Consider the following 261021-nt stretch of genomic DNA (forward strand, 5'->3'; position numbering starts at 1 on the left):
CTTATACACAAATATTTAAACTTAACAACAAAAATGACATTTCCATTCTTACCTGTATCTATAATAGGAAACCAGCATTCTCTCTCTGACTTCCCCTTCTATTTTCTGATCTATTACCAACAGCATGACGCCATACAGATACAGAGCTTCACACTAAACAGATACAACAATAAGTAATGACTTCTAAATTAAAAAGAAAACTTATTTAGAATTATATATATATATATATATATTTTTTTTTTTTTTTTTACCAAAAGCTGTTTTCCATCCTCATTGAGCAGGACTGTTTCCAGAGTCTGCTGAATGTACACACCTTCATTCAGGTCATCCAGGTACCTTAAAGCAAATGATCCAGGAATTACAATTTTCCCACCAAGATCTCAAGCTTGAATCTCAGATCTGCTACTAGCCTAACTAGCCTTCTGGAAATAAAGCCTGTGCTCAGACAAAAACATTCTGACATTTAGCCTGTAATTGTTGTCATTGCTTACTTTCCCTAAGTTGGAGTTTCTACCCACTGCTGGAAAGGTTATTAGTTTGCTTTGTTCATGCAGAGCAAAGCTATCATGTTACCATGTTTGTTTTCTGTATAATATTTGATATGAACAAACCCGAACCATATTGCGACAAACATTATTGTTATTCATGTTTCATGGTGATGAATGAATCCTTCTTGCATAATCAAAGGTAATCACTTTGCTTACCTTATCAGGTCTACAATATACTTATGGACACTTTCAAAAGCCAAGTAAAAGCGTGAAAGTATCTCAATGTTGTTTTCTCTAAACTCCTCATCCAGGTCCTGCAGTTCTGGTTTTGCTTCAAGTTTGCTCTCATAGTATTCTGGACCCTAAATAACACACAAGCATTAAAGGTTTACATTACAAATATGCAATCACTAGAAACAAATAGTGGTAACAACCTACAGTCTTTTTTTTTTTTTTTGCTTTCTTAGATCACTATGTAAGCTAGGCGGCAAACTTAGGACTATTTAAAATATGCCATACACAAAATAAAATCTTCATGGCCATGATTTATTTAACAACTTTAAGCTTTGTAATGTTAAATAAATCATTGTTTTGGCTGATCAACCTAATCTGAATCTGGTGGACAGTTATTTAGGTTTTCATTTAATCATTCTTCACAGTAAACACATTTTTAAAATCAGTTTATTGGAATTTGAGTAAACCAACCCTAAAAATGAATGAATAATAATTTATAAATAGATACCTTGAAGTAGCTGAAGTCACAGATGATGTCTCCATATTTCTGCTGGTCACTCTTTTCCCGGAGTCTGAACACAGCAGGAATGAAGTCAGAGAGGCGCAGCAGCTCAGCAATGATGGCGTTTCCCCGAGACACAATCCTTAGAATGGCTTGGCCACACAGGTTATTCTCAGCCAGAAAGTCCAGCATGGTGGGAGCTGCCTTCACTCACATCCAGGTACAATATCAGATCCGATAAATCACTATAACACTACAAGAAACATGTATTAATCACTGCTGTTATCAAAGCATAGCACTGTAGAACTGACATTTAAAAAGCATCTCAATATTTGGACAAGCTCAGCAGCGGTGAGGACATGTACAGTACATTTTAAAAGGTATGCTTTTGCATATAAAAAGTGCTTTCTAGAAAGATCTTAGTCTTTCGAGTCAGGATAAACTGAAGCTTGCAATTTTAAGAACAATCCTCCCCAGGAAGTTTTTTCCAGACTCTACAGTACATAACAATCAAAAGAAACTGGAGAAATCTTTGTACTTAGAGGGTTCAAAAAATACTGAATATTGAATGAAAAATACCACGCTGTGATGGATATCACATTTGATTAGTCGTACATTGATTTTTTTATTAGGATTTTAACGTCATGTTTTACACTTTGGTTACATTCATGACAGAAACGGTAGTTACTCATTACACAAGATTCATCAGCTCACAAGTTCAGTGTCAAACACAGTCATGGACAATTTCGTATCTCCAATTCACCTCACTTGCGTGTCTTTGGACTGTGGGAGGAAACCGGAGTGCCTGGAAGAAAACCACGCAGACACAGAGAGAACATGCAAACTCCACACAGAAAGGACCTGGACCGCCCCACCTGGGGATCGAACCCAGGACCTTCTTGCTTTGAGGCGACAGTGCTGTACCTATAAATGCAGTTAGGACTGTACTATGGGCAGCAAAACCCATGTCAACAACGTCCAGAGACGCGAGGTCACCTTAAATAGACTGATGCCCAGTGGAAATGTGTGTTGTGGACTGGCGATTTGACCTTTCAGATCCTTTATGAAAATAATGCACGTTGTGGTCACCAGGGCAATAAAGAAAAAAGCCCATTCAGATTGTTACCAGTGTAGTTGTAAAGCCAGTGTGTGATGGTATAAGGGTATATTGGTGCAAATGATTGCATGTCTATGGGGGCACCATTAATGCTAAAACATGTCTACATGTATGATGTCTTCTGTGCAACAGCTTTTAGGACTTCCTATAAATGGGTAATTTTAGCTGTAGGATAAATATTCTCAGTAAAAGCTGCAGACAGAGAGAATCATTAAACAGTGCAAAAAAGCATAAAATAGCTTAGCTTTGTAGCTAACATGGACTGAATCTGAGGCTCATCTGCACACAGCAGAATACAACTGAGAGTCGCAAGATATTTATCGCTCTATCTAATTAATCTATGTATGATATCTGGCCTGTGTGTTTTATTAAGCATTTATAAAGAAAACATTAAATATATTAATGATGCACTACTTACCTCTTATCTGTTTTCCTGTTTTATTATCACGTGACTGTCATATGACAAAACTACAGCCAACACAAGTGATGTGTCGTTTGCAAACGAGTCGGTTCCTTGATTCGACTCTTTCTGTCGGTTCTTTTGAGGTAATTTTGGGAGTCGACTCGCGGTAAAAATCGGTTTTGTAAAACAGTATTCAGGTGCAGATCGAAGACCTTGACCTTTAAGTGACTAGTCAATACTGCGGAAAATACCTAGCAAACAAGCTGTAGCCTAGTGGTTAAGGTACTGGACTAGTAATCAGTAGGTTGCTGGTTCAAGCCCCACCACTGCCAGGTTGCTTCTGCTGGGCCCTTGAGCAAGGCCCTTAACCCTCAATTGCTTAGACTGTATACTGTAACTCGCTTTGGATAAAGGCGTCTGCTAAATATTGAAAATGAAACACAACTACGACATTGTTACAAACGCTAATTGCAACGTGATATGGCTGTAGTTCCGTAGAAAGTCTAAATAAAACACGTTTAAAGGTTGTTTATTTTATTAGGATGTTAACGTCATGTTTTACACTTTGGTTACATTCATGACAGGAACGGTAGTTACTCATTACACAAGGTTCATCAGTTCACAAGGTTATATCAAACACAGTCCTGGACAATTTAGTATCTCCAATTCACCTCACTTGCATGTCTTTGGACTGTGGGAGGAAACCGGAGCTCCCGGAGGAAACCCACTCACACAGGGAGAACATGCAAACTCCACACAGAAAGGGCCCAGGACCTTCTTGCTGTAAGGCGACAGTGCTACCCACTTAGCCACCGTGCCACCCCCAGCTCAACACTGTAAAAAACCTTAATATTCATTAGATTTGGGACCTGCATTGAATTTAAATAGGATTTTTTAAGTATCTTTGTCTTATAAGTAAGAATAATGCTGTACTGACTCTAGTAAATAAACTGTTCTTATTATTCTTACAACTTTCTTGGCCTTCCAAGTGTAGGTTTTCAGTCAAATTATACACCTAACAATACTTATCTATTTATTTGATGTCAGGTTGTTTCATTCACTCATTCATTGTCTTACCACTGCTTTATCCTGTTCATGGTCGTGGTGGGTCTGATTTAATGGACAAACGGCAAAAAACTTCCTGACAAGGTCGCCAGTCCATTACAGGGCATACATGCTAATTAGCTTGCCACCATCAGCACAATTTGGAAAATCCTCTTGACTTTTGTTTCAATAAAAAGAGCATGATATTATAGCTACATTATGTTGGCAAAACAATGTATGTGAACAACTTTATAATGAAAGAGGTAGTTAATTAAGAACAACATTTACACACACTGGTTTTTATCTAAATTTATTGTTGTCAAACAGGTAGAAAATATATTTTCTGTCTAAATAAAGACACAACCTATCAAAACTTTTAAATTAAAATCATTGCACAAAAACATATGGCTCTGGGAAATAAAGCTTTTGAACTAATTCAGATTTTAGGCCTGTCTGATATCAAAAGTCACTTCCATGATGGTGCTCAATAAAATTCCCAGATTTACATTAAACATAACAGAAGCTCAGTGATTCTAGCTGGTCATTTATAAATGTACTGCAGTTAACACTACTACTGATAGTTGTAAGAAGCCAGAGACATACAGTTGCACTTCATAAAACACATTCAGAGAAAAAAAAGCATGTATATTACTTTAAAATTAGATTTGATTTAAAATCATTACAGTATTTCTGTATAATAATGTGTAGAAAGAACAGGACAGTAATTTTGGACATGTTATATTCAGATAATACTTACAACCGTACTCCTTAACTCCTGTTTACAACACACTACAAGTGCAAAATTACATTACAGACATTGGTGGATCACAAGCTAAGCAAAAAACGCTCAACAAGTAAAAAGTTCAAGTGGAGTTTTTTTTCTAAAAATCACACTAATATTTCAGAGCACACAAAAAGAGTCACCATGTGAGCAATCCACTCCAGTCAAGGTGAGATTTGTCATCATCATAAATACAAACTTATAAAAATGTTTCAAACAACCTAGAAAATACAAGCACAAAATCTATGTACAAATTGAGCAATTTTTTTTCAACCTCTCAAAAGGTGAAGCATGCATTATACTTTGAAAACATCAGGAATAGGGCTGCGATTATGCGAAAAAATGACAAAAACAGATACCATGCTACATGGTAAATAAACCCTCGGACAACTGTCCATCAATGAACTTTTCCCCCAATTTCTCCTTCCCACACAATTTATTTGCTACCTGTTCCCACAAAGTCTCTCATGCTGGATTTTTATAAACTTCTAAATCGGGAAATTTAAGCCAGCCACTGACTTTAAACCACAGGTCATGGAAAATAAACTGCCTATCTCCATACACATGAACTCACAGCAGCCTGGGATTAGACACTGAGTGCAGGGCCAATTATGCTCTTTTTAACTCCCGGCCACAAAGACTATTTTATTAATTGTGCTCAAAACTTGCGACATTCAGGTGACAGGTTTGCTTTTCTCTTGAACAATTTTTCTTAAAAATATACTTTTACTCAAAGTGGACTATTATGCAGTCTCATAAATACTTTGGCATGTTAAACATGAGTCTTTTAACAGCTGAGATGGATGATTTGATCTTCCTTCTGGCTAAGCCATTGTCTTTGATTTTCAGCAAAATAGTTCATTTAAAATACCCTGTATATTTATATAAACAATAATTATACAATAATTATAGAAATAGAATCCCACAAGTATTCCATATATGGATACACAGAATGGCAGGTCTACACAGGTCTACAGGGCAGTGATAGCTCAGTGGTTAAGGTACTGAACTAGTAAACAGAAGGTTGACTGTTCAAGCCCAGCCACCACCAAGTTGCCACTGTTGGGTCCCTGAGCAAGGCCCTTAACCCTCAATTGCTCGTGTTCAGCTCATCATGTAAGTCGCTTTGGATAAAAGCGTCTGCTAAATGCTGTTGGAGAGTAAATTAAAATGGAGGGAATTAAAATAATCTAAATATTTTATATATATTATTTATGAAGACCAATCATTTGTTATTATTATAACTGCTTCCTCCTTATCAGGGTTGCTGTGAGTTCAGAGAAGACCCAGTTACACAGGGCAGGGATCCATCACAGGGCATCCTACACTCATTTATTTATTTATTTACTCACACTTAAGGATAATTTAGAGTAATCAACCCACTTCCTGGCATGCTTTTGGCAGGTGGTTGTAATTAAATAACTTTAGGTCAACATTACCGAAGCCTTATTTATATGATACAAATACATTACAAGAATAATTGTTTGGAGAGAATCTAAGCAAAGTGTGAAAAGCTGGAGAACATTATAAAAAATTTTATCTGTGTAAGAATGTAGCCCTTTTAAGTGGAAACAAACAAATGTTTAAGCCAATTAAATACCTGCTGTGCCCCAAACCACATACTGCAGTACAAAATAGTATGTCAAATGAATACAACACAAACAGCAGTGCTGATACTATTTGGTACATCGTATCTGGTTTGTGGCACTGCCTGACAAAAACTGTTGGGCTTGTAAACAACAAGCCTGTTGTGTTTATGGATGTTAGCTGGCATGGATAAATAGTCCTCAGATAGAATGGCATCACAAGTGTATCTGTGTATCACAAGTGCAAACATTACATGAAACATTTTTTACAGGACAAAATATTCAGTTTTTAAGGAAATATCTGGAAAGGTGATAGTACCACTTGAATCACTCATTGAAATGTATCAAACAAAACAAACTGAACTGGAACAGAATATCCTCCTCCATATGTTAAAAGGACACAGACCACAGAGGCAGCTTTATGAGAGAGAGCCTGTGGACATAACCTTTCAGCTGCTTGCACAGACATTCACTACCAGCTGAAAGGCCCAGACATGTATTCTAATAGTGAGACTACAATAAGAATGTCACATTAAGAAGAAAACTCAGTTTTGCTCATGTCACAGGTACAAATCTGAAATATGTTGAGAAAAACAAAACGTACGAGTTAAACTCCTGGAGTATGGGGGGGAAGGGGGGGTGATTTTATAGCAACCAGCCTTATAAAGGCTTTCTAAAATTCCAATTGAAATGGTGTGAAAAAAAAAACAAAGTCCCACTTTTTAGGCACTGATGGCCATCTGTGAACAGTTTTGTGCAACAGCACTTACACACAGGTAACACACACTCCTATTTAATTAGGATGCCCAGGCAGTTCCTGGTAATTCAAACCTCAGCTCTTTAGTACTTGTGTGATATTCATGCTCATTTTGATTTGCCTTGTTTATTAATTTAACATCAGAAGTTTTTTAAATAGTTCATTATGCCATTAAATGGCTTGAAAGGCTGTTTTCCCTTCCAAAAACACTCAATGCAAAGTGCCACCGTCATTGTGCACATAGTATCCACAAAATTTTCTTGATTAAATTCCTTTTATAAAGGAGAAAATCATGACATTCAGCAAAAAATAACTTTGGCACCATAAGGCCTCCTTGTGTAAAGCAGAGGATCCTCTTAAAATCTGTCTATCCTAATGATAACATCCTTAATACATTTTAAAAATGTGTCTTTTCCCTCAGTTAAAGTTAATTCAAATTGCACATCCAAAGGTAAAAGACTAACTGGTCCTCTATTTCTGCTTAAGAATTCTTCCTTCAGTGATTTCCTGTCCAAAACGTTCTTGCAAAATTGTCTTCAAAGCTCAGAAAACACGGCCCAAGATCAGAAAAGGTAAAAAAATTGTAAAAGTTATGCAAGCAGGATTACAATATATTGTAGTCATAGTCATTGCTCCTCAGTTAACTTTTCCACATTAAAAAGTTAGAAGGAACTATAAAAGAAATTAATGATCCTCAGATCCTGATAAGGTTTTTCTAACACTATGTGGGGGCTCCCAAGTGTCACTGTCATCAGTATCCTCATCCTCACAATCATCACCAGCAGTAGAGGGTCCTTGCTCCTCAACCGTCATCTCATTCTCCCCCTCCGATTCCTTTTCATGCTCGTTGCCCTTGTTGTCTTCAAAAGGATCTGCACCCATATCAACTTTTCTGGCAACCTCTGCAAACCACTCCCTGACTTGCTCGTAGCTCATGTTAGACTTGGCAACAAGCTCATCCAGATCCTGCTCATTCAAAAAATTGTGCTTCAGATAGTACTCCTTAAGAAACTCCTTCCCGGTCTTAAACTTTATCTGTGGCGACTTCTCTGAACCAGTGGATTTTCTGGACCTCCTGTTGCGAGACCTTCCCCAGCCTCGGTTCCGAATTCGCCGCTTCCTGCCCTTGTTGCCATTCACACCCTCAATGTTTCCACTCTGGTAACAGAAGAACCATTTAAGGTTTCCATTCTTCCAGGAATATCTTGTGTCTCCAAACCAATTGACAATGTAGGACCGGGGTAGTCCAGTTTCCTCAGCAAGCTGGTCGTATTCCTCAGCGGTTGGCCACTGGCTGTGTATAAAGGCACTCTTGAGGAGGTGCAGCTGTTCTGGGGTCTTTTTCAACTTCTCCCTGGGCAACTTTCTGCCTCCAGATGGACTCTGGCTTAGTTTTTTAACATCTGCTTCTTCAGTTCTCTGCTCAGATAACTCTCCAGCAGGGGTTTTCCTCTTTTCTGTAAACCAAGCATCAATCTCTCTCCTAGTAAGCTTTGTTTCAGCCCTTAAGCGACTCAGCTCTTCGTCTGAAGGGGTGTCACAGGTCTGAAAACTCTCCTCTAATATCACCAGCTGCTCTGGCGTCTTCTCCTTAAACTTCTGCAAAGTGAAGTCTGGAAATGTGTTCCAGGTCTTGCGCGTCTCCTTCTCTTTAACTGGTGATGGGGACTGTGGGGTCTCATCACTGGAATCAATAACAATGGTGGCACTGCTGCTGTTGCCTCTGCTGCTTTCATGCAAGATGCTAAAATGGCTGTTTTTGGAGTTGCGCTGGTTGTACCGTGTATCACTAAACCACTTCTTGATCTCACCCTTGGTGAGGTTGGTCAGCTTCATAAGCCTGGCGATTTCTGCATCACTGGCAAAGTGGTTTTTCATGTAGCTGGCTTTCAGCTCAGCTAGCTGCTCCTTTGATTTTTTTGGGCGCAAACCAAAATGATCGGCACTGAGGACAGAGCTCTCCTGGGGAGTCAGTGAAGGAGGCTGGACCGTTGTGGCTCTCTTTGTTTCACTAAGAGCCGAGCTTGATTGACTGGTTGCACTTTTGGATGCCTGGTTCTGATGTGGCAATCCTGCAACAGTCAGGGTGATAGGAGTGGTGCCTGGCAAGCTGTTTGCTGCACCCACTTGTGTCAAAACTAGACCTGGTTGTCCTACAATTTGGCAAGTCTGAAGGATTGACTGGAGACCATTGGTGGCAGAGAGATGGTGGGCTGGAATGACTGTAATAGTCTGGGGCACCGTGTGGACCGTGCCATTAAACTGTTTTCTTCTAGCTTCTTCAACCTCCTCAGGTGTCCAGCTCACACCATGCTTTAAACGCTGAGCAGAGAACCAGATCTTGATCTGCTCCTCACTGAACTTGGTCTGAGCTGCCAAGCCTATGATCTCAGACACAGATGGGTAGGGGAACTTCTTGTAGGTATTAACCAGGAGTGCATTAGAGTCCATGGCTGCATTGTAAGTAGGAATGCTGCTCACTGGGATCAAGAGCTGAGCATGAGCAGTCTGGTGGGCCTGTAAGGCTGATAAAACCTGAGCCAGGCCAGCAGGAAGCACAGTGGCAGGGTTCACAACTGGCTTCTTCTGCTCAGCAGATGATATATTGGAAATGCTGACAAACACACCAGGCTTTGCTGACTCAGCAAGAATTGGGTTTGTCATTTCTGTCATAGAGGAACCCAAAACAGATGCTTCCAAGGGTTCTAGATCCCCTTCACTTTCTATAAATGCATCAGTCTCGTCTGTCCCTTTGAGAGAGACAGCTATTTTTTTAGGTTCTGGCTTTCTTTTCATGATAGGTGTTTTGCTAAGAGAGATACCAGTGACAGAGGGGTCTTCAATGTCTTCCGTCTCTGCCTGGATACTTGCTACGACAGTCAGATCAGAAACTGACTGCTCTACAGCAGGGCGTTTGGCTGTGGGGTGGCTTGACATGTCCTCATGCTCTGAAAAAATAAAAAAAAGGAATTGTTAAGAACACGCATGCTAGGTACAGTCCTCTTGATATATGTTAAAGGGGACAACTTTTAAGATATTGAGGAACAAACCAGAGGAACATACCTCCTTCAGTTTCCAATGGGACTATCACACCCTCTGTAGGGCCTTCAGCAGCAAATTGAACTCCCTCCTGCCCTGTAAGGATCTCCATGTCTGGATCCTGTTCCAGTACATCTGAGGGAAGTACCATGCAGGGGGTGGTTGATTTCCTTCTGCTCGACATTGCGTCTGTGGCACCAGAGGGGCTTTGAGAAGGCTGAAAGGGGCTTGAAAGGCTGAACTGAATCAAGTGGCAGAAAACTGTGTTCACGTGCTAAGTGTTTGGCCCATTCTGACAGAAAGTCTGCTTAAAATAAAAAGTCACATTTTAATACGTGCAATTTAGTTTTCAGTTAAAAGAACAGTTCTGCACTTAGGCTCTGTCCACACAAATATGGATATTTTGAAAACTTTACTTGATTAAGAATGGTGGCTATAATACTTGTTGTGACTAACCTACATACCAGCAGCAGATATTCATTTATTATTTATTTAGGATTTTAGCGTCATGTTTTACACACTTACATGACAGAAGCGGTAGTTATTCATTACACAAGATTCATCAGTTCACAAGTTTAATGTCAAACACAGTCATGGACAATTTTGTATCTCCAATCAACCTCACTTGCACGTCTTTGAACTGTGTGAGGAAACCGGAGCTCCCGGAGGAAACCCATGCAGACACGATGAGAGCATGCAAACTCCACACAGAAAGGACCCGGACCGCCCCACCTGGGGATCGAACCCAGGAGGCGACAGTGCTACCCACTGAGCCACTGTGCCGCCCGATATTCATTTATTAACCTTTAGTAAAATCTACATCCTCATCAGTGCTGCAGCTGATCTGAAGGCTCAAACCCAGGTACCCACAACCCTGCTGCCTTGTAAAACCCACACAACCTTTTTTGCCAAAATGCTACCCAGCTGCAAAAATGACTTCGTTCATATTTGGAGGGGTCACATTAGGTCCATGATTGTTGACAGTGAACCTGGGGTCTCTGCACACTCTTCACTTGTGTTTTAATATCTGTGTGTAATTTAATACAACCAACAGGAAACATTTTGGACTGTTTTTTTTTCAGCCTTAGTGCAAGTAGGGGCGACAGGGTGGCTCAATGGGTAGCACTGTCGCTTCACAGCAAGGAGGTCCTGGGTTCGATCCCCAGGTGGGGCTGTCTGGGTCCTTTCTGTGTGGAGTTTGCATGTTCTCCCCGTGTCTGTGTGGGTTTCCTCCAGAGGCTCCGGTTTCCTCCCACAGTCCAAAGACATGCAAGTGAGGTTGATTGAAGATACAAAATTGTCCAGGGCTGTGTTTGACATTAAACTTGAACTGATGAATCTTGTGTAACTACCTGTCCTGTCATGAATGTAACCAAAGTGTGAAACATGACGTTAAAATCCTAATAAATAAATAAATAAATAAACTTAGTGCAGGTAGTCCTCTTAACTCTGAGTGTAAAACACTGAGTGACAGGCTGTAATCAGAACATTTCTGCTAATGATAAACTTACCTGTTGATCAGTCAGTGTTGAGTAGAGCAACAAAACCAGTGAAGCTGAATCTCACTCCCACTGATCACTCTGCACTAATGCAGCTAGGCTAAACTAAACTAAGCTAAGCTAAGCTAAAGCGGGCTGATCAAATCCGGGATGTGGATCCACCACAGATGCATAACAACCCCAATGTAATTACCTAACACGCCACGGTTTGTGTAAACACGCTCCGGCGCACCAAAACAGGTCTAAAAGACATTATTTGTTTATAAAAACGCACCCATATTAGTGTAGCATTTTAATACCAGTTTTTAATGATCAGGCGTCTCCACTGTCAGTGTATTGCGTGTTTGCGTCATCGCCTGGCGACTCTCCGCCCCGACTTGAAAACATTAGAAAATCTTGTCAGTTTTTTTGCAACTGAAAATGCAAATTAGGTTAAAAAAAAGACATGTTAGATCACCTACCGGCATCCAGCAGAGCAGAGCGGAGCAGACAAATCCATTCACACAGCACTCACTCACTTAATTAATCTGCTCCTGAACGCTGCTCAGCTCTACCTGACAACCTATGCTACATTCATGTGTACCTCAAATTACTGTAAATAACAATTCTCCACTGACAAGTACGCCTCTCAAAATCCAAACATACCACTCTCAGTTTGGTCACATCCTAATATCAGTCAGTGAGGAGACTACGTAGTTATGTACGCCAAATAGGAAATGGGCAGCAAAAAGCAGACAGTAGCCCTGGGTAGGTGGAACCGTAGGTATTGTTTGTTTGTTTATTAGGATTTTAACGTCATGTTTTACATTCATGACAGGACAGGTAGTTACTCGTCACACAAGGTTATATCGAACACAGTCCTGGACAATTTTGTATCTCCAATTCACCTCACTTGCATGTCTTTAGACTGTGGGAGGAAACCGGAGCAGCCGGAGTAAACCCACACAGACACGGGGAGAACATGCAAACTCCACACAGGAAGGACCTGGACCGCCCCACCTGGGGATCGAACCCAGGACCTTCTTGCTATGAGGTGACAGTGCTACCCACTTAGCCATCATGCCACCCCGGAACTGTAGGTATAAGCAAGTATCAGCATGTATAAATTTGTATTCTGTAAACATAAGCTTCTCTGTGACTCATACAAGTGATTCCTTACTGCACTGAGTAAATGTAGCTTTATAAAACGGATAGTTCCGGTCCTAAAATCTGATTGGCTGAGCCGCGTTCGAAGCCGTTGTAAAATCCCCGATAAACTCACACCTAGGACCACCTCACATCATTCCATATTAATACGCCACTGAAAAGAAAAATTTAATGTTATTTTCGCCCTCATGTTGCCTAGCAACACTGTTAATCGAACTATTTTGCGTCGCGGAAGAATGCTTTATTGTAAGTTTACACACAATAAATACATTTATGAATTAAACATTGTTGTATTTATTATATTTTATGTTGACCGCCGTTTTATAAAAGCAATAAGCCACTCGAGACCGTACGTTACTGTTACGATTTTAGCACGGGTTAAGAAGTTTTAACGTCATCCCCGTGCTAAAATCACAGTAATGCACGGCCTCTCGTGGCTTATTGCTTTATTGTGTACCGCTGCCACTAAACAAGCTGCTTATTTCATGCTGTTTACTAACAGGAATTACAAAAAAAAAAAAAAGGATTAAAACGATTAAAAAAAAGCATACATAATTTAGCGATTGTTTTTTCAGCCTGTATATTCTGCTCTCTGCATTTATAAACATCTCACTAATCTATACTCTATTAATAATGCGTGTTTTTATTATTACTGCTTTGTGGTTATTTTAAGGTTTATCAAAGCAGTAAATGTGTTTCCTTTTTTAGAGATGAGGTGACGACTCATAACAATTCTTGATAGAAGAATATCAAAACTTCTGAACGTGCCCCCTACTAGTTACAAGAAGATATTCGCTGCTTGTGTTAATTCTTTAAAATAGTAAGTGTAGTGACAAAAGCTGTAATTTTCCAAGGGGTTCCTAATCTTTTATAAAACAATGCATATACATGATTACTGGTTAAAAAGAAAAGTAAGACAATCAATACTGACAAAGCTTTAATAGAAGTACAAGAATATACAGCAGAATAGTAATAACCAGAATCCAGTAAAATATAATTTATATGCTTGTATTAGTGCATAAACACTACAGCCATAGTCGAGTGTCCAGTTCATGTGAACATTCATAAAAACTCTTCCACTTCCTTTGACATCTCCTGTAAAGAAAAAAAGAACATGGTCATTAACTCAGTTTTGTACTAACAGTGTTCTAACAAGTATTTTCAAGCATTTTTACATATAAAATAATTATAATGTGAAACTTCAGTTACACACATACACAGAAAACTTGGTTAGGAGTAGATTTGATCAGTTTTGAAGAGGGATATAAAGTTTTACCCAGACTTTAGTCTGCCACTACTTTATTACTATACCTGTATAAGTGCAGTCTTGTCATAATCTTTCCTATGTCTGTAAATGCTCTGGCACAGAAGAGCGTAAAGCTTCTCCAGACGGTCCACCTCATGCCCCTCCGTCTTCACAATCACTTTCTGTAATAGCTCCTGTTAAGAGTTAAAAAGACAGGTCAGTCACATGTCCCTCAGAAAAAGAACGCACATCTGGATTAACAAAACAACACTTGTTTACCTTTAGCTTGCTTCGATCTACGATTAGTGGCTGGCTCCTGTGCTCCAAGATCTTCATGGCAGTGTCAGCATTGAGGACCTGCTGCTGCTGAGCCTGCATTCTTAAGCCTCTGGTCATGCGTCTTATCCCCTTTTCTACAGTAAACAGTGTCTGGTGAGTTCACTTAGGATTCAATTCTAGTGTGAAGCATTTTAAAAGAACTCTTGGAAGACATGGACACTTTTATTTTAAGTTTAACAAAGTGTTTCGCTCTTATTCCTTACAGCATGTAAAAAATAAAAACAAACCATTATTAAGCCAAAAATAACAGAAATCGAACGACAATCAATCAGTAAGATGCCTCAGCAGTTTACGCCACAATTTTTTTAAGCATTGTGAATACTGCAATAGTATTCTGCAATCCAACCACCGAATTCATAATAAGAAACTATTCATACCACTATTTGTAGTGACTGCTTTGTTGTTGGATCTGAATGTTTTCTAGTGTACTAGTGTATGTATGACTCACCTATCCCTGCATCCTCCTTCACACTCAGCTCCCCCCTCTTATCATCAACAATCTTCACTAGATCCACCTCACCGCCCTCTCTACTCTCTCCATTAACAACAGGAGAAGTTTTTTCGGTCAATACTCCATCTCCAGAACTGGTACCGAAGTGCTCTTCTTCCTCACTGCCAACACATCCATTCTGGCTGACCGAGGAAACTGGTCCATTGCTGTCTTTGGCTGAAGTAGTGTCATCTTTCTTATTCTCTACATGCATCGGTTCAGATTCCAAATCATTTTCTTTACTGTCACCTTCCTCATTTTCTGCAATCTTTCTGATTTCATCTTCATCCTCTTCCTCCTCTTCGTCCGACTCGGCTTCATTCGTGTCTTTGGAGTGTGAATGTGAGGATTTCTTTTTGCGGACGAAGCCGTTGCTCCACAACCTCCTGCGTCTCTTTTTCTTTTGGGTGCCTACAGAAAAGCAAAAATGTTTACTTGTGTGTGTGTGTGTGTGTGTGTGTACAACTAAATCTTTTTTTTTTTTTTTTTTTTACAAGGACTGGACTGACTTCACCACTTTACTTTAAAGCCCCAATCTATCAGAGCAATACATGACCTTTCAAAATATTCATAATTTAAATACATTCACTTAAATCTGCATCATTCGTTATCAGCTCAGATAATAACCTTTCTGTCCAATGATTGGTAAAATATCTAGTTCAAAGGTTTGTTTTATTTTTGAAGGGACTTCCTGAGCATGACTGTACCCCTGTGCACAAAGCAAGGTCTAAAAAGACATACAGAAAAGCTCGGTTTAAACAAACTCCAGTGAGCCCTGACCTCAGTCCCACTAAACAGCTTTTGAATGAACTGAAACATCAGTCGAGGCTTTCTTGACCAACATAAGTGCCCAGCCATACAACTGCTCTTTTGAGTGAATGGGCTCAAATTCCCATAGACATACTCCAAAGTATTGTGAGAAGCTTTCTTAGAAGAAAGCTGATATAGCTGTAAAGATCACAAAGAGGTCACTATTTTAATACCATTTGTTTTTAAAATAGGATGTCCAGTAAGCTCATGGTCAGGTGTCCAATCACTTTTGGCCATACAGTGTTGGTTAAAAATCAAAAATCAATGTGCATATGCTACTAATTAAATATTTATCCCAGTGAGTATACATACAATACATATGGTTATGTGAAATATAAAATTGTAACTAAATAACCTGTATGTGTTAATGAATTTAGAACAAGCACTCTTTGAAATACCAATAAGAAGCTTATTGTAGAGAAGTTCCCTTTACCAGGTTGTTTTGGTGTAGTGACTGTTGGTGAAACAAGATCTGTTTCTTTTGAGGCTCCACAGTCGGTAGTCTTTGGCTCTGAGTATGCTGAGACTTTAGGCAGAACGTGGTAATAGGTTGGGGTATACCTTGAGGTAGTGCACCCTGAAAAGAAAGACAGAATTACATAAAATGTGACGTTTAGAATACTTAATGGTTAAAACCACTAATGTAGCCTGAAATTCTGAAGCAAAATAAAATCTTAACCAAATTTAACCTCGTTTATTGCGAGACTCCCTGATCTCAACACAGATCTTCTCAAACTCTTCATCCAGTTCATCTTTAATAATGGCATGAACAGTGTCCTTAAGTGCGCAGGCACGGTGCCTGATCAGACGATCTGAAAGAACATACAAAGTTTATCACGACCAATGCATAGCAGCTCAATCCAGTTCAAGTGGCTCTGTACAAACAATGAGATGCATTATATTCAAAAACATTGGCTTCGACACCATTAAGAGTGTGTTTATTCTTGTTAGCTTTGGTTCAATTAAAATAAAGCCTGGTGTGATTGCTCTGTTGGTGTGGTTTGTTACGGTAAGTGTGAACACTTCCTTTCGAACTCTGGTGCACCAAATTAGCATTTTTTTAATGAAACGGATGTGATGTCACATGCAACACCAAACATGCCACAAGAGATAAAGTTGAATTGAAAACAGAAATGAGCAGAAAACAAACCAGGAGCAATGAGAAAGTAAAAGGCCTCATTTTTTAAAACCTTTAAAACCTTACTGAAATGTAACGATGGATTTTCTTGTTCGGTCTGGACCAAGGGAACCAGACCACAATTATAATCCCACACAATCAGTGTTAGATATTTCTACTTTACCTGATGGATCTTTGTCTGGATTGTACTCCAGAGCATTCTTCCAGATCAGGTCCATATCATGAAGGTAGTCTTTTACAGTAACATATTTGTGCAGGTCTATTTTAGCCAGAACTGTAGACAGGTCCATGGGCTGTTTAATAACTGTAGTGTAATCAGGAACCTACCAAAAACCAAAACAAAACCAAGCAGAAGACCTAAATATGCATCCCAACCTATAGTTTAACACCAAAACTAAATACATCAATGCACTAATTTATATAAGCAAATAAAATGAAATGAAGCACTCAGTGTCGCTCTACCTCCTCTGTATCCACTGGCCTAGTGAAAGCTTTAAAGCGCTTGTCCTGTGCAAGCCGGTTAGTGACATCACGCAGGAACAGCCGAAGTTCCCTGAGAGTGTCTTCTTCCTGTTCCTCTAGCTTCTGCTGCTCTTGTTCAGAAAGCTGGCGAGGAGAAGGTGGAGGGGCCACCGGGAGAACCTCCAGGGCCCGGAGCACTAGAAACGTCATACATGTATTACTTTGGTGCAGGCAGATTTGCACATAATTCATAAATGAATTTAAAAATAGCAGAACGCTGTGTGAAAACAAATCCACTGTGTTTTATTAAAACCATTAGTTTTAACACAATTACACAATTATTACAAAACCACTCGGCCAATAAATGTTTTGAGGTCTATAAATTATTTTGCGCAAATAAATAAATGAAATGAATAAATAAAACAGGACAGTATGCAAGAGGAGATCATCTACCTGCTTCTCTCTTAGATGCAGGGGGTTTGGCAGCTTGATTTAGAATAAGATCCCCAAAGAATCTCCGTCTCTCTTCCTCACTGGGAAGCGGGACGTTGAACACTTCCCCGTACTCTAAACGAAACAAATCCTGCACCTACAGCAATGCATCAAACGAGACAATGTTTCATAAACACCCGTTTACTAAATCTAAAATGAGTAATAATCGGACAAACTATTAAAATCATATATAATCTTTAAAACATCACAACACCCATGCAGTTAAAAAAAAGGAATAAAATAGAATATTCTTCTAAAACTATAAAAATAACATAAATATCGTCTACCTCTGGGTAGAGGCTGGAATAGGACAGGCTACAGGTAGCGAGAAGGAGAATTGGCGAGAAGGAAGGGATGTCCTGTAGAAGGCTGAGAAAGGTGGCCTTGAGTGCCAAGCTCACCGTGTCCCACCAGCGCTGCATGTGAGGTATATACAGAATGCTGGGGGCAGTTCTTTTAGCCTCGCAGAACAACTGGAAAAGAACAAAACACAAAACAGATTGCAGTAATCAGAAAGCACAAGGCCCTGATTCTTCTAGGTATAGCACAAAATCGCTCACTGCTGCTGAAACTGCTGCCCTTACTGGCTGGTCCAAGCACCTACACGAGAGGTGATTAATAACTAGTAGTAGTGTATGACTTTCCATAAGCAATACTGCACTTTGAGACTCTGGGCATGTTTGAGTGTGTGTGATACAGATCTACAGCGGTTTTGTTTGGAGTGGGGGGTCTGCAGCACCAAAGAAAGTTGATATGTTGGATTGGGAGGAAAATGCACAAATAAGGCAACGTTGTTCTACTATTGTTTACCACATTATAAACCTTATCTCGTCTTATTTACACCATTTAATAATATTTTTTTTCAGAAGGATGAGTATTAACTTGGTGTATTAGTGCTTCACCTGTGCACAGGCCTCCTCAGGACTGGTAGTGCTGACTCCAAACAGCACCGCCATGTCTAGTGTGTAGACAGTAAACTTCTCTAAAGTGTGAAGCACGGCAGGACCCAGGTGTGTACTCTGACCTGAGCCCGGATCTCCACAAAGCAGCAGCCTGGGTCTGAATGTGGTTGGCTCCTGGACAGCACTTCTGCAACACAGCAACACATCCAAAGGAGCATAAATGTAATGCAACATAATTCATAAGACACTGCATGCTTTTTAATGCATGCTTTCACTTTCGGTGCACTATTGCAGTCAGTTTTTAAACTGCTCTGCGTTGGTGTAGCATCTTTAACCTGCACAGGCTTAACAGTCTTCTAGTGCGATATTAAAAGTTTTAAATGTCATTACATTGATGTTTAGTGGCACGCTTGTTGTAAAGCACAGATGCTTAGTTTTGTTCTAAAGACATCTCTAGTGATTAGAGATGGGACGATCGGGGTTTTTGGCACCGATTCCGATCTCCTTTCAGGGACATCTGCCGATAGCTGATTGCGATCGGGGGGGGGGGGGGGGGGTTGGGGGGTTTAGCAGTAAATAAAATAAATAAACTTAAAAAGAGCCTCACAGTGAAGATAAACCGGAGCAGCGTGCGCGTGTGTGTGTGCCTTTAGAAGAGACGCTTTGTTCACTGTATCGCTATAAGTGATTCATTGATTCACGAGTCATTTTTCGCGAAGCGTAAGTTTCTCTTCTCAGTTATCTCTCCGTGTTTACTGTTATTAATTAAATGTCGTGGTTTTAAATAAACACCAGCTACTACAGAACATTCTGTGTGACTCTCTTACATTAAAAAGCTTCATTAAAAAGCTTAATTAAACTGCTATTAGCACAGATCTGTAACTGACCGTCAGACTCGTTCCGTCTAAGGAGCTAAAAGTTCAGCAGATGATCCTGAACTAACGAATTTGGTAATGAATAAACTTTTGCCTCTGATTGGCTCTGTAACGTTTTCTGTTCTCATCTACATCACAAGTAAGAACCGCTCACGATTTACCAAAGTGAACCAGGAGTTTATATAACGTGCTGATAGAATCGACTCAGATGTGACCGGGTTGAATTATCTTTTTAAAGTAAATATTACAATCAGCAAAATTACATCGTATGTATGATGCACAACGTTAATGATGTTATTTTAGGTCATGAAGAGCTTTCACGATGGTTTCTGTACGATTGTTGATGAATGGTGATGTGATGGTTGGTGCTTCGTAGCTCAAAGTCTGGATCAATCCACTGAGCTGTTAACTTAACGTGATCTTTATATATCACACGATCGGATCGGCTACTTTTAGGAAATATCGCCGATAGCATATTTTGATTAAAAATCGGCCGATACCGATTCATAGCCGATCGATCGTCCCATCTCTACTAGTGATACAATTCGGATGACTGACCTGGTCAAAAGGAGAAAGGATTTAGTTTGGCCTGCATTTGCCTGAGCGGGGTTACTAGTGCAAATAGACGATGCCTCGTCATCACTGTGTAACAGGTCGTCAAGAACCCCAGTCACTCCATCTACAGCAAAGCAAAAGGCAATAAGACAAGGCTTTATTGACGGTACATATTGAGCATTTATACTAAATAAATAACATTTAAATAACTTGACATATTTGGTTGTTTGTTCAAAGCACTGGGTTCTACATATCCAATTTCAGTCGTCTTGGCTGGTTACATTTCAGGCAAAACTTAAACTTCCTTTTTATAAGAAATAAAATGTGACGGGCAAATACAGTAGAGCTTATGTTACTTCCAAACATGTAGATGTTCTTTCGCATGTATGGTGCTCTCACAGACATCGAGATAGCCAAGCCATGGGAACTAATATACCCACAAAACATTACAGACCCTGATTGTCTAACTTAACGGATGTGCTGTTCTCTGGAACAAAGAAAAAGAGGACTATTCAGATTGTTCCCAGCATTATTTCCATAAACCAGCTAATGGGTTGATTTGTCAGCCTACAATGCATTTTACCCTTCTTTGTGCATTCTGGGCACTGTTTATTTAGATAACATTGGTCAGAATGAATGGTGTTTGACAAGGTTTTGTTGACTGTTAATGCCCAAGTGGTAAAATGACAGGAGGACACAGTCAATCATTGGTTTTCATTGGTAATCATCATTAGGGCTGGGTATCGCCACTAATTTCCTGGATCGATTCGATTCCGATTCACAAGGTCCCGATTCGATTCGATTTTCGATTCAACACATTTAAGCATATTTGAGTTACATTAACAGGTTTTGTTAAAGATGTTCAGAGAACGAATGTGATAATTGTTCAAAAAACACTCATTATTAAAAATATTTGTGTATTTTGTTTACATAAATAATTACTCCAAAACAGAAAACAGTAACATTCATTTTTTATTATTATTTTATATGTCTGACACGCTACAACATTGTAAATGTAATGTAAACATACACCTGGCTGTTAAACAGCTTATGCCAAGTTTACACGACACGACACTCTGATTTGCGGGGTCGCTGTACAGTTCACACTGCACGACTCACAGGTGATGGGGGGGTTTTACACCATCTATCTCCAACTGGAATCAGCTTCTCTGCTCTCCAAAACTACGTTTTGTCACGAAAACAAACGTGAGAAGTGATGAAAGGTTTAATGATACCACGTCCAAACATGCACATCAACAAGTAGCGAGAGATCAAAGTTTGTGCGCTGATGTAGAAAACGGAGAAAAATAAAGGAATCTGAGTGGATTTGGCAACACGAGCAGCATGGCTTGTTCTATAGTGAGTTGGAGGTTAATAAATATTTTGTTTTGTAGAGAACAATCAGGTCAGAAATACTGTAAAACTCGTGTGCTGATGTATTCTGATAGAAACTATATTACGCCCCTGAACCACGAGTTTTGATCGCAGAGCGAACACCGAGTTCCTCCAGAACCTAGCGCTGACCCGTCGCCGAGCGAAAATCAGGGCAAGAATCGTGTAGTGTGAACCAGGCATAACTGGAGCTTCTGCCATGCTGAACTGATGTGCAGGTCAGATCTCGTTGCGCAAAAAAAACAGTGGCTGGTCACGCGAAATTAAAGGGGTAACAGATTTCCGTGTGCACCGTAAAAAGGGGCGTATTTAAAAGATCGATCTCGCGTTTACATGAATCGATATCGGATCGTTCAAATAAAGATCGATTCGAATCGAAAAATCGATTTTATAAACCCACCCCTAATCATCATCCTGAGTTTTGATAGTACCCTGTTTATGGATTACCCATTATTTAAAATATTATGCACTGTAGAGTGTAAAATAGCCAACATTCTTGGATTTGCTTGGTATAGAACATTGTTGTAAAACTGACATTAATTACTTTTACTGAACAACAATGATGTAAAGACATACCATTGTCTTTCTTCTTCTTCTTGATGCCCTGCTCCATGTGAGGAAAAACTTTCTGCAGGGCCTTTAATGCATTGTTGAGCGTGTTAGCCAGCAAGGGTTGAATGACCGGTGTTAAAGCTTTGGCAGGAGAAGCCACAGCTCTTTGTGAAGCAGGTACAATCTTCCTCATGGCAGAGAGGAAGTCACGGCCTTCCACGTTGATGGATGAAACATCCAGGAGGAGCTTCTGAGAGGAGGTGTAGATCTGAGGGTAGCGGCGGCGCAGGGCACACAAGGCCGCTTCTGCACACACTGCTTTAATGTCCGCCCCACAGTAACCTACACAAATTACATGAACAAGTTTGCACAATTTTTATTTCTACTTTTTAACTGAGAAATTTGAAAAATATAAGAATTAGTATAAAATTTGTACCAATTACATTAACTTAACACACTGCATGTTCAAGCTTAGTGCAATGTGTATTAATAACAGGCAGTAAAATCAGGACATTTTCTTTAAAATGCTGCAATATGGCTGGTTGTAACATAACGAGAGCCTGCAAATAACCTACCAACACACTTGTCCGCCAGTTCTTCAAGAAAAGCATTGGATGGCTGCGGATTCCATTCTCTCACATGAATCTTTAAAATGTCTTTGCGAGCCTATAAAACATGCAAATGACTAGTAATGCTGTATGCTCACACGGCTTACTTTAATCTTCTGGCTTGAACACAACCATCTCACCTCTCTATCTGGAAGACTAAAGAGAAACTCCCTGTCAAAGCGTCCAGGTCGTCTAAGTGCAGGGTCTATAGAGTCCAGCCGGTTAGTGGCACCGATGACGACCACCTCACCACGACTGTCCAAACCATCCATTAAAGCCAGCAGTGTGGACACTATGGAGCTAAAAACAGAACACACCGTTTAAAACGAATCAGCAAACCTACACATACTTTACCTCAGTGCTTCATAACAATATTTTTGGGTCACATGTGTGTGAAAAATAAATGAAAATCAATAAATTGTAACCAAACAGACTATTCAAGTGAATATTTGCTTTAGTAAACATTCAAAAATACATACAATAATTGGCCGATTTAGAAATGAGAGTGGATTGATTAAAGATGCCTCAAATTAAGTGATTATAAAATTAATACAATTTTAAGCTAATGTAATTCAAAATACTAAACATACCTGTGGATCTGATCCTGCCTGCTGGATCGAACTGGTGCAATCCCATCTATCTCATCAAAAAAAATAATGGAGGGACGCATCTGGTACGCCTTCAAAAATAAACAGCAACCAAAACAATGTCCTGACATACTTCTACATGATTACAAGTGCACAAAAATAGAGTTAAGCAATCTTCTGAATAGTACCTGATCAAAGAGAAGTCTAAGCTGTCTCTCGGACTCTCCCACCCACTTGCTGAGGCAGTCTGCTCCTTTCCTCATGAAAAAGGAAACCTTTTTCTCACCCTGGCTGCACTCGTTGGCCAGGGCCCGCGCAACCAGGGTCTTCCCTGTACCAGGAGGCCCGTAAAACAGACAGCCTCTGCCAAAGAAAATGACCACATTAGGTTTCCATTCACAGTTTCTTGTGTTAGGCTGAGGTGGAAATGTTGGTAAGGAAATAAAGAGACAATGTAATAAACAATCGTTCTTAATACAGACTAAAGGAAGCGTTTTAGTTCCTCCATGGCTATATTTAAAACAACGCACAACTGTGCTAAATATTGACAACAAAGCATTAAACGTATCAGTCTGATATGTTACTAAATAATACATTTTTGTCTTTAACGTTTTTGTTTTTAACCACATTGTCCCTCGATTAGCATTGCTAATTCCCACCCTTTTCCATAACAGTTGCCGGTCTGGAAAAATAAGTGCTTACACATGCTTTTTTCAAGACAAATAAAGCCCGCCTTCTTCTTTAAATTACAGCTTGAGTAATGTCATCAGACATTGTTTTTATGTGGATGATCTTACCTTGGAGGCTGAATCTTAAACCGTTCAAAGACTTCAGGGTACAGCAGAGGAAACACGACCATCTCCTTTAGAGCCGAGATATGTCTGTTCAAACCACCAATACTGTCAAAGCGCACCTAGACCCAAATAAATAGCTTGTAAATAGGGTTTTAAACAAACAACTGAATACATTAATATTAACATTTCGACAATGTATCGCACATATTATAATCCGTTAACATGAGGTGCAGACCTGACGTTGGTATTAACTCTTACAAAATACAAACTATGCAGCTTTAAAAAAAAAATCATACACACAAGTTGCATGTAATAAAATTAAATTAAAGTTATAAGTCTCTAGGACAGGTATAATCTGGACAGGGCACCAGTATATCACAGTCCTTCAGTCAATCAAGCATGTGTGGACACCCAGCCAACCCTGTAGCACCACTGAGATTCTAAGCTCACCCAAGCGCAAATACTTCCTCCCGCTTATATTTGATCTTTTATTTAGCAGCTGCAGTGCAAGCGCCAATGTTTGTATATGTACATTTTTAAAAAGGTATTCAAAGAAGGACAATATGAAGAGCATACCGTCTGGTCAATTGTCATTGGATCAACATCTGCGAGGCTTGCTCCGATCTTGATTCTGTCTTTGTGGAGTCCTAACAAATCGTCTTTCCGTAAATTCATTGGAAGGCATCTAGAGGTGATAACGAATCGTTAAAATGTTTGCACTTTAGCATAAAAACACAAAAGGGATTGGCATAATTATTCGAATAGACAAATATCCAAATGAACAGTATTCAATCCATGTGCCTTAAAAGGTCTGATATGAATTAAAAACTGCTGAACCACAGGTGTCACTGCCTTTAGTCAAGCAAGCTTTGAATCACTGTTGGGCTTAGAGGTTGCCATGTAATTGTCGTTTATTATGGAGGGGCTTTTACCTGTTTGTTGACCTGTTCCGAGACTTAATTCTACGTCTCTCAAACTTCTCATCATCAGATGATGAAGACGACGAGGATGAGGTCGAGTCGCTACTGTGGATGGCATGTCTCCGTCTGAGGGGGAAAAAAAACTCATTCTGATCTAAAAATAATAATAATAATGCAGTTAAGTAGTAAAACTGAAGAAACGGTTCCAGCAAAAATCGCCTGTCAATAAATCCACCCAGACAAGAATCAAACACCACCAGTGCTAAAGTGCCACACCTATTTAGAAATCTTTCTCTCACCCATCAGGTTCAAAACCTCCAATACTGGTTAAAGGAGAAGAGAAGCACAGGTTTAGAAAGAATACTTAAGGTGAGACTTTACATACCCTAATAATCATAATAATATTTTAGTTTTATCACGGACAGAGAGATTTTTTTCTACTCGACTGTACATCACTATGAGCACAACCAAGAGGGACAAAAAGACAGGAATTAAGATAAAGATGTTACCTGCTGCTTCTTCGTCTGCTGTACGGGCTGCGTGGCCCTGTGGTGCTGAAAGCGTACCTCCGCCTGGTTGGGGTAGAGTGCCGGCGGAAAAATATACTCTGCTTCCTCGGCTCTGTGGTTACAAATAATAATTTAAAAAAATGAATGACCAGGATAACACAATTGATAAAAATTTATAAATGAATGATTATTCTTTTATTTATACATTTTTGTTTAATCACTGATTTTGGGGGACCTCATGCACTGGTTATTAGATACTAGAAATTGGAAACCCTAACTCCACCTACTGCACATTTAGAGCTGAGAACATAATACCAATACTAAACTCTCACTTATTTACACCGGTGTGTTTATTACTGGTTAGTTTGCAAGTCTACTAAGCAGCTTAGTGATAAAACACTTCATCAGAAATCACACTGGTAGTGCATGTTGGTTGTGACATGGTCAATGTAGCAAAAATGCTGGACATAGATGCTGGTAAATGTTTAACTTCAATGAAATTAGACCCCACTGACACCACTTACCTTCAAGAGGAGCTTGGTAGCGTACAACAGCTTTTCTCTGTCTGAATTCATAGCGTTTTTGATTGTCGTCTTCCTCCTCCTCATCATCATCCACATCATCTCCCTCATCATGGTCTTCCTCCTCTCTTATTCCTTCCTCGTCTTCATTATCCTCCTCTTGTTCACTAAATTCTACAAATACATTTATAGCTCAGTCTTTTATGGATCAGCGTATTAAACGAACGTTTGGTTAAGTGGGAAAAAAAATCTATTTAAAACATTTTGACTTCCAAGTTGTCTAACAATCACTAAACCCGTAATGAAAGGTGCTTAAAACAGGCACGTCTTACCATCATGACCGTTCTCTTGCTCATCAGGAGTCTCCTCAACTGTTTTCTCTGTGGATCGTGTGGTCCTCTTCCTCTTAGATCCAGAGTACCTCATGAGATCCTAGATAAGATGCAAACAAAACAGTCATGTATGATTAATTAATGTGAAATAAACATGCACACATGTATCCTGGTATAAAAAATTAAGCTCACCTCTTCATTAGAGTCTCTGCTCCTCAGCCTCCTTCGCATCTTCTGCATGTCGTCCATTTTTTGAAGAACGGCCTCAGCCGTGCTGAGATAGATGAAGAGTTTGACATTCACATGCTAATTTGTGTTTACATGCAGACAACTACAGCATGTGTAAATGCTTTTTTGTCATGTGCACAATCAATTAAAAATGTATCAAAGCACATCACTCAACTTTAACTACATTTAAATGTAGTCAATCACAAGAGATTTAGATGGCCAATGTTTTTATATAGATGGGGGGGGGCAGTACATACTTGGTGATGAGCCTGTCATACAGGACAGACTGGTCCCTGGCATCAAACTTGTATTTGGTGATTCTGGAGCTGCGTCTGACAGCGCTATCCACCTTCCTCTCTCGTAACCTGGCACGAAGACTCTCGGAAGCTGGTGCCCGGTCAATTTCATCTACGACTGAAAGAAAATGACACATTTTCATACATATTCTGCACAGACTTTCCTGGCAGCTATAATAAACCAAACATTTATAAAAATATAAGAATCTACATTATTAATTACCCACTAGTAAAAACCGTTTTTTATTATTTTACACTACTAAAGGTGTTGGACCACAAATGGAAATTAACAACAGACGGCTACTTTTCTTATGCAGGTAAAAGGAGAACATGCCAAATATTTTTTTGGATCAATCTTTCCACTGTATAGAATTTCATATAGTTAAAAATATTATTTTGAATAGTACAGATTGTCATTAGGCTGCACCGACTTGTTATTTTCTCACCATACATTAGTGAGTTACTAATGGTGACGAAATGTGCTGACCACTAGGAGGGAACACAAGGTTATCTTATGTTCTAATGATAAAACAAGAAGCTCTGTTAGCGTGCAAAATAGCTGGTTGGACTGCATGTGCTTATTCATTTCATTATGAGGAAACCTAAAGTACTTAAAAACAAAAAGGCTGTTTTCAACCTTTTACTTCCCAAAACTAACCAATTAAAAACAAGTCTCTTCATTAATAACGCTAACAAAAAGAGACTGCAAGAAACTGATGGGACTGCTTGAATGATCAAGTATGGCACTAACCATTAATCTCGTCACCAGACTTCTCTTCATCCTTCTGCAACCTTTGGGATTTCCTTTTAAAAAATAAACAAACGTGTAAATAAAGAATAATTCCAGTCTGACATGGGAATTTTTAGTACATCATTGTAAAACATACCTTATATGAGTCATGCTTTTCTCCTCTTTTTCAGGAGACTGGTTTGATTTTTCACTATCTGCAAAAGATACACCTTGTTTGTCTGTTTGGCCTCTGGTCTTTATGACACCTTTGGCCAAGCTGCTTTCATCCTTGGCAGACACATAATCCTAAACATGAAATATATTTGTTATCTTTTATTCAGGCTGTGTCTGTTACACTAATGCTTAAATAATAGATAATAAGGTCACTATATTCTGTATATAATCTGTCTATATACAGATAAACTTACTAATCAGTTGTAAGCACTTTATATCCATCTATTTGACATGAAACTACATTATAAAGTATGGATATTCTGATATTCCAGTACTGATTATTAGAATTGACTGAAAAATGGCAGATCATTTACATGAACACATGGTGCACTTGTTGGCTTCCATGGCTTGTATAACTTGACTAGAAACTATTTGACTAGAAATAGTAAGGGGAAAGAATGAGGGGATGATCAGGGTCTCCGCATTAAGAGACAAATGTGTAAAACAGGATGATCTGATTGATAGATTCCTCTTGGTTTCTTTACTGAGCTCGGTCCCGTTGTTGAGCCCAGGAGAAGACAAAGGCACAGAGACACAGACACGGCTGAGTACCAAAATCTTCTAACTTTATTTGGGGAATTAACAAGAATAAATAGCTGATCTGTAAAAAAAAAAAAAAAAAGAAAACTGTTCCACTCCATGAAATGTAAACATTAGGCAAAGAAGATATAAAATGCAAGATATCAAGCAAGTAATGAAATGTTCCAACAAAAAAAAAAAAAGGTCTTTATTTCTTCATGATTTTTGCACACAAGTTTAACTTATGATTTTGGCTCTGTGGTGCAGCCATGAAGTCCGACAATAAGTAAAGGAGTAAAGGAGGAGGAATGGCTTAACTGTTAACTACAGGAATTACAGGTTGTTGTGTTTACATTTCACAATGACAGTGACTGATTTGTGATGTTCACTAAGGCGCCCTTTTTCAAACCTTCAGCAAAATCATGCGTGTATTTAATGAGATCAGGACCAAGTTACTTAAACAAGCTTTCCAGGAATTAATGGCTAACGTAGGGTCACAGTACTTCAGATAGTTTGCAGTTGAGCTTAACAGTGTTCCATACAGCGTGACAGCCAATGTTATTATTGCCTTTTATTATTATTAATAATAGAACAGACGTAGGACAGTCACACAGTGGTTGGGATCACACTGATGTGTCCTTGTAAACAAACTGTGCGGAATACCGTGAGATTTACTTAGCCGCTAGCTCTCGACTAGCAGCCCATGTTTGCAAACTACTGATTAAACAGTTACAAACGTTACACTGTAGTACAGATCAGTTTTATAAAATACACTCAGGTTGTAGTATAAATGAGAGACTTACGTGAGGCGGGCTGTTCCCAGTGCTGCTGTAACTGTGGTCCAGGCCGCTGTTGAGCCGGGCGGACTTTCTCACAGAGCGCCGCAGAGACAGAAACTCTGAGCTCGAGTCCATGTCCACATCCCCCCGCCTCGGTCCCTCCGCTCCACCGCTAGACCTCCGTAACATCACCATCTCTGTCGTTTATAACCTCAACCTGCTCATTCACGCACAATTACTGTCTATACAGACGAATATTAAAATCTAACCGCTGCAGATAAAACGTCAGAGAGCGCTTCTTCCCTCCTTGATTTCTGGCGCCATAAACGTCACTTCAGGTCCCATCACGACCTCAACATAGATCTTACTGCTCGGTCGAAAAGTAGATCCGATTATCAAACCATTTCGAAGGTATCAAACGCGTTTTCAAAACACATTTTCATAGTTAAATTGTAACAACAATAGTTTATAATATTTATAATAGTTTAAAACCTTACAAACACTTTCCAAAATGTGTGATATTACTGCGTAAGGATCTTGTTTTGAAACTAGTGCCGGTCATGTTTTTGGCGCGCCACACGTTTGGCCGCGCTCAAGCTTCTGATTGGTTACATTTAGGTCACGCCCACAAAATACTTTATATAAAGGAGTAAACCAGGGCCGTAGATAGAGAGAGTTGCGACACTCCTTGATCTCGTAGCTACGCGGTCACGTGGTTCATGTGACCCTCCAATAGTTCCAAACAAACCCGGCGCTGTCATGTTCTCATATGGGACAGGCAGCAGTGAATGAAATATTAAACGGCAAATAATAAACATTTGTACAATTTCTGGGTATTTTCAACTGCGTTTACATTTACTGCATCTGCTTTAATGTCAATTTGGTATATAAAGTGGAAGATTGATGTTTATAATGACTTGTTAATAGGTCGTTCTTGTTAACACACAGTACATTATATTAGCATACATTACATAATGCCATATCATTAAGTAGTAGAGACAATATACAGTACAGAGATTAAAGAGTTTTTTATGTTTTGTTTTTTGCATAAACTAATCTCCCTTCACTTTCCTGAGGATTCATAATAATAATCATTTTGGCTAAACACTAAGTCATGTGCTGGATTCATAAGGTTTACCTGCACTGAATGAACAGATTCATAAACGCTCTACCGTACCTTTAACATTATAGTGCAGGTACATGAAAAAGCATTAATTCATCTCTTATTTCATGAGTGATTAATAATTGATTCCTACATGTAATACATTAATGAATTCATAATTAATATGCACTAGTTCATTTTGTCTAATGTAAGTGGTGGACAAGGTACACAAACCATGTAGTTGAGTTAAAGTAGAGATATCCAAGGTAACATATTACTCCAGTAAAAGTAGAAGTAAAAGTAAAAATACTCTTTACCTCCACTTGAGTACTAAACTAAATTTACCTTCAAATGTACTTAAGTATGAAAGTAAAAGTATAATGATTTATTGTGGTTCTAATGTTTTATGATCATTTCTGTAACAAGACTCTTGATTAATCAACTCATTTTAGGTGAAAAGACTCTAGTGTCATTAATTAAGCTTAACTGACTAAGCTACATTCAGTTATACCTATTAATTAAGATAAACATGTAACATTTAGTGCTGAGCAAATGCTAAACAATAACAGTATTAAGTATATTAATGACATCAAATTCATTATTTTTTTTTAAAACAAAGCAACATACAGCTGAAAATGTTTGATAAGTAGTGGAAATGAATGGGGCTCTATGGGATGTTTGGAACCTCCGTGAAGCTGGCACAAACGAATAATAATATTTATATTCCATTTCTGACCACATGGGGGGCCAGCTTCACGGAGGTATGTTTGGAACGGTGTGTCGCCACTCTGTTCTCTCTACCGCTCTGGAGTAAACGAACGTTAGTTACCGCTGGCTGCTGCTAAGCGAAAGAATTATCTGTAGTTAAGGGAGTAAACTACTGTGTTCACATCCATAATACTTGGCTAAAAGTAACTATAGCTTTAGAACTCAATATAAAGAACTAAAGTAATTCAAGTTTCATTATTTGTAGTCAAAAAAGATATTTACGACTCTCTCTAAATATACAGTATATACTGTATATATTAGGTCTCTTAAGTTAATGTACTACAACCACACTAACATACAGATAAATACACAAACTGATAATTAAGCAGTTAGATTTTACACTAATGAATATACAGCACTGTAACAAAATATTTCTCTGGTTACTTTCCACCTTTGAAATTAAATGTATGTAATTAAGAAAGAAGAAAGAAATGTGGCAAGCAATTTATCTAAATGAACGTAGGAGTACCTTGTATACATTGTATAACAATTTACAAAATAGAATCAATTAAATAACTACTTTTACTACTACTACTACTACTAATTATTGCATAGGGCAGTTGTAGCCTAGCGGTTAAGGTACTGGACTGGTAAGCAGAAGGTTGCTGGTTCAAACCCCACCACTGCCAGGTTGCCACTGCTGGGCCCTTGAGCAAGGCCCTTAACCCTCAATTGCTATAATGTAAGTTGCTTTGGACAAAAGCGTCTGCTAAATTCTGAAAATGAATGAAATGAAGTTATTAACATCCTTATAAAGTGTCTAATATATGTCAATAAAATAAATTGCTAATCTTTTTACTGCACTGTTGTGATTTTTATTATTTTTGTGTATTATCTATCATTCTTGTAACCTAGAGCAGTGATTATATGTTCCACCATATACTGTATACTGTATTAAAAGTATACTACTGCATGTGGCCTGAAAACTTGCTTCCGTGTCCTGTTAATGTCAGAAATAACAAAAATAAGGCAGAAATAACCATAAATGATTCAGCAAATTTTAAGCTATCTGTGTTGTGCTCATTGTATTTCTTTCACACATAAATCACATACAACAAAAAGCTTTGCATGTATTTTGGTAGTTTATTTTTCACTCAGTAAAAAATACAAATAATAAAACTACCACTTCATTTCACATCACCCTTGCAACATTTTACTTTTTTCTGAAGAATTTGAAACAACATAAGTCAGTATATTTAACATTGTAGTGGTTGAATTTATGCAATAGCAGCTAGGTAGTCTTTCACTTCAGCAGGAGTCAGTCTCTTAAAGCCAGCCTCATTACAGATTCCAACCTCAATGTTGTCCTCGGTCATCTGACCTTCAAAGCTTTCCTGTAACAGTACAGCCATTAAGTGATGCTTTTTAATTCATGTTACTGTTTTACATCTTACTGTCTACAATCAAATAAAATCCAAAAGAATCAAAAGCTTTAACCACATCTCAGCTAATAGGAAGGTAGCAGACAATCAGAAAGATTTTTACCTTAAGGGTCAGAATAGCTGTGTGAATAGCATCTTCTAGTTCAAGATCCTCGTTGTATCTGAGAGCACATTACACATGGGAGAATAATGATTAATTAACAAAAATATATTGTTATGGTTTCATAACAGCAATCAAAAGCTTTTAAATACCTTTTCTCTAAGAAAGTCTTCCCATTCACATAGTTCTTTCCCATAGCTGTGGCCTTCCACGCAAAGTACGCACCCTTGGAAAAAGAAGAAACTTATTCACATCTTACAAATATAAACAATATGCTGATCTGTTCCTAACACCTCTTTAAAAACTGAGTTGTAAAAGATATTAAACGGCTTAAAGGGTAAGTACATACCGAGGGATCAGACTGGAAAAGATATGGACGGTCCACATCCCAGCCGGCAATTAAGAGAGACACACCAAATGGGCGAACACCTCTGAGAAATAAAAACACACAAAAAAAGTTTTCATTCAGGAAAAACAGCTTCTCAGACATTAAACAAACACACATTTGGACTCAATAAATATACTGAATCCGCTTTAAATAAGTGGGCTGTTTTTATTTTATAACAGCTTACAAGCTTAGTTGAAAAATGACATAATATTAAGACAGTCATAAGACTTACCCTGATTGTGTGTACTCCTGCATAACTGAAGCCACCCTCTGCACAAGCTGACCTGTGGGAATGGGCTCTTGGTAAACCAGGAAATACTGTTGGGCAAGCTTTCTTGCTCTCCTCACCAAAACTCTGCAGAAAAAGTTTTTTTATCTTTAAAAAAAACAAAACTTCCACCTTCTTTTGCTTAACAGATTTGTGTTCATTTGGCATGAGCCTGAAACCTTCCCCACGTATGTGTAGTGTAGGTAATCCTGGCTAAATTATATAACCTGCTGAGTATTTAAGTAAAAATAAGCAAACACAAGCTTTACAACAAACAATTATCTCTTTGATTTTTAGTATTAAATACAATAATACTCAGCACACTAACAACAAACAGCTTGCTATCTTAAAACTGACAGAAATCCTTAGTTAACTTTGTAATTTACCTCGGCCTGTTGTATTTCGTAAAGACAGTGCATACCTGTAGTCTGGACCCATACCACTGTACACTATACCAATGTGTTTGGTTATGGGTTCTACTTTGTGGACGCTTTGTTCATCATACAGTATAGACTTCTGCTTCTTCTCTGTTGCTAACACAACACCGTTTGAAGCTGTGAAACAAAGTGATTATTAAATGCATCAGTGTGCTACTTAGGTAATATAAATGTTGCTTTTGTTTTCAACAGTGAACATTTTTGGGAAAAATGCAACAAAATACTGTATCAACTAATGCAGTGGTGAATCAGTGTGTTACAGGGGTGCTAATTTTCTTTTCTTTTAATGTTTAATATACACTCACTAAGCACTTTATTCAGCCTGCATAAAGCTAAACCAGAAATTATATGCTCAGCAACAATAAAATTGTAATCCATTTAAAGTGAAAAAGATTATTAGGAGGTAACATACCTTTAATTCCCACTGAGGGAGCACCTGCTGCAACAGCTGCCAGAGCATATTCAATCTGAACCAGCTTCCCTGAAGGGCTGTAAATAAAAATACATAAATAAACAAATAACCACTGCCTTTACCTCTAGGTGGGCATGAACATCGTAGGATAACCAAAATATCTTAATGTACTGTATAATTTTGATATACAGTACTGTCTTTTATTTGGTCGACATATATTAGTGGGACAGACATAATTGTTTACGACTGCCTAGCCATTGGGAGGTGCTCTCATCAGTGTGCTCTCAGTGCCGGTCCCAAGCCCAGATAAAAATACTGCACCAGGTGTAAAAACTGTGCCTAATCAGGTGGGTATTTATAGCACCCCCTAAATATTGAAACAACCCAAACAAACCTCTAAAACATTTTATTGTGCAAATGGAAGGAAACACCCCAGACAGGTCGCCAGTCCATCACAGGGCAGACACACACACACACACACACACACGGGGCAATTTTAGTAGCTCCAGTTGGCCTGACTGCATGTCTTTGAACTTGAGCTCTTGTTGGCCCCTATTTACCAAAGCTGCGTAAAACAAGCTAAGTTTCAAGAGCACTTAATGATAAACAGACTTTTTCCGAGATCAGAATATAATTATTATAAAACCCACTAATGATGGTTTACTCTGTGGGGAACACACACACACATTTTATATGTAAAACAGAACAGCACATTTACGTTTAATTGTTCGCATGTTGTGGGAAAATTGAAAGTGAAAGTGGTAATTTATCAAAACTAAAATCTAAACAAACTGTAAATGACACAAACATTATTAATATTAACGTTTTCTTAGCTTTACATTACAGGACAAAGATACTATTAAACTAATAAGCAATATTTATCTAACATGTTCAGGTAAAAGAACTGGCGTTGATTAGCACAGCTAGTGAATATTGGACGAATACCAAATAACTTAAGCCCCAATACCGAAGCGCACTAGGCATGACAAAAAAGTCACTTCGTTATGAGATGTAGTGCACTCGTGTATAGGGAGTAGGGAGCAATTTGAGAGTGAACCGTAGTTACAGCCAGTTAATAGTGACTCTGCATCACTTCAAATGTGCTATTCATGCAGCATTAATTACAAAAAATGTAGGAATCTTTTAAGGTTTTAATTATAAACAAGCATTAAAAGTTAACATAAAACAAAACCGGCAAAATATACCAAATGAATCAGTTACCTAAATGTAGTTAGAGAGAAACTGTAGCCTCTTTCTGCCATTGCTGTTTCACTGTGCAGGAAGTGACGCCACACGGCTTTTCGGTGAATGAAGTCAAACCAATTTAAAATATATCACATTAAAACAGAATCCCATCACAAATGTAACAGGTTTGAGTTTTGTGTACGAAGGTTTAGTTTAAACAGAGTTTTATCATAAGTCTTATAGCACACAGCTCTTAAAGAAGTAAATGTCTTAAGAACTACAACGCAGCTAATATCTTAAGAACTACAAGTCCCGACATGCACCGCTGGGTGTACATTTCGCGCATGCGTAGTCGCAGCTACACCGAATGACCGTGAGGATGTTGTAGTTGGTACACGAGTGAAGACTGTATTGATTGTATTATGGCGTTAACACGTTTTACGCGATTTCTCACAAAATCCTTGCAACAGCTGGAGTCCAGTTTAATACAAGCTGCAGGATTTGACAGGAGTTTAGGTAAGTGTAGAACCAAACGTTCAGAAATATCAGCAAGGAAGATCAGCATGTCTTAGCTGAAATCTAACATTGATTAAGGACTTCAGATTGATCGACCTGATCTGTGATAATATTTGTGATCACTACAAACCAGTAATGGTCAGACGAAGCTTTATTTAACGTTAAAACTTTTTAGCCAATAGTGTTTTTAAAAAGGCTCTTTTTTAGTCTGGAGGCGCCACCTAAAGGCCTGTAGTGGTCAGAACAATATTATCAAATGTCTAGATGACAGCACTTGTGTGAAATAGATCAACTTGTTTAAGTGTTACTCAGTAAAAGTACTGCTTATTCAAAAAGACAAGAGAGGAAGATGAAGGTGGTGAGATTAAGATGGTTTGAGCATGTGCAGAGGAGGAATGAGAGTTCACATAAATCCATTTTTTCCAGGTCCGGCTCTGGCAGTTCAGGGTGCCAGTCTTCTACCACAACCTCAGTCCATCAGCGATGACAGCAGCACTGAGCCCAGTTTTCTGGACAGCATTTTCTGGATGGCAGCACCCAAAAAGAGACGCACCATAGAAGTGAATCGCTGCAGAAGACGGAACCCAAATAAACTGATTGAAGTCAAGGTATGTTCAACTACACTGTATTACTAGCTACTACTTCTTGGTTGGAAATCAAGTAAATAAGCAAGTTATTTTTATCTTGCTTTTATTCTGATATAACAAAGTCTAAATAATTAGTATCCAGTATCCAGTAAGCCCAGAGATACCTCTACCAGTTTTGCTGTACAACATGCCATGTCTGCCACAGGAAAACCTGTGCCAACAGTTCAGAGTGGTCTTGGTGCTGGTGGAGGAGGATTAATAGCGTGGGAAATGTTTTCTTGACAAATATTGCCCCCTTAATATATACTGTCTATTGTTTTAATGCCATAGGCAATTTGAGTGTTGTTTTGACTAGTTTTGTCACAAGTCATCCTAAAATGTTTAATACTGCCCTCAAAGTTTTTTCCCCATGGTTATCTGTAAACAAGACTTTGCTAAAAATAATAAATACCATGTCTTTTTAAACATTGCCACTGGAATTATAACTGCTTGTGGTTAAACTAAACATCACTAGGGATATACAAACAGAATCATTATTTTTATTCTGGTTGATCCATATTTCATTGTATTATGTATCTATTTTAATCCAGCTGTTAGCAAAGTAACTGTGATGCTTTATCAATGGTTTATTTGCATGTCACTATGCCAGAATTGCTTTGCGATGGTTAGCTGGAAGACTTAAACATAAAACCATGTTTAGCCTGGAAAATCTGTAGTAAATACTTTGGATTGCCTTTCTTAAATGTCTTCATTTCTGATTTATTTCCTCAGACGAATATTGAGCCCTGTCCAGAGTGTGGGAACCTAAAACAGAAGCATATTCTTTGTGGGTTCTGCTATGAGAAGGTTCGAAAGGAGACGGCCATGATAAGAAAGCAGATTGAAATTAAGGAAGGACGTCCTCACAATGCGCCGGTGGTGGAGACCATAGTTTTGTACGAGAATGAAAGTCCTAGTGATGCAGACAAGGGAAAGAGAATAATAGAGCGTAGCAGAAAACGTCCCTCCTGGTTTAATCTGTGACTTACTGTAAGCTTTTTTGTATAATATAAAATTATTAAACTTGTCTGACAGCCTCAATGTCTCAAAATCTATTTTTTGCTTTTGAGGGTTACTCTGGACTGATACCTTTAAGAACTTTTAACTTTGTTACTATTATTTAATGAAAAAATGCACATAAATACCTGAATGCATCCAAATAAGTTCACAGACTGTAGAGTTGTCTCAGTATACTCAGTATTTTATGTGTAGTTAATCAAACTAAATAACCAGGTGCTTGTCATCATCGTCAATACTAGACAACATTTTCTAACTAGGTGTTTAAACCCCTGGGCTAAATACTTCTCAAAATGTCGGGTGTTTCTGACATAAGATTGAATGTGTGTTTTTGGAATTGTAAACATCACTTGCCTCAGTTATGGTCATGTTCAGAACTTTACAACACAAAAGTCTCCAAAAAGTGTCTGGTAAAACAATAACAATTATAGTGAGAATGTTATACCATGGTGGTTATAATAATCATGGCAGTAGTAGTGTGATGAGGTGGATGTGTTTGCTTTTGTCCTCAGTCAAATGAATAATAAAGTTTAAAAATAGGCTCCTCGTTAAATAAACAATAAGGGCCCAGGTAACAATACATTCTCTTCTGACCACAGATGACCATGGCATCTCCAGGGATCAAGCTCGCCATCTGCTGGCCACAAAACCAAGTGTAATTTGATACGATTTACGATTGTATTTAAAACGGTAATAATAATCTAGACCTAATAAGGAGTAGTACCACACACCAACATTTGCACTCAGCTAGATTACAAAAAGAAAAATAAATACATTGAAATGAAGAAACTTAGGGGATCTATTTCAACAGTCCTCAAAAATGCACTTCTCACTGCGAATCGGCTCCCAACGATCATGAAGAGTCGATTCCTTAGTGAACGAGACATCACAGGTGTTTCGAACGTTTGAATCATTTGTAAAGAGAATTGTTCCAATGAGTTGATTCTTCGAAAGACTCGTTTCCATCTATCAGTGTCTTTAAAGCTGTATTGTTTTATATTTTTATTTAGAATTTAGTGATCTTGCGCATTTTAATAGTTTATTTTGTCAATATACATCTGACATTTTTGTTGTCAGTTTGGAAAGCAGAAATGCCTTAGAGTATTTTATATATTTACAATGTGTTTATAAAAAGGACATGGTTAAATACATTTGTCAAAGGTAACCGAATAAAAATCATTTGACAAATAAAAAAAAATAAACTAACAATCTTTTACTATTTTTATTTTGATTCATCTATGATGCAACCAGCGGACTGTACCAATGCGCGTTCTGACTATTCAAATACAAAACACGTAAAAACTGACATTAAATTATCAAAATGTTGTCTAAACCGAAATAAAACCTTAGTAAAACTTTATAAATATACACAAAACAATGCAGTGAACTGTGAAGCATTTAAAACATCACAACTATGTGTAAACATGGTCTGTTCTGTTGTTCCGTGGTGTTGCGTATGTTACGTTATTAGCGTAACCTGAACACAGGGGAAGGAACTTATAAGCTATCGCCTAACGTCTTTTTTGAAGGTGAGTAAACACATTAAAATGATTATTAAATTATCATTTAATTCCTCTGTGGTTTAAACTGACACAAAATAAAGAGGTACACCTACTGTACAGAATGTCTTCGCATTAGCTTAGCATTTTAGCTAATGTTTTGAGCGTTAGCTGTGTTTGCAGGACTCGGGCTGTGTCCTAAACAGCATGTTACTGTACTGGGTAGTGTGTTGAATTAATACACAACCTAAACTAACGTTGATATTATGGTCACATACTGTTATTTTCATCATCAATTTTCATTTTTGTGTATGGTCTACAATATCTACAACAAATTGCATTGACTTATATTGTAGTATTGTATTGTAGTAGTGTTGTATTGTAGTCGTGTTGTATTGACTTGTATTGTAGTATTGTATTGTAGTATTGTTGTATTGTAGTAGTGTTGTGTTGACTTGTATTGTAGTAGTGTTGTGTTGACTTGTATTGTAGTAGTGTTGTATTGTAGTAGTGTTGTGTTGACTTGTATTGTAGTAGTGTTGTGTTGACTTGTATTGTAGTATTGTTGTATTGTAGTAGTGGTGTGTTGACTTGTATTGTAGTAGTGTTGTGTTGACTTGTATTGTAGTATTGTTGTATTGTAGTAGTGGTGTGTTGACTTGTATTGTAGTAGTGTTGTATTGACTTGTATTGTAGTAGTGTTGTGTTGACTTGTATTGTAGTAGTGTTGTGTTGACTTGTATTGTAGTTGTGTTGTGTTGACTTGTATTGTAGTATTGTTGTATTGTAGTAGTGTTGTGTTGTAGTAGTGTTGTATTGACTTGTATTGTAGTTGTGTTGATTTGTTATGTAGTTGTGTTGTAGTAGTGTTGTATTGACTTGTATTGTAGTAGTGTTGTGTTGACTTGTATTGTAGTAGTGTTGTGTTGACTTGTATTGTAGTATTGTTGTATTGTAGTAGTGGTGTGTTGTGTTGTATTGACTTGTATTGTAGTAGTGTTGTGTTGACTTGTATTGTAGTAGTGTTGTGTTGACTTGTATTGTAGTATTGTTGTATTGTAGTAGTGTTGTGTTGACTTGTATTGTAGTAGTGTTGTATTGTAGTAGTGTTGTGTTGACTTGTATTGTAGTATTGTTGTATTGTAGTAGTGTTGTGTTGACTTGTATTGTAGTAGTGTTGTGTTGACTTGTATTGTAGTATTGTTGTATTGTAGTAGTGTTGTGTTGACTTGTATTGTAGTATTGTTGTATTGTAGTAGTGTTGTGTTGACTTGTATTGTAGTAGTGTTGTGTTGACTTGTATTGTAGTATTGTTGTATTGTAGTAGTGTTGTGTTGACTTGTATTGTAGTATTGTTGTATTGTAGTAGTGTTGTGTTGACTTGTATTGTAGTAGTGTTGTGTTGACTTGTATTGTAGTATTGTTGTATTGTAGTAGTGTTGTGCTGACTTGTATTGTAGTAGTGTTGTATTGTAGTAGTGTTGTATTGACTTGTATTGCATGCTATGTATTGTAGACAATATCTACAATACATAGGGGGCGGCACGGTGGCTAAGTGAGTAGCACTGTCGCCTCACAGCAAGAAGGTCCTGGGTTCGATCCCCAGGTGGGGCAGTCCGGGTCCTTTCTGTGTGGAGTTTGCATGTTCTCCCCGTGTCCGCATGGGTTTCCTCCGGGTTCTTCCCACAGTCCAAAAACATGCAAATGAGGTGAACTGGAGACACTAAATTGTCCATGACTGTGTTTGATATAACCTTGTGAAATGAGTATCTACCATTTCTGTCATGAATGTAACCAAAGTGTAAAACATGACGTTAAAATCCTAATAAACAAACAAACAATACATAGGCCACTTTTCCAGCACATTAGTTTGTTACATTTCTGTCAACTGTAATGTTGATACTTTGAAATGGAGACGTCTAGCAACTAGGGGTGGGTTTATAAAATCGATCTTTATTTGAACGATCCGATATCGATTTATGTAAACGCGAGATCGATCTTTTAATACGCCCCTTTTTACGGTGCACACGGAAATCTGTTACCCCCTTTAACTTCGCGTGACCAGCCAGTGTTTTTTCATGCAACGAGATCTGACCTGCACATCAGTTTAGCATGGCAGAAGATCAAGTTATGACCACTACACAACTTTTTGCACTGATTTTCGCTGTGCAAACCTGTTAATGTAACTCAAATATGCCTAAATGTGTTGAATTAAAATTGAATCGAAAATCGAATTGAAAATCGAAGATCGGAATCGAATCGATCCAGGAAATTAGTGGCGATACCCAGCCCTACTAGCAACAACAATAGCTCAGCCAACAAGCAACAGATGCTAAGAGAACAAGACCATCAATTGATGATGTGTGTATGGCACAGGCCTACTTCCTGGAGGCAACTTAAGCTTAAGAATGATTTCTCTTGAGTGTACTAATGAATTAGTCTAATAGCTGAGCAGGTTCAGAGCAGCCTACGATCACATGAACAATTCAGCTGGACTGGTGTAAAAGCACATCGTTATTGGACATATAATAACAGTTTATAGAATTACCTGTTTCCAACTTTGCCAGAAGACACTCACTAGCCTGCATAACGCCCTGACCGTAACCCCTTCAAACACTTTTGGAATTAATTGGAACACTGACCTGTGTGATGGATTTGAACCCAATCCCTGCAAATAAGTCTAATGGAAAGATTTACCAGAAATGGTTTTAAAACGTCAAAGGTAAACACATGCACATTTAGTGGTTTAGGTCATAAAAACTACTGATTATGAACTACTACAAAAATCTAAACTTAAAGTCTGCATGGTTAATGTATTCATATTTTTATTCAAACAGGCTATCTCCATGAACAACCTGAATGATCCACCAAGATGGAATATAAGGCCGGGGCCACATGAAGGTCCTGATGGAGGCAAATGGAATTATGCACTGTTGGTGCCAATGCTTGGCCTTGCTGCCTTCCGTAAGTAGCCATTGAGCATTTAGCCATTAGACAACAATGCTGTCTTGTAATCAAGCCACAAAGGCTATCAACTGTCAACCACGTTAATGTCAAACAATCAGCTGAGTCACAAATATCATGTGACCTCGCCACCACTGTTTGGTTAATAGGACCATGCTTATTATTTTTGCTTTATCATTTCATCAGGTTGGATCTGGACTCGGGAGTCTCAGCGGGAGATCAAAGAAGCAAAGAGCCAGTTCAATCAGAACATGGTTGCCATTGCCAAAGACTTGGAGCTAAAGTATAAAGATGCTCTGACGGAGAATCGACGTACAGCTGCCATACTCGAGCTTGAATTGGAGAAGGAGCGGCAGCGGGTGGAGGGTTACAGAAAAGCTCTGGTCAGTCAGAGCCAGCAGCTCCTGGTGGAGCGCAAACAGCTGCAGAAAGATCGGGAGGAAATAGAGCAGGAAAAAACACGTGTCCTGCAGTCTGGAACAGCTGGATTAGCACTCCAAACAGCTCTAAAACAAGAAGAGCAATGGAAGCAGAAAGCTCAGGTTTTGCTTCAGGAGCTGGAGGTCAAGCTGGTGGAGAGACAAGATGCCTACTGTAGTATTCTGCTTCCCAGAGAGCGCAGAATGGAGATGGAGAAGAACCTCCTGCTCAAAGTGGCCAAGGACCCTGTAGGAGCTGAATTAGGCTTGGAGGATGACCTTCGGGACATTTTTAAAAATGACAAGCATTGTGCCGACCTGCTGAACATGGACAGAAGGAAAAATGGGAAGCTGATGTGGCTGTATCTTAAATACTGGAATCTGCACATAGAGCTTCAGGAGCACAAGAGGGCAGAGGAGACGCTCAAAAAGTCACTACCAAAAATATAGCAACACAGGACCTGTCCTGAACTATATAAAAATATTTGCTCTCTCCCGATTTCTTTCTTAAGCGTATTTGTCTGAGTTTGTTCATTATTTTTATATCATCATCATTTCATCATTTTTTTAATACATTAAATGATTACTTAAAACATGATTTTAAGTTTTATGTTAAATTTAGTCTGAAGATTGTGAACAGTTGTGACAAATATTAAGAATAAATCAGGAAGGGGCAAGCAGTTTTTCATGGCACTGTAATATAGCATTTAATGGTACTGGTCTCATATTTTGCACTGTTTGTTGATTTTACGTTTTCCCATCTGATGTATTTGGGATGCAGCTCCTAAACTTTTTGACAGTTGTATCAGAATAATGTAGTTTTTATTAAAGAATGCATTTTTCTGCCATACAGCATGCAAATATACAATCAGCTCTGCACAAAAATATAATAAAATCTCTCTTCTACTCACCTCACATAATTCCAATGATGGTTAGGTCAGGAGAATGGATTGATTATGGCAAATGCTTGGTTTTGTCAGTGAACAATTTTGGTGTGGATTTGGATGCATTTTTGGATCACTGCCCAGCTGGAAGATTTTACCATGAGCCAGTTTCAGTTTTTTGGTGAATTTAAAATCTCCTGGTCCTTAATGAAGTCCGAAAGGCCTAACAATGGATTTTAACAAGGTACTTATGAAAATAACTCGAACATGCTTTGGTTATATATATTTTTTACAAATCATATAACCAGTATAATGAGTCTAGTAAAACGTTTAATCTTTAAACAAAATGCAAATTTTAGAATTTCTTGTATTTCGATATTTGGCACTACTGAAAAGCAAATGAGCACTTTTGTAAAATCTCTAGTTGTTGGCCTTTATTATACAGAGAGGCTGGAAATGGACATGTATTTCTGCATTGTCACTCCTCTGTGGAGGTTGTGTGAATTAGCTTCTGGTGCTATTTGGCGCCGTCTGTTGGGAACAATATTTTATGGGGAGGAAAAAAAGTTTGATCCAAAAACATCACTTCATTTTTAGAAACAATTTTGTTGTCAGGTTAGAAAATAGTGGTGTGCAGCAAGTTTCAGGTCCTGCCACAGATGTTGAATGGGGTTAAGATCAGGACTAGGACACCAATGTTTTTCTTAAAAATTCTAGCTTGTTTTAGCACTTGTGCTTTGCACCATCGTGTTGCTAAAAGATGTTCTTCCCAGCTTAAGGTTTCTGGCAGAGGTCATTATGGTGGAGTGAAATAAGCTGAGTGTCTATAAAAGTCTTTCTATATTTTTATTTCTTTATGATAAGATCGCTGCCTTTTTAACTTTATTTTAATTTGATCTGTGGGCATACTATACTATTCTGATAGAATGAAAAGCACGCTGTTATTTATCCTTGTGAATTATTTAATTATTAGGTCTTTCTGTCTAACATACACACTTCTTTAAAGATAAACACAGCTCGCCATGCACATACCTCAGAGCTCGGCTCAGGCAATCAAGTTTTTCGTGTGTACCAGATCACTTAGATCCGGTCACCTCGTAGACTTTTAGACAAACTAGGAGAAATGTGAACAATACAGGCGACTGCAGGCAATGTTCGTGTATCAACTTCATCCAGAGAGTTTCACCAAAGGTTTAAATGAGTTACAAAGAACAAGCTCTTACTAAATGAATTAAGTACATCATTGCTTGCAGAAAACCTATGTGGACAAGGTGAGAACGTGCCAAACTCCCCAGACACCAAGCAAAAAGTGGGTTAACCTCATGGACTCTGAAACTGTGTACAGGCTTGAATTAAATTATGGACAATGGGACTGTTCCCTACCAATCTCCACACAGTCATTAACCAAGGGCTAGGATCGAACCTGGACCCGGGAGTAGAAGAATGCCTTTATTTGTCATATATACATATACAGATGTACAGTACCACGAAATTCTTTCTTCGTATATCCCAGCTTGTTCGAAAACTGGGGTCAGAGCGCAGGGTCAGCCATTGTACGGCGCCCCTGGAGCAGAGAGGGTTAAGGGCCTTGCTCAAGGGCCCAACAGTGGCTGCATGACAGAGCTGGGATTCAAACTCTCAGCCTTTCAGTTGATAGCTCAAAGCCCTACCCATTAGGTTACCACTGTGCCTATACAAGTAATACAACACAAACACTATATACTGAGCACTTTTGATAGGTATTGTGAATATGTTTCAGGTATGACAGTTTTAGGACTAGGGTGAAGCAAACATATGGAGACAGGTCTACAGGGGTGATCTTTCAGTTTATCACGATGGTTAATCTGCTCTGAGGTGGAGGAGGAGGAGGTGTGTGGAGGAGGAGGAGGAGAGAAGGAGGTGTGTGAAGGAGAGGAAATCCGGAAGTCAGGATCAGATCAGATCTGAGTACACACAACACCTTTTCAACACTGAGAGAGAGAATACAGACCGGACACAGAGGATCAGACAGACTGGACCTGCTGGAAACTGAGGTGAGTGGACAACAGAGCTGCTGCTACACAGATAATCAGACATCCATTACAATAGCAGGTATGATGCGTTGGTCAGTGTGTGTGTGTGTGTGTGTTGTATTGGAAATCAGTGCGGAGGGATCCCGGTGGTACACTCCGTTCCTCTGGATGAACCCTCGCTTTCTGTATCAGTATCATCATCGTTCTTGTATCACATATCGTCACGATTAGACTGTAGTATCGTTTGTGATAATCCGGTTAAAACGTTAAATGCGTTGGTCAGTGTGTGTGTGTGTGTGTGTGTGTGTGTGTGTGTGTGTGTGTGTGCTCCAGTGCTGAATACAGTACAGAGAATGATGCATTCATTGTCCAGGCAGAAATACAATAATAATCCATCTATATTCTGTCTGGGATTTTGCTCACTCCAAAGCATCTTTACGACTTCTATGCAAAACTGTACATTGTTTTATACCTCTAGATGTTCCTCGTTTTAGCAGATCTGCATTTAACACCCCCTCCCCCCAAAATAGTCATGTATTTGTTTAATGTTAGTATTTGTAGGTTGTTTTTGTATTTGTTCTCATGTTCATGTCAGTAATGTAGTCGAGACATCATGCACGTACGCACTTACTTTATTATAGGCTTGTTAGTGCATGAGCTCTACACAAATAACCTACAACACCCTGAAACTGTATTCACTCACCTTTAATTGCCTTTATTTTGCAAAATGCCAAATTATTATTATGTTAATTTATATAACATTTACTGAAATAATAGGGGTAGAAATGTAAAAAAAAGTATTCATACTCTCTCAGCCTGACTTCAGTTTCACCCAACACATTTACAACACATTACTCATCTATTATAGTTTATAGTCATTAACTCAGGAACAGGAACGCCTTGTATTTATCAGCCTTGTAAAAGTTACTTTAAATAGCCAATCTTGCTGTGAGGTATGTCATGATAGTAGAGACTATCCACTTAACAAATACTAACTCCATAGTTTAGTTAGTTTAGTTTTAGAGAGGCACAGATGGTGGACAGATGACCTTTAAGTTCAGTCCATCATAAAGAAGTATAAAAGAAAAATAAAGTTAAATGATTAACTGTATAAAAACCATTCCAAACTAAATTTTAATAGTAAGAATCTTAATTTTATTCTTAATTACTTTAAACAGTGTGTGGCTTGACAAAACCTTAAAAATGAAAAACAACTCCTAAAATAAATTTATTCTAATGCATTAAATTATGTGTTCACATAAAGAGGTGTTTAATAGTGTAAAATAACACTTAAACACAAAAATCGATACCCACTGCTTCAGACTAGAACATACTCAAGTTCGAATAACATATAAACAATGCTATTTATTTGTTATGACTATGTCTTATGGTAGTTTACAAATGTTTACAAAAGCTTTATGAAATGGACACACCTACTTTGTGGTGCCACCAAGGGTTAAAGTCTTATAAACTTATATGTTGTATCTTATGACCTTATATATATAATTTATTTATAAAGAAGTGATATGAAATACATTATTAAATTTTGCTTTACATACATGAATAAAGTCTGTAGTCCCTGATGGCATGGTGGTCAAGCTTTTTTGTACGTTAGTTATTGTAGAACTCTAGGTATTCTATTGCAGTGTTTGACCTTAGACGTCTGCCAAAACAGATTTAAAGGCTTAATAAAGATTTTTAATTGAGCGAGATTAGTGTGTCTCTACAACTAGGTCACCTTGTGTAAACTCCAAAGAAACCACATTTCCATTGGCTGTCTGTATATGTATGTATATTATTTCATTCTAAAATTGGCCTGACACTTCTTTGCTACATATGTTGTCACTGCAGTTAAGCTTATCAAGAAATGTGAAAATGTCAAAGACAGTAAATAAAAATGACTTGGCCCTGTGTACACATGCATGGTTGGTCATGTGCCAGCCAACATCACATCCAGTCAGAACATAAAATGCCTAAGTGGATTGGAATAAAAATATGTCAGCCATGATCCAAAACAAATCCAGTGTTATATGTCTAAATCATTGCCTATCAATTCTATATATAGATCAGTGCATTCCTACAATGTCCTGTATACTGTGCAATACTATATTAAGTATACTCTGACTCACACAGAGTCCTGACCTCAGCCTCACTCAACAACTTTGAAATGAACTGGAACATCAATTAGGACTTTCTTGACCAACATCAACAAAACCTATTAAAAAATAAAAGTGAATTACTCTGCGTAGACTGAGGGCCAATGGACACAAATATTATCTATAAAAACCTGTGCAGGGTTGGGAACTGGAGCTGTTAGAGAACCCCAAATTTGTCCTGGCATGCATTTTGTTTTCGTAATGGGAACAAACAAAACTAGGCCTATTCAGTTTTGGTATCTACACTGTGGCTTTATTTTGTAAAAACGTTCTGTTATGTTAAAAAGACATAGGTGTTTTCTTTTGTCATTCCTTAAAAAAGAGGAAGTGAATGACTTGCTGTCATGCAAATACCAGATGCATTACAATATACAAACACAATGGAACTTAGGTTCTACCTATGAACACTTCTTTTACACACCCAAATTAAGAAGAGCTAAAGGGGTAATTAGTGTCATTTGGCATTTCAGAGACTTTAAGGCATTCAGTGTTTACATTATAATAGTGATGATAACTTCATAATACTGCTATTGTCTATTGCAATGTATTACTTTATCATTACTTATTATTATGTGGAATGTGGAGTTGCAGGAGCTGTCAGTATAAATGATTTAATACCCAAAGCTACTGTGCCCATTTAAGTAATTATTTGGTGTTTTAGTGTAACTATTTATTATTTGAAACTTTAGAAGTTGACTGATATAATAAACAGTTAAAAATAAAGCTAAAGAAACTCTGCATGACCCAGATTAGGCTGTTCAAGCTAGAAAGTCTAGAGTGGTCTAAAATTCTTCGTAGCCAATTTACAAGTAAGAATAGCAACACTAGCAACAAGGGGCTGTGTTAGCTTAGCAGTTAAGATATAGAAGTTAACATATGCTGTAACATGACTGGCTAATTGTATAACTACATTAACATGCAGGTGTACAGGTGTTCTTAAAAAAGTGTCCAGTAAGTAAATATTGTTGTAATATTAACCATTAGTACAAACTGGCAGCCAGTGATTGAGCAGTTGTAGCCTAGTGGTTATGGTACTGGACTAGTAAGCAGAAGGTCGCTGGTTCAAACCCCACCACTGCAAGGTTGCCACTGTTGGGCCCTTGAGCAAGGCCCTTAACCCTCAGTTGCTTAGACTGTAAGTCGCTTTGGATAAAAAGCAACTGCTAAATGCTGAAAATGAAAATGTAAATGATTGTTCTGTGCTGTATGCCACTGTCTTCCAGCTAAACCTCTCCTAGTTACACAGCACAAAACAAACACTTTCATTAATTACAGTAAACAAACACTTGCACATGATATGCTTTTGCATGCTGAGAATCTCACATGACTTTCAGTCTGACTGGTTTTATCAAGATGCCAGGGTTCACTGGAACTCCAATGTCACATTTTAGCATATTTAGCTGGAGTATTGACTGATTTCTTTTACTTTGCTTTACAACATTGTGCTATGGGTTGTGTTTTGAAAATAGCAGTGTCTGCAGTGCATGTGAACATAATCATGGTCCAAACAACTAGACTCTTTTGGTGTTCACTTTTCTTTGATATATAATGTAGAACATGGTTTCTAAAAATATTATATTTCAGTGATGAACACACTGCACTGAAAGATCAAGTAGGTCAGTGGGAATTTTAGCCTACTTAGCATGGGCAACAGAAATTTGTTTCTGCCTACCACCTAATTTTACTATGGAGCTCGGATGCTTAGATAAGAGGGAAAACCTGTGCTGTGGTAAAGTTACACTTCATCCATTACACTAGATCCAACATACTGGGTAACACTGTTATAAAATATTGTTCATTTTTAGTACTTTAGTTGAACAACTACTTTTGTCAGAGACATAAAAGTGGAGCAAAAAACCCCTAGCTCAGTCAGTATAGCACAACAATACTGAATACACAAATTGCTTACATGATCACATAAAAAACAGAGCCCGCATATCACTGGCCACCATCCCACAACCTTTGTAAAAATCTACTGACTGTAAACTATCATTTTGCGATGGTATTCAACCATGGAACAAAACAGGTAGCATCAAGAGTTTACTTAAGGACAGTCTTGTCAGTCTTTGGGTTCAGTGAGTCTCAGTCTTAATAAAGGGACAAGATGTCACCAGCTATAATCAATCAGTTAAATTCATGACAGCTTTTGTTTTAATCATCCGTCACTGAAAAAAAAACCTTGCAGAATATACTAGAATCCTAAGACTGCCATGACATCCATGTTCTTTTCTAATGGATGTAAACATTTGACTTCATCTGAAGTTCTGGCTCCAGATGACAGACGTATGGCATTACTCATCTCCTTTTTACATCTAGATAAGGCACACAATTGCCAACAAGACGACATCACAGCTCTTCACGGCTCATTCTTTCTTCTGTGCCCTTTAGGAAAATGGAAGGTGCCTCTTACTGCTACATTTTCCCAGTGAGGGAGTGAACTTTAGAAGCAGCATGGCTGAAAACTCCATCCAGACGGAAGCGGATGTTGTGTATTGCAAACTGTGTTTGAGTGATTGTCCTGCATCAGAGACGAGTACACTGCGCTCCTGTGACTGTGTCTTTTGCACCAAGGTGAGAAGGGATTATGGAACCATCACAGAGATGGTTAAATTAAATGCAAATGTGCATGCTCATTCTATTTAATGTCTTCACATACTCTTATGAAGTGTTGAGTTGGTGCCACTGGAATTGTTTACAGGTTTTTATAGGTGTAACTAGTTCTTTTATAGGGTTCAAAATGTGTTTTAAACATAGTAATTCACTGTCTTTGTCTTTATGTGACATTGTACAATAAGAACTACAAATATAAAAATAGTAGTAGCTAACAATAATGAAATTCCAAATTAAAACATACTTTATTGTATAAAAATGTGTAAGGCAGGCTACAGTAGTTTTACGAGGGCTGGCATCGGATTAGTAAGTGGATTCCTGGATATTTTTGGATGAAGAAATGGCAGCAACAGGCTCTGGTTGGGTAAACAGTGGACACTAATGGGTAGGATCATTACTATGTCATAGTTGCACTTGTCAGCACCCTTAAAAATAAATGTATGAAAACCAAGTTGAAACCAAGACAAAGTTCTTTGTAACAACATATAAAAACCCTTTTGGTTTCCTAAAAAGTGGTTCAATAGATGTTTCTTTAAAGAACAAAGACGTCTTTTGATGAAGTATTTTTGTGGAACCTCTTCTTAAATAGTATTTTATTTGACCTTGTTTTCTTAAGTAACCAAATTCGATGAGTCCTGTGTTATTTAACAAAACCTTTAGCTCCCAAATAATTAAAATATAGGAACTTTGTTGATTAGTCTAAGCTAACTTGCTACATTATGGAGAATATCTAACATTTAATATTAAACCAGATTCAAAGTGCCTGAACTGTACACTGAAATTGTGACAGAAATAGTAGTCATTATAAGTAATTATACTTTGACCTAGACTTAATGGCTACAAAAGGTGATGAACACATTCACTACACATGATTCAAGCTTTAAGCATTCTGGATCAGCTGGAAAAAAAAACCCACCCAGTGGCACTGCAAAAACAGCAGCCAAGAATAGGTTGCAGTTCTAAGATAGCATTGGCATGCACGTCTTTGAATATACAGCTGTCTTACTGGGTTTCAGCTTTATAATGGTGAGCTTTTGTCTAGCAACCATGTCCAATGTGTATGTCTGATAGCTAGAATGATTAAAAAAAGATAAGCTAGAAATAACTGTGATCTGTGAAACCATGTTAAACTTACACCTTTCCTAAAGAAAAGGCATTAAGAAGAAAGAAAAGATGCCCAAACACTGAGCTTTGGGGAACACCAGATATAAATTGAAAATAGGGCATTGCAATGATGCGTGGCCTTTAATTGATTGGCACCCTGTTTATGGTCTAATTCTGCCTCTGACTGTTAATCATTTATAACCAATTACACATATGGGAAATTATAAATAGCCTATCCACCCACTGGCATGTTTTTGTGCTCATGATTAAAACATGATCTGTGCAAACCTGCAGGTACACAATATGAACACAATACCCTAATTCTAAGTATCGCTGCTGTCCTTTTCACACCCTACTGAGTTGCGAGTAAACCTTCATTCTTAAACCGGTTCCTCCACCTGTTTACTCTAGAAGGTGTCAGTTTGCTTAGGTGTCCTGTTTGGACAATGTGATAAAACTGGTTCCAGGAGCAAGCCTGGCATTATCAACTGCTAGCTGTTAGCACCTTGTTTAGAATGTGTGATGAATGTCCATAAATACACTAGCTATATATTTTTTGGATCAACAGTGTTTGAGCCAGTATGTAAAGTTGGCAATACAGGATGGGGCTGGCACCCCTATTACTTGTCCTGATCTGGCCTGCAAGCACCCTGGACCGATACTGGACTCAGAGGTACATTTACACACTTGCACATGCACACAAACTGTTCACAGTGTGGCCACAAAACACAAGGATTCAAACATCACTTATGTATGTGTTTCTTTAGCATCTTATTAGGAATTAATATATACTTTTAAGGTAAAACACATGCTTTATATACACTTTTCCTTGGCCTTTCTGACTCAGTGACTGTATGGATGCACTGTAGGGCTAAAAGCTTTTTGGAAATCTTTTGGAATTTCGAATATTTTAGAATTTTTTTCCCTGAAATTGTTTGTAGGATTTTGTGCCCATGCATCTGTAAGGTCAGGTACTGATGTCGGATAAGAAATCCTTGCAGTAGGCATTCCAAGTCATCCCAAAAATGATCAATAAGGTTGATGGTATGGTCATATAGTGTACTTTGTTAAATAATTCAGTGATGTCATTTAACTTTGCGACATGACTTCTAAATCTTTGTTAGCAAGTATAATTGACTATAGCTGGTTACTTGTCTGTGCCCATACATATAGAGCTAGTTATTAACTTTCTTTCTGCACAAGCAAAAAAGCCCATTGCTTTTGCACCAAGCTTTAGTTGATTTTTAAGGTGGTGATTTTGCACAACAGTGTGTAAGCCTATGGAAATATAAAGCTAGCTTGACTGCAATCAGCGTCACCCTTGTTCCAGCAGCTTCTAATTTACAGTCTCTGCTTTGTTTTGTTTTTTTCCCCACACCATGCACGAGATTACATTACACACAGTTTTCTGTGACTTTTAAATGGGTGCAGTCAAACTAGCCCTATTTACAAACCTATAACATTTATAGTCAACAGAGATAGTCATAATTATTAACAAGGAATTAGGCTGTAATACCACAATGTTAAATGACAGTATATAACATCTGACAGCACATGGCCTTAGGACATAGAACTTGTAAATAATCGTTCCAGTCACACTGTTACAGGAAAAAACAAGTTCTTCACTTTCGATTTCAAATGTGGCTGTGGTTTCTAATTTATGTATGTGTGGTTATTACATGACCAAGTTGCAAGTTTAGCCATATTTCAATCAAGCCTCTTACACATAAAAGCTTAGCGACAGTACATTTATTTACTTTTTAGTGTTTAAGGTCTTGATAACACAGTAGCTAATCTTATCATAAGCTCACACAGCCCTGGTTGTTCGTGACCATATGGTTAACACCAAGATGCAAAGCTACACCATGTCACATTTACAAAGTCAATACACATAGCGTTTGTCACGATTTCTTCATAAACCTTTATATGATGTGTACGTTTGCTGAGTGCTGTAGAATGATGTAGCTGTGGTTACAGTTTGTCCTTTTCATTTCCCTGTACACACAGATCGCCTCGCTGGCCTCGGCTGACCAAGTTGAGCTCTATCAGAGGCTCAAATTTGAAAGAGGTATGTACCTGTCCAAATGTGTTAGGCCAGTATCTGCTTCTTTTGTAATGTTTGTGTTTAAAGATATTGTAATGATAGTTCAGAACCATAATGCATCAGCACTATGTCTGTGCTCTTCATATAGACAGGTGAGTAAATATAACAAAAGCCAACAGGCTCGATTAGGAGTGGCTCAGTAAATAAATTTATGCAAAATTTTGTCTCTTGGCCAGCCAGGATGTCACTGGTAACCAATGTTTGCTTCTTTAGTTTTGTACCAGAGCTACAAGGCTATAGTATTTATATCCTCCCTAAATTAAATACATATTATAATGACAGTAATGACACACAGAATTTAGAAGATTCCATTTCAATGGAATTTACAGAAATAAACAAAACTTCACCTCTCAAAACGTACCAGTGTCGCACAAGTTCCAACCATTTAAGTGGGTAACAGAATCCACTTTAGGTCCACTGTTTCCTAAACTTATCCACAGTCACTTATCCAGAGCCTTGGATTTGTTAAAAAATATACAGTCAATAATGTAGAGGAATTTGAGTGGCCTGCACAGAGCCCTGACCTTAACCCAATTAAACACCTCTGAGATAAATTGAAATATTGATTGCAAGCCCGACCTTCTCATCCAACAAGTGCTCTATTACCTATATGTGCACAAATGTGCATAAACACACTCCAAAATCTTGTGAAAGCCCTTCCCAGAAGACTGAATGCTGTTATAGCCGTGAGGGGACATCTCCATATTAATGCTCATGGTTTTGGAACAGAATGGCCAAACAGCTCTTAATAGTTTACACTGGCAATATGGGGTAGCTACACAGTACACACTGACTACAGAACCTTATTGTGTTCTGTGTTTAAAACCATATTATCCTATTTTAAACATGTAATCACATATTTAAAAAGTGCTTCACTTACAATTATTACCACCCCAGAGATGATAAATGCCAAGTCTCATTTTACAAGCAAAAACATTTGGGTGTACCGACTTTATGGGCATAATTTGTCTGCCAAATTGCGTCATGCAACCCATTATTTAATCAGCAAAATAACTCGGTGAGGGAAGGACAATGAGCTTACTGGCAGTGGCATGGCTGAGGTATTTCTCTGAATCACCAGTTCTCTAAACAATCGGGGAGCTCTGTTGAGTCTAACATACACTCAGGCAAGGCATTTAAGGAACGTGGTTTTACCAGTGCAGACATTTTGGTGTCTGACATCTGCTTTGGTGCTGCAGGGCTCACGTAGCTCACAAGTTGGAAAAATATGCCCCAAAAGTCACACTAAATTGCTAATGGGATTCAGAACAGTACAGAGTTGTGTTCAACAGATCATCATATTACTGAGTTACTACTACAACTGGACACATTGATTTTCAAAACAGTTATAAATGTTTTTTTTTTCTTGCACTGCTAAAAAAATACTAAAATTTGTCCCAATTTTCGGAGTGTGTTAAAGGCATCAAATTCTAAATGTGTTTATATTTACATAATACAATATTGTTGATCAATGAATCAATGGATTCTTTCTATGTTTGTCAGTTAAATAAAGATTCAAAAGAATAAACATATTAAAGATTCTTCTATTTACTGCATTTTACAAAATGTCCCAACTTTTCTTTTTTGCATTTAACCCCATTTTTACTCTTACTTATGTACTGCAATTCCTCTGCCATTTGCACCAGTGGTGAGCTAGCGTATTAGACCACAGCACCATCCAAGTGCATATTAAACATGCAATTTAGGAATAAGTGAAAAACATTTACATTTCTTGCTTTGATTTTTTCTGTCTTTGTATTTTTCAGGGGTACAACTGGACCCATGTAAGGCTTGGTGCCCGGTGCTGGACTGTCAGGCAGTATGCAGCGTGATTCCCAGTGCTGAAGGTGAACCGGTGCCGGTATCCTGTCCCACGTGTCAGGGTGTTTTTTGCTGCGCCTGCAGAGAACTGTGGCAGGATGGACACAGCTGCTCACAGCACCAACCTCTACTGGTGCTGCCTGCCAATGACAGGTAAATATCAACCAGCCAATGTGGGTTCTTTAAATGGACCTCAATTATAAGTTAGCAGACACCAACTGGGTCTTTTTATTTAATGTAATATTGTATATTTTAATATAATGGACAAAATATGTGATCCTGTTGTTATTATTAAAACATTTACATTTGTTAAACCTTTTTTAAGCACAAGCTTCAGCCTCACTCATATTGGTAATGATTATTATTAATATTGTGTACAAACACACTGTTTTAAAAAGTTGGGAAATTTTATAAAAATCAATAAAAACAAGAATCTGATATTTGTATTTTTTGAACTTGATTTCACTGACAAAACTATGTAGAAAAGATTCCCTGTGCACCCTCATACCATAACAGCCGTTGGCTTTAGCAGATAAGTCTGGATGTCCTTTTTGTTCTAGGCACAGAGATTTGACGTCAGTCTTCGTTAGAGTTAAAAATGGACAGCCTTCAGGGACAAATATGACACACTTAGTCCTTGACCTGAATGCAGTGTAGTAAATATGTAGATACAGTGTTAAGATGTTTTATCTGCTGTGTACAGTGGTCAAGAAAGCACAGACTCAGACGCGGCCATCAAACAGTGTCCCAAATGTGGAGTGTACATCGAGCGTAACCAGGGCTGTGCCCAAATGCTCTGCAAAAGCTGCAAACACACATTCTGCTGGTACTGCCTGCAGAATTTGGACGTAAGTATGCCTCCGTTATAACAATGTAATCATAGCAATGTGATTTTATACATAACAGTCTACTACAGTTCAAGGCTTAATCCTGTGCATGTTTTGCAGGGAGATATTTTCCTTCGACATTATGATAAAGGACCGTGTCGTAATAAGCTGGGACATTCCAGAGCTTCTGTCATGTGGAACAGGACACAGGTACACTAGACAATTTTGTTTAAATGATTAAGCTATATGCAGTGCCTAAAAGTATTTCTCCTTCCAAAATCTAAAGCAAAACTGGTATCTACCAAAAGGACAAAACCTGTCACTCATTTCAGTATTCATGATCCTTGCTTAGTACTTGACTGAGCAATATTTGACATATATTACAACCTGCTGTATTTTCAAAAAGTGTCAAATAAAATTACAATCAGGCCAGCTTGGGCAAAGATACAAATCTTCAGTGTTGTTTAAGCAGCCTGTTGTTGGTTATTGTCCTTTAATATCTGTGTACTCTGCCCAAACATACAATCCTGTCCTTATTGCTAGTCCCTGTTGCTGAAAATCCTTGTACCACCACCACATTTGACTGTAGGGCATACCATTAAAACCAAGGCTAAAAGTTTCTCTTTTTATCAAACCACAAGACTTTCTCTCACTCCATTTTGCAATTTTTAAAAGTAATGTTGTAGATATATGCTCTTTTCAATAAGTACTTCTTACATACAGCTCGGTCACTTTTGCCATTAAAAGTAACAGTTGGTGACAAGCTATTTTAAATAATAAATACTTAATTTACTATATTTAAAAGTCTTTAGCATGCTGAATATTAAAGACACTGTGGGGTTTATGTCGTGAGCAGGTGGCAGGCATCTTGGTGGGTGTGGGCATCATCGTACTGGTGACGTCACCTCTGCTGCTCTTGGCATCTCCGTGCATCCTGTGCTGTGTATGTAAGCCCTGGCACCGAAGGAACGAGAAGAAAAAAAAGAAGAAGAAGAAGCTAAAAGAGCCAAAGTCTCCCGATTCGGCAGCCTAGAGTCCTCTGTAATCCTCCTGTAGTATTTACAGTACTGAATCCCTGCAGTCCTTTCCATCTGCAGTACTGTATCTCTTACGTGCCAAATACTAATGTCGTTTAGCCAGGCGCTAAAGTGCCTCATTTCTCAGTGCCTGGTTTTCTTTTGCCTTCCATCATATTATGCAAAAAACATGAATGTTAAATTAATGTACATTGAGGAGAAGGAAATAGCTAACCTATACTTGACCAATGCAAAATATTGGTTGTGCCATGGATGTTGAGTTTAAATGAGGGCTGCAGACATAACCAATATATATGTATATATGCTATATAATGTAAATCCTACAGATCTGATTGCTTTCTCCTCGGGTTTAGAGGTTCTGATGGATGTCTGTCACCTGCTGTATTGTATATACAAACTGTGTTGTATGAATGTGGGTGCTGTTGTGTATTTAAACACTTTCTGTTGACTTTTTTGGCATTTTGTATTAGACCATAACAATAAAAACCTCATGTAATGTACACGGCAGTAAATTGTGTTTGATTGCAAATACACTTGCCATTTTACTGAAATATTTGCAATAACATCTCATTGGTTTACAGTTTGTCCAAATTGAAAACCATTAAGAAGTGCATTTTATGGCATACTTGGGGAGGTTTCTGCTACATTATTTAAATTATAATATTGGAACACACTTCTTTGTTGTTTTATAAAATAAACACACATGGCATAGGCTGCTAAATCCTTTTTATGACTTCTCTGTGCTCGACAAACAGGGCTAGTTTGACTGAACTCATTAAAAAGTACAAGGGGTCTCTTGCCAAGGTCAAAATAAAAACTAAATCTGTCACTGTAGTTGAGACAATGTGCCCAAATGGTCAGATGTAATCCAAGAACCACAAACAACAGGTCTGTCATGAATTGCTGTTGAAACATAGATTACAGTGTCGACAGTTCACCAAGCTTTACATACCATGGGTTTAGAGACTAGAGAGAGTCAGCTTCAAAATATAGTTACTTGCTCTGTTCCCTACAGCGCTCTGTCCAGGTTTTTAAGCTGGATGACACAGGACATTGCATATGCTAGATCAGACCTCCTTATTGATTGACTGATTTTGACTGGGTTTTAGGCCCCCCTTGACAGGGCGCCTACTCACATACACCATTATTTACTTGCTATCACCAAGAAATTTAGAGTAGCCAATTCACCTTTTGGATGTTTTTAGAAATTTTAAAAACACTTGAATACATAAAGGAGAGCTACATAGATCAAGTAAAAGCATTAGTTATTATACTAGCATATTATATCTTTAAGTTTCCAAATAATTGCAACTTTACTTGGTTTAAATAGGTGATCTTGTAAGTCAGACCAAAATTAATTTATCTTGCATTGGTGAAGTGCTTCTTCATGAGTTGAGTCTGAAGTTAAGACACCATTGTTAATATTCACCTTACCCTAAAAGACATCAGTTCTGCCTTACTACATCACTCAGTTAAAGTTTTAGGTGCTGAATTAACAATTTTTTACTGCTTATTAGCTATAGTGAACCTAAATTGTAATCAGCTCATTATGCACAAAGATCTGCCACGTCTGGGTTTTGTGACCAGGCTCCCTGATGCACTTGAACAGTTTGCTGTTGTGTTTATTATGTGAATAATAATAAACACATGCATTAAATGTCCCAGTACAAATGCATTTTATTTACAAATAAATTAACTATTTACCATTCTTTGGTGTAGCAACTGGTGAGGCTGCTCCTCAAGTGGACGAATGCCCAAATTAAAACCACAATATTAACAATACAAAGTAAACCATGTCTGTAATAAGAAGTAATGATAGAGGGCTGTTTAATGTGATCGGAGCGTCACCTGCTGGTCAGTCCTGATATTACAGGGGGTGGATTTACAGCTCAAAAACAAAACGGACTCAGCCATGTCGAAAATCACAGAATTCTTCCAAGGTAAATCTTATTCACTCTAAACTTTTAAAGGTTTGAAGTAGTGTTGTGTGCTCTAGGATGTCAAATCGCATGCTTTTAAATAGTTGTATTCAGATAGAAGTTCCTAAAATCAGATTTAAAAGAAGTGAACTAAGAGTTGAAGTGCTTCAGTGTTCAGTTCAATGAACCCTTCATTCAGTAAGATCACGGGTTATACACACTGTACCTGTGTTTCTACTGCAGGCACTGAACTCACAGGGTTGTGTTTATAATTTAATGGTATAAATATGAAATGTTCTTAATATCAGTTTATTTTTAAAGGTATTTCGAAGATTGCCTATGTACCTGATGCTGGTGCAAAAGATGTGCTATGCTTCAAGCATTACAATGCAACAGAGGTGGGTGTCAACAGCTTCTCAATAGAATTTCAGCACAGAGACCCAATATACAGCTGTTAAAATCATAAAACCTTCAAAGCAAAGTACTTCTATCCTGCTGAAATACTGCCTTGACTCTATATTTCGCCTCATTAGGGTCTAACTTGAGGGTCTGTGCAAGTTTGGACACCCTACCAAGTCAGTACTTGGTAACACTGGAAAATCTCAGCCTGCAGTCACCTAGGAGTCTTTTTATATCAGTTTAAGGATTTTTAATGCTTTAAGTTCTAATATGTTGTTGGGCCATACTGTATGTGCAGCATGTTTAGGTTCCACCCACAGATTTTATATGATGTTGAAATCAGGTGACTGTGAGGGCTGTTTTTAACTTGTGGTTCTTTACGTAGTTTATGGTGGAATTTTAAATGTTTTTTTATTATTGTCGTGTAGAAGCCAGTCTTATTTTAACTTCAATTTCCTGACTATGTCAGATTTGCCTCCAGAATATTCAGACATTGGAGAAAATCAATTTTTCCTTCTAATTATGCAATGTTGGGCTGTTTTATTATTAATAGTTTTGCATACTTTTTATGTTGACTTTTGCGATGTGGTTGCAGGTAAAGTTTCCTTCTGATGACCTTTCCACACAGACCATGTTTGTTAAAGCAATGGTGCAGAGTCGAGCAGTGCTCTCCTGTGTTAGCTAAACGTTCCTGCAGATTATTTGGGGGTTTTGCTTTGCCTTTATGACCAGGATATGAGCAGTTCTATATGACTGGTTGCTTTAGATCTTGCTTTTATTTTGACAGTTTGCTTTATATGAAATTTGCTCGCTAGAAGCATTTGGACATCTTTTTTGCCAAACATATATTTTTTATTAACAGGTTTTGCTGGGCAGGACGATGGAGGATTGGCTCAGATTCTCAGTGTGTAACTGGCACTCATTTTGTGGAACTGGTGAGAGAATCGCATCACCACAGCTGAGTCATTAGGCATGCTGGGATTATTACAGCCTGCATCTTTTTCAATAGGTGCTCAAGTGTTGAGAGGCGAGCCTGAAAGACCAAAGCGCTATTAATGAGCAAACATCAAGCACCATTACCATGCTTAAGATGCATAACAGAGTTGCCTGACATCACAGCTGTTAAACAGGGAACATATGTACAATCTGCTTAGACTGTTTTGCCCATTAAGTATAACTGTGGCCTGGTTGTAAATTCACATTTGACACTTTTCATATGATAGTATTTTAAAATCACACTTGATTCTAGGTATGCATTCTAAATAAACATGAAGTGTCTTGGAAGTGCACTGTCAAACTGCTGTGCTGTTACTGTGAGCTTACTCTGCTGTGTATATCAGGTGCCGATCCATTTGGATTTTCTACCTTGCCCAGGCCATGGAATGAGGGGAACAGTGACATGGAGATAGCAAAGAAAAGGCTTAGTGCAGCCTTTGAGTTCTTCACCAAACTTGGTGTAAGGAAGTAACTGATTTCCTATTATTCTGAACACATGCTCATTAATGGAAATTAGTTCCATTAACATTCCAATGCTTAGTTCAGTGCTTGTAATAGCCTCCGCAGTCACTAGATCTGAATCCAACAGAGAACATTTGGTGGTAGAGGAGGATATTGACAGCATAAATGTGCAGTTTACAAATCTGCAGCAATTATGTTGAAATATGCTTCATGTTTTCTCTTGATTCTAGGTGAAATACTATACATTTCATGACCGGTATGTATCTGATTTGATGTAAATTCTTCACAACTACAATAATGTTGTATTGAATTATTATTGACCAATAATCTGGTTGTTTATTCAGGGACATGGCCCCTGAGGGTCGCACTTTGGAGGAAACCAACAGGAACCTGGATGAGATAACAGACCTGGCACTGCAGCTGCAGAACCAGACTGGTGTAAAAGTGCTGTGGATCACCTGCAACCTGTTTGCTCATCCCAGGTGACATGTTAGATAGTGGTAATGAAAAATATCATCTGAAGTGACTTACAAAGGAAAAGGAAGAAAATCTAAGCTAAGTAGTGAGGGTGACTTGTTTAAATATGCAGCAGTGCTGCATTGTCAGGCATAATAAGCTAATCATATTTTTAGACCCCTAGTGAAGAGAACTATGGGGTTGCCCTTTCAAAAATAGATAGATTATTTTTGTATAATATTGTACAAAAAAGGAAACTTTTAAATCTAATATTGTGCTGCTTTGGAAATTTGATATGGCTAAATTTGTTCAGTTTAAGACAAACATGGTTAAATGTGTTCTATTTTATACATGCAGGTATATGAATGGAGCCTCCACAAACCCAGACTGCCATGTTTTTGCCTATGCTGGAGCTCAGGTGAAGAAAGGATTAGAGATAGCCAAGAAGCTTGGGGCTGAGAACTTTGGTAAGAAATCCTTTTTGAGCTTAATTTTTTATATTTGTTTTGTTTGTAGATTTTGTTCAAAATGTGGTTATAGGTTATATTTATCTCATATTTTAATGTGTTAGTATGTGGTCATCAGTATGTCATTATTAAAATCAATGGCAGTAGCATGTTTGTGACTTATTATGAAAATGCCTTTTACAACTCAGCCTTACTTTTAAGTTTACACCTAAAAGACATTGCAAATATGTTTTACCAGCTTGTGCTAGGAGATTGTGACAATCTGTAATAAATGTGACGTTTGTTCTCCCTTATTTGCAGTGTTCTGGGGTGGCCGTGAAGGATTTCAGTCCGTCCTTAATACAGACGTCTCTGCCGAACTCAAGCATATGGCCAGCTTTTTCAAAATGGCAGTTGGTATGTAGTTCTGTAGCATCAGTTTTTTTATTTGTATCAGATCATGATTTGTTACATTATTATCTTTGTTTAATTGCAGCATACAAAGAGAACATTGGGTTAAAATGCCAGTTCCTCATTGAGCCCAAGCCAAAGGAACCATGCAAGCACCAGTACGACTATGGTAAGCGCTGTAAAGCCGTTAAAATATCTTTACAATACAGCAGTGGACATCCCATTCCAAAATCATGCTGTTACAACTGGCTTTTTACAAGGTTCTGGAGTCTGTCTGTGGGAATTTAGACCCCTTCCTGTTCTAGCAAGACAAGGTTTGATGAGTTGCGTGTGAAAGAACTTCAGTGGCCTGCACAGAACACTGACCTCAAACCTTTTGAACACCTTTGGAGTGAAATGGAATGCTGATCGCAAGCCTTCCTTCTCGTCCAACATCACTGCCTGAACTGACCTGATAAATCATTTTCCTTTTGGCTGAATGGGCACAGATTCTGTCACTCTCTTAAACCTTGTTCAAAGTTTCTTAGGTTGTGGTTGTCCAGAAGGGCAACTTCATATTAATGCCATTGGTTTTAGAATGGGATGTTTAAGTAGCTCATGATTATATACTGTATCATTAAGACCTTTTCATTTGATTGGAATTTTGTAACTAATCAAAGGACGTTCTTTATTTTCACAGATGCGATGACTGTCATTGGCTTTTTGAAGCACTTCGGCCTGGACAAGGACTTTAAACTGAATATCGAACCCAACCACACCACACTGGCAGGACATTCCTATGAACATGACATTATCATGGCCTCTGTGTATGTGCTTTTTGTTGTTTAGTCATATTAAAAAAAAAAAAACATTTTATGTTCATTAACCCCATTGCTTTTTGTTTGTGGTGTAGCTTTGGCATGCTTGGCTCTGTTGATTCCAATACTGGCTCTCCTGATCTGGGCTGGGACACGGATCAGTTTCCCATGGACATCAGAAACACCACCATGGTGATGAAGGTGCTGTAACTAGTCTGTGTTAAATATGGATGTATTTTCTACATTAAAAAATGACAGTTCTTACATTGTACATTTTGACCCATCCCACAGGCTATTGTTGAACAGGGGGGCCTGCAGCCAGGAGGATTAAATTTTGATGCCAAGGTCCGGAGAGAATCGACTGACCCAGAGGATTTGTTTATTGCTCATATTGGTGCCATGGATGCTTTTGCTCGAGGCCTCAGAAATGCTGCCAAGATTATTGAGGAGGGAGTTATGCAAACTATGCTGCGGGTAATCGAAGCTGATGCACATTTTCAAAGTACATTTTAAATCCCCTATTAGGCATCTGAGACTTTTAATCCCCTTTGCTGTAATTGGAGTTTACTTTAATCGAGTTTATTTAGTCATTTAACAGATGCTCCAAAGTGACTTAAAAAATGTGCAAAACAACACAAAAACATACAAGGAACAGAAGTACTGAAAGACCATCAGGTAAAGGTGCTGACAAAGTGCAAAGAGCAACAGATCAGTCAATATATGTATATCCACAGTGCATCTAGATTGGAGGTGCAGTCCATAAAATGGCCAATAAATGTTTAAGAGGTGAGTTTAATAAGGTGGCAGTGTATATTGAGCATAAGTCATAAACATCTTTGCAGTTTATGTTGGAACTACAATTTGTGACATGAATACAATTTTTACATAAATACCATAAGTAACATCAGTTGTTGTCTGTTGATGCATGCTCAATAATCCACAAATAATAGACAAATCCACAAAGTTGAATCAGTTCATCTGGACACAAGTTTGTTGTAGAGATACGTTTCGTCACTCAATCCGAATGACTTCTTCAGTCTGAGCTGGTGGTGGATACCCCAACCTTATATGCAGCCGATTCGCATAACGACCGATCACCGCCCATTGCATTGTTATGACTTGGATTGAGTGACGAAACGTATCTCTACAACAATTGTCATCCAGATTAACATCAGTTGTTTTGTATCTTATTTTCTATTAGTTACCAATTCTTGCCACTGACTCCACCAAGATACCAATTTCTGAGATAATGAACCTTTAGGATCTCAAACCCATGCAGCATCAGTGGACAAATCAATGTGTTTAAAAGAAAATGCTTACTGACCCCTAAATTCAAATGCATATAAACATAAAGAAAAAAATTTTGTGACAAAAAAAAGTCATGCGACACTTAATGCAACACTAATCTGAGTTAATGATTATCGAGTCTTTTTAAGTTGTAGTTTGTCAGAACATGGCCAGGACCAGTAAGTCAATAAACTATATTTATCACACATTGTTATCTTGCTCTGTGATTCGTGCTGTTTAGGAACGCTACATGAGCTTCAGCCATGGCATTGGACAGAAGATAGAAATGGGTGGTGCATCACTGGAGGATCTGGAGGTTTGTGGCTGTTTTATCTTCTCAACCATCTGCAATGTTATTTACCCATAGTGTCTTCTCATAAAAATAATGCTTTTATTTTCTCCCAGGAATTTATAAAGAAAAACGGAGAGCCCAAAGTGACGTCAGGGAAACAAGAACAATATGAAGCTGTTTTAAATCATTACCTCTAAGATCACAGTGATTTTTGATTATGTTTATGAACAGGGGTTTATGACAGGGAATATTCTACTGAAATCAGGGTATTAATGCTGTTGTGAATATATATTTTGCCAACTACTTCAGTGAACTGTTTATGAGTCACTAAGGCTTTCAGTGAATGAGTCATTTTACCTGTAGACATCCTGACTTACAATTCAATCATAAATAACAATTGTTAGCTTATTATTCCATGAAATAAATAAAAGTCACAATCATAAAGTGGTAGTTGTCATTTGAAGTGCACATAAGTGCTACTACTTTTTGTAGGATTTTGTACTTTTACACCACCATTGTAAAGATTAATTTATAAAAAGCATAGTATATCTTACTTTTGCTGGCAAATGGAATATTAATGTGTGCACAGTTTAAAGTGTGTATGTTTAAGTTTGGTCAGATTTCAAGTTACAGTAACATAAAATTTCAAATATTAAGTATGTTATAACTTCATATATCCCAATTTGACTGGAAGTGTCCATTTTGTTGTAAACTATGGCCCTTATAGATGCACACATGACATTTGAGTGTACTCCTGATATTTCAGTAGGCTTGGTATTAGTGCAGGTTTCTGCTTATGTAGAATCCAAACATTATATGTCCAACATGTCCAATCTCCGTTTTCTACAAAGCATTAAACACTTAATCATAAAACTGATACATGGTACAAATGATCATGTAAATTGATGATCACCAGCGCACAAGGGATTACTTATTACTTTTAGTGGCTGCAATAGATTAGTTTATGAGGGTGGCACAGTGGCTCGCCTCCTGGGTTCGATCCCCAGGTGGGGCAGTACGGGTCCTTTCTGTGTGGAGTTTGCATGTTCTCCCCTTGTCTGTGTGGGTTTTCTACTACAGTCCAAAGACGTGCAAGTGAGGTGAATTGGAGATACAAAATTGTCCATGACTGTGTTTGATATTAAACTTGAACTGATGAATCTTGTGTAACGAATAACTACCATTTCTGTAAATTCAAATTTATTTATATAGTGCTTTTTACAATGGACATTGTCTCAAAGCATCAGAATCCAGGACCAACAGACCAAAAACCCCTGTTGAGCTAGCCGAGGGCCACAGCGGCAAGGAAAAACTCCCTTAAAAATACAGGAAGAAACCTTCATTGTTCAGTCCAATCTGTGACATAGTCCGTTAAAAACCTAATAAATAAATAAATAAATTGATTTATTCTCATTTTGAGAGCCTTTTTCTACTATCACCAAATCTACCTGCACCACTGTTGTGAACCACTGCTTGGTTGAAATGATACAAAGCTTGTTTTATAAACACTAGTAAAGATATAAAAACTTTTGTTAGGGATTTTGTGAGTGCTTGTTTTGTTTCTGTGTTTAATGTCACGTATTATTATAAAATGTTTACTTACTCTTATATTTGCTGAGTTTATCGTGTATTCACACTGTTTTATAAAAGGCGGTTGAGCTCGCCATAGGCTGTGGTGCCTAGCCTGTAACTGTGTGACATCACATCATCCTACCGTCCGTGGTGCCTGCCACCCAATCAACGTATAGCGCGAGCTCTGCTCAGAGCTGTTCTCTCTCCTGATTGGCTGAATTGAAGTTGAGGCGGGACTCGAGAACCTGCACAGCGTGTATGGGTGGCTGCTTTATTTACATAAATTATTCATCAGCATCTCTGTTAGTGTGAAGTTTCAAATTCTCTCTTCTACTCAACATTAGAGAACTATTCCAACATTCAGACTCATTTAGCACCTTAAATATATTTAACCTTCATTAAAACTACTGTTTACAGAAGAATCAAAGAGGCAGTTTAATTGTTAATGCTGTTGTAACTTTTACCTAAGTTTTTTTTTTTAAACATTTTTACTATAAAAATTTTTTTTGTATTTTTTATTAGCAGAACCTCTATATTTTTATTTAAATCTAAACAATGTGGACGTTTTTATGTATAGCAAGCTTTACATATGTGTGTAAGAAGTGTGAGTGGTTAGTATATTTAGCTCATAAAGAGTATTTTATTACAGCTCTGGTGTTTCTGACTGTTGGAGTGATTCTCTCTGTTTACTGGTACAATATATTACATTTACCTCTGGATTTATTATCAACTTTACCTTTCATTAAAAACAGCTTCAACAAGTCAGAGGCTTCAGCAACTAACAAGGTAAGTTATTGTATGTTTATTATTCTATTGTGGTTATTTTCAGACAGTAAGGGAGAGTGGGGCTGGTTGGTTTACTAAACAGTTATAGTCAAGTTAAAGTTTTGCTTTTACTGTTCTGTTACTGAATAATCTAACAAAAATGTAATGAATTTAGGTTATTTCTCAAGTTTATTGTGTATTTAAAAATGATCCATAAAGCAACCCCAAAACATCACTGAGGCTCCTCCATGTTTCACAGTAGTCATGATGTTCTATGTAAATAATCTGTCCAAAGCCCATATAGCACATTCTCCCAAAAGGAATGTGGTTTGTCAACATGCATTTTGGCTTCTACCATGAAGCCCAGTTTGTTGTACACACTGAGCGTGAAGATCCACTTGGATGTGTTTCGAAGTTTTTCTTGGTTCTTTAATAAGCATTTAAAAAATCTGTCTGTTCCATCTTGGGCCAATATTCCAATCTGTCTTAAACTTCTCAGTAATATTGACAACTTTGGAACATTGGAACATCAAGGTCTTGTAACATTACCTCGAGCATGCTTGACTATTATGCTTATAACCTGTTTTTATGTCATCCACTATGCTGTATTTACTGTGATACAGAGGCGTAAAACAGCAAGATGAGTAATTTCCTCTTTTTAAACTAAACTGGCACAAGTGATTATAAGGTTGAAAACGCCTGGAAGACTAATTAAATTAGAACAGTTTGCCTAAACTATCACCACAATGCAAGTCTTTCTTAGATATTTCAGATAGGACCAATAATTTGTCCAGTTTTGGAAAGAACTTAACTATTTTTACAACTTCTTGGTTTTGTTTCAATAAAAAGGAAATACAAACATGTATACATAATACAAATGTTTTAATTTGAAGACTTTTGGGGTACCAATATTTTTGCTCACATCTGTATCTTCCAGTTAATTCTAATGTTTCTTGTGCAAATAAATCAGTACTAATGAAATATTAATTTGGATAAAAAGTGGCTAAGCTGTTAACATGTATATAGTTTAATAGATATAATTAAGTAACTCCTAATTGCTCAAACAAATCTACATGTTAATACATTTTAGTAGTTTCCTACTATAAAATGTTGTGTAAAAATAAATGTAATTGTTATTTTTACAATTGTACCTTAATACAGGCAAGTTCACGGCGAAAGAGAATGGCAAAAAGAAAAGCACTGAACACTGATGGCACCTCAGACCACATTTCCTCTGCTGATCCAGAACCAGATATCATCATCGTGGGCGCTGGTGTGCTGGGCTCAGTCATGGCTGCTGTGTTGGCACGAGAAGGTCGCAGAGTTACTGTGGTGGAGAGGGATCTGCATGAGCCAGACAGAATTGTGGGGGAACTTTTACAGCCAGGTGGTTATCGGGCACTTAAAGAGCTGGGGCTGGAGGGTAAGAGAACTTTTTATGCATATGCACTGTTCTTTAAAAAGCACCAAAACAACAAGAAAATTTTCTTTTAATTTTAATAATCTCTATATCCTGGTCAAGACCGTGGTGGCCTGTAAAACCTTGTAAAATATGGCACAGCAGCATGTTTACCCCTGTTACATTAAACTCATAATAATAGTTTAATAGTTTGGGGACGAAAGACGCCAATTTATCCAGTTTTGCCGCACGTTTTCCATAGGTTATTTAGTATTTATTGACTAAAATGTACTGTACTGATCTTTTCCATGGTAATTTCCTTTAGATGCAGCAGAAGGCCTGGATGCCCATGTGATCTGTGGGTATGTAATTCACGACACAGAGAGCCATACAGATGTGGAGATCCCATACCCAAAGAACGAGTGTGGTGTTCAGAGTGGCCGAGCTTTTCACCACGGTCGCTTCATCATGGGTCTACGACGGGCTGCTCTCAGGGAACCCAAGTAAGCATAGCATGAACACAGTGTACAGATGTACAGAGTCTCTTTCACACATTTACATGGATTTCCTTAGTTTCTTAGTATTTGGTATGACCATATTTATAATATATAAACAATGACTGCTAATGTATTACCTTCAGATGAGTACTGAAGGCTTTTTAATGGAAAGGATCAGACTCAAGAAAATCAGAGCTTTTGTGCAAAGTTTTCTGTCCAAGTATTTCTGTTTTGTTTATAAATTGTATCTGATGTTCTTTTTTGCATGTGCAGTGTGACCTTTGTGGAGGGTACAGTGACCAGTCTGGAGGAGGAGGGGGATTGTGTGACGGGCGTTCAGTATCGTGAAAAGGACACTGGGAAAATCAAAGTAAGCGCACTGTTCTGATTGTGATTTAGGTTTTAATCATATCTAAAAGTACAAAAACATGAAAGTAATAGTGTTTATTATTTCATTACCCTTAAAGAACCAAGACTAAACCATCTATAAAGGCATGCCATTTTTAAATAGCATGGTCTGAAATGAAGGTTGTTACTCTTTCTCTTCTAAGATACCCAAGTGTGACTTGGGTGTGATTGACCTGGATAAAGCAGTTAGTAACAATAAATAAACACCTTTATTAGCAGATATGATTGGCTGTATTTAAGGTAGGGATGAGATACCTATAGCTTTGTGATTTATTGGCACCCTGTCCTGGCTATTCCAGGACACCACGACCCTGAGCAGGATAAAACCGTTGATGACAGTTAGAACCACTATCTTTATTCCTCAAACTATCGTTTCTCATTAGGTGATCCACGCTGCATTAACTGTAGTTGCTGATGGCTGTTTCTCCAAGTTTCGTAAAAGTCTTGTGTCTGGGAAGGTCAAGATCTCCTCCCATTTTGTTGGCTGCATAATGAAGGTAGGATGAAGCATCTAACAAATCTATCTCTAGTGGCAGAGGTTAAGTGCAGAAATGTTTAATGTATTTTGTGCTCTATCAGGATTGTCCCCAGTTTAAAGCAAACCACGCAGAGCTGGTCTTGGCCAACCCCAGTCCAATATTAATCTACCAGATCTCCTCCAATGAAACCAGAGTGTTGGTGGATATCAGGGGAGAAATGCCACGAGACCTGTCAGGGTACATGGTGGAGAAAATTCATCCTCAGCTTCCAAGTATGACTGGATTTTACTTAATGACTTCATCTCATGTTCATTTGGAGTATCAGGCTAAAATGTCTCATAGCTCATAACTTTTCCATGTAGAGCACTTACAGGAGCCGTTTATGGTCGCTCTGCAAAATGACCGGTTGAGGACAATGCCTGCCAGCTTCCTGCCACCTTCAGCAGTTAATAAACCTGGTAAGTACACTAAATTTGTTCTTATTAACTGCTTTCCTGATCAAGGTGGTGGTGCGAAAATAGGAACACACTCTGGAAAGTTATCGCAGGGCATCACACACTCACCTCATTACTCACACACAGAGACAATTAAGAGCAGCCAATTCACTTTTCTTTTTTTTTTTTCATATTTAGATGTCGCCACAGTGGATCATTCTGGTGCGCATACCTGATCTGGTACAGTTTTACACCGGATGCCCTTCCTGACACAACCCTCCTTATTTGGGACCGGCACTGAGATCACACTGACAAGTGACCTCACAATGGCTTTTGGATTGGATTTTATAATTTAACATCATGAAGCCAAATTAATTGTATATCATTACAGTAAGAAGACGTAACAGTTAAATAACAGTGTGATGGCTGTTTGTTGAAGTCTTGCACAGGAGTAATAGCACTTTTTACTTTTAAATGTCAATGAATCTGTTAATAAATTATTATTTTACTACATTGCGATGGATTGTGGTTCTATTCGGGGTGTATTACTGCTTTTCTGGGTAAAACTGGTCCCACCATGACCCTGACCAGGATGAAGCATGAAATGACTCAGGATTTACCTTTTGTTCCATGTATCTCCTTAAAAATCTATTAACTTAAAATCTAACTCTCGCAGGGGTCCTTTTACTGGGAGATGCCTACAACATGAGGCATCCTCTTACTGGAGGAGGAATGAGTGTGGTGCTCAACGATGTCCGGATCTGGAGATCACTGCTCAGAAACATTCCAGATCTGTATGATGATAACGCCATGCTTAAGGTACTGCGGGTTCCTCTCCGAACATAGAAACAGAGTCCTGTTTAATGAAAGGATTGTCCGTTTCCAATATGTATTATACTCACCTTTTGTATGTCTAAACCAAATTTGACACACAACTAATTTGAGCTTCTATTCATCAGGCTAAGAAGAAATTCTACTGGGAGCGCAAATCATCTCACTCATTTGTGGTGAATGTGCTGGCACAGGCTCTGTATGAGCTGTTTGCTGCAACAGATGGTAAGTCCACTTCACTGCTGAATAAACCAGTCTAATCTTTGTGTTCGGTTTAGTATTAAGAAATGATGATCTTTTATTTAGGCTGATTATCTCTTCAGATTGTAATCTATTTTGAAGAGACAGTGACATAATAATGGTATGATAAATTCTTTGGAGCTTGAATCTGACTGAAGGTCAGCCACCACCGTTTAGATCCGAGTTCTCTGTATTGCCGCCCTGTGCAGAGTGTATTCCAACTTTGCACCCAGTGCAATACAATTCCAGCAAATGAAGGTTAAGGGCCTTGCTCAGAAGCCCAACAGTGGCATCTTGGCAGTGGTGGGGCTTGAACCAGCACTCTTCTCATCACTATTCTAGTAGTTATGAGTGACTACAGCTTGTGAATTGTTTGTGTCCATAGCAATACATGGAACAGTGGTCTCTTACCAGGTTGAAAAATGGTATCTTATACTGAGAGAAAAAAAATGTCTCGATGGTCAAATATAGTCCAAGAATATGGGTGACTTTTTCCAGTCAAGCAAGCTGCCATGACATTTAGTTGCAACCTGTAATATTCATGTTTTTTGATTTTCAGAGATTACTTTATTTATTTATATTTAGTTTTGTGTTTATGTGAAGGTAATTTAATCTTAAGAGCGTTTCTTTATTCCTCTTTAAGATTCTGTTCACCAGTTAAGAAGTGCCTGCTTCCACTACTTCAAACTGGGTGGAGAATGTGTTAATGGACCAATAGGACTGCTCTCTGTGTAAGATGTTACATCCTACTTAAAATACACATCCTGTGAGCCAGATAAAACATTATTACACAAATATCACACACACAAAACTCACTGCACATTCTGTTCTCTCACCAGGTTAATGCCCAGGCCCATGACTCTGATCGGGCACTTTTTCGCCGTGGCTTTGTACGCCACCTACTTCACTTTCAAATCTGAGTCGTGGCTGATGAAACCGCGGGCCTTGGTGAACAGTGGATGTATTCTTTACCGTGCTTGTACCATCATGTTTCCCCTCATCTATTCAGAAATGAAATACCTTGTGTTCTAATCCACGATGATCTGAAGTTCATTTGCCTTAAGACTGTTACCACACCCGTGCTACACTGAGTAGATATTAAAAAGCAGCTCAATGTAAGGATCACCTTGATCACCTACTGAAGAGAAAAGAAAAACCCAACTAAAGGTGTTAACAAGCTGCCAGCGAAGCTTCAGTGCACCCTGGCATTGATTCTTTAACTCTCTGGAACTGAAGACATGAAACACAATTCTTCCAAAAGATCCTCCATGGTGGTGAAGAGCGCTGTCTGATCTTTTAAATCAATCAATCAGTAGAAAAAGTGAATCCCAACTATGCTGACAAAATGCCCCCCAAGGCACAATAGCAGCACTTTGTCCTCTCGCTGTAGGGGTATTCAGGCCTGTTTTTGTTATATGGAGTACACCACAAGTTCCAGTTTTCTGTGCCACAGTAATGAATAATATTTTACCGTTACTTAGATTTTGTTCCTCGTCCCATCTTGAACTTCTAAATGACAGATGAAGACAGAATCTGCACTCATTGTTTTTCCACTTAAGAGTTTTGCTTTAATTTATCACCATGCTGTACAAGAAATAATCCACCACAGTGCTGGAGAGCGCAGTGGCCTATCACGCAAGCAACCACCACTGTGATCCGGGTTTGAATCTCATCGTTGCTACTGGCCGGCCAGACATCTACACAGCCACGATTGGCCATGTCAGAGAAGGAAGGATGGCCGAAGCTCTGCGATGGATGGGTGCTCTGTCCACCTTGTTCCTGCCTTGTGCCCAGTGTTTCCCGATGATACTAGACCAGCCACGACATCTACCAGGATAAACCGGTTGATGAAATGGAAATGAAATGCAAATAAAACAAAGACTACACAAACAAAGAAACGATAAATGAGTCCAAAGCAACTATGCAGCTGATGAACAATTAATTAATAGCAGTAAGTAGAAGCCGATCTGTTGATGCTCACTTATTGTTTGACCATTCAGAACTGAAATGAATCTCCAGTGCTTACTCTTTCCTGGCATTGCTGACCATCCCAAAGTCATTATTCCTAACTTCAGTCCGTCTGAGAGCTTGATACCTGCTCAGGTCCCGCCACATGCCCGACGGTCTGGCCGTCTCCACTGGAGGCATGACCTGCCAAGGAAAATAGGGCCAAGGTGTAGTGCTCAGGTACGCCTGCATCCTCTCGAAACTCATCCAAGGTCGTGCGCTGACCTGATAGTGAGAAGAAAAGGACCACAGGTTCTGAAGCAGCTGTAACTCATGGAGAGATGAAGCAGACACGGAGGTCAGGAGGTTTTCCAGTCCTAGAGCACGAGGTCCAGAGCTGTTCTTCGGGGAACACATCAGGCAGTGCTTTCTTTCACACGTTCTCATCTCTCACTACTGTTAATAAACAAGTTAATTAATCTGCTTAATGAGTAAAAATAAACGCAGTTTAAACACCAGAGGGCAGCAACACTCAGGCTCTGTATTATTTTTAAATAAGGCATATTATGTTTTGAAAAACAAATCATGCCAAAGCTTGTTGTCATGGTTACGACAGTTCATAAGCTGGTAATGTAACTTCAGTAGTAGCCCACAACATACAATTATGTTTAATGGTCAACTTTGCTGGAGCTGATATTGATTTTAAACAGCTTTTTTAATCCAATTTTCATATCTTCAATTGTTTTATAATTGCAAAACATTTGTACAACATTCTTAAGACTCGTGTTGAAATTCCACTCGTTTCTACTCGTCGTTCATGTGATTTAGTATACAAGCTTGTTAGCTAGCCAGGCTGTAAACTAAGCTGTGATTTCAAGTTCACAATAAATGACAAGCTGGTAGTGTGGGTGTCACATAGAAACCTGAGAGTCCCGAGGTTCGTGGTTTAATCCTTGATCTGAGAAGTTTTGCATGTTTTCTCTGTACCCGTGTTGGTTTCCACTGTAATCTCTGTTTTTATAGAAGGTAAATTGGCTCCTCTCAATCATTTTTGAGTGTGAGGAAGAGAATGTGTAAGTCACCCAACGATGAACTGGTGCAGGATGTCCAGGGTGAAGTTTTACCCTGTGCCCAGGGTGGCCCAGGATCACTACAACTCTGACCAGAAATAATGCAGTTAGTAAAAATAAATAAACAAAAGAGAACCAGTACTGGTACACCTAGCTGAAATACTTTTTGGTAGCTTTGTATGGCGTATTTAATTTCATTGTCATGTTTTACCACTCGTTATCCTGGTCAGGGTTCAAACTTAACCGGAATCACTCGGTGCAATGCTGTTACACACCCCAGACAGGGCACTAATCCATCGTAGGGCCTCAGCCCGCCCAACTGACCAATAGCACCGCATGGCATTTGTACCTTGGATCCCAGTGGTAGTTGGCTAGCACAATGACTATAAACTATTGAGGGAACAATCAGGGCTGTAATGAAAATGAAATATTTACTGATGGTTAATTGTTGCACACAATTTTGATAATTTTTTTTAAAAGTAAAAACAAGTTTGCACATTTTCTACAAGAACTTTCAAATCTTAACTGGTTGGAACTCTTAGACAGTCTAAGACACAGTTAGACATTTGGAAGCTTTGTGCTTGCACTCCACAAACATCGTTTATTTTAAGCAGCTGAGGAGCTGAAAATAAACTGATGCCTACAAAGCAAAAAAAAGCTTTAAAAGAATGTAGAACCACTTTGTGTTTACAGTTTACACGTACACATCCCAAATGTTATTAAAAACAACAATCATTTGAGTATTTCAGGTTACAATAATTTTATTTATAGGTAATTTATTTTTACATCACTATTACATAGTATTTCAGTGAATTATCTAGATTATCTGCTCACGCTGGACCTGATTTGACTCGACAAGAACAAGCCCGTCCATGTGGAAAGAATAAAGAGGAACAGATCTGGCGATTATGTGCTATTCCTCATCCTCCTCAGTCCTGTGAACAAGGAATCTCTACAAATCGACAAGGACAGCATCGCGAAGGGACACGTGAGAGGAAAAGTCTACACCACAGTGACGTTTTCCTTCTCCATCCGACCTTTCTTTCATATAAACATCTTCATAAACATCTGTATCATCTCTAAACACACAAAGAAAAAAATAGACTGTACAGCTACTGCTAATGAAGCCTAAAGAATCTGGCTTTAAACTAGATTAAAGTGCTAGAAGCAACCCACCAATCCACACTGTATATATAATTATTATAGACCTCTACATATTCCCATATATAGAGGAACAAATCTACTCATTTAACATTCATTTACAGGGTCATTTAACTGTACATTATATTGGTAACAGCTGAGAAATCAGCACGGAAATTATCACTGTCACACAACAGCAATATATCATAATATATATATATATATATAGAATTTGTTATATAGAATTATATACATAAATATATATAATTGTCATTATATTTATGAAAAACGATTAAACCACATCGCCGGCTTTTCAAATGACACCCTGAAAAGCATTTTTTTTTTCTTTCGAGACGTAAAAGCTTTTAAAAGTTTGCTTGAAAGAGCGACGGGACAAAACAGCCCATCTGGATTACTGAGGTTAACAAGAACAGTAATTTGCATATTCCACAAAAAATCTATTGCGACACATTACTGTCTACGAACAGTACACACGACCCTCCACACACGGACGAAGCCGAACTCACACACACACACGCCCACTGAACAGAACGCTACAACAATGGGATTTTTTCTCCCCCTGGATTAGGGGAGGTGTGCTTTGACTTGGTGAATCTATGACAGTGAACGACAGAAAGACTACAAATTCACAACACTTAAATAATTCGCTTTAGAACCCAGATGTACACTGGCTGTTTCGACTCTCTGCACGTATTACCTAAATCACCATTGTTACCTCTCAGGAATGTGTTTGTAGTCACTCCACTTTTCATCATCCGGCATTGCATTAGAATCATCCACACTTTAACTGAAGGTGGATCACAGCCCCTGGTTCGGGTCTGAAGCATTTCTGTCTCGTCCCAAACCTTCGCAAGCGTCTTTACACTGTGAGTAAAGAATGCTTTGATGATCCTCATATTCATATTCAAACACTTCCTTATGATTGTCACGGTGCGTCACGGTGCTTTTTGTTTGCTCGCTGAAACACCCTGTACCAGTAAGTTTGGAACGAAGCACATTCGGCACAATGAGAGAGAGGGGAGGGAAGCTGTGTATTAAACCTTTGAGAGACATATGACGAGGGCAGAGAGGTTATGCTTCTTCTTAACAGGCTTCCTGGGAGCCAAAATGATGCGCATTAAGGTTTGGGACACTGCCAGCACAGGGACATCCGGTCGGCTTTCTCTTTCTGTTCATCTGCAGCCACCGCTCTCGTTCTCTCAACCTCGCTGACACAGAGCAGCCTACTCGAACGACCAGATCTCGATGTCCTGCACGTAAAAGTCCTCCTTCATGGAGAGCATGGGATTCCCAAAGGTTTTACACGAGTGACTCCTGCCGTGGTACAGATCTCCATCCAGCCACAGACCAAATTCACCACTGGAGAACAAATAAAAGGCATGAAAACTAGGGTTTGTGGCAGAATTGTTCAGTCTTTTCTTGTTTTATATATATACAGGTCCTTCTCAAAAAATTAGCATATTGTGATAAAGTTCATTATTTTCCATAATGTAATGATAAAAATTAAACTTTCATATATTTTAGATTCATTGCACACCAACTGAAATATTTCAGGTCTTTTATTGTTTTAATACTGATGATTTTGGCATACAGCTCATGAAAACCCAAAATTCCTATCTCAAAAAATTAGCATATCATGAAAAGGTTCTCTAAACGAGCTATTAACCTAATCATCTGAATCAACGAATTAACTCTAAACACCTGCAAAAGATTCCTGAGGCTTTTAAAAACTCCCAGCCTGGTTCATTACTCAAAACTGCAATCATGGGTAAGACTGCCGACCTGACTGCTGTCCAGAAGGCCATCATTGACACCCTCAAGCAAGAGGGTAAGACACAGAAAGAAATTTCTGAACGAATAGGCTGTTCCCAGAGTGCTGTATCAAGGCACCTCAGTGGGAAGTCTGTGGGAAGGAAAAAGTGTGGCAGAAAACGCTGCACAACGAGAAGAGGTGACCGGACCCTGAGGAAGATTGTGGAGAAGGGCCGATTCCAGACCTTGGGGGACCTGCGGAAGCAGTGGACTGAGTCTGGGGTAGAAACATCCAGAGCCACCGTGCACAGGCGTGTGCAGGAAATGGGCTACAGGTGCCGCATTCCCCAGGTCAAGCCACTTTTGAACCAGAAACAGCGGCAGAAGCGCCTGACCTGGGCTACAGAGAAGCAGCACTGGACTGTTGCTCAGTGGTCCAAAGTACTGTTTTCGGAAATCAAGGTGCCAGAGTCTGGAGGAAGACTGGGGAGAAGGAAATGCCAAAATGCCTGAAGTCCAGTGTCAAGTACCCACAGTCAGTGATGGTCTGGGGTGCCATGTCAGCTGCTGGTGTTGGTCCACTGTGTTTTATCAAGGGCAGGGTCAATGCAGCTAGCTATCAGGAGATTTTGGAGCACTTCATGCTTCCATCTGCTGAAAAGCTTTATGGAGATGAAGATTTCATTTTTCAGCACGACCTGGCACCTGCTCACAGTGCCAAAACCACTGGTGAATGGTTTACTGACCATGGTATTACTGTGCTCAATTGGCCTGCCAACTCTCCTGACCTGAACCCCATAGAGAATCTGTGGGATATTGTGAAGAGAAAGTTGAGAGACACAAGACCCAACACTCTGGATGAGCTTAAGGCCGCTATCGAAGCATCCTGGGCCTCCATAACACCTCAGCAGTGCCACAGGCTGATTGCCTCCATGCCACGCCGCATTGAAGCAGTCATTTCTGCAAAAGGATTCCCGACCAAGTATTGAGTGCATAACTGAACATAATTATTTGAAGGTTGACTTTTTTTGTATTAAAAACACTTTTCTTTTATTGGTCGGATGAAATATGCTAATTTTTTGAGATAGGAATTTTGGGTTTTCATGAGCTGTATGCCAAAATCATCAGTATTAAAACAATAAAACACCTGAAATATATGAAAGTTTAATTTTTATCATTACATTATGGAAAATAATGAACTTTATCACAATATGCTAATTTTTTAAGAAGGACCTGTATATATATATATATATATATATATATATATATATATATATATATATATATATATATATATATATATATATATATATATATATATATATACATACACATATACACACACAGGGGTTGGACAAAATAACTGAAACACCTGGTTTTAGACCACAATAATTTATTAGTATGGTGTAGGGCCTCCTTTTGCGGCCAATACAGCGTCAATTGGTCTTGGAAATGACATATACAAGTCCTGCACAGTGGTCAGAGGGATTTTAAGCCATTCTTCTTGCAGGATAGTGGCCAGGTCACTACGTGATGCTGGTGGAGGAAAACGTTTCCTGACTCGCTTCTCCAAAACACCCCAAAGTGGCTCAATAATATTTAGATCTGGTGACTGTGCAGGCCATGGGAGATGTTCAACTTCACTTTCATGTTCATCAAACCAATCTTTCACCAGTCTTGCTGTGTGTATTGGTGCATTGTCATCCTGATACACGGCACCGCCATTGGATGCACATGGTCCTCCAGAATGGTTCGGTAGTCCTTGGCAGTGACGCGCCCATCTAGCACAAGTATTGGGCCAAGGGAATGCCATGATATGGCAGCCCAAACCATCACTGATCCACCCCCATGCTTCACTCTGGGCATGCAACAGTCTGGGTGGTACGCTTCTTTGGGGCTTCTCCACACCGTAACTCTCCCGGATGTGGGGAAAACAGTAAAGGTGGACTCATCAGAGAACAATACATGTTTCACATTGTCCACAGCCCAAGATTTGCGCTCCTTGCACCATTGAAACCGACGTTTGGCATTGGCACGAGTGACCAAAGGTTTGGCTATAGCAGCCCGGCCGTGTATATTGACCCTGTGGAGCTCCCGACGGACAGTTCTGGTGGAAACAGGAGAGTTGAGGTGCACATTTAATTCTGCCGTGATTTGGGCAGCCGTGGTTTTATGTTTTTTGGATACAATCCGGGTTAGCACCCGAACATCCCTTTCAGACAGCTTCCTCTTGCGTCCACAGTTAATCCTGTTGGATGTGGTTTGTCCTTCTTGGTGGTATGCTGACATTACCCTGGATACCGTGGCTCTTGATACATCACAAAGACTTGCTGTCTTGGTCACAGATGCGTCAGCAAGACGTGCACCAACAATTTGTCCTCTTTTGAACTCTGGTATGTCACCCATAATGTTGTGTGCATTGCAATATTTTGAGCAAAACTGTGCTCTTACCCTGCTAATTGAACCTTCACACTCTGCTCTTACTGGTGCAATGTGCAATTAATGAAGATTGGCCACCAGACTGGTCCAATTTAGCCATGAAACCTCCCACACTAAAATGACAGGTGTTTCAGTTATTTTGTCCAACCCCTGTATATATTATATAGGATCATATTATAATCTTTCTTGTTCAGTTTTTGTTTTGTCTGTCTTCATATGTGTTTTTTCAGTTTCATGCTGGTGAAGAGTTTAACGTTATTTTAACGTCATGTTTTTACACTTTGGTTACATTCATGACAGGAACGGTAGTTACTCATTACACAAGATTCATCAGTTCACAAGTTTATATCAAGCACAGTCTTGGACAATTTAGTATCTTCAATTCACCTCACTTGCATGCATTTTGGACTGTGGGACGAAACCGGGGCACCTGGAGTAAACCCACGCAGACACGGGGAGAACATGCAAACTCCACACAGAAAGGACCCGGACCGCCCCACCTGGGGATCGAACCCAGGACCTTCTTGCTGTGAGGCGACAGTGCTTCCCACTTAGCCACCCGTCACAAAGTAAAACTATTATCATTACTATTATTAGTGAACAGTAAGGTCCACTGGACAAGCTTACACTGTACAGGTGAACTGTACTGTCCGCCTGTACAGTGTAAGCTTGCAGCTTGCACAGTGCCTATGTACCATGGACCAAACAAAATTTCTTTTATTTTTAAACAATAGATAATGACCTACACATTTTTATCATCAATTGCTTCTATGATCTATGGTTTAATCTACACCATGAGTCAGTAAAATGCAAATAAATCATGTGCAAATGATTAAGCTCTTCAGTATTATTATTTACACGTTTGCTCTGGTGTACAGTGGTGTTTTTCTAGTGCCTCGTTATGTACACTACATAGGGCACAACAGTAAGTCCATTTACTTTTTATGTAGTAATAAAGCGGACAATATATACTCACCTTCCTCCGCCGAATGCTAGTGAGTCCATGTCTCCCTTAATAAAGAACATGTTATCACCTGTCCATTTGTATGCCTGAAAATGCAGGGCAGATTTATTTATTAGGGTTTTAACATCATGTTTTACACACTTGGGTTACATTCATGACAGAACAGGTAGTTACTGGTTACACGAAATTAATTAGTTCAAGTTTAAACACAGTGTCAAACACAGTCATGGACAATTTTGTATCTCCAAAGAAACCAGAGCTCCTGGAGGAAACCCACACAGAAAGGAGCCAGAATGCTCCACCTGGGAATCAAACCCAGGACCTTCTTGCTGTGAGGCAACATGCTAATCACCGAGCCACCACACAACCCTTAATGCTTAATAACTTGCACATATTGCATTGTCACATCTTGTAAGTCAATTTGTATAAAAGCATCTGCTAAACGCTTGAAATGTAAATGTGAGGCTTTTTTGTTGGTTTGGTTACCAGGTGTTTATACAAGTTTTAGCCATATTATGTATACTGTATATACTGCATGTGCTAAAAAGCACCTTAAATTTAATACTGTGAAACCCTGCAGACAACAAACCTGAAATTCAGGATGGAAGGTAAAGAGAAAAGTTTCTCCTGTGCCGTAGAATCCATCGCTGACTTTAAAGGGCTCGGATGCTAATGCACCAAATATCTGCAAAAAGAGGGTTATAATAAAGCAATAAGCCACGCGAGACTGTGCGTTACTGCGATTTTATCACGGGGAAGGTTGTGTCTTTCCCCGTGATAAAATCATAGCAGTAACGCACGGTCTTGAGTGGCTTATTGCTTTTATAAAACGACGGTCAACATAAAATATAATAAAATACAACAATGTTCAATAAATAAATGTTTTTATTTACAAAAACACTTAAATCCACGAAATCACGTAGTCCGTTAACAGTGTTGCTAGGCAACATGAGGGCGAACATAACATTCACTTTTTCTTTTCAGTGGTGTATTAATATGGAATGATGTGAGGTGGTCATAGGTGTGCGTTTATCGGGGGATTTTACAACGGCCTCGAACGCGGCTCAGCCAATCAGATGTTAGGACCGGAACTATCCGTTTTATAAATGTATTCTTAGAACAGATTCACATTATCTGAGAACTTTACTAAAACGCATAAAATATAGATGTGCTTTTTCTCAGAGATGAATGATTTGCAAAATGCACAAAAAATGAATTCAAACTGCTTTTTTCTGCCACTCATTATTTACTGAAAACAGCCAGGAACAACTGCTACACCAGCAGATCATCTTACAGGACAACAAACTAGTGCTTTAGTTAAAACTGTAAAATTTTGTAGACAAATGACCTCATGCTAAATGGTCCCCTAAGCAATTAATAATAGATTACAGACAGTGTACATAGCAATCACCATTTTTTCTCCTATCAATCAGCCAGAAAAATAAATGACTTTTGCCGATTTAGGTAAACATCTTTGTTGTGTATTCTGGAAAGAAAATGCACCAATTAGTTAACAGATTACTTTGTATTACAGTGAAAAGTACAAGCAACGGCCAGAATTCCTGGGTAGTGGTGGCACCGTACCGAATGCTCAGTTCACTCGAGGCTTCTCACCGTGCACCACGTGTACTTAAGGAAAGGTGCAGACTAGAAGATATTGAAGGTTTTAGATTCCTACTGTAACTAAATGGAATTAACAAGGAGGCTAAGTTAAAGCATAAAAGTTTAAATAATCAGGAATCTAAATAATGACACAGGTTTAGGCCTTAAATGACTACATATGAATTACAATACACTAATTAGCTTGTAGTATAAAACAACCTGATTAGAAGTACTTTATTTTATTTAGTGTCTTACCTTGCCATCGCTGTCCTTAATGACGAGAAGAACAGGCGAGTCCTGGCCCTGCATGATTCGGTACAGCGTCTTAATACTCATGCCATGTTTGGCAGTGCTGAAGGATAAAGTCCATGGATAGCCAATGGTTCTAGGCGGGAGCTTCTTTGCCAGCTATAAAAAAAATAAAAAAATATATATACATAAATATATAAGTCTCATTAGTGGTCACTCAACCTACTCACCTGATACTTTTATCCAGCAACTGCATATAAAAAAATTGTTTAATTTCATAATTACGTATTTTTGAGTTAATTACTTGTTTTATGATTCATTAATTTAATTAATATGCCGACATAAAAAAATTACCAATTTGTACCCGCTAGCAGATCTGTGAATGCCATGGGGTAAACAATTACCAAGAATGATTGTGTATAAAAAACACTCTTATATAACACAGGAAAAGAAAAAAAATGGAGAAGTGAAAGCTTGTTCTTAAAGGAAATGAAATTGAGCGCAAAAGGCCACAGCCATCAAGGCCCAATTACAGTTGCCCAAAGACCTTTTAACATCAGCAGACAGAAAGGCTAACAGAGCACTAAAAACCCTACCCACCCACTCATACATGGACAGAGCTGTATGGTACTACAGTATAGATCTGTGCACGGTGGTGAGTCTAGGTCTTCACCAGCAGGTTAAACAGCTTTTTACGATTCACCAACACAAAAGCCCTACGCTGTATAAAACACCAACCATGAGTTCACCTTCACTGTTCTATTCCCAAAGTGCTGATGCTATTAAAGAGGAATATCCACAAGGCACGAACATGAACTAAACAAGGCCCGAGCTTCAAAACAACCATGTAAAATGCCTCAGCCACAGTGAGCCCGGGTTGTTCAATTCGAAGTTCAAACATTTTGAATTCAGTTTAAACGCTTCAACAGCTGCTATCTGGAAACCCCCACTTCAAATATATGGCTGGAAAGTAGAAGAATAACAAGGAGTAACACGGTAACATTAAGAAAAGCAGCTTGAGGCTTTTTCAGATTTTAGAGTTTATCCAATGATATACGGCTCGGGTAGACAGGTACTCAACTACTTCTTTAAATTAAAATCCATGACATTTAATCACTTCAAAGATGTTTTTGACTTTGTACTAATTAAGAGAGACAAAATTGTGTATCGACAAAATGTCTTAGAAAGCAAATCGATAGCAGAAAACTAAAGATTAATTTACATCATATCTCTAAAGCACTAATTTATGATACATGATGTTTCATGTAACCAGATGTATACAGATAGAATGTATCCTAAATTGGACCCTGCTGCTTAAATGTATTAAGAACAGACACAAACAAAAAAAGCCTGAATAAATGAATCAATGATTAGGAGATGCTTCAAAAAGCTCTTCACCAAGCCTTTTAATGCAGCCGTCACACAACCAGTACTTTTAACAATATAAAAAATAACAGGCTCACCTTTTCGACCTGGTCAGCCTCCAGGAGGTCGCTGGGTTCACTCAGGTTGGGTTTAAAGGTCTCGAGCTCCAGGTTGGCTGTGATGGATGTACTATGTTTGGAGTTCACCTCCTCCTTAGTGGTGATCTAGAAGCAGAAACTACAGTAAGTGAGGTGGCTTCAGTTGGGTGTAAAACATGTTTCTTTTAGATCTGAGCAGAATCCAAAGACGGTATTGACCTCCTAATTGTTTGATGTTGTTGTTGAGGTACACTATATGGCCAAAAGTATGTAGACACCTGACTGTGAAAATGTTGAACAACACCACCACAGGGGAAAGTGAAAGAGGAGCCTGGTGTGCAACAGACTTTCCAATTTATCCCAAAGCTCTTTAATGTGGTTGAGCTCAGGGCTCTGTGCAGGCCACTGGAGGTCTTTGTGGACTTTTGTGCAAAGGGGTACCGCTATGCTCAAACAGAAAGAAGTCCTCCTCAAACTGTTGCCACAAAGCTAGAATAATTTATTTTAGATCATTTCTTTTATACACATTACCAATAAGTGCATCTTACAAACCTGATCTCAAAAATAACAAGGGGTGTCCTCTTAATTTTGGCCATACAGTGTTTTTATGTATTTAAAAAAAGGATAAAGGATAATGTCCACAAAACAAAAACTACATAATAAACATGCATTGTAATGCAAGGTTGTAAAGTTCTACCCAATCTAACTTCATATTCATCCACTGATATCCATGTCCCAAATCTATCTAAGCTATTAGAACTAAGGACATATCGGGTAACTTTGATCACAAGCGAACGATGCATGGGTCTGATGGAAAAGTGGCAAAGACAGAGACACTTCGCCTCTCGCAGCCTGAACACACTCAAGTTACACAACCCTTGCTTGAATTACCTGCATTGTCTCCTGCAACAACTGAACAAACGCTCTATGGAGCCCTAACTTCCATCCTTTATCGATGGTACACCCTCCCCTCCATCCTTCACTGCAGAACAGTCATGTGGCTGCCTGAGGGAATATAACACCACCTCTAGTGTGGCTGCTGAGGTAATGCTTGTGGCACGGGTTCAAGAATATGGCTCAGTAGAATTTGAAGTGCAAAGTAAAACCTGGATTATGCTTGTTCAGAAATGTTAGAGGGCCACATGAAATGAATTTCAAAAAGCCCAACCCTTCCACATCACAAAAGCTTCAACTGTTCCTGGAATTGTTCATGATATAAACTCTCATCAGCTTTTTATTTATGTTCACCTACATTGTACATTTATTGACTCCTATAAGCTACTACCACGTCAATGCACTGTGTGGGTATACAATTACTGACTTAGCCCATCTGTTTTTCTGTACTCCCTCTACACAATCCATCAAAAGGAAGGGACCTCTATAGCAGCGTGCCCCAACCTTTTTTGCACCACAGACCGGTTTCATATAAGATATAATTTCACGGACCGGCAGGGAAGGGAGGCTTTAATAATATTGCTCACAAATGATGTAAAATGAGCTTTTTTCTGCTCCCACCTAGGGGTGACAATAAGACAATAACACCTGAAATAGAAGCAGGATCAACTGCTTTTCTAGCGATCTCTAATCGTAATAAATAGCCCACGGACCAGTACCGGTCAGCAGCCTGGTGGTTAGTGACCACTGCTCTAAAGGACCCCACCTGACAAGATGTCATCTGGGAGGTGGACCATTCCCACTGCAGTGGCACTAACGCCATGGTATTTGGTGCGCTACTGGTTTGGGGATATATAATTAGGTCAATGGTTGAAGGAATAGTTTATGCTTGTTCTGAAATGTTTGAGGGCCACTTGAAACAAATTTTAAAAAGCCCAACCCTTCCACACCACAACAGTTTCATTTGTGCTTGGTCCTGTTTGCACTCCAAAATGTGGTCTTAGAAAAATACACTGCAAACATTTAGTTCAGACAATTAGTATTTGACTGTTGGTTTGTTTATTTTATTTTTTTATGTCACTTTAAACACTTGATTGTGTTATTTATGGCATGATGGGTATTATGTTTAAGTCATTTTTTTTGTTTCTATTTGTCCTTTTATTTTTTTCATTTTTGTTTCTGCCAGCAAGTTTAGGATTTTTCTTGTGTTTTCTTGGTTGAGGGGTTTCTTTAACAGTTCCAGGTATGTGTAGCTGTTATTTGACTGTTGGTAGACTCTTGATTTCCCTATTTATTTGGTTTTTTGTGATGTGCATGGTTTTGAAATAGATGCATAACCAGGCATTAGAATCCCCATATTTATAAAAAAAAAAAAAACACAATTTTATATTAAACATTATGTCCTCTGCAAACATACGTCTGAGCCAAGCACAACCACACAGTGTTAGTAGGTTAAGATTTTAGAAGGCATTGACTAAACAATTCTAAACATATCTAGAATGGATCTAGGGTTTCCTAAGGATCTATTAGCAGGCACCTGAAGCCGCTTGCAAAGGGCGCGCAGCTCTTCAGTGTTTAGCACATCGATCCGGCAGTGGTGTTCGGTCAGTGAGATTACCTAGTACACAGATAAAAGGGGGAGAGATCATAACTGAGCATGGAGAGAGTGAGCAGAGTAGTGAGTATGATGAGGGGAGGGAATGTGGACACTGTAGTCTTCATTATAGATCTGACACTCGGCTTTTTACTTGTTTTTCACTTTGTGTTCTGACTGAAAATGTGAGCTACCGAAGGCGACTGTTTTGCATGCTGTGAGCTGTTTTTCAAAATGATACCGTCACATAAGCTGTACAAGGACCAGGCATGTAGCATCTTAAAAACACAAGCCCAAAAACACACACACACACACACACACACACACACACACACACACAGTCAGGCTTCATATAGCTGCATGCTTCCTAATTGAATTGTTTAATATATTAGCTGCATTAGTTGCCTGGCTACCTTGATCTGGCAGATAGTTCTGGGTGCTAAAATAAGCATTGTTAAATCCAAAGAGACTGTTTTTTAAAACCAGCAACAAAAGTGGCATCACGCTTTGTGCCAAGAAGCCTTCATGGGGCTCTAGTAAAACACAAAACCGGGAGGCATCCATCCCATGACTGAATAAACAGAAACCAAATCACTGCACCATAACAAAATAAAAGACTCCAAGCATGCTTGTAGAGCTATCTTGACGTAGACATTCCTGCTAAACCATGTCACGTATGCTTATTTGACTTGAGAAACAGGTCAGATGAGTACTCTTGGGCAGGACAGAACAGGCCAGATTTACTGAAGCACCGAGCAGAACAGAGCAGTGATTTTTAAAGGGGGTGGTGTAATTCCCCCTGAAGTACATGTAGCTTCCGGAGGGAGCCATTAACAGAAATAAAAAGAGCCACAGCTGTAAAACAGATTATTAAAAATACTGAACACGTAAACAAGATTCATAATTAAAAAAATATATAATGCTGCTCAGCACAGAACATCAAAAAACCTTACCAAACGATACTGCAGGATCAGCCTTGCACACCTACAGGGGTTGGACAAAATAACTGAAACACCTGGTTTTAGACCACAATAATTTATTATTATGGTGTAGGGCCTCCTTTTGCGGCCAATACAGCGTCAATTCGTCTTGGAAATGACATATACAAGTCCTGCACAGTGGTCAGAGGGATTTTAAGCCATTCTTCTTGCAGGATAGTGGCCAGGTCACTACGTGATGCTGGTGGAGGAAAACGTTTCCTGACTCGCTTCTCCAAAACACCCCAAAGTGGCTCAATAATATTTAGATCTGGTGACTGTGCAGGCCATGGGAGATGTTCAACTTCACTTTCATGTTCATCAAACCAATCTTTCACCAGTCTTGCTGTGTGTATTGGTGCATTGTCATCCTGATACACGGCACCGCCATTGGATGCACATGGTCCTCCAGAATGGTTCGGTAGTCCTTGGCAGTGACGCGCCCATGTAGCACAAGTATTGGGCCAAGGGAATGCCATGATATGGCAGCCCAAACCATCACTGATCCACCCCCATGCTTCACTCTGGGCATGCAACAGTCTGGGTGGTACGCTTCTTTGGGGCTTCTCCACACCGTAACTCTCCCGGATGTGGGGAAAACAGTAAAGGTGGACTCATCAGAGAACAATACATGTTTCACATTGTCCACAGCCCAAGATTTGCGCTCCTTGCACCATTGAAACCGACGTTTGGCATTAGCACGAGTGACCAAAGGTTTGGCTATAGCAGCCCGGCCGTGTATATTGACCCTGTGGAGCTCCCGACGGACAGTTCTGGTGGAAACAGGAGAGTTGAGGTGCACATTTAATTCTGCCGTGATTTGGGCAGCCGTGGTTTTATGTTTTTTGGATACAATCCGGGTTAGCACCCGAACATCCCTTTCAGACAGCTTCCTCTTGCGTCCACAGTTAATCCTGTTGGATGTGGTTTGTCCTTCTTGGTGGTATGCTGACATTACCCTGGATACCGTGGCTCTTGATACATCACAAAGACTTGCTGTCTTGGTCACAGATGCGCCAGCAAGACGTGCACCAACAATTTGTCCTCTTTTGAACTCTGGTATGTCACCCATAATGTTGTGTGCATTGCAATATTTTGAGCAAAACTGTGCTCTTACCCTGCTAACTGAACCTTCACACTCTGCTCTTACTGGTGCAATGTGCAATTAATGAAGATTGGCCACCAGACTGGTCCAATTTAGCCATGAAACCTCCCACACTAAAATGACAGGTGTTTCAGTTATTTTGTCCAACCCCTGTACATTGTACATTTGCTGACTCTTATAAACTAAACTACCACATCAATGCAGTTTGTGGGTATACAAATACTGACCTAGCCCATCTGTTTTTCTGTACTCCCTCTGCACAATCTATCAATGGAAAGGGACCTCAATAGGACCCCAACTGACAAGATGTCATTTGGGAGATGGACCATTCCCACTGCAATGGCACTAATATCATGGTATTGGGTGCTGTACTGGTTTGCATACAGTAGGTGCAGCAGTGTTTTGGGGATATATAATCACCTCAATGCTGAACAAAGAATAATGCCCTGAGCAAAAATATTAACAGCTTAATGTGATCAGAAAGCGTGCACTGATGAATTAGACGAGGATTAACACACATGCCTAAGATCAGACTTGACACAGAATACGTTGTAATTAGAATAATCCAAGGTAGGAATACATACTAATTAAGTGTTTTTTTAAAAAACACTATCAGGACATAATTTTAAAGTGAAATTAGATTTGGTACAAAGCCATCAAGCAATCTGTTTTGGTTTACTGGCTAATGACTAGCAGCTCCAAAACACAGCCTGGCTAATCAGATCCCAAATCAAGTAATTCAGGAAGCTTCAGAGGCCAAACAGACAGGATGATCATTTTTAAACCCGACATTAATTATCTATGCTACCATAATAATCTGGTTGGAAAGATTCCTTTGACACAAATAGATTAAAAGATTAAAAGTGTTTATTACTGGAGCATAGATGGCAGGAGCTGAACTTCAACAAGTTATCCTGACCCTGATCAATGTCATGACAGTGGTCTCTTGTATGGTTTTGGTTCCAATTCATTCCAAAGGTGTTCAATGGGGTTGAAGTCAGAGCTCACTGAAGGCCACTGGGGTTCTGCCACACCGACTTCTAATTGATTGTATACAATGGGTTAGTATTGTAAGCAATGTGTGTGGCTGAAACTCCTGAACATTATTAGGAGGGGTGTCCACATACTTTTGGTAGTTAAAATAGAAGGCAGGCACTAACAGCACAGCTTTCTTGGTTAGAACTGGCACTTCTGGTTGTTGTTTTGTTATATTAACATAATAACATAACTTAAAGTATATTAATTAGAAGAAGCAATGCAGATACAACTTTTAGCTTAAGAAAAAGTGGCTTTATTAATGTAGTTAGCTATACAGATTAGGTAAACTTATGGCATCCTGAGAAACAATTAAATGCAATGTCTATGGCTTTGGTAAGGTTTGATACTTCAGATGTTTTTACCAGTAAATAACTTCAATAACATTTTTAACCACAGTCTTTAAATTGAGGCAGAAACACAGCACAACAACGTGTTTTCCAAAAATCCCTTAAAATGTAAGTTTTAAGAGCGGTTTTCCAACCCAGGTCTTGGATTGGTCTATGTAAGTATAGATGTTTAAGGGAATGAAACATTTAACCTACATGAGTGTGTTGACGCAGAAAGGCTAACATGAAGGTTAAATTCAAGATAAGCAATGAGAAACAGTCGCATACAGATCCGAGTACGACTGGGTCATATGCAAGAGACTTTAGCAAACAAACTCAAGAAATAACAGAAGAAGAAGAGGTGAAGAACAGGCATTTCCTTTGCCAAGTTTATTTTCATAAAGGATAATTTGGTGGTTTGTGGATCTTGCTTATATAATGGCCACTTGCCAAGGATTTGAACCTGAATACAGTATTTAAAACGTTTTGCTTTCTCATAACTACATGATATAAATAAAGTACATATTTTAATAACACTTTCTGGTCCATTACACACACTGCCATAACAACTGGCACAAATGGTAGCAGATATCATAATGCATTACCCGCTTAATAATGCTGCACGCAGGGTGCTTTTCAATTTCACACACTGTAACCAACAAAGAAAAGCTTCTAATGTTATTAAAAATAATAGTTTAATAGTACATTTCCTTTACTTATATCTATAAATGATGACAACTGAACCATCTCATTTCTTATAACTCTTAAGTGCAGATTTTCTTTCCAGTTCTCCGATGCAACTCTGCTGACTTACAGAATTTGTGCTTTTCTAGAAGAATTGACTAATAATAAAATCCATGATGTTTGGTACAACAGACTGGAGTTCTATGCACGTTTTGATGGGTGCATTACAACAAGTCCATTATATGACAGCATGGGAAAGCCACCAGCTTTACTCAATCAACAAAGTCACATGTCACAAAGTTAAATGACATTATAGAAATTGCTGCACAGCAAAAGTAATAACCTGCATTGCTGTATGCACATTTTGATCCAAAAGAGTGTTTCAATTGATCTCTCATGACAATGAAAAGTTGAGTAATGGTAACTCAGTGGTTAAGTTAGTGGACTAGTACTTTGATCAATGTCAAGTTAACACAACTGGCCCCTGAACAAGACCATAACCTTCAGCTGTTTGCATTGTCGCTCTGGATAAAAGCGTCTGCAAAATGCCAAAAATGTAAGATGCAGAGGTTGTAGAACAATTTGAAATACAAAGACAAACATACTTCTGATAAGAGTAACAGTCACACACTGACTCACAGTGAGTCACACCATTCTGATGTATTACATCGGACGCATTACTATTAAAAGACATTTTACACTAAAGAATAACATTATGTGTACTGTTTTATATGTACAGGTGTAGCCTAGCGGTTAAGGTACTAGGCTAGTAATCGAAAGGTCACTGGTTCAAGCCCCATCACTGCCAGGTTGCCACTCTTGGGCCCTTAACCCTTAATTGCTCAGACAATTTACTGTCACGGTGCTTTAAGTCACTTTGGATAAAAGCATCTGCTAAATGCCAAAAATGTAAATGTTTTCCCTTCGGAGTGGCACGGTGGCTCGGTGGGTAGCACTGTCGCTTCACAGCAAGAAGGTCCTGGGTTCGATTCCTTGGTGGAGCAGACCGGGTCCTTTCTGTGCTGAGTTTGCATGTTCTCCCCGTGTCTGTGCGGGTTTCCTCCGGGAGCTCCGGTTTCCTCCCACAGTCGAAAAACATGCGGCGAATTTGAGGTATAAAATAAATAAAACTTATTCGACCTGTCCTGTCATGAGTGCGACGAAAGTGTGTAAAACATGACGTTAAAATTCTAATAAATAAATAAATAATTTTATTTCCTTCGTTTTAAGGGAATTGGACACAGTTGGACAATTGCACTGTGACTGACCAATAAAGTCAAACTGTCTCAAGTTTTTGAAAAGAAAAGTTGGGTTAATATTTGCAATAGGATTTATTTATTTATTTATTCGGACTTAGATACGTTTATATAAATCGTTATAAGATAACCCAACTGTGCGGAACACTGTGACTTGACTCTATCTGGCTAACCATGATAGCGACCTAGCATGAAGAGTTTCCGCCCGCTGGGAGCTTTCTGTTTAAGCGGTCGGTCAAATAGCATTTGGTGGTAAACAAACGTAAATCTACTCGCCATTATTGTTCAAAACAATATAAATATTACATTAAAAACAATAAAGCAATTACAGCAAACACACGGTGCTTTAACCACCGTAACAAATCTCCACCGGTAACAAAAGCCCGTGTTTACACACAGCCGGCTAACCACAGCTCACACACGCCGAGAAAGCAGCAGAAACACAATCAAACTTACATAATTATACTTGGGAGTGAGAGTCGGATCATGTTTAATCCTCCTGGTAAACATGGTACTGAGGGAGAGCTGAATTCTGTTCCTCTCTCTCTCTCTCTCTCTCTCTCTCTCTCTCCCACACTCACATTCCGGCTTCATGAAACAGATTTCCTTCCACACACTCTCCAACGGTCCCAGCACAGACATACACAACTCACATGACTGACACCTCAACAACCAATCACATCACGCAATAACCACACACCGTAATCTGATTGGCTTTTAGGCCAAGTAGGCCCGCCCCTTACTCATAGGTTGGAGAAGCATTAAAAACACAGCGTGCTTTAAACTACAGTCCGCCTGATTTAATGACACTAAATACAAACATGATATAAAGTGATAAATGAAACTTTAATCCAGCTGTAGTTTGAGTGTCGGCTTAATTTTGAACTTTAGCAGCATATCTGTATATGACATAACCTTGTATATGACACCGGAGGAAGAGATTACACTTTGTTTGTACTGCACTTTAAACACTGTGCATTTATCTGTATCGTTTATTTCGTTGCTTATTATGGTATTGTATTATAATCTTTCTCATATGTTTGCATGTGCTATACAAAATAAATGGACCCATTAAGACAAAACAGTGTTAGGTTGAGAGTTTGAATCCTAGTTGTGCCATGCAGTCACTGTTGGGCCCTTGAGCAAGGCCCCTTAACCCTCTCTGCTCCAGGGGCACAATAGCTGACCCTGCGCTCGGACCCCAGCTTCCAAACAAGCTGGGATACGTGAAGAAAGAATTTCGTAGTACTGTACATCTGTATATGTACATATGACAAATAAAAGCATTCTATTAATTGTATACATGCACACTGTACATTTGTATTAGTTCTTTTTTCTTTTGTTCCTGTTCAGCTACTTGATAAATAAAGTATCTGTCTATCCATCTATCATATTAATAGACCACTAACCTTTGTTGCATTCTAAAACCAATTTTTTTTAGTGTAAATTGTGTATCAAATTTACACAATATATAATGCCACTTTTCCACTGCATGGTACCCTGTAGTACAGTATGTTTTTAAATCTGTAATCGCACATTAAGTAGTTGGATTTAATTCCCCAGCCGAGCAGCCACGGAGCACCTTTCTGTGTGGTTTGCATGTTCTCCCTTTGTCTGCGTGAGTTTTCTCCGGCTGCTCCGGTTTTCTCCCACAAGTCCAAAGACATGCAGTCAGGCCAATTGGAGCCTTAAATTTGCCTTAAATTTGTGAATGTGTATGTGTGAGTGTTGCCCTTTGATGGACTGTCGACCTGCCCAGAGTGTTTCCTGGTTTTCACACAATGAATCAGACCCACCATGCCCCTGACCAGGGTGAAGCAGTAGTAAAACAGACAATGAATAAATAAATAAAGCACAGTTTAGAGAGTGTAAAGTAAATGCATGTCAGGATTCATTACCAGTCTGCAAAACCTCAGACATCTTGGTTAACCTTTACACTCTCGAGAAGTAAACTTTACTTATTTAAAGCACAAGGCTACCAGGCTTTGTTAGGGGTATGTGTACTGGAAAGACAAATCAATCTGCTTTGTTTCCTACATCATTGATTTACATTAAAATTTAAAGTGTTGCTTCAGCTCCAGTATCGTTTTCTTCATAGAGTGGATTAGTTTCAGCATCACTCCGACCAGATTGCTGCACTCCTGTTTCCATGAGGACATATGCCAACCATTTTTCACATCCTACCAACCTCTCAACCATGAGCATAGAGGAGCAGTTCTGAAAATCATACACAGCTAAAGTTTTGTACTTTAATTATTTCTGCAACTGTGATTTTCTTTGTACTGTAACTGAATGATTAAAATAAACTTTTGGTCCAAAAACTATTTTTATAGGTCAAATATGTTTTTAACATTTAGTTACTTGATTGCAACTATGTTTGACTACATGGTGAATTCTGTCTATATGAAGAGGTTAGACTGAACCAAGCCACAAGCAATACTATGAAAAAAGCTCAGATCTCAGAAAGTGCATCATAGATGTTCATGAAAAACAGTCACTTGGAGCCATTTCAGGTCCCAAGATCATCTGGAAAAAACAATTGGCCATGCGTACGAATTTCATGGAACAGTAGTCTCTTTGCAGCACCCAAATTGTCACTTGCTCAGAACACATTTGTCCAAATAGTCAAATGTAATCCAAAACCCACAAGAAACTGGTCTACCAATAATTGCAATAGGTGTACTGTCAACAGTCAATCACTGTCAATGACAGTTTTACATTACTTTGGGTTCCGCAACAAAAAGCTTTTGCCACAAAATAGGACAAGTTGGCATCAAACTTACACTAACACTTAAAATGTGATTATTTTAAACAAAAATATCATTCTTCTAATATAACAAAGAACAACTGCAGAAATCACTGAATTCCTTTGTCACCCCGTGACATACTGCATCTTCCACGTCAATATGATCTTCTTACTTCAACTGTAGATAAAGTGATCTCTGAATTCTTAGCACATTCCACAAAAACAAGACTATAAATAAAACCCTGAAATTCTCTGTAATTCTCTATTCTCATGTTACCCAGACAACACAGACTATCAGGCAGATATTAAACGAGAAGGTCAGTCTTTTTTCACATACCTTGTGGTCATTTAGCATATATAATCAGAAACTGAACAGCATCAACATAGCAGCATGATATAAAAAAGATCAATACATCTTTAAACCTCGCTATGCTTTCATTGTACAACAGAGGAGCTCATACATGCATCCAGTGCACATATGGGCTGCTTTCTTAAAATGAAACAGAACACGATCATGCAAAACACCACCTTCAAGCTCACAGTAAAAAAATAATCACTGGGAATTTATTGACCAGGTGTAAAAACTAATCTCAGACACAACAAAGTGAATAAACAAGGTGCAAATGGAGGAGGAATGCAGGTGACACGTAAATGTTCCAGACACCTAAAACAGAGAGACAGAAAACAAAACAGATACACAGAAACAGTGCAAACAAACATATGTGCACAAAATACGATACATTGCTCTGCACAAGCAAAACGTACAGTGTAACAGTGCAAATGCACACGAACATAAATGCACAAGTGACAGTCACATCAGAATCACATGAAATGCATAGCAGAGATCTACAGAAAGAGAACCAGAGAACAAAGCTGATTGACAGTGTACCTCCCACTCCTTGGCTGAGGAGTCTGACGTCTTCTGCTCGATGTCGGCTTCCGGCTCATCGATTTTCTTCACCACCATGAATCCTGGCTCACGACTGACGCTCCCCATGCCATCGCCAAATGTCTCAGGGCTCCACTGGATAAAGAACAAGTACAGGTGGTCTGACCTGGACACACAGAAGGGTATGAGAAATAAGCCTTAAAAATACATAGACAAATCAACCAACAAAATCAAAGACAAAACCACATATACAGTGGAGTTAAAAAGTATTCATGCACTCAGTTGACACATTTGGCACTGTGCTAGCCCACCACCGCTGAGTGCTTGCGCTCTAAAGCACAAATCCCAAATCCCTGTACTATTGACCTGACCAGGAGGCTATCAGACACAATTGGCTGTGCTTGAAAGGAAGAAAGTCAACAATGTTTGTTACTGTCATTGCAAATGTGGCCTCTGCACAAGTGGTGGATGATTCGAAGGGCATAGCGTGTCTCTCTCTCTCTCTCTCTCTCTCTCTCTCTCTCTATCTATCTATCTATATTTAAGGTTGTTAAATGCAACCTTACATCATTATGGTTCTTTGCTGTATACAATGGTATGGCCAATAATACGTGGAGAATATGAGCATGTTGGACATCCCATTCCAAAACAATGGACATTACCACAGAACTGGCCCAACATTTGCACCTTTAACAGCCTCCACACTTTTTGGAAGCTTTTCTATGAAGTTTTATAGTGTCTGTGACAGTATGTACCCATTTAGTCAAAAGAGCAATCATGAGATTATTAGACAAGAAGGCATGGCTCACAATATACGTTCCAATTCATCCCAAATGTGTGTAATAGGGTAGAGATCTGACTCATCAACACATTTTATTTGAGCCTAAACCAGCATCACACAGATGTACACATGTATCCGTGAGCACAAAGTGACTCAGAACATGGTGACAGAGTGACCAGGCTTCAGACGGACGAGGAACACTGGGTGCTTGTATGACAAGAAAAGAAACGATTCACAGCGTGTCTGTGCATGAAAACAGACAAAGACGGCGTTGTAATGGCACTGGCAGGCAGAACTGATAGCTGAAATGTGTGAAATTATTTCTGGTTTAAATATAACTGTGTTTGAATTGAATTACGTCATTTTTTTGCGCTCTTTGATTTAATTGGCTGGAGACACACACTTCATGGATTTTAACAGGCTCTTAGAGGCTTCTTTGTCTTTTAGGGGGCTAAACTTGTTTAAAGATGTGATTCAGTAAATCCTCTCATAAACCTTCTTATAAAACTTGAGCTTTTAAAGAAGTAAAACATATTTAACTATCTGACAAAACGCATGGAATCACCCATCTTAAATACTTTTACTTTGAGTTTAGGTGTTTTAGTAATACACATAGCTAATAGGGGTTTAATATAAATTATATAAAATAAATGGTATGCAACAAACTCTGTGGCAACAGTTTGGTAAAGGCCCCATTGTGACCCGGTGCACAAAGCAAGGTCCATAAGGAAATGGTTTAAAAAGTTTAGTGTGGAGGAACTTGGGTACACATATTCATAAGCAAACTCAAAAACCACAGAGGAGTTGAGGCTGTTATAGCTGCAAATTACCAAGTTAATGTCCATGGTTTTGGAATAGGATGGGATCTGGGGTTCTGTCTGCACAGACCTGATTGGCAACTCTACAGGAAGTGGAGGTGTTCTTGTCAGTGCGCTCTCTGTGCCGGTCCAAAGTCCGCATAAAAATAGGTGAGTAGCGTCAGGAAGGGCACCTGATGTAAAAACTGTACCAAATCAGGTATGTGGATCAGATCCGCTGTAGCGACCACAAAATACGTGAGCATCCGAAAAAAGAAAAAAATGTCCAACAAGCTCATGGCCAAGTGTCCATATAATTCTGGCCATATAGTGAAATTAGTCTCACTTAAACTGACCTAACCATTTGTACTGAAGACAATCGTGGATCCACATGATACTTGTATTGCAGTTAAGTAAATGATGGCTGTGTTTGGTGCTAACTCACCTCTCCTGGGGTACAGAAAACCAGTACTCATGCTTGCGATCCCGCTGGGCATATTGCTGCATGGAGGCACTAGCGTTGGACAGAAACGTCTTCTTCATGGCCTTGCCCACCCGCAGGCACAGAAACTTATGGGATCTGGACATCCGTCTCTCTCTGGTTGCAGCCACACCTGAGTTGAAAAGTTCATGTAGAGGAAAAATTAAGCAGTATGGTTTCCTAATAAATGAGCAAATACAAGCGTACACTGCAGCCTAGTTCCTACCCTGTGGACTTTAATCCAGCTGCTGTGTTGTTACTAACATGTAGCTGCAAAGACATGTTGCTCACAATCAACAATAAAATGATCATGGTAATTAAATGCATTTATTTACATACTTAATACACAAGACATTCTTCTAAATTCTTCTAGCTTTTTAGCTCCTCTATGATGTTTGCTTAAAGCCTAGAAACGAACATTATGAGTACGCTGTTTTATTACTGCTTATTTTTTTTACAGAACATCACAGTCAGGAGTCAGGAGATGTGAGCAGTCGCCATTAATGCCCTTGAGATTGATAAGTCAGATAAGCCATGACTGAGATAAGCAGCTGGCTGAAGCTGGTGTTATCCGTCACTATCATGAAGACAGACATGAAGATGCCAGGTTGTGAATGACCAAAAACAGGCTACTGAACCATGCATCATGTGTTAAATGCAGTTTAACTGCATGTCTATTTGGTGTTTATTTTGTCATAATACTATACCAGTGGCACAGTGGTGCAGCATGAAGTGTAGGTGCTGCACAGATCTAGGGTCCTGCATTTAAGCTTTGTGTTTTACAGTGGGTGCACTCTAATCTGTATGAAGCAGTAACAATAGAATAAAATTATTTATTTGTTATATATACAGATACAGATATACAGTACAACTAAATTCTTTTTCCGCATATCCCAGCTAGTTTGGAAGCTGGGGTCAGAGCGCAGGGTCAGCCATTGTACGCTGCCCCTGGAGCAGAGAGGATTAAGGGCCTTGCTCAAGGGCCCAACAGTGGCCGCATGGCAGAGCTGGGACTCAATCTTTCGACTGATAGCCCAAAGTGCTACCCACTAGGCTACCACTGTGTCTTACTAAGGATAAAAAAGTTACTTAGGATCTACACACAATAAATGGTTTTAAAGTATGTAGACAACTGACCATGGATGGATGGGGCGCTGTTTTGTTGCTGATTGTTGCCCTGTCCAGAGTATTCCTACCCTGGACTAAGTGTTTCCGGGTGGAACTGGACATGGCGTGACCCTGAACAGCTGATGCAAATAAAAAAAATGAAATGAAAATGATTTGAATTAAAATGTAGGGTTGAATGTCTTTATGCTGTTGTTGCTCTTTCACTGCTCCCATGTTTTTTGGGGTCGCCACAGCGGATCACCCTGGTCCGCATACCCGATCTGGGACAGTTTTTATGCCGGTTGCCTTTCCTGGCGCAACCCTTCTTATTTTTATCCAGGCTTGGGATCGGTACTGAGAGCGCACCGACGAGTGCACCTCACAATGGTGATGCCCGACCGGCCAACAGCACCACTGCGAACCCTGGATCTCAGTGATAGTGGGCTAGCGTGTTTTATTGCTGTGTCAACCAAGCGTCTCTGTCGCTCCACTCTAAACTCTATATGTTCTAACTAGATTAAACAACTTTCAGAAAACTTGTTATGGGAAAACAGCTTCTATTAAAGTGACATCCAGCAAAACCTACTCTTTCGTCTCGTCCATTACTGAAATGAAAGTAGACCTCAGATTCGTTCATCTCACCCTGCATGAGCCATTAACCAAAAAGCCAGCAGTAAAGGAAGGGCTGGCATTTTCCGTGCGTTTTCTCCCTAACCACTCATAAAAAGGTCAGCTCTGCAGGAGACATTTTCGGGTAGCCACCCTGTAGAGCTGTACCACACAAGAAATCTTAATCTGCTAAAATATCAGCACACCGCCAGAGCTCATTCATTTACAGTGCGCTAATCAGGTGTGTGATTCGGCTTATTCTGTGCAGGCCTGCATCATCCGAGCAGAAACGTGTCTGTTGCAGGCACAGCCAATTATGTCTATGCTAGATGGCGCCCAGCCGACCGGTGGCAATGCCGAGTTTTGAACCGAGGAGTTCAGAATCTAGATGATTCTGGTGTGCAAGCGGAATATCCCGCTGCGCCACCTGGGTGCCCCATTCTGTTCTTTTCTTGACATTAAAGAAAATCCATAAAACAGAAGTGCAAACGTACAGAAGATTAGTCACAAAAAGAAAATATGCACTGCAGCTCTCAGCGCTGGTCTATTCTACATAGTTTTCTGTCGTGGGATGCTGCATGTGTGTGTGATGTTTATCATGCTGAAGGTTACTGTGTGATTTATCCGGCTGTAACAGATTAGAAAGTAGCTCCACACAAACTTATCACTAGCGTGCAGCAGCATTCAGACCTCAGCAAAGGCTCGCTGGGATGCTAACACGTCAGAGCACCATGCGCTAATGGCTAGCGCACCGCTTCTATAAACACTGAATGCTTTCTAATTAATATACATGACTCAGATAAAAGGTTCTGCTCTGTAATTCTCAGCAGGGCACTGAAACTGAGGAGAGACTGATGTGAGAAACGTTATACTGTGTGTGCATTACAGAGGCACTTTACTAAACACATTTCATTTTATCATGAACTTGTTTAGGTCAAGCCAGATGTGAAGGAACTCAAGTGTAAATGCAAACCAAAGGAGAAAAGCTCCGAGATGTACAACCAGAAATGAAAAGTGGTGTAATATGACACTTCCTCCAATACAACAGCACAGTGAATTCAATAATATAGAAGCAGATTATTCATTTTCATGTTGTTCCACCGCTTTATTCTCGTCAGGGTCATGGCGAGTCCAGCTTCCTTGAAATCATGTATACATGTAGACACCCAACTGGCCAATAGCACCAGTGGGCATTTGAACCCTGGACACTAGCATAATTTACCGTTGAACCACCCAAGAACCCATTCATTCATTTTCTTATCCGCTCATCCAATTAGGGTTGCGCGGGGGGGGTTGCACACACACACATTCACTTACAGGGCAATTCAGTGTCTCTAATTAACCTGACTGAATGTTTTTGGACTGTGGGAGAAAACCGGAGCTCCCGGAGGAAACCCACACAGACACAGGGACAACATGCAAACTCCGCACAGAACCTTCTTGCTGTGAGGCGACAGTGCTACCCACCGAGCCACCCAGTTCTTTTCAAATAAATACATTCTCATTGATTTTTAATTTGTATAAAGGTATGTAAGTGTCGTTTGTTTGTAAATTCGGGCTCGTCAGGGACAGTTTAACTGTTTACGGTACACAGAGGGAGACGTTAGCTGGCATGCTAGCGGGTTGTGCCGTCTCAGCCTCATTGGTTTGAATGGCCTGAGGCTAACTGTGTTAGCTTAGTAAGCAAAAACTGCGGTGATGTAATCGCTGTCGAAATAATCTGCCTTATAAGTCGATGTCTAATTAGAATTCTCTCTACTAAAGCTCATTAGCTTTTCGAAGAGACCCATTGTGTAGATCTTAAAGCTATGTAGGAGGCAGAAGAAACATCAGTGTTATGATTGGTGAAGGTAAATAAGCCTAACCTTTACCCAAGATTAGCACTGCACTCTCTCCATCACAACTCTCCAGCTGTTATAACAATATGCAGGTGCGAACAAGATTCGCAATAACCTATAAAATCTACCACACATTCAGGTTTTCTTGAGCATTGAGTAGTTCCTAAAATCTTAAGAATAAATCTTCTCACCCTCTGCAGATCCGAGCCTCTGCACGCCCCGGCCTGAGATGTTCTCCCTCTCCTGCTGTGTGTGCTGTACGTTTTCTCTCTGTTCCTTGGCCTGTTGCATAGTGTGAAACTTCCACATCTTCCTCAACTCCTCCACATCTGACTCAGAGTCCCTCTTGCCCTTTTGGCTGAGTTTAGTCACGTCTGGGTTGGGTTCCTGACCTGTACCCTGCGTGACCCTGGCAGTGGACCTTTGTGAGGTTTGGGGCTGTGGCTGAGACTCGGGTGTTTCCTGCTGCTGGTTGTTTGTCATTGTGCTTGCTTGTTCCTGGTTGTTGGGCTCGTCTAAGCTGCTGGCTGGCTGTTCTCCTCCCTCCCTCTCTGTCTGCTTTTCCTCCTCAGGTTTGGGGTCTTCCTCTCCCTCTGGTTCATGCCTGATTGTGTGGATGGATTCTGAAGAAGACTTATCATCGTTCTGGAGCTGGTGGGTGGAAGGCTGCTCCTCCCGGATAGGTGAGAGCTCGGGTTCGGTAAATACGTCTTCAGAGAGCGAGGCGTCTGTGCTGCGTGGGGCAGTGCTACTGCTATCATGCGCCTCTCGCAGACGCAGCTCTGCTTGATGGGCTGGTCCTGAGAGCCATGCGTCCATGTCTCTGCATACAAAAAATTAATGTTGTTCTTATACTTGTTGTCTTTATAATGCTTGATCTCAACGTTTAGGTCACATTCAGATCTGGCAACTCAAATGAGCAAGTTAAGTTTAAAGGTGACATAATTTATTTTTACTAACTGTTTCATCCTGGTTACCAGCACTGTGGGTCTGGTACCACACCTTTATTAATTAAATAACCTTTATTAATATAGAAGTAAGGGCGGTTGTCTCACAAGGGCAGAGACTCGCGGATCTTGAAGTCGGTGATCTCCCGGTACACGGCTGCAGACTGCACCTCCTCCAACGGGCACATGATTCCGTACTCCTCACAGCCACGCTCCTGCACCAGTGGGTCTGACCGGTGTGGGTCGAACATAATATTGTTGGGTGTCACCAGCAACACTCCACTTACTGCCCCCTAAAATATAAAATTATAACAACACATTTTACTGCTCATTTTATTCACATAACAACTTTGGGGTGATTTTGCAAACTATGGGGAGGAGGGAACACTATCTGGCAACAAGCATTGCATTGTGCATTAACAGATACCCGGTGAAGGTTATTTACATTCAGATTTAGAAAGCATAGCGCCTGGTCTATTCATATTACGCATTACTAGTAGTTCAATTAAAAACAAGCACCTGCCTTTAACTACTGTATACTAAAAACTATACTATCCTACCGCCACAGAGAGTTTAAGCTCTTAAGTTAACATTTTAATGATGCTACCAGCCTTGCCTGGTGCTCAAGAAGAAGCAGCTGGTGACAGTACACACCACTGCTAGGACCCCAGTGGAGAGAGTGAATAGCTTTAGTACCCTGAAGTCCACATTACTGAGGATCTGACCTGGACTCAACACATTCAAGCTCAGGTAAAAAAGCCAGACAGTGGTTCACCTGAGAAATTTCAGGCTCCTTCCAGTGATCCTAAAACGTTCTATTCCGGGAGCATAGAAAGTATTCTGGCTCAGAGCATCTTAGTGTGGTACGGTAACGGTTCTGTTCGTGTCCGCAAAGCACCGCTAAGAGTGGTGCACATAGCAGAGCGCATCTTCAGGACTTCTCTTCCCTCTCTGATATTTACATCAGGCAATGCAGGTTCAGAGCTGTAAAAATAACCAAGGACTCCACCCATCTACCCAAGTAATTGGCTATAATTTCCAATAACTCCTGCAAACGAGGAAGTGCTCGAAGTCTGACAGCTAAAACTGAGAGTCTCAGGAGGAGCTTTGTCCCACAGGCCTTCAGACAGCTCAACACAGACATGCCCACCACACCAACCCTGCCAAACTGAAGCCTGCGCACTGCATATTCACATTCCACTGCACATTTGACATTTGCACACTAATTAGTTTTTTTTTTTTTTTTTTATACTTTTTTTCCAATATTTTTTTTATTTTAATTTTTGTCCCAACCAAGTTGGGCTGGATTTCACATTTCACTGCATGTTGTATACTGTATATAACTGCACAGGTGATAAACTGGCTTTCTTGCCAGTGTGAAAGTGGTGCTGCTAGGAAACTGGAAATGACTACATTGGGAGAAAAAGTTGGAAAATACCTAAATAAAAATGCCTATTTGAGCCACAGCTTTAATAGTGTTGATCTATGTTAAACAACTCTATTTACATCTTCCCCAAACTAGCCTAATATTTAAGCAGGCAATATTTTTAGGAAGCAGCACTATTGGAATCAGCCCAGGAAGTCTGGACTGAATTGAAACAAATCAGTTCATTATAACACAGGCGAGACACTACAGATTTCTCGAGAGAACTCTACCCTGCCGAAAAAACAGCTGCTCAACAGCTATATTTTAAGCAAGAGGGGTGGAAATGCTGCTTACTAGGCATTTTTTTTCATTGTCTTATTGGTGGCTTCAGTGGCACCGTAACAGAAAGTGTTTGATTTGTGTTTTGGTGTGATATTGGAGAGATGTTTGTGCTGACTTGCCTTGCCGTCTGTGATGTACTTGCAGTTGATTTTGAGGAACTTTTCGGTGAGTGCTTCCTCTTCCTCTGATGTAGAGGAGACAACACGGGAGTGCCGCAGGGCCGAGAAGACCGGAGGTGCTGAGACGGGGGCGTCTGAACGAGGAGCTCCATCAGAGTCCTAAAAGAGAACGGTAAAGCAGGAGGCGATGACGTTCCTGATCCACTTTGATATAATGATTGGCAAAATAAAGCTTTTAAATATAATGTGATTTTTTGCCGCTCAGGTGGCGCAGCGGTAAAAAGAAACGCGCTGCAACCAGGGCTGGATTCTGAGAAGCGTCGTATCGAATCCAGCCTTGCTTTACCGGTTCGAAGCTGAGTGGCTATATGAGCAACGATTGGCCGGTTGCTCATGTGGGGGGTGGGACAAAGAACCGGATGTGGGTCTCTCTCTGTCAGAATGCGATTGCGTTCTCTGCCGGCTGATTGGAGGCGCTTACACAGAGATGGGAGGGGGTGCCCTTAGGGTGTGTCTCTCCGCATGCAACGCTAGGTGGCGCCAAACTCGTCAATGTGTGGGTGGCAAAGATGCATCTGGCTGCTGCTCGTGTTTCGGAGGGGATACGGGTTAGCTTCAATCACCTCCGTCAGGGCAGGGTTCGGCATAGACAGAGAGGAAGCACGATGCTAATTGAACAATTGGATGCGCTAAAAGGGGAGAAAAAGGGGTAAAAAAAAATAAAAAAAAAAAATAAAAAAATATATATATATATAATGTGATTTTTTTGAGGCAGATTTTGTCATGATGCATACAACTTTTATTTTATTTTTATTTATTTATTGTTTACAAAGGTGGCTGTGAAACTGAATTGAAACATCACAATGGAAAAACTCAATCATGAAAGAATCGTGATGTAAAACTCCAAACTGTTTAAAAATCACACACTGTATGAAATACAGTAAAACTAATCCCACACTCACTTAAGAGCACATGTAATAGGAAGCTCGGGTAGGAAAGCAGTCTAATCATCTACCCCACCACCGATAAGACCTCAAGCTTTCAAGCTTTTGAATTCCAGGCGGAACTATCAACCTGACTGGGTTGTGTCTGAGGGAGGGAGGTCAACAGGGTTTTACTGTCACTGAACAGTTGAGATCTCTGCTCCCTGGTCCAGGCACCTACACTAGAGGTGGCTACAACGTATTCACAGAGATCAGAATGTGGTTCTCAGTAAAAAGATGTAGCCGTGCATGTCCTGATTGGGTGTGTGGGGCAAGAACGTCTTTGGTAAAACCCACAATAAAACAAAGAAGAAAAATGGGCAAAGACACATTAATTTCACTCTTTCAGTCAGTTACAAAAAAGAAAACAGGAACTGCAATGAAACACGTTCCTCGGAAGTGTATGTAAACTTTTAACTCATATCAATAATATATAGTATTTACATTTTTACATTTTCAGCATTTAACAGATGCTTTTATCCAAAGTGACTTACAGTGCTGTGGCAGTATATTGTCTAAACAAGTGAGGTTTAAGGGCCTTGTCCAGTTTTAGAAACAGTAAGAGTTTTAGTTTCAGTAAGTTTTAGTTTCAGTAAGAGTGGTGTGTTCCATCTTCACAGTTTTACTGACTCCTCTCCATCAGCTTAATGTACCTTTAGTGGGCTGAGTGAAAGAACAGGATAAGGATAAAGGAAACGATATGTTCTGCCTTTAGAGAAGATGAACTGGTGAATTTTCTACCTACAAGCTACTAGGGAAATGAGGAGCTAAAGCAAGGGTCGGGAATAAAAGGATAAGCTCTGGGAGTGTGAACCGATTCATTTGTGGATAGTGAGCTAAGTGTAATAAATGGCTGTTCACCACATGAAAACAATTCTAAAATCTGAAGTAATAAAAGCAACCAGCAGTCTAGGAATCGTAGCGGATATAAGAGCATTGACAGCTATAAATACTAAATATACTCACATAAAATCCAATATGGGAAAAAGCTCTTTAAAAACAAATACTGAGTAAATAAAGTAAAATTTACTGACACTTAAGACGACGAAACAAAAAATAGGTAGTCGTATCTGCAAAGTCGTTCTTCTTTTTCACACTATCTGTGCATGTCTATGCATATGATTTACAGGCTAATGAAAATGCTGCTAGCCTCCCCAGCGCTCAGCAGCTCCAATGCAGATCACACAAGAACCGTCCCTGTTCCCAAAGCAGAACGTTTAAATATGCTCGTTTATCTGAATGCTAATAAAGAATTAAAAACAGACTCTGAAAGAGAATTAGATATTCAAGTGAACTTAACTCAGGGACACTCAGACAGTGCTGCAATGCATTACACTAGCTCTCCACTGCCGAGACCCAGGTTTGAATCTCAGCAGAGCCACTGACCCGGTCGGAGAGTCTGGTTGGGCAGAGCTGGCCGTGTCTGAGGCAGGTAGGGCTGGACGCAACAACAAATCCTACTGCACTGCCATGAACAACGGAGGAGAAATGCTTGGAGTATAGAGTGTTATTTTGTGTGTGTTACATCTCTGAGTAGAAATGTGCCTGACTGGCATCATGCATAAAAATAAACTCTCAGGGATATTGAGAGCAGAAAGAAGGATTTTTTGATTCATTAAGCTATTACACCTAAAAAGTGTAAAAGATGCTCGTTCACCCATTATTACTGTCTGAATCCTTCCTGCCACCCTGTTTAATAAACAGCTAAAAACCTCCTACTGCTCTAATAAACAATCAGTGCTCTGGATGCTTCATTATTTATTTCAGACGGCTACCAGACGCACATCTGAGGATGCATATCCCAGCCTTACGTAAGTGTGTACGTGTGTGTGTGTGTGTGTGTGGGCAGTGCTTGGGTATTCAAGTGTTGGAGGCGCTCAGATCATCCAGTGCAGACAGCTTGGTCTGAGAGTGGGATGTTGGTATGCTTGGAAGGCAACCTCCTGCCCAGGACTGTCTGCTGCACTCTGATACACAGTCCCACAGCGACACACACACACACACGAAAGATTCAGCGAGCTCACTTGCCTTAAAATTATGATAAACAATAGACAATCAGTCTAACTACACAATGTGATGTTCAGTCTGTGACTGTATGTGATTCAGTATTTACTGTATTTGATATTCAGTCTGTGACTGTGTTTTTCAGTCTGTGACTGTATGTGATTCAGACTTTATTGTATGTAATTATGCAGTATTACTTTCTGATTATCAGTCTACATAATTGATTAAGTATTTACTGAATGTGATTTCAGTATTTACTGTATCTGATTCAGTATTTACTGTATCAGCAGGCTTAGTCACTGACAGTATTAAGATTCTGCAGAATATTTTTTTACAGATTTATGATTATTATTATAACCAGCCTGATGGTCAGTATTTATATTGTATTTTTTTAGTATTTGGTGTTTGATTTTATGAAAAAAAGATTTCTGTTTAAACAGTACAGCAGTTTTTAGCTGTGTTTTTGTGCACTATGCTAACTGAGCTGCTGGATTATTCTGCACTGTGCTCCTCAGTAATGAAATTAAAGGCGTGTCTGACGTTAATCCATTTATTACAGCATTCAAATATATGATCCACTTTAAATGACAGATCGGAATTAATGGTCTTAATGGAAACTGGAATGGCAAAATGCATCCGGCTACTGTTTAAGCAGATCATCCGACTGTCCGAGACCAGAAAACCAAACACTACAGTGACAGAAAAAAGAAAGCTATGATGGAAAGGCTAAACTGAAAAACACATCTAATCAACTGTCCATCAACACAGAACGTTATGAACTATAAACAGCACCACTACTTTAGCTTATCTGTTGCTATGTCTCTCCCATGTACCCCATTTATAAATCAAAAGGGACCCCCATACAACCCAACTGACCAGACAAACCACACAGATAAACTTTATAAGTATACAATTACTGACTGTAGCCCATCTGTTGCTTTGAATACCTTGTTAACCACTGTATCCCATCTATCAATCCACAAAGACCCCTCATAGGCCCCTACAGACCATACATTACTTGGCTGATGAACATTTTCAGTACTGCACGTACACTAAAACAGTTGTAACATGGTGTGTGTTGTACTGGTGTACAACACGTGTAGCAGGTGCAGCAGTGTAATTAGGATTTTAACACAGGGGAAGTAGGAAACTACAGCCTCACTGCCTGCTTCAGGTCTGAATTGTGTAAAACAGTGACGTTTTATAATCATCCTTCTAGTGTGTTGACAGGGTAACATAATTTCAGAGAAAAGAAACATTTGGAACATCTGACAGTATTTTAACAGATGAGATTTAATCTCTAATGATTGGGTGTGTTCTTACGGAGCATACTCCTCTATTTAGCTATTCAGGGCAGCATAATGCTACACATCTGCACCCCATCCACCATTCGTCCAGACCACAATTAGCCCTCCAGATGCAGAAAAGGACACAGTCCCCTCCCTCTGACCTCAAATCTCCGGTGTCATCCCATGACCAGACAGCCCAGAACACCCAGAGCCTGAAAACAGCAACCGAACAGTCAAAACATGTCTTTCCAGTACTGACTCTGCATCCCACTTCCTTCTGGGACCCAAAATATGTTTGACGCCCTCCGCCCCCTCTATCAGCACTGAGCTGAGGACAGGAAGGGGGCGTTAGTCTAGCACGTAACAGTAGCTGGAAATAGATGGGTATATTTGCAGATCTAATGCTAGCTTTCTGTTTAAAGAGCAGTCTCTGAGGAGAGCTGCACAAACACTCAGCACTCTGTGTTCAGTAAGTAAAGAATCCGATCAGTACTGAATACTGAGCTAAAAGAAGCTTTTAGATTTGAATTGAATTCATTATCATAATAATTACTGTAATAACTGTCAGTTCTATTAAAACTCTGCCACCTTGTTGGCTCTACCATGTCTCATTTAAAGTGTGTGCAGGGTTCAGAGCAATAAATCTTGTGAGAATATTGTTGTTACTATTGAGCTCGACTAGGATGAACACAATCATGTGAAAAATATATAAATATTGCAAATAATTACACAAAATTTCCATTAGTAATTATGACCGAGCTCAGGTGTTTCTTCTATACCTCTTCGCTTATTGTTCATTAAATAAATGATATGCTTTTGACTTTGTAGTAACAGTTTGGGAAGGGCCCTGTCCCAGCATGACTACGCCTCTGTATAAGCATTGCCAGAAAAATAAAGCCACATTGAGGGATAACTTCATATAAATGCCTATGGAACGGGAAAGGAACATCCAACCTCATATGCATGTGTCCACATACTTTTGGACATATTGCATACATATTGTTAGGCAAAACAGTGGCTCGGTGAGTAGCACTGTCGCCTCACAGCTAGAAGGTCCTGGGTTCGATTCCCAGGTGGAGCAGTCTGGGTACTTTCTGTGGGGAGTTTGCATGTTCTCCCTGTGTCTGTGTGGGTTTCCTCCAGGAGCGCCGGTTTCCTCCCACAGTCCAAAGACGTGCAAGTGAGGTGAACTAGAGATACAAAATTGTCCATGACTGACTGTGTTTGACATTAAAAACTTGAACTGATGAATCTTGTGTAACGAGTAACTACCTGGGCAGACACACAAACACATTCACACCTTAACACACACACACACACACACACACACTTAAGGGCAATTCTGTATCTCCAATTCACCTCACTTGCACGTCTTTGGACTGTAAGAGGAAACCGGAGCTCCCGGAGGAAACCCACACAGACACGGGGAGAACATGCAAACTCCACACAGAAAAGACCTGGACTGCTCCACCTGGAAATCAAACCCTGGACATTCTTGCTGTGAGGCGACAGTGCTACCCACCAAGCCACCATGCCGACATGCTTGGTAAACTGGTAAGCATATTTTGATGACGGTCATATAAGCAGGATATATAGACCACTGCAATAATATGAATATATATATAATATATAATATAACACAACTACATTTATTGCCAAAACAATGTATTGATCTGGTTCTAGTGAAAGTGGAGTTCCTGTAAGCTGCTGGATGTCAACAGATTTATACTTCCTACACAGTCGCTTAATAATATCAGATATAAAACTGCACCATAAGAAGAACAGAGAAGCAGCAGCATCACTGATCCCAGGAACCAAACGTGAAATTAAAGTGCCCGGCTGAGCCAGTGTTGAATGAGGCGGGCAGATCGAAAGTGTGTGTGTGTGTGTGTGTGTGTGTGTGTGTGTGTGTCACCTCCGGGCCATCTGCAGCTTACCTACGCTACACTGGCCATGCTATACGAGGCCTGGATGATGAGACCCAGCCTCTGGGGAGTAGGACCCAATATAGAACTAAAACCCTGTAGCACGTTACTGACTCAGGCTAGTGAGCAACACACCCACGCAGTCACCACGACCGGGTGTTTAAGCACATCTCATTGCACTCTGCTCTCCTGCAGCATTTCAAAGAGGTGCTGGAGAGTACGGAGCTGTTTCATCATTTATAGCAACTCACCCAGGAAACAGACGTTGGATATGATCCTGATGGCTGCTGGGACGGGAACATACTGAGACTTCTAATTATAACCAAAACATTTACAATCAGAAATTTTAATCGTTCAGTTTTAAATATACCTCTCATTTTGGCTGATATTTCATAAAACAGTCCAATAATACAAAACATTAAATGCATTTAATCTACATGTGCCTCCTAATCCCTTTATTTTCCCTTCATGGCCAAAAGTATGTGGACCCCCATCCTTAATATTGAGAGCACTGAAGTTCTGTTCAGAAATTAGAACTCGCAAGTTAGTGAAAATGAATACACTCACTCACTCACTTTCTTAACCGCTTATCCAGTTAGGGTCGCTGGATTGGGTTGGGGTGCTGGAGCCTATGCCAGCTTTTCAATGGCACACAGTAACACCCTGGACGGGGCGCCAGTCCATCGCAGGGCAGACACACATACACAAACACATTCACCTATAGGGCAATTCAAATTCTCCAATTAACTTGACTGCATGTTTTTGGACTGTGAGAGGAAACCAGAGCTCCCGGAGGAAACCCACACAGACACTGGGAGAACATGCAAACTCTGCCCCGCCTGCAGATCGAACCCAGGACCTTCATGTTGTGAGGCGACAGTGCTACCCACCGAGCCACCGAAAATGAAAACATGACAATAAATTGTAATAATAATAATAATAATGATGATGATGACTGGGACACCTGTAATAATACATACCACAGTCTTATTTTAAAGCTTATTTTAAAGCTGATTAATGGGACTTTAAGTATTTGGTAATAATAATATCACACACGAATCACTTTGTCAAGTCAAAAGTAATTTAATAAGAATTAAATTAGTGGTTATTTTTTTACCGTCAATCCACAATGACTCACAAATAATTCCAATTTACCCCTGGACTAATAAAAATGTTATGTTTTACATAATTCTGAACTAACTGACTTGCATTTTATTTAACACCAATGCTACGTATTGCACCTTTAAATTAAGCACATTAACCTGCAGCTCCACCTAGTGGTCACAGGTGGGTTCTGACGCACCGGACGCACCAGTTTCAGAAGGATAAATCAAAATACTTCCCAGTTTTTGGAGTCAAAGTGTTTCTTTAATTGACTTTGACAAGTAAGTCTAACTTGAAATAAGAACAGAGCTCTGGGCTGTGTGCCAACACTGCAGGCGTGACCTCGCCCAGTGTTAACCAACACCGTGAACGCAGTGGTAATTAAAACTGACCTTCCTTTCCATTTAGCCTCACCCTCAATCTCACCCTCGTCCTGTCTTCGCTCTTGGGTTAGTGTAGCATTAAATCCTAAGTTTCTATGTCAGTCATACACACATCGACACTCACCGTAAGTCAAACCCAAAATTTCTTTTAATGGTCTAAAGAACAGATCATTGATCAGGAAAGTGTGAAGAAGCGAGTAAATGCACCTCTGAGACCTGAGCCATCATTTTTTCGCTCATCACTGCTCATTGATGCAGTGTGTCGGGTGCAAGCATTTTTAGTCAGGGGACTTAAACATTGTGAGTCTATTAGAAAAACCTTCATAACCTGGGGAAACTGAAAACAGCAACTGGCAAATGGGCAACTGGCAAGAGATGGGTCACGACTAAACCCCAATGCTGCCAAAAGCGGCTTCCCTCTTACTGTAAATGTCTGAAAAAAAATAGTGTTCTTGTACACAAAGATGAAATCCACAAAATACACAACTGGCTGTGTCTGAGGGAAGGTCAGATGCAGTTATGCAATCAGAGTAGGTTTGGAACTCTGCAGTTAATGAGACAGCAAAGCGACTTTCATGCACTATGCGCCGCAGCTCTGTAACTTTACACGGTCCGCCACTTTTTAATAATACCACTCACAGCTGATCATGGAATTTCACACACTCACTGTTGAAATAGTGGCGTCCTGTTACAGCACCACACTAAAATTCAGTGAGCTCTTTAGAACGACCCGTTCTTTTACAAATGTTTATAAAGGCAGGCAGCATGGCTGGTGTTTGATTTCATACACGTAGCAATGACTGAATAAAACACCTGAATTCCGTGATGGGGTGCGACCCGAAACTTTTGTCCATATGGTGTATTTATTCAATCTGAGCTCCTGTCATGCTCTTGACCATATCAGCTATGTGAATTGCACTTTGACACACTTTTGGACAGTGGTAGCCTAGTGGGTAGAGCTTTGGGCTATCAATCGAAAGATTGTTGGTTCAAATCCAGGCTATGCAGCCACTGTTGGGTCCTTCAGCAAAGCCCTTAACCCTGTCTGCTCGGGGGCGCCGTACAATGGCTGACCCTGCACCGTGACCCCAGCTTCCAAACAAGCTGGGTTATGCGGAAAAAGAACTTCACCATACTGTACACGTGCAGATGTATATATGAAAAATAAAGGCGTTATTCTAACGGTATGGGCCCACGTACATGATTATAACAAATGGAAAGTTTTCCCTTTTTAAAGCTCCCGTCTTGATTGGCTTGACATTTACATTTTCAGCATTTAGCAGAAGCTTTTATCCAAAGGGCAGTGATAGCTCAGTGGTTAAGGTACTGGACTAGTAAACAGAGGGTTGCCGGTTCAAGCCCCGCCACCACCAAGTTGCCACTGTTGGGTCCCTGAGCAAGGCCCTTAACCTTCAATTGCTCATCGTGTTCAGCTCACTGTGTAAGTCGCTTTGGATAAAAGCGTCTGCTAAATGCTGAAAATGTAAATGTAATGTAAAGCGACTTACAGTACTTTGACAGAATATTGTCTAAGCAATTAAGGGTTAAGGGCCTTGCTCAGGGGCCCAACAGTGGCAACATAGCAGTGGTGAGGCTTGAACCAGCGGCCTTTCGATTACTAGTCCAGTACCTTAATCACTAGGCTACAACTGCCTATACACGATGCAAAAGATCCACTTACTGATATAAGAACAGATAAAGGTGTAAAATGCTGTTTTTCTCTCATCACCTAGAATGCTATTAAATGTGATTTGTTAATCTGCCTGCGCCTAATCCCTGATACAATACAAAACTATATTAACAGAATTGCTTTGCTAATATTAATACTAATCTGTAAATATCAAATTACTACATGATTTAAGTCAGGAATTGTGGTTGTGGTGGGTTTGAGACTATAAAATAGGGTCCTTGGCAAAACAGAGAGATGAATTTAGATTGTGGATTTTTAACAGTGCAGCAATTTGATCTCCATAAATATTAAGCAAGAGCAGAATTTGCTTAAGGTTACTGATTACCTAACACATCCGTACGTGTGGTGCTTTTGTCAATAATTGTATTGGAAGGACACACTATTCGAGCATGCAAAATGGTTCGACTCTCATGCAAAGCAACTCAACCCAGCGTCTCTGGTGCTCAGTAATTTTGTTAACAAATCGTCTGTACGCTGAGAGAACATTACAAAACCCCTCATACAAACAGCAGAGGTTCAGGGCTAAACTTGATTACATATAAGCCGCCTGTGTGCTCTCTTCAATAATATATAAACACCAGGTCTCAGCTGCTCCACAATAACAGCTTTTTAATTAAAGGATCATTAAAGGCTGAAGAAAGGAGGCGTGAGAGATGGAATGAAGCAGCTCTGTGTCTTAATGGGCTTTTTAATCCATGTCTTTTGTTTAAAGTGTATACATGCACAACAAAACCTGAATAAACAGATAATCATATCACAAACAAAAGTTATTAAAGCTCGGTGGTGGAAAAAACTAATAAATAAAAGGTGTTTTTCATTTGTTCTTTTCTACATAAACAATGACACATGGACTAATGCACAGTGGACGGGCGACACCTGACTGCTGAAGGAAAGAAAGTGTGAAGTAGAGGTCAGTGAGAGAAGAGGTCAAGTATAATACTGTTTTCTTTCCCATTAAAGTACAACAATGTACTATATTATTAGAGATGTAACGATGCACCACAAGACAGTTAAAAATCGATTCACGTGTAACAATTCAAATCGGTTTACTTGTATAATGAATCGATATTCACTTTAAACAGCAGAGGGCACTGGCGCTATTCACCTCGCCTGGTTTACATCACTACAGGGTTGCCAGGTTCCGATTTTCCAGCCAAATTTATTTCTGTGAGGATACTTTCTTTATTTCTATTATTCATTTATTTATTTAATGTGGGATTCATTTTAAAATTTCATTTCAGTTTTTTTTTTTTACATAAAAAGGGAGATGTGCAGCATTGTTTTGCATAGTTTGTACCTACCTCAGAAATCAAAGGGCATTAATTTTTTAGATAAATAAAAGATACGCACAATTACAGTATTTTATTTTATTTTAATTTAAAGAGAAATAATTAAAGAAAACTTTGTCATAATTTGTCTTCAATTTAATTTTGTTTAAAAAATCAGGAAAAAAATCGTATCATGATTATTGAGTTTGGGTGTTACTGACACTTTTACTCTTATTTTGGACATATTATGATCAGTTTATTAGTTTTTATCAGTTTAACAAGCATAATATTATGAACCACATTATTGAAAAAGATAATTATGCTTGGAAGAATAAAACAGGAACAGAACAGACAGCAACAGGATGGATGGATACAGTTGGAGGAATAATGAATAAACAATCTATCTGGAGAAACACTATCCAGATAGATCCAGGAGTCAAGAGTCGGCTTAACGGTACACCCTATAGAAGCATCCCAGTACATTTACTAATGCCTTCTTACTGCTAGTTCTGTGTATTTTGGACAAAAGTGCAAAACTTTGTGTATTAGTAAAAGTGCAAACATGAAACATGAATCTGTTTAAAAATGGTTACAAATGTACAGGGGACTTAAACACTGTTTTAGCAACTGACTAAAAGAAATGGGTCACAACTGAACCCTAATGCTGCCAAAATGTCTGAATGCACTAATACTAATTCTTGTGTGTGTGTCTGTGTGTGTGTGCGTGCATGAGTGTGTGTGTGCATAGGTGTGTGTATGTGTGTGTGACAAGACCGTCACCTTTTCTAGTTCGGCCTCGGAGGAGGTGGGGGACAGGGGGCTGATGGGGCTGAGGGAGGGGGAGCTGCCAGCACTCGACACATATTCTGGATCAGGAACGTAAAGAACCTGTAAACACAACATACAGAGCCACACAACGTTACACAGCATGCTTATGGATGATTTCACATTTATCTCTCATAAACACAATTGCAGGTAAAAAGTATTTGCCCCACCCTGAATTAATCCAATTTGGAATCTTTGTCAAACTTAATTGTAGGTCTTGATTGTACTTATCACATTGTTTTTATTGTTTCGTTTCAGTGTGTACTTGTATAAAGTTGAAATAACAATAAAGCCTCTCGACTTGACAAAACACTTTTAAATCATCATACAACGTGCTATTAGACAAACACCAGAAAACACAAAACAGTTTTTAAAGAATTGTTTCATTTTAATTGTGTAGCATCTTATAAAGGCCACTTTAAATAGAATTTATTGGTTTACCAGAGTAACAAATAATTTACATGATTGTAGTTTGTCTTGCAGTTCAGCCTTAATACTGGATCAGATGTGTGTGTGTGTGTGTGTGTGTGTGTGTGTGTGTGTGTTTTATCTACACTATAGATAAAATAAAATAAAGAGCTTGTCGCCCTGGGATAAAATGTAAACACTACTGACCCTGAAGGACAAACAGTATATCATAGTAATTTAAAAACATCAATAATAATATTGATAGCACAGTCACCAATGTGCATGTGTTCTGAGTGCATGAAATAATAAATAAATGAACAAATAATAGACAAGGTTCCCACTAGCTCAGTCTGGTAAGAATTGCAGTTCTGCAGATGTTACTATAAGTTCTTATTGTTACTTGCTGAAGAAGACGTTACTGTGCTGTTGTTGGAAGATTCACCACTTAGGTCCTGGAGCAGACAGGGTTAGAGACCTTGCTCATGGGTCCAACAGTTCAATTCGAAGATTCGAACTGACAATTTTCTGATTGATAGCCCAAACCTCTGCCCACTAGGCCACCACTGTTTGATTTAAAGGCTGTGTAATGTTTACATGGCTGCAGTAATTAAGCTGTAGTTGATTATCTGGTTGATTAGGTAACTAAGGGGGCAGTTATGTTTTCACACAGGTTCTTGTTGGTGTTGGAGGTTTTGTTTTTACTAAATTAAACGATCATTTAGAAACTGTGGTTGGTGTTCAGTGTTTAATCAGGTTTGTTTTATAAGCCAGTCTGTTGAATAATCTAAAACAATCTAACACAAATTTGTACTTTTTATTTAGGATCTCAGTAAATCAGGTTCTGACTGTGATAATGGGTGCAAACACTCAACAAAGGTCATGAAAAAAGCAACAAACCTGTCCAGGAACGACGGCTCTGGAGAAGAGCTTGTTGAGCTGAACCAGTTCATTAGGGGTGGTGTCAAACTTCAGCGCAATGCTGTTCAGCGTGTCCCGCGATTCCACCTGAACCACAAACACACACAGAACACATGAACAAACCAACAAACTAAACCAACCTTGGTACAGGTTCAACACCCACACACTCCAGTCTGGTTCTGACATTTTCTTTCTATATTTTCCCCTTTTTTTTATGACCTTGTGCAGTCTGGTGACACCCATGCTGACATTGTCATTCCGGCTTGTTTAGGGTTTCTGTTCTTTCCTCTTTTTTTCCAGACCTGAGTTGTTGCAGACGCTCTGATTAACTTGCCCTATTGTGACAAGTTTTAATTTCTGCTCGATCTCTTTCCTGTCCACTTTCTCCGTTTTGGGCTGCAAATGTTTTTTTGTGTCTTTTATTTGTTGCTTTGTTTGTGTTTTTCCTTTTTTGTTGGTGGTTTTTTAGCCACAGTTTAATTCTACCCTGGTTAAGCTTCCTGTAAACTGGAATGCAGATGAATGCTGGGCTACACCCGATCTGTGCTGTTACACATCTAGAAGCATTTGTATTCATTATTATTTGTACTCATTATTATTTGTACTCATTATTATTTGTACTCATTATGTTTCTTTGTTTACGTATGCAGGTTTGTCCTTGATTTTTATCTTTAGTATGTTTTTTTATGTATTTAGTCACATGATCATATTTATTATGTACTGTGATTTTGCTATGTATTAACATCTTTCTGAAAAGAGTTCCTAATTACCAGTATGTCGGTGCCAGTGCACAGAATTAGGTCATAAGATTAAAGAGGGAGCAGCCGCAACAACCAGCCACAACAACCAGCCACAACATGCTCCTCATATCTAAACCCTTGTAGAAGCACTAGAAAACTAAACAGTAATATTGCACAAGTTCTAAATACATATATATTATACAGCCAAAAGTATATGGACAATGGACAATGAGCTTTCTCTAAAACATATTCTGAGCATTAATATGAAGTCTTAACCCCAGCCTTCGCTCCCCGGGTGACTTAACACAAGATTTTGGAGTGTTTACTTTATTAGTATTTATAGTATAACATTTAGTTTTAATTAATTTTGTGCACGTATGATTGTGTAAGTCTAATTAATTAAAATGATTCTCCAGGCCACCCAAGGAAGACAGCGGTCCCTGCTGAGTCTGGTTCCTCTTAAGGTTTCCTTCTGTAATTTAAGGTTTTTTTCCTTGCCACCGTCGCCCTCGGCTTGCTCAACAGGAGTTTTTGGTCTGTCGGTCCTGGATTCTGTAAAGTTGCTTTGAGACAATGTCGCTATACAAATAAATTTTACTTGACTTGCTTTAAAATACCTGATTTAACTAATAAATGCATTCCCATGTTTAGTAGGTCTGGTACAGAGGTGAAATCACCAGACTTTGCTGGACCTTGATGTGCAGCTTAAATTTAGTACATTGTACGTTGATAAAGAACAATTTTTATGTGATTTTAAAGCCCACAGACACACCAGCAAATGCAAAATATGTCCACATGAACGTAGCCTTCTTGCAGATTTTAAAGATGTGGCTTTCCACAGTAACGGCAAAGTGAAAAGAGGAAACGCATCCGTCTGTCATGCACACACACATCCAGACAAGCACAAACCCGAACCTGTTCTGCAGAGTGTGAGCAGAAATGGTCTAATCAAGCCAGAAAAGACTGCGAAGGAAAGACGAAGAAACAATCTGTAATCAGCACGCGGTGTGAGGAGTGGAATCATACTGGAAATAATCTTCCAGCGGATGTCTAATCAAGAAGAGAGCCGGCTGCTTCGGCATGGCGGTTGCTATAGTGACAGTGTCATTACTATATAGCCTCGTGGAATGTGCTGCCGAGCGGCGCTGCTGATCATCCGCCGGCCTAAATTTAGCTCAGTGGTCACAGTGATGTAACTTTTTGAGGCATCAGAAAGACTGTCGGGACATTTTCAGCGACCGTTTATAATTAGTGTATATTTTAATGGAAGGAATTGCACAAACCTATGTTGAAGTAGAAAAAAATCCACTTTGGTGAAATGTGATGCATCCAATCAGATGCTGTTTGGGCAGGGCATCGGTCATTCATATGGATGTTAAGTGAGATGGATGAGAATCTAATGGCGGTTGGCAGCTCACATCCTAACCTGTCTGATTCAACGCTAAAAATCTATAAGGGCAACTCACAGCATGTCTCATCCTGGCAAACTGTCAGGTCAGATTCACAGAAATACAACACAGGCAGAGCGTGAGTCCATCACCGGGCATCACACACTCACTCATTCATATGCGCAATACAACAGGATGAGGCGTGTACTGAAGAATGCTTAAAGTATAACATGTAGGCCTCCCAGGTGGCGCAGCGGGAAAAAACGCTAGCACACCAGAGCTGACATTTCAAACTCGTTAGTTCGAAACCCGTCGGTTCGCAACTCAGCTCTGGGCCGGCTACATGAACAACGACTGGCTTGTTGTTTATACAGGGAGGGCAGCCGGATAGGGACCTCATAACTGATGCAACTACAACCTCTGCTGGCTGATTGATGGCGCCTGCACAGAGCGATCAGGGTGTGGCTCTCCGTAGAGAAAGCTGATCCGCATATAAACTCGCCTCGTGCAGGTGAAACAATGCAGTCGGCTAGTCTCTGTGTTAGTCTCGCTCTCCTCAATCAGAAGTGGAGATGAGCATCAGTATAGAGGAAGCGTGATGCAATCGGGTAATTGGATACGACTAGATTGGAAGGAAAATTTGGGAAATGTCAGCATAGAGTTTGTATGTATGAACGTGAACGTGCAGAGCAGGACGTTTTAATGCTTTGATGAAGTGATAAGTCTGAGTATTTTTGGAAATGACTTACGTGCTGTTTAAGGCTGCATGGGTATTTACACATGAAGCTGTGGGATCATTGTTAGATCAACATAAACGCCTTTATACATCTACTGTACATCCTTAAAATCAGCAAAACGCTGCAAACCATGAAACCTCCTGGGCTTTTTCTCTATTAAATCTGCTGATACTGTTTTATTCCACTGTTTCATTTAAAGCCAATTCAGGACCTACCAAAAGCACATCACATCCTTCTATCTCTATTCTGCTTAAGATGAAACACAGCCTGCTTTATACATCACTAGATCTACATACAGCGGGGAAAATAAGTATTGAACGCATCAACATTTTTCTCAGTAAATGTATTTCTGATGGGACTATTGACATTAAATTTTCACCAGATGTTGGTAACAACCCAAGTAATCCACTTCCGGATAATGGCCCCAATGGTGCTCACTGGAACATTCAGAAGTTTAGAAATACGTCTGTAACCAATACCATCAGTATGTTTTGCAACAATAAGGTTGCAAAGGTCTTGAAGGAGCTCTTTGCTTTTACCCATCATGAGATGCTTCTTGTGTGACACCTTGGTAATGAAAAACCTTTTTGTAGGCCATCAATTAGGACCAAACCAGCTGATATTAATTTGCACTGATAGGGGCAGGATAGCTTTCTAAATACTGACAGATTTCAGCTGGTGTTTTGGCTTTCCATGCCTTTTTGCACCTCCTTTTCTTCATGTGTTCAATACTTTTTCCCTGTGTCATTTCACTTTATTACACATAACTTAATTTTTGGACTTGTTTTGACTTCTTTGTATGTGTGGATTACTTGGGTTGTTACCAACATCTGGTGAAAATTTCATGTCAATAGTCCCATCAGAAATATATTTACTGAGAAAAATGTTGATGCGTTCAATACTTATTTTCCCCGCTGTACATTAGGTACGTTTTACATGAATAAGGGTAAATTAAGGCATGACGGATGAAATCGATATGTAAAGGGATGAGAGGCCCTACCTAATTTACGACGGTGAAATGAGCCGTTTTACGTGTAATATGCAATTTGCTGTGAAATTCAAACTTCAAGGTTTGTGTTCAGCAATGTAACATTTTTCATTCCCATAGCATTCAAGTGCTTCACGTTTACTGGTTAATTTGAACTATGAGACGTCCTAGCAATCCTACGGCAATTCAGTTAGCAATCGTTTAGTCCCAGATGTCGAAGTGTAAAGCAGCTAAAAACACGACTTGGTTAACTGAGTTTGAATTCACTACCAACCAATTCAGTGGACGCAGAGGATGAAACATGAAGCCTCACACCGTCGCTGCATGTTCTAGGTTTACATTCAACCATTAAGGTAGATGTGCTGTGTATTGTAGCTTCCATTTATTTTATAATTCATGAGTGTTATTTTTTTTATTTTCGAGTTGTCGAGTTCATATACTTGACAGGCACTTTGCACGGAGGGCCACACCCCCATCAGCATTATTCCTCAGCCCTGTGCAGGCGCCATGAGCCAGCCAGCAGGGGCCGCAGTCGCACCAGTTATGAGGACCTATGATCCGACTTTCTTACCCTCTTACCCTGAACAACAGCCAATCGTTGTTCATGCAGCCGCCCAGCCTAGTCGGAAAGGCAGAGCTGAGGGCCCTATTCATAAGGGTAAAGTAATTTTAAAAGTTACTGTCAAATAATTATTACTATGGATGCCAAACAAGAGTTTAAAGAATCAGGCATGCAGCAGTACATACGTCATTCTGGGCACTTGGTGTTTCACATAACTTGACGAGTAAGTGCGAGTAATTGTGCAGCTAAATAGTATTCTTTAATTATGGCTGTTGTACAGAAAAAAAAAAAAAAACATACACAATAACAATAAAAAAAAACAATATTCAATGCTTTTGTATGAAGTTTGTCCACCATGAGCTGACAGAACAGTCTGAGCAACTGAAGGTTAGATTAGATCTACTCGTCTTCATGAAAGCTTCAGAGGAAAAGAGAAGTATATTTCTAACACTTTACTCAACACTTCCGCTGGAATAACAGTCTCTCAGTGCCATGTCATGCAGAGGCACCGTCTTCATGCGGCAGGCTGCTGAGAGCTGATAGTCCAGCACAGTTAGTTTGTGAACTACAGCTATGTGCCGTGTCGTCTCATATCTGTTGCTGGGCTGCTGCACATTACAAAGCCTGGCGCTTCAGATTAGCTCATGTTACTCTGACAGAGTTTAACAGAAAGCCAAGACCAAATTCATGCAACTGCCGGGGTAGCTTTGGGCACAGAGAAGTTTAGCCTGTAATCATGAGGTGGCCAATGTGGAAAATACCACATGAATGTATTATGCTGGCAAAACCTGGAGGAAACCCACACAGACACGGGGAGAACATGCAAACTCAACACAGAAAGGACCCAAACCACTCCATCTGGGGATCAAACCCAGGACCTTCTTGCTGTGAGGCTACAGTGCTACCGACCGTGCCACCCTCCTTATGCAAAGAAAACCACTGCTTCATGTTCTTTAGAATGAGTGCAGGCAAACTAGTCAAAATGTGTTCTTATTTCAGCTATAATCAAATATAAGGCCATAAACAAAGTTAACTGGCATTCTGAAATGTTCTGCACCATAATAAATAAATAAATAATTCATTTAAGAAAGATAGAAAGATAGAAAGATATCCTTTATTTGTCATATATACATATACAGGTGTACAGTACAATGAAATTCTTTCTTCGCATATCCCAGCTGGTGTTGGAAGCTGGGGTCAGAGCGCAGGGTCAGCCAACTTACGGCGCCCCTGGAGCAGACAGGGTTAAGGGCCTTGCTCAAGGACCCAGCAGTGGCTACATAGCAGAGCCTGGATTTGAACCGCCAATCTTCCGGTTGATAGCCCAAAGCTCTACCCACTAGGCTACCACAGGCCCCCTTAAGTTGCTGTATGTATATTTTTGACCCAACCCTATTTAAAAAAAAAAAAAAAACACAAAAAACGTAAAAATCAAATTGATCAAATCATTTTGGACACAATTTTTTTTTTTTAATCACTAAAAATCCCAACAGCCGTTTTGTGCTTAATTTTTAATGTTCTAGTGCTTAGTTCTGCACCAGCGCTGCTCCAGTGGCCACCAGCAGAGCTTCAGACTCAGAATAAAAGATCCTCTGAGTCTCCACTATAAAAACATCTCCTTCACCACACAAGGTAAATGAAATTTCTCCCCAGTAGTTTATTACACCAATTTTAATGATTATTTACATATTTATTTACGTTGTTCATTCAACTGTTTATCATATGTGCATGTTTAGCACTTTTGTGGACCTTAGTGCTGTGTTTTCATATATTTTCACACCCCCTGAAAAAAACCCCTCAATGTTTCAGGCAATCGTAAAAGGCTCCCCCCTTTTAGTCTGTTAAATCAAGGGTCCTCTGTATACAGTTATTAATGTAATCACTGTGATTTGGTCATTTAAACAGCCTCCTTGCCTTAGTTGAAAATGTATGATTATATAATTTTTTTTTCTGCAAAACTTTCCGACCTGGTCCAGGTACAACCCTGTTTGAAATTTAATTGAGAGAAGTACTTGCTGAAGCACCTAGCACCTAGCATTCTGGCCAACAATTAGCGTTGCTAGCTGCCAGTAAAGCCGGTGTAGCTGATGTGCCGGTGACAAGCAATCATTTTTAAAAGTAACATATAACATACCTGTATGTATTCTTATATAATAGCAATGCAGTTCCACATGGAGCATGGTTTCATCACCATCACCAACATTTATTAGCAGCACTGGTCTGTGGTAACTAGTCTAGCTGGGAAAGGCTAATCTCTGGAGAAGCGAGTGTGAGATAAGGCTTAAACTGTACAAGCCATATAAACACAAGGTGGCGCTACAGGAGACGGTTTAAGCAACTTGTGTCCCAAATCCAAACTGACTGTTCTAAATACACTGTCGAGTCACATTATTATGACCACTTCCTACTTTTGACAGCCGTGGCAGCGTTATGGTCTGTGGAATGTTTTCGTGGCATTCCCTGGGCCCATGCATCCATGTGGAAGGCACTCTTAACTAATCTGGGTATGCATCCATCCTTTCAGATCACATACACCCATACATGCTGACTGTCTTCTCTGGGGCGGATGGGATCTTCCAGCAAGACAATGCGACATGTCACACGGTTGGAAGAGCATGACCGGGACTTCCAAGTACTACCCTGGCCCCCTAATTCCCCAGACTTGAACCCAATTGAACATCTGTGGGACCACCTTGATCGTCGTGTTCACTTTATAGATCCTCTCCCACGCCCCCTCCAGCTGTGGGATGCACTGCAGTCAGCATGGCTCCAGATACCTGTGACGACCTACCAGGACCTTATTGAGTCACTCCCAGTACGTCTAGCTGCTGCCGTGCTGCACACGCCGGTTACTCTGAATATTAGCTGGTGGTCATAATAATGTGACAGTGTAATATGCTTAATTAATAGTGAATGGTATGGTTGCCTTCTATGTAGAACACAGAATGTGGAATGTGGTTTGGGACACACAACGTCCAAATGATGTTTACCCTCTTAAATGTCAGCAGATAAAATGTCCTTTAATATCAGAGTGAATTCGTGTCTCAACTAAGAACAAAGCAGTTCAAATAAATAACAGTGAAATTAACACTGTGCTGTTACCCATGAGAAGAGAAGCAAAAATAGACCAGCGCATCAAAACAGCTCCAAGAGAACTGAGTAAAATAAAACGTTTACTTCCAAGACTTGGCTAGTTTGAAGTGATTTGTGTATTGAGCTCTTACGTGATGGGCCAGCGCTTGATTTTAGCACTGTTCATCGCCAAGTCTTTCCCCAGATGGCTGGACTTGTGTGACTAATATATAACATAGAAATAAAATAAGTCCTGCTAATTATGACACTAGTGATGGTCTGCCTGATAGTCCTTGTGTTGGGGCCATTTTACCGAATGGGTGCCATTTGTTATTTATTTATTTATTAGGATTTTAACGTCATGTTTTACAAACCTTTCCCTCCTAATCTAGTCATATCCAATTACCTAATTGCATTACGTTTTCTCCCTACTGATGCTGATCTCCACTTCTGATTGCAACTGACACACACCCCCTCCGACACGTGTGCAGTACCCGACCGCTTCTTTTCACTTGCATGAGGCGAGTTCATATGTGGATCAGATTTGTGTACAGAGAGCCACACCCTGATCAACACATTATTCCTCGTCTCCGTGCAGGCGGCATCAACCAGCCAGCAGAGGTCGTAATTGTATCAGTTATGAGGAGGGTCCCTATCCGGCTTACCGCCCTGAATGAACAACAAGCCAGTCGTTGTTCATGTAGGTGCCCAGCCCAGCCGGATGGCAGAGCTGAGTTTCAAATATAGAGTTACAGAATATAGAGTGGCGAAATAAAAAAACTATTTTTTGTTATAGGGAGTTTTTATTAACATTTATTAACATGTTAGTTTTCTTATACATTTACACATATAATGTCCTGGGGACGGAAATGTACCTACCATGAATCAGAAAGTCCAAGACAGCTTTACATCACCAGGTGCTTATAGGCTGTCATGCAAAAAAAGAAACCCTGATCTTTCTCCTATTCCTGTTCCATGTACTTTTTCATGGGGTGCAATCAAACAAGGGGTCTGTCCAAAAACCTAGTGAGCTGCCTTGCTGCCTACCTGGGCAGCTGCCTCAGTAGAGAGGATTCTATTAAGACATTAACTTATAAGTTGAAGTATTATTCAGACACACTAAGACTAGAATGCCAGCTAACATCTCCCTCCAGTTACCGTTAAACTGTCCTTGACCAGTTTGAATTTACAAATAAATGATACTTGTGCACCTTTATACAAATTAAACATCAATTAGAATGTATTTACATTTGAAAATAATTTACATTTGATTGGTCCGCATTCGTCCACCATGTTTGTCATTTATTTTGAGAAAAGTAATGCCGCACTGAATGCTGGGATTGCCTTCAGAGCTGAGGAAGCATCAAAAGGTCCCTCGTTATTCAGTCAGATTATCACTCAGAATTAAGGCACCTTAGTAAGCAGCATTTAAAGACATCTAAGAAATCAGACATGCTGTAAAATGCGTCTATGTAGAGAGGTCACTAGGTTTTTAGACTCTAGATCTGTTGATACAAACACCCAGAAATCACCAGTTATATCCATCACATTTACATTTTCAGCATTTAGCAGACGCTTTTATCCAAAGCGACTTACACAATGAGCAATTGAGGGTTAAGGGCCTTGCTCAGGGACCCAACAGTGGCAACTTGGTGGTGGTGGGGCTTGAACCGGCAACCTTCTGTTTACTAGTCCAGCACCTTAACCACTGAGCTATCACTGGCCCACAAGTTCTAACCAAAGGCAAAAAGTAGGAAAGCTATGACCCAAGTTTTATCAATGAATTAAATTCATTCTCCCAATTAATCACTTCAATTTGCTGCCATTTTTTTGCTTTTCCTATAAATTGACTTTAATCTTTCCTTATGTTGTTAATCCAAACACCAACATCAACAATGTCACTGCATTTTACCAATAATGTAACACTGTTGTTTACACATGAAACACACTGATGATTACCTGGAAACTGTAGAGCTCTGTATTTACCAGGGATTCGTAATCTTGTTTGCATTCCCACTCAGCCTCTTCATGGTGCATAACCTGCGTAACCCTTTAATGGTCTCTTTGCATTTCTTAGTTTCTTGGGACTATACCAACAACAAACAATATTTTTTACTAGTGCACACAGTATATTTAATCAGCCTCTACCAAACAGTTGAGATTATCACAAAAATGTTGCAATCTTTCATGAATGATTTATCAGCTGCTAGTTTCAAGCTGACATGTAGGTTAGAAAGTCTGTTTTCTTAAAACCATATACCAATTTTTTTTACTTTAACACGTCAACCAAGGAGTAAATACGGCCCAAAGAAGATTATTTAAATACAGCTTATTTTTAAGTATTTAGACCAGCGGTCCCCAAGGACCAGTTTCATAGAAGGTGGATTTGAAATAAAATTACCGACGAGCATAATTACAAACACAAAGTGCATAATGACTACTCACCAATGATGTAAAATCAATGAAAACCCTGAGACATATGTTTTTGCTCACTTTAGCTAGTTTGTGGGCTTAATTTTTTGGTCTCACGTGACTGAAATAGTTATTAAAATAGAATCCATTCCAGAGTGTGACTGTCAATAAATAATGGGTAATAAATGACCCATGGACCAGGTGGTTGGAGACGACTGATTTAGACTCAAAATAAGCTTAACCAAATGGTTGAGCAGACTATGAAAGGGTTGATACCAAGAGGATGAGCCTGGGAAGCAGACCCAGCTTTGACACTACACTGCCACTGTGCCGCTGTGAACACGTCTTTTGTGCATCACGTGACTTGATGTGAAGGGCAGTTGTTGAAAGAAAACATGGCAAGCAGATGTGAAGGTAAAATAATGTGTATGTTTGCTCCTATCTTAGCGTTGGTGAAGATCTGACCCGCCATGCATCATCTATCCCTCTCACCCAGTGACAAATCTTTCGTTCCACCCCTGCACGCTTGACTGAGGAAAACAATGCGCCCTGTCAATCATTCTTCTCCGACAGAGACGGATGCAGCGGAGGAGAAGGTGGGGGGAGGGAAAGAACGTAAAGGTTGGCGTGAGGGCTGGAGAGATGCCCGGGACTCAATGGAAGGGCGTTGGAGGACCACTATAGCAGGCTGCACTTACGACCCATGATGAGCTGGGAGCGTGGCACAGATGGCCCACTGGTATGGACTGTTATCAACAGGGCCAGGTGCCAATCTGCTGGGCTCGGTGACAGGACTGGTGGGCAGTGCTGGCTAGTTGTCCGAGCCTAACAAGGCTCAGTTTCTGCCTGATAAACCTGCAGCTGGAAATCTGAGGGTCATTTGAAGATCACGTTGAGGCAGAGTGAGCCCTTCTGCTTTTCTCTCTCCCCTTTTTCCATCTCTGCCTCTCGCTACTGGTCCCCCTCCCCGTCTGGTGCTCTCTCTCTCTCTCTCTCTCTCGTTGTTTACGTATGTCTCTCTCTCTCACTTTCTCTCACGTCACCCAGACGCCAGGCACATCAACAAAAATGCTAACGTGGATGGAAGGTCATTTGTGAACACTGCTGGCATGCATGGCAATGAGTGCAATGCATTCGAGATAAAGAGGCAGAAACAACACACACACACACACACACACACATCACACAACTCTTTGTTTTCATATTTCGAGCTGTCTGAGTCCGGCCATTCTTTCTCCACTTAGTCCCGACATGGGACCATTCCCTCTTCTGACTTTCCCAACAAGAACTAGTGGGACCAGTCCACAAAAATGCAGCATGCACACGTGTGCTGACACCATCACATCCCGTGTAAACAAGTCTTCATCCGATCACAACATCAGACAGACGTAAACACACCTCCAGGCGACAGGATTCATATAGAAAGTGCTTCCACAGATAGCAACACGACCTGAAGGCACAACTTGGAGGCAGAACCAGACAAACATACACACATTCTCAAAAAAAAAGGAATGAAGCGTGGACTTACGGAATACTCGATGGTCCCCTTGGGTCGCTGGAAGGACATACGGCGTCCATCCTTTTTGTCAGGCGTCTTCTTCTGACCGGTATCTGAAAGCAAGCGAGGCAAGGTACGCATTATGTTCATTCTCCTCTCACAGCTTGTCACAAGCTGTCGCTTTTCCCAGCCTCGCGGCTAGACAGCTCATTCGTCAGCGGCGGTCGAACGCTTCCTGCCAGCCAGCTAGTGCTGCGAGCCGATTCTCTCTCGCCTCGTACTCTCTCGCCTCTCGCTAGCTCCCTCCTTCCCTCCATCCTGCCTCCCCTCCCTTGCTCTCTCTCTCTCTCTCTGTATGGCACAATGACAGCATGAGAAAGCGTCTTCACCTTGCTCTGCCTCCCACCGTTTCAGACTGACCTTTGGGATTAATAGCCAGAAATGTGTGCATGCTCACAAATGTGTGTGTTTGTGTGAGAGCCTAGCCTGTAATATATGTGCTTTATTTCTAATTGGACACATTTCCTGCAGCTTTAAAACACATCTCTGTGTTTTTGTGTTAATTAGCACAGGAGCCATTTACGAGAGGCACTGTACACCCCCCCGTTACACCCCTATTTCCAATGCAAAACAAACAAACAAAAGCATAAGTTCAATGTTCAAATGCTGAATGGCTACCAGTGTTCAGACGTACACTGAGGACAGCATAGACTGTCCCAGTGGGGCAAAGTCTCATTTCTATTTTGGGCGAGCGTGTAGACTGCGATGTCCCCTACCCCACTAGTGCACTGTCTTTCCGTTCTATCACCTCTTTACTTTTGGTGTTTTTTGTTTCTAAGTTAATTTCTGTTGTAGTTTTATTTTTATGTATGTAAGGTTAAGCATCCTGCATATTGGTTCATCCTCCCTGGTCTCAGGTACAGGGCTGTCCCTTCCACCTCAGTGGCAAAATGCCACTGGACTGATAAATACTACCTTGCATTGAATAAAACACTTTATTCTGAATGAACTAGTGAACTAGTTCTGCTTTTGTTATTTATGTTTATGATCATAATGGAGTGAAGCACAAGGTCTAGGAGGGCAGTGATAGCTCAGTGGTTAAGGTACTGGACTAGTAAACAGAAGGTTGCCGGTTCAAGCCCCGCTACGACCAAGTTGCCACTGTTGGGTCCCTGAGCAAGGCCCTTAACCCTCAATTGCTCATCGTGTTCAGCTCATTGTGTAAGTCGCTTTAGATAAAAGCGTCTGCTAAATGCTGAAAATGTAAATGTCTAGCCCTGCACCTTCAGGAATTAAATAGAACCCAAGTGCAAATACTCTAACCAAGGTAGAACTATACTATGACTAAAAAGCCACTAACAAAAAAAAAACAGCTTCAGAGAAACAGCAGGTTTGCCAACAAAGGAGCTGTCAAGTCTAAGAAAGAAAAACCATAATATATAGAAAAACTCCAACCAGTTATGAGAAACTGACACATCTGCACCTCCGTGCTCCCTCTGCCAGCTAAAACGGCAAACACAGATACTGTTCTTTATTACTGCAACATTAGGCTGTTTTTATTTAATAAAGCAAAAAGACACATCAATGTGAAAATGTGTTATGTTGTTATAAGCTTGTAGGTTAACAGTTGATCTTTGCCTAACAGCATTTGGTTATCTGTTAAAATAATCGGATACAATTTGCATTCCTGCTGTGTGTGTGTGTGTGTGTGTGTGTGTGTGTGTGTGGTATATTAGGACTGAAATGTCTGACAGAGGTGTGTGTAGGTTGAAACAGTCGTACCAGACAGTGTTTCAGGTGATCAGTCAGTTTGCATAATCAGGTTTCTAGGTGGACAGTGTGTGATAAAGGCAACACTCAGCTGTAGCACCATGAGTCATACACCAGTCCAGCTATTTTTGGGGGTACCGACACGTCTAGAGGACAAAAAAGGAGGACAGCCGTTTGTCTTTGATCTGCAAGCAAAGATGTGCAGGAACAGTGATGTCTGCTAGGACTAAAATAAAGACCCTGTGACGCAACGGACAAATTAAAAATAACAAAATAAAGCTACATCAGTGGGTTAGGGGAGCGTATGAGTGCGGATGGGGAGGTTATGTTAGACTGAGTTAGTAGTACCTAACACAGTAGTAACGGCAGTTGTGGCCTAGTGGTTAAGGTACTGGACTAGTAATCAAAAGGACGCTGGTTCAAGCCAGGTTACCACTGTTGGGCCCTTAAGCAAGGTCCTTAACCCTCGATTGCTTAGACAATATACTCTCACAGTATTGTAAGTCACTTTGGATAAAAGTGTCTTACTAAATGCTGAAAATGTAAATGTAATGTAATGTAGTACCTGTATCGATATTTGAGGATCATGTATCAACATCAACATTGGAAAGAAAAACCTAGTGTACATTATTCACTGCAATGCTTGGCGTCATGATGCAGTGTTACACTTCTAGTCATTATCAGTGAGAAACAAAATCACCTGGGTTCTCTAGGTGAACGGGCTGGTCTGAGACTCATTATTATATACAGGTTAAGAGAAGCAGTCGTTTGTTTGTGTTTGAGAGTGAAGGAGATTTATACCTCTGTGACTGAGAAAACAACCAGCCAATTCTACTTTGGTAGCTTCACCACCAGATGCAGGCGGCCGGCTGAAGTTATTTTTAGTTCGCCCACTCTTTTTCTGTTGGGATTTGTGGTGGAAGTACCGTAATGAGCAGGTGGTGCGCACACACACACACACGCACACACACACACACACACACACACACACACACACACACACACACACACACACACACGAACACACAGAATCAGGATGAAGTATCTCAGTAAGTCTGAATCTCAGCACTGCTACTGGCAGGCCGGGCACCTACACGGATAATGATTGGCTTGTCCGAGGGTGGGAACGCCGGAGGGGATTCCTCATGACAGCTGCAATTATGACCCCTGCTGGCTGATCAGTGGCGCCTGCACAGTTACCGGGGGTAATTGACCACACCTAATACAGAAAAATTGGAGCCAATATTAAAGCCTTTTACACCCAGTGATATGTTATGTAACCCATGAATTAAAAATGTTCACATTTGCACAATCTTGTTACACAATATAAAATCTCGTTCTCAGCTACGCTAAAGAGAAAAATAGCAGAAGTTACGTCCACAGAATCGGTTTCAATAAAATCTAGATTCATATTCACATTAAAGTAGCAATTCTACCACACATTTCTAGGCACTTTCATTTGCACCTTAATTGATCAGCTTTGTTAGACCTGACTGATTAACCGATGAGATTCATGAAACCTGCTGTAAAGTTATTAAGTTATTTATTAGGATTTTAACGTCATGTTTTACACATTTTGGTTACATTCATGACAGAATAGGACAGGTAATTACTGCTTACACAAGATTCATAAGTTCAGGTTTAATATCAAACACGGTCATGGACAATTTTGTATCTCAAATTCACCTCACTTGCACGTCTTTTGACTGTGGGAGGAAACCGGAGCTCCCGGAGGAAACCCACACAGAAAGGACCCAGACCGCTTCACCTGGGAATCAAACCCAGGACCTTCTTGCTGTGAGGCGACAGTGCTTCCCACCGAGCCACCGTGCCGCCCCCTGCCGTAAAGAAGCATGACAGACAGGTTTGTTTATGTTGAACAGGGTCAGATAGTGTCGACTCTCACATCACTGCGCTTGTTCTCGCAAGGCCTGAACGGCTCATTTAATCCCAGTCTTAATTCATCCACCGTTATTTAATTCCCAGCTCGGAGAGGTGGCACAATTAGTGCTCGCTGAGAAGCATGGCTTCAAGACACTGCAGGACTTCAACGGATAAGTGTGTGTGTGTGTGTGGAGTTGTGCTGAAGCAGCACTTTGGACGCTGTGTCAGGGGAGTGTCCACTACCGTTTCTCATTAACACCCGCCCAAGCTCAATTAATCAAACCCTGATGGTGTCGGTGGCTCTGCGTGTGTACCTCGCACCTGAGCTTCTCATTAGCACAAACTCTGGGGTGAGTAATCACACTTCACTTCTTTACCTCACTTCCACAGTGATGCTCACAAGTGCTGTTTAGTTCACTGATCCAGTACACAGTACACTCACCGCTACAGTGTTTATTTATTTATCAGGGTTTTAACGTCATGTTTTACACACTTTGGTTACTTACTTTGGACAGGACAGGTAGTTACTCATTACCCATGATTCATCAGTTTAAGTTTAATGTCAAACACAGTCATGGACATGTTTTTGTACTGTGGGAGGAAACCGGAGCTCCTGGAGGAAACCCACGCAGACACGGGGAGAACATGCACAACTCCACTCAGAAAGGACCCGGACCACCTGGGAATCAAACCCAGAACCTTCATGCTGTGAGGCAACAGTGCCGTCGTTAAATTACACTCATAAATTGAATGGAAGCTACAATACACAGCACAGCCTAAATTGAATATTCAGCACCGGTGCGAGGCACAGAATTGGTTGGTAGTTTTCCAAACTCAGTTACCTTGAGTCATGTTTTTATCTGCCTTAGACTTCAACATCTTGGACATTTTGACTAACCAACTGCTAACTGAATTGCCGTAGGATTGATAGGACACCTCATAGTGCAAAGTAACCAGTAAATGTTAGGCATGCTACGTGAATGAACAATGCTAAGTCGCTAAACACAAATATTACATTTTAAATTTTCACGGCTGTGAATTAGGAGGGGCCTTAACCATACTAGTTACACACTGGTAATAGAATGTGGTTGGGAACACAGCCAGGATATCCCTCGTAAATGTTTACATGATTAAAAAGAACCATGTCAGTTATGTGTGAAACATTCATCTTTAAGACTTGGCGTATTTATCCAAGTTTTTGAGACATTTTCTGTGAGATTATTCACCCATGATTTACCACAAATGCCAAATATCAGCAGGCCTCACACGACTACCCTAACCCTAATCATAACTATATAACTAAGGTGAGGAAAATAAATGGATAAGATGTCACCTCTAAACTACGATTCTAACAAAATAATGTAACAAAATAGCCACTTATGATTCTAAAATCCCAATTAAAGAACTCAAATTGACTGACCACTTTTTTGTGCAATATCAAGGATCAGTTGAAGGAGTGTAAAGCAGTGGTCCCCAACCAGTACCGGTGCGTGGGTCATTTATTACCGGTCCGCACACGGTCCGGTACCGGTTCTTGTTTTATTGACAGTCACAATATGAAAGCTGTTTTATTTTGAAAAAACAGATTCTATTTTAACAACATCTGTCTGATTCTCTTGACGCGTTTGACATGTATCTATTTCAGTCACTTGATATCAAAAAATGAATCCCACAAGCTAGGTAAAATACTAAAAGTTGGGAGCGTCTCGTTGCAGCAAAAAAAGCTCAGGGTTCCCACTGATTTTCCATCACTGGTGAGTAGTGTTCCTATGCACTTTGTGTTTTTAATTATGCTTGTTATTTTTATTTTAAATCCTCCCGCCCCCGTGGTGAAACTGGTCCGTGGTGCAAAAAAGGTTGGGGACTGCTGGTGTACAGAACATTTTCATTTAACTCTGCAGCCGTGGAAAACCTTCAGGCCTTATCAGTTAGAATCATGGTTGTGAATTTGTCTAACAAATTTGGGTTTAGCCCACACTGGGAAAACACCACCCTCTCAAATGTCAATGTTAGAGGAAGTGGTCTACCATCCAACAGCACTGGAACAAATGACAATGCTGAGTGTCAGAGACCTTATCACCAAACACCAGTGCTCGACCTGACCGCTGCTCTAGCCGTTCAGTCCACCCAAAAGAGTGGACAACCAACTGTGACAACCAGCATGACAAAACAAGGTTAAAGCAAATCAGTCTGAGCCTGTTGTGTGATGGGTTGTGACCCAAGCTCGTCTGGTGACCTTTACCACCTGTTGATCAGCTGCTTTTTGTGGTGACACCAGTTTCTCCAGTTACACCCCCAAATCAATACAGAGAGAGAAAAGGTGCTGAGTTGAGCTACAGAGAGACCAGGGTCCGAAATACAATCGTGTTGTCCTCAAATCCCCTGGATAATTAATCATCTCAGAAACGTTTTACCTTCTGTGCTAAACAGAGGTCACTATTGAAGCATGGTTAGCATTATGCTAGACACAGCTTGGTCTTCATACAAAACTCACACCTTCCTGACAGCTCAGATCAAGTGTTATACCAGGCTTTGCACACCCGACAAAAAAGGAAATAATTATGCAGTAAAATCATAGATGAAGCCACGACGGCTGTTAAATGTTGACCAGAGAATTTAGTGTGCGTCACTGTGGAGTAACTGCTAAATTAACTGCAGGTAGCAATTATATTAAACTCGAACTGTGAGGGTGTGTGTATAATGTTCTTTATCAACAGTAATGATTCAGATTTTTTTAAGTATTCAGAGATTCAGAGTAGAATGTTCCTGACATTTATTAGTATTCAATAAATGGCCAAAAGTATATGGACATTTGACTATAAGCTTGGTGGACAGCCCATTGCAAAAACATTTAATTCCTCCTATTGTGCTCAATGGTGTTGAAGTCTAGAATTGAACAACACCAAAACTGTCAAACTGTGTGTTAATGGACCTTGTTTTGTGAACCTTGGTAAACCTAGTGAGTTTTCTTGCTGCCTACTGCCTACCTGGGCAGCTGCCTAAGTAGAGAGGATTCTAATAAGACATCGAACTTATAAAGTAAATTATTTAGACACACTAATTAGACAGCGATTGCGGTGATTACATAACCACAGTTTCGCTTACTAAGCTAACACAATTAGCCTGAGGCCATTCAAAGCAATGGGCTGAGGCGGCACGTACCGCTACAATGCCAGCTAACATTTCCCTCAGTGTACCAAAAACAGAAATCAATAAGAATTTATTTGCATTTGAAGAGAACTCCGTTGGTTGCTGCACATCGGTCCGACATAATTGTTAGTTCTTGTTAGAAATGTTGTGCCGCACTGAATGCTGGGATTGCCTTTAGCTCCCTCGTTATTCAGTCGAGTTATATCAGCTTCGAATTAAGGCACCTCAGTAAACAGCTATTTATGGCATCTAAGAATTCGAACAGACTTCTTCTCTGGAGTGTAGGATGACGTAGAATGCGTCTATGTATAGAGATCACTAGGTTTTCAAACATACCCAATGTCTTTATTTTATACACCTGTTAGCAATATGTGTATCCGAAACCGTTAAAATGAGCAGTTAGAAGAAATGTCCACACACTTTTGAACATATAGGATGACTAAAAAGCTCATGGGGCCGTGCCGTGACTCATCAGTGAACCTTCCTACTCAGCACTGACCTGCTGTTTATTATTTATATCCCAGCCTTAGGACTGTTATACTACAAAATCTATATTCTCCTTCAGTCCAGCAGATCCTGAGAGGAGAACAAGTGACCAGACGGGACAGGCGTTGACTAGGAGCGCGTCAGCCCCTCCCTGCCACGTTGGCATTAATCCCACGAGTGAGAATCAAATAATGCTGTGCCAGCCACAGCCAGCAGTAATCAATGGTGAGCTGAGGTGAGGTCATGCTGGCTGACCACATGAGCCGATCTGTGTCCAGGCTCCGGTTTGCTAAGCCGGCTGGGTCAGTTAGCATTTACATTTCTGCACCATTTGCTTTTCTGGCTGAAATCTTTCTGTTACAATCTAAAGAAACGTATGAATTACAGAATTTTTCTTCCTATCAGTGTATATAAGACTAGAGGGCTACTTAAATAAATGCACCAGCCTTTTTATTTACCGGGTTCCAATCATTTTTATTTACTTCAGATTCTGGTCTGAATAATTTATAGCTGGTTTAATGTGTTTAATGGGTTTTCTCCAAGCATGGTGCTGTGCATGATGTACACCATGGTCTCATTTGTAAAAAGGATTTTGTTCCAAACCGTTTGTGTTTTTTCATAAGCAAAAAACCGCTGTCATATTCATTTTAAAGAAAAGGGTTTTTCCCAGCTCTCCTTCTACTGAAGTCACACTTGTGCAGACCGTTTCTAACAGTACTTTTTGTGTCATTAACACAAACATTTAATGTTGCTTTTTTTTTTTCATTATATCTTTAAGAATTCTACAGTCTGACCCTAGACTGAATTGTCTGGTAAATATTGGTTTTGTCTTGTCCTGGGTAAAGACTGGTAAATGCCTTGAAGGCTCCAATTTGTAACCAATCCTTACTGTAATATGGTATATTTCATATCACTTAAAAACAGCCTTATTAACCCTTCCAGATTGATAAGCAGCAAAAACTGCTCCTCTACAGTCAATGCCATTTCTATTTGCCATGATGTAGTCCAGGGTTTTTAAAAAAAAAAATGGGTAGCAGAGAAAAATAATAATAAATCAACAAATTTTATTGGGCACAAAGATGAAATAAACTTGTACACAAATGCCCCCTTGTGAAGGCCTGTAAACCACAGAGGGACCAGATCGCCAACATTTTTTCATTAAGCATATTTTATTTTGTGTTTTCTTTTAATGTATTATTTGTGTTGCCTGGGTCATGGTGAAAATCATGGACATAATGTGGGTTATTGATGTAGACACACACTTAAGTGCTCCAGAACACCAAACTGCCAAGTTCTGTCACACCTCTTGATGGTTCGATAATCTTGTGCATTTGTACCAGCTGGCTGCAAATTACTGTCCTGATGATTGTGGAAGGGTGTATTTTTTTCTCCCCATGTGTTACGCCAAATCAGATTTGAAATTTGCACTAATTAAATTTTTGTAGCCAGCGTTAGTCAATCAAATTAATTAAACACTTTTTACTTGCAGATTGGCTCAAGATTTGCCAAAACAAGTTACTAAACAGGTTAATGCATCAAGTTTGTACCACACAAGCATGCAGTTTGTAATTCAGGTTTGATGACACCTACACACCCCATTTATCTGCTGGTATGGAAAAAATGAAGATCTATTAAGTGCAAGCGTGCAGATTAGTGTTTCTGTACAAGTGTGCCCTTACAGGCCCAAATACTGGAATCCTACAGTGCATGGCATCTAGTAAACTAGTATGCAGATTTAGCACAGTGGTCACTTCTAGGATAACAATGTCCTGATCCACATGGTACGAGAATTACTGACTGGTTTAATGAGTATACAGTAATGTAAATAATATACTTCAGCTTTCCTTCAGTACAGCTCCAGAGACGTGTGCTACAACCTGTGTTAAGGCATTAAAGCTGTTCTGGTGATCAGTGGTGGCTCAACACCATACTAAGACTTCTATAACGTGTCATCATATGTACGTTTAAAGCAATTCAGATTTTTCCAGCAATCCTAAACACCAGAATCTTCAGTGTTGAGAAATACGACATCTTGCAGAACACTAACCACAACATTTCATAACACTAAATGCTTAATGCAAATGTTCTTGCCCTGTCTGTAGTTTTTCGATGATTGCATCATTGTGAGAAGCATTAGCCAATTTAAACATGGAACAAAACGTCTTAAACCTTGTAACGGATAAAATCAGACAGGACTGATTCTATGCAAACAGTATTGAGGCATTACAGGTCATCAAAGGAAACATGAATATACTCAGGTGCAGTCCATGATAATTAGCCAAGAACATAAATAAAGCTACTGCTGGACCCTTGAGCAAGGAACTTAAAATATGAATTTAGAAAATCCACATTCAACCATATTGTTTCTGATAATAATTAAAATCCTTTTCTCCCACACTGATTCACATCACCTACCCAAATACTATCTGGCAAACGGGTAACTGCTCTTTTATGTTCTACCTAATTTTTGAACTCATTTAAGATGAGCAGCCATCTCTTGTGTCCGTAAAAGCCATTTGGGGCAAAAAAAACATTTGTCTCATTTATCCCAGTTCTTATTATTGCCTCCATTTAACCTGCCATTCACCCTGCCATGCCTTGAATATGTACCGCTGCACATCTAGCTATTACGTGCCACTTAAACATGGCAGGCGCTTATCAGCAGGATATGTGCTTTTTTCCAGGCTGTTGAAATTTTGCAGCTCCATTAGCTCTGCTGGTTTCTTAATGTGTTCACAGACTGTCCTCATTATTCAACTCTTTCTGATCAAGGTTCTTTGCTTTGTATATAATAATGTTGTGTTTGCCAAAAAGACAAAAATATGTGGACACCTCTGTAATGACTGAAAATTCATTAGATAAAATAAATAATAAATAAGCCTCCAGCATGACTATGCACAAAGTGATATGCATAAAGACCTTTTTAACAGAGCCCTGATTAACCCCTCAATATCTCTGGGATACACTGAAGCATCCGTTGTGATCCAGGCCTTATTTAATCCAGGTTCATCTCCATAATATCAAATCAAATCAAATCACTTTATTGTCACACCACATTAACATAGGTGTGAAAGGTGAGTGAAAATATTAGGTGCATAGTCCCTCACAGTTGCAATACACATTAATTACAAAAAATATACACATTAACTTAAATAAACTAGCACCATTTGTTCAATATATGGTCATAGTTTTGAAATGGAACATCTAGCAAGCTATGCTTTGTGCACACAGCTTATGATATGGAATTCTTGGGAGTTTGATTATTAAAGCAACAGTTTTTTTTTCCTGTTAATTAATAAAGTATATTGTAAAGCAATTGTACTAAGAGAAATGTTTAAGTTGTTCGTCATGACTGTTGTTTAGCATCTGTGTTGTTTAATAGTTTGAATCCAGAGAACTTTGCTATATAAACCCTATGCTGCTAACTGTTTATCAGAATTATGTTTTTACCTCACTTATCACTTACTCAGTACCATGTACTGGCTAACACTGTCTATCCTGTCTTTGGTCCTGTCCCCCTCAATTTCTTTAGAGTATAAATGCCTCTTGTTTTTATTGTATGTCTTTATATTTATTGTACTGTTTTTATCTGCACTGTGTATATTGTATTGTTTGCACTTGTGTTCCGTGTTGCACCCTGGTCCTGTTTTTTTCTGTGAAATAATAAAGTATATTGTAAAGCAACTCTACTGAGAGAAATGTTTAATGTGTTTATCATGACTGTTGTTTTTCATCTGTGTCGTTTAATAGTTTTGTTCCAGAGAACTTTAGGGAGCTCTTTTACTTTCATCATGATTGCTACTCGATGCCTGAAATCTTCTTTTTTGCCATTTTGCCATTTTTTTCATTTAGGAGACGTTTTATTTGTAGCAACTTAAAACTAATGCAGTATACAAGGGTTACATTTCTTGCTCAAGGGTCCAGCAGCGACTATATTACTTGCATCTTTGCACAATATTGCATTTCTTTACCTTACTCTTTAATATCTGCTGCTATATAAACCCTACATGGCTTATTATTTGCTCAGTACCATGTACCATGTACTACTCTTGTCTTTGGTCCCGTCCCCCAGAAATGTCGCTTGTATTTACTGCAGGTCTTTGCATGTATTGTACTGTTTTTTATCTGCACTGTGCAGAACAACTGTACTGTTTGCACTTGTGTTCTGCGTTGCACCCTGGTCCTGGAGGAACATTGTTTAGTTTCATTATGTACTTGTATGAAGCTGAAATGACGATAAAGCCTCTCTTGAACGCTCGTTTATTTCAGTTTTCTTTTTCATGACATTTTTTTTAGGTTATTACAGTAGCCCCCCTTCCCCCATCTCCATTCGAAGGGGAGACCTTCCAACAACCAATTCATGTGCATATGCCTGAAAGCACTTTTTCCACCTTTCACTGATACCAGTCTGGATGGCCCTTTTCATCTTAGGCACAGAGAACCAGATGTTTGTTTTTTTCCTAAAAACAAGCTGACTCATCTGACCATCAGGACTCATCTGACCACATCACCGGCTCCAATGTCTTTTTGCCCATCTCAGATACACTTGTGCCCTAATGACTTGTCAGCATTTTTGCATGTAATGGATATATGGCTTTCTTCAGATTAGAAATGTATTTACTGCAGGTCTTTGCATGTATTGTACTGCTTTTTATCTGCACTGTGCAGAACAACTGTACTGTTTGCACCTGTGTTCTGTGTTGCACCCTGGTCCTGGAGGAACGTTGTTTAGTTTCATTATGTACTTACATAAAGCTAAAATGACAATAAAGCTTCTCTTGAACTCTTGAGATTGGTTTTGTGCAGAGGTGGAAAGTAACGAATTACACTTACTCGCTTTACTGAAATTGAGTAGTTTTTTTGTGTACTTGTACTTTTTAAAGTAGATTTTACAACCAGTGATTTTACTTTTACTTAAGTATGTTTTGTATTAAGAATTGTAATTCGCTACATTTTAAATAACATCCGTTACTGAGTAAAAAAAACGCTAAAAAATCGTGTCTGGGAAACTGCTGCAGTGAATTCTGCGATGGAAAATAAACTGGTGCTAAAATAAAGGAGCTGTAATCTAGGTATAGAGTAGGGAGGGAAGGGTGATTTTAAAAGTTTAACATGTTTGGAGTTTGATGTTTCATTATTTGATAACATAGTCTGATGTCAAAGTTTTGTCTTACATCTTGAAGGTTTTCTTTGGGTGATTTAGTGACAGTCACGACACTTGTAACCTTGACTTGTTTTGAGTTATGGATTTGCAGTATGACTGTTGTTTGGTATTTGTTGGTGATGAAAAGAAGGCTGGTCTGTAGAATCCACAATTAATGCCAACTTCAGTGGTTATACAGTTTGAAAAAGTGTTATGGGATGGTCTGTACTAAAATGACACATTACACATCCCTAAATGTTTTAAATGTTGTATCAGCATGTTTTTTTCTATTATATATTAATTAAAAACAACTACTGTGAGATACAGGGGTTGGACAAAATAACTGAAACACCTGTCATTTTAGTGTGGGAGGTTTCATGGCTAAATTGGACCAGTCTGGTGGCCAATCTTCATTAATTGCACATTGCACCAGTAAGAGCAGAGTGTGAAGGTTCAATTAGCAGGGTAAGAGCACAGTTTTGCTCAAAATATTGCAATGCACACAACATTATGGGTGACATACCAGAGTTCAAAAGAGGACAAATTGTTGGTGCACGTCTTGCTGGCGCATCTGTGACCAAGACAGCAAGTCTTTGTGATGTATCAAGAGCCACGGTATCCAGGGTAATGTCAGCATACCACCAAGAAGGACAAACCACATCCAACAGGATTAACTGTGGGCGCAAGAGGAAGCTGTCTGAAAGGGATGTTCGGGTGCTAACCCGGATTGTATCCAAAAAACATAAAACCACGGCTGCCCAAATCACGGCAGAATTAAATGTGCACCTCGACTCTCCTGTTTCCACCAGAACTGTCCGTCGGGAGCTCCACAGGGTCAATATACACGGCCGGGCTGCTATAGCCAAACCTTTGGTCACTCGTGCCAATGCCAAACGTCGGTTTCAATGGTGCAAGGAGCGCAAATCTTGGGCTGTGGACAATGTGAAACATGTATTGTTCTCTGATGAGTCCACCTTTACTGTTTTCCCCACATCCGGGAGAGTTACGGTGTGGAGAAGCCCCAAAGAAGCGTACCACCCAGACTGTTGCATGCCCAGAGTGAAGCATGGGGGTGGATCAGTGATGGTTTGGGCTGCCATATCATGGCATTCCCTTGGCCCAATACTTGTGCTAGATGGGCGCGTCACTGCCAAGGACTACCAAACCATTCTGGAGGACCATGTGCATCCAATGGTGGTGCCGTGTATCAGGATGACAATGCACCAATACACACAGCAAGACTGGTGAAAGATTGGTTTGATGAACATGAAAGTGAAGTTGAACATCTCCCATGGCCTGCACAGTCACCAGATCTAAATATTATTGAGCCACTTTGGGGTGTTTTGGAGAAGCGAGTCAGGAAACGTTTTCCTCCACCAGCATCACGTAGTGACCTGGCCACTATCCTGCAAGAAGAATGGCTTAAAATCCCTCTGACCACTGTGCAGGACTTGTATATGTCATTTCCAAGACGAATTGACGCTGTATTGGCCGCAAAAGGAGGCCCTACACCATACTAATAAATTATTGTGGTCTAAAACCAGGTGTTTCAGTTATTTTGTCCAACCCCTGTATATCCACTGGTCCTGTTTGCATTACACAGGAGAGACCCCCCCCTGCTGTTAAAAAAGTAACTAAGTACAGACTAAGAACTGAGTTACTTTTGACTTGAGCAGATTTTTTACTAGTAATTTTACTCGTACTTAAGTAAAAATTCATTAAAGTAATAGTACTTTTACTTGAGTACAATATTTTAGTTCTCTTTCCACATCTGGTTTTGTGACATGAACCCTTAACTTTCTGATCAACTGTCTAGTATCTTGTGCTTATTAATAAACTTTCTCTTTATAGTTTAAGCACAAATTCACCAGACATTATACATGTACAGTTGAAGTATAAATGATTGTAAAAAAGTATGTTAAATAATGAAAACATGAGTTGGTCCTCCATGTGTACAGGAATGTAGCCACGTTTACTGGCAGCAGTGAGTCTGACACACACCCACATAAACTTCACTCACGTTTAATTCTGCTTTACATTTATCTATTTTACTGCCACTTAAAAAAAACCCAAGAACTAAATGTAATAATAACAGACCTGCGGTGTGGACGTGGTCAGAGTCGCAGAGCTCGGAGGTCAGGTCTCGGAAATGAACTTCTCTCTGCAGCGGCGGCCACATTCGGCTCGAAATCGCGTCTCTGACCGCTCGAGCTCCCGGTAAAGACAAAATATAGTCCATACTGAGAGTGTTTAACCCGACATTAAAACGTTATAACGAAGTCATTACAGCAGGCATGACAGCCCACAACCCGCGCTGGAGTGCACTGACATGCACACACACACACACACACACACACACACACACACACACACACAACCAGGAACTAAACAGACATCAACAACTGTGGTGAAACTTTTCTCCTAGCGCTCTCTCTCTCTCTCTCTCTCTCGTCCTACTACCGGCTACGTCCTAAATCACTCACTATTGCACTAAAAGAGTACAAAAACAGCACTACTATAGTTTACCTGAGATAGTCTGTATAGGATTCTGCACTAAATTCCAAGTGCGATGGTTTTCAATTTGAGACGCACCCAGTTCATTCCAGTTCAGTTCTTTAAAGTCTGCTTAGCAAATCTGCCTTTATTTCAGTTTTCTTTTTTAATACAGTTTTTAGATTATTACAGTAGCCACCCCAACCCAATCCGAAGTGGAGACCTTCTAGAACCCTATGCAGATCCCTGAAAGCACATATTCCACCTTTCTACCCTTTCCAGTCTGGATGGCCTTTTTTAGCAGATGTTTAACAGAAGCTGAAATGTGGACTTATCTGACCACAGCACACGGTTCCAATGTCTTTACGCCCATCTGAGATGAGCTTGGGCCCAAATGACTGATGTATGGCTTTCTATTTGAGTAATAAAGTTTCAGGTTGCATTTCTTGATGCAGCGGTGGACTGCGTTACGTGACAACAGTTTTCCGAAGTACTTCAGAGCTAATACGGCTACATTTATCACAATAGCATTACAGTTTCACACTTAGTGCCATCTGACGGCTTGAAGGTCACACACACACACACACACACACACACACACACACACACACACACACACACACACACACACACACAAACAGTGATTTCCAGCTTTTTCTGTATGGACAAAGATTAAGTCCAATCATACAAAATATAAAAAAATTTCTTTGTTCGGTCAGTTTAAAATAACTATAATTTCACAAAACAATCACAGAATGAATTATGTGTCTGGAGCAATGTTAATGTATTATTTTAAATATGTAACTCAATGGCAGGGTATTTTGACAAATTCCAAATAAACGTTTGTTTTCCTACACTCTAATCTCACTTGCTTTGCAATCATGTGCTTCTGCTGTCCAAAGTCAATTTTTTTTCTGGCAGCCAGCCTGAAACAGGAGTACTGAAGGTGTGTCCACTGTATGCAAATGCAGGTACACAATGTTTAAGAATGTGTACCTGCAGGGTAGAAGAATGGTGTTTAAGATGATGAGCTAAAACATCAAAGCTAAAAACAATACACCCTTGGTAGTCCCTACCGACTAAACAAATAACCCTTAGGTGACCACAAAAACAGGAGATTTCAATATACAGTATAGTCATTTTCCCCCAAAATAGACCAACATTTAGAAATCAGGTGGGAAAAATAATTACACCCGATAATTCAGTAACATGTATAACTACCTTCAGTACCAATAAATTAAAGTAAATGTTTAAAACCTCAATTACCATGTACATTTTTTTCCTATGATCGCATCTGCAACTCAGAATGGCATTGGATGAATGCCCACACAAACCAGAATGAACCCACACAAACCAGTGTAATAGAGGATAATGAGGTCCCCAAACTAAATTAATTCACATCATGTTTGTGTATACACATCTGGCCATGTCTGAGGGAGGGAAAGTCAGACAGGGTTTATCCTTATAGCAGTACAAACTCCTGCTGTCTGGTTAATGCGCTGAAATGGAATTTGTGGTTTGGGACTTTGTGACAATCTACTGTTGTAAATAATCAACCATAGAAATTACTAACAATGGGACATTACACCCCCCCCCACCATCCAAAATGGATCAGACTGGTATCAACAAATGCTTAGTTATCAAGTTTAAGATTATATAATCTGTCCTGTAATCTAACATCTACGTATATTGTGACTGTTAATAAGGTGTTATTTTTGGTAATTATAGACAGATTCACCAGCCAAACGGTTCTCTAAAGCTGCATCAAATGCTGAACAGGAACCAAATCATTATAAAAAATATCCATGCACCACTGGGAAAATGGAAAGGCCAGACTCAGACCTGTAACACGGTCGGTCATCTTTGGGATTTAAAAGCTTTCATTCTCTTGCTTCATTGTGACCTCTCAATTCAGTCCTGCACACACCGGCCCCTCTGGGAAGAAGCGATGTGCAATAAATAGGTTTTAAAAGGCCACCGAGGAAGCACACAGGCCTTGTTGTGCTCTAAAATACTGTGTGTCTGCACAAACATCGCCATGTACGACCACTAAATCAGCCAATATATACACTACCACTATAAAAACATCTTCCTTATGGATAAACAAAGAAAATAAAAGAAGATAAAATCGTTACTAGCATTTCAAATTATTTTTTTGTAGAAAATTTTAAAACAAGTACAGAGGCCCTCAGGTGGCACAGCAGTCTATTATGCCAGCCCAATTCCACTGAGACCCTGGTACCCCTGGCCTGGTTTACAATAATAATAAATCTGGTTGAAGTGCCGGTATGAGCGGTGGAAAAACTTTGAAGTATAGCATGTACCTTCACCTGTGTTACACTGTTGGCTTAAAAGAAGGGCCTGATGGGTTTACACTTGCCTAAGGTTATTCGTGCCTGAGGTGATCTAGAGTTCTTCTGAGACAGCACGGATGCTGTGCATGAGACAGAGGTTGACAATGCAGTTGGAGGGCATTGGACATGTTAAAGGGTTTACTGGACAATTAAAAGGTATATTTACTCATTTAATAAAGGTACATTTGCTCAGAAGCCCAACAGTGGCAGTCTGGCAGATGTGGGGCTTGAACCAGCAACCTTCCAGTTACTAATCCTGTCGTCTACCCACTGAGCTACCACTGCAAAAAGTTAAAATAGTCAAAAAGTCACATTTTACTAAATGTTAATGTTTTACTTATGCATTTTCTTCCATTTTCTCCCTAATTTAGCGTAGTCAATTTGTCTTCTGCTGCTGGGGGATCCCTGATTGCAGTCGAGGTGGGTATATTGCCGCTCACGCCTCCTCCGACCCGCTATGCATTCTGCACAGACGCCTCTCTATCTGCCAATCAGAGTCCTTACACGGCGTTTGAAGACCCCACCCACATAGTCCGGTCATCCCACCCTAGCAGAACCGTGTCTGCTGCAGGCACTGCCAATTATGCCCGCTATATGGCGCCCAGCCGACCGGTGGCAACGCCGGGTTTCAAACCGAGAAGTTCAGAATCTCTGCGCTGGTGTGCTAGCAGAATGTCCTGCCACGCCACCTGGGCGCCTAATGTTTTTTTTTTTTAAACAATATTTGGTTAATTAACCATTCATGACCATCACTGGCATAAACGTCCACCTCCTGAGAAGATCCACTCAGACTTGACTCGCTAATCATTAACTTTCTGTGTGTGTCTATATATTCTATGGTCTGAGTAGAACTGAATCATGAAACATTACTGTGTTTTTGCTAATCTAAGGGTTTTTATGAAGCTATATAAAGCATAGTAGGTAGTGAAATATTAATTAAGGCAGAATGACTATCCATTGTTATGACTCAATGAAAATTAATCAACTTTTTAATCAGCAGTTCATTCTGAAATCCACACAGTTCAGAAGGGGTCACAAACTTTGTCTTGCAACTTAAAATTTGGACCTTTTTAGACCTTTTTCATTTGTTCAATTTCATTACCAGCATAAACGTCCACCTCCTGAGCTCTTCCACCCAGACTCGACGATACAGACACACACGAAAAGTCGATGATTAGCGAGTCACTGTAGACCCGGCTGTGATTAAAACCCCAGTTTAATTTGAGCAGCGGTGTGAAAGATCCTCTTTACTCATTTCAGAGATGCTAAATTAAATGAACTTAATCAAGCAGTGAGATTAAAGCAGGGATCCTTTAAAACCTCAATCAGATGGTCTACAGTCGTGCTGGAACATGAAAAGACCTTCCCTAAACTGTTGATGCATAGCTGGAGGCGTATTTCCTTTATATAATAATTTTTTTTTTACACCTGTTAGCAATTGTTGTGGCTGTAGAAGGGGTGTCCCAATACTATGGGGGCGGCATATAGATCCCTGCACCCTCAAGGCTTTAGGAAATGAACCCAGTTTGTGGACGCTTAACTAGGCCAGAACAGTAATGTGGCTAAAAAGCAATTAATAAAATGGAAGTAACCATGGTAACTATGGTAATAAAGGAACAAACGAAATCCAAACCATGATCCGCAGGCTGATGGCATCTCTAAGCCTGGGCCAGCTACTCGATCCACCAGCTGTGGTGTGCTGTTCTTACAAAGAGCCGCAAGACTGCGGGGAGTGTTGCGTGTCCCTCCGTACTGAGGCTCTTTGTAAGAACAGCCCACCACTCATGCCAGTACCTCAACCAGCTAAGCCGGAGGGAAAACAAATCCAGCCCAGTCTGGTCTATTTACCGTGTTTAACTCTTCAGGAAGAAAATATTGCACCACGGACTGACAAACAACACACACACACACACACACACAAGAAGTTACATAACCGAAGTACCGAGCCATCAGCGTTCCAACCCCAGACACCAAACAGCCGACATCTGCACATCTCAGAGCATTTTGCGGTTTGCGGGGTTAATTACTGAGAGAAACGGAGCCAAAGCGCATTTTATTGTGCAGATGTACCAAACAACAGATGCAGCCAAGCGTTCGTGTTCTAATGAATAAGCACTAAGTGTGAAAGAATTCACACACACATACACACACACACAGTGTGTCTATTGGTTTAAAGCTCATGACGAATGAAGGATCCAGGTTGACATTTATTTAATTACAAGTCAAACAAAAGAAAATAAAATCATTTAGATGGAGACGCCCGTGTACAACGGTGGCATTTACACACACCCACAGGAACACAAAGTTCAAGACAAGTAAACAAATCTGTGATATCTGTCCAAACCTTGTGTCAATACGGTGGCACGGTGGCGCAGTGGGTAGCACTGTCGCCTCACAGCAAGAAGGGCCTGGGTTTGATTCCTTTCTGTGTGGAGTTTGCATGTTCTCCCTGTGTCCGAGTGGGTTTCCTCCGGGTGCTCCAGTCCAAAGACGTGCAGTCAGGCCAACTGGAGACACTAAACATTTCCCTAAGTGTGTGTGTGTGTGTGTGTGTTCTGCGATGACCTGGCAACCTGGCCGGAGTGTTTATTGCTGGGATGTGAAATATTGCATCACGGACTGAGATGCAAAAGGCAGATGTGTTAGCAGCCTAGTGGTTAAGGTACCGGACTAATCATCATCAGGTCACTGGTTCAAGCCCCACCACTGCCAGGTTGCTGCTGTTGGGCCCTTGAGCAAGGCCCCCTAACCCTCAATCGCTCAGATTGTATACTGTCACACTACTGTAAGTCGCTTTTGATAAAATGCTGTCAATGTAAATGGATGTTTTTTTATCTAATGAATCAGACCCACTGCAGCCCTGACCAGAATAAAGCGGTGGTGAAAATGAATACATCAATAAAGCAAGGAATATGTAATTTCCTTAAATGTTTGTTCATTTTTAATTACCACGTCATCCTGGTCAGGGTCCAGTGGGTCAGAGGGCACAATTTACTCACTCACACCTAGGGCCAATTTTAATAAGGGGCAATTTTTTTGAAGCTGTGAGGCTGTAAAACTGCAAAGTACTGAACCATGGTAGAAACATTCACTACTGAGTTTCAAACTTCCTTTGGAAAAAACACTAGTACAAAAACTTGGGGTTTAGTGCAGCCACACACAGGCTACAGGTCACCATGCACATTGTTCTACTGATGTGGTGTAAAGCACACAGCTACAGGACACTAAAACCTCATTAAAATGATGTGTCACTGTCTGGCACTCTGATGGACAAATCTAGGACTGGTGGCTGCAAAAGGAACATTATTCAAGCATTGTTTATTTACCTTTACCTACTGCTATGTCCTGTACAAACACATGGTGAGTAGGGCCCCAGAACAAAGCAAGCTTAATTAACGATGCGAGGTTTCATGTCGTCTCGAAGATGAAAATTCTCGTCTGTGTTTTGACACCCCGCCCAATGAATCAGACCCACCATGGAATCATAATTTTGAAAAAGGATCCATTAACTTTGAAGTCAGGAAGTGTAGGTCGGCCCACAGTAGTACAAAACTACAAATCCCAGAAGCTGCAGCATCAGTTATGCACAACTCCAGGGTTTTGTAGTTAGTGTTGGACTACAACGTGTCAATCTACACAACCTTGAGCACTCTATCTAATACATTTGGGAAAAATCGGGAGGCAGACCGAGAACCATGTTTAATCATCATGTGGCGGAATGGCAGTGAAGCCCTGCAATCATGTTTGAACATTTTAAAAGAAATGCGTCCTCAGAAAAGCAGATGACGGTATATGCAATTTAGCAAAAAAACATGGCAACAAATATGGATGCATGAATGATGTTTGAGTGTCTTCTCACTTCTGGATGGATTGAAAGATATTTCAAAAACAAGTGGAAGACTGAACAGCATTTGTGATGCCGAGTGGCTCGTGCTGTCGGTCTGGAATGTAAGTCGAGCAGTCATATAATAGCCCGGATCAGGCTGCCTCATCTGCAAAAAGCGCCGCTTTCACTCCCGGAGTGGTGACAGCGGGGGCTAACACATGATTATGTTGTCCAAACCGCCATGGCAATGCATGAATATTTACAAGGAGAAATCAAGAAAAAGGCTGTTCTGTTTTTAAAGACCGGGCTGTGTGAACATGTTTACTCGTCTTCATCAGGACAGGATGGCATCACATACCGTGATCAAATGCTTTACCAGTGTGGAAGTCATATTTGCATGTATGCATGGATTAGACAGGGCGGCACGGTGGCTCAGTGGGTAGCACTGTCGCCTCACAGCAAGAAGGTCCTGGGTTCGATCCCCAGGCGGGCCGGTCCGGGTCCTTTCTGTGCGGAGTTTGCATGTTCTCCCTGTGTCTGCGTGGGTTTCCTCCAGGAGCTCCGGTTTCCTCCCACAGTCCAAAAACATGCAGTCAGGTTAATTGTGAGTGTATGTGTGTGTCTGCCCTGCGATGGACTGGCGCCCCGTCCAGGGTGTTACTGTGTGCCTTGCGCCCATTGAAAAGATGGTATAGGCTCCAGCACACCCCGACGGCCCTAATTGGATAAGCGGTCAAGACAGTGAGTGAGTGCATGGATTAGACTACAAGGACTCATTTCATTTTATTTTTATCACCCACATTTTAATGCCCACTTTGGGTCATTTAGAGCACATAAACTGGTTTTCAACCAGTAAGTTATGCTTCCTCCTGTACATAAACATCAATCCCAGTCAGCCAGGACTGACATGGAACACATTATAAAAGCCATTTTACTAGATATACCTCGTCCTTCTCTTCAGCGCCCGGATGGTTTTACCGACACGCCATTTGCTTCTTCTGACCAATTGACCCTAATGGTTGTTAAACTAGCAGAACCGGGGCAGCAATTACCCACAATCCTCCGCTGCTCTAAGGTTGACGGAGGGCAGTCAAGGGCAGTTAACTGCTGAAATGGTTGTGCGGTTCTTATAGGCGGCGTGGGAGCTTTAATATTTCCTGATAACTGAGCGATAGAAGCTTCAGATGTTTAAAATGTCAGCGGCTCAATGTTTCCTACAGCAGAAACTTAAAACTGCAGGACTTAACACACACAGACCATCACAGACATCCTCACTCCATCCATTTCATCCACTGCAGACATGTCATTTATCATTTTCTGGCAGTTAGTGGGATGCCCAAGCAATCAAAGCAATTAAGCTTTACTCAGGAAAATAAAGACTAAAGTATTGGGACGCCTCTTTCTAATGACTGAATTCAAATGTTTCAGCCACAACAATTGCTCACGTGTAATAAATCAAATAATAATATACTGAAAATTATTTTTTTACAATATTACAATTTTGCAGCAACAGTTTAGGGAAGGTCCTTTACGGTTCCAGCATGACTGTACCCCTGTACCCAAAGCTAGCTCTATAAAAACATGAAGAAAAGCTCGAAACTCTGGTGATCTACACAAAGCCCCACTGAACAGCTCTGAAATGAACTGGTACATCAATTCAGACACAGGGAGAACAAGCAAACTCCACACAGAAAGGACCCGGACTGCTCCACCTGGAAATCGAACCCAGGACCTTCTTGCTGTGAGGCGACAGTGCTAATATAAGGAATGCTTGCATTTATTGTCTCTCGATCCTTCAAACAAAGAAACAAAAACAAAACCCCACTCTACTGTTTTACCTACATATATACATTATATACACTAATCAGCCATAACATTAAAACCACCTCCTTGTTTCTACACTCACTGTCCATCTGTTTCTCTGCTTGCTTTGTTAGTCCCCTTTCATGCTGTTCTTCAATGGTCAGGACCCCCACAGGACCTCCACAGAGCAGGTATTATTTGGGTGGTGGATCATTCTCAGCGCTGCAGTGACACTGACATGGTGGTGGTGTGTTAGTGTGTGTTGTGCTGGTATGAGTGGATAAGACACAGCAGTGCTCACAGAGTTTTTAAACACCTCACTGTCCCTGCTGGACTGAGAATAGTCCACCAACCAAATACATCCAGCTAACAGCGCCCCGTGGGCAGCGTCCTGTGACCACTGATGAAGGTCTAGAAGTTGACCAACTCAAACAGCAGCAATAGATGAGTGATCGTCTCTGACTTTACATCTACAAGGTGGACCAACTAGGTAGGAGTATCTCATAGAGTGGACAGTGAGTGGACACGGTATTTAAAAACTCCAGCAGTGCTGCTGTGTCTGATGCACTCATACAGCACAACACACACTAACACACCACCACCATGTCAGTGTCACTGCAGTGCTGAGAATGATCCACCACCTAAATAATACCTGCTCTGTGGTGGTCCTGTGGGGGTCCTGACCACTGAAGAACAGGGTGAAAGCAAGCTAAAAAGGTATGTAGAGAAACAGACGGACTACAGTCAGTAATTGTAGAACTACAAAGTGCTTCTATATGGTAAGCAGTAGGGACACATTCAGACCAGAAGTGCTGTAATGATATTGTAACAGAGTATTAACAAAAGGCAGGTAAATGTTTGCTGTGTGTGAAAATAAACAGGTGTGAAAAAACGACTGCAAGCCCGAGGAGGAGAAAAGGTGGCGAGAAAATCCCTGCACAACAATAATAACTGTGTCGGAGAGACGGTGCTATTTTTAGCAAAGCCCTTCACCACACTGAATTGTGTTCTGCATCAGAATCAGAATGCCTCCTTCCATTTCAGTGCAGAGATCGCTTTGTTTATCGCATCGTCAGTTCTGCTTCCACAGTGAGCACACTAAGATTAACTCTGGCTGCTACACTGACGAGTCGAGAACTCATTATAGCACCTGAACAAACCCACCTGCTGGCTTTCTCCCAATCACAACCTAAATCCTCAAGGTTATGCAAGGTTAGATCGAGCTCCACTGGATATTGACGAGTCAAGGACATGTACTGTAATTTGGGTAATGATTTATTTTCTGGCCTAATTAGTGAGCATTCTGAGGGGAACCAATGCTTTTTTTGGGGTAAAAATCTGGTTCAGGTCCCTGAAGTTTACCCATTATGTTCCTGGCAACACATGAAGTGAATTTCTTTTCATTACAGCAAATGTTGGATAATCTCACAGAATATTTATTTATTTATTAGGATTTTACTGTCATGTTTTACACACTCTGGTTACATTCCTGACAGGACAGGTAGTTACTGCTTACACAAGATTCATCAGTTTTAATGTCAAACACAGTCTGTGGGATTGTGGGAGGAAACCGGAGCTCTCGGAAGAAACCCACACAGACATGGGGAGAACATGCAAACTCCACAAAGAAAGGACCCGGAGGGCTCCACCTGGGAATCGAACCCAGGACCTTCTTGCTGTAAGGTGACAGTGCTACCCACTGAGCTGCCCCAATCTCACAGAATAAAGGAAGTCTGTCCCAACAGTAGAAAGACTGGAAGTGCATCTATGTATGCATTCTGGTGCATAATAAAAAGTTTGGACTGTTTTGCTGGAAGTAAAGAAGGAACAGGATTAATTTTTTTACTTTAATAGGGGCAATTTGTGCAAAACTAAATAATAAATACACCAGGCCCTTGTGAAATCATTCAGATGAATGACATGGGTCTAAAGTGCTTGTCCATTGAGCCATTCTTTGTAAAGCAAATCTGGCAACCCTAATCATGGTGGCATGCAAAGGATTTGAAGTCTGGTATATGGCAACAGACTTTTTATAAATAACAGTTTCTTTCGGATAAATCTGAGTATCCTTTGGGCTGTCAATTGAAAGGTTGAGAGTTCGAATCCCAGGTCTGCCATGCAGCCACTGTTGGGCCCCTGAGCAAGACCCTGAACCCTCTCAGCTTAGTACAATAGCTGACCCAGCATTCTGACCTCAGCTTCCAAACAAGCTGGGATATATGAAGAGAGAATTTTGTTGTACTGTACACATGTGTATGTATATATAACATCTAAAGGCATTATATCCTTTGAATCTAACTGCATATCGGTCATAATAATATCCTGTTAAATCTCCATAGAAAATTTCTTTTTGTTTTCGTCTTTTGTTGCTGATATAATAAATATAATAAATCCTCTTTACAGTAATTGGCAGTATAAATAAGTGTGATTAAAAATAAAATGAGATTTAAAGGCCAGTTTTGTGCATGACAGTGTCAGAGACGGAAGTGTTAATAAGAAATGTGCACCATGCAACGAAGCCCAATATGATCTGACCGGTTAAAATAAGGGTTAACTGGCACCCTGACACCGAGCCTTTTAAACAAGAAACCCTGCCTGGCTGCGTCCCGGGAGGTCGTCTCCCAGCCGGCTTCATTCATCGCTGTCTGTTCGGTTCAGCTGCCTCGGGCTCTTCGCAGCTCAGAGATCATTAGTGCTGTCATTCTGCTGCTGCCCGCGGGTCTGCACTGACCGGTCCAGCCTCTAAATACAGCACAACATGTCAGATCATCAGCGCACCGACCACTTTCAGTACTTATGTGATCTTATCAGTCATATATTTTATTGATGTAATCTATTGATGTACTGTAGGTCACTTTTAGAGAACTAATGAAGGTCATCTTTTGAGTGGTAAACATGGTTAAGCCTCTGCTTGACCGAATGCCACCTGATTTTAAATAATAATGGGTACTAGTAGTAATCCTTTTACTAGTGAGCCTTTATTTGTTATATATAAATATACAGGTGTGCAGTACAACAATTCTTTCTTTCGTGTATCCCAGCTTGGTGGGAAGTTGGGGTCAGAGTGCAGGGTCAGCCATTGTCCGGCACCCATGGAACAGAGTGGGTTAAGGGCCTTGATCAAGGGCCCAACAGAGGAAGCATGGCAGAGCTGGGATTGAAACTCAACCTTTCTATTGATAGCACAAAGCTCTATCCTCTAGGCTACCACTGTCCAAGTTATTAGACATACTTTTCACAAATCTATTTTCAGCCTGACACAATACAACCATGTCTGTAGCTCGGTGTACATTACAGTGTCATTAAAAGATTCTAGCGCTTAGCATGGTGATTCCTGTGTGTCTGCTACAACTAAACCAGACAGCATATTTACCACAGCCGCCCTGTTAGCCTTGTTACTCCTCACAGAAGTGCTTCAGTCAACATTTTCCTACTCTTGTACAAATAGACACAAGTCTGCAAACACATGATGTTACAAGGGCATAATGTTGCACTGTATGCCCCAGGATTTGTTTTTTGGTGATTATAAAAACAAGGTGTTAGAACAGATTTAAACCTTTACTTCAGAATAAGCAGAAGTGGTGCAGAGAAATGCAGAACGTGCATTATAATGCTCAACTAACAAATGGCACCAAACTCTCAAATTCTCAGATTCTGTTGAGTCTATTCTTGCATCAGCCAGCAGAGGCCACAGTTGCAGCAGTACTGATGATGACTCCTGTCGTCCCGCCCTCCCTCTGACACAGCCAATCATGTCTGTGTAGGCGCCAGCAGGCAGAAAGGTGAGGTAAAAATTTGATCCGGAGATCTCAGCAGTTGTGGGCTAGAGTGTTAGCCCGCTGAACCACCCAAGCGCCCCAATCATACCTTTTTTTTGAATGCTTAAAGACGTAAAGCTGCTGTAGAACAGGCCTAGTGGTAAAGGTACTGGAGTGATAATTGAAAGGTCACAGGTTCAAGCCCCGCCACTGCCAGGTTGCCACTGTTGGGTCCTTGAGCAAGGCCCCTAACCCCCAACTGCTTAGACAATATCTTGTCACAGTACTGAAAGTCGCTTTGGATATAAGCGTCCGCTAAATGCCGTAAATGTTAGAATATTTTGGCCACAGACCAAGTAGGAGCCAATATTTATTTCATTTTCCCAATATTATATATATAATATAATTATTATATTATTATAAAATTAGTACTTTACAATGAGTCCTATATAATTATAATTATTTATTTTAATATTATAATAGTACATTTATAATGTAATATAGTACCTATAATGTAATAAAATTCTTATATATATATATATATATATATAGTATAATTATACATTTTATAATGTATTATTAATATTATTGTATAATTACTTTATTATAATAATTATTATTAGAGCAATTAAAGTTATTTAAACACATTACTACTTGTGAAATTCACCTCTATCGTCTCTATCATCTCCTGTGCATTAGGATTAATTGCTTTCTCTTTCCCAGCAGACACGGTCATACGTCTGGCCATTACGCTAAGCTGCGGTGTGTAAATCCTAATGACTGAACGGCTGTCTCCTTTCATTCTGCTGCTGATTGAGATAAAGGAAATTTGACAAGAGCTGTAAGATCCTCGGCGGCGGGTGGATGAGGAGCACCTGTGACATTTGGCACCAGCTAATCAAGGAAATGAAAAACAGATTAAGATTGTCGGCAGAGCATGACAGAGGGACAATCATTCACACGCCTCGGGTTTACAGTTCATCTGTTCAGAATGTCAACAATCGACTGACCAAGACTGCATACGGTTTTACTTTGTGTACTGAAACGAATTGTTTGTCAGTCATTTTGATGTAAGGATGAGGATGTGACATTTCTGCATGTGGGACCTTTCCAACAAGTCTGTTAGTCACATTTGTGCCCTGTTGGAGCTGCTCTAGTCAATCACACGGAGCTTTGCGTGGCTCTACATACACGATCCGGCTCTGTGTGGGAAGCTCTTCTTGATCAGGCTGATGGTTGTGAAGCAGCTGCTGATTCACAAGGATTGAAAATGACAAGATAAGAAGATTATAGTTGTAGCCTAGTGCTGGACCAGTAATCAAAAGGTGAATGGTTTGAGCCCTATTACTGCCATGCTGCCACCGCTGGGCCCTTGAGCAAGGCCCTTAACCCTCAATTGCTAAGACTGTATACTGTCACAGTACTGTAAGTCTGCTAAATGATACTTTCAACAACAGCTTCCTTTATGCAACATAGAAATTGTGATAAATTGCACTATCACTATTTGTAACTCTTGTTATAAGAAGAGGTTCTAGGTTCCTACATTGTGTTACTGAATTAGCAGGCTGGCAAAAAAAATGCCAGTAAAAACTGCTTACTTTTCCACTTAAGCCTCCCATAATCAATCGCTGCCTCATACACCTCATACAGGAGAAGGAACACTGGGATTACTGCAGTCCCGGCGTTTAAAGTGGAATGTATTGAGCGGAGCAGGCCTTGCACAGAGAACCGGCAGTCGTAATTATACATCCAGGATGATAAATTCAGTGCTACGGATCCCTCCACAGGAAACAGCAGTAAATCCAGACCAGAATGCAGAGCTACAGCTAGCAAAGCAAACTGTTGGTTTTCTTGCCCATGGACTAAACCATGAATCTCTGAGACATGTGGCGCTACGCTGCTGCACAGAGAGGTGTTAAAACGCTGAACAACCTCCCTGACCCGGTCTCAACGCTCCTCTCGGCCAGACAAAGCTGCTTTATTTTACAGCTTTCTGTGTCCTGTATATGATGGTAGGTCGGGTTATGATTTTTATATAAACGCCTGGCTGCTTTTCCCTAAGAACTGCAATTTTTACACCAGGTTCCTAGAATACAGTCTTTTAAATACATGCAGAATGTGAAGCCTAAATTACCTGTGTGTTAGTGAGTGACGGGGTGGTGGTCTGTAATAATTTGGTGCCCTGTACTGGGTGTATTTCTGCTGTTTCTATGTGATGCCGGACACACCGGAATATTTCAGATTAAAGCACAGAGACGTGAGATAATAGAGATCAGTGCGTGACTCCACATATGAACTCACCTCATGCAGGTGAAAAGATGCAGTCGGCTGCTGCACACAGGTCGGAGGGGGTGTGTGTTAGTCTCGCTCTCCTCAATCAGGAGTGGAGGTCAGCAGCAGCAGAGAGGAAGCGTAATGTAATCGGGTAATTGGATACGACTAGATTGGGAGGAATATTGGGGGGAAATGCAAAGAAGTTCTAAATGACTGTAATGTATGTGTAATTCTGGAACAAATGGGTTTAAAACACCACTTATGTAATAGACATTGTTAGGATGTTGTGCAGAAGCATTCACAAAAATAAATGCTTGCAATGAATAACCAATCAACCAAATCACTAATGCGCTGGTGTTATACCATATGAATATTCTCACACCTGCAGAATGAACTTTCATTGCACAGTTACTGATCTAAAAACTGTTAAGGTCTAGTCTGTCACACTCCTGCTGCCTGATCAGCCTCTTACCTGAGTGAGTTTTCATTCTGTCTGACCTTGAGTTCCTTTTACCCAGCAGTCAAGCTGTGTGTTCTGCCATGATCGTCCGTGGCACTGTCAGAGACGATGCTACTGAAGGGTAAGATAAAGAGACAGTCAGGTACAGCGCTGTCTCTGTGTATCAGTGTACTGTCTCTACAGAGGAACCGTGGTGCCCAGCTTCACTACAGCGATTACACCTCTCAGTTTCATCAGAGCCTGACTACATGGCCTAAATTCCCACAGAAATGCCAAAAGTATGATAACATCCTTCCTAATTATTGAGAAGTTCTTGTTTAACAGCCTGACTAAATGGCCTAAATTCCCACAGACATGCTCTAAAATCTGGTGGAACGTCTATTCAGAATAGAAAACTTTGTTATTGCATGGAATGGTAGCTCTATATAAATGCTCATGGTTTTGGAATGGGCTGTCCACATACTTTTGGCCACCTAAACACTCAACTCATGACAGAACCTCACACACTAGCGTTCGTCTCAGGCGTGTGTGCCGAGCACTATTATAGGAGCTGTCTCCTGGAGAAGATTCAGAGGTGTGTTCTCTTAATGAATAATTGCACATCACATTAGCAACACCCACACTGATCTGTCTCGGCGTTTCACTCGTGGGCGGTAATGCAATAGTTACTGCCAACATTCCTACCTCACTTTCTACAGAGCCGTTATCAGGACAGCAGAAATAATGTGGTTTTACAAAATATTCACAGAATACGAGCTGATCTTTATCTGACGGTCGTAAAGCACCAGCAAGTGGCTTCACAATACCAACAAAACCCACATGACTACTGCGTTTAGTGATTTTTGGATATTTTCCCTCGTTTTGGACATACACAATGTTCATGTGCACTCTGGCGACCTCTGGTGGTTCCATCTCGTTCCTCTCAAGGTTTCCTCCTATAATTTTAAAGGAGTTTTTCCTTGCCACTGTCGCCCTGGCTTGCTCAACAGGGATTTGGTCTGTCGGTCCTGGATTCTGTAAAGCTGCTTTGAGACGGTGTATATTGTACAAAGTGCAATACAATATAGACCGACCAGGCATTACACTATGATCACTGACAGGTGAAGTGAATAACACTGATTATCTCTTCATCACGGCACCTGTTAGTGGGGGGGATATATTAGACAGCAAGTGATCATTTTATCCTCAAAGTTGATGTTAGAAGCAGGAAAAATGGGCGAGCGTGAGGACTTGAGCGAGTTTGACGAGGGCCAAATTGTGATAGATATACGACTGGGTCAGAGCATCTCCAAAACTGCAGCTCTTGTGGGGTGTTCTCGGTGTGCAGTGGTCAGTATCTATCAACAGTGGTCCAAGGAAGGAACAGTGATAAACCGGCGACAGGGTCATGGGCGGCCAAGGCTCACTGATGCACATGGGGAGAGAAGGCTGGCCCGTGTGGTCCGATCCAACAGACGAGCTACTGTGGCTCAAATTGCTGGAGAAGTTAATGCTGGTTCTGATAGAAAGGTGTCAGAATACACAGGGCATCACAGTTGCAGGGCTGTTTTGGCAGCAAAGGGGGACCAACACAATATTAACAAGGTGGTCATAATGTTATGCCTCATTGGTGTATATAAATAAATTTGACATAACTTGATTTGTCGGTTGCTGAGAGGAGAGTGGCTGCCGACCAGCACAAACCTCCTTCCTCAGCACAAACAGAGATCCAAAAACATCAAGGAGCTCCAGTAACCTGCGCATAGCCCCGGACCCATCCATGTTAAACACTTCTGAGATTAAAGTGAACAGCAACTGCAAGCCTGGACTTGTATTAGAGCTTGACCTCAAAACTGGAATTTTGGTTAAACAACTTGACCCACAATAATAAGCTAAATTAGCCGGTTCATACTGCCGTTTTTTTCCACCACAAGAGGAATGACCGCTTTGAGGAGCTCTTTGAAGTATTTGTTTTCCAGCACTTCAGTTTTTCCTTTTTCTTGCTACCTGCTGTTTCAAAAGATTTTGACCCTGTTACCCTCTGGGTATTTATTAAAGATTTTGAACAAATTGCCTGATTTAAGCCCTGTACTGTCTGTACTGATGTCTGTTAGATGAGACCAAAAAAAGATGTTCATCACACACCATGCTGGCTCTGAGTTACCATAACTATACCAACAAAAAAGAATGTACAAAAAAGAAGTGGACTTAAAGGGGGGAGCACTGGTCCGTAAAATACGATTGTCCGAAACAGTGAGGTGTTTCCCAAGAGGGGTGAAAATATACAAAAACACAGCACTAAGGTCCACAAAAGTGCTAAACATGCACATATTACATGCACATAAACAATAAAAGTAATAACATAAATAGAGATGTAAATACGTCATGTAAAACCTGTAAATAAATATTAAAATTGCTGTACTGCACTAATGGGGAGATATTTCATTTACCTAGTCGTGATGGTATAGTGGGGACTCTATTATCTATTATTCTGAGACTGGAGCAGCGCTGGTGCAGAACTAAGCACTAGAACTTGCAAAAACACAGAGGAAAAGGCGAGAACAAAGCGAGACTCCCAACAAAATAAAGCCTCTTACTCATGTAAACAGAGAGACGTGCGTCGGCTAGCGGACGATTACTGAACTACTGGTCTTGGTACGCTTCTCGTGGGAATTTTAAACAAACGGACCGGACATTCAGTTTTCCAGATTTTGTCTGTTAAATCTGAAATCTGTTAAATCGAGGTTCCTCTGTTCTTTAAAAAAACTTTGTTTGTCCTTTTGGTTTTTATTATTGTTGCTAGTCGAGTGTCTGCAAACAAACATGACTGACTGTGTCTGAGCTTGGGGGGTGGCCAAGGCCCCATGATGGATGGATATCTTGTTAGGGGTGTGTAACTGCATTGCTCCAGTGATTCCAAGGAAATGGGACGCACCGCAACCATGACCAGGACCAAGCTGTGGTGAACATGAAAATGAAAGCAAATTAAATGTAAATATTGTAGCCATGTTGGTTAGTTTGTGTTTTGTAATGGTAAGAGCGACACTGCTGATAACAGCTTTGAGGGTTTGAATCTGGGGCTGAGATCACAAATACAAAAGGTGCATGGTGTTCCGTGAATGTAGCTATGGGGGTAGGTGGGGTGGGGGGCATTAAATCGTGGTGCCATCTGAGCACCTAGAAATGGGAAGCTCATCGTCAGGTGTCGACTTGCTTAATAGAAAGTTCTGTAATATTTTGTTATTTTGTGTTCATTTTGCTGTTAATTGTTAGTTAGCATCAGACCTCTGTTCTGCACATTTTACACAGTGCAGGCAAGCTAGTCTTATTTATATGGATTCACCAAGTCACCAACTATAATAGTCAATTATAATAACTAAGTAAGTAAGTAAGTAATTTATTTATAAAGCACATTTACAACCAAAGTGCTGTACATGTTGCTATACATAAACTAACAATAAATAAGAGGCTGAACTTTCTACATCACCACAATAAAATACATTTTGTTAAAGTTGTAGCTTCTAGAAAACCCAAAAAAAAAACTAAAGAAAGGGCACAAAATCTCAAAAAAAATATTTTTGGTTTGATACAAAGAACTATGTGTTCCAATCATTCACTCACACAAAAAGAACTGTTCAAAAATCCATGAAAGACTCCCAAGAATAACATGTCCCTTAAAAAGCTTTCTTTTGAGTGACTTTTCTTATACCGCTCTTTCTTTTACAGAAGCAACCAGAGAGAGACCAGAGATTTCATAATCTACAACAATTACAATCCAAACAGCACATAATTATGATTTTTCTCCTGCGTTTGTTATGTAGATTAGAGTCCTTCCTCCCGAAGTACATCATGCTGGTGTTCTTCAGATATCACACAACATTTGGAGCTTCTCTCACCTCCACACTCGGAGATTGTACTGCAGCTGGTTATATATGATACACTGTTACAGTGTATCACAAAAGTGAGTACACCCCTCACATTTCTGCAAATATTTCATTATATCTTTTCATGGGAAAACACTATAGACATGAAACTTGGATATAACTTAGAGTAGTCAGTGTACAGCTTGTATAGCAGTGTAGATTTACTGTCTTCTGAAAATAACTCAACACACAGCCATTAATGTCTAAATGGCTGGCAACATACAGGGGTTGGACAAAATAACTGAAACACCTGGTTTTAGACCACAATAATTTATTAGTATGGTGTAGGGCCTCCTTTTGCGGCCAATACAGCGTCAATTCGTCTTGGAAATGACATATACAAGTCCTGCACAGTGGTCAGAGGGATTTTAAGCCATTCTTCTTGCAGGATAGTGGCCAGGTCACTACGTGATGCTGGTGGAGGAAAACGTTTCCTGACTCGCTTCTCCAAAACACCCCAAAGTGGCTCAATAATATTTAGATCTGGTGACCGTGCAGGCCATGGGAGATGTTCAACTTCACTTTCATGTTCATCAAACCAATCTTTCACCAGTCTTGCTGTCTGTATTGGTGCATTGTAATCCTGATACACGGCACCGCCATTGGATGCACATGGTCCTCCAGAATGGTTCGGTAGTCCTTGGCAGTGACGCGCCCATCTAGCACAAGTATTGGGCCAAGGGAATGCCATGATATGGCAGCCCAAACCATCACTGATCCACCCCCATGCTTCACTCTGGGCATGCAACAGTCTGGGTGGTACGCTTCTTTGGGGCTTCTCCACACCGTAACTCTCCCAGATGTGGGGAAAACAGTAAAGGTGGACTCATCAGAGAACAACACATGTTTCACATTGTCCACAGCCCAAGATTTGCGCTCCTTGCACCATTGAAACCGACGTTTGGCATTGGCACGAGTGACCAAAGGTTTGGCTATAGCAGCCCGGCCGTGTATATTGACCCTGTGGAGCTCCCGACGGACAGTTCTGGTGGAAACAGGAGAGTTGAGGTGCACATTTAATTCTGCCGTGATTTGGGCAGCCGTGGTTTTATGTTTTTTGGATACAATCCGGGTTAGCACCCGAACATCCCTTTCAGACAGCTTCCTCTTGCGTCCACAGTTAATCCTGTTGGATGTGGTTTGTCCTTCTTGGTGGTATGCTGACATTACCCTGGATACCGTGGCTCTTGATACATCACAAAGACTTGCTGTCTTGGTCACAGATGCGCCAGCAAGACGTGCACCAACAATTTGTCCTCTTTTGAACTCTGGTATGTCACCCATAATGTTGTGTGCATTGCAATATTTTGAGCAAAACTGTGCTCTTACCCTGCTAATTGAACCTTCACACTCTGCTCTTACTGGTGCAATGTGCAATTAATGAAGATTGGCCACCAGACTGGTCCAATTTAGCCATGAAACCTCCCACACTAAAATGACAGGTGTTTCAGTTATTTTGTCCAACCCCTGTAAGTGAGTACACCCCACATTGAACATGTCCAAATTGTGCCCATATGTGTCGTTGTCCCTCCCTGGTGTCATGTGTCAAGGTCCCAGGTGTAAATGGGGAGCAGGGCTGTTAAATTAGGTGTTTTGGGTACAATTCTCTCATACTGGCCACTGGATATTCAACATGGCACCTCATGGCAAAGAACTCTCTGAGGATGTGAGAAATAGAATTGTTGCTCTCCACAAAGATGGCCTGGGCTATAAGAAGATTGCTAACACCCTGAAACTGAGCTACAGCATGGTGGCCAAGGTCATACAGTGGTTTTCCAGGACAGGTTCCACTCAGAACAGGCTTCGCCAGGGTCGACCAAAGAAGTTGAGTCCACGTGTTCAGCGTCATATCCAGAGGTTGGCTTTAAAAAATAGACACATGAGTGCTGCCAGCATTGCTGCAGAAGTTGAAGACGTGGGAGGTCAGCCTGTCAGTGCTCAGACCATACGCCGCACACTGCATCAACTCGGTCTGCATGGTCGTCATCCCAGAAGGAAGCTGACGCACAAGAAAGCCAGCAAACAGTTTGCTGAAAACAAGCAGTCCAAGAACATGGATTACTGGAATGCCCTGTGGTCTGACGAGACCAAGATAAACTTGTTTGGCTCAGATGGTGTCCAGCATGTGTGGCGGCGCCCTGGTGAGAAGTACCAAGACAACTGTATCTTGCCTACAGTCAAGCATGGTGGTGGTAGCATCATGGTCTTGGGCTGCTTGAGTGTTGCTGGCACTGGGGAGCTGCAGTTCATTGAGGGAAACATGAATTCCAACATGTACTGTGACATTCTGTAACAGAGCATGATCCCCTCCCTTCGAAAACTGGGCCTCATGGCAGTTTTCCAACAGGATAACGACCCCAAACACAACCTCCAAGATGACAACTGCCTTGCTGAGGAAGCTGAAGGTAAAGGTGATGGACTAAACCCAATTGAGCACCTGTAGCGCATCCTCAAGTGGAAGGTGGAGGAGTTCAAGGTGTCTAACATCCACCAGCTCCGTGATGTCATCATGGAGGAGTGGAAGAGGATTCCAGTAGCAACCTGTGCAGCTCTGGTGAATTCCATGCCCAGGAGGGTTAAGGCAGTGCTGGATAATAATGGTGGTCACACAAAATATTGACACTTTGGGCACAATTTGGACATGTTCACTGTGGGGTGTACTCACTTATGTTGCCAGCTATTTAGACATTAATGGCTGTGTGTTGAGTTATTTTCAGAAGACAGTAAATCTACACTGCTATACAAGTTGTACACTGACTACTCTAAGTTATATCCAAGTTTCATGTCTATAGTGTTGTCCCATGAAAAGATATAATGAAATATTTGCAGAAATGTGAGGGGTGTACTCACTTTTGTGATACACTGTATATAATCTACTTCAAATAAATAATGATATAATCAGGGTCAGAACATTTAAAGACTTCTGCACCATTTATTTTCTCAACAATAGTGTTTATACACACTTAACCATGACTTTATTAGGAACACTAACCTTGAACATACATTTATAGACCATTTTATGAGCTACACCTACTATTCCGATACACTGACTGTAGGCTATGCGTTGTTCTGTATCTAACCCATCTATCAGTAAAAAGGAACCCCCATTATAAAATCCCCACAGGCAAGATGTTTGGGTGGTGGAGCACATTTAGTCCTGCAATAACACAAACACGACAATAACATGTTCTTGTGTGTAATTAATGGAGGGATTCAACCCAGGTAACCAGGACTCATGTTGCTAACCAGGACTACATTTACACTGGCCAAAATATGTGGACAGCTTACCTTAAGCTTATTGGAAATCCTTCTTAAACCATTTCCTTCTACAAACATTAATATGTAATTTGACGCTCTTTTGTGGTATAACAGCCTGTACTCTTCTAGGAAAGTTTTTTTTTACAAGATTTTGGACTGTGTCTGTGGGAATCCATGGTAATTTAGTCAAACAAACAAACAAACAAGCAGTCAAACAAGCATTGTGTGTTGCTGGATGAGGTGTTTTTATGAAGCACAGGTCAATGGAGTTCATTAACACCAAACTCATCGAATCATGTTTTTACAGATTTCACTTTGTTCACGGCGCACAGTCACACTGGAAAAGAAAAAGGCCTTCCCTAAACTGATAACAAAAAGTTAGATAAAGTAGTAGTATTAGTATTAAATTTTTATTACACACAGAAAGGACCCGGACTGTTTCACCTGGAAATCAAACCCAGGACCTTCTTGCTGTGAGGCGACAGTGCTACCCACCGAGCCAACGTGCCACCCAAAATAAGAGCATAACAATCAAAATCATGACAAAAGCATCCATCAATCTAGCACCTTCCTTAAATGCCTTGATCACTTATTCTGCAATAAGGTTCAGCTGTGGATCATTAGCTAATTGTACAATAATTATAAGGGGCGTCGACTTGATACACATGAACAAAACCACCTTAAATACGTGCTCCCGGAGAGGGGCGTGGCACATACACAGAGAGACTGGATTCATGACAGACCTCAATAATCAGGAGAGGTGTCCACATACTTTTGGCTATGCAGTGTGTGTTTTGGCTGATGGACCACATCTGATGTGTAAGAGGGAAACCGTTCACTACATTTCTGTCTGAACTCTTCATTTATTCTGATGCTGAATAAAAGCACACGGTGCCATTTCTACAAACGAGCCCTTTACAGACGTCTCTGTCCAGCACTTATTATAAACCGTGTCTGAAAACCTTCATCAAAAACAAATAATAGAGGCTTTTTATTTATGCACATTAAACCGTTGGCACCGTCTTTCCAGCGGGCGCATGAGTGGCGGTATAAATTGATGAGCTACATCAGGGACGCTTGTTAAAATGCAGCTGATGGATTAGCGATGTGGTTTTAATGGCAGCGCTGACACAAAGCCACGTGGGGGGGCACAGCGTGCCGCCGTCTGCATTACGCCTCGCTTCTGATTAGACTAACAGATACCAGGCCAGAAAACCGGCCAGACTGGCAGAGCTGGCACGTGCTGTTTAAAAACAGGAGGTTTAGGAGCTGAGCAACACAGTCAGACTGCTCTTCATAAACTCTATATTTGTAACTAATCAACACCAAAATATTATTAATCCTGTGTGTAATTTAGCTGCTGCTTTAACAGCTTTAAACAGAAGGAGTTCTGGGAGTTCTATTATACAGTATATGTATGTAGACAGCCCTCCTAATTATTGCATTTAAAAGGTTTTAGTCCCACCTAATTACTTTTAATAAAGCATAAATAATATGATTTAACTTGGTGTCAACAATCTGGGGAAGGGCCTGTTCCATTCCACCATGGTTTTGTATTAAAACTCCAGTGTCCTGCATAGTGCCCTGACCTCAACCCTAATAATCATTGTTGCCATGAGTTCTTATACCACACTGGTGCCCCACCTCACCTCACCAAAGCTCTCTGATCTGAATGGGCACAAAGTCTAATAGAAAGCCCAAAAGTATGGAAGATTAAGAACCTTTTTCAGGGGCCCGTTGTAAAAAAATTCTATATTATGTTTGATATCACGTGAATATTGGTGCATTAAACACTTATAGTTGTTAAATCTTAACGTAGTTGCTTGAGATGTGGTTGGGAGTCTAAAGTACAGAGATAAGCAACACGCCTGTCGTTAAGTTGTAAGCAGATAAGAAACAACAGTTAGCACAGAATGGAGGTTCCAAAGTCGAACACCCAATATACCACTGCTGTAAGAACCCACAGTCATCCCAATAAATTCTTCCAATCCAATCATCTGTAATCAAGCTTCAATCCTGGTGGTGCTATCGACCTGGCCAGGTGCCCAAACAGGCCACAGTTGGCCTGAAGGACGGGAAGTTGGATGGCTTTCAATGCTGCTGTGCAATTGTGACCTCTGCTTTCTGGTTTCACCTGCCACCTGATGCAGATGTCAGAAGATGCACGTGGGAACTACTCGGTTCGAAACTTGGCGTTACCACCAGTCGGCTGGGCACCATCTAGCGGGCATAATTTGCAGTGCCTGCAGCAGACACTAATTGGCCACCGTGTCTGCTAGGGCGGGATGACCGGACTATGTGGGTGGGGTCTTCAAACGCTGTGAAAGAACCCTGATTAGCAGATAGAGAGGCGCCAGTGCAGAATGCATGGGCAAAAAGAAGGGGTCAGCTAGGACTGCGCACGTGTCGAAGAGGTGTAAGCAGAAAATATACCGTCCTCAACTGCAATCAGGGATCCCCCAGCAGCGGAAGACAAATTGACTACGCTAAATTGGGAGAAAAATGGAAGTAAATACATAAATAAATAGAAAAAATGGAAGAGGCACGTGATAGTCTCCTCGGCCAGTATGAGTATTGGCAATGATTAAAAAACGATGCATTTGTTTTGATTGTTTTTTTATTTGACGTCTGTGTATGAGCACTTCATACAGACGCTGTAGCAGCTCTTCTTATCAAGGTCAAACCCGTAAATCAGTTCAGAGGAAGAGGAGGAGGAGAAAGAGAAAGTGTCTGATTCACACCAAGCTGGAGCCATTTTATTTCAGATCATTCATATACACACATCATCCCATGAGACCCCACATACACTCACACACACACTGTGTGCGTAACGGAAAGATGCGAGTGTACGTGTGTACCTATTGTGTATCCTCTCTTCAACTCGCTGCATCGTGGGCCGCGCCGCTGGGAATTAGCCGTGTTGTTTTCCTGAACCTCGATGGTTGTCGATTTGGTAACAGGTGGAGACGACCTGTTTATGGACAGACCCGGGATCAGACTGGTGAAGCCTGGAGACGGGACGTCCACTGACTGGGACTTCTTCTTCAGTCTGTTTTAGACAGAAATGCAGATGATTAGAATTACAAAAGAAACAACAACACACACAAACGGGCAAAAGTATGTGAACACCTGATTATAAACTTGTTGAACATCTAATCATACAGACATGAGGAGAACATGCAAACTCCACACAGAAAGGACCCGGACCGCTCCACCTGGGAATCCAACCCTGGACCTTCTTGCTGTGATCCACAGTGCCGTCCAATATAAAAAGTCAAATAAATAAATAAAATAAAGAATTAAATAATTAAATAAAATAATAAAGTAAACAAATAAATAAATAATTAAATAAAATAATTAAAAAATTATAAAAAAGTAAATAAATAATTAAATAAAATAAATAAATAAAATAATTAAATAAATAAAATAAAATAAATAAACAAATAAAATAAACAAATAAATAAATAAAATAAATAAATTATTAAAAAATAAAAATAAATAAATAATAAAATAAAATAAATAAATAATTAAATAAGATACCTAAAACATAAATCAGTAAAAAAAAAAAAAATACACAAATAAAACAAAATAAAATACATAAATAAAATAAAATACATAAATAAACCGAGCGGTCACATTGTGGGATTGTTTTTTATTAGCATTGAGAACATCAAGGCTGCTGAGTTACAATTAGCCGCTGCACTGAGTGACACTGAATCAGATACATGCCATTTGCAAAAGGAAACCATCAGCGGCCGAGGAGATAGCAGGAGCGGCCGGGTACACAGAGATCTGGTTTATTGCGCTGCCATGCAAGATTCTGGTACATCAATAAATTCAATTGCAGAGATAAAATGGAACACGGTGTATATAAGCTCAGTCATGCTTACCTGAACAAACAAGGTGATTCACAATAAGTCAACGTGGGGAAACAAAGCGGCTGCTGCAGGAGGGTTTAACTGTCATAGTTTACAAACAAGACTAGATTCTATCTCATCCGTCCTAAACAGAGATGCATTGATCCCACTACTCTAATCAGATGGACTACAGATGGCAGAGTTTTGATAATCGGATGGTACTTGATACTTATTCAATACTGACATCCTCACTACGTATAATGAAGCCAACACTCTGTGAGCGTCTGTTCCCAAGTTATGTAAAATGTCACAGGCACGGACACCAAGCTGTTGGCAATAAATACAGTTCATCTGGCCACAAAAGCAAATTAAAACTCTACTATGCACATATGGAAGCCGTATGTCATCAATGTCCAGAAATTCTCTGGGCTCGAGCTTAACTAAAATGTACTGATGGATAGTAAACAAAATAAACTGTGTAATTAAAATAAAGAGGAAAGACATTTAGATCTCATTTAATGGCTAACATGCACATTTGTGATGGCACTATTAATGCTTAATGATAAACATATTTAAAACAGCATAATTTGCCTTTCAGATCAGAGTTTTTTTTCAAGCAACACACATTTTGTCCATGATTTTTTATGCAACCCAAAGACAGCAAAGGCAACACAAAGACAGAGTGCAGACTCGACCACTGAATGCCTCCAAAATAGTGGGTAACCCATAATCCATTTATAAATGGTAATACCGACTGGATTGTACCAGACCTATGCTCTGTACAATCTGGTTCCACTGTGGTTTACAAGATAAACAGTAAAGCCTTCACAAACTTCGCATACAAGTTTATTTAATTATTATTATATTTCTGCAACACATTTATAAATAAAATAAAAATATAAATAAAAATATAAATAAAAGTTAAATAAAATAAAAATATAAATAAAACAAAAATATAAATAAAATAAAAATATAAATAAAAATATAAATGAAACAAAAATGTAAATATAATACAAATATACATAAAACAAAAATATAAGTATAAATAAAAATATAAATAAAAGTTAAAAAAAAAAAATATATATATATATATATATAAATAAAACAAAAATGTAATTAAAAATATAAATAAAAATAAAAATTAAATAAAATAAAAATATAAATAAAACAAAAATATGAATACAATAAAATATAAATAAAAATTAAATAAATAAAATACATAAATAAACCAAGTGATCACATTGTGGGATGGTTTGTTATTAGCAGTGAGAACATCAAGACTGCTGAGTTATGATTAGCCACTGCACTGAGTGACACTGAATCAGATATATGCCATTTGCAAAAGGAAACCATCAGGGAATTGGATATGACTAAATTGAAAGGAGCAAAACATCCTTCTCAAAGTTTGAGAAAGACTTTAAATGGAGAAATCTAAAGAACACCTTTCCTAAATTTGACTTTACTGGTTCTGTTCCTTGTGGGCTTTTATTTAAATTCAAATGTTCTGACAGCTTTAAGTGTGGTCCACACCCTGCAGAACCATCCTACCAAAGATTGTGATGGACTCAAACACACTATATGTTCCATATCAGAGACCTGCAGGTTTTATCACCCCAGGCTTTTCCTGCGTTCTGCTCTTGCATATATAAATCACGTCTCTCTCTCTCAGAGGTGAGAAGGAGAATGTAGCTGACAGAATGTGTGAAGAGGCTTGGAGGGATTACAGTCAGGGAACACAATACTGAAGAAGTTGTTAGTGTAGTGAATGTGACTGCAGTAGTCTGGCAGAAAAGACTCCTGAAGGATTGATGACATGAACATTCACTCATTCATCACTCACAATCACTTCTGTTCTTTTATAAGCTGTTACTTAAATGTTGAAAAGGAAACTTGAAGCAGATGAATAATAATATTACCTGCTATTATTTTCTTTAAGAACCCTAACCCTTCTTAATTCATCAGTTTAGGTGTTCCACTCACATACATTGCTAACAGGTGTTTATTATTATAACAAACTGCACTGAATGCTGGGATTGCCTTCAGCGCCAAGGAAGCATTGGATGCTCCCTCGTTCTTCAGTCAGATTATCACTTCGAAATATGCCCCCTCAGTAGGCAGCATTTTAAGGTATGTAAAAATTCGGACAGCCTTCATGAGTCTATGTAGAGAGAGAGCTAGGTTTTCTGACAGAGTGCATGAACAATAAACAACTCACTCAAAAAGGTGCCACCACCAACTAGATACTGGGAGAAATGGTATCCATGACAGTCTGGACCTATAAATGTAACCACTGAGTTTCCTACTTTTATATTAAGTATAACAAGGCTGGCTGGGTAAAGTGCTGTTTGAATGAAATCTCCCTGTGCTTCACTGCACATTCTCTTTTTGCCCATTCTATTTGAGAATGCTTATGTGAGATGTAGCCCACTTCTGTGGTAAAGTAGCGGAACCAAATCTCCACCGGTAATCAGATTTTTATGGAATGTACCATTATACTTATATACCTAATTCTATCAGCGAATCTAAGGACGACTGTCACACGCCATTCAGAGCATCAACCGGTGTGGAAATGAGCTTGGAAATCCAGGAGACAGATGGCCAACAAGTCTGTGTTGTAATGAAAATGCACAGCTGGTACACACACCCATTCCTATCCCTGTTTAGCTCATTTTCAGCTAGCGTTCACAGCCTGAGGGGCTTCCGCCACATGCTACAGCCACCTGATCTATCTTCAGTTTGTGATGTGGTTTATTTTGAATGTGGATGCAGGTATTGATTAGGATCATTTGTTCTTGTGCCACTGGAACCTGTTTGGTGAATGGGCGACACCTACATTTACAGGTTGGTCGTTACAGCAAGTCCACACTGATTTCAAATCCAGGAATTGCACTAGGTCGGACTTTGTTCAGTGGCATTATTACAAAATGAGCAGCGCTGACACTTATAAAAAACGCGGTCTTTCAGAAATGCTTCTTTGAGCGCCCAGGTGGCGCGGTGGGATATTCCGCTAGCACACCAGCGCAGAGATTCTGAACACCTAAATTCGAAACTCAGCGTTGCCACTGGTCAGCCGGGTGCCATCTAACGGGCGTAATTGGCAGTGCCCGCAGCAGACACATCTCTACTAAGGCGGGATTGTGGTTATAAGCGGTGAGGGCGTGAGGAGGAGTAATCAGTCGTGTCTGAGAGACTGAGAGAGCCTTATAGTCCAGATTTAGCTCCATCTGATTTCCACCTTTTTGGACTCTTAAAGAAGCTTTAAGTGGAAGAAGATTTTCATGTGATGATGATGTGACAGCAGCGCTGCATCAGTGGCTACGAGCTCAACCAAAAACATTTTTTCGCTGATGGCATTAAAGAGTTGGTACGATGCTGGAGAAAATGCATTGGAAGGTGGCTGTGTAGAAAAGTGCAGAAACTTTTTGAAGAACCCTCGTATTTCCAAAAAAAAACTTCAATAAGATACATACATAGTACATAAAATACTGGTCAAAGTGGATTGACAAATGACTGCTTTCTGTTTGGCAGAAACAGCAAGAACAGCAAGAATGGACTGGGTTCAAATCCCTGCCTGGGTGGTAAGGGTTCTTTCTGTGTGGAGTTTGCTTCCGGGTACTCCAGTTTCCTCAATATTGTCCACAGCTTCAAAGACATCCAATCAGGCTGATTGGAGCTACTAAAACTGGCCTGTGTGTGTGTGTGTGTGTCTCTGGAGTGTTTATCTGCCTTTCGCCCAATGAATCAGACCCACCGCGACCCTAAACAGGAAAAATGATTTCTATTTTTATTGCATTCCACACACAGTCCCATCATTTATTTGTAAATGAGGGCTGTATGTTTTATTTAAAAGCACACTATTAAATTCCCTGTTCATTAAACTGTTCTAGCCTGGCCCGTGTTTGACATCAGTACCGGAGTCACTGCTGCCTTCCTTCCATGGTAAACCTCAGAGTAACGATGCCCCTGAGTACCGTTCCCATGACTGGAGGCTGGATAATACCACCGAGCAGAGAGGAAACAAAAGACCTGCTGTTTTTCTGTGGACGTTTTCATCTCCTCTGTGACCTTGTGGCGGTTTAGTACAAGACTTTTAGTATGGATTTATGGAAGGCTGGCACGGCCATTTGGACAACAGGAGCCTGAAAACGCTGTTTAGAGACCTTTAAATTTCCTGATGGCTTAATAGTGTCAAAAAATAGAAATGTAACACGGACTGATAATTATTCCTCAGTGCAGTTTAATAAGAGTGACAAAATGTGTCAACAGGGATTGCATTTCTCAAATTAATAAACAATTTAGTGGCATTCAATAGAAATAATAGAAAAAGCTTGTATTTATTAAACTGCTAATTTATATCATATAAATACAAGCTTCAGTACTTTTAAATGTCTCAGTTAAACTGTTTGTAAAAACTAATAAACCTGAATGTTCTGGATTTGTATAAAGTAAAACGTTTACATACACGTACAAACACAGTCATGGACAATTTTGTATCTCTAATTTACCTCACTTGCACGTCTTTGGACTGTGGGAGGAAACCGGAGCCCCGAAGGAAACCCACACAGACATGAGGAGAACATGCAAACTCCACACAGAAAGGAGCCGGACCGCTTCACCCGGGAAACAAACCCGGGACCTTCTAGCTGTGACGCGACAGTGCTACCCACCAAGCCACTGTGCCGCCCTCCTATATACTAAACAGTGTTCTAAATTCCATTTCGAACAAAGACGGCTACTATTTTGTATTCTGTATAAGATTTTGTGTGTGTGGATTGAGACACAGCCCTACTTGCTGTCTAAATTGTGTTCTTTTGGTCTTTGTGCAGCCTGATGTAGCGCGTTTTGTATATTATACCATCATATTTCATGTCGAGTTACTGTAACAGTTTTCATACTTTAAGGCTTGATTTATATTTTTGTTTACAGTTTATTCACTCTGACCTTCACCCTGCAGCCCTGATCATGTGTCGTATTAAACATGCTGCATATTTTAAAATATTTCATTTATTTAATTTGGATTAATACTTTTCACATACATATATACATACACACACACTCCAGCAACATCGTGCATGCTCAGGTCTCAGTGTAGCTGCAGTCTCTCAGCGTTTGCCAGTTGCTAGCCATATACCTGCTCTGCTTCACTCTCATTGGTGGAGAATGGGGGTCGACATGAAATACTATTGGCTGAGCGCTTTGATGCATTCAGCTTAGAGGAACACAATAGTCTGTAAATGAGAAGCTGCAGCGACGAGAGGAGCAGAGCACATACAATCACATCCTCATCTTCATCACTTCATCACACACTGCTCCAAATCCTTCTGAATCTATTTTACTGCTCCTTCCTCTTATTCCACTGTCCCTCTTACTCTTCATTTATTTATTAGGATTTTAACGTTACACTTTGGTTACATTCACACAGAAAAGGTAGTTACTGCTTACACAAGATTAATCAATTCACAAGTTTTTCTGTGGGAGGAAACCGGAGCTCCCGGAGGAAACCCACACAGACACGGGGAGAACATGCAAACACCACACAGAAAGGACCTGGACTGCTTCACCTGGAAATCGAACCCAGGATCTTCTTGCTGTGAGGAGACAGTGCTACCCACCGAGCCACCGTGCCTCCCCCTCTTATTCCAGTATCTCTCTTACTCCACTGTCCCTTATTCCACTGTCCCTCCTATTCCACTGTCCCTCTTATTCCACTGTCCCTCCTATTCCAGTGTCCCTCTTATTCCACTGTCCCTCTTATTCCACTGTCCCTCCTATTCCACTGTCCCTCTTATTCCACTGTCCCTCCTATTCCAGTGTCCCTCCTATTCCACTGTCCCTCTTATTCCACTGTCCCTCCTATTCCAGTGTCCCTCCTATTCCAGTGTCCCTCTTATTCCACTGTCCCTCTTATTCCACTGTCCCTCCTATTCCACTGTCCCTCTTATTCCACTGTCCCTCCTATTCCAGTGTCCCTCTTATTCCACTGTCCCTCTTATTCCAGTGGTGTCCAAACTTTTTTCTAGGAGGGCCAGATTTGATAATGTGAAAGTGCCCGAGGGCCAACAGTCCCTGATGACATTATTTTAAACAATAAAATATGCAGGCTGCTCAGGTGGCACAGCGGTAAAGTACACTAGCTCACCAGAGTTGGGGTTTCAAATACATCGTATCGAACCTCAGCTCTGCCTTTCCGACTAGGCTGGGTGGCTGTATCAACAACGATTGGCTGTTGTTCAGGGTTAGAGGGTAAGAAAGTCGGATCATAGGTCCTTATAACTGGTGCGACTGCGGCCCCTGCTAGCTGACTGATGGCGCCTGCACAGGGCTGAGGAATAATGCTGATGGGGGTGTGGCCCTCCATACACAGTGCCCGTCAATTGTATGAACTCGACTCGTGCAGGTGAAAAATGCACTATCTGTACTGACTGTGCGTACCGGAGGGGGGAGCATGTCAGCTGAGAGGCGTCCTCAGTCAGCAGTGAAGGGTCGAATCAATATAGAGGACGAAGTCAGGGTAATTGGACACGACTACACTGGGGGGGAAATACTGGGGGGAAAAAGAGGGGAAAAATATAAATAAAAAAAACAATAAAATATGCATATAATACGCTGTTATTTAATCATTTTATTTTCACACAGCAAACAACAACCAAATATAAGCATTCAGGTGCCAAACATGGTTTGGGTTTAAACTATAACAATGCATGGACACCTTTGGAGTATTTCCTGGCATAAATAACCATAAGACAAAACAGAAAAAAAGACGTTCATATTGAACAATCCTTGACATTTTGCTTAAGTTATCTGGCTAACTCATGCTATTCAAAATATTTTTATCTAATATTGTGCATCAATAAAACATCAAAACACAAATAGATCTATTAAGAAAACCTTTTAGTACTGTAATGTGCAGAAACATGACTGGGAAATACTGTTCTAATTACCATTTAAATACATATAAATACCTGAAACAACCAGACATTATCTTTACTTTGTAAATCAAGTTATTTACTGCTATAAAAAGTATAATTCTGTTAATAAATACAGTCCGTGTAAACGCTTAGTTCATATAAATATCAGATACAAATGTGTTTTTAAAAAACTACAAACATCACAAATATAAATCATTTTTACAACCATGTGATTGAATAAACTGTAAAGATGAAACATCATAGGGCTGGGCGATATATCGAGTTTTAAAGATATATCGATATATTTTCATACACGATATAAGATAAGACAATATCGCGTATATCGATATAAATGTTGCGTTCCAGTTAGATCCGACAGTTCGTCTTTCTCTTCTCCCAGTTTGTCTCCGCACATGTTCACCTGCCCCGCCCCTCTCCCTCACTGAACACAACTCGCCCCTCCCCCACCACGTGAGTACCCCGCAGGGCATGTTCTAAACAGCTCTAGTGACTATAGAGCTCCATCTAAAAATGATATTTTCGATGTTGATCTCTTTGAATCAATAACACTTGCAAATGTAGATTTGAAAATGACAATACTGAATATAACATTTCAGGACCAAAACTGTTTGATGTTTATATGAGCTTTGATCTGGTCTGGGTGCTGAGTTTTATATCGGGCATGTGGAAACGTTGGGGGAACGTTCATGGGGGAACGTTGAGGGAATGTTTGTGTGGAAACGTTGGGGGAACGTTCGGGGGGGGGGGGGGGACGTTGAGGGAACGTTCGTGGGGGAACGTTGAGGGAACGTTGGGGGAACGTTCGTGGGGGAACGTTCGTGGGGGAACGCTGAGGGAACGTTCGGGGGGAACGTTGAGGGAATGTTCGTGTGGAAACGTTGGGGGAACGTGAGGGGGGAACGTTGAGGGAACGTTTGGGTAGATTGTTGGGAATGGTTGGGTGAATTGTTGAGGTAATGGTTGGGTGGATTGTTGAGAAAACGTTTGGGTTTTCAACAATTCATCCAACCATTCCCTTAACAATCCCAAACATTTTCTCAACAATCCACCCAAACGTTTTCTCAACAATCCACCCAAACGTTCCCTCAACAATCCACCCAAACGTTCCCTCAACAATCCACCCAAACGTTTCCTTAACAATCCACCCTAACGTTTTCTCAACAATCCACCCAAACGTTTTCTCAACAATCCACCCAAACGTTTTCTTCCAAACATGTGAGGGGGGTTTAACGAAACCGCTACTTTTAATACCACACAAGCTCAGTGCAAAACAACAGAAGAACATGAGCACAGCCGGAAACGATGAATTCTGATACCTTCCCTACACACTCGCTCCCTGCGCCCTATAGTGCACTTAACATTCTTAAAGGGCCAGACAATATATTTAGTGTGATTGCAGTAAGGCAATTTGTCCGTTTTTTGTCCGGCTTTCTTCGTCCGCAGTTTTCGAGATATCGACCCCGTTCCAACGCCAAATCGTCCGGCCTGTTTGGGAATAGATCGCTTGCATACAGGTTTTCGATCTGCCCGCCCGTTCGCCCGCCACGCCTGTTTTTCCGACAAATTTTTCCCATTCATTTTCCAACTCTAAATCGTCCGTCCCATTAATGACATCATTTCTTGAAGAAAGCTTTTTGATCCGCCCGTCCGTTCGCCCGCCACGCCCGCTTTCATACTGTTTTTTGGTCCCATTGACTTTCATTAATTTTTTTGAATGGTTATTTCTATAACCTTTACATAACCTTTATTTAACCTATAAGAGCCCCATTCACTTCCATTCATTTTTGAAAGTTCGAGATATCAACGCCGTTCCAACTCTAAATCGTAAAGCCCACTGATGTAACCCCGACTCAGATACAGCATGGGGATTCGAACCCACACCCACCTGCCACGCCCGTTTTTCAGCCCCATTCACTTCCATTCATTTTTTGAAAGTTTGAGATATCAACGCCGTTCCAACTCTAAATCAGAAAGCCCACTGATGACACCCCGACTTGAATACAGCATGGGGATTCAAACCCACACCCACCTGCCACGCCCATTTTTCAGCCCCATTCACTTCCATTCATTTTTTGGAAGTTCAAGATATCAACGCCGTTCCAACTCTAAATCGTAAAGCCCACTGATGACACCCCGACTTGGATACAGCATGGGCATTCGAACCCACGCCCACCTGCCACGCCCGTTCTTCGGCTCCATTCACTTCCAATAGTTTTTTGAAAGTTCGAGATATCAACCTTAGAAACAACTTTCTTTTTCTTAGAATAGCTCTTTTTTTTAAAAGTAAAAATAGTTCTTGTGTGAAGCTTCCCCAGCATGAAATTTAATAAAAGTGCCTGTAAAAAATTTGGAACATGTAGCTTTGTCTCAGAAGTGTCTTTTAGTTATTACCTTATGGGATAAAAAAAATATCGAGATATATATCGTATATCGCCGTACAGCGAAAAAATATCGAGATATTATTTTTGATCCATATCGCCCAGCCCTAAAACCTCACACAGCAAACAAGTTTCACTTCTTTCTCAAACAGTAGCGGAGGGGAGGGAGGAGATATGCGGTTTGATGGACAGGTCTAGCAGCCAATGGAAATACTCGTTACAGAGACTGCGTGATTTCATTCATCTTTTAATTAATCATTTTGATATTCCCTGCTATGGACAGACAGAGATTTATACCCACAATCCACACGTGTAAAAAAGTGAAAACCGCTAAAAGTGTTTTTAATCAAACAGCGACGGTACATTTTTTTTCTGTTTGACTGTGCTGGCGGGCCACAAGTAATGCAATTTAAGACAGAAGACGCGGGCCATATAAAATCCGATCGCGGGCCGGACTTTGGACATGCCTGCAGTATCCCTCTTACTCCACTGTCCCTCCTATTCCACTGTCCCTCCTTTTCCACTGTCCCTCTGATTCCAGTGTCCCTCCTATTCCACTGTCCCTCCTATTCCACTGTCCCTCTTATTCCACTGTCCCTCCTATTCCACTGTCCCTCCTATTCCACTGTCCCTCTGATTCCACTGTCCCTCCTATTCCACTGTCCCTCTGATTCCAGTGTCCCTCCTATTCCACTGTCCCTCCTATTCCACTGTCCCTCTGATTCCACTGTCCCTCCTATTCCACTGTCCCTCTGATTCCAGTGTCCCTCTTATTCCACTGTCCCTCTAATTCCAGTGTCCCTCTTATTCCACTGTCCCTCCTATTTCACTGTCCCTCTGATTCCAGTGTCCCTCCTATTCCACTGTCCCTCCTATTCCACTGTCCCTCTGATTCCACTGTCCCTCTTATTCCACTGTCCCTCTAATTCCAGTGTCCCTCTTATTCCACTGTCCCTCCTATTTCACTGTCTCTCTTATTCCTCTGTCCCGCTTGTTCCACTGTCCCTTATTCCACTGTCCCTCTTACTTCACGGTCCCTCTTATTTCACTGTCCCTCTTACTTCACGGTCCCTCTTATACCACTGTCCCTCATACTTCTTGGTCCCTCTTACTCCACTGTCCCTCTTATATATACAGAAAAAAAATGTCACTGTACTGTACCCGTGTGTATGTATATATATATATATATATATATATATATATATATATATATAACAAATAAAGGTGTTCCTTTAAGAGCAGGAGGCGCAGCATCAATATAAGAGCTTGTTTTACTTGCATAATTATTTATGCAGTCACAGCAGAAAATCAGTGTTGAAGTTTTGGCTCTGTGCAGTGTGTACTGCACAAAATAATTCTGTTATTGTGGTGGGTGTGTGCAGACCTCTGTCTGCTCTCTCCTCAGCCAAAATTAAACGACCACTATAAGTCATCTCTGATTTAATTTTAACCAACAGAAAAAAACTCACTGACTCACTGTGTTCGAGCTGGAATTTAGTAAAAGGTGCCCAAACGCTTGTATTAGAAATACCAGGAGGGAAAAATATAGGTCAGGGTATTATGATTAGAGGGAATTTTAAACATTTTTATAGTAAGATCTTTCTGAATGAAGATCTTCTCATACTCAGAATCAACACTCACTATTGAGCATCAGCCTGAGGTTAATCAGAACCTTCATGGACTGGGACTACACAGCTGAACAGTGTACAATACCAAGCATCTTTTAGATTGGTATAAAGCACACTGTCATTAGACTCTGCAGCACACACACACACACACACACAGTCAGTGCACCTCTTTGGCATAGAAGTGTCTCGTTCACATCTTACCAGCTGTCGCTCAGCAACAGCGGACACCGTGCTGGCATGACTCTGCGCAATCTGCTCTAACAGAGAGACGTAGAGAGAGAATTCTAACCTCAGATGGACTGCAGGACACAAATTTGTCAAGTAACAGTTACAAGCTATGACATTTAGCACCGGCCTGTAAACATGGGTCAACTAACAGAGATCCACACAAGTAAGGTAGTACTGGGGTAATGCTGATAACAACGTTCGGACAGTTGTGTATGCTGGTTGCTAAGCAATCCCTGTTCGTAGTGGTGACATACAGTAGTAGGGACATGTGTTCTCATGTTCATAACGTAGTACATAGCATAACTGTTTATGCTGGCAAAGTAGTACACACATCTGTTAATGAGATGAGGTAGTACAGACATCTATTTACACTGGTAATTTACAACCCCAAGTCAGAAAAAGTTGGGACAGTATGGAAAATGCAAATAAAATAAAGCTGCAGAGTTTCTTACATTTACTTTGACTTTTATTTGATGTCAGACAGGATGAACCTGAGATATTTCATGTTTTATCTGCTCAACTTCATTTCATTTATTAATAAACCTCCATTCCTGCATTTCAGGCCTGCAACACATTCCAAAAAGAGTTGGGACGGGGTTTTTTTAGGGCTAGTAGAGGTTGAAAAACTAAATAATGATGTGATTCCAAACAGGTGACGTCAACAGGTGATTGTAATTATGGTGTGGTACAAAAGCAGCATCCAGGAAAGGCTGAGTCTTTGATGAGTAAAGATGATCAGAGGATCTCCAGTTTGTCAACAAAAGTGTGAGAAAATGATTAAAAAAAACAATGTACCTTAAGAAAATTAGCATATTTCTCCCTCTACAGTGCATAATATCATTAAACCATTCAAGGAATTTCAGTGCATAAAGGCCAAGGGTGCAAGCTTAAGCTGAACGCCCGTGATCTTCGATCCCTCAGACGGCACTGCATCAAGAACCGCCACTCAACAATAGCTGATACAACCACATGGGTGAGGGATTACTTTGCAAACCTTTGTCACACACACAAATGCCACTTAAACCTTTACTGTGCAAAAAAGAAACCCTATGTTAACCATGTCAAGAAGTGGCGTCGACTTCTCTGGGCTCGGAGGCATCTAGGATGGACCATCACACAGTGGAAACGTGTATTGTGGTCAGATGAATCAGCATTCCAAGTCTTTCTTTAAAAAAATGAACGCCGTGAGCTGAATTATTGCCAGAGATCTAGTTCTATCTGACCATTATGCAGACTGGTCTAAATGTTTGTGTGATTTCTTTAGAAGATCATATTTGTGCTGCTTTTTATCATAATATTTTTGTACTATGTAAAACCAGCAATGAATCCAGTACTGTTGACTGATTATTGGTCACTGTGTTTGCTGTACCTGCTTCTTTCATGTCGTCCTGTAAAAATAAATCAATTTTTTGCATAAACCTGCACGTGATTTTGCCATTTAGCTTTTCACTAATGGAGTCGAACAGCCCAGGTCTACAGGTGCTTTCAGCGATGACCTTCAAATTGAGATACATTATTGCGAGCACATTCTAGCCCCCACAAATCCATCTCAGTGCGAGTACACAGTACTTGAACATGTGAATCAATAACATGGACTGTTCTATACAAACAGAGCTTTTAATGCCATGTTTGAATGTGCTGCTTCATGTGGAAAAAAAGCATCAGAAGCTGAAGCGGTGAAAGAAAAGCCTCTCCTGGTTTAAAGCTTTTGATTAGAAGAAATAACAGAGCTATGAATGGGGGAAGTGGGGACACTTACTGAGACAGAATGGATTTCTGATTCAGCCGAGAGTCCATGAGTACCGCGCCCCACTATGTGATCGTTCAGTCCACACACACAAGGTGCAGGAACATGAACTAAGCTCAGACTTTCCTGCTGTTTCTCCTGGCTTTCTGTCTGTCTGTCTGTCTGTCTGTCTGTCTGTCTGTCTGTCTGTCTGTCTGCCACCCTCCCTGTTTCTAACATTTTGTCTTTTATAGGCTGATTTGAGAACTTTTGACCTTTTCAGAACAGAGTCAGGAAAAGACGATGGTGGGAGATGATAGTCATTACCAAGTGACTATATCATTAACGTTGTTCACTTATATTACATCCCAACTGGATAATGACCAGCGGGCTTCAATAATGTGTTCTTGCAGAACCAGGTATGTCCTTCAGGTTAGATAAAATGTCTCATTAGAAGGACAGCGCGGTGGCTCGGTGAGTAGCACTGTCCCCTCCTAGCAAGAAGGTCCTGGGTTTGATCCCCAAGTGGACAAGATTCATCAGTTCAAACACATTCATTGCACGTCTTTGGACTGTGGGAGGAAACCCACACAGACACGGGGAGAACATGCAAACTCCATACAAAAAAGGACCGGACCGCTCCACCTGGGAATTGAAAACAGGACCTTCTTGCTGTGAGGCGATGGTGCTACCAACTGAGCCAGTGACCGGATAGAAACACATTTATTTGGATATTTTACACAGCCTTTCCAAAAGAGTGTAAGGTTTTAAAGCCTCAATTGGGTGTGTGGGTGTGTGTGGGTGTGTGTGTGTGTGTGGGGGGGGGGTGTTCTATATTAATGCTCATGGTATGATAAAGAGATGTACAAAAGGCTTATGGTCAGGTGTCCACATAAACATTTGGCTTAATTCTACATAATCTCTTAAGTAATCTATTAGTATGTTTATGAATATTCTAAAACATATTTTACAATTATAGCTAACAGGGTTTTTTTTTCCAGATGCTCACGTTATTTCTTAGCCTCGATCCTTAAAAAGATATTGCAGGAAATTTTCCGGCCATTAGGCCCCATTAAAGCAAACAATGTTAATATCATAACCCGCATATTTGATGTGGGTTATAACATTTTAAAAGTCTAAAACTCTAATATAAACAACAGCAAAGCAGCAGAGCATTAAACTAAGCAGCATTTTACAGTCTGCTATTTTTAATTTCAATTACAAGTGCAATGAATTCTGATGCATCTCATCAGCGCTGCGGTTCAGCCGCCCCATTCGAGCTAAATATACTTTAGTAGGTAATTGCAGTATAGTGTCTGATTCAGAGCTACATCTTACATCCAAACATGACCTCGGTTTAAAGCGGCCTAAAGGAAATCGATCGAGGATGGAACATGTAGAAAAGGGAGGAAAAAAGAAGTCGGCTTCGCAGCAATATTAAGTAACAAATACAGATGGTTAGGGTGCAATCAGCATTCCTCTGCTATTACACTATACCATTGTTCTGTATAACACCAGAGGTAGTTCTGACCACACAATCTGATTTATTAGTAAATCTTAACCACCATACCTGCAATACTTTATTATTAAGGCTCTACCTAATTCACAGCAGTGAAAATTGCATCACGGACCGTGGAATGAGCCTTTTCCTGTGTAATATGCAATTTGCAAAGTTGTGTTTAGAAGTTTAACATTTTTCATTCAAGTAGCGCTCAAGTGCCTCATGTTTACTCATGTTTCATTTATAAAGCAAGAAATAAATGGTAAACTATCAGAAGCAGAATACTTTACTGGCTTGTTCTTTCGAGGCGCAGCACAGACTGCACAGAGACGATCACGTGTGTAGAGAAGCACACATTTCCTTTGATTATGGAATTCACAAAGGGACAAAATGAACTCAATACAAAAACACACACATCAAACATTGTTAACACAACACACTACACCACTGAAAAGTCTCTTACACTAGCAATCATACGACAATTCAGTTAGCAATCGCTTAGTCAAAATGTCAAGGATGTCAAAGTCTAAAGCAGCTAAAACACTACTCAAGAAAACTCCTAATCAATTCTGTGGAAAATTCTGTGTATTGTAGGTTCCATTGATTTCATCATTCAATTTATAAGTGTAATTTAATGACTGCTATGAAATGTGGCACTTTTCTTTAACAATCCGTGAAATCTGTGATCTGATGATTGAAAAACCAGGTCAGTGAAAGTAAATAAATGTTCTTGTGACTTTAGTAAGGCCCTAATTATTACCACTGGTTGCTGGATAACAACAACAGTAATGATTCTATCTGCTATAAACAATGTTTTCATACATAATGGACAGATCGAACATAATTTAATTACTCCTTCTTAGAAATGTCAGTGGTCAAATATGGGTTAATGCAAAGAAGACTCATGACAGGCATGTAATGGACATCAGATCTTCTATAAGGGTGATTTATCCCTACTTAAATAGAATCCTACCAATAAGCCATCTTTTAAGTAAAATAAATAAGCTTGATCAAGCAAACCTAATCAAATGATGACCAACAGTGTATATTCTGCACACGGACCGTGGAGTCCTTACAGAACTTGTATTGTACTGTTATAATAACAGAAATGTGCCCTTCAGCATCAGATGCTCAAAATGAAGGTCATAATGTGACATAAAGATTCTTTAAACTGATTAAACAGGACAAAAGCTCAGCGTGAGTAAAGGTTCCAGCAGCAATTTGTATTTACTTAGTAAAAGGTTCTGGGTTTACATTCAGTTCTCCAGGATGAAGGATGCTGGTACAAATGTTTATAAAGAAGTACTGACACACTGTGTGTTCTGTCCCCATATCCTGTCCATGTCTTTTCATTTCAATAAAAGCTCTGCAGCACCTACGCATGATGGTTGCAGTGTGATGAAAGGTGCCAGGGAAAGTTTGCAGAAAGATTTTAAAATCTTCAGATATCACAGCAAGACCCAGTAGTGGCGTAGGAATGTATGGCAAGAAAAAGACAATTGGACAAGTACCTAATTTGATCAATCATTCACCTTATCAATCATAAATGATACATGGTTCAGAATAGGGCTGGGCGGTATATCGCAAAAATCCATATATATCCGAAAGTATTTTACATTTACATTTTCAGCATTGAGCAGACACTTTTATCCAAAGTGACTTACATTACTGTGACAGTATATTGTCTAAGCAATTGAGGGTTAAGGGCCTTGCTTAGGGGCCCAACAGTGGCAACCTGGCAGTGGTGGGGCTTGAACCAGCTATCTTTCCATTACGAGTCCAGTACCTTAACTACTAGGCTACAACTGCCCAATATTGAAAATGACCATGACTACAATAATGACCACAATATTGAAAATGATGACTTGATTATATCGAGTATGCCTCTGATAACCAGGTTACCATCTGAGTACAGTTAAAACATCACAAAAGAACTACTGTATGCAATTCACTCTTGCGTGTGTGTGTGATGTTTTTGTACAAAACTACTTCTTATTTACGTAGGGCCTACAGGATTGTTTTTATGTTGAACAGGTAATTACTGGTTACACCAGACTCATCAGAACCATATACTGTACACAGAATCAAGCAGTTACTGACCTACCTGTGCCAGCCTAGCGCAGCAGGTTTATAAGCCTAATGTACTTTTCCGGATGGCGTAGGATTAGCCTCAACGTATTAGTCCAATACCCTGCTCCAATACTCAGAACCCTTAATTAACCTAGATGCATTTATCTCCTAAAACTGGACTGTAGCCCAATACACACACACACACACACACACACACACACACACACACACACAGAAACACACAAACTGATGGGACACAAAGTCAAACAGATGAACACTGGCAGTAAAATGGGTCATTCTACAGAGCTCGATAAATTCCACCATGGTACTGACATAGCAAGCCTGCTTACTCCAAAAATGGGTATTATTGTAGTAAAAATATCTAAGAGCAACAACAGCTCAGCCATAAAGTCACATGACCCATACACTCACAGGAAACTCTAATCCTGGAAGTACAATCACCACAAGAACTGCTGACTTTATTAATTTATCACAAAACTTGCATCGTTCTTGTGCTGCAGTCTCTTATAATTCTTATAATTTAACTTATAATTCATGGCAGAGCTGTTTTTGCGACTTATTGGGTTATATTTACCAAGTTTCCTCCCATACAGATGACAGTTTGGGTGTCCTTTCTGACTGCTGAAGAGACGACTATTTTTTTGAACTGTGAAATAGGAGCAGTCAAACTAGCCCTATTAATATGGGGCTATATACACATACACATACACTAATACACATTTTATGCATTATTCTCTTCATTTTCCTCCTAAATTAATGCAGTCAATTTATACCGATTGCATCCTGTAAAGAGCACGTCGCTGCTCACGCCTCTTCCGACACATGCACAGCCCCTGCTTTCTGCACAGGCGTCTCTTCCGCCAATCAGGGTCCTTACACAGCATATGAAGATCCCACTTACACATAGCTGGGTCACCCCCCGCAGATACAGTGGACAATTAGTGTCTGCTGCAGGCACTGCCAATTATGCCTGCTAGATGGCGTCCAGACGACCGGTGGCAACGCCGAGTTTCAAACCGAGGAATTCAGAATTTCGGCGCTGGTGTGCTAGCGGAATATCCCGTGCAGATATTTTACTATGTGTCCAAATAAACCTATAAGAAACCTCAAATGTGTAAGTGTGACTTTGTTCTGCACTTGCCACTGCAGAAATCATTTACAATGTCCTTGACAATCGTTCCTAAACGTAATCTGTTTTCATGATTAAAAGGTTTAGAGGAAATAAAACGTTTAAAACTGCTTCACCGGAAAACTAAAAGCAGGTTTTACAAAAGTGATTCTGCAGCTTTTGAAGTGTTGCCGGATAATTCCTGTACAAAGCTCCGGCTCTGAGAAAAGAGCCTCACGAAAAAATGTAGTGATGGGAATCTTAAATGGTTCTTAATCTAACAAACTGCATCATGTGCAAAGAGCTTCACTTCCTTCACGTTCAATAGCACTCGTTTGAAACGTGCTTATAAGAAACAGAGGAATAACACTCTTCATGTTTAGCTTAGCGCTCAGGTAGCACTAGACGCTGCAGGATGTTTAACAGGAACAAGGCTGTTCAATGAGACAAAACAAAGCATTCTGGAAACACAAACACTGGTGGTGTTGGCAGAAAAAGGAAGCTGACTGGTGAAGGATCTAGGAACCATTGGTTTTCATTCATTCATTAATTTTCTTAACTGCTTATCCAATTAGGGTCGCAGGGGTGTGCTGGAGCCTTTCCCAGCTTTTCAATGGGCGCAAGGCACACAGTAACACCCTGGACGGGACACCAGTCCATCACAGGGCAGACACACATACACACCCACACACACACACCCATTCACCTATAAGGCAATTCAGTGTCTCCAATTAACCTGACCAATTAACCTGAGTTTTTGGAATGTGGGAGGAAACCGACGCAGACACAGGGAGAACATGCAAACTCCGCACAGAAAGGACCAGGACTGCCCGCCTGGGAATCGAACCCAGGACCTTCTTGCTGTGTGGCGACAGTGCTACCCACCGAGGTTTCAGAGATGAGTTCCGACAGAACATCTGTATGGTGCTCTGTTAGCCAGAGGTTGGCTGAGATGAAAGTTCTGGGCTGGGTTTGAAAAATGGACCTGTGCTGGAATGGCTTTCCAACTGCAGCCCGAAAAACTAATCAATACTGTGTGTGACTGAGCCAAAAATAAACACCGGACCAGAGCAGATGATTTCAGAGGCTCAACTGCAATAGCAGCCGGGTCAACATGGTAAAAGTGTAAAAAGCCATTTGATATAGTATACACTGCATGACCATGTCTCCGCCCGAGCATTACATTCCAAACTCTGGTCACCACTTTGCTGCTGTAACATCATCCGCTCTCCAGGGAAAGCTTACTAATGGATTATGGAACATGAATGCAGGGATTCTTATCAATTCAGCCACAGGACCATTTATTTTAGAAGATTAGGTTTGGCTCACAATAATCCAAAAGATGTTTGATAGGATTGAGGTCGAGGCTTTGTGCAGTCTAGTCAAGGTCTTCCACACCAAATGAAGGCGTCTTAATGCTAAAACAGGAAATGGCATTCCCAAAGCGCACACTTATGCTAAATGTCAATGTATGCAGTAAAACTGACATGATATTATGCACTCGATGACATATAATAATAGCAACTACGAGCTCCAGCATTTGTGAGCTCTTAGATACAAGCTGTGGCCAAAAGTATGTGAACACCTGACCATGAGCTTGGTAGTGATTGCATTTCAAAACCAGTGGAGCTCAGTATGGAGCTGGTTTCTGTTTTACAGCTATTACACAAAATTTTGGAATGGTTTTGAGCCTATTCAGTCAAAAGAGCAGTAGTTAGGGCACCCAGCTGGCACACAAGCGTCGTGATTCTGAGCTCCCAGGTTCGAATCTCGGTTCTGCTACCGATTGGTTTGAGCCCTCTAGCAGACACAATTGGTTAATTCCTGCAGCAGACAAACTTGGCTTCCAGTCTGCTCGGTGGGGAAGACCGGACTAAGAGGTGGGGTTATCAACGTTCGTACAGAAAGTGGAGGAGCACAGAGATCGGGGTGTGTCTCTTCGTACGCCAAGCCAACCTCGAGCGCAAATCCACCAAGAATGGGAGAATAAGAAGGGATTGGTGGACTGCGAACACATTAGAGGAGGTGTGTGTCAGGCGAAAATACACCCTCCTTGGATGCCGTCGAGGTCCCCAGCAGCAACTCAAAAAAAAGCATTAGTCTAATTAGGTCTAAAACCTAACAAGGTTTAGTGGTGTTGAGGTCAGGGCTCTGTGCAGCAAACTTGTCAGGCCATGCCTAAACGGTTGCCAGAAAACTAGAAGCATGTAATTTATTGTATATAACTGATTTCTGTGGCTAAAATAGGTGAATATATTACTAGGAAATAGTAAAAACGGGTCATCCTGTCATTCTGCCCTTCCAGCTACACATTCAGCTATACTGTAAATATAAACAGTGTAGTAAATACAGTAGAGGTCAGCCTAGCAAGTTTATTTATAAGCATGCTAGTGAGACGTCCTGCAGGGTGCTTGGTTAGCATGAACCTATTCTGATCCTTATTTGTACCTTCTACAGACTGTGTGTTTCTTAACAGAAGAACAGAACACTCCTCTAAGCCAGACTCCTGTTTTAATCTCCTAACGTAATATTTATGTAGATGGAAATAAAATCAGTCTATTATGGTCCTTGGTAAGAGGGAAGGCGGTTGAGTTTTGGGCCATTCTGGACTTAAAAATTGAGATAAAGAACAAACAAACAAACAAACAGCATTTTAGTTTGTAAAAGGTTGTGAACCCTTTGTAAATTCCTACAATTCTACATTATTTATGTGAAGATGTCATTTGTTGATTTTTATAATAATAAGATCTGGTTGGAGGTCTGTCTTGTAGACGTGCTTTTCCATATAAAAAAGCAAAAGAAAAACCATTTGGGGAGAACGTTTTGTACCAAATCCGTGACTAGAGAGAAAGTTTGCACTGTAGGTGCTAAATGATTTCTTACACATGAAAAATCTCAGCAGCTAGCGCACATGACCCAGATAAAGACGGTGGAACACACTCCCTGAGGGAGAAACACTAACCAAGTGCATAAAATTCAACTTCTTTCTCTCTGTGTGATATTATTTATACAACAGTCTGTCAGGCAGCAGTTCAGTAAGAATCCCCCCTTTACCCCACACCTTCAAAATTATATCCCGTCACTTCTTTAGGCCTAAACATGACCTGGAGAAGAATGCACTACGGAAAATACATCGAAGGAATATATATATATAACATAAGACCTGCTGCTGTGTCTATGTAAATCTATATGAAGTTAGTTCTCCTGCGGTGAGAGAACGTTCTGACCCCTGCGGTGCTTATATTAGATGCAAAAAAACTCTTGCCGCAAATATGAGCCGATCCTCTTATTTATTTTATTTATTTATTAGGATTTAACGTCTTGTTTTACACACTTTGATTCCATTCATTACAGGGCAGGTAGTTACTGGTTACACATGATTCATAACACATGAAGTATTTAAAGTCATGGACGATTTTGTATCTCCAATTCACCTCACTTGCACGTCTTTGGACTGTGGGAGGAAACCGGAGCTCCCAGAGAAAACCCACACAGACACGGGGAGAACATGCAAACTCCACCTGGGAATCGAACCCAGGACCTACTTGCTGTGAGGCGACAGTGCTACCCACCGAGCCACCTTGCCGCCTCCGTTTCTCTGAATAGCACCAAGGTTTCAGTTAAAGAACCAGTTCAAAATCCAGGGTTATTTTGGTTGAAAAGATCTAAGAGATTCAAACTTGAGGTTATGCCACCCACAGCTGCGACCACACTACGTTTAGTAGCTGTTTCTAGTAGCTGTAGAAGAGCTGCAGTGCACTTCAGTAATAACTGTAGAAGAAACTTTTCAGAGAGCTTCTTGACTTTACCTTGACTCTGTGTGTGGTTTTTTTTTAACATCCCTGAGAACTCAGTCAGACTAAAATAACTTCTCCTGCCTTGAGCTCTGTTTTGAAACAGAAAGAAGCAACTATGTTCAGTGTGCAGGAGCCTAGTGAACTGACCTTTCATATTAATTGTTGTCAGTGCATCCCGGAGCCAAAGCGTTCCAAACATGAGCCTGAATATTACGTAACCTAGTGATGAGTAAAGCCTGGGTTTACTGTGAAGTGTCAGATTGTTTTCTCTGTTAGAAAGCATGCATGATTGGCTTTCCTCTGGCCATAAGGTTTTTTTAAAGTAGTCAAAGTGCCATGAAAAAGTACTTGAGCCCTTAATTAAGTCCTTTTTAAGTTTATGTTTGCATATTTGTTACAGTTCATTGTTTAAAATCTTTAAACTAAAGCAACCAGAGTAAACATAAAATAGTTACAATTTTCCGAGACTTAAGGACTCTACTGAACCACAGTGAGAAAGCTTGTACATCATCATCACAAGGATCTAAGCAACTGTGGTCCTCGCTGCTTTTAGATAAGTTCAGTGTTCATAATTCCACATCAGAAAAAGACTGGACAAAAATGGTATTGAGGTGGACAAACCCTAATGAAATACCTCAGGTGGGTAGCACTGTCGTCTCACAGCAAGAAGGTCCTGGGTTCAATCCCCAGGTGTAGAGGTCCGGGAATTTGCATGTTCTCCCCATGTCTGCGTGGGTTTCCTCCGGGAGCTCTGGTTTCCTCCCACAGTCCAAAAACATGCAGTCAGGTTAATTGAAGACACTAAATTGCCCTATATGTGAAAGGGTGTGTGTATGAGTGTGTATGTGTGTGTGTGTGTCTGCTTGGCGATGGACTGGCGCCCGGTCCAGGGTTTTACTGTGTGCCTTGCGCCCATTGAAACGCTGGCATAGGCTCCAGCACCCCCGCGACCCTAATTGGATAAGCAATTAAGAAAGTGAGGGAGTCTATTATGCAACAAGACATTGTTCCAAAGCACAAGAGATGCGAAATTCCAAACTGAGCTCTTCAAACAGTGTTTACAGACGTACTCGGTCTGTACGAGTCTGAGTTCTGATAATGTATAATGAAATTAGCACTGTTAACTATTTTGACCCAAACACTAATCCACGTAATTGGAATCAGCCACTCGAGAAGAGTTGTTAAATAAAACGATTTAATATGACATTTTAGATGTAGAATTATTCATCTGTGTGAATTATTCCTCATTATCTCAGTTTTATAGGTTTAATAACATGTTATAAACCAGAGACAGGACTGTTCATCAGTATGTAATGATCTGTAATGGCATATGACCTGTAATAAACAGCAGCTGTTATAAAGGTTTTGTGTTCTACTTTATTAACATTAGTATGTGGACGTTTGATCATAATTCTTTTGGACATCCAATCCCACTCTCCTGGGAAGCCGTTCCACAAGATGTCTGTGAATATTTGTGCCTATTCAGTCAAAAAAGCATTTCTGGCCGCTCAGGTGGCGCAGCGGTAAAAAAAGACACGCTGCAACCAGAGCTGGATTCTGAGTACATCGTTTCGAATCCAGCTCTGCCTCCCCGGTTTGATGCTGGGCGGCTGTATGATCAACGATGGGCCGGTTGCTCAGTTGGGGGGTGGGACAAAGAAGCGGATGTGGGTCTCTCTCTGTCAGAATGCAATTACGACCTCTGCCGGCTGAGTAGAGGCGCCTGCACAAGAGATGAGGAAGAGTGCCCTTGGGGTGTGTCTCTCCGCATGCAACGCTAGGTGGCGCCAAACTCATCAATGTGCGGGTGGCAAAAATGCATCCGGCTGCTGCTCATGTTTCGGAGGGGATATGGGTTAGCTTCGATCTCCTCTGTCAGGGCAGGGTTCGGCATAGACAGAGAGGAAGCACGATGCAAATTGAACAATTGGATGCGCTAAAGGGGGAGAAAAAGGGAAAAAAAAAAGAAAAAACGAAAGCATTTCTAAGGTCAGACACTGATGTCGGATGAAGGCCTGGCTCACAATCGATGCCCCCAGTTCATCACAAAGGTGTTCAGTCGAGTTAGGTTCACTCGCAGATTAGTGTGAACTCGTCACATTTGTTTTTTGTCATTCTTTTTGTTGGTCACTTGATGTCATCCTACGGGTGTTGAGTGACATTTAGATGAGATGATGGATGAATAAATAAATGGATGGACGGATGAATGGATAAATGGATGGATGAATAAATAAATGGATGGATGGAGGAATTGATGGATGAATGGATGGATAAATGGATGAAAGGATAAATGGATGGATGAATTGATGGATGAATAGATGGATGACTGGATGGATTGATGGATGGATGGATGGATTGATGGATGGATGGATTGATGGATGGATGGATGGATGGCTGGAGGGATTGATGGATGGATGGATGGATGAATTGATGGATGGATGGATTGATGGATGGATTGATGGATGGCTGGATTGATGGATGGATGGATGGATTGATGGATGGATGGATGGATGAATGGATAAATGGATGGATGGATGGGTGGATGGATGGAGGGATTGATGGATGGATGGATGGATGGATGGAGGGATTGATGGATGGATGGATGGATTGATGGATGAATGGATAAATGGATGGATGGATGGGTGGATGGATGGAGGGATTGATGGATGGATGGATGGATAGATGGATGGATGGATGGATGGATGGGTGGATGGATGGAGGGATTGATGGATAGATGGATAAATGGATGGTTAGAGAGATGGACGGATAGATGGCTGGATGGATAGATGGATGAATGGATGGACGGATGGATAGATGGATGGCTGGATGGGTGGATGGATGAAGGGATGGATGGATGGGTGGATGGATGAATGGATGGATGGATGGGTGGATGGATGGATTGATGGATGGATGGGTGGATGGATGGAGGGATTGATGGATGGATGGGTGGATGGATGGAGGGATTGATGGATGGATTGATGGATGGATGGGTGGATGGATGGAGGGATTGATGGATGGATTGATGGATGGGTGGATGGATGGAGGGATTGATGGATAGATGGATAAATGGATGGTAAGAGAGATGGACGGATAGATGGCTGGATGGATAGATGGATGAATGGATGGACGGATGGATGGATAGATGGATGGCTGGATGGATGGATGGATGGATGAAGGGATGGGTGGATGGATGGAGGGATTGATGGATGGATTGATGGATGGATGGGTGGATGGATGGATTGAAGGATAGATGGATAAATGTATGGTTAAAAAGATGGACGGATAGATGGATAGATACAGTAGATGTACACACCGTGGCTGAGCAGAAATGTTGAGAAGCAGCCATAAAAAGACGAAGATTTCGATCATTACTACAGACTGTGAGAGATGAAAGGAACTCATTAAAGCTCCTCAGGGTGCCGAGAGCATTTTGTGCAGCTGATCGCTGGTTTCTATAATTGAGTGCTGCTGTCGTCCTTTTCTGGAAACCATCAGCTCTAAAATGTAGCGTGCAATGCAGATGGAATATTTACAAAGAACAATTTTAGAGTTTACATAAGGAAATTACAATAAAGAGTCGACAAAAGGTCCATATTATGTAGAACATTACTATAAATTAGATTTAGCCAGATTTTAGATGTCGTCAAGCAATAAGTGACCAAGATCCAAATTGATTAGCAGTTTGTGGGTAATTACATCTTTAGCATAAATGTTAGCTGCAATCAGCCTGGTCAAGCTGTTAGCTACAAATTATGGCAAAAAACAAGTGGACAATTAAAGATGCTTGTTCCAATCCAAAACATGTCCAGCCTTCACTCTCTCAGACAGGACCAAATGCTCCTGTGACCAAATGCTCCTGTAGTGACCAGACCAGTGGCACAGAAAAACCTCAAACCTGGCTCCTTTCGGTAATGGGATAGTGCTAGACTGCTGTGTCACTCAAGAGCTTTATGATTTATGCTTTTTTTCAGGAGTTTGTTACTCTGTCTGTGTGTGTGAGTGTGTGTGTGTGTAAAGGAAAAGTGGAATAGTCCAGGTATGAGCTAGAAGACTACATAAAATATGGATGCTTTAATTTCTTCTTCTCTGGCACGGCTATCCACAGAGCTGTCCTGGATATCACTATCTTAGAGCAAGGTGAAGCATTGTGTGTGTGTGTGTGTGTGTGTGTGTGTGTGTGTGGTGTTTAAGTTTGATGCAGTGCCACACCTCGACTTTTGCTGACTCAAAGAAAGCACTTGATTTAAAAGCTCAACTAAGTGATGAAAAGCAATACACGCCACCGTCCTTCATTTTTCATTTCGGCTGCAGGTGGAAAATCTCATTCCTGTTGTTTAATACAGCCAGAAGATAAACACTGAACAGGAAGAGGAGGAGCTTCAGGTGACTAGTTACATGAAAGGAAGTCTACAGTATAATCATACAGGATGTTATAATAAATAATAACATGGCTACAATAGCTAAAGACGAGTATTTCAACCATCCATCCCTCCATCAATCCATCCATTCATTCATCTCTCTATTCATTCATCCATTCATCTCGCCATCCATCCATCCAACTATTCATTCATCCATCCATCTATCCCTCCATCCATCCATCCCTCCATCCATCCATCTATTCATTTATCCATCCATCCATCCCTCCGTCCCTCCATTCATCCATCTATTCATTCCTCCATCATCTTTCCCTCCATTCATTCATCTATTCATTCATCCATCCATCTATTCATTTATCCATCCATCCATCCATCCCTCCATTCATCCATCTATTCATTCATCCATCCATCTATTCATCCAGCTATGCTTTACCATAAAGTTATAAATATTTGTTTTATGATGATTGTTTACAGACCAGGCACATCGTGTTAGATAGTTCCTGCTGCAGAGAATTAAAAATGTTCTTAGGTGTAATTTTTCTTCATTTAATGAAAATATAAAATTAAAAATGTATTATTAAAAATTAAATCACTTTATGACCCAGTATATTCTTACACGCCTTTTCTAATTGTTTAAAATTTTCAAAGACGCCTGGACCATGAAAACCTCCTAGACCTTCTCCCTGATATACAAAGCACTCTGTCTCTGATTCTGACTGAGAGCTATGCTAATTAGTTGGGAGTGGAATTTTGTTTCAGTCAGGGGTAAAATGGAGAGAGGTAGCAGTGTGCTTATTTTCCAGAGTGTTTCAGACTGGTGGGCTAGTCTGTCAGGAAGCATTTAGCCTCACCTCAGTGCTTCTTAAATCAGGTCTGAAGAAGAATCAGCTCTGTATAGAGCCTGGAGGAGACACAAAAACATCTTACACAAAAACATCTTACACAAAAACATCTCTCTCTCTCTCTCTCTCTCTCTCTCTCTCTCTCTCTCTCTCTCTGTATTATGTCCTTGTTATGATTTCTGCAACTGATTTTTTTTGTAACAGAATGACTGAAAAAGCTACTTATGGCAAATGAAAAACCTTTTTACATATTTGAGTTGAGGGCTGAAAATATTAATATTAAAATTTAATGGTGCAGAAAGTTCTCTAGAGTTATTTAACTTTGTTGGATTGTCTCCTAATTCTTCATTAGCACTCACTCACTCACTCACTCACTCACTTTCTTAACCACTTATCCAATCAGGGTCGTGCGAGGGGGGGTGCTGGAGCCTATCCCAGCTTTTAAATGGGCGCACGGCACACAATAACACCCTGGACAGGGTGACAGTCCATCGCAGGGCAGACACACACACACCCATTCACCTATAAGGCAATTCAGTGTCTCCAATTAACCTGACTAATTAGTACTAATGATTGATAATAGCTTGTGACCTCTCTTTACCTTTATAAATAAAGCTAGTTTGACTGTACTCATGGAACAGTACTCATGGAACAGTCGTCTCTTGCAAAACAGTGAGCTAACTTGACATTGTCACCTTGCATTAAACAGTTTTTTTTTTTTCTGGTCACTTGAAGGTTCTGTAGCATTACCTCCAGTAACCACTAGACAGCAATATAAATATTTATCTTTTAGCTACATACAGTACAGTGTTTGTGGACTGTTGTATCATGGAGTTCATTGTAAATATCTTCTTGAATAAAATTATTTTGGCTCTACGATGACGTCAGCACCAGGGTACGTATGATGCAGCACATAAGCAAGTGCTAGCCCTCCCGGACCCCTTCTGATTGCATTTTAGTGGCTATAGTTGGAAAAAAAAGCCCTAACGTGAGTCTATGAGAGCAATCTTGGCAATTTTCAATCAGACTCAAATTGCCCATGGTGGGCGTTTTTATGAAGCTTGTAATTTACATACATTACAAATTACGAATCCGTGGTGTCAACAGAGGACCAGTTTAACTACGTCCACTTTCCAGCAAGCCATAAAAAGCAACTTTTGGTTCTGACCGGATTTTAAGAGATCATAAGAGATCAAATTCTTATTCTCATCACCATTGTTAAGTCACTGACCCCGCCCACTAGTCACAGTTTGCCACCTAGGCCAATTTTTTTAATTACGTATAATCCAAACTTATTAAGCATAGATGCAGAACCTTCATTTTAGAAAGTTTGTATTTATTGTATTTATTTAGAAAGAGCTTGTAAGCTTGTAATTTATGTACAATTAAAACGATGAATCACTGGTGTCAATAGTGGATCTACAGTATAAATAATAGCTAAAGTCTCAATCTAACCACGTCCACTTTCCAAGCCAAAAAAAGCAAGTTTTGGGTCTGACTGGAACTTAAGAGAGATCAAATTCTAATTCTCATCATCGTTGTTAAGTCACTGACTCCGCCCCCTGTCGCTAAACATCGCCGGTTCTCATTGAAAAGCAATCATAGGTGAACGCAGGCTTAAACTAATTACTTTCTGTCAAAAATAATAGTGCACTGTTGTTGCTTTGTGTAAGGTGCTCGTTGTTATGTCTCCAAATTCCCATCACTTGGTGAAAGTGTTTCCCCTACATGAATTCTTCTCATCTCCTCTCAGCAGAAGTTATTAGGGCTCTTATGGCACCCAGCAGGTTCTCATATCAGCTCCGTTTTCTTTGCTGTGCACATAATTAGTCCACAGTACAAACATCATGAACAAGCACATCAACTCACTGAGTAAAAACACAGGCTTCATTATTAAGACAGAAATTCTGATTTCACAGATACAGACATGAGCTGTGGAGGATTAGCTGGTACTTGCAAATTTGGTTTGGTGTGCCAGTCTTTGACCAGGACTGCCAAAGCTGGTACAAAAACTGGAGTCTTTCAGTGCCTTCAGTACAAATTGGCATGATCACTGTGGCTTTCCTGTCAGCTTGGCATGAGTAAAGCTTTAACTGCCTTATATTAGTAATACAAACACATTATTTGGCCCAATCAACTGATGCCGCTGCTGAGATTTAAATCCTGGACCAAATATATATATAAATATACCCCTGTACCCTACCACACTCGTTTCAGTGAGTGTTTTTTCCTGTTGTTGTTTTTTTTTTGGGAGCAGAACTCTTTCATCTCTGTAAAGCATTAAATCACATCCAAACTACTGCGAGGCAATTTGGTCTCTCGGCAGCTTCAATATAGGTCAGTGATCAGAGCCCGAGCTTTGTGTGATTTGCAGCCTGCTAGAAATCCTAGCACTCGGTCTCATTTGCCTTTTTATTAGGTCCTACTCCATTATTATAGAAAGAGGACAAAATACAAAAAAAAATGAACTACCAATTAACAGATTTCCTTAAAAGGGAAATAGGGTACAATTAGACCCATCCTTTACCCATAAACAACCAAGTTTCTCGTTCGTGACAGCATCAGCGACTACTTATTTACCTGTGGAAAGTTATTACTCCAAATTAGGACCTTAATAGAAAAATCATAATGTATTACATTAAATGTACAGTATATCTGTATACCATGGAGGCCCCACCTCACAACTTACAGGAGTTAAAGGATCTGCTGCTAACATCTTGGTGCCAGATACCACAGCACACCTTCAGGGGTCTAGAGGAGTCCATGCCTTGATGGGTCAGGGCTGTTTTGGCAGCAAAAGGGGGACCAACACAATTTTTTTTTTCATTTTACTCAGTCACAACTTTTTTGGAATGGCGTTTGTAAATCCATCCTGGACAGGATACAAACAACATTAGTTTAATCCGGTTTTGACAGGGCTTAGCCGTGTAGAACCTGAGCGGTCACATGGCCCTGCAGGTCAGCTCTGAGCCGCTGGATTTCAGAGATGCTGAAAATAGAAAGAGCTCAGTCAAGGTTTCGGGAGGATGAGAGATGAGGGTTAGTAATGAGTCTAGTGCTCTGGAATGCAGAGACTCAGTTTAGCATCGTTTCATGAAACACTGACTAGGCTCATTAAAAAACAGAGTATCTCCGGTACAGCGGATAAAAACTGCCTGAATGCCAGTGAGTCAGGATCTTGTTTTCATTCAGGTCATTTAATGCACACATCTACACACCATGAGACACATTTTGAAAAGGGGGCAGGATAAGAGAAAAAGTCCTACTTTGCAAAAATTAATCTGCATTTGTCTGGAATAACCGTCAAATCCACTCTGAAAGCATCCACACGTATTTGTGTTTAGTTGGATTTTCCTCCTGTTTCACTTTTAAACTTGTGTTATAGCTCGAGGTTCTGAGAAATTGTGAGAATCAGAATCAGCTTTTCTGAGAGGGTGTAAAATGCTTATGGTTAAAATAGCTTAATGAGGTTTAATGTATTAAAATAACAACACAGGAGCACTAAACCTCTCTTAATAATTACTGCTCATTAGTTCTCTCCACTAATGAAATTCCTTGCTTGTTGTTTTAATACAGTAAGTCACGTTAAGCTTTGTTCACATTAAACGTTTATTGTACTGCCTGAGTCACTTTTACTACATCATATCAAACAGTTTGTCTCATTTGAGGCGCTTTGAAAAGGTCAGCAGCAAACAGCGTCAAAAATTAATCATGTGAACTTTGAGTGCTGCGGCAACCACAAAAATCACAAGCCTACCGACACTAACGGCACATAGCTGGATGAAAACACTCATAAGCAGGGGTCGGATTTTCCTAATAAAGTGGCCTCTGAGTGTGTATTTCATGTGTAGCTATTTCCCTGATGCAGAAGAATACGTGACTGTGACAGAGCTCTGCAGCAGCAGCGTGTTCGTACATCCTGTACCGAAGCATAATGTGATTCCCTATGTAAATCCACATCCTCCCACCTATGTTTTTACCCAGCACGATTCTTCCTCATTGCTTTAATTACTTTCCTGGGCTTGTCAAAGCTGTAATAAATAAGTGCTCAGTTAGGAGAGTTACTCGGGTCTTCACCACACAGTGAGCTTCAGCACTAAACTCATCACAGATGATTGGTGGTTTATCGGCCAGGACGAGACGTGGCTGATTTATGATCAGCTATTATTAAAATTCAGGTTTGCCTCCAGAAGATAGAGTAGGAATCATGTATAACAATTATATAGAGATTAATTTCATTAGGATGTTACATTAGGAACACATGTGTAGCTTTGGTTTCATCATGGTAGATGGATGTGATACGGTGATGTAGGTGCAATCCATACAACACGCCGTTTGGATCTGAGCCCTGTACACTTTTAAATTTCATTTACAGCATTTAGTGGATTGACTTTTCTTTAGTGACTTACAATGATGACTGAATACAATGAAAAAAATTGAGGGTTAGGGCCCTGCTCGCTCTCCCGTTTAGTTACGCAGTAATAATTAAGGGTGCTGGTGTCTCACGCTACTCTCCGCCAAATGACATTTTACTCCTAATGATTCACATTTTAACTACATTTTCTGTTGTTTTACCCTGTGGTGGTTCAGACAGAAACTTGTTTACCCACCCGAGACTGCTGTGCCAACAATGCTGCTCCTGCTAGATGAGACAGGAACCTGGCGTGTTTGCACAGAAAATGTCCAGAAATCACTACTGACTTTATCACAGACTGGACTGAATAATGAAGAGCTTTAATTGCTTGTTTATTCTTTTAGTTAATTATGCTAATTATATATATATTTTTTATTGTTTGTTTGTTTGGATTTTAACGTCATGTTTTACACTTTGGTTACATTCATGACAGGAACAATAGTTACTCGATACACAAGATTCATCAGGTCACACAAGGTTATATCATACACAGTCAGGGACAATTTTGTATCTCCAATTCACCTCACTTGCATGTCTTTGGACTGTGGGAGGAAACCGGAGCACCCGGAGTAAACCCACGCAGACACAAATAGACACAGAAAGGACCTGGACCGCCCACCTAGGGATCGAACCCAGGACCTTGTTGCTGTGAGGCGACAGTGCTACCCACTTAGCCACCGTGCTGCCCATTTTTTTTATTAAATTACTTTTGTGCATACATGATTTGTGTAAGTCTGATTCGTTTAAATTATTCTCCAGCCTACCCAAAGATAATGGTCTAGTTCCTCTCAATGTTTTTTCGTCACCACTGTCACCCTTGGCTTGATTAACAGGGGTTTTTGGTCTGTCGGTCCTGGATTTTGTAAAGCTGCTTTAAGACAATGTCTGTTGTAAAAAGCACTATACAAAAAAAATGGACTTGACCTAAGCAACGAGAGCTGTAGACTACAACACGTTTTTTCTTTTCACCGGCTAGACGCGGAGTCTTACAAGGAGCCCCCACATCTGCAAAAACAATAAGGAATTAATTTAATCTCTCTCCCCAGGCACAGCCATTTGTGCTTGTTGGACAGCCAGTCAGGTTGATAGTATTTGGAAGTGTATAATTTATTGTATACAGTTATTGTTATACGTCTGTTAGGAATGGGTACGTTTCATTTGGTACGTAAAACACTCGCTGACCTGAAATCAACTTCCTCTGGCCGATCTCTGAATCATAGCTGCGAATAAAACCCCGACCTTAAATGTCACTTCAGATTAGCAGCATTAGCGTTTCCTAATGGCCCGCCCAGAGGTTTGTGACATTTCCTTTCATGCTTTCACATAGGTTTAAATAAAACAGTAAAACAGTGATGTCACTCTGACCTTTTAGTGCTGAACATGTTGCTAATGCTTCTTCTCTCCAGGATGAATGATTCCACAGGTCCAGTAGAGTGGAGATGTGTGTATTTAAGAAGTAGACCTAAAAAAAAGCATAATGCAATGAGTGAGAAGAAGTGGTTTGGGGTAACATGAATCTATAATAGCCTCAAGAAAAGCCAGTTAATTCCTCTCTATATCACTTAGGAGTAAGATTCAGGGAAATGACCTGGTTGGACCTATTTAAGGTAAATGATTTCAACCAATAGAGCATTAAAGCGACAATTAAAGTAAATGTATTGCATTACGCTTCCTCTCTAGTGGTGCTGATCTCAAACGTGTGCAGTAGCCGACTACATCTTTTTACCTGCATGAGGCGAGTTCATATGCGGACCAGCTTTGTGTACGGAGAGCCACACCCTAATCGCATCAGCCAGCAGAGGTTGTAATTGCACCAGTTATGAGGTCCCTATCCGGCTCCCACCCTGTATGAACAACAGCTGATCGTTGTTCGTGTAGCCACCCAGCCTGACGGATGGCAGAGCTGAGTTTCGAACCGACGAGTTTGAAATGTCAGCTCTGGTGTGCTAGCGTGGTTTACCGCTGCGCCACCTGAGAGGCACAGATTATTGTTTTAAATGCATTTTACACAATACATTACAGTATATTTTTAAAACACAAATGTAAAACTGTATTTACGAACTTTTATATATTGGATGGAAGCGATGGGGAGGGAGGAGCTGTAATCGGTCGTGTCTGAGAGAGCCTTATAGTCCGGACATAGCTCCATCTGATTTCCACCTTTTTGGACGCTCAAAGAAGCTTTAAGGGGAAGAAGATTTTCATGTGATGATGATGTGAAAGCAGTGCTGCATCAGTGGCTACGAGCTCAACCAAAAACATTGGTTGGTACGACGCTGGAATAATGCATCAGAAGGTGACGATGTAGAACAGTGATGTGATTTGTTTTTGAAATTCTTAATAAACAGAGTTTAAAAAGTGCGGAAACTTTTTGAAGAACCCTCGTATATTGAGGCTTTTATGTTCAGTATTATAATAGCTACAAAACAGATGACAAAGCCAGTTCACAGTGATGTTTGCTGCTTTAGGCTAAAGAATACCTGACATTGATGAGATTAGTGTGAAATGCTATTCTACAGTTTCTCTCTGCCAAACCAAATAAAATGAGCTCGAGTTTATAATCGAAGGTGAAAAAATGAGCGAGCAAAGTCATTCTTAATGACATCTCTTATAAACCTCCACAGGGAGCTGACAGCTGTTGGTTACAATGTGCTACTGCGGATTTCACTGTATAAATGCTAGTATTCACAATGCATTCCACCTCAGGTTATCATAATCGTGTAAAGATCAACAGTTCTACGGTCTGTCTGCAAACCTAGTGATCTCTCTACATAGACGCATTTTACATCATCCTACAATCCAGAGAAGAAGGCATGTCTAAATTCTTAGATACTTAAAAATGCTTCCTACTAAGATGCCTTATTTCAAAGCGATAATCTGACTGAATAATGAGGGAGCATTCTGTGCTTTTTTAGCGGTGCAGGCAATCCCAGCATTCAGTGCTGCACAAATCAAAGCCAAATACCAACACAATACGTGTCCTACAGTTGACCAGTTTTCCACCCAGGCCCATTTCTGGCTGAATGTGACAATCATAAAAGACTGTTTGCCCAAAACTATGTAAACCTGACCTGTATTTATTGAGTTCAGCTGTTTCAGACACGAGTTTGCTGTAAAGAATCTCCAGTGACTTAAACAGCCCTGACCTCAGCTCGACTAAACACCTCAGGGATGAATTGGAATGTTGATTGCAAAACAGAATCAGTTCCTGACTTTAAAAAGCACTTTTGACTGAATGACTGAATGAGAGCCACTGAGGCTTGAACTCAAAATTCAGGAGGTGAGCTAGAGTATCAGACTGCTGTACCACCCAAGAACGATTTAAAATCCATAACACCTCTTTTTTTTAACTGCATTCTTTTTAAATGTCCTTGTATTTATTCTTTATAATAATACTAAAAAACGACTTGGATTAAGTGTATATTCGAATTCCTATACAATGCTGAGGACTCTTGGTTAGATGGTAAAGGTGTGTGTAAAAAGGCTGAAGCAGTTTTAGAAAAACATGCAGATCTGAATGGTTTTAATTGCCAACCTAAATATCTGCAAAACTAGACATAAACCTGCACCAACTCGTCTGATTGTTAATGTTTAAAGAATTTAATTTTATTAGAACATTCTCACTTCACAGCTAAAACTTAAAGAATAATAATAGAAAGCCAAAGAAAAGAAGCAAACCAATTAAAACAATCAAGGCTGAGTAAATGAAAGAAATAATGGAAGAAAAGAGGGAAAGAAGGGACTAAAAACACGAGTAAACATCACACAATGATCTTTAATCCGGCTCATTTGCTGCTGCATGGGGTCTACTAAAGCTGTAGCTCATCATAAAATTGTGCCTGGACTGCCTACAGTTCCATTCTGTTGGAGGGAGAGAGTTTAAAAGCTGCTGTGAAATAAATGTGATGCAAGTTACTGGTTTAATCAAGATAAATAAACCCTTTTATTTATTTACCTTTATTTAACCAGGATGATCTCATTGAGATTTAAAATCTCTTTTTCAAGAGAGACCTGGTCAAGAATGGCAGCAACACACGTTCGTTACAATACATAAAACAAAACAATTTTTAAAATTTTTATCAAAAAATAAACAAATAGACACCATAAAACAGCTAATAAGTATCTTATAAATTAAAACATTTACAACAAGATGCCTCCTGAACGTAATGTGTTAGTTTTGTCTTAAAAACATTCAACGAGACCAACTCCTTCAGCTTCAAACCATTCTGAAGTTGGTTCCAGTCTGATGGAGCAGCAAACTGAAGTGATTTTTTACCAAGTTCAGTACGGACTTTAGGTATTTTTAATAAAATTAAATCTTCCGAGCGCAGCGAATAACCCCCTGTGGATTTATTTACAATATAAAACAGGAGATACGCTGGTAGCAAACCCAAAACTGCCTTATACACAAGTGTATACCAATGATAAAGTCTGCGGGAGGACAACGCAGTCCACCCAACGCGGGCATACAGAACACAATGATGGGTACGAGCTTCAAGATTGGTGATAAAACGTAAGGCCCCATGATAGACAGAATCTAATAAATGCAACACCTGTGAAGATGCATGCATATAAATTACATCCCCAAAATCTAGGATTGACAAAAATGAAGCAGTAACAAGGCGTTTCCAGCCTCAAATGACAGACATGATTTAATTCTAAAATAAAAACCCAACTTTAGTTTTAATTTCTTTATCAGCTGGTGGATATGGGGAGCAAAGGTCAGCGCATCATCTATTATAAAACCTAAGTATTTATACTGGGACACTACCTCAATCTGAGCACCTTGAAAAGTAACAATGGACGGAAGAATCTGCGATTTAGACTTAGCATTATAAAATAACATTAGTTTTGATTTCTCAGCATTTAATACAAGTTTTAAGTCACACAGATTGGACTGAACCACATCAAAAGCTGCTTGAAGCTTTTCAGGAGCAACCCTTATTCATTTATTTATTAGGATTTTAATGTCATGTTTTACACTTTGGTTACATTCATGACAGAAACGGTAGTTACTCATTATACAAGATTCACCAGTTCAGATTTTAATATCAAACAGTCATGGACAATTTTGTATCTCAAGTTCACCTCACTTGCATGCTTTGGACTGTGGGAGGAAACCGGAGCTCCCGGAGGAAACCCACACAGACACGGGGAGAACATGCAAACTCCACACAGAAAGGACCCGGACTGATCCACCTGGGAATCGAACCCAATCGGGAATTCCTTGGGAATCGGACCTTCCTGCTGTGAGGCGACAGTGCAACCTCTTAAGCCACCGTGCCGCCCTAATAAAACCATTAATGTAAACAAAATAAATGTGTGGAATTAAACTGACTGTGGCCCCCTTTTATACAAATTGCTTATTTTTATCAAAGTAACATAAAGGAAAACCGAGACTTGTCAGCTTCTGTCAGAATAACCGTCGCGTTTGAACTGTGGGTGTAAAAATCTCAGTACATCCAGCCTCGACTGTCTTACTCATTTCTTATTACTCAGTTTTGACTCATTTTACAGAAAGCCATATGTGGAAGTACATGTCACACTCCAATTTTCAGCTATGTGCTACTCTGTGATGAGAAATAAAATGTCAGTGAAATTGTGACTCAGAATATAAACACATTTTACAAGGAATAATAAGAAACCCTTAAACATCATTTTTTTCTTCTTTTAATTTACTTCAAATCAGATTTTTTCTGCTAAGTACAGCAGACTGAGTTGCATGCCAAGCAGAAATCTTATCTCTTAATTTAAAGTGTAAGCACAAGGTAAGAAGGGCGGCACGGTGTCTCAGTGGGTAGCACTGTCGCCTCACAGCAAGACGGTCCAGGGTTCGAACCCCAGGGTGGGTGGTCCAGGTCCTTTCTGTGTGGAGTTTGCATGTTCTCTCCGTGTCTGTGTGGGTTTCCTTTGGGAGCTCCGGTTTCCTCCCACAGTCTAAAGACGTGCAAGTGAGGTGAATTAGAGATACAAAATTGTCCATGACAGTGTTCGATATAACCTTGTGAACTGATGAAACTTGTGTAACGAGTAACTACCGTTCCTGGCAGCGTTAATCCTTATTAAGTACAGAACAAAAACACACACAATTTAATACCACTTTTATTTCCAAAAATAAGCGGACCCGAAATAGCGCTAAACCTATTCCTGCGGGTTGTTTCTGTTGGACGCAGCGGTGCATGTAAGGAATGCGTTCTGTGTGTAACCAAAGTGTGTAAAACATGATGTTAAAATCCTACTAAACAAACAAACAAAACAAGGTAACAAATAAAACAGATTTCGTTTGCCCTACTTTTAACTGGCTTAGGATCTGACCTCGAGACTAAAATTGGATCTACATTTGCTGGTAATTTGGCTGGGACCTGATATTCACTAACCTGACCTGGCTCTAATGAATTCTGGTTAGAATCTAATGTTTATAACGTGCACTTATACTTTGTTTTGGATCTTACTGAATATTTCCTTGTAACCAGGTTGAGATCAGACCCAATATAACTAGTTACTAGGTTGGTATTCAACCCATAGTTTGTTTGGAACCAGGTTGGGGTCTAATCTAATATTTACACTAAAGTTTGGTAGTAATGTGAGGATCACATGGTCCTGATATTATTCTGTTATTTTTATTAAAAAGTGTAAATAAAATTTATTATTCCTCATTATTTTTTATATTTAGTACGCTGTGCTGTTTTTCTGACCCAACCTTATTAAATAAACCCAGTATTCAAGGTGGCATTTCTGTGGTGTCTCAGTGTGTTATTTACATGGAGATGAAAAGCTGGCAGGCGACTGTCCACACCTATTTTTACACCAGAGGTGCGTGGGATGTTATAACAGAAAAAAAATAGTATGAAAAAAATAAGGAAATAATCACATGTTCTGGAAACTACAGTATATACAAAGACTGCACCTTCCTGCAGAACACACTTAATATACTTATAGGATCAAAAGTATGTGGACACCCCTCCTGATTATTAAGATCATAAGGACAGGTTTAGTGTGGTTGAAGATCAGACCATCTGATAAGGTAAGAAGTCTTGGTGTTGTCCTTGATAACCAGCTGACCTTCTCTCCTTATATAGCCAACATGACAAGAGCGTGTCGGTTCCTCCTGTACAACATCAGGAAGATTCGTCCATTTCTCTCCAGGGAAGCTACCCAGATTCTGGTGCAATCACTTGTAATCTCACGGTTGGACTACTGCAACTCCCTCCTGGCTGGAGCTCCCATGTCCACGAATAAACCCTTACAGCTCATTCAAAATGCAGCTGCACGTCTGGTTTTTAACCAACCCAAACACTGCCACATCACCCCACTGCTGCGTTCTCTTCACTGGCTTCCTGTAGCTGCACGCATTCAGTTTAAAACACTGACGCTCGCCTACAAAACCAAAAATGGACCAGCCCCAAGCTACCTTCGTGGCCTAATCAAACCCCGCTCTGTACCACGCAACCTCCGAGCCTCTAGTCTCGCTCGACTTGATCCTCCACCCAGGACTAAAGGAAGACAAGCATCAAGGCTGTTCTCTGTTCTAGCGCCGAAGTGGTGGAATGAACTTCCTCTGTCTGTCCGAACATCTGAGTCTCTTGCTGTCTTTAAAAAACGATTAAAAACCCACCTTTTTACTAAACACTTAGGCTGACTTGTGCTTATTTACTAACATTTCAAGGCACTTTGGTTCTAACAGGTTTTAGCAGATTTGTGTTCTTCGACTGTTGTTTACCTAAATTTGATAAATGAAATGTTCACTATAGAAGCACTTCTGTAAGTCGCTCTGGATAAGAGCGTCTGCTAAATGCTGAAAATGTAAAATGAAGTCCAGTAGTCTACATGGAGCCCTGACCACAATTCCAGTGAACACCTCTGAGATGATTTGGATTGTTGATGTCTAACATTAGAACTGTATGTTCCCAAGGACAAGCTCCAAAATGTTACAGAAATCCAGCACAGAAGAGTGTGTTTGATGTTATTTACACACACACACACACACACACACACACATATATACATGTATATATATACTGTATATATACACCAATCCGCCATAACATTAAAACCACCTCCTTGTTTCTACACTCACTGTCCACTTTATCAGCTCCACTTACCATATAGAAGCACTTTGTAGCTCTACAATTACTGACTGTAGTCCATCTGTTTCTCTGCATTCTTTGTTACCCCTCTTTCATGCCTTTCTTCAATGGTCAGGACCCCCACAGGACCATCACAGAACAGGTATTATTTAGGTGGTGGATCATTCTCAGCACTGCAGTGACACTGACATGGTGGTGGTGTGTTAGTGTGTGTTGTGAGTGGATCAGACACAGCAGCGCTGATGGGAGTTTTTAAACACCTCACTGTCCCTGCTGGACTGAGAATAGTCCACCAACCAAAAATATATCCAGCCAACAGCGTCCTGTGACCAATGATGAAGGTCTAGAAGATGACCAACTCAAACAGGAGCAACAGATGAGCGATCGTCTCTGACTTTACATCTACAAGGTGGACCAACTAGATAGGAGTGACTAATAGAGTGGACAGTGAGTGGACACAGTGTTTAAAAACTCCAGCAGCGCTGCTGTGTCTGATCCACTCATCCATCTACATGATAAGACAAACATGCCACTCACTCACTCACTCACTCACTCACTCCCTCACTCTCTCACTCACTCACTCACTCACTCACTCCCTCACTCACTCACTATCTCCCTCACTCCCTCTCTCACTCACTCACTCTCTCACTCACTCCCTTCCTCACTCACTCACTCACTCCCTTCCTCACTCACTCACTCACTCACTCCCTCACTCTCTCACTCACTCACTCACTCACTCACTCACTCCCTCACTATCTCCCTCACTCCCTCTCTCACTCACTCACTCCCTCACTCACTCCCTTCCTCACTCACTCACTCCCTTCCTCCCTCACTCCCTCTCTCACTCACTCCCTCACTCACTCCCTTCCTCACTCACTCCCTTCCTCACTCACTCCCTCACTCCCTCACTCTCTCACTCACTCACTCCCTCACTCACTCACTCACTCACTCCCTCACTCTCTCACTCACTCACTCACTCACTCACTCACTCCCTCACTATCTCCCTCACTCCCTCTCTCACTCACTCACTCCCTCACTCACTCCCTTCCTCACTCACTCACTCACTCCCTTCCTCACTCACTCTCTCACTCACTCCCTCACTCACTCCCTTCCTCACTCACTCCCTTCCTCACTCACTCCCTCACTCACTCTCTCACTCACTCACTCTCTCACTCACTCCCTTCCTCACTCACTCCCTCACTCCCTCTCTCACACACTCACTCTCTCACTCACTCCCTTCCTCACTCACTCACTCACTCCCTTCCTCACTCACTCACTCACTCACTCACTCACTCCCTTCCTCACTCACTCACTCACTCCCTCTCTCACTCACTCACTCCCTCACTCACTCACTCCCTCTCTCACTCACTCTCTCACTCACTCCCTCACTCACTCCCTTCCTCACTCTCTCACTCCCTCACTCACTCCCTTCCTCACTCACTTACTCCCTCACTCACTCCCTCACTCACTCCCTTCCTCACTCTCTCACTCCCTCACTCACTCCCTTCCTCACTCACTCACTCCCTCACTCACTCACTCCCTCACTCTCTCACTCACTCTCTCACTCACTCCCTCACTCACTCCCTTCCTCACTCACTCCCTTCCTCACTCACTCACTCACTCACTCCCTCACTCCCTCGCTCACTCACTCACTCACTCCCTCCCTTCCTCACTCCCTTCCTCACTCTCTCACTCACTCCCTCACTCCCTCGCTCACTCACTCACTCACTCACTCTCAGCAGAGCGTTTGGGTTTTAATCAGGACTTAAATGACTGCGGCGCTATGACTCATCCACAGCTCACTCACTCGCTCGCTCACTCACTCCCTCCCTCACTCGCTCGCTCACTCACTCCCTCACTCACTTCCTCACTCACTCACTCTCTCACTCACTCCCTCCCTCACTCTCTCCCAGTGTACCAGTCTTAGATCAGTGAATAGATCAGTGTACCAATCTTAAATCAGGGTACCTGTCTTAAATCAGTGTATAGATCAGTGTACTGGTTTTAGATCAGTGTACCAGTCTCAAGGCAAAGTACCAGTCAGAGTGCAGCAGTTAAAGTAGAAGCTTGCTAGTTCTAGCCCCTCCACCGCCAATAATTTGTTATTGTTGGCCACCTGAGCAAGACCCCTAACCTTTAAATCACCAGGATGGTATTTAATTCAAATTGTAAGTTCTTTTGATTAAAAGTGTCTGCTAAATGCCAGAAATGTACCCGTCAGTACTGGAATAAAGTCAGTACTGGAATAAAGTCAGTTTTGAAATAAAGTCAGTACTGGTAGCCAGATTTGAAACTCTTCAGTAGTCTGTGGTTTTCACCAGGCATTTACACTAAATAACAGTGTAAGCATTTTAAAATCTCTGCTTACCAAAGCTGTTTGCCTGAGTGTGTATTGTTCTATATGACACAAGTCTTCAGCAGGATTTCAGCACGTCAGAATTTTATTTTCTATTTGTTACATGCACAGAATAACTGACACGCTAAACCTCCTGCATTCTCTCATTATAAAATTCCCACAAGCATACAACACAAAAACATGTACCGTATAATAATTACAGGCTGCAGCGTAGTGACTGAAATAAAACAACAACATAAAAATGGTGACTCCGACTGTATGGGCTCACCATAAATACAACCAGAGGGGGTATACTTCAGTAAAGCTATCTACTCATGCGTGTTGCAGATTTATGGAAGAGTCTGCCACTGACTGGTGAAAAGAGCCAGATGGTTTATCATCAACTTACAGCTAAACTCAAACGTTTACATTAACATTTAAGGGACACTTCAGTGTCATAATAGTTTGCAATTACTATTTTAAAATTGCATTATAACAGACCACACATTTCTGTTATATAGACTTTCCTGTTATATAAGACTTTCCACAAGAGTGTGAATGGAAATTTAGACCCATTTAAGTATGGGTCAGATGTTGATGTTGGGTTAGAAAACTTGGCTTGCAATGATGTTCCAGTTTATTCCATGGGGTTGAGGTCGGAGCTCTGTGCAGGCACCGCACTATGTGTACAGGGGCACCGCCATGCTGGTACTAAATATCAGTAGTGTTATCAGCCGGCCAGGCGTCTACATAGATGTGTTCAGACATGTCTGAGGGGAGGGGGGTGGTTTGGATGGCCGAAGCCTTACAATGGATTGACACTCCATGTATTCCAGTGTATTCCTGCCTTCCAGGATCAACTCATGTTGTGAAGCCAAGGTGCAAAGTTATTGTTAGTTTACTTTTAAAAAATGTACATATTTTCTCTACTTTTCTTCCGATTTTTGACTTGTTTTTTGGTTTACACCTATTTTTTTTGTCTGTGCACTGTTTGTCACCTAGACCAGGGTTTTTCAAACATTTTTTCAAGCGACTCACTTTTTGTCCATGATTTTTACAGCAACCCAGGCAACACATCAAATTTATCAAAACACAAAACGAAACACACTTAATTCATAAACATGGTGGCTATCTGGTTCCACTGTAGTTTACAAGGTGTATCGTAAAGCCTTCACAAGGGGGCGTTCATGTAAAATTAGTTTTAAATAATTATGACTATTTTTGAAAAACCCTGATCTAGACTTTAACCTGCCTGCACCAAACCTACTGTTTAAAGCCTTTTATTTTTGTTATAACCAAGCCTCAAGAACGATAGGCAAGACGCCAGTCTATGCTAACAAAGTTAGAAAACCGGACCCACCACAACCCTGAGGAAAATGAAATGAATAAACACAAGCTGAAGGAGGGATTTAGGCCTGAACAATACGAGGTTGTGATGCATTTGATTGAAACAGGTCACACTGAACTCATAATGCTGACAGCTTCAGGACCTCGGACATCAGAAAAACCAGTCAACAGACTTCAGCTGCTTTCACATGATAAGCGTTCTGAGCTTCATTCACCCCGAGGCTGGGCGCATATTTCCCATTACCACGTTGTTTACGAGTCTCACATAATATGAAGTAAAACCATTTTCTGTTGGCTGTGCCACTAAGCAGCAAACTTTAAACAATACACAAAATTCACACTACTGACTGACAGTATTAACAGCGTATTTACAAGCAGTCTTAATTTATTTATTTATTAATTTATTAGGATTTTAATGTCATGATTTACCCACTTCATGACAGGACTGGTTACACAAGATTCATCAGTGCAAGTTTTAATGTCAAACACAGTCATGGACAATTTTGTATCTCCAATTTACCTCACTTGAATGTTTTTGGACTGTGGGAGGAAACCGGAGCCTAGAGGAGACTCCACACAGAAAGGACCCGGACCGCTCCATCTGGGGATCGAACCCAGGACCTTCTTGCTGTGAGACGACAGTGCTACCCACTAAGCCACCATGACGCCCCAGTCTGTAATTGAATGTATTTTAGTTCAAACCAAGAAAGCTCTGGCAATGGTCATCATATAAATACATGGCAATATAAAGAGGATAAAATGGGTTAATGAAACATTACGTCTTCTAATAAAGAGCCTATTTAATCTTATTAAAGGACTATAAGTCACCCTAAGTGATTCCAGGATTAGTAAACAAGGGATTGCAAAATAAGTGGCACCATGTCACTCCATAGGAAACACTGGAACAGCCAGCATGGCGTGCTTTTGACGTCGCGTATCAAGTGAATGTAACCTTATACAGCAGGGAGGCGAATTTAACTGGAAGCGACTTATCACTGCAATCACACCAGGCAAGTGTCACATCAAGGACAGGAAGGACAGAAACACTGTAAGATTCTGTACTGCCTGATTTTCTACATCCTCTTTACCTCTCTGGTTTCTTCTGTTCAATTCTAAACAAAGCATAGCCTCCAGCTCAGCGGTGTGTTTCATACCACCATACACTTCAGATCCTGCATTTCTATTCCCCATCCACTGCTGCTGGTCAAGTACATCCACACACACAGCTAATCCAGTACAAACCAAAACCGTGTGACTTTCTCTTGCTCTTCTGGGGACAGGTCTGAAATTATGTAGAGTTTGGTCCTAATGGGTCCTGCTGGGTCATTTTGACAGATATACCAGACTTGTATTGACTAGCTCAATCCTCACCAAGAGCCTTGAGTCATTCCGCATTAGAAGCTTTTTGTCAAAGTGGGTACTTGCTCACCACCCTACTGGCATTTAGCTTCCCCGGGCTATTGATCACCGGCTTTACTCACACCCGCCTCCTCGCTGTCTCAGCTCGCTGATGAGACCGTAAAGGGACTGCCATAATCCACTCGTGTCACAAAGTCACCCACCCACCCCTGGTGGCTCGGTGGGTAGCACTGTCGTCTCACAGCAAGAAGGTCCTGGATTCAATCCCCAGGTAGGCTGGTCTGGGTTCTTTCTGTGTGGAGTTTAAATGTTCTCCCCGTGTATGCGTGGGTTTCCACCGGGGGCTCCGGTTTCCTCCCACAGTCCAAAGACGTGCAAGTGAGGTGAATTGGAGATACAAAATTGTCCATGACTGTGTTTGACATTAAAAACTTGTGAGCTGATTAATCTTATGTGACGAGTAACTACCTGTCCTGTCATGAATGTAACCAAAGTGTGTAAAACATGACGTTAAAATGCTAATAAATAAATAAATAAACAAACAATGCATCAAAACAAAACACAAAACAAAATATACTTAAATAATAAAAATGGTGACAATCTGGTTCCACTGTGATTTACAAGATGTAACGTAAAGCCTCCACAAGGGGGCGTTTGTGTACAAGTTTATTTTGTGTTTGTTGATTTAATTATTACTCATTTTTTTGGCTGTAACAGAGCTGCTGTTTAAATCTTTTCATATTTGTTATAAGCAAACTTTAAAGACAGTGGGCAAGATGCCAGTCTATTCTAATACAGACATAACACAGATATTTATTTATCATAAAGAACACGATAACTAAAACAAAGCCGGAAAGCAAAACTTAATTGCTGAGTAGCACAAACAATTGATTCATTAGAAGCAACTGGTTCCCTGCCAACGCTGTAAAACCAAGCTGGGCTGTTTGCCAAGGGAATCAGAGCAAGTATCGGCCTAATGCCAAGTTCACACTACACAACTTTCAGATTTGTTGGGTCGCTGTACAGTTCACACTACACGACTGAACCTTTTGCACTCGGGAGTCTTTAAGTCGGCGTGTATTTCACACTACAGGACTGATCGGTGATAGGGGGTTTCACACTACACCATCTATCACCAACTGGAATCGCAGGCGAGCTTCTATGATCTCCCAAACTAAGGTTTTTTTTTTTTTACAAAAACACACGTGAGAAGTGACGAGGGGTTTAATGATACCACGTCCAAAAATGCACGTCAACAAGTAGCGAGCGATCAAAGTTTGTGCGCTTATGTGCAGCGTAAGATCAAAGAGAAAAAAATTAATGAATCTGAGTGGATTTGGCAACACGAACAGTATGGATTGTTCTATTGTGAGTTGGAGGTTAATTAATATTTTTGTAATGCAGTGTTGGTGTTATGTTTTGTAGAGGACGATCAGGTCAGAAATACTGTAAAACGTGTGTGTGCTCATGTATTCTGATATAAACTGTATTAAGCCCCTGTCCCACCTGTTTACACTCCTCTCCTGCGTTTCCCCTCACACCGTATCCTGCGTTCTCATTGGCTGTTCGACATAACACTCATTGCCAGTCGGGCAACTGAGATCAGATATCTGACAAGTTAGAAATCTCGATCTGGTCGGCGAGCCGGTCGGATCGAGTTGTTGGATAGTTCACACTTGGCGATTGAGAGCCGAGTTTTGATCGCCAAGCGAACGCCGAGTTGCTCCCGAGCCGGCAAATCTAGCGCCGACCAGCCGCCGAGCGAAAATCAGGGCAAAAATCGTGTAGTGTGAACTAGGCATAACCAGTCTGCACCAGAGTTCTAGTTTACTGCTTGGAAATGAAATGAATTATTAATTTATGAATAAAAACAGATAAAATAATGCCTTAATCCATGAAGTACACATTTAAAAAACAGAATAACTGATTAGTCTGCTGATTTTCAATTTTTAATTAATAAGAATATAATAAATTAGATTGTTAATTAATAAAAATATAATACATTAGATTTTTAATTAATAAGACGATAAGAAATTAATTTTTATTAATAAGAATATAATAAATTAGATTTCTTAAATTATAAGAATATAATAAATTAGATTTTTAATTAATAAGAATATAATAAATTATTTTTTATTAATAAGAAAATAATAATTAAGATTTTTAAAATTATAAGAATATAATAAATTAGATTTTTAATTAATAAGAATATAATAAATTAGATTTTCTAAATGAATAATAATACAAGAAATTATTTTTTATTAATAAGAATATAATAAATTAGATTTTTATTTATATAGCGCTTTTTACAACAGACATTGTCTCAAAGCAACTTTACAAAATCCAGGACCAACAGATACAAAAATAATAAGAATAAAATAAATTAGATTTAAATATAATATAAAAATTTTTATTTTTACTGATATGAGTATTGGTAGGCACTGAGATGACGCAATGCTAAATTATGCTAACCCTCTACTGTTGGTAAATTCTCATCAATTCCTTATATGCCACTTTTCCTAATAATGACTTCACCCCCACTTCCCCATTTGCAGCTATGATAGCCTTTGGTCTCTAAAAAGGCATTCTACCTAAGATTTTGGAGTGTGTCTGTGAGAACGTGTGCTCAGTCTATAAAAAAGGCCACTAAGGTTGAATGAGAAAGCAAAAGGTTTGCCTGTGGTTGAGGTAAAATCAGGCCTTTGTTCTTTGTACACAGGGGGCATAGTCAAGCTGAAACAGAAAAATGTCCTCCTCAAACCACTGCCAAAAAGTTACAAATAATTCTTTTATACACCTTTTAACAATCTATGTAGCTAAGCTCAATAATTACAGGGTGCGTCCATGCTTTTGGTCATACAGTGCACATGGTACCTCTGTCTAGCAGTGGGTTAAACATGCTGGTAAACAACATCCACCATGTCATACGAGATCCAGAGCACAAGGAGTAGAGTCGGTAAAAGCTGATGCAGATATTCATTACATTGCATTGTTAGCACTGAGCAGACACACTTGTTGTGATTAATTATTCAGTCTGCTTCTTAAGACATTGAGGAGTGAGATTTCCACTCAGAAACTCAAATTCTCTGAAGGTTTTTCACTGTGGCTGATTACCTGCTTGCTAGACAATTGTAAATATGTTTGCATCTTTCTCTATATTTCCCCCATTAAATCACGGCTCAATCACGTACTGCTAACCTTTAACCATGTGTACCAACCCTGCACTGGCCGAAGAGAGCTGAGACCATCACGTACCTCCTCCAACACACAGGCCAGTCTGTTATTTTCACCTGTCAGTGGTGGAGTCTCACAGAAAACACAGAGAACCAGTGTGGGTACCCATAGTGCAGACACCTCAACCAGACAGCAGAGGTCATAATAGAACATCAGAAATGAAACCCAATCAACAGCTAACTGTGCCTGTTTGGGGGCCCAGTCAGGTTAAAAGCACCATCTGGGACTCAATGTTAAAAGCCAAAGATCTTAGCAATGGTGGGCTAGGTCATTCTATTTCAAAAACATTAGCAATAATAAGTTAGTTAACCCCCAGCTATAACAGTCTCCACTCTTTTAATAAGGGTTTAAACTATGTCTGTGGGAATTTTTGCCATTTAGTTAACTAGATTCAGGCAACTAGAGTTCTCTAGTACAGGAAAGCCTTTTATTTTTTTTTCTTATTAATTTTATGCATCTCTTAGCAGTGGACGTTAGCAAACACCTGAACTTGAGGTGTTCATATCTTTGGCCCCGTAGTGTAATAGTGGGATGATGTTTGTAATGCAAGTTTCTTCCTTTCTAACTTCAAAAATGGGTTAATACTACAAGAAAAAAAACATTTTTAAAGCACAATTCTTTTAGTAAATATATATATTTGCTTTGAAAATGTAGTAAATTATTTAGGTGTACTCAATTAAAAAATAAATACATACATACTGTATATTTGGACTGTACGTTATACACAGGCAGAGATTCACAGGCAGAATCAGAAAAATGGTCTGAAATTGCCAACAGCATAAATTAGCATCAAACCCTGTCAGTTGGACCACAATCTATAACGACACAGGCTAGAATTCATTGTGCTGACTCATTTCACCAAATGGTGTTCTGTTGTCAGAGACAAATGCTTTTTGGGGCACAGTTCTCCAGCAGGACTTTGTTCCGAGGCTTAATTTTATCTAAAGCAATGCAGAAAGTCCAATTCAATAACCTCCAGAGTCACGGCGGACCCACGGCATTTAAACAGATGTTGTTCTATATATACAGTGTGATACAGAAATGCTTATATAGAAACCTGAGTGGTGCTAATAATTATAACCTATCCACCTACTCATTACATTGTTTTAACTAAGAGAAGCTTTTGGCACTCTGGTGCTTCACATCAATACCATGTCTCCCAAAACAAACAGTCAGCATTACAAATCCGCACTCACTTAAATATCCCAATATTTCAATCCACTTTTCTGTGGGTTAGTAATCCCAGAGATAATCCTGCATCAGCCATGCTGCTATTTCTATTTTCATACTGAAGCTTCAGCGCGTGCTTCTCGCCAGATGATTTTTGTGTTCATAATTTAAACACATCAAAAATACATCAGACACTGCAGTGTAATCCTCAAGAAATCATGGTGCAGTTTGTGATCAGAGATTTCGAGCACCAGTAATATCATTTAGACATGTTAATCTGGTTGTTGTTTTTGTTCAATTAAACCCTTATTCATTAAATATAATGGAGCTGTATGTTATAATGTTATTATAATGTTTTTTCCCCCTTTAAAAGAACTAAATATGTTATTTTGCCAGGACACTAACAGCAAGTCCTTCAATTTGTAGAGTTTGAAGTGGATCGTCCTGCAGTCCATCCTGCTTCCATCTCGCCAAACAGAATTTGTCAGACCAGCCGACCTTCTTCCATTGCTCCGATACCCAGAGCCAGTGCCTAGGTGCTTTCAGTGGTGGACTGGTTGACTGACCATCATCTACACAGATCTATACACAAAAGGGTTTGATGAACTGGGCTTAAACACACTCACTTCAAAACTGCACACTCAGCCACGGTAGTTCTTCTGCTGGTGTGTACATGATGCCATTACCTTTACTACCATCAGTAGTGCTGGTTTTGTGTAGTACTATCAGATGTGATAAAGTACTAGTCTTCTTGGTTATGGAGGAAGTATTTCTGGTTGTACAATACTACTACTACAACTAATATTACTAATAATTATTATTATTATTGTTGATAGTCGTCGCAGTTAACTTATCTAGTCAAATAACTATAGTTGTTAGATTAATGAAACAATACTAATAATTATATTACTGTTTTAGTAGAAGAAATATTTAAACTTCCCATCTATACCACTTGAGCTACTAAAATTATAGTTTCAAAGTACACCAAGCAACACACAAAACCTCCACTGTATTCCTACTGATATTAATAACCTACAATAACATCCAATTTGATGCACAACTGAACTAGCTAAACTAGTAAATATAACCTCTATTTAATAATCAGCAACAACATTTAATTCTAAAGCAAAACTAAACCCCCATAATTCTGAAATATGTTTTACTTTTCCTAATATATAAATAAAACAGTTAAAAGCTGAACTAACAAAATAAAAAATTCAGAGAGGCAATAAATGCACTATAATAAAATGGTGCTTGGGTGCTGCAGCAGTCTATACCACTTCCAGTATCCAGGTTCGAATCTAAGCATTACTGTTGGCTGGCGGAGTGTCTACACAGACATGACTGACCATTGCTTTGGTCAAACGCCCCATCTATAACACTTAAAGTACTATATGTACCCCATATAGATGGATAGGCACCCTGTTCAGTGGAACCAGACCACTGCAACCCTGACCAGGATAAAGCAGTCGATGAAAATGAAAAAAAAAAAAAAATGAAAAAAAAAAAAATGACTGCTGATATATGTCAACTTATAAATGTAAAATTATAGTTTCAAAGTTGCCATTAAAACATTGAACCAGCTGTTCAAGTCTGGAGTTTACAAAGCATTAAAAATTTAATAAATACAAACAGTAGCAGGTAAAGTGTTCCAGGTGTGTGTACACACACACACACACACACACACATAACGGTTTAATGAGCTGAACTCCAGTGTTCCTGTCCCACACTGAACTGTTCCTCTCTCATAACTTCCCTGTCCGAGCAAAACCGGCTGCATCTCAACAGAAAACAGCCAAATTCAAGCGAATTGAAATAAAAATCCAGTACTTGAATACTTACTTCATGTTGGTGGATAAAACAGCGGTTATAATGAGAGAGATGCAGTTAAACAGGACGCAGCAGTCACCACCATCGTCATCATCTTCATCTTCCTCCTCTCCTGTAATCTGACCTTCTCTTCTCACTCCAGACTCTACCATGTGAGTAGGACAGGGGGGGGGATCGGATCATACCAACACCTCAGGTTTAATAAACTTTGTATTAACGTTCACGTGTTAAATAATAAATAATCCAACATTCATCATCATAATTATCATAGTTTTATTAATTTACTGAATATGATTCTTCCACAATATTAACTTTTATATACTGCGCATTTTTATTGTTATTTTGGTTATTATAGTGTTGTTTATATTGAAGGTTTTATTTCTCAAATAAAATTATACATGCTTTGTGCATACAAATAACATTTGTTTTTAGAACTTTTAAGGATTGTTGTTATTGTTGTAATTAATGTTATTGTTGTTGTTAATAATGTAGTTGATGTTATTAATGTTATTGTTAATACTGTAGTTATTGTTGATGTTATTAAATAGTTATTGTTGCTGATGTTATTGTTGTTGTAATTAATGTTATTGTTGTTATTAATACTGTAGTTATTGTTGCTGATGTTATTGTTGTTGTAATTAATGTTATTGTTGTTATTAATACTGTAGTTATTGTTGTTGGTGTTATTGTTGCTATTATTGTTGTTATTGTTGTTATTAATACTGTAGTTATTGTTGTTGGTGTTATTGTTGCTATTATTGTTGTTATTGTTGTTATTAATACTGTAGTTATTGTTGTTGATGTTATTGTTGATGTCCCTGTTGTTATTGTTGTTATTAATACTGTAGTTATTGTTGTTGTTATTAATACTGTAGTTATTGTTTTTGTTGTTGTTACTATTATTGTTGATGTTATTGTTGTTATTAATACTGTAGTTATTGTTGTTGGTGTTATTGTTGCTATTATTGTTGTTATTGTTGTTATTAATACTGTAGTTATTGTTGTTGATGTTATTGTTGCTATTATTGTTGTTATTGTTGTTATTAATACTGTAGTTATTGTTGTTGATGTTATTGTTGATGTCCCTGTTGTTATTGTTGTTATTAATACTGTAGTTATTGTTGTTGGTGTTATTGTTGCTATTATTGTTGTTATTGTTGTTATTAATACTGTAGTTATTGTTGTTGGTGTTATTGTTGCTATTATTGTTGTTATTGTTGTTATTAATACTGTAGTTATTGTTGTTGATGTTATTGTTGATGTCCCTGTTGTTATTGTTGTTATTAATACTGTAGTTATTGTTGTTGTTATTAATACTGTAGTTATTGTTTTTGTTGTTGTTACTATTATTGTTGATGTTATTGTTGTTATTAATACTGTAGTTATTGTTGTTGGTGTTATTGTTGCTATTATTGTTGTTATTGTTGTTATTAATACTGTAGTTATTGTTGTTGATGTTATTGTTGCTATTATTGTTGTTATTGTTGTTATTAATACTGTAGTTATTGTTGTTGATGTTATTGTTGATGTCCCTGTTGTTATTGTTGTTATTAATACTGTAGTTATTGTCGTTACCATTATTGTTGATGTTATTGTTGTTGTTATTGTTGTTATTAATACTGTAGTTGTTGTTGTTATTAATACTGTAGGTATTATTGTTGTTACTATTATTGTTGTTGTTATTATTGTTATTAATACTGTAGTTATTATTGTTATTAATACTGTAGTTATCGTTGTTGTTGTCGTTACCATTATTGTTGATGTTATTGTTGTTGTTATTGTTGTTATCAATACTGTAGTTGTTGTTGCTATTAATACTGTAGTTATTGTTGTTGTTGTTATTGTTGTAATTAATACTGTAGTTGCTATTATTAATACTGTAATTATTGTTGTCAGTGCAGTTATTAATTTTGTTATTATTATTATTGTTGTTATTAATATTGTAGTTGTTGTTGTTACTAATACTGTAGTTATTGTTGTTGTTAGTGCAGTTATTAATACTGTAGTTGTTGTTATTAATACTGTAATTATTGTTGTTAGTGCAGTTATTAATTTTGTTATTATTATTATTGTTGGTGGCTGGGTGTTGCTGGAGACAAGGGTTCTCCCGTTTCATTTTAAAAGAATCATACAGAGGTAGATGTAGCTATTATAATTAATTCCTATGTGATGTATATATAAATTATTAACTATTTAAAGAAAGTATTTACAGTAAGGTAAATAATGTGTGACACATAACACATAAATGTGGTCGGTTGGGATTAGGGACTGGGTTTAATTCTCTCCCAGTGATCCTTTTCCATTGATGATACAGTATTTAAGATACAGTGATGTTATATCATATGTGTCACATTGAAGGGTTTCAGATCATGAGGGAAACTATATTACATAGTCAACGTTTCAATATAAGTTATATTTATGTAAGAAGTAAAGTATAAAAAAACAAAGTAGTGCCCTACAACTATACTATCACAGCTCTGGTCACATGGTAAAAAGCTGACGGGTGACAGTCCATGTGATGTGCTGGGCAGGAGGAAGGGGGTGAATGATGCAATACACTGGCACTTTTCTGTCACTGCGGCAGACAGCTTGACCTGCTGATTTATCCAGCTCACACCCCAATGTCATCGGTACAGAGTCAAACATCATCTGGCAGCAACTTCATCAAAAAGAGATGTTTAGAGCTGCAATAGTAATGGCATTGTAATAACAATGTACAGAAGAGGTGGACAGAGACAGCACTGTGGAATATAAATGACATTTATCTCAAATCTACCATCAAAGTTAAGCAGTCACTTTAACAGTTCTATGCCATGATAACAAAGCACTTTGCATGTATACATATTTAATCTGTATACTTTTTCCCACTAGTACACATTTACAAGACATTCTGTTATAGGTTTGATGTAGCTGTATGAACTAAATATGTTTGTTTGTTTATTAGGATTTTAACGTCATATTTTACACTCTTTGGTTACATTCATGACAGGAACGGTAGTTACTCATTACACAAGGTTCATCAGTTCACAAGGTTATATCAAACACACTCATGGACAATTTTGTGTCTCCAATTCACCTCACTTGCATGTTTTTGGACTGTGGGAGGAAACTGGAGCACCCGGAGTAAACCCACGCAGACACGGGGAGAACATGCAAACTCCACACAGAAAGGACCCGGACCGCCCCACCTGGGGATGGAACCCAGGACCTTCTTGCTGTGAGGTGACAGTGCTACCCACTGAGCCACCGTGCCGTTCCACTAAATATGTACTAAATAGTTCAAATAAATATAAGTAGTCCTGTATCAATAACTCTCTTCACATCAGTCACTTCTCACAGTCACAGTAAACACTGGACGATATGACGTTTAGAGACACAAACTTCATAAGCTCGTTTCTCCAGGCTGTTAGAAAGACAGTAGTGCTGCTGGGTACTACACTTATGACTGAGAATAAATTAACAAACTAATAAATTGTTTTCTGTGTATTGCTTTTGCTGCATGTAATACTGGACACCTGAGGCAAGTGATTATTTCTATTGGAATGTTTTCATGTTTACTTGAGGTCTGTTATTTTAATTCCACTCAGAAAGGAAACAGTAGGTTAATCATTGTTAACTGTAACATGTAAACATAATCCTGTCATTTACATTTATATTTGGCGTTTAGCAGACGCTTTTATTCAAAGCGACTTACAGTACTGTAACAGCATACTGTAAGAGCAGTTGTAGAGGGTTAGGGTACTCGACTAGTACGCAAATGGTTGCTGGTTCAAACCCCACCGCTGTCAGGTTTCCACTGTTGGACCTGAATAAGGGTCCAACAGGGCCCAATGCCCATTTTTTCATGTATGGACTCAATTCATCGTCCTCTGTTTTCCCTAAAATACCTAAAATACAAATAAATAATAATATATCTGAACTAAAATAATCTTAGACTAGTAAATGTATGTCTCTCTCTCACTTTCTTAACTGCTTATCCAGTCAGGGTCGTACGGGGGTGCTGGAGCCTATCCCAGTTTTTTCAATGGGCGCAAGGCTCACAGTACCACCCTGGATGGGGCGCCAGTCCATCGCAGGGCAGACACACATACATACACTCACCCATTCACCTACAGGGCAATTCAGTGTCTCCAATTAACCTGACTGCATGTTGTTTTGGACTGTGGGAGAATACCGGAGCTCCCAGAGGAAACCCACGCAGACACGGGGGGAACATGCAAACTCTGCACAGAAAGGACCGGACTGCCCCGCCTGGGGATCGAACCCATGACCTTCCGGCTGGGAGGCGACAGTGCTACCCACCAAACCACCATGCCGCCCAGTAAATGTACGTGCATTAGGTAAAAGTTTCTGGTCATTCAGGCGGTCATGTGAATTTAACATTTGCATTTGCATTAAAAATGTAATATTTGCCCAGCAGTTAGGGTACTGGACTAGTAAACAGAAGGTTGCTGGTTCACACACCAACACTGCCTGGTTGCCAGCCTTGTTGGACCCTTGAGCAAGGCCCTTAACCCTTAATTGCTTGGACTGTATACTGTGAGTCGCTTTGGATAAATGTCAAATGTAAATGTCTAAGCAATTGAGGGTTAAGGGTCTTGCTCAAGAACCCAACAGTGGCATCCTGGCAGTGGTGGGGCTAGAATCAGCGACCTTTCGATTACTAATCCAGTACCTTAACCACTAGACTACAACTGCCTCATTGGGATGTTGGGTGCTGTACCACCAGCAGTTCCCTAAAAAGGCAAATTCTAAACTTAACATTACTAACACTAATCGACATATCCTGCTGTCAGTGATTCTGGTTCCACTATGAATAATAATACAAAATAGGTATTAATAATCATAAAACTCTATTATTTGCTTATCAAATGACATATGATAGTAGTTTAACACGTAGCATTTCTTTTACACACACAAACACGCTGTTCAGAAACACACAGCATGTTAATAATGTGAATATCTGTCAACTTCTCGATTATTACCACGGAAAGTCGAAGGCGAGCGGATCTGAGAGTGGTTCGTTTTATGAGCCGAAATGAAGACTTGTTAGCACATTGATTGATGAGAAGTGTCGGTGGCGGGAGATGGAAATCGATGAGCGCAGTGTGGAGTCGAAGTGGTCCATGAGCGATGCTTCTGATTCTGCCACATAACCCCCCGGCGCCTTTCCATTAATAAGTCAGGGAAGCCGTAGCGCTGCTGAGCTACGGGATTAGAAATCAGTTAAAGGGACATGTCACCCAAAAGTGCTTATATCACATCACATAGCAGATGATTACTTGCATTTTTAGGAGACATTGTTTGCCAACTTTGATGTGGATGAACTTCAGTGGCCTGAGCGGATCCTTGAGCTAGACTCCGCTGAACACTGCCGTCACGGCAGTGTTCAGCGGAGTTGAGCTCAAGGATCCGCTCGGGCCACTGAAGTTCATCCACATCAAACTTGTCAAACCATGTCTTTATGGATCATCCAGCCACGCTGGAACCTGGAATAGTCATTTTCAAACTGTTGCTACATAATTGAAGGGGTATAATTAATTTTATACACTCTTAACAATGGGTGGGGCTTAAAGACCTGATCACAATAATTGAGATGGGTGTCCAAATACTTTAGCCCATGAAGGAAGTCACGTGGGTATGAAACTATCCTTGCAGATCTCGTACACCCATACATGCTGATTGTCCTCCCTGGGATCTTCCAGCAAGACGATGCGACACGTCTCACACTGGTTGGAAAAGCATTACCAAGACTCCCTAATTCCCCAGACTTGAACCCGATGGTCATGTTGACTCTATTGATCCTCCCCCACACCCCCTCCAGCAGCTGTGGGATGCACTGCGGTCAGCATGGCTCCAGATAGCTGTGATGACCTACCAGGACCTTAGTGAGTCACTCATCCCGTCTAGCTCTGGATATTAGCTGGTGCTCATAATCATGTGACTTATGCAAATGGTACAAACTAAAGGTAAACATGTGCACTCTTGAGTGGTACCACACTGATAACAAACGACAGTTTTATTTTATCTATAGACTTAATTGATGTCTTCTGCTGCCCCTCAAATACTTCAAATACAAATATATAATAATATATTTAAACTAAAGTAATTGTAGACAGTAAATGGATTTATATTAGGTCCCAGCTTCTGGTCATTCAAGCTGTACCATCTTGTGCAGGTGCCATCTTGGCATCTTTATCTTTAATTGAATGGACGTTACCATCAGAGAATGTGAATGTTGGATTATCTATCTATCTATTTGTATGTCTGTATGTCTGTCTGTCTGTGTATTTGTCTGTCTGTCTGTCTGTCTGTCTGTCTGTCTATCTATCTATCTATCTATCTATCTATCTATCTATCTATCTCTCTCTCTCTCTCTCTCTCTCTCTCTCTCTCTCTCTCTCTCTCTCTCTCTCTCTCTATCTATCTATCTATCTATCTATCTATCTATCTATCTATCTATCTATCTATCTATCTGTATGTCTGTATGTCTGTCTGTCTGTGTATTTGTATGTCTGTCTGTCTATCTATCTGTCTGTTTGTCGGTCAGTATGTCTGTCTATCTGTCTGTCTGTCTGTCTGTCTCTATCTATCTGTCTGTCTGTCTGTCTGTCTATCTATCAATTTGTCTGTGTCTATCGGTCGGTTGATCGGTCTGTTTGTCTGTATGTCTATTTATTTTTTGTCTGTCTGTCTGTCTATCTATCTATCTATCTGTCTGTCTGTCTGTCTGTCTGTCTGTCTGTCTGTCTGTTATTCGGTCTATCTATCTATCTATCTATCTATCTATCTATCTATCTATCTGACTGTCTGTCTATAGGTAGGTTGATCGATTTGTCCATCTGTCTATCTATTTATCCATCTATCTATTTGTCTGTCTGTCTATAGGTTGGTTGATCTGTCTGTCTGTCTGTCTGTCTGTCTGTCTGTCTGTCTGTCTGTCTGTCTGTCTGTCTGTCTGTCTGTCTGTCTATCTATCTATCTATCTATCTATCTATCTATCTATCTATCTATCTATCTATCTATCTATCTATCTATCTATCTATCTATCTATCTCAAATACCTCAAATACAGCTTCTGGTCATTCAAGCTGTACCATCTTGTGCAGGTGCCATCTTGGCTTCTTTATCTTCCATTTGCATGGGCTTTACCCTGAGAGAATGTGTATCAGTGAAAATATCAGCGAGATGAGGACACAACAGGGTGTAAGCATTAGCCGCAGGAGATGACCTTCATAATGAGCAGATCTGGAAGCTTCACTGCTTCTGCCTCGAACAGATCTGACAAGCTCATCACCTGACTGTTTCTCATCACATTACCTGATTTGTAAAAATATTCTGAAAACTGCTGTCATTTGCATTAAAAAAGGAGACGCGTTTGGAAATGTCAGGTTAGCCAGGAGTGCTGGGATGATAGCTTGTCGTCTGCTCTCGATAACGACCGAACACAAAGGAAAAGTCGGTCTGTTCAGCTGTTTAACATACAGAAGGACTCAAACGTAGGTGCACTTCATGACTGCCTGTTATTTTCACTGAAGCAGTGTTAGATTAGGTTTGTCCAACACTTGGGGCAAATAGTAAGTCAACGTTTTCAATCCAACCTACCATCAATCACAACCAAAACACAAATAATCAGAAATCAGCATCTCTGAAACAGAGAGTTTCCACTTCAGGAATGGAACCTAATTATATTTATTATTATAAATAACTGCATGTTCAACCAAGTGTTAGCTAAGAAATTTGTTTATATAAACACATAAGGTATAGGCTCAATACCATACAACATGATTATATAATCATATAAGGAGTAGGAGAGTAGTTATCACAGATACAAAAGCATATTGCTCATCTAAATTATACTGGATTATCCATCTCTCTGTCAGTTGGTCAGTCGGTCTACCTGCCTGTCTGCCTGTCTGCCTGTCTGTCTGTCTGTCTGTCTGTCTGTCTATCTATCTATCTATCTATCTATCTATCTATCTATCTATCTATCTATCTATCTATCTAACTATCTATCTATCTATCTATCTATCTGTCTATCCAGCTATCCATTTGTCTGTCTATCTATCTATCTATCTATCTATCTGTCTGTCTGTCTGTCTGTCTGTCTGTCTGTCTGTCTGTCTGTCTGTCTGTCTGTCTGTCTGTCTGTAGGTTGGTTTATCGGTCTGTCTGTCTATGCATGTCTGTCTGTCTGTCTGTAGGTTGGTTTATCGGTATGTCTGTCTGTCTGTCTGTCTACGTATATCTGTCTGTCTGTCTGTCTATCTATGTGTCTGTCTTTCTATCTATGTAGTTCTGTTAGTCTGTGTGTATGGATTATGGTCAGACTTATTTAAAATCAATCACAACGGATTCTGATATAAAAAAAAACATTTATGTAGTAAAATAATAGTAAATTTTGAGAACCGGACACATCCAGCCACACAACATTTGTTTCTCTGTGGATGTTTGTTTAATGAGAGTGGTCAGGCAGAGACTACTTCAGACTGACTGTTGTATTTTTAATGGAATAATTCATTGGTGGGGGGTGGGGGGGTGGGGGTATATTGGGTATATTGTGTAAAAGTCCAGCTGGTACAATGTTATTAGTGCTTTCTCTCATTATGTTCTATGCCAAATATACTGAACGAGAAGAGACAAGATGGATTATGCACAACGTTCTCTACGGGATAAAAATGGTAACAGATTCAATCTGGTATTGTTTTTTAGAGTAATTTGACAGCTTGAAGTTTAAATAATTTCGTTAAAAAAGTGGCCATAAAGGTACAAACTTGTGCTTATTTTATCAAGTATTTAGGTGTTTTATTCTGACTATGGTACCCGGTACATTTAGTTTTGGTTTTGTGAGTCAGATTAATAAAAAGCTCAATTGATTACCATATAAAATGCCAAGCTGATGGATTTGTCACTCATGACAGCAGACATTACAACACAGAAGGTGTTTAGAACTCCAAGTTGGTCTGACATTCGAAACCTCTTGAGTTCTGTTAAATAATCGGCATTAGATGCACTGTTAAGAGTTCCTGTTCTTCTTTCATCTTAATAAATTGGAAAATATGTATTAGAAAATCTGTCATCTGTCATCTGTAAGCTCTGGTCATGTAATACAAGCACAACTGATTCAATTTAAAAGCACAGCATTGTGATAATTCAGCATTCATTCATGATTAACTGAACAATAAATGATTTAAATAATTTGGGTATTTAATATTTTCTGATCCTCTCACATGGGCTCTAATGAAAAATATGGAATGTGGATTAAATTAGTTTATGTATAAACTTGGATGAATAGAAGTGCAGAATAGTTGTTTGGATTGGCGTCCTGTCCAAAGTGTGTTACTGCATTGAACTGAGTAAATCCAGGGAATCTGGACCCACCACAACCCTAACCAGGATAAAGCAGTGGTGAACTATGAGGACAAAAGGAAAAAGTACAATTATTTGTTTAACTGCTTCATTTAGTTTTAAAAAACCTAGTAAAAAACTTAATTATCTGTTTTAATTTAAGACTAACAAGTATTTATAGATTTTTTCCGTTTTAATTAAGTTAGTACATGTAAAAAGTATCAAGTAAAATAAATCATCAATACTGATACCTTAAATTTGTACTTCAGTACAGTAAGAATGAAGTACATGTAACTTCTCACCCTTGTTTTTTAAACCAAACTGCTGGTCAAACAAGTGAAAATGAATAACGGTATGAAAACGGACACGTTGTCTGACTGGAGAATTAGAATCTCATTTCTTCCATTATTTACACATCAGATGTTCTCGACATGCTTGGCAACTGTTCGTCATTTGCTGTTGGATTTGTCACACATGGCAGGAAGCCTTACACACTGCAGAAGGCGTTCAGGACTCCACAACACATACAAAAAAACCTCAAGAATTCTGGTCAGTAATCAGCAGATCATTAATTCTTTGTATGACTGACAATTTATAGTCTGAAAAAAATCTATCTTTTACTCTTTCTATATATGTGTATATACTTTTACATGCTGAGTGTCATTGGACTCTTCCCTGGGGCAGATGGGATCTTCTAGCAAGACAATGAGACATGACAATGGGTTGAGAGTGCCTTCCACGTAGATGCCTGGACCCAGAAAATATCATAAAACATTCCCCAGACCAAAACGCTGCCACCACCAGCTTGTGTTCTTCCAGCAGTAGTTGCAGGGTGTTTGTACTCTGATGTTTCTCACCTGACACACTAACGTTTAACTTTTGATGAAGAAGAAAACGTGACTCATTGGAGGTCCAATTCCGAAACTGCTGTGATAATTGAAGCCTTTTCTGCCGATGCAATGACCATCCGACTGCTTCAGAGACCCATATGCAGTAGAATTTGCTAAACTACTGTTTGAGACACACGTCTGGTAGCCCCATGGTTCATTTTGGCGATGAGCTGCTCCACTGTAGCGTGTTGGTTCCCCCTCTACACCTTCGTAGCCGACGTTTACCTCTCATATCAATGGCACGTTGTGCTCTGCAGTTCCAACCTTGGAGTCGAACCTTGGACCTTCTTGCTGTGAGGTGACAACGTTACTCACAACACCACCGTGCTGCCTCCTTGTGCAATCTTAAATTCTGGGGCAGCTTGTTTAAGCAAAAGATGCTCCGACCCAACTGTTCAACAGTTACAGTTTGTTCTTTATTAGAGTTGCTCAGATCCTAACACTGCTTATTTTTCCTTCACATCAACTTCAGGAACCGACTGTTCACTTGCTACCTGATATGTTCCACCCCCAGACAGGTACCTTTGTAACAAGATAATCGATGTTAATCTCTTTACTTGTCAGTGGTTGTAATGTTGTGGCTGATCTGTGAAGAGCTTTACATTTTCAGCACTTTTTATCCAAAACGACTTACAGTACTGTGATAGTAAATTGCAATTGAGGGCCTTGCTCAAGGGCCCAACTGTGGCAACCTGGCAGAGGTGGGGCTCAAACTAGCGACGTTTTGATTACTAGTCCAGCACCTTGACCACTAGGCTACAACTGCCCTAACACCTTCAACCCAAGTAACTGAGGCCCTTAGTCAAGGGCTTGAACCAGCAACCTTATCAGAATTCCTCCAGTTTTTTTTGCCACTCAGCCTACCTAAATAATACAAATAATCATGACTTCATATCAGTCATGACTTCTGTCAGGTGTCAGTTTGAGATGTAACAGTGATTGAGATAACACTCCAGCCAGTGAAAAGCTATTTCCTGTTTTCATCAGATAGTCCTGGTATCACCAAAGTGCATCGTCAGCTTCTGCCAGCCAGTCAGAGGTAAACAGTGTGTGTTTATATCTGCCTGAACTTGATTTCTAGCCAATAATAATTTTGCACTCAGCATGTAGACAGACTCAGGGACATTTAAGACAGAATAAAGCATTTCGGTCCTCATTCAGCTCTGAGATCCTGCAAAGTTTCGTTTCACATTTATTAAACACGTTACATCTTTGTATTAGTCCAGGAAACTCATTATATGTAATCTATTGATTAGCTCACTGGTTAAATAATCACCACTGCCAAGTTGCCACTGTTGGTCCCCTGAGCAAGGTCCTTAACTCTCAATTGCTCAAATTGTATTCAGTCATAATTGTAAGTTACTTTGGATAAAAAAAAATCATTTGCTAAATGCTACAAATGTAAATGTATTGAGCTGATTTTCAGTTCTTCATGGCTCTCATGACCCCCACTGCATGCACAACACTCACATTGGTCCATAAGTGTAGCACACAACTTATCTGGCACGTGTGAATCTACTGTATCAAACATGTCTTTTACTCACCAGCACAAACTAAGAAGCGTGTTGTGTGCCTCGACCAAACAGTAGGAGTTGCTGTTGCATTAATTAATTAATTCCCCATTAAGAATGATCTCCCTTGCTGACCAACATGGTAATTTTGCCCTCAGGCTTGTTTACTTCCCTCAGGTATGTGCTGGAGTTTATTTCTTAGGAGTAATTTTTGTAAATTAGTGAGTGATTAATGATTTTAACCCATGTGCATCAGCTGCCATGAGCAAACACGTGCCAAGTACGACATATCACAGAGTTTTGTACTGGAAGAACGCCTTTATTTGTTATAAATACATCTACACGTGTACAGTACAACAAAACTCTTTTTCCACATAGGCCAGCTTGTCTGGAAGCTGGGGTCAGAGTGCAGGGTCATTCACTGTACGGGCCCCTGGAGCAGAGAGGGTTCAAGAGCCCAACAGTGGTAGCATGGCAGAGCTGGGATTCAAACTCTCAACCCTTCAGTCAATAGCCCAAAGCTCTACCCACTAGGCTACCACTGTCCCATTGGTGTCCTATCCAAGGTGTGTTGCTGCATTGCAAGCAGTGATTTCAGGGAAACCGAACCCACTGTGATCCTGACCAGGATAAAGCTGTGGTAAAACACAACACTGAAATGATATACAATATATGGACAAAAGTATTGAAACACCCCTTCTAATTATTAAATGTATGTCTTTTATCCACAACAATTGCTAGCAAGTGTAATAAATCATCTATATAAAGGAAATCATATGCTTTCAACTTTGCAGAAACAATTTAGGGAAGGTCCTTTACTCTTTTTAAATACCATTTGCTGTAGCTTAGCGGTTAAGGTGCTGGACTGGTAATCGAAGGGTCACTGGTTCAAACCCCATTACTCCCAGGTTGTCACTGTTGGGCCCTTGAGCAAGGCCCTTAACCCTCACTTGCTTAGACTATATACTGTCACAGTACTCTAAGTCACTTTGGATAAAAGTGTCTGTTAAATACTGAAAATGTAAATGTGTCCAAGTACTTTTGGTCATATAGTGTATTGGATAACTTAATACACTTGGATAACTAAAATAAATACAGTTTCTGAAAGTAAAAAAGTGGTTGATTAATTCTTCGTATGGCAGCGTACTGCATGTGCCTGAAGTTGACGAGCAGAGCCATCCTATAGTTTCATTATTTGAAACTGGAACAGCTGGAGGAGGGTGAGTTTGCCACATTTCCTCCCATCACTGGAAACATAAACCCTCTGCTGGGTTTCAGCTTCCATGTTTAAAAATATCAAACACCCACGCTGCCTGACAGAGTCAATAAGTGTCATTCGTCACTCCCATCCCGGCCTGCCTCTTTTTAATTACAGCAATGAATTATTTTGTAGCTCCAGCCCTGTAGCTGCAGGATGTATTTACTCTCTAGTTTCTGGACCTTCCTTCAAAGCATGCGAACTGTCTTCTGCTGCTGGATCAGAGCCGGGTGTGATAACACGGCTGTGTGATTGACAGCTCAAGATTATCTGCTTCCATTCTGCAGCACCCTGGTTTGCAGAAGACAGAAGCAGCGATTTTTTATCCCTTGCAATTATGCACCTTATTTCAGACACAGTAAGGGGTCTTATCTTCTAGGCCTGGTTTTCTTTAAACCTAACTTCATTATCTGTATATCCAGAATTTCATTTACCTCAGAGAACTCCAGAGGTGATGGTGGCAGAATGTCTTTCAGGTGTTAATGGGGTTTAAAATACTTTGAATAAAAATTATGACAGAAATAGTAGAGACAAAGCACGGTGTGGCCCAGGATCACCTCTAAATATTGGGTTAAATCATTCAGATTGCTAACAGGTGTATAAAATCGACTGTATAAAATAAATTATATGCTTCCAATTTTGTGGCATCAGTTTGGAGAAGGACCTTGCATGTTTCAGAGTGACTTTGGTCCTGTGCACAATCTGAAGTCCATAAAGAAAAGATTTGTCTAGTTTGGTATCGAAAAACACCAGTAGACTTCTGTAGTTCAAAGTCCTGAACTTAATCCTATTAAACACCTTTGGGATTGTTTAAAATGTCACTTGTCATTTCTTGTACAAGACCAGTGCCTGACCTTGCAAGTGTTCTTTAGATTAAATTAAATTCAATAGGCAAAAATGTCCATAGTCACACCTAAAAATCTTGTGAAAAGCCTTGTGAAGCTTTGTAAAAACAATGGCTAATGACGTAAATAGCAGTAAATAAAGCGGCCAGTAATAATAATAACAACAATAATAACAACAGTAGTAGTAGTAATACAAATAGTAATAATAGTAGTAGTAATAATAATAACAACAACAATAATAATGTTAATAATAATAATAATAACAGTAGTAGTAGTAATACAAATAATAATAATAGTAGTAGTAGTAATAATAATAATAATAATAATAATAATAGTAATAACAACAATAATAATAATGATAATAATAATAGTAATAATGATAATAATAATAATAATAGTAGTAGTAGTAGTAGTAATAATAATAGTAGTAGCAGTAGTAATAATAATAGTAACAATAATAATAATAATAATAATAGTAGTAGTAGTAATAATAATAGTAACAATAATAATAATAATAATAGTAGTAGTAGTAGTAGTAATAATAATAGTAGTAGTAGTAGTAATAATAATAGTAACAATAATAATAATAATAATAGTAGTAGTAGTAATAATAATAGTAGTAGTAGTAGTAATAATAATAGTAACAATAATAATAATAATAATAATAATAGTAGTAGTAGTAGTAATAATAATAGTAACAATAATAATAATAATAATAATAATAATAGTAGTAGTAGTAGTAATAATAATAGTAACAATAATAATAATAATAATAATAATAGTAGTAGTAGTAGTAATAATAATAGTAACAATAATAATAATAATAATAGTAGTAGTAGTAGTAATAATAATAGTAACAATAATAATAATAATAATAATAATAGTAGTAGTAGTAATAATAATAGTAACAATAATAATAATAATAATAATAGTAGTAGTAGTAGTAATAATAATAGTAGTAGTAGTAGTAATAATAATAGTAACAATAATAATAATAATAATAATAATAGTAGTAGTAGTAGTAATAATAATAGTAACAATAATAATAATAATAATAATAATAATAATAATAATAATAATAGTAGTAGTAGTAATAATGATAATAATAGTAGTAATAACAATAATAATAAGAATAGTAGTAGTAGTAATAATAATAGTAATAATAATAATAAGAAGAAGAAATAAAAAGAAAATACGTTCTCGTTAAATTGTTTAAATTTCTAACTGGCTTAAAACGAAACGCTTTTTGTCCCTCTGCAGTTACTGTAGCGATCAGGGCTGTTTGAGGAAGTTTTCTTGCTCTCGTTTCATTCATTCAGTTTAAATGTGAATGAATTAATAATTAAATAAATTAATTATTGAAGTTTGTTGGCAAAATGTCGCGCAGGAGGCCAGTTAACCAAGAAACCAGCGGGAGTGTTCCGACTGACAGAAAGAAGGTTTTTACTGTAACTCTGTAATTCAACTAGTTCACATGCTAATAATCACACACACACACACACACACACACACACACACACACACACACACACACACACACACACACACACACACACACACACACACACACACACTGTACCTCCTTCTGTAGCTTAATACACACACACACACACACACACACACACACACACTGTACCTCCTTCTGTAGCTTAATACACACACACACACACACACTGTACCTCCTGTAGCTTAACACACACACACACACACACACACACACACACACACTGTACCTCCTGCTGTAGCTTAATACACACACACACACACACACACACACACACACACTGTACCTCCTGCTGTAGCTTAATACACACACACACACACACACACACACACACACACACACACACACTGTACCTCCTGCTGTAGCTTAATACACACACACACACACACACACACACACACACACACACTGTACCTCCTGGCACCTTCAGGCTGGACTGAAGTTTGTTGTTTATCACTTGGACAGAGAAAAAGGAAAATGAACAGTCACCGTAACTGACCTCATCTAATACTAATGTAAAGCTTGCTCGACGGTGAACAGTCACCCTGTTTGTAGCTGAAATGTGACGTGTGTTTTTTTTCAGGTGCAGGCAGCAGATGAATCTGTCTCAGTGAAACCACCACAGGAGGAGAAGAGGAGCTGCTGGAGTTCACTACTGTTTATAGGGAAAATCCTCCTCCTCATTATCTTCATACCACCTTTTCTAAATTACGCCTCACTTCAAAGAGAAGAGCAAGTTCTCAGACCCAAAGGTGACAGGATGTGATGGAGTTATTAGATTTATTTCAGTTTCCTCTCTCTCATGCCTTTTTTCTTTGGGTTTCTTTCAGATGCACAGTTGATAGATATCGGTCAGGGTCAGAAGATCAGCCTCATCTGTAAAGGCTACGGGCAGCCCGTTGGTAAACACGTTTCTATATTGCCTCTTCTTGTTGAAATTACAGTAAAACAAGTGGGCAGTTTTATGTCATTTAAAAATATTTAGTTGTGATTGAATCTTTAATTTAATAGTGATTGTTGGATTATATGATGCTGATGCTCTCAGTGACCAAAACTGTGTTTTTTTTTCTTCAGTGATACTTGATGCTCCGACTGGAACGTCTTCAGATATTTGGCATCACGTGCAAGAAACAGTTTCACAAACCACAAAGGCAAGTTCAGTTATTTGCTGATTCTGTACTGGTCACCTACTGCGGTGAAGAACTTGCTGGTCATCCCATTAAAAAAACATGATCATTAAAGTCAAGTTGCAGCCCTTTTGAGTGTAACAGACTCTCTCTATTTCCTCGGCTGCTCCTGTTAGGGGTCGCCGGCGGATCGTGATCCGCATTATTGATTTGGCACAGTTTTTACGTCAGATGCCCTTCCTGACACAACCCTCCCTATTTATCCGGGCTTGGGATCGGCACTACAATGCACTGGTTTATGCATCCTAGCGGCCAGGTACCTACAGGACAATTCAGTGTCTCCAATCAGCCTGGCTGCATGTTTTTGGACTGTGGGATAAAACTGGAGCACCCGGAGGAAACCCACGCAGACATGGGGAGAACATGCAAACTCTGCACAGAAAGGACCCGGACCGGATCGAACCCAGGACCTTCTTGCTGTGAGGCGACAGTGCTACCCACTTAGCCACCATGCCACCCTGAGTGTAACAGACTCCACTTCTGTAAAACAGCTTTTAATTACGTTTTTAATTGTGCCTGTGGGAATCTGTGTCCATTCAGTCTAGCAAGCTCTCATAAGGTCAAGCACTGTTGTTGACATTCCAATTCATTGCCAGGCAATCCTAGCTTACCAAACTCATAAAATCATGTCTGTATGGACTTTGCTTTGTGCTTAGGAGCTCAGTCAGGCTGAAACAGGAAAGGGCCTCCAGTTTCTATATCTGTTGATACGAAGCTAGAATAATACGAATCTTCAAAAAGTTTCTGCACTTTTACATTTTGGTTGGAAGCGGTGCGGGTGGGAGGAGGAGTAATTGGTCGTGTCTGAGAGACTGAGAGACGATTGTAGTCCTGATTTAGCTCCATCTGGTTTTCACCTGTTTGGACACTCGAAGCTTTAAGGGGAAGAAGATTTTCATGTGATGTGAAAGCAGCGCTGCATCAGTGGCTATGAGCTCAACCAAAAACATTTGTTGTTAATGACATTAAAAGTTGGTACGATGCTGGGAAAATGCATCGGAAGGCGCTTGTGTAGAAAAGAAAATTCTTAATAAATAGAGAAACATTCTTAATGTTTCAACTTTTGAAGAAGTTGAAACAGATTCATTGTAAGGTTAGGAAGTTTGTGGTTTCACCTTTCCACAGGTAAACAGATAAATTAGCTGCTCATCAGGGTTGGATGAAGCTGCAGTAGGTGTGCAGAAATGCACAAGCCTGTGTCAGCTGTTGTAATTGAGCATGCTGGGTGGCTGGACCAGTTTTTCTCCCATACTGGTCTGTACGTAGTGAGATAATGAGCTCTGAGTGCCAGGAGCTGGCAGGTCATGCCTGAACTTATCCAGTACAAGTTTTAAACTTGTGTTGTTGTTGCAGCAGGCATGGAGCATCTTTAAAAATGCAGATCTGATTTTTTGAAGGTTGAAAAGTGTAACTCCTAAATGCAAAACTAATGAAATAAAGGCAACAGATACATTTGTGTTTAGACTTTTTCCTTGTGTGTGACTGGTGTTGTGATGTTAACCCATTTGGTTTGGCTTGCCTTGAGTCTAAATACTTAAAATAAGCTGTATTTTTAAATAATCTTGTTTGTGTCGTATCCACTTGTTGGTTGACGTGTGTTAAACTCATATTATTAATACATACAATATTATTGTATACAATATTAATGATTGACACTGTAGTTTTAAGAAAACAGCATTTCTAACCTTTATGTCTAACAAAGTCACCCATGAAAAGCTGCATCATGTTTGTGATCATCTCAACTGTTCGGTAGAGGCTCATTAAAAATACGGGCGGCACGGTGGCTAAGTGGGTAGCACTGTCGCCTCACAGCAAGAAGGTCCTGGGTTCGATCCCCAGGTGGGAGCGGTCCGGGTCCTTTCTGTGTGGAGTTTGCATGTTCTCCCTGAGTCTGCGTGGGTTTCCTCCCACAGTCATGGAGACATGCAAGTGAGGTGAATTGAAGATGCTAAATTGTCCATGACTGTGTTCGATATAACCTTGTGAACTGATTAACCTTGTGATAACTACCGTTTCCTGTCATGAATGTAACCAAAAGTGTAAAACATGACGTTAAAATCCTAATAAACAAACAAACTCATTAAAAATACTGTGTGCACTAGTAACAAATATTCATTGTTTGTTGTTGGTGTTGTCCCACGAAACTAAGAAATGCAAAGTAATGTAATTTTTTAACATTACTTTCTTGGTGAGACCATTATGGGTCTAAGACAGAACGTTTGTTTTTATGTTCTTAGGTTTGTGCGTATGACCGAGTGGGGCTTGGCTTCAGTAGGAGAGCTATGCCGAATGAGACCACGGGCATGGAGAAAACGTGGAGATCATCGACCACCGGAAGGTACTTAGAGTTTTTTTTTAATCCCCTCTTTTGCTTTTAATCTTTAATGTGTTTCAATTTTCCAAATAATAGTGTTATTATAATGCTTGTATTAAGATAAAATGTAAATGAATACAATTCTAAAAACTATATAATTACAGTCAAATTAGCTTTCGATGTTGTGGCAACAGTGTAAGGATGGCCCTTATTAGTTCTAGTGGGCGGCAAGGTGGCTCGGTGGGTAGCCCTGTCGTCTCACAGCAAGCAGGTCTTGGGTTTGATTCCCAGTTGGAGTGGTCCGGGTCCTTTCTGTGTGGAGTTTGCATGTTCTTCCCGTGTCTGGTGGGTTTTCCTCCACAGTCCAAGGACATGCAGTCAGTTTAATTGGCGATACAAAATTGTATCTAATCATCACTGTGTTTGACATTAAACTTGAACTGATGAATCTTGTGTAACCAGTAACTCCCTGTCCTGTCATGCGTGTAAAACATGACATTAATATAAATAAATAATTAATAAATAAATATTGGTTCTAGCAGGACTGTCTCACTGTGCACAAGCTCCATAAAGACAGGGTTAGAAATGTGTTTGTTGTGAAGCGAAGTGTCTAACCCAGGTTTTTTTTTTACTTTCGTTCAACCAACTCATATTTTCTCCATGATTTTTGCCCTTGACCCAGGTAACACAAACAATTCATCAAAACGAAACACAAAACAAAATATGCTCAACGAAATTGGTGACAATCTGGTGCCACTGTGGTTTACAAGGTGTAATGTTAAGACTCCACAAGGGGGTGTTTGTGTACAAGTTTATTTCGTGTTATGTGCCTGTTAGAAATCTCAGCTCTGCCTGCCGGATGGGCTGAGCAGCCACATGAACAATGATTGGCCTGTTGTTCAGATAGGGGTGGGATATTAAAAGCCGGACAGGGTCTCTCTTATGACTAATACAAATACGACCCCTGCTGGCTGATTGCTGGCACCTGCACAGAGACGGGAAAAAGAGTGCTGTCAGGGTGTGTTGTTCATTTAATTATTTTAAATAACCCTGGTCTAACCTATTTCCATCCCCCTTTTGGATTAAGTGGTGCAACCTAGTGAGCTGCCTACTGCCTACCTGGGCAGCTGTCTAAGTAGAGAGGATTCTCTACTTCAGACATCAAACTCATAAGGCAGGTTATTCAGACACACTACTTAGACAGATTAGATTACATCGATTACGCCACTGCAGTTTTCACTTACTAAGCTAGCACAGTTAGTCTCAGGCCAGTCAAACCAAAGTGCTGAGGTGGTACAACCCGCTAGCATGCCAGCTAACATCTCCCTCCGTGTACCGAAAACGGTTAGATTGTCCCTGACGAGCCCAAATTTGCAAATAAACGACACTTGTGCACCTTTATACAAATTAAAAATGAGTAAGAATTTATTTACATTTGAAAAGAACTCTTGCTCTGCATTCGTCCACCATGTTCAGCACTGAATGCTGGGATTGTATTTACCGCTAAGGAAGCGTTGAACGCTCCCTCATTGTTCAGTCAGATTATCGCTTAGAATTAAGGCACCTCAGTAGGAGCATTTTAAGGCATCTAAGAATTCAGACAGCCTTCTTCCCAGGCATGTATGACGACGTAAAATGCGTCTATGTAGAGAGATCAGTAGGTTTTCTGACAGACCCACTGACTGTCCTCCTTATCCTTGTGTAGCATGTTGGGCTACATCATGGGTCATTGTGATCACACAGCACGTTTGCTTGTTTTCATCTCATAACTGTAGACACAGTAACACTCCTGACTTTCCACAGCGGGAGCCTCACCTGCAGGTTCAAATGTGAGCATTCAATTTCCTTCCCGGAATTCAATAACCTGGCAGACGCGGGCACTTTGACGGATGTATCCTGGGCCTGCCGCTGTGAGACCTCTTCATTTGGGCACTGCTTTGATTTGTTGGGCAGAGCATTCCGGTCGAGCAGTCATAAAACACGCCACATCAGCTCAGGGTGGCACATTTCATGTCACTTTGCACATTCCTCATATTGGTTTCCATATTGATGGAGTAATTCAATCAAAGCTTCTTCTGAAGCGAAAGGTTGTCCGATAGGTCTCGGGAATTAAGTGTTTGAGCCTGTGAAGCACATTTCTGAATTGATTGAGTTCTTGTGATTAAAACCCCCGAGCCAAACGTCTCTGTTAAAAAAACAAACACCGCGATGCACAGCTGAAGTAAAAATGTCCGAATGAAGTGAATATGAATTCAGCTTGTCATGTTTGGAGAAAGAAGGGGTGATTGTATGATCCTAAGAACACTGTAGAACGCCCAAGGTATGACGGTGGGAGCTTCTTTGCAGATGTTTCTGGGAAAACATGACACGCACTCCACATTATCACCAATGGTTTGGGTATAGGATGTCCAACAAGGTCATGGACAGGTGTCCACATTTGTCCATATAGCGTAGTCAGTTTGTTTGTTTATTAGGATTTTAACGTCATGTTTTACACTTTGGTTACATTCATGACAGGAACGGTAGTTACTCGTTACACAAGGTTCATCAGTTCACAAGTTTATATTGAACACAGTCTTGGACAATTTAGTGTCTCCAATTGACCTCACTTGCACGTCTTTGGACTGTGGGAGGAAACCGGAGCACCCGTAGGAAACCCACACGGACACAGGGAGAACATGCAAACTCCACACAGAAAGGACCCGGACCACCCCACCTGGGGATTAAACCCAGGACCTTCTTGTGAGGCGACAGTGCTTCCCACTGAGCCACCTTGCCACCCAGCGAATATATATATATATACTGTATATATATATACAGTGTATCACAAAAGTGAGTACACCCCTCACATTTCTGCAGATATTTAAGTATATCTTTTCATGGGACAACACTGACAAAATGACACTTTGACACAATGAAAAGTAGTCTGTGTGCAGCTTATATAACAGTGTAAATTTATTCTTCCCTCAAAATAACTCAATATACAGCCATTAATGTCTAAACCACCGGCAACAAAAGTGAGTACACCCCTTAGTGAAAGTTCCTGAAGTGTCAATATTTTGTGTGGCCACCATTATTTCCCAGAACTGCCTTAACTCTCCTGGGCATGGAGTTTACCAGAGCTTCACAGGTTGCCACTGGAATGCTTTTCCACTCCTCCATGACGACATCACGGAGCTGGCGGATATTCGAGACTTTGCGCTCCTCCACCTTCCGCTTGAGGATGCCCCAAAGATGTTCTATTGGGTTTAGGTCTGGAGACATGCTTGGCCAGTCCATCACCTTTACCCTCAGCCTCTTCAATAAAGCAGTGGTCGTCTTAGAGGTGTGTTTGGGGTCATTATCATGCTGGAACACTGCCCTGCGACCCAGTTTCCGGAGGGAGGGGATCATGCTCTGCTTCAGTATTTCACAGTACATATTGGAGTTCATGTGTCCCTCAATGAAATGTAACTTCCCAACACCTGCTGCACTCATGCAGCCCCAGACCATGGCATTCCCACCACCATGCTTGACTGTAGGCATGACACACTTATCTTTGTACTCCTCACCTGATTGCCGCCACACATGCTTGAGACCATTTGAACCAAACAAATTAATCTTGGTCTCATCAGACCATAGGACATGGTTCCAGTAATCCATGTCCTTTGTTGAAATGTCTTCAGCAAACTGTTTGCGGGCTTTCTTGTGTAGAGACTTCAGAAGAGGCTTCCTTCTGGGGTGACAGCCATGCAGACCAATTTGATGTAGTGTGCGGCGTATGGTCTGAGCACTGACAGGCTGACCCCCCACCTTTTCAATCTCTGCAGCAATGCTGACAGCACTCCTGCGCCTATCTTTCAAAGACAGCAGTTGGATGTGACGCTGAGCACGTGCACTCAGCTTCTTTGGACGACCAACGCTAGGTCTGTTCTGAGTGGACCCTGCTCTTTTAAAACGCTGGATGATCTTGGCCACTGTGCTGCAGCTCAGTTTCAGGGTGTTGGCAATCTTCTTGTAGCCTTGGCCATCTTCATGTAGCGCAACAATTCGTCTTTTAAGATCCTCAGAGAGTTCTTTGCCATGAGGTGCCATGTTGGAACTTTCAGTGACCAGTATGAGAGAGTGTGAGAGCTGTACTACTAAATTGAACACACCTGCTCCCTATGCACACCTAAGACCTAGTAACACTAACAAATCACATGACATTTTGGAGGGAAAATGACAAGCAGTGCTCAATTTGGACATTTAGGGGTGTAGTCTCTTAGGGGTGTACTCACTTTTGTTGCTGGTGGTTTAGACATTAATGGCTGTATATTGAGTTATTTTGAGGGAAGAATAAATTTACACTGTTATATAAGCTGCACACAGACTACTTTTCATTGCGTCAAAGTGTCATTTTGTCAGTGTTGTCCCATGAAAAGATATACTTAAATATCTGCAGAAATGTGAGGGGTGTACTCACTTTTGTGATACACTGTATATATATATATATATATATATATATATATATATATAGATAAGACTTTATTAAATGGTCTGGAATTTACATTTTCAGCATTTAGCAGACGCTTTTATCCAAAGTGACTTACAGTATACAGTCTGAGCAATTGAGGGTTAACGGCCTTGCTCAAGGACCCAACAGTGGCGGGGTTTGAACCAGCGACCTTCTGCTTACTAGTCCAGTACCTTAACCGCTAGGCTATACTGCTGGAATGAAGGACCTGCGGTAGCGCTCCTTTTTACACAGGGGGTGGAGGAGTCTGGTGCTATCATCCTGCTTTCCTCCTTTCTCTTACCTCCTTTACAGATTCAAGAGGACAGTTCAGGACATAGCTCTCTCTCTCGACCATTGACATGACCACTTGACCACTTGACCACTGACATGGCCCTCCAAAAATCTTGGCACCCCTGGAACACATGAACAAACCTGGCTTGATCTGTCAATCAAAATATGAACCCTTTGTTAGGAGTACTGTAATTGAAGGAAAATACCCCAAATCTTATCATTAAATAAATTATACATTTGTGTACCTTGATTATTGGTAATTCTTTATTCAGTACTTTGTGCAGACTTTCTTTAAGATAACAGGCCTTGTGTTGTCTTATGTACTGCTTAATGCAATATGGCAGAGAATCTGAGATCATTGCTCCATACCAAATGTGGACTCTGGTCTTTGCCTCATCCCACGGTTTTCTATAGGGTTTAGCTCAAGAGAAGGGCGGTCATGACAAAACCTTTATTCTGTGGTCAGTGATTTAGTCCTTTTGGTTGCTGGTGATGTCATTGTAACTGTCTGACACCCCACCCTGGCCCTCTCTCCTGGTGCTTGCTTCTAATTTGTTTTATATCTGCGTGGTCACTCTCAGACCACAAGGACACAGCTAAGTGTTCTGCTAATGTCCACTAGAGGTCAGAGGTCCACAGATCCGTGTCAAAAAACAGCCTGGTGATAAATGAGCTATTGCTGTCTGTCTACACTTACTCAGAGGAACTGACCTACACACTTTTATGTTTTTCTTCCCAGGATGGTAGACGATCTGCACAGATTGGTCAAGGCCGCTGAGATTGCCCCGCCTTTTGTTCTGGTTGGCGCAGAACTGGGTGCGCTCAATGCTCGGTTTTATAGCCACATTTATGACACGTAAGTTCCATCAAAATATAAAACACGTCACTGAGTTTTCATCATCAAATTCATGTTTTATTTAATAAAAACAGTAAATGTGGTGATAAGATGAGCAAAAACACAGTGAGCAGAACTAGTTCTGTTTGGTTATCAACCAAACAGTTAACAGCAAAATGTACTTTGGGTTCTGTTCTGCTCTGTTTTGTTTTGTCTAGCGGGTATCTGTACGCCATGTATCTACTGTCTCTTAATATTGTTGCATGGTAGAGTATTTAGAGAATCTATTGTCTATGCACTTTATGTTATTCTGTGTGCTGTACATTGTTATAAATTGGGCGGCACGGTGGCTAAGTGGGTAGCACTGTCACCTCACAGCAAGAAGGTCCTGGGTTCGATCCCATGGTTGTGGAGGAACAGCATTCCATCCGGCAACCTGGTAATGGTGGGGCTTGAACCAGCAACCTTTTGATTACTAGTTCAGGACCTTAGACTCTAGGCTACAACTGCCTATAGACTTGTTTATGGATTTATTTATTAGGATTTTAATGTCATGTTTTACACACTGTAGTTACATTCATTATAGGACAGATAATTACTCGTCAAGTTTAATACCAAACACAGTCATGGACAGTTTTGTATCTCCAATTCACCTCACTTGCATGTCTTTGGACTGTGGAAGGAAACCTACACAGACACGGAGAGACCATGCAAACTCCACACAGAAAGGACCCGGACCGCTCCAACTGGGAATCAAACCCAGAACTCTCTTGCTTTGAGGTGACAGTGCTACTGAGCCACTGTGCCGCCCATTTATGGATGCGATGACGATAACCCTGACTTGATTCGATAAGAACGAACTAAAGATAATATCATATAATATGAATGCAGGCAGTATATTAAAGTAATCACCTCTTCCTGACTAGATTAATGTAGTTGTGAGGCGTGAGGCAAAATATCCAAATCAATAACACTGCACACAGATCCACACAACTGCATACTGATGCTAAACAGCTTCATGGCTAATTTGAATTTCAATTAAAAGGCATAGAATTTTCCTAATCACTTTACAACAGGACTGCGCTCTGTAAACACACATGTGCATTAAGGGTGAGTCTTAAATAAACACTGCTCCTTAGAGACCTGTAGTCAGCTGCAGGGAGTGAATTTAAATGAATGTTTTAACTGATTGACTAAATAACTGATAACCGACATTATGACCATCCCTAGTACTGGTATTAATTCTGAAGTATTTAGAATTTTTTTGGGGGGGTGGGGCTAAATGTGGACAGAATGTGCCTGTTTGTGCAGCACTTACGAATGTATTGCATATAAGAAACCGCGGACCAATTAAATTCTGTCTTCAGGCTCTATTTGGCCCCAAGGCCGCTCTCTGGCCATGCCTGACCTAAAGTGAATTAATCAGTATTTTAAATAATATCATTAATTATTTAGGCTAGATGTGTTTGTCTGATACTTTTAATAAGGATCTGACCAGATTTTATATAACTAATCATCGTGAATTTAAACTCCTGGCTTTTTAAAAGAGTTCGATGTGCCACAGCTCAGTCAGATATCCTTCACAAATCTTTGCTGTTGGCTTGAACGGTGCTCCATAAATCCTTCTGTCTCTGAGTGATTATCTCCCATCCTGCCTCTGACTGATTTAATGCTTCATCAGCACCGAGGCGCCACTATAAACCCTGTAAATTGAGTTACCTCATCTCTGCAGCACCCAGCAAATGAGAGTAATGCACTCACAGTGATGTGAATCCTGTGTGTTTTAAATGAGAGGAGTCATTTACTTACATGTGTGGCATTTACAGACGCTTTTATCCAAAGTGACTTAGAATTATGAATAGAGTTTGAGAGATTGAGGGACCCAACAACTTGGCAGCAGTGGGGCTTAAACGGACAACCTTCTGATTACTAGTACAGTTCCAGTTACTAGTTCAGTACCACGGGCCTTCAGGCTTTTTTCCTGTTGCAAAGGGACCGCTGTTCCATGTGGGGCAGCACAATGGCTCAGTGGGTAGCGCTGTTGCCTCACAGCAAGAAGGTCCTGGGTTCAATTCTCAGGTGGAGCGTTCCGGGTCCTTTCTGTGTGGAGTTGTGCATGTTCTCCCCGTGTCTGTGTGGGTTTCCTCTGGGAGCTCCGGTTTAACCCTACAGTCCAAAAACATGCAAGTGGGGTGAATTGGAGATACAAAATTGTCCGTGACTGTGTTTAATATTAAGAACTTGAACTGATGAACATTGTGTAATGAGTAACTACCTGTCCTGTCATGATTGTAACCAAAGTGTTTAAAAACATAAATAAATAACAATCATGAACACTAATACAGCCCGAGCCTCTGCCTCTGTGTGTCCAGGCATGTTTCGGACCTGGTGCTGATCAGTCCTGTTCCAGACGACGTGTTTGAGGAGGAGAAGTGGCAGCAGTACTGGTGAGTCATCCTGAGAGAGGGTGAGGGGCCCGAGACGAGGACAGACTGCATAATGACACCGTTCTGCTGTCCATCATTGTAATACAGTGTCAGATTAATCACAGGTTGGGGGTGTTCAAGCTGTCCTAAGCCCTGGTCGCTCTGGCGCTCGTCTGAGTCAGCAAAATTCCTATACATCGCATTATTCACACGATAAATTATTCAACAGCTTTGAGGAAAGAGCTGTAGAGTCAGCTCCAGAATTACTGGCATCGTAGGTAAACATGAAAAAGTGTGTTTGTGGTTTATTAGCTTATATTTCTATTTAACAATTAATTAAAGTATAGTGGAACCTCGATTTAACGGACCTCCATTTAACAGATCTCGCATTTAACAGACAAAATCTGGAAAACCGAATGTCTGGTCTGATTATTGATTCGCACAGGAAGAATATCAAGACCAGTAGTTCAGTAATTGTCCACTAGCTGGTCTCTCTGTTTACATGAGTGATAGGCTTTATACTACTATATATATCTCCCCGATTTTTTGCAGTTGAGGTGGGTTTATTGCTGCTTACGCCTCCTCTGACCTGCGCGCAGCCCTTAGCAGAACCCTTTTTCACCTATTGCCCTCTGCACAGGTGCCTTTATCTGCCAATCAGGGTCCTTACACAGTGTTTAAAGACCCCGCCCACGTATTCCGGTCATCCCTCCCTGCAGGCACTGCCAATTATGTGTACTAGATGGTGCCCAGGCGACCAGTGGCAATGCCGAGTTTCGAACTGAGGAGTTCAGAATCTCGGCGCTGGTGCACTAGTGGAATATCCCGCTGCACCACCAGGGCGCCCAGGCTTTATTTTTTATTTCATTTTGTTGATAGGCTTAAACAAAATACAAAACATAACATACTTCATTAATGAAAATGGTGACAAGCTGGTCCCACTGTGGTTTACATGCCTCCACAAGGGGGCGTTTGTGTATAAGTTCATTCCGTGTTTATGTGCCTGTGAAAATTCATTTATTTATCAATTTTTTTACTCTGCGACCCAATTTTTTGGCTCATGACCCAGTGTTTTAAGACCCTGCTCTATGTTGACGTCATTGTAAGTCTAGTGTTTTAAAACGATTTTCTTAATGCATTTATGAATATATAATATTTTTGCCTGGAACTGACGATAACGAATGCTTTCCCAGCATGCTGCTGAGAGTGATGAAGATGTATTCGAGATTGTTTCCATCGCACTGCAGAAGTAATCTCATGCGGCCCATCTCTCCGCGGATCCTGATTCATAACCTCCGGCCTCGGGTCCTTTTTTTCCGTCGTTATGTAACACGATTGGGCTTCAGTCAGATAACGAATGAATAATGCAGCACGCTCTAATTTATATGTGACTGAAAGTGGAGCAGTAGCATTTAACCGCGATGTGTGTCCAATTACTGTGTGATTAATAGCCGAGTCGGGCCGGCAAAGCATGAACCGGCGGAGATGCAATCCAATTACTCAAACATGAGAAAATAAATGCTGGAGATATTAACTTACGACTTAAGTTAATATAGCCTGCATAGAGCTGTGAAACAGATTCCGTTACTTATGGAGACATTAAGCAGAGCTGGCTCCTTCCATTAAAGATGAATTATAGTGACATCTGATACCTGTTAGTTCTGCACTGCGTAACCTACACTGTATGGTCAAAAGTATGTGAACACCTTTCATTATTATTATTAAGTTCAGGTGTTTCAGCCACACCCATTACTAACAGCAGTATACACTGATTAGCCATAACATTAAAACCACCTCCTTGTTTCTACACTCACTGTCCATTTTATCAGCTTCACTTACCATATAGAAGCACTTTATAGTTCTACAATTAGTGAAGTGTACTCCATTTGTTTCTCTGCATGCTTTGTTCTTCAAGGGCCCAGGACCCCCACAGGACCATCACAGAGCAGGTATTATTTAGGTGGTGGATCATTCTCATCACTGCAGTGCCACTGACATAGTGGTGGTGTGTTAGTGTGTGTTGTGCTGGTATAAGTGGATAAGACACAGCAGCGCTGATAAAGTTTTTAAATACCTCACTGTCACTACTGGACTGAGTTGTCCACCAACCAAAGATATCCAGCCAACAGCGCCCCGTGGGCAGCGTCCTGTGACCACTAATGAAGGTCTAGAAGATGACCAACTCAAACAGCAGCAATAGATGAGCGATCGTCTCTGACTTTACATCTACAAGGTGGACCAACTAGGTAGGAGTGTCTAATAGAGTGGACAGTGAGTGGACACGGTATTTAAAAGCTCCAGCAGCGCTGCTGTGTCTGATCCACTCATACCAGCACCATGTCAGGGGTCACTGCAGTGCTGAGAATGATTCACCACCTAAATAATACCTGCTCTGTGGTGGTCCTGTGGGGGTCCTGACCATTGAAGAACAGGGTGAAAGGGGGCCAACAAAGAATGCAGAGAAACAGATGGACTACAGTCAGTAAATGTAGAACTACAAAGTGCTTCTATATGGTAAGTGGAGCTGATAAAATGGACTAAAAGTGTAGAAACAAGGAGGTGGTTTTAATGTTATGGCTGATCAGTGTATCTCTCCTGTCATGAATGTAACAAAAGTGTGTAAAACATGATGTTAAAATCCTAAAAATAAAATAAGTATTTTAGGTCTGATTAGTTTGGCCAAAAGTATGTGGACACCTGACCATAAGCCCATTAGACAGCTCATTTCAAAACTATGGCTGTTAATATGGAGTTGCCTCCTTCAGTTCAGTTTAAAGAGCATTTCTGAGGTAAGGCACCAGTGGTGAATAAAAAAAATGTCTGGTTTGTAGTCGACATTCCAATTCTTTTATTTACTTATTAGGATTTTTTGAACACACGGTGTGCTAGGTTTTACTCATAAACCATAAATATATTATTTAGGTTCATTCGTCTCTTCCTCTGTTCTTGTTTGTTGGCTAATAAGTCCTCGACAAGAGTCTTCAAACCTCTGTTGATCCTGATGCATCCTCTGTTTACCCAGCATGCTCTGGGGGTGCGAGTCAGACACATGGTATTGACCGGGCCATTGACTTGTCCATACTAGTGTCCTTTCCTGACTTTGATCTGAAGCCCTTTTACTTAAGTGACTGTATACTGTGTTTTCAAAGCAAGTAAAAATGATTGGAAGCCATGCAGTGTCCCAAACTGACCAGTGGTGGCGCACTAATGCAGTGTATTATTTGGTATGCATTGTGGTATTTAGGACACAGCCGTCTCTTCGCTGCATGTGCATCCTGGTACAGCTGGTTTAAGAAAAAACCTTTCTCTAACACACACACACACACACACACACACACACACACACAATCTCTTTAGTGTTGCTCTGTACATGCCCGTGTGGCTGAAGTCCTTTGGGGAATCAGAGCTCAGATTGGACACTGAACAGGATTGTGAGGACAGAAACTCTTTAGCCCTCTGCAGCCTAGTTTTGTTCTGTGTAGGTGTTGGTGCTGCGTGTAAATCCTCTATCATTCAGCTGACAGGCTCGGGTGCAGGACCTTCTCGTTTTTCTTTTAAGTGCACTGATTAGTATTTTCCAGCTTGTGCAGGTTTGTTTTAGAATTGCAAATCACAGGTGATCATCCTGTAAGTCTGGTGACTCCATCACTGCTAGCAGGGTTGTTATTGTCTCTAAGCCGGATTGGGTCTCTCTCTCATGACATGCAATTACGACCTCTGCTGGCTGATTGATGGCACCTGCACAGAGATGAGAAAAGAGTGCTCTCAGGGTGTGTCTCTCCATACACAATGCTGAGCTGCACTGCACTCCTCAAAGTATGGGTGATAAGATGCATACGGCTGCTGCCAACGTGTCGGAGGCGGCGTGGGTTAACTTCGTTCTCCTCAATCAGAGCAGGGATCGGCATTGGTGGAGAGAAAGCATGACGCAATCAGGCAATTGGACGCGCTAAAAAGGGAGAAAAAGGGGAGAGAATGCATAAAGGAAAAAAATATATATATATAAAATAAAAAAAGATCTGCACAGTTTCTTGCTCCACCCATTTGTCCCTTGTCAGTACACGTGGTCCCTGGTCCAGTACAGTAACCAAGTTTAGCACGGGTACTGGGGAACAGACTAGCACAGGATGCTTGCCAATGGAAACAACTAGTAAATGTGGAGTCATGGATTTAAAAACGTACCGTACCATGGGGTACGGTGTAGTGAAACCGGGTCATGAGTAACTCGAGTGATAGGTCCGTTGAAAATGCTCTTTCTGACATTTTCATCTAAGGGACAATAAGGGTCAGTGGTAGCCTAGTGGGTACAGCTTGCCTCCTCAGGCATAGCCAATCATGTCTGTAGATGCCCGACTGGCTGATAGCACCTCTGGGCATTCAAACCCTGCATCACAGAGTTGGGCTTACTGCTGCGCCACCAGAGTGCCGGCTTAAAAAATTAAAACATATGTAAATAAACTGTACGGCCAAAAGTATTTGGACACCCTATTTTAAAAACAAATGGTATTAGAATATGTATTAAGAACAGAGCCTAGTGGGTAGAGCTTTGGACTATCAGTTTTAAGATTGTTGGTTCAAATACAGGCTCTGCTATGCAGCCACTGTTGGGCGTTCACATAAATATAAATACACACACACACACACACACACACACACACACACACACACACACACACACACACACACACACACACACACACACACACACACACACACATTCTCAGCTCTACACAGTCTGTATTAGTATTGGATGTAGGTATTCCTACTCGCCTGCATATCTTACGGGAAGAAGCTCCTCCTCATCCTCTCTGTCTTGGCAAAATTGCTTCCCTGACTGCAACATAAAGAAGAGTCCATTACTGGAATGGCTGGGGTCCTTCATTATTCTCCTGGCCTTGGACCAACTCCTTTTGGTATAGATGGAGTGCAGGTCAGGGAGCTCGGTCCGCATGATGGACTCAGCTGAACGCACCACCCTGGTGCAGTTCCCAAACCAGGTTATAATGTGTCCTGTGAGGATGTTTTGCCATCTGATGATGTAGCATCTCACACATTCACTTGTTCATTAGCATCAAAATATGAAGTGCAGGAAGTACCGGATACGTCAGGGATTTCCTGGGTATTCCAGCATGCCAATTAAAAGTAATTAGCATTGCTAGTGCTAATGAAGCAGGCATGTAGTGACCCTGGTGTATTTACCACAGTCTAATCTAGAGCATTGACTCTGAAGCACTCAGGAAAGTGGTGAGAGAGGACCTGAACGTCCTGGTGAAACAGTCATAAAGGAGAACAGACTTTTACTGCCCCCTACTGGCACTATTGATCCTTTGCACAGTTCTTTTAAAATATAAATGTCTTTCGTCTCATTCTATTGTTTGCTTTCATTTTATCTGGTCAGGGTCGTTGTGATTCCTGTTTTTCCGGAATCACTGGGCACAGCGCATCAACACAGAACGGACAGGATGCCAATCCATCACGGGATCTTGACCATACCACCCGTCAGATATAGCCAATAATGAATGTAGATGCCCGACGGGCTGATAGCACCCCTGGGGATTTAAACCCTGCATCACAGACGTGGGCTTACTGCTGCACCACCAGAGTGCTGTCTTAAGAATATTAAAAATATACATACACTATATGACCAGAAGTATTTGGACACCCTATTTCGAAAACAAATGTTATTAGAATAGAATGACCTCTATGTGACCTTTTCAGCGGTGATTCTAACAGCCACCCTTATGAGAAAGCTTCTCACAAGACAAGTATGTCTGTGGGAATTTGTGCCCATTCAGTCAGTAAGAGCAAATTTGTCCAAATATAAAGAAAAAAAAAAAACCCCAGTCCAGCTCTGCCATAAATTAGAAAATGCTTAAACATTTGTCATTGCTCACAGTCACATGAGCTTTACATTGCCATCGGCTTAGAGACCGCTGAGACCGCTGCAAAATTAGCACCAAATCACACAGACGAAGAAAGAAGACGGTTTGTTTTCAGATCAAACACAGTCTGAGATATTCAGCCACCATGATTCACAGTATATTTAAAGAAGAGAAGAGAAATCGTTGAACCCGACAACATTGCACCAAGCATGTCAAGTATTATTCACGGTTTATCTTGGAAAATTACCAGTTACACCCAAATTCTTCAGTTGAGAGTTTTAGCTGGACAGTGAGGCTGAGCACTGGTAAAACATTTAAACCAGTATCTAATACCCACAGATCTGCTCCTGTTTATTAATACCAGTACAGGGTGGCACGGTGGCTAGGTGGGTAGCACTGTTGCCTCACAGCAAGAAGGTCCTGGGTTCGATTCCTAGGTGGGGCGGTCCGGGTCCTTTCTGTGTGGTGTTCTCCTTGTGTCTGTGTGGGTTTCCACTGGAGCTCCGGTTTCCTCCCACAGTACAAAGACGTGCAAGTGAGGTCAATCGGAGATACAAAATTGTACTAACACACTATATAATCATTACCATTTTCTAGTATTTGCAGTGCTGAGAATGAATTATATTACTTTTGGTTAGTGGTGGGTCCTGTAGAGTCTGATATGTTGACAAAGTGTACAGAATAACAAATAGGCTACAGTTAGTCATTGCATACCCACACAGTGCATCTCTGTTAAAGGTGTAGCTTAAAAATAGCAAAGAAGTTCAAACGTAAGTTAAATACAGAGACTAATACGCCAGATTAACCCTCTTAATGGGCACAAGACTGTAACTGTGCTACATAAGTATTCCGGATTGGGGTTGAATTATTATAAGTTAAATAGAAGATGCACACCATTATAGGCTGAGGGGATGGGCTAAACTGCTTATAGTTATTATAGTGAACCTACCAAATGATACCAAATTTAGTTTCACCCTTAAATCATAGCTAAAACTGGTTGCCTAAACTGATAAAATGAGTTTTCTTTGCATTGTTTACTGTAAATGGACCTCACATACTAAGAAGCGACTGTACATTTAAATATTTGATTTGTTGATGATACAGCAAACAGCTTTAATTAAAACATCTCTGACACTTATTTACATTTACAGGGTTTATCAGAGGCTTTTATCCAAAGTGAATTAAAATTGCGAATAAATGCAATGCAAATAGTTGAGGGCCTTGGTCAGGGCCCAACACTGGCAACTTGGTGGTGGTGGGGCTTGAACCAGCAACCTTAAGATTACGAGGTCAGTACCTTAACCACCAAGCAACCACCGTCCACTGACACTCATGTAAACACCTTGACCAAACAGTTGGAGTCACTGTTGCAGCAATGATGAAGATGACCAGTTGTGCCTGTACAGGGCCTGATCATATGATTGCTAAACAGAGACTCAAACCCGGTGGGCAAGAGTTGCAACTGCAACAGACTAGTGCTCCATCCGAGCGCCGGTCCTCTCAAAGATGATCTAAAACTTCTCCTCTGAAATAGACGTACATTGTCCTGTTATCTTTACTCTCAAAAGAGCGAGGAGGGAGCGGGTCCATGCAAATTTGAAGGGTCCTTATCAGTCCGGGGGACGATCAGACCGCGAGTGACTGTTTGACATTCCGTCAGTGGGTCATGTGCTTTTTTTTCCCTTACAAAAGCAACAACCTCCATTCAGCCTGCACTAATCCAGATGGGAAAGTCAAAGAGCAGAAAGTGCAGAGCCTCAACTTCATTTCATCACCTCCATCGCTACCAAAGGAGGGGGGGGGGGGGGACAGGGGTGAGGAGGGGGACGAAAAAAAGAACCAGGACTAGCTCGGAAATTGTGACTATGCTGTTATCTGTTTAATTCATCCAGCCAATCGGGCCTGTCTTTTCCCTTGCTAAATTGCCCTTTGACACGCATGCCTTCCCGCGCATAATCCAGACCTCCTGGGCTAAATGAAGAAAATGGAAAAAATCCGACTGAATGGGACAGAACCGAAGACCTCGAAATAAAATGTCAACGCCGCTGGACTGATTTGACGCCAAATCAAAGCTCCTTGCCTGACGCAGGATGAGATTTTTTGGGGGAGAGGAGAGGTGTACAGGTAAAAAGGTGTCAAAAGTCTTTGAAGGGAGGCTAAAGAAAATCTAAATTGAGAACAGAAATAGCTACGGTGAGGTGATGCATGCAGACGCGGCGAGGATAGACAGGTGTCGGCGTCTCTTTAATATCACTTTAATTGTTTTGTGCAGGAAAGTCAGCAAGTGTCAAAAGCTGAATGTAATGAAGATTTAACTTTTAAACATGGAACTGCTGAGAAGGTTAAACTGGTAAAGCATCTTTCCATAGTTTCTTTATTTAGGTTCTGTAGATGGCACAAAACATTCAGTGTTACCGCTCCCGCCTACTTATTTATAGTTCAGGGTTTGTGAAGGAACTGTTTCTGAAAAAAAGAAAAGGAGGTTGCGTCTTTACATGAGAGGTAATAGGTGGCACAAGGCTCTCACCCGACACCTGATATTCCACTGGCACCTGGCACCACCGGTGGTTAAACTAGAGGTTGAATAATAATGAACATGGACATTTTTCATTTTAAATACTCAACTCTTCATTTTAATTCTTTCTCACTTACTTTCTTTAGAATAAAAAGAACCAGAACGTTTGTATAAAAACAGTGGTGTGTGTGTGTGTGTGTGTGTGTGGGTTTGTTTTGCAGGTACACACACCTGGTGCCCTCTCTGCAGATGATGCAGCTCTTTGCAGCTACAGGAGTGAATCGTTTGCTTCTCATTTTAGGCTTGCTGGAGCCAAACTTTAGTGGGAACAGTGGACCAGAAGAGCTGTTCTTACGTCAGGTAAAACCCAAAATCCTGTACACTCTCAGTTCTGATTCACAGAGAGCAAAACAACCACTTTTATTTTTGTTGTTTAATATGCTTCTGGTGTATACAGTGCCATAAAAGTATTCGCCCCCTTCTGATTCCCTCTTGTTTTGGATCTGTCACACTTGATGGTTTTATGAAATACAAGACAGATGAACATGAGAAAACAGTTTGCATGTTCTCCCTGTGTCTGTGTGTGTTCTTTGGCTGCTCTGGTTTCCACCCACAAGTCCAAAAACATGCAGTCAGGCCAATTGGCGCTACTAATGTACTACTGAGTGTGTGTATCTGCCTGTGATGGGTTGGTGATAGATAGATAGACAGATAGATAGGTAGACAGACAGACAGACAGAGATACTGTAGATAGATAGATAGATAGATAGATAGATAGATAGATAGATAGATAGATAGATAGATAGATAGACAGACAGAAAAATTGAAAAACAGACAGTGAGATATATAGACAGATAGATAGACAGACAGACAGACAGACGGACAGATTGATAGATAGACAGCAAGATAGATAGACAGACAGACATAGATAGACAGGTTGACAGACAGACAGATAGGTAGATAGACAGGCAGATAGATAGACAGACAGACAGACAGATAGACAGATTGATAAACAGGCAGCCAGATAGATAGATAAATAGACAGACAAATAGGCAGAGAGACAGACAGACAGACAGATAGATCGATCGACAGATAGATATACAGCCATATAGATAGATGACCAGATAGATAGATAGATAGATAGATAGATAGATAGATAGATGGATGGATGGATGGATGGATGGATGGATGGATGGATGGATGGATGGACGGACAGACAGACAGACAGATCACTTTATTCATCTTAAAGGGAAAGTCAGGTATTACAGCAGCTCAAGGTACATTAAGTAGGTAAGTAAGTATGTTAAAGTAAAAGTATTAAGGAAAGCAAGTATTACTGTAGCTAAATAAATAGAATAAAGATATCTGATATGTAATAGAATAAAATAAACTGTTATTATTATGTACGTGTCCTTTACAGTAAACATTAACAGATGTGCAGTGTAAATTGTGACAATATGACCTGTCTGGGGTGATGAATCACAAGCACAATGAGTCAGACCCACCGCAACCATGACCAGAATAAAGCGGTGGTAAAACACTCAATGAATTGACGAAGATTAGGAGCAGGTTGTGAGTTTCTTCCTGCTGTTCCTCTTTACGTCCACATGGTGGTGCTGTGGTGTAAATGATGAACTCCACCGCACTAACGGTGAGAGAATCGGTTTAAAGAAGAGCAGCCATCAAACTGAGCTTAACACCTCAGCTCTGATGTGATTGTGTGGATGTGGACGGTCCGGGTGCTCTATCCCATTTCCTTTACCTACCCCCTCTTCCACGCGTCTTCAGACAAGGTCTCTGAGGTCGGGCCGTCGAGCGCACTCGCCCGTGCTGGAGCTAAGGCGCTTCTTCTCCGCTCTAGTTCCACCCAATTTCATGCAAGTTAGCGTGTGGCGGGGAATATGCAAATCTCTTATTAGAATTTTTTTGTACAGCCCCTTTCGCCTGTCAAAAGGCTCCCGATTCCTATTTGCGACATGAATTAGAAGCTGACCTGAGTTTGTGCGTTCACTTTTGAACCGAAGTGAAAAATAATTCATGCTAGTGCAGCCGCGCTGGAACATGTATGACTGCAGGCCTCTTCGTTTTTATATTATTCTTCATCTGTTAATCTCATTTTGCTCTGTGTGTTTAAACACTAGCATTAATTTACATGTCCAGCTCACAGCACATAAAGATGTGAAACAAGAATTAATTTCGTGTACGTGATCAGCAGCCCCTGACTAGCAACACATCCAGTGCTTTCATTTCGTTAACGTCCAAGCTACCAGGCTGATTCCTTTCTGACCGCCTGTTCTTGCTAGCCTCTTCTGCATGAGAAAGAAAAAGCAATCGAGTTGCAGTTAATGGTTACACGGCTCTTTTGTGTTGGGACGAGAGGCTGCTCGTGGCCCTTGAAATGCCTGTCGACTCGTTAATTCGACTGCGCTGTCTCTGTGGACGGGGAATTGTTCTTCACGAGTGCCGCCGTGCCCCGATTCACTAGAGCCTATTGTTTACTCTCTGTGTACAAAATCATTTTGTAAATGGAGTGAAGGAAGCTTATGTTATCTTAGCTGCTGCTCAATACACAATCGACATGTAACGAGCGGCGTGTTATAGATTTATTTCTATTTGTTTAGATTCCATTGTACTAGGAGTGCATACACTGCTGTCAGTTGTTATAGTTGTACATTTAGAGCAATAGCAAGTGGAATATGTGTATTTAGAATGTTTACATCAGTATATTATCAGTATATTGGGGGGTACATTCTAAAACTCAATATATTTACACACACGAGGTATCTTCAAAATGTTTCCGCACTTTTATGTATTGGTATATATTAGCAGTAATCGGTCGTGTCTGAGAGACTGAGGGACGCTTATAGTCCGGATTTAGCGCCATCTGATTGCCACCTTTTTGGACACTCAAGGAAGCTTTAAGAGGAAGAAGATTTTCATGTGATGATGATGTGAAAGCAGCGGCGCATCAGTGGCTACACGCTCAACCAAAATCATTTTTTGCTGACGGCATTAAAAAGTTGGTACGAAGCTGGTAAAATTCATCGGAAGGTGACGATGTATAAAAGTAATAATAATAATAATAATAATAATAATAATAAGTTCAACTTATATAGCGCCTTTCACCAAGCTCAAGGTCGCTGTACAATAATAAAACAAACAAAACAAAAGTGTGAAGATAGATTAGACATAGAAGTTCAAGAAGAAGAATGAAAGTGTTGTGAAAAAAGATAGGTCTTCAAGGAAGCCTAACATTCAGAAAGAGAAGAGATCGAGCGAAGAATAGAGGGCAGAGAGTTCCAGAGCGCTGGGGCAGCAACACAAAAAGATCTGCCATCCATAGTGGACAACCTAAATCTCGGTACATTTAGCATAAAATGTGTTCACCATTTTAATTGTAACATTTCACTTAAAAAACCTTGTTTACACAGATTTCTTTTTAAATGCAATTAATCGCGATTAACTATATGAAATTCTGAGATTAATCGCGATTAAAATTTGTAATCGTTTGACAGCCCTAATATATATATATAGTGTCGTCAGTGCTCTGTCGTCAGTCGTCAGTGCTCTTTTACTGTAGGAGGCGCTCTTTTATTTGGAATTGCTCTAGTGTGAATTACAAGAGCATGGAAAGAGAGACCAGATCTGATATTTGACAGATCCCGCCCACTATGCTTAAAGAAGCAAACAGAACAGGATGGTCACTAAACACAACACATTTAACACCTAGTTCACACTAGACGATTTTTGCCCTGATTTTTGCTCGCCAACATGTTGCAGCTAGTTGTGCCAGCTCGGAGGCAAATCAGCGTTTGTTCAGGGCTCGAAAATCGGCTCTCGGTCGCTTTGGGTGAACTGTTCAACGACTCGATCTGAGTGACTCGCAGACTCAAGAAAAAAATCTAGCCTGCTAAATATCTGGACCTGTCAGCGACAGTGAAAGGTGTTGCAATCAGGTTGGGATTGTCGTGAAAGCAATATACAGAAGAGAAACCCGAGGAAGGAGTTGTAAATGTGTGGGGCAGTAATAACTCTAAAGTAAGTCGATTTGGATAAAGAGCTAAATGCCAAACATGTAAATGTGACCGCAAAAGTGGTGTGTGTTTGTGTGTGTGGAAAAAGCATGTACAGCAAGCGCACAGCCAGGTGTCCACATGTTTGTTCAAGTGGTTAAATACGTCTTTCCCAGTAGTTCTGTAACGTCGCTGTTGTTTGTGATCAGAAATACCTCCTGAGTAACCCGGCTCACCAGAGCGGCGCTGTGGACGAACATTACTTCCTAAACGAGAGCGCATCTCAAGTCAGGTACCCACACCAACACACCAACCAGCTGCTCTGCTCTTCTTTTGCTTCATTATTGTGAAGGTGATGTTTCATTTGCATTTCATTTCTGTGGCTATTTTTAGCGAGATTTCCAAATTCAAGCTGCTGTCTAGCAGAACATCTGTGAGCGTTTTAGTTGGAGACTCGTTTGATCAGCAGCTCCCTGCTCATCTCAACCAAGTGAGTGTTCTCTACATTTATATTCACACAACCCAGAGTACACAACGTTATCCTTTCTATGTTTTATCTTTATCATCTGGCTTTAAATTGAAAAAATAATCAATAAAAAAATCAGTTAAAATAAATAAACAAATAATTTATATTTTTATATAAATACATAAATATAAATGTATATTTAATTTATAAATTAAATATTTATTTATTTATTTACTTTATATATATAAATTAAATATAAATAACAAAAAATATATATATTTAAAATTTATATAAATAAATATATAAACACGCATTCAGTTTAAAACTCTGATGCTCGCCTACAAAGCCAAAAATGGACCAGCCCCAAGCTACCTTCGTGGTCTAATCAAACCTCCGAGCCACTAGTCTTGCTTGACTTGATACTCCACCCAGGACTAGAGGAAGACAAGCATCAAGGCTCTTCTCTGTACTGGCACCCAAATGGTGGAACGAACTTCCTCTTGTCTGTCCGAACATCTGAGTCTCTTGCTGTCTTTAAAAAACGATTAAAAACCCACCTTTTTACTAAGCCCTTAAGCTGATTTGTACTTATTTACTAACACTTTTCCATAAAAAATAAAAAAAAAGCACTTTGGTTCTAACAGGTTTTAGCAGATTTGTGTTCTTGGACTGTTGTCTACTTAAACTAGAGTAATGAAATGTTTACTGTGGAAGCACTTTTGTAAGTCGCTCTGGATAAGAGCGTCTGCCAAATGTCAAAAATGTGAAAGCCTTTGTAACTCATGACCTGACCAATCATCCACCGGAGCTTTCATCCTGGAGCTCCAGTTTCCTCCCACAGTATGAAGACATGCAAGTTAGGTGAACTGGAGATACAAAATTGTCCATAACTGTGTTTGACCCTGAACTTGAACTGATGAATCTTGTGTAACAAGTAACTACCTGTCCTGTCATGAATGTAACCAAAGTGTGTAAAACATGACGTTAAAATACTAATAAATAAATAATTAAATAAATGATGTCATTTTTGTTTGTTTCAGGTTTTTGCTGATGCTCAGAGGAAGAGTTTAAAGCGTGTTTACCCCCAAGCCCAGCACGTTCACATCCAGGGAGCCGACCGGCACATGATCTATAAACAGCCGTCACTGGTGAGCAAACATTTACTGGAGCTGGTGTCAAAGAGGCAGCCAAGACAACACAGACAGTGAGGTTCTGTTCACCTACAGCTGCCATCCCAACACCACCAGGATGTTTTTACAGGATAATATGGAGTTGTTTTTTTTTTTTTTTTACGTTAAATCTTGTTATAACTAAGAAAGCCGTGTATCTGTGGCATTGCCTCAAAAATATTCAGACCCCTTGACTTTGCACTCTTAATGTTGTGGATTTTTTATGCATTTTCTTCCAATTTATCGTAGCCAATCCACTACTGAGGACTCGGATGGCGTCCAAGCAGGGTGTATATTCACCTGACACATACTCTCTCTGATGTGTGCGCAGTCCACCAAACCCTTAATATTCACCCGTAACGTGAGGTTGGCTTCGCGTACGGAGAGCCACGCCCCCATCTCTGTGCTCCTCCACTTTCTGTACAGGCACCCTGGGCAACCAAGGTCCTTACACAGCGCTGATAACCCCACCCCTTAGTCCGGCCTTTCCACCCAGCAGACTAAAAGCCAGTTTTGTCTGCTGCAGGCATTAGCCAATTGTGCCTGCTAGAGGGCGACCCAGCCGACCGGTAGCAGAGCCGAGATTCAAACCCGGAAGCTCGGAATCTTAGCACTGGTGTGCAGGCGGATTATCCCGCTGCGCCACCTGGACGCCCTATGGATTTGATTTTAAATGGAAATATTTGCCCATCAATCTACACCTAATCACCCAGAATAAAGACCCTTTGCTGTGGCATTCCCAGCAACATATACACCTATATATAAGGCATAATCATAATAATAACATTAAATAAATAATTATTATGTATTAAATATTTTGAGATGTCTTAAGCTGTGATTCTTTGTTCAAGAGATAGATTCTAGAGAACTGTGTCTCCAAGATCCTTGTAGCATAATTACATGTCCAAAACCTCAGCAACAACTCATTCATGAAGACACAAACTCACAAACACAAACTTAATCTACCCTCAGCTAAGATCATAATAACTGTATTTTTTATAACTGTATATCAAGAAAATTTGCAGAAATCCTTGAAATTCCTTGAGACTGCCATGATACATGTGTCCCCTGTATACACGTGTTCCCTGTAGGTGTATGTGAACTTTTGACTCTGTTATCCAGAAGTGTGTTTGATTAAAGAAAATGAAATAAAGACACTGGGTTCATCCTGAGGATCAAGTTTAATTATGACACCACATCAAAATAAAAATTTCCAACGGCTCTGGAATTGAATTCCATCCATATACATGCATAGCAACAACATTTTTTTAAGAAATATTTTTTTTCCATGATAAAGACATTGGAATGATTATTTTTACAGCGTCCCTCCCACAATCCTCTCCCACCCATACTGTGAATGAACATCAATAAACGTTTTTTTTTCAATGAATTAGAAATTTCTGCAACGTTCCCGTTTCCCTAATACTGCTTTTTATTCATGTTCTTTTTTTCATGATCATTTTTTTATACATTTTTTTAAACAAAGTATTGCGCTGAGAGCAAATTTTAAAAAGGGAAACCGAATGTTTAGCGAACTGAAATAACAAATACTGTACAAGAACGCTGCCGTCCTGATGAGAACATCCACTTCTGAATCGAAGAAAAAGAGACGGAGACCAACAGCTACGTACGGACGCCAAGCCGCGTGTATATGCCCAAATGTGAGACGCAGAGTCGTGCCTGGGTTTCCTCTGAACACTGGTTTAAGGCTGAGTGGTCATGAGTATCATACTGCAAATGGCATTTAGGCATATACAGAGAAAAGAAAATACAGCAAATAAGAATCAACACAAGTTCAGTAGCTATTTGTGCTAAAATGCAGTTGGGTTTTGTATTGAGTCTATTGAACCTACAATACAGTGTAAACAATGATTGCTACACGAGAATGACTATACAATAACATTACAAACGACTCTGATATA

At 40.1% G+C, this 261021-nt stretch overlaps 10 protein-coding genes across 16 annotated transcripts in view; 5 read left to right on the top strand and 5 right to left on the bottom strand.

Annotated features, from left to right (window-relative positions):
- Positions 1 to 2788, bottom strand: part of washc5 (WASH complex subunit 5) — a 12999-nt gene extending 10211 nt beyond the window's left edge. For both annotated transcript variants that reach the window (XM_062985593.1, XM_062985592.1), the window contains exons 1-5: positions 2760 to 2788; positions 1231 to 1477; positions 705 to 850; positions 252 to 336; positions 53 to 153 (exon numbers count right to left, since the gene is read on the bottom strand). In XM_062985593.1, the coding sequence (XP_062841663.1) occupies positions 53 to 153; positions 252 to 336; positions 705 to 850; positions 1231 to 1416 (518 nt within the window). In that variant the 5' untranslated portion in view covers positions 1417 to 1477; positions 2760 to 2788. The remainder of the gene's footprint in view (positions 1 to 52; positions 154 to 251; positions 337 to 704; positions 851 to 1230; positions 1478 to 2759) is intronic.
- Positions 2789 to 7540: 4752 nt separating this feature from the next.
- On the bottom strand, positions 7541 to 10135 carry LOC134301204 (zinc fingers and homeoboxes protein 1-like). Its single transcript, XM_062985804.1, has 2 exons — positions 9976 to 10135; positions 7541 to 9860 (listed from the first exon to the last, which is right to left on the bottom strand). The coding sequence occupies exons 1-2, from the start codon at positions 10133 to 10135 to the stop codon at positions 7597 to 7599; spliced, it is 2424 nt and encodes an 807-aa protein (XP_062841874.1). The 3' UTR covers positions 7541 to 7596.
- A 3392-nt stretch (positions 10136 to 13527) lies between these two features.
- Positions 13528 to 29101, bottom strand: LOC134300851 (ATPase family AAA domain-containing protein 2-like). The gene is made up of 28 exons (XM_062985287.1): positions 28931 to 29101; positions 27532 to 27680; positions 27396 to 27448; positions 26606 to 26762; positions 26313 to 26394; positions 26121 to 26220; positions 25792 to 25962; positions 25268 to 25379; positions 24771 to 24884; positions 24415 to 24523; positions 23842 to 23957; positions 23233 to 23407; positions 23048 to 23136; positions 22598 to 22757; positions 22425 to 22515; positions 21874 to 22191; positions 19909 to 20029; positions 18476 to 18662; positions 17861 to 18046; positions 17535 to 17670; positions 17082 to 17278; positions 16783 to 16942; positions 16171 to 16293; positions 15915 to 16058; positions 14630 to 15082; positions 14122 to 14255; positions 13908 to 14036; positions 13528 to 13691 (listed from the first exon to the last, which is right to left on the bottom strand). The coding sequence occupies exons 1-28, from the start codon at positions 29099 to 29101 to the stop codon at positions 13659 to 13661; spliced, it is 4170 nt and encodes a 1389-aa protein (XP_062841357.1). The 3' UTR covers positions 13528 to 13658.
- Positions 29102 to 31839: 2738 nt separating this feature from the next.
- On the bottom strand, positions 31840 to 38790 carry psma2a (proteasome 20S subunit alpha 2a). 2 transcript variants are annotated; one of them, XM_062985607.1, is made up of 8 exons: positions 38723 to 38790; positions 33764 to 33840; positions 33336 to 33468; positions 32879 to 33001; positions 32608 to 32689; positions 32411 to 32484; positions 32262 to 32319; positions 31840 to 32110 (listed from the first exon to the last, which is right to left on the bottom strand). In XM_062985607.1, exons 1-8 carry the CDS (start codon positions 38740 to 38742, stop codon positions 31994 to 31996), a joined length of 684 nt encoding a protein of 227 aa, XP_062841677.1. In that variant the 5' UTR covers positions 38743 to 38790; the 3' UTR covers positions 31840 to 31993. The 2 variants fall into 2 exon arrangements, with proteins under 2 accessions (XP_062841677.1, XP_062841676.1); XM_062985606.1 differs by lacking the exon at positions 38723 to 38790 and adding an exon at positions 34985 to 35045.
- On the top strand, positions 35315 to 37127 carry mrpl32 (mitochondrial ribosomal protein L32). The gene is made up of 3 exons (XM_062985783.1): positions 35315 to 35464; positions 35891 to 36072; positions 36823 to 37127. The coding sequence occupies exons 1-3, from the start codon at positions 35371 to 35373 to the stop codon at positions 37072 to 37074; spliced, it is 528 nt and encodes a 175-aa protein (XP_062841853.1). The 5' UTR covers positions 35315 to 35370; the 3' UTR covers positions 37075 to 37127.
- On the top strand, positions 38534 to 42488 carry ccdc127a (coiled-coil domain containing 127a). Its single transcript, XM_062985605.1, has 3 exons — positions 38534 to 38636; positions 41444 to 41570; positions 41757 to 42488. Exons 2-3 carry the CDS (start codon positions 41453 to 41455, stop codon positions 42437 to 42439), a joined length of 801 nt encoding a protein of 266 aa, XP_062841675.1. The 5' UTR covers positions 38534 to 38636; positions 41444 to 41452; the 3' UTR covers positions 42440 to 42488.
- A 2378-nt stretch (positions 42489 to 44866) lies between these two features.
- On the top strand, positions 44867 to 65422 carry rnf144b (ring finger protein 144B). Of its 2 annotated transcripts, XM_062985651.1 has the most exons (17): positions 44867 to 44906; positions 49430 to 49612; positions 51324 to 51428; positions 52763 to 52823; positions 58785 to 58861; positions 59725 to 59797; positions 60203 to 60318; positions 60551 to 60576; positions 60665 to 60802; positions 61134 to 61243; positions 61544 to 61639; positions 61719 to 61802; positions 62313 to 62439; positions 62526 to 62631; positions 62722 to 62904; positions 63959 to 64033; positions 64123 to 65422. In XM_062985651.1, the coding sequence occupies exons 2-17, from the start codon at positions 49493 to 49495 to the stop codon at positions 64204 to 64206; spliced, it is 1581 nt and encodes a 526-aa protein (XP_062841721.1). In that variant the 5' UTR covers positions 44867 to 44906; positions 49430 to 49492; the 3' UTR covers positions 64207 to 65422. The 2 variants fall into 2 exon arrangements, with proteins under 2 accessions (XP_062841721.1, XP_062841720.1); XM_062985650.1 differs by lacking the exons at positions 44867 to 44906; positions 49430 to 49612; positions 51324 to 51428; positions 52763 to 52823 and adding an exon at positions 58420 to 58484.
- Positions 65423 to 66136: 714 nt separating this feature from the next.
- sqlea (squalene epoxidase a) lies at positions 66137 to 73099 on the top strand. Its single transcript, XM_062985187.1, has 11 exons — positions 66137 to 66367; positions 67508 to 67769; positions 68071 to 68248; positions 68516 to 68612; positions 69034 to 69147; positions 69230 to 69401; positions 69492 to 69587; positions 70240 to 70382; positions 70523 to 70619; positions 71278 to 71365; positions 71474 to 73099. The coding sequence occupies exons 1-11, from the start codon at positions 66137 to 66139 to the stop codon at positions 71664 to 71666; spliced, it is 1671 nt and encodes a 556-aa protein (XP_062841257.1). The 3' UTR covers positions 71667 to 73099.
- Positions 73100 to 74394: 1295 nt separating this feature from the next.
- Positions 74395 to 218268, bottom strand: oxr1a (oxidation resistance 1a). Of its 4 annotated transcripts, XM_062985919.1 has the most exons (17): positions 218182 to 218268; positions 200173 to 200269; positions 166791 to 166981; positions 127402 to 127484; positions 115954 to 116061; positions 114604 to 114711; positions 103178 to 103336; positions 101459 to 101643; positions 100595 to 101226; positions 96814 to 96982; positions 94791 to 94956; positions 85713 to 85793; positions 83282 to 83407; positions 81825 to 81977; positions 80557 to 80652; positions 79980 to 80053; positions 74395 to 76171 (listed from the first exon to the last, which is right to left on the bottom strand). In XM_062985919.1, exons 2-17 carry the CDS (start codon positions 200187 to 200189, stop codon positions 76036 to 76038), a joined length of 2484 nt encoding a protein of 827 aa, XP_062841989.1. In that variant the 5' UTR covers positions 200190 to 200269; positions 218182 to 218268; the 3' UTR covers positions 74395 to 76035. The 4 variants fall into 4 exon arrangements, with proteins under 4 accessions (XP_062841989.1, XP_062841991.1, XP_062841992.1 ...); XM_062985921.1 differs by lacking the exon at positions 85713 to 85793; XM_062985922.1 differs by lacking the exons at positions 114604 to 114711; positions 115954 to 116061.
- An 18724-nt stretch (positions 218269 to 236992) lies between these two features.
- si:dkey-122a22.2 (uncharacterized) lies at positions 236993 to 260271 on the top strand. Its single transcript, XM_062985667.1, has 7 exons — positions 236993 to 237049; positions 242533 to 242649; positions 245001 to 245075; positions 253673 to 253811; positions 257674 to 257756; positions 257858 to 257954; positions 258971 to 260271. The coding sequence occupies exons 1-7, from the start codon at positions 236994 to 236996 to the stop codon at positions 259136 to 259138; spliced, it is 735 nt and encodes a 244-aa protein (XP_062841737.1). The 5' UTR covers position 236993; the 3' UTR covers positions 259139 to 260271.
- The last annotated feature ends 750 nt before the right edge of the window (positions 260272 to 261021 follow it).

Source organism: Trichomycterus rosablanca, chromosome 23 (genome assembly GCF_030014385.1).
Source record: "Trichomycterus rosablanca isolate fTriRos1 chromosome 23, fTriRos1.hap1, whole genome shotgun sequence".
NCBI lineage: Eukaryota > Metazoa > Chordata > Actinopteri > Siluriformes > Trichomycteridae > Trichomycterus > Trichomycterus rosablanca.

What these genes read in the sequence shown, in the direction of transcription:
- sqlea (XM_062985187.1), top strand. Translation starts at nt 66,137, where the DNA reads ATGTGGACGTTTTTATGTATAGCAAGCTTTACATATGTGTGTAAGAAG. An exon ending in AGGACACTGGGAAAATCAAA is followed by an intron (nt 68,613 to 69,033) that starts GTAAGCGCACTG and finishes GTTTCTCATTAG; the next exon opens with GTGATCCACGCTGCATTAAC. An exon ending in CCAATAGGACTGCTCTCTGT is followed by an intron (nt 71,366 to 71,473) that starts GTAAGATGTTAC and finishes TTCTCTCACCAG; the next exon opens with GTTAATGCCCAGGCCCATGA.
- si:dkey-122a22.2 (XM_062985667.1), top strand. Translation starts at nt 236,994, where the DNA reads ATGCCGAATGAGACCACGGGCATGGAGAAAACGTGGAGATCATCGACC. An exon ending in GAGAAGTGGCAGCAGTACTG is followed by an intron (nt 245,076 to 253,672) that starts GTGAGTCATCCT and finishes TTTGTTTTGCAG; the next exon opens with GTACACACACCTGGTGCCCT. An exon ending in GAGAGCGCATCTCAAGTCAG is followed by an intron (nt 257,757 to 257,857) that starts GTACCCACACCA and finishes GGCTATTTTTAG; the next exon opens with CGAGATTTCCAAATTCAAGC.
- LOC134301204 (XM_062985804.1), bottom strand. Translation starts at nt 10,135, where the DNA reads ATGTCGAGCAGAAGGAAATCAACCACCCCCTGCATGGTACTTCCCTCA. An exon ending in CCCATTGGAAACTGAAGGAG is followed by an intron (nt 9,861 to 9,975) that starts GTATGTTCCTCT and finishes TTATTTTTTCAG; the next exon opens with AGCATGAGGACATGTCAAGC.
- LOC134300851 (XM_062985287.1), bottom strand. Translation starts at nt 29,101, where the DNA reads ATGGTGATGTTACGGAGGTCTAGCGGTGGAGCGGAGGGACCGAGGCGG. An exon ending in AGGCAGGATCAGATCCACAG is followed by an intron (nt 22,758 to 23,047) that starts GTATGTTTAGTA and finishes TTCTGTTTTTAG; the next exon opens with CTCCATAGTGTCCACACTGC. An exon ending in TGCATCTAAGAGAGAAGCAG is followed by an intron (nt 17,279 to 17,534) that starts GTAGATGATCTC and finishes TGACGTTTCTAG; the next exon opens with TGCTCCGGGCCCTGGAGGTT.
- psma2a (XM_062985606.1), bottom strand. Translation starts at nt 35,025, where the DNA reads ATGGCAGAAAGAGGCTACAGTTTCTCTCTAACTACATTTAG. An exon ending in TTCTCTCTAACTACATTTAG is followed by an intron (nt 33,841 to 34,984) that starts GTAACTGATTCA and finishes TTTTATTTACAG; the next exon opens with CCCTTCAGGGAAGCTGGTTC. An exon ending in TCCCTCAGTGGGAATTAAAG is followed by an intron (nt 33,469 to 33,763) that starts GTATGTTACCTC and finishes TTTGTTTCACAG; the next exon opens with CTTCAAACGGTGTTGTGTTA.
- rnf144b (XM_062985651.1), top strand. Translation starts at nt 49,493, where the DNA reads ATGGCTGAAAACTCCATCCAGACGGAAGCGGATGTTGTGTATTGCAAA. An exon ending in GACCGATACTGGACTCAGAG is followed by an intron (nt 51,429 to 52,762) that starts GTACATTTACAC and finishes CTGTACACACAG; the next exon opens with ATCGCCTCGCTGGCCTCGGC. An exon ending in GAGGCTCAAATTTGAAAGAG is followed by an intron (nt 52,824 to 58,784) that starts GTATGTACCTGT and finishes TTATTTTTAAAG; the next exon opens with GTATTTCGAAGATTGCCTAT.
- oxr1a (XM_062985919.1), bottom strand. An exon ending in CCCTTTGCAAGCGGCTTCAG is followed by an intron (nt 83,408 to 85,712) that starts GTGCCTGCTAAT and finishes TTCTGCTTCTAG; the next exon opens with ATCACCACTAAGGAGGAGGT. An exon ending in AGGCTGACCAGGTCGAAAAG is followed by an intron (nt 81,978 to 83,281) that starts GTGAGCCTGTTA and finishes TTTTTTTTATAG; the next exon opens with CTGGCAAAGAAGCTCCCGCC.
- ccdc127a (XM_062985605.1), top strand. Translation starts at nt 41,453, where the DNA reads ATGAACAACCTGAATGATCCACCAAGATGGAATATAAGGCCGGGGCCA. An exon ending in GCTTGGCCTTGCTGCCTTCC is followed by an intron (nt 41,571 to 41,756) that starts GTAAGTAGCCAT and finishes TCATTTCATCAG; the next exon opens with GTTGGATCTGGACTCGGGAG.
- mrpl32 (XM_062985783.1), top strand. Translation starts at nt 35,371, where the DNA reads ATGGCGTTAACACGTTTTACGCGATTTCTCACAAAATCCTTGCAACAG. An exon ending in AGGATTTGACAGGAGTTTAG is followed by an intron (nt 35,465 to 35,890) that starts GTAAGTGTAGAA and finishes CATTTTTTCCAG; the next exon opens with GTCCGGCTCTGGCAGTTCAG. An exon ending in ATAAACTGATTGAAGTCAAG is followed by an intron (nt 36,073 to 36,822) that starts GTATGTTCAACT and finishes TTATTTCCTCAG; the next exon opens with ACGAATATTGAGCCCTGTCC.